The sequence below is a fragment of the Taudactylus pleione genome, unplaced genomic scaffold (assembly GCF_031769625.1).
Source record: "Taudactylus pleione unplaced genomic scaffold, aTauple2 ptg000121l, whole genome shotgun sequence".
Taxonomy (NCBI): domain Eukaryota; kingdom Metazoa; phylum Chordata; class Amphibia; order Anura; family Myobatrachidae; genus Taudactylus; species Taudactylus pleione.
Genome location: NW_028284523.1, coordinates 7,356,740 through 7,645,097, shown reverse-complemented (window position 1 = coordinate 7,645,097; position 288,358 = coordinate 7,356,740). Strand labels below are relative to the sequence as shown.

At 46.6% G+C, this 288,358-nt stretch overlaps 2 protein-coding genes across 2 annotated transcripts in view; both read left to right on the top strand.

Moving 5' to 3' along the window:
• The first annotated feature begins 73,377 nt into the window (after positions 1-73,377).
• Positions 73,378-206,135, top strand: PTGIS (prostaglandin I2 synthase). Its single transcript, XM_088472177.1, has 10 exons — positions 73,378-73,448; positions 78,281-78,404; positions 95,043-95,221; positions 105,328-105,468; positions 105,566-105,702; positions 107,754-107,935; positions 127,147-127,309; positions 193,704-193,885; positions 204,869-205,020; positions 205,556-206,135. Exons 1-10 carry the CDS (start codon positions 73,378-73,380, stop codon positions 205,710-205,712), a joined length of 1,488 nt encoding a protein of 495 aa, XP_088328303.1. The 3' UTR covers positions 205,713-206,135.
• Positions 206,136-265,696: 59,561 nt separating this feature from the next.
• The window catches only part of KCNB1 (potassium voltage-gated channel subfamily B member 1), a 184,932-nt gene continuing 162,270 nt past the window's right edge, over positions 265,697-288,358 (top strand). Inside the window, exon 1 of the mRNA XM_088472211.1 lies at positions 265,697-266,392. Coding sequence (XP_088328337.1) covers positions 265,826-266,392 — 567 coding nt within the window. The 5' untranslated portion in view covers positions 265,697-265,825. The remainder of the gene's footprint in view (positions 266,393-288,358) is intronic.

Below are 288,358 nucleotides of genomic sequence, written 5' to 3'. Positions count from 1 at the left end.
ACCACAAACGTGAACGCGCATGAACGATAATCGTTCATCATTTGATTGAGAAAGTGAACGATTTTTTCAAACGATTATCGTTAAACGATAATTGTTCAAAAAATCGTTGTGTGTGTATGCAGCTTTAGAGTTATAATGTTACATTTCTTTACTTCTGCATTTAATTTCTCAAATTTCCTTCACAGGTGTCACACCAAATTGTTTCCCCTTTAGTATTCTGTTTACAGTTAATCTTTGCATTATTTAGTGTTATGTACATGTTTCTTATTCATGCATCTATTTATCCCAGTGCTCAAAGTGGGTATTTCGAAGTGGGGGTATGGAAATTTGAAATCAAGGCTGCCACTTCTTTTGATTGGCTGCAGGTGCACGAGCCGGGATTGGATGACGGCCGGTGCCAAGTTTAAACTGCAGTGCCGACGGGACACGATGCTGCATCCCAGTGTAGATCGGAGATGTGTCGCGTCCACACAATGCTCCTGCTGTTCCGGAACACTTCTCCACTATTGCAAAAAAATAAATAAAGTGGCGGTATGTCATACCGCCATATACCGCCCCACTTTGAGCACTGATTTATCCTTTATTTTCTCCTCTCCCCAGCGGCTCTTTCTGTGAATAGCGTTGGCTGTTGCCAGGTGATGAAAAACTGTAAACCCTACCTGTCTTTCCATCAAACACTTCTTCGCAGATGTCAGACTCCACGCCTTCCATTTTTACCACTAGTCTCTAGTGGCTCAAAGGAGAGTGTGCAGAGTCCTCATCTGACTGAGGGCAAGATGTAGCAATGTGAGAAATGCGGTCAAACCCTGAAAATGCTGTTCAGGGGTTTGACTGCATTTCTCATATGCACCAAGCATCAGAATGCTTGGATGAGGTGAGTATTGCCATCTTCAGATGGCGTTACCCTATAGAAGTATATGGGCTTCTATTCAGAAAGTGATGTGAGAGGGATCCAATCGAATCCCTCCCATCACCCCCTTAGAGTGCGCATCCTTCTGAGCATTCGCAGAAGGACGCCAGAGGGACTCCTGGGTCATAGACCCGGAAGTCTCTTACTCGCAAAGGACAGCTCTTACAGAGAGAGCTGTCCTTTGCGGTCTCCTTCATGCATACCGGCATAATTAATGCCGGCATGCATGCAAAGAGTGGCGGGATGCATCGCATCCCGAATGCAAAGTGTCAGGCATCCCACTCTGAGTAAGAGCGATCAACATGCTTACAATGTATTTTATAATGTGTTTTATTGTCTCCAAATAAATATGAAACATTTGAACACAAGGATTTATCTAACAGTTTTCAGTGTGTATTGTTTTATAATCTGACATGACACATGATGTACTGGTGATTGGAGAATATTCTCAGCCTTTTGGCTAAAACCAGGTGAAGATGCCTTTGTACGCTGTGGGGCTTAAAGGTGCCCCCGGTAGGCGATGGGCCATCACCTGGTCCTCTGGCCAAAGGGCAGGCTGCCTGAAGCCCAAGGTGCTATGTCCCCCTGGTGCTGCCTGAGCCAGGGATGCCTGAAAATGCACCTTTGCACTAGTATGGCACTCTGCACTAAGCTCTTATTTTTTTAGGTAGCACCACTTTTCCTTTACCCTAGCCTTCTGGAAGGATAATTTTACATTTCCAGACTAAAGACTGGGGCCTTATGGCACTATGTATTTATTTATTGCACTTTTGTGTCATGTTTGTGGAGGTTTGGGTAAGACCCTTATGGGCTGCCCTCTCCCCTAGTTACCTGAGACTCTTCTATTATGGGGGAGGTGTATCGAGCCTTGGAGAGAGATAAATTGGAGAGCTGAAGAATCTGTTCCCCAGGGGGAAGGTTCAGCCAACCCTGGGGAGAATGGGGTGACCCCAAGCCTTGCGGCAGTGGGAATCCCAAAGACCCTTGCTCCCTAATGGGCCTTTTGGCTATAGGTAGTCAGGGATATAAAGGGGTCCCCCCTAGCTTCAGCACAGGGGGATCTGAAGATTTCCTTTTCCCCCCTTAATGGGGTCTTATGGCTCCGAAGGTATGAGGAGAAACAGGGCCCTTCTCCTTTTGGAAAGGGTCCAAAGTCCCAAGCCGCAGCACAGTTTTTGCACTGCACTGGGTGATTGGAGTACGCACCTCGGACTTCAGAGAGAATACAAGTGCACCTTATATGTTGCTTGATTTCAGACTTTTATGTTGTGTAAACAGTCACTTCTATGCATACTTGCCAACTCTCCCTGATTGTCAGGGAGACTCCCTGAAATAGTAGCAATCTCCCTGTCTCCCTGAAGTGTCTTGCAATGTCCTTGATTGCACCCTACCCCCATTATGAAGCTATCATATATACAGTCAGGTGCATAAATATTGAGACATTGACAGAATTTTCATATTTTGGCCTCTATTCACCACCACAATGGCTTTGAAATTAAACAAACTGCTTTAACTGCAGACTTTCAGATTTAATTTGAGGGTAATTACATCCAAATCAGGTGAACGGTGTAGGAATTATAACGGTTTCTGTATGTGCCTCCCACTTTTTAAGGGGCCAAAAGTAATGGGACAAACTAAACAATCCTAAATCTAACTTTCACTTTTTAATACTTTGCTGCAAATCCTTTGCAGGCAATTACAGCCTGAAGTTTGGAACGCATAGACATCACCAGACGCTGGGTTTCATCCCTGGTGATGCTCTGCCAGGCCTCTACTGCAAATGTCTTCAGTTCCTGCTTGTTCTTGGGGCATTTTCCCTTCAGTTTTGTCTTCATCAAGTGAAATGCATGCTCAATCGGATTCAGGTCAGGGGATTGACTTGGCCATTGCATAACATTCCACTTTTTAGCCTTAAAAAACTCTTTGGTTGCTTTTGCAGTATGCTTCGGGTCATTGTCCATCTGCACTGTGAAGCGCCATCCGATGAGTTCTGAAGCATTTGACTGAATATGAGCATATAATATTGCCCAAAACACTTCAGAATTCATTCTGCTGCTTTTGTCAGCAGTCACATCATCAATAAATACAAGGGAACCAGTTCCATTGGCAGCCATACATGCCCATGCCATGACACTACCACCACCATGCTTCACTGATGAGGTGGTATGTTTTGGATCATGAGCAGTTCCTTTCCTTCTCCATACTCTACTCTTCCCATCACTCTGGTACAAGTTGATCTTTGTCTCATCTGTCCATAGGATGTTGTTCCAGAACTGTAATGGCTTTTTTAGATGTTGTTTGGCAAACTCTAATCTGGTCTTCCTGTTTTTGTGGCTCGCCAATGGTTTACATCTTGTGGTGAACCCTCTATATTCACTCTTGTGAAGTCTTCTCTTGATTGTTGACTTTGACACATGTACACCTACCTCCTGGAGAGTGTTCTTGATTTGGCCAACTGTTGTGAAGGGGTTTTTCTTCACCAGGGAAATAATTCTTCTGTCATCCACCACAGTTGTTTTCCGTGGTCCTCCAGGTCTTTTGGTGTTGCTGAGCTCTCTGGTGCATTCTTTCTTTTTAAGAATGTTCCAAACAGTTGATTTGGCCACACCTAATGTTTTTGCTATATCTCTGATGAGTTTGTATTGATTTTTCAGCCTAATGATGGCTTGCTTCACTGATAGTGATAGCTCTTTGGATCTCATATTGAGAGTCGACAGCAACTGATTCCAAATGCAAATGTCACTCCTAGAATCAACTCCAGACCTTTTACCTGCTTAATAGATAATGAAATAACGAGGGATTAGCCCACACCTGTCCATGAAATAGATTTTGAGTTGATAGTCCCATTACTTTTGGCCCCTTAAAAAGTGGGAGGCACATATAGAAACCGTTGTAATTCCTACACTGTTCACCTGATTTGGATGTAATTATCCTCAAATTAAATGCAGTTAAAGCACATCTTGTTTGTTTCATTTCAAAGCCATTGTGGTGATGAATAGAGGCCAAAGTATGAAAATTCTGTCAATGTCCCAATATTTATGCACCTGACTGTATATATAATTATATAATCTCAGAGATCCGAACCCACCCGAATTTTGAGATCTGGGGCGAGAACCGAACATGTGTTCGGTTCCCCCGACAGCCCTGGATCTCAAACCGAGGCAAAACCATAGAGACGAAATCTCGCGGGTCGCGAGCTTTCGCCTCTATATATAAGGGACCACGCGGCAGCCGCCATTTTACTCCGGCTCTGGAGACTGAACAGGGAGGGTGGGTAGTGTAGGGCTGGGAGGTACTTACCTGTGCTGGTGCTGTGCTGTCTGCTGTGTCCTGGGCTGGTGCACTGCTGATCCATCTGGTGCTGTCACTGCTGTGCTGTCTGCTGTGTCCATCTGGGCTGGTGCTGTTGCTGATCCATCTGGGCTGGTGCTGTACTGTCTGCTGCATCCATCTGGGCTGGTGCTGATCCATCTGGGCTGGTGCTGTGCTGTCTGCTGTGTCCATCTGGGCTGGTGCTGTTGCTGATCCATCTGGGCTGGTGCTGTGCTGTCTGCTGCGTCCATCTGGGCTGGTGCTGATCCATCTGGGCTGGTGCTGTGCTGTCTGCTGTGTCCATCTGGCCCAAGTTCTGGACCAGAAATATATATATATATATATATATATATACATACAAAGAAAAGAAGCTGCGGCACTCCAATAGAATTGCTGTAAAACAGATATGTATTTGGCAATAGATATGCCGACATTTCAGAGCTGGGCTCTTTTATCAAGGCAGCCAAAATACAATAATAACATCAACACTGACAAACATGACAAAGAGATGGCACTCACCTTAAATAGGGGGTGAAAGACATTGGTCTGTCGCAGACCGGGGAAAACACGCCCACGCTGCAACCGGGTCCCGCCGTGGTGACGTCTGTCTGCCGCGATGAGGTTGCTTAGCAACCACACCTAACTCCAAGGGCCAAGTTTCATAGTGATGACGTCGGTCCACCGTGACGGGGTTGCCAGGCAACAACAATGGGACACTGTGGCGTCTCCCCGGTCTGCAACACAGACCTTAGTGATAATATTAAACATGCGCCATACTACCATCAAAATAACATACAATAAATTCATATAAATCAAGAGTCTGACAGCAGCGCTTTGTATATATATTTATATATTGTCTTTTTATTTATTTTCTGTGTGCGTGTTAGGCTTAGCCACACAAGATACAGCAACGCAACCTAGTGCTGTCCGACTCCAGTCATCATCAATCTGTGCTCTGGGCCCAAGTTCTGGACGCGAAAAATAAATAAAACAAATATTGTCTTTTTTTGTCTAATATTTTTCTGTGTGTGTGCGTTAGGCTTAGCTGCACAAGATACAGCAACGCAACCTAGTGCTGCCCAACTCCAGTCTCGTCATCAATCTGTGATCTGGGCCCAAGTTCTCCACCCGAAAAAAAAATAAAACAATAGTGTCTTTTTTTGTCTAATATTTTTCTGTGTGCGCACGACTGCACGTGTGTGAATTTTGTAACCGCACCTTGGCTACACTGTTGGTGCTTGTGACACTGCTTCAAAACTGCAGAAAATATGGAGGGCTGTCACATGACAGGAGAGCAAGGCCAAGAACCACATGTTGTAGCTGCCACAAGCAGTCATCATGATAATGCAAGGCCATCAACTTCCTTGTCCTCTATGAAGGCTCATGCCCCAGGACTTAAGTCACACCATGGATATGGTAAAGCTACTTTTACTGTAGTAAAGGAAAAAAAAACGAAAGACAAGTTGCCTTTAGATAAACAAAAAATTGTCAATATGCCATTCACTACAAGTGGCAAGGAAAGGATAAGGCCTTGGCCTTTATTTATGTTGACTGCTAGTTCTGATAGCCCTTCTGCTTGTAGTAGTAGTGGTGGTGGTACCATTCAAAAATTGAAAGTTGTTAAGAAGAGTAAGACAGCTCCGTAAAACCAACTGTGTGCCCTGAGAAATCGAAATCACAAATGCTCGAGGAGAGTGCAAGTGTGTCCGCGGTTGCCGTGTGTGAGCCAGACCTAAATACTAGTGTACTGGAGGATCCTCCAAGTTCCAACATTTGTGTGCCCTCTGTAAATGTGAGGAAGGGCAGTCAGCATCTTGCAGAAGTAGTCAGTGAGGATGCTTCTGGGGACTTGCACACGGAGGAGGAGGATATTTTGGTAGTTGAAGGCGCTAAGGATGATGAGGATGTTGATGATGAAGATGTTGGTGATGAGGATGTTGATGCCGAGGATGTCCTTTGTGTAAGTAAGGCAATAGCTGTTGCCCATGGATTGAAAAAGCCAAAGCCCATTGTTGTCATGCTGGGGCAAAAGACAAAAAAATCCACTTCCCACGTGTGGCATTATTTCCTCCCCAATCCAGACAACAGTTGTCAAGCCATATGTAACCGTTGCCAAGCAAGAGTGAGTAGAGGGAGGGACCTAAACCACCTAGGAACCTCCTCCTTGTTACATCACTTGGAGCGCATTCATCAAATATCAAAGTGTATGTCGCCAAGTTCCAAGACTCAAAACGTAACAAGTCCAGGGTCACCTACCTGCTCCCTCTCTATGGCCTTCGATCTCCACCACCAACACCTGCATCATCAACATCCTCATTCGTCATGGGGAGTAGTCCTGCTGCATTCAATGTTGTTATTCCAAGCATGATTGACTCCTATCCTATCCGTGATTCCTCTGAAGGCTCTTTGATGACTATGGTCATGCAGATCGTTCACCAAAAAATTACATCTGGTCGAGCCTGAGAGAACTGCCTACTAGTGACATGTCTTCTACCATGACTATGTGTGATATGGTCTCCATTCACAGAATGGTGGAGGACTATTTCAGAGATAACATCCTAATAGGCATGTCAGACAGTCCCTTTCAGTACTGGCAGGAAAAAGAGGCAATTTGGAGTCCCATACACAAACTGGCTTTGCATTACTTAAGTTGCCCACCCTCCGGTGTGTACTCCGAAAGAGTTTTCAGTGCAGCTGGCAACCTTGTCAGTGATCGGCGTCGGAGGTTACTTCCTCAAAATGTGGAAAAGATGATGTTCATTAAAATGAATTACAAATTCCACAAGGAAACCTCTACCACAAGGAAACCTCTACCAATAATTACATTAAAATATTACAGAGGCGCCTATGGTGGATTCCAGTGGGGACAAATTAATATTGTGTGAAGAAGAGGATGTACACACTGATGTGGATGATGAGGACGAGGACGATGACAACTTGTAATGTACAGCCAGTTTGTGTATGGGATCATTTTCATTTCAATGTCCAATGCACATTGACAGCTTGTTTTATAGAGGTCCAAACAAACCAATCATTTCAGCCACAATTGGCAGTCCTTGTCGCTGAAATGATTGGTTTGTTAAACTGTGAATGTCCTGTTTCGTATAGAACATAAGGGTGGGTGGGAACTATTCCATCTTGCACCTTTCCAGTATGTACTGGGTGGGGCATTGCTGCCTGACATTTTAAATTAATGTTATGGTTGGTTTAGGAACCAATGATTTGTTTTTAATTAATTTTTTATCAATTTGACAGCCAGGGGCTGCACCAATGAATTTCTTCTTATTAATTATTCAGCCAGGGGCTGCACCCAATGAATTGTGTTTCAATTAATTTATTATCAATTTTACAGCCAGGGGCTGCACCAACTATCAACTATCAATTATTCAATCCTCAAGGGTATCCCAACCATCATCTTTTCACAATCCTCAACTCTATTAATAATTATATCAATCAGTTTTGAGACAGCAAGCTGGATGCAACCTTTTGGCCCTTTAACTAGATGAAAAAAAAATCAATATTGTGAGCTGTGAGGTGGTCAAAACTGACTGGAAACGAGTGTAAATACATGTTATTGAGGTTATTAATACTGTAGGAACAAAAAAGGCCCATTTTATGTGATTTTTAGCTGTTTTTTTATTTTTTAAGTAAAAATCCAGATCCAAAACCAAAACACGAAAACAAAACACGGAGGTGAGGTTTTGGCAAAACCAATCTAGATCCAAAACCAGGGTAGATCCAGATCCAAAACCAAAACACAGGGGTCGGCGCACATCTCTAATATATATATATATATATATATATAGAGATAAAAAGTGGACAAAGAGCGCCTCCTAGTGCAATCTCGTACCAACTGCAAGACCCTTCACCAATAGTATACACCTATGTGATGGAGGTGTACCTTAGATAGTGGAATTAATCCACAACACAATCAGCATAAGACAACCAGTAATTTGTTCAGCACTTCCACTTCTCATTCAGAGCGAGAAACCTCGAGCCATGTGGCATCAGCTGCGGTGCAGCTCCAGAGCGCTGGGGAGGGAGAAGGACTCACTATGTGACAGGTGTAATCTGGCGCCAGCAGCAAGCTGGCTTGCTGCTGGCGCCGGATTACACCTGTCACATAGTGAGTCCTTCTCCCTCCCCAGCGCTCTGGAGCTGCACCGCAGCTGATGCCACATGGCTCGAGGTTTCTCGCTCTGAATGAGAAGTGGAAGTGCTGAACAAATTACTGGTTGTCTCATGCTGATTGTGTTGTGGATTAATTCCACTATCTAAGGTACACCTCCATCACATAGGTGTATACTATTGGTGAAGGGTCTTGCAGTTGGTACGAGATTGCACTAGGAGGCGCTCTTTGTCCACTTTTTATCTCTATAGATTTCAACTGCCGGAACTGCAGTATTTGGGAGAAAGGAGCTGCCACCCTGAAGGACTGGGGAGTGCCTGTCTTTATTAAAGACTTGAAGTGACATTATACAAGGACTAGCGCCGTATACCACCTTTTTATCCACATATATATATATATATATATATATATAATATATATATATAGTTATATACACATATTTAAAAAATCCAAATGATCCGGCACTCAATAATACAACAATGTTATCTTCACCCCGTTGCCAACATACACACGTCCAGACCAGACCCGCTGTAATGGAAATGGTAACAAATACGGCACTCAGAGGATTCAATGATGTTCAAGGCAGATTGACTCCTGTAGTCAACGTTTCAATGACTCAACATTTTCAACAGTCCTGATGAAAATGTTGAGTCATTGAAACGTTGACCACAGGAGTAAATCTGCCTTGAACATCATTGAATCGTCTGAGTGCCGTATTTGTTACCATTTATATATATATATTGAAAACACTATGTGGATACGGCGCCAAAACACACAGTGGTTGACCAATCAATATATTGAGATAAAGTCAACCATCAAAAACTCAATTTAAGCAACCCTTGCCCTAAAATAACAGGCGTCAGCATTATGTCAATAAACCATGGGCTAATGGGGTTTAATAATCAAAAATTGTGTAGGAATAATATTATTGACTGATGGGCAACCAGTTTGCTATAAAAATGCTAATGCATAGATAAATAAATGAATAGATCATAATTAGCATAGTACGTGATAATATATAAAGTGCAACAGTGAAATAGAAAATATATATGTAATTTATTCTAAGAACAGGTAAAAACACATAGATACACAAAAGGTAAAATGATGAAAGAATCATTAATGCATTAAGGACAAATAGAAATTACTTATAAGAAAATGTGAATAAAAAGGAATAAATAGCGATCAATGGATAAAAAGGAGGATGTCAGCTTATCTGAGTAAAAGAGGAGTAGTTCATATGGTAAGAAACTGCTGCTCCCAACGTGTTTCGTCCAAAGACTTCATGAAGAAGTCTGGCACTCCATATAAAGTAAGTAACTTAGCTGGTTGCCCCCACGAGTAGGATAAACAGGATGCGGTCAAAGTGCGGCACTCCAAGCATGGAAGAAAAAGGCTCTTTAAACGGCAGTTTAGTGGTCAACATGTCAATGCCTTTAATATAGCGACATTTTCATCAGGACATAAAAATAAACAAAGACATCTTACCTTATATACCCCCAAATACACAGCGCAAACGCTGCCATTCTCTAGGGCGGGACCGCACACATGACTGGACGGCGGCTCACAATAGATGACATCATCACGCTCGGCGCAACAGTGCTGACTCATCGTAGTCATGGTTACCATGTACACAAATAGTAAGACATATGCGCCGATACTACAAACCAATACAGATGATTTTCAACAGAAAAAGGACAAACAAAGAAACAATAATAAACAACAAACAGCAACATAGTGCATTATGTAAAAATTTCTATATATGAATACCAAAGAGCAAAAAGATGATAAAATGTAGACAGACATTGCTATATGCAGACTCTCAAAGAACATGTGCTATGACTGTAAAAAACCTGTCTAGAAATTATTTTATCAAAAAAAGAGCAAGCCATGTACAGCTATGTAGTACAGGGTTACCTTAAGTACACTGACTAGAAATATCTATACAATGTATAACATCTATAAGGCAAAATCTATTAAGAAAAAACTTATGCTAGGCAATCAAGAACAAATTTTATCAGACAATAAGAAAACAACAAAAGAGGAGATATAAAGAGAAATAACAAAATCAAGTTAACTGAAAAATTAACTAAAGACTCCCAGACCAATCTGTTAGTTTAACCCTTTAGAAGCTAGGGTACCTACGCGGTGTATCCACCTGGATTCACACCTAAGGAGCTGCAATGGTCTATTACCACCCCTGATAGATAATGGTATATGATCTATCATACGGTATTTAAGGCTTGACAAAAAATGCGGGGTTTTTTAAAAATGGCCTGCTACCGGCTGGTCACTGTGATCAGTATTAAGTGCCAATCCGATAGATGATCTATGAGCAGTCATGCGTTCTTTGAACGTTCTCTCAGTTTTGCTGATAGACCGCAAGGACAGATAATCTGATACACTACAAAGTTAGAGTTACAGGTAAATCTTTATCTGATTGAATACTGTTTACCAGAATGACGGTGGCAAAAAGTATTGCCAGAGATAAGATAACGGCAAGTCATACACATACATCTAAAACATACATTTTTTCGGTTAATTTGGGATTCCGTCTCGGGACCGAGACCTGAGATATCCACTTTAACCAGGAAGTCTCTAAGATTCTACCCCCTTGTGTAACAGGACATAATCTTAGTATTATTCAATTTAAGATCCGGGTCAGTTTGATTAATGGGTCAGAGTTTTTTAGATAATGTATTAATGTATCCACTGACTGGTGAGTATTTATTAACCCAAGGGATAGATTTAGGTTTCACCTTTTTACCCTGATTGGATAGTAACTGGTCCCTATTAAGACTAATGACCTGTTGCTTAACTTCTTGTAAATGGGAAGGATCATAACCTCTTTCCACAAACTTAGTTATCATTTCATTCATCTGAATTTCCATCAATACAGGGTCAGAAGTAATTTGTCTAACTCCAAGGAGTTGGGTGTAAGGGAGACCATGGATCATAGGTTTAAGATGACAACTATCATAGGAAAGCAGATTGTTCCTATCAGTCTCCTTGGAATACAAACTAGTGTTAATCCTTCCATGTTCTATATTGTGACAGGGACACCATGCTTTCACATGAAGTTAATGTAGAGCAGCAGGTTTGTACAGAGAGAGAGCAATAAACAGCATGGTAATGAGATCCAGTCCAGGTTTTCCTGGGATCACTTGTAAGCCACAAGCAAGGCTAATTAGCAGCACCTGTTATCTGTCTTTAAAGTTGTGTCAGTGCAAATCCACAATGATCCTGATGGTGAATTAGTCGCCCAGGTTATAGGGTGGGGGTGACTTGCGTTAGGGATCCTGGAACTGTGGGTCCACTAAAAGAACTGTGTTGCTGTATGGAAGATTCTGTGTACCTGCTGTAACATCTTGCCTGTGAACACTGCACTGACCTGTATATTTAGTAGAGCCTGGTTGCAGCCGGATATTAAATTCTGCACAGCATGTGGTGGTTGCTCTAGACAATGCTATACAGGCATTAAACCAAATTGTACAGCAATGGGCTCTGCAAGCTGACCCCCAAACGTTTGAGGAGTTAGCGGTGGTAATTGAGCGGTACCTGACTCTTGGAAAATGTAATAAAGCCAAGCAGGGTTCCAGCCAGTACCCAAGCCTAGAACCCAGGTCTCAGTTGTTAAAGCGAACAACCTACCTCCGGCTGTGTATTTTGGTTGCGGCAAGCTCAGTCATGTGCGCCAGGACTGCCCAAAACAGGACAAGCTGATGGACTGCAGTGTGGGAAAAACAACTCAGCCGGTGCTCAGCATGGCTGCTTGAAGTATTTCCCAGGTGGAGACTACCTTGTTTCGTTTAATGGTACAAGTGGAAGGCTGGGAGATCTGGGCCTTAGTGGATACTGGCAGTGAATTACCTATCATGTCTGCTAACCTGGTTCGAATGGGGGGCTGATCAGGTGCTACCCCCGGTAAAGGTTATCTGTGTACATGGGGATGTAGAAAAATGCCCCCGAGTGCACCTCCCGGTAGTGATAAAAGGGCAATCTCTGAAGGTGGTAGCTGCAGTTGCCACCAGACCACCCTACTCATTGATCCTAGGTCGGGATTTTTCGTTACTACAAGAGGTGGTTACTTGATGACAGCAGACGGACCACGTCAGAGGTGTCCCAAGAGCCAAGCTCTGCAGTATCCCAAAGTTTGGTGGCTGGAACACGATCCTTGGCCAGTGAGCAGCAGGAGTGGAGTCAGACCGAGGCACAGTGTATTGCCATCAGTAAGGAAGTGTCTTTACAGGACTTTGGCCAAGACCAACAGAATGATGGGAAGTTGATAAACGCATTTGAAAATGTTGTAGAAGTAAATGGTAAAGTTATTACAGCTTTACCAACAGATGGTGTACCATACTTTGCATTGAAATATGATTTGTTATATCGTGTAACATATTTGCAGAGTAATGCTGGCCAAACACGGGATGATTGATCACACGATTTGGGCAGTTTCTACAGGTTGGACAGAACAATCATTTGAAAATAGTTGTATTTTGAGTCTTCTGCAACTGCAATGCGCGTCCCCGCCGTCGTCTAGTTGGATCGCAGATCAGATGGTTTTGCAGAGAGATCTCAACTGATCGTGTAGGAATTGACACACATTATGTGATGTGATTGATCAAATCGTATGGTGTTATGTGAAATAGTAGCATTTTAAATACAAATCGTCCTGTATCTGAAGGGAAGAATTTTCAAGGGAAATCGTACAAATGATCTGACCAACTTTTGAATCTCACCATGTATGGCCACCTTAAGAAAGTAGACCAATTGTTGGTTCCCCAGAAACACGAGCAGTTGGTGTTGAGAGCGGATCATACACACCTGTGGGGTGGTCATTTAGGGGAGGAGAAAACTCTCCAGCGTATACAGTTAAGATTATTTTGGCCAGGCATTCATGTAGCAGTAAAGAAATATTGTCAGTAGTGTCCAGTGTGTCATAAGACAGTGCCCCGTCCAGGGTTTCGGGCACCTTTGGTTCCCCTCCCTGTCATTTCTGTACCTTTTTATGTACCTTTTGAGAGAGTGGGTATGGATCTGATAGGGAAAAATCTGCTTGTAGGCATCAATACATATTAGCGGTAGTAGATTATGCCACAAGGTACCCGGAGGCCATACCGCTACGTAATATGAAATCTAGCACTATTGCTTGGGAGTTATTGATGCTGTGTACCTGTCTGGGAATACCAAAAGAGGTCCTGACGGATCAAGGTACCCCTTTTGTATCTAACTTAATGAAAGATTTGTGCCAACTATTAAGGGTAGATAGGAATACTACCTCAGTTTATCACCCACAAACAGATGGCCTAGTAGAATGCTTTAACCAGACCCTTAAACAGATGATAAAGAGGGCAGTGTCACAATAAAAGCAAGATTGGGGTTTACTCCTGCCCTATTTGATTTTTGCAGTCGAGAGGTGCCCCAATCCTCCACGGGTTCAGTTCATTCGAACTCCTCTATGGGAAGCAACCTAGAGGGATTAGGAAAGGTGGGAGCAACAGTCATGCCAAGATCTTAATATCATTTAGTTTGTGTCCCAATTGTATGGCCAGTTAAGGCAGTGTCACGGGTGAAAGCGGACTTGGACCTGGAGTGGAACCAGGAAAGGTTTTCAGGGCAGATTGCTGGTACTGGAAGGATGCAGGCTTCAGAGGGGTATTATTTATGAGTGGCCCGTTGGCAGGTGGTGATCCAGACGGAAGTATACCCGATAGGTACGCAGGGTACATGCGACTGGTAACCGGATAACTGGGTAGAAGCACAGACTGTTCGGATATCAGCAGAAGTCCCCCTAGGGGTGGTAGTCTGGAGTAGCACTGTTGTCACACAGAGGTCTGACGAGGGTGACTGGAGTCTGGAGCAAGCAGGGTCTGAGGATAACATCTAGGAACAGGTAACAGCAAGGGAGCACAGAGAACTAGTATCCAGCTTGCACTGGGATAAACGTTGCACTCGCAAAGAAAGGACTGCTCAGCAGCCCTTAAATACCAAAGGAAGTGCATGGTTGCTAGGATTCCTGATAATGCTCTGGATGGATTGGCTGAAATGAGTCACCTGATGAAATCCAAGATGGCGACGCCCACATGGCTCTGCAGCACTGCCTCAAGTGACCCAAACTGACACCTGCATTCAGGACTCTGTGACTGCGTGACCCTGAGGTATGCAGCGCTGACCTCAAGATGCCTGCACCCCTGCCAGAGGGACCCCGCCACAGTGTCTGAACAGGTAAGGTTCGCTGGCCCCGGACACACACAGCCCTGGACATAGGGACAGAGCTCAGCAGCATCAGAAGCGCAATTACAATGTTACCACAGTCAACCAATCTTTCAAACCAGGAGACAAGTTACTAGTGCTTGTGCTGCTACTGAAAGCAAATTGTCTGCTGAATGGCGAGGCCCTTATGAGATAATAGAAGCGGTGGGACCTGTAAACTACAGAGTGCGACAGGAGGGTAGAAGAAAGGAGGCACAAATTTACCATGTAAATCTATTAAAACCTTGGATAGAAAGTGCCAGTCAGCCCTCTTTAGTGGCAAAGAAAACCCCAGACTGTCAGGTACCCATTGAGGTCTCCCTGAGTCTTAGCCAAAAACAGGAAGTGGTGGGCTTAGTAGCACAAAACCAGGATGTATTCTCTGCTATTCCGGGAAAGACCCAAATCATACAGCATGATATTGTTACTTTTCCCAGGATGATAATAAAGCAGAGACCCTATCGCATACCTGAGGCAAAATGGGCAGCAGTTAAACGAGAGGTGGAGCAGATGCTGTACTTAGGGGTCATAGAGGAGTCAAACAGTGAATGGAATAACACTTTTGTATTAGTGCCTAAGGGGTCTATTTACTAAGCAGTGTTAGGAGACAGAGTGAAAAGTGATAAGTCTGTGATAAGTGTCAGCCAATCAGCTCCCAACTGTCATTTTTCAAACACAGCCTGTGAGATGACAGTTGGGAGCTGATTGCTGGTACCTTATCACTTACTTATCACTTTTCACTCTGTCTCCTAACACTGCTTAGTAAATAGACCCAGTTTGATTCCTACCCTATGCCCCGGGTTGACGAGCTGGTGGAGAATCTAGCAAAAAGCCAGTGTCTCACCACTCTTGATTTGACAAAAGGGTATTGGCAGATTCCTATGACAAGTTGCTAAAGCAAAAATAGCCTTCTCTACCCCAGAGGGTTTGTTCCAGTACAGAATGCTGCCTTTTGGTTTGTATGGAAGCCCAGCAACTTTCCAGAGGGCTATGAATAAGGGAGTCACACCTTCCAAAGATAGAGGCAGTGTTACAGTCTTTACGTGCACATGGGTTTACCGCTAACCCTGAGAGAAATGTGCTATTGGAATGGTGGAGGCAGAGGGCAGCTTAAACCTCAGCCCAGTAAAGTTGAAGCAGTCCTCACCTGGCCTAAACCCAAATGTAAATCACAATTCATACGTGATTTTGCCACTAGGGCGGCTCCATTGACTGAGTGCCTTAAGAAATAATCCCCAGACCAGATAATGTGGTCTAGGCCAGCAGATACTGCTTGCCAGGATTTAAGGCTAACATTGTGTATAGAGCCTGTTTTGTAAGCTCCTGGCTTTAAAAAGCAGTTTGTGTTGCAGACTGATGCCTCTGGGACAGGCTTAGGAGCAGTCCTTTCCAAGGAGGTAGATGGGGAGGAGAAATCTATACTCTATCTTAGCCAGAAATTGCTGCCCAGAGAATACTAGTACTCAGCTGTGGAACAGGAGTGCTTGGCGATTAAGTGGGCAGTAGAGTTGTTAAAATATTATCCGCTGGGGTGATAATTCCAACTAGTCACAGATCATGCTCCCTAACAGTGGATGCATACAAACAAAGAGGTAAATGCCCAGGTGACCCGCTGGTTTTTGGCTTTACAGCCATTCAACTTTGAGGTACAGCATCGAACAGGGAAAAAGCACCTCAATGCTAATTTCCAAAAGGTTTGTGGGTCCCGAACCTCCGAACAACCGTATGGTGAAGCTAGGGGAGAAAGAGGGGGTGCAAGGCGAGCTCTGGAAAGTTGTTTAGGATTGTGTTCCTGGTCAGATGACGCAAATAGAGGTGGGCGACGCAGAGAGCTCGTGTGAAAAAGTTTTAGCTTCACCAGGGTGGTTGGAGCTAAGGGGGAAGGAGTTTGACAGGGACAGCATGCTTTCACATGAAGTTAATGTGGAGCAGCAGGTTTGTGCAGAGATGGAGCAATAAACAGCATGGTAATGAGATCCAGCCCAGGTTTTGGAATTGGTATGCAATGCTGATGACTGAATATCCGCCGGATCAAATACTGACAGCGGAAGACCAACGGTTCGAAATCCCGATTGGGGGGTGGTAAGTACACTAACTCTCCCCTCTCCCTACCCTAACACCAACCCTCCCTTAGTGGTGTCTAACCCTAACCTCCCCCCTTAGTGCCTAACCCTAACCTTCCCCGTTGGTGCCTAAACCTAACCCTCCCGGGGGGATTTCTAACCATAACCTTGCCACAGGGGTGCCTAGAACCCCTTTCCCTAGCCTAACCCTAACCCTCCCGGGGGGGTGCCTAACCCTAAGTCCTCCTGGGGGTTCCTAAAGCTAACCCTTCCCCCCCACGGCTAGAACCTAAGACACCCGGCTTACCTTCGTTCGGTATGCCAGGTGTCGGGATTTTGTCGTGGGGCTAATGATAGGCATATGGATTTTGATACCTATCTTTAGTCCCATGTCGGGCTGGGGATTTCGGCGACCGGGATAGCGGCCGCCGGTATCCTAACTACATCACCCAGGTTTTCCTGGGATCACTTGTAAGCCACAAACAATGCTGATTAGCAGCACCTGTTATCTGTCTATAGTTGCCCAGGTTATATGCATGGGGGTGACTAGTGTTAAGGTGCGTATCCACTTACAGACATACAAACGAGAGCACGATTACGACATTGCAATCATGCTGTCATTTGTATGTCTAGTGATGTGCCTAGACTGAATGTTCACTCATTCAGTACAGACACATCCATTATCCCCGTACATGCTGAACGTGACAGGATCGTCAGGTTGACCAGCATGTACGGGCGATGATAGATGGCAAAAACGACCGGCGGGTACGTGCATCGCTGGCCGTTTATGTCATTTACATGCTCGATTTGCGGCCGATTGCTAGATAGCGATGTAGTTATCGTGCAAATGCCTGTTAAATCGCCTAGTGTATAACCGCCTTTAGAGATCCTGGACCTGAGGGTCCACTAAAAGAACTGTGTTGCTGTATGATAGATTCTGTGTACCTGCTGTAACATCTTGCCTGTGAACACTGCACTGACCTGTATATCTGCCTGTGTGGAGAAAATAAACTTCTGTTGGATTTTACTTTGGTCTATGTGATTCTTGTCACAATATATATGTGGTACCCCAAGTATATATTAAAAAGAGAGATATATACATTCAAATGGGATCATTAGTATCATTTCCTTGCATAGGTTATAATGCACAATGATCCCTGTGGCTACTTTACATGCATTTTCTGAAAAATATCAGTGTGTTATCATCAACAAGTAGATCTTACTAACTGCTTTGGGGATCATTTACATTTGGATGTAAATTAGTTATATGACACACCTCTCAGATGTAGCAGTACACGCCCACTTTACCTCTGCGCTCATAGGTGTCGCTTTCACAATCTCCCTGACTTGCTTTTTCAAAAGTAGGCAAGTGTGCTTCTATGATGTGTACCAGGTACATTTTTATCCAAGAATTAATCATCTGTAAAGGAGAATAAATGATCATCAGACAGAGTAGAAGCCTCCTACCAGTCCACCCTTCATACTGTGGAATGCAGGACTGGTATTAATTAAAGATGAACTGTCCACATTGGGCTGTCTCCCCCATATATCTTCCTCTCAGGTTTATAATGAGATGCCTGTGAAAGAGACCTGAAAATAAACACGGCTTTCCCACAAACACTAAGGGTTAATTCCTGATTGTCTATCTAAAAAAAAATAGGTGAAGTCCATAATCCTCCATTTAACATTAATTGTTTTCATAGATTAGTTATTGGAAATGTAGTTGAGGGTAAATGGATGGAGACCAGAAGACAAAACTTCTTCACTTATTTTGGCTGGAGATACACAGCAGGTTAGGATCAGGGATAAGGACTAATTAGGCCACACACTGAGCTCTGATTCTCCAAGCAAAACTATCTGATTCTAAAAGATTCTATATTCCCTGTGCATGTTTTACATACCAAGCACTTATTATCCATCCAAAGTAAAAATCCAGCACTTCTGCTATGGTTATCTTTTTCAGCATTCTAGCACTGCCAGCAAAGTGCCCCTAGTGTCAGCTTCATATGCCCTCATTGCCCAATATAGGTAACAAAAAACAAAGCACAAATTCCCCAGCACTTTGCAATGGCTGAGCAAGAGACTTGCATCCTACATAATAATAAAATGCAGAGGACTCAGGGCCTATTCATCAACACTAAAATAACGTTTTTAAGGACATTTTCCTTAATTGTCGTTATTTTAGTATTCATTAACACATTTAACACAGGAGATATCACTGTTTAAGTCGTCTGCGTTAATTTCCACACTCCCCATACATTAGGATAGGGATGTAGAAATTAGGCTATTCATCAAATTCAGAAAATTATGTATTTCCGGAATTTGATGGTGTTACTATACGCCACTCTCAGGTGGCGAATAGCGGGTTACACTTACCTGTTTTCAGCATGAGCAGGTCCTCCTCTGGCTCCCTTCCGTCGCTCCCTGGACCCTCCTCCGGCTCCGGCTGCTGCTCTGACACATGTAAAAAAAAATTTAAAAATCTTCAGACGGGAGGTCCGGGGTCTGCAGCTGCAATATGTGTACCAGACGGCCAGGTAGGTAGGAGAGGGGGGCAGACGGACACAGAATTACCACAGCTATAATCAGTGCCGCGCATACGCCGCTTTTGTGAATGTAACAGCGCATGCGCAGCACTGATTACAGCTGCGGTAAGTTAGAGCAGACAGAAAAGTATCTATTTCCAGAAAAGCTGTCATCACAAAAATGACAGCTTTTCAGAATAGATACTGATGGAGAAGAGGAATGATGAATTCCTCCGGTAATTAGGTAGAACTCCATGAGAGTTCTAAATCTAATTACCTCCATCAATTTTTTAGTTATGATGAATAGGCCCCTCAGTTACATACATTTGCAAACATATGGTAAGCCACCAGGCACAGTAAGTTGTCTCTGCTCAGGTAGTCCTACACAAGGGCGTAACTAGACCTAGGGGGGCCCCATAGCAAAATTTCACAGGCCCCCATAGGTCCCCGACCTTCCCCCTCTGCCCCGGGCCCCCCTTCTGCACTCCCCCCCTCTCCTCAACTTACCTCTGGTGGTCGCGTCCTCCTTCAGCATGTGCTGTCCAGGGCAGGTACACCTCCTCTCCCGGTTGGCTCCATCTCGCCTCACTGACTGCCCTCCGGAGCTGACCAGCTGACACTGCTGGAGAATGCGAACACGGCTGACCTGGCACCTTAGGTGCAGAAGGAGGGCCGGTCCCTGGAGGCGCCACCTGCACCTACATATGTTATACCTGTGGTTCTACACTACATAATAATAGCCCCACTTTGGGTCATATATTCACGTGTTTCAAAATTAAGAGCCACCTTACCCGTTGGCACCCCAATAACCTCTAATATGGCACTACAAGGTCAGCATTCCCTTCAACTACTGATACCATACATGCATCTTAGAACAATGATACACAGAATGGAAGTTACTTGTGTATATTAACCTCTGCCTTACATGCACCTGTGTTGAGCAACAAATTGATTCTGAGCAACTTCCATGCTGTGCACCCCGGTATCATCTCTTTCCGCCGCTTCTTAAATTGCACAGTCATCGTCATCTTCATAGCAAGTTCTGGGATGTGGCAATCCACAAAAATACAGGGACCATAAGAATATCACCTCTTCTTCAGTAGAAAAGACAGTGAAAGGCAGGGCCGGACTGCCCATCTGGCAAACGCCAGAAGGGCAGATGGCCGGTCCGACTCCAAACCCCAGCCGATGAAACTGATACTAATGGGTCTATTTATTAAGATCACTCCAAAATGGAGATTTTCTATCACTGCTCAGCTCCTCAATGACACTGGTCAGCAGCAGTATTGCAAAAGCTCCCATTGCTAGGGGGTCTATTTACAAAGCCTTGGATGGAGATAAAGTGAACGAAGATAAAGTACAGCCAATCAGCTCCTAACTGCCATGTCAAAGGCAGTGATTGAAAAATGACAGTTAGGAGCTGGTTGGCTGGAACTTTATCTCCGCCCACTTTATCTCCATCCAAGGCTTAGTAAATACACCCCTAAGGAATGAAACGCATCAATGTCCACATCTATCCAAGTACTCCTGCTCCCAACAAGTAACGTAACAGTGCCCTTCCCTCAGCTGCTTGTCTACAATCTTACAATGGAACTACTTTTTGCTCAGGTAGTTGGGAAGACAGATGAATTTTATATTCTACCACTGCACCTAATTTATTGTGTGTGTGTTTATGTGAATAATGAGATACAAATAATGAGATATTGACACATTTGTATGTCATTATTTGCACACTCCCACACACACACACAAACAGAATTAGGAGCAGTGCTGATACTACCACCCAATATTTAATGTATTCCCCAGAGGTTGGACAAGTAACAGATCCGGGGGGGGGGCTGGATCGGCTTTTGCTAGTATAGTCCCTCATAGGGAATTGGCAGGACTGGATTAAGGTCTGAGGGGACCCCTGGGCTTCAAACTTGTAGGGGACCCGGGTACCAATTGCGTGGGCGTGTATGGTGGCCCAGACATGACCGCCACCCTGGTGTCCTGCTCTAACCATTGGCAGAAGAATATCACCTCTAAGTTAGCTACACATTACTGTTTCCTGACGGACAAAATATAGAATTAAAATATATCTACACTCCACAATATTAAAGAGTAGTTTGCATGATATGTGTCTCTTTTTTATATCATCTGGTATAAAACTAGTCAGAGCTGTGTTTAGGAGGATTTAAAGAATGTCATTAACTATTTGACTGCTATAAAGTATTCTAATCCTGCCTTAGCTTAGTAAATAGGCGATACATTCCATGTGACTCTGAACTGTCCTCTTTTCCCCACCTAAAATCTATAGCTCAAAATTAACATTTTCTTACATTTCAGACTGCCAATGGACAGTTGTGGAAAAGTTTGTATAACAATTAATTCTGGTTGCAAAAGAAAGTATGAGGGGTTACGGTATTTGCTGCATTTGGACTTGAAAACATAAAAAGTCAGTTATTATACTTTATCCTTGTATTATTTATGAAGATAATGTAAATCCACAATCCAAGTACTTCATACTGAGAAGCTTACAACCTAGTTTCTATTTTCTGTACTAGCATTCCTGGTGAATGAACCAAGTTATGTCTGTCGAAGATTTTAGAAACAGATTAAGTGCTGGGTCATGTTTCTATGTACAGTCCATACTCTGTTTATTTCCTCTATAAACACATCACAAAGTGGATGAAGACTTAGAACATTGTTGATATAAAGTAAGAGGAGTGTTAGCACTAATTAATCTCCAAGATACAGTGACAAATGTCAACCGGAAATTAAAAAAAAAATTACTTTGTTAGGAATTGCAAAACATATACTGGCTAGTGAAATCAATAAAAGAGGAAATACAATAAAAGGGAATATACAATATCATACAACAGATATTGTGCACTGTTAATAGCATATATTTGCTTACATTTAAACTGCCCTCTCCGGGAGGGGGTAACCGATTGGGAGGTGTGGGGGCACGGTGCAGAGATCACATCAACGTGACACAGCTCCTCTCTATACAAAGCTTTGATTCCTGACATTGTAAAGCTGTGACAGGTCTACAATGACCTCCAATAATGCATTAATTCTCCTAATTAAGGGCCTGATTCAAAGATGTACGCAATGGTGATTTTTACACAAAACAAGCGATTTTTTTTTGTGCAAGCGTCAGTGTTGAACTACACACACGCAGCAATTGTCTCGCAATTCCGCATGCACTGATAATCTATTTGCAAACTGATTGACAGGTAGCCAGCGTTTGGGGGAGGTAATGGGGTAACAGGGGGGGGGATGATTAGAAAAATGCACGTGTATCTTACAGTTTAAACGCTGTTACATGTTTACATGACCATAAATTAGCTATTGCGATCTCATACGCAGAATGAGAGCTGTCGGCGTGTCAGGAGAGCCGCTGTATTTGAGAAAGGTAAAATACTGCAAGGACTAATGATTCCCCAATCCAGCTATCTGCATCCATACTGTACTGTACATTAGATATTTTTCAGTAAGTTTCAGATCATTTTAAGGGTAGACAGATCTGCCAATCGTGAAAGGGTCATCATTTTTACTAGTAAGTGTCGGCAAATTGGCTGATCATACAATAGCAACCTATAGCCCCGACTGGTCTGTGAAATCCAACATGTTGGACAACCTAATTTACCGATTCTGATCACTTTTTATTCAGGATCGGTGATTGATGTACCCCTTACATTGCTGTTTTTTCCCCAATCATCTACAAAATGGGGAATTGTCTCAATCCATTGCAGATGTGTAGGAGCCTTAAAACATGCACTGTTAGGTGTCCCTGCGGGGTGTAGTTGAAAAACATTGATCTAGATTATATTATTGTCACTGGCAGAAATTATGCCAATCACCATGACAATTTAACGAAGGTCATTCATTGACTACAAGAAAACGGACTTAGGACTCCATTCAATTAGCGTCCACGAGTAAGTGCAGCTATATGCCGCACTTACAATACCGCCGGATTCACAGATTTTTGTTCACAGTCCCATAAGGCTGCATTAAAAAAATCCACAAGTCCGGGGCGAGATCATGCCATGAGGGGAGCAAGTTCTTAATTGGTGTTTTTACGCCGTTGCAATGCAAATCACCCCCCCCCCTCACGTTACTAATTCAATTGACCCCTTAGAGTCAATAAAGACAGCTGTGAATTTTTCAAAGATCAAATATTGTACTGTGAACATGTGATTGACAAGGAAGGGCTTCACAAATCAGAGAACAAAGTATAGCTATTAAAAGCACCTCGCCCACAGTCAGTAACATAGCTCAGATCATGTTTAGTCAACTGGTCTACTGCAATAATTTCTTGCCAGACACCTCCACAGTCTTGCACCCACTGAATGCACTCCTACAAAGGAATAATGCTAGATGGAATTGGAGACTCGATAACCAGACTTGGAACTGGAATGTAACGGACTGGGGTCCTGATTCAGGTTGGATCGCAATCAGTGGAGGTTCCCTTACCCTCTCCTCACATCCGTACTAATGTGCAAGTATGCAAAATCATAGTTAACATCATGTAACATCGGAGCTGCATGCACACTTGTGGTTGACATTACCCTGCCGCAGAAGTTGCTAAACTTCCTGCACGCAGTGAGTACACAGGCTGCGTATGGGTTCACTGTGAATAATTTATGCACACCCCTGCAACGGCATTTGAACGCACTGACACGCCTGTGTTCGCACGACCACTCCCCATCACCACCCACAAACGCCAATTCCTGTCAATCAATGAGTGATGAGTTTGCGTACTGGCTGCGAAAGCATTCCCGATTGCACTGCTTGGTTCATGCACGCGCACTGCGTCTTATGCGCATGCGCATACTGCAAACATCGGCCGGCTGCATGCAAACACAGCATTGCGAACCAATCAGGCCCAAGGACCATTCAGATACAGAGTACCTGGGAGTTCAGAACAGAACTGTAACTTCTGCAGAAGCGATGTTGTACTGGTATAGAGGCCAGTCTGGAAAAGGAATTTATAGGGGAGAATCCCCAGGGATTGGATGCTGCGATCAGCTGGTCTGGGAGCAGCGCTCTGAGTGGAGGAAGAGCGTCATACTGTGGTTTAGGAGGGAACTCTGGCATGCAGCCTGTGTGTCATCATGCTGGGAAGACACGCTGTGAGCAAGGGACTGTGGAGAACCATCTCCATGCTCAGTGACGGGACACTGAGCGGACTGGGCAGGAGCAGCACAGACCAACTGAAGTACCAGCCAGGAGTGATGTGCAGTGTGAGCGAACCGCTGTGCCATCCAGGAGCGATACACATCGCAAGAGGACTTCAGCGCTAGTCTGGACAGACACCGGACAGGTAAGAAAGGGGTTTTTAGGGTCCGGAGCATGACTCAGCACTTATCAGAGGCAGGAATATCACCGAAGGAGGGCACAACAGTGAATGATTTTCCTGCATCACTGCCTGAACTGACATACTCAGATACCTAGCCAAGCAACTCCCAATGGCTCTGCATGGCGGTCTTTCTCCATGACATCACACCATGCATATTGGGGGGAACAGTTTGAAGAGAAAATGACCCAACTCGAGCAGAGGAGCAGCAGCCACGAGGACACCGACATATTTGGGGGGAGATGTATCAAGCAGTTTAAAAGATGGAGATGAGCATTGACAGCCGCCCCGTCTTGTTACAAGCCCCGGTTGCGACTGAACTTCAGTCGCTCTGCGGGGCTAGCGCATATGCACGCCGGACGCTTGCGCATACGCTCTGCGGAGCTAGCGCATACGCACGCGTGCGAAGGGCTATAACATTGCGAGCGGCTCTGAATCAGGCCCTCTGTGTGGGGGCACACTTATAAGGAGATAGATTAGTTTAAAACTTAACTTTTATACTATATATATATATATATATATATATTATATATGCACATAAAAGTTAGAATATATATGATATGAAGCAGTTAGATCTAAAAGCAGATAGTAAAGTAATGTTGGGCTTAACACTATTACTACTGCAGTAAGCTAAATATTTATCTATTAATAAGAAAATTCATTACACACTATCACACTGTAATCTATGGCCGTCTCTTGGCTTCTGCTCAATTTTAAACTTTATTGGGTTTATTCCCTCAATAGTGAGCATCGGTATTGTTCTCCTTTTGTATACCCTATTGGCCTCGTCTAAGCAAGATCCTGTCCTTTGGTGATAGGAGGATATAACAGTCCTATTTCAGCAAGCTATTATTTCATTCCACATACACATAAACATATATAATATACTCATTATATTCAATGCAGAACCCCAAAGGCCTGCACACCTGATAGTCAAAATGAGATCACATCTATATTTGTGTGATTTCTCCACTCAGTTATCAATTCCTTCACAAATGTAATAGATTAACCCTCCTCAAAATAGAAGCCTGAAAAGGAAGGGAAGGGAGACAAAAGAATGGGGGAAGAGAAAACGGAAAACAATAGTTCTACACCCTAGATGACATTCAGGACAATCAGTCACAAACTTGTGACCCAAGTACAGTGTTACAGTGTTGTACTTCATGGGGCCCTAAGCAAGACACCGATTTGGGGCTCCCCTTCCTCAAACAATCTATATCACTATATTTTCATTCCTGATTTATTCCCTTTACATTATTTGTCATCTTTCCTTCTTATTATCTGCTTTTTAAAAAAATTCCCAATTGACCAAGCCCTAGCAGTTGTAGAGGATTAGGACACATCTATGCACACCAAAGCAGAGCCGTAACTACACATTTTGGTGCCCTGTGTACATAAAGAGCATTGGTGCCCCCATCCTCGACCCGGGTTACCTGTTCACACTGCACTGCGAGCTGGGTTGAACGCGTGTTCAACCCTGCTTGTTACCCAGGTTGAAATGCCGGGTCGCTCGACCCAGGTTATTTCAACTGGGCCCTTTCACACTGCACAGTAACCCGGGTTGCTGCGCATTAATTTGCAATAACCCGGGTTACTTGATGGCAGAGTGAAAGCGGTATTAGTGACATTACACCGCACAGTAGTGTTCCTTATAGAGGTTGTCACACAGTAGTGTTCCTTATAGAGGTTAAGTCACACAGTAGTGTCCCTTATTCTCTTTGCAATTATATCCTCATTACACAATCTCCCAGTGATTACATGCTAAACAATAAAGATTATTAACCAGCAAGAATGATGGGTCACATCTTACATAGTTCTTGGGAAGACCCGCTCCCCGCATATACTACACTACCCCTAACCCTGCTCCCTGGGCACACTACCCTTACCCCTGCTCCCCCTCCCTCCACACACTTGTGATACCCCCATATGGGGTTACTCCTTTAGCTAGTTAGGGGACTTAAATACCCTGCAGACCCCTGTCAATTTTTTTTGTATTAAGTAATACAGCACTATGGATCTCATAGAAAGATATAGTGAACTGTGGATGACCCTGCTCCCCCTGGACCATACTGAGCATGTACGAACAGGGAGGTAGAGAATGCCCCTTGGTCAGCAACCCATTTTTGCGGGAGAATCTTGTCCCACTCATTGGTGTCCTGGGTGTCCAGGCAGAGATCCTTATAGGCAGCCTGTTGCTGAGGTCCCCCTGTCCATTCATAGATGCCGGACCGACAGGGAGGAGAGTATGTAAGAGCTTATAAAATACCCTCCCCAGGGCTGTCAGTGCTGAGTCAGGGAGGATTTGTCTGTGGAGTGCCCAGAGTCTGGTCATACAATAGTGGAGAGTATTCCCCTATGTTACCCTGGATTACAAATATTGCACCTGGTGTGTTGTCTGTAAGGAGTTGCTGTGGAGTGCCCTTGGATCTGTAAAAATAGGGGTGCAGTATCCCCTAAGTTTGCCCTGGATTACAATTACCAGACTTCACATTAACCCGGAAGGCTACCTACCCAACCTGCCCGGAGAGGTGCTCTGATGATGGATGTGAATCCCTGGAGATAGCTTGCCTCAGGATTTGCATAGAGGACCCTGCTTTGGAAGAAGCCCCCTGAATACGGGACTGCCTTCCTAAGTGCCTGTTACCGGAGGCGCCGCATGTGGAAGTCTGCGCATGCTGGGAGAAAAGAGGAGCTGCCTGGGAAGGAGGTCTCATCGCTCCATCATCGCGGATGAAGCCCCAGCTGAGGAAAAGGTCCCGCCAGTGACGAAAACCCTGCTGGCACCCGCACGGGCAGAAGAAAAGACAGCCCCGGAGGAAGAGTGCTTCAGGACCCCTCCTGCTGCTGTGTTTGTTTGTCTGCCGGACAGAGCCCCTGTGGAAAAAGATTTTGCACCTGTTGCCCTTTGTAAAATACCTGCCGGAGATCTGCAGCTGGGAGATCTGGTGCGGTGCCTAGCATCCCAGAGTTTCCCTGGACATTGTGGGGGGGCTGAACAGCCACAGCCAGGGGTAAGGTACACCAGACCTCCCTCTGCTAAGCTCTTGCCTCCTTTCTTCCCCTGAGTGCAGCTTTTACCTTTAGATAGTATCATCCAGCCGGGACACCCCCTCACCCTCTTCATTAGTGCCGTCTAGTGGTTCCTTTAATCTTTCCCTGAGCACAGGTTATCTAATAGGGTTTTCCCCTTTGTAGTTGTGAGCTGCCTCCGAGCAGCTGTAGGAAGGGGCTCCCAGTTAGTTAGGGGTTCTGTCACTTTATTAGTAGAGAGTTCTAATTCAGTAGCTTATTTGTGAACATAGGGGGGAAGTAAGAGATAGGTCGCCCCCTCTCTCTCTGTACAAATCTGTGGCTGATTTGGGGTGCTGTTATTCTTCCTGTGAACCTCCAGTTCATACTGGGAGGGGACCTGACTTGTTTTACTGCGTCCGCTCATGTCTAATGCAGTTCTGGGTGATGTACAATATGTCCTATGTTTATCTTTAAACTAAATGTAATGCCATTGATATGTATTTTTCTCTGTTTACTGTTGGCAATTGGTGTTAATTAATTGATTAATAGTGGCCCGCTGAGTCACTTCATCTGTTATATTGTTCTGTAATGCAATGTATAGGGATGTAATGTATTTTTCAACTATGCAGTATCCTGTGAAAATATTGTGTCCATGTGCTTAAATGCTGTTTTCTGCATAATGTAGTATTGAAATGTAATTTGCTGGTTTAGTTCTACAACTGCACCTGTTTAATTACTGCATCACCGTATTAGTATTGTTTGATGGTAGCTGGTAAACTCTTAACCCTGTGTGACCTCAGTTGGCAAAAACTTCCTTGATAAGTGAATTGTGTATGTATGTGCATAACCCTGCTTGGTGCTAATTATTTTGCATAGACTATTTGTTGTTACAGCCGGTGCACTATAAGAACCTATCCAACCTGCATGTGCATAACCCTGCTTGGAGCTAATTATTTGGCATAGACTATTTGTTGTTACAGCCAGTGCACTACAAGAACCTATCCAACCTGCATGTGCATAACCCTGCTTGGATCTAATTATTTGGCATAGACTATTTGTTGTTACAGCCAGTGCACTACAAGAACCTATCCAACCTGCATGTGCATAACCCTGCTTGGAGCTAATTATTTGGCATAGACTATTTGTTGTTACAGCCGGTGCACTACAAGAACCTATCCAACCTGGGTGTGCATAACCCTGCTTGGATCTAATTATTTGGCATAGACTATTTGTTGTTACAGCCAGTGCACTACAAGAACCTATCCAACCTGCATGTGCATAACCCTGCTTGGAGCTAATTATTTGGCATAGACTATTTGTTGTTACAGCCGGTGCACTACAAGAACCTATCCAACCTGCATGTGCATAACCCTGCTTGGAGATAATTATTTGGCATAGACTATTTGTTGTTACAGCCGGTGCACTACAAGAACCTATCCAACCTGCATGTGCATAACCCTGCTTGGAGCTAATTATTTGGCATAGACTATTTGTTGTTACAGCCGGTGCACTACAAGAACCTATCCAACCTGCATGTGCATAACCCTGCTTGGAGCTAATTATTTGGCATAGACTATTTGTTGTTACAGCCAGTGCACTACAAGAACCTATCCAACCTGCATGTGCATAACCCTGCTTGGAGATAATTATTTGGCATAGACTATTTGTTGTTATAGCCGGTGCACTACAACAACCTATCCTACCTGCATGTGCATAACCCTGCTTGGAGATAATTATTTGGCATAGACTATTTGTTGTTATAACCAGTGCATTACAAGAACCAATCCAACCTGCATGTGCATAACCCTGCTTGGAGCTAATTATTTTGCATAGACTACTTGCTGTCATAGCCGGTGCACTACAAAGGCTTCATAGATTGGGCGTGGAGTATTTTCCATCCCAGATTAACATAAATCGCATAAATACATGTAATCCAAGAATAAGTTGCAGGTAAATTATACCTCTTTTCCACCAAAAACCTGGGTCTGACCTGGGTTTTTGGACATGGTTCCAACCCAGGTCAGACCCAGGTCAGTCCCCATTTACATTGCACCTTCAATCTGGGTTACTCCCAGGTCAGCCCTGTTCACACTGAACTCAGGTCTGCCCTGCTAAACCTGTGAGGTCATAAAAAGTGGGAGGTGAATCCTCCATAACCACCAATCAGCTCATTTAAGGCATAACCCAGGTCGCATAACCCTTGTCGCACCATTTACATTGCACTAGTACCCGGGTCCATCCTGGGTCCAACCCTGGTAGCTACCTGGGTTGGATTGCTGGGTTACTTGACCCAGGTTATTTTTCAGGGACCCTTTTACACTGAGCTGCGACCTAGGTAGACCCATCAAAAACCCAGGTTTTTGCTCTGGTGTAAAAGGGGTATAATTCTCTGTTTTCCTGAAATGATGCTGTGCCGCATACGTCCATCTCCAAAGCGTTAAACGGACAGAGAGCAGTTAGTCATATTTTTAAGGTTGAGGTCATTGCTACTTCTTTGCCAGCTGGGGTCACCGGTAAAAGACAGGGAGGTGTTGAGTAATCAGCTTGGTATTGAATTCTGCAAGATTCCATTCTGTCTATTGTATACATTTTCTATTAATTGTAATTCATTTATTTGCATTAATAAAATTGCATTGTACCCTCCTTCCTGACTGATCACTGTGTCTGCAAAAAGGGGAATACAAGCTTGCCTCTATGTCACGATGTGTCCTATCTTAGCTACGGGGAAATCGGCCACTGAAACATTCCGAACACACCTGAACCTGCTGCTAGTGGTGCAGCACTGTACAAACTTTCAGAGCACCACACACTACACTACCCCTAACCCTGCTCCCCCTCCCTCCACACACTACACTACCCCTAACCATGCTCCCGCTTCCCGCTCACACTACACTACCCCTAATCCTACTCCCCCTTCCTCAACACACTACACTACCCCTAACCATGCTCCCGCTTCCCGCTCACACTATACCACCCCTAACCCTGCTCCCCCTCCCCACACACAGCCTTGCGATATCATCCGTTTGGATGTGCAACACAGCCAACCGGATGATGTTGCAAGCGGCCGCGGGAGCACACATATTGGCCGTATACACTGAGCGATGCGGCCGATATGTTGTTCCGAGTTGGCCAAAAACGACATATCTTGCACGGGACTTACCTCCTATTTTTGTAATGTACCCTCTCTTGATGCGCACCTTGCCTTTTTCTAGCTCCTTCTCTGCTCCTCTCCTCTCTCTGTGCATGAGATGTCACACGAAGCAGAAAGTGCAGAGGAGAAGTGAGCCAGACAGAGGGGCACCTGGCAGCTGTTCAATGTGCTGATAGTGAGTCGGGGCCGATACTTACAGATTAAAGCCTCCATTATCTAGTCCTGTCGGTGGGCCCCCTGGGACCCGCTGGACCCTAAGCGGCCGGCTGTGTTGCCTAGCAGTAAATCTGCTACTGGTTGCAATGTATCTATAAAGCAGTTATTTACATAGATGAATCTTATAGATCAGGATATCAAATATCCTGTATTTTCCTATTTATAATTAATATTCACCAATCGTTTTGAAATACAATCATAGATCTGGCCTCTATAGTCCAAAGTTCACTAATTACAGTGAATTTTTGACAACCATAAGAATTCAACAAGCCTTATATGACAACCTTCATGTGAGGCTACCAATCCCATACCTTTACCAGAGTCAACATGTATAATGGACACTCTAGATCTAGAAGATACATAATGGTAGACATTCTAGATACATTTCATCTTTTGCATAGGTTCCATGTAGTCAAATATACATATGCAGAAAATAAAGATGGATACTCTAAGTATATTGGATCTTATGCATAGAACAGAATATGCACATGCAACATATATGATAGACACTCAGGCAGGGGCAGAACTATGGGAGACAATGGAGGCGCCTGCCGCCAGGCTCCAGCACTGAAGGGGCTGTCGAAGCCGGATGATTGGCTGAGACAGAATCTGTTAAAATCAAAATCTGCACAATGCCATTTTGCGACTGGCAACAAGATGCCATTTTGCGAATGGCCGTCCAACGCCATCTTAGCGAATCTCACAATATCAGTACATACGGCGATGTTATTATTTAGCATCGTGCGATTCCCACACAATAGAACACTGTTAAAAGTCCTCTTTATATAAATACATACATTTATTACAACATATAATATGAACAATCTGCAAAGCACGTACCATGGTGTACTCCACAAATATGCAGACGCACAATGCTAACTAGCGTCTTTTCTTAATATCCTTACGCTTAAACATTGCACACTTACATAGAAAGGTTCCCTAGCATTAAGGTTAATATTCAAGATTAGATTTGTTATTAATTATGTTATGAATTAACTGTATTTAAGATGTAAGGTTTAGTACATGATAAGCAGACCGTGTTTGGTGCTATTCTGAACCACTGTTTATTTGCAGACTTCCGGTTCCATCGGCAAGGAAATCGCAACATGCGCCTGTGAATTATGGATTATGGAGAGATAGGCATTGAAATGTACCCTGTAATGTAATGTTTATTAGCCTGTTTAGACTTGTTCTTCGGCGGGAAAACGGACACAAAGAGCTGTTGGAGGCTGAACTATTACAATACAAACTGACCTATGAACTGCATCGTAACAGAAGAACCAGGAAGAAGAACCAATGGGATTATGCCAACTTGTTCTATTGTATTGCCTATCTCTGTAAGGGTACATAAGCAGGCACTCTGAATCTGATAGTTAGTCATCATATACTTTCTTTTGATGGAGGCTTCACCTTTGATGCTGGAAATCTGGATGCAGAGCGCATGCGTATGTATTCGACTGTACCCTGTGATTGTATAATTTCTTTGTGCTAATTGTATTTAGATCACAGCATGTAACTATATGCTTTTTGGTGAATAATATCTTTTTGTGCTTTGGAACCACAATCAAAGTCTGGAAAGCAATTATTTCTTATGCGACTTATAACACTAAATAGCGACATAGACATAGAGAGTGTATAGATCATTAGGTATTCATAGTTGGGGGCTCGTAGAGTGAAATCACGCTACCATTCACACGGTAACACACGATTATCGGTCCCTCAGCAAAGGGTGGAGGCACCATATGCAGGAAAGAACACATTGTGCCTTCGAAAACCTGCTACCACTTGATGCTGAGAGACCGCTATCTGTTATTGTGTGAGTTTAAGGAGCGCTGATTAGAATCCAGGGACAAGGAAGGAAAAAGTTTGTTTTCCTTCGTTGATAAAGGTTAGTGTAAAGGGGAAGTCGCACAATAGCGTACGGTGATGATCGGCACACCGCAGTGGTGTCTGGACCGGTGGTGCAGCCGTACCCAGGCTGGGTCTGTGGATCGGGAGGCTGTAGCGGGCTAACGATGCCGCGGTGGTGGATGCACACCGGTGGATTCCTCTGTGCCACGTGGGATGGCGGGACGGCCGGATGGGGTGTAAGTCCAAGTTGGGGAAGCCGCTCGCTGAGGTGCTGGTGGCTCCTTGGAACACTCCTGTGTGTGAGGTCACCGGAATTGGGCAGGAGCCAGTGGGCTGGTGGCCGGGAGTGCTGTGGACACAAGGTGGGGATGCCGCTCAACGGAGGTGCTGGCGGCTCCTTGTGATGGGCAGACTCTGGTGCCGGCTGGGGGGATGTACGTGCAAGCACGTGGGGGCTCCGGATCGGAGGTCTGGCGGTGGCGGATCCGGTCTGGATGAGGGCTCTGTAGCAGTGGCTGGGGGTGGTGTAGGTCCCCAACGCGTTTCGGCTGTGCCTCAATCATGGAGGTTACTGTCTGTTAAACCTCAGTGTAAACTCAGTAGGTGCCCGACGGGGCAGCACAAACTACTGGCCCAGTGTACAAAGCAGGTACATTGTGGTTTAGGTTATCGAGAAACTAAGGGTTTCTTGGTCCAACATCCATTAATCGCAAAGTCCATTGATCAGTTAGGTTCTTTGGGCAATGCGATCGGACCGCAATGGTTATATAAATTGTGATTGTGAAGTGGGTGTTGTGGGAGTGAAACTGCTGGCAAGGTTAGGGGTTATTGGAACTTCTAGATGCTACCAGTGGGAGTAAACTCAAAGTAGGAAGCTAGTGGTGAAGCTTGGGTTAAATTCACCACAAGTAAAATAATTCGCTAGGTGGTTACTTTACTCCTCGTGTTTACACATGGATCATAACATAGTGGTGAAGTGGGGTATAGCGGGAAGGAGCGAGTGGCTGAAGCTTGGTTTAATACGGCCACAAGTAGAATAATTTACAATAGGAGGTTAGTCTGCTCCTCATTGTGCAAGCCGGCTGTAACGCCAGGTGGGTTTGCTGTGTATAATGGGAGGGAGTGCGTGAACGTAGCTCTTTGAAAATGGTTCACCAATCGAAATTCTCTAGAAATTGTTAAGCATTTTCCCAGATGCGTGCAAAGCCATCTCTAGTAATGGTCGATGATGTGCTGCAGATGGAAGGGCCGCTAGGATCAACCAGGTATGTTATGTTTAAAAAGTATGGGGCGTACACTACAGTGTCCTGCGAAATATGGTTCAAAATGACCAAGAAAAGTAGAACACCTTTTCCTAAGATTGGTAGCTTTGATTCGGAGGTTCTGAACAATCTCAGAGACAGTATATGTTTAGTGAAGTCTCTGAAGAAAAGGGTAAAGTTTAACGATTGCTTGAAGTTGTGGCAGCACGAGGGGGATATGTGGCTTAGCGGTGTGAACGTGACGCAAACTAGCATCTCGTGCATGATGCAAAGTAGCGCGCATGCACAGCAAGGTAGCTTTGCGGAAGGTAATATCAGTAGTTTACGCGCACCACAACTGCCCTATGCAGATGGGGGTGACGGTACAGTCGATCTAAAAACTCATAAAAATTTAACAAGTAACTTGTACCCTTTTCTAAGTAACTATAAGGAACATGTTTATGATGCAGATGATGAACCTGTTGTGATGTCCGCTCTTTCCCATGTTGCAAAAATGTTAAATGTACCACAACAGCAAGCACAGGTAGCTGCCCCACTAGTACCAGAAAAGGAAGTAGCCGCACCAGTACAGGAAGTATTAACACCCGCTTTAACAGTAGCAGAGATTACTAATATACCATACGTAGTAGCAGTAGGCTGAACCCTCAACTAGATAATCAGGGCAAAGGTAGCATTATGGCAGGCATCCATCCTGTCTGGACAATAACTGTTCCCAATGGGAATCCGGACACACATGATGTAGTGGCCACAAGGGATGTAGCGATGCATTGTCCATGGACAAGAGCAGAACTACATTCCATAATGACAGATTTCCCCGACCCTAGAAAAGAACTAGCAAAGTGCCAGAGATTTGTAAAGGATTTAGGTAATGCTCATGAGCAAACCAATAAAGATTGGCGAGTGGTATTACAGGCATGTCTTCCACACAATACCGTCGTGAAAAAGTTTATCACGGCCTATGTATTGGATGGAGATAGTCCCATAACTGATACAGGTAATCAGGACAATATAACCCACATTGTCACCCAATTTGCCGTATTTTTCCCATTAATTGTTAACTGGAGTAAAATCATGATTAAGCAGAAAGAGAGTGAGTCTGCAGCAGATTATTTTACCAGAGCGCTGCAGACTATTACCCAATACACAGGTATACAGCATATAAAAGACAACACCCATAACAGGGAAATGACAATCACAGTGCTTATGGATGGTCTTAAGGACACTCTGAAAGCCAGGGTTCAGACCTCACTTCCTGGTTGGAGGGGAGTTACAGTAGACACACTCAGGGAATCGACAATTGAACATGATAAAAACATCTTAAGGAAGAGAGAAATGCAGAGCGAGAAACTAATGGCTGTTAGTATCCAAGCTCTGGAAGGAATGCAAATAACACCGCAGCACTCTTACTACACTCAGCCACAATATGCCCATCCCATACAACCTCCAAACCCCATTCCCTGTACACAACCACAATATTTCCTCATTCCCCAATCCACACAACAACAACCTTTTACAACACGTCAACTATGAATGTGTTATAAATGTAACCAGAAGGGCCACATAAGTAAGTTTTGTAAGGCTAGGAAATGGGAAACGCCAAACCAGGGAACACCGACATACCCACAGAAGGGGCACCCACCACAGAAAGGACAATTCCAGCCATCACCTGCTCATGTCGCAGCAGTGAATGCTTTGCTGGATGAAGATAGTCAGCTCTAGGGGTCAGGTCACACCTGTAGTCTACAGTCAGTCAGGTTAACAGGGGATGTTAAAGAAGAACCTGTAAAGTTAATTGATGTAGCTGGTACTAAACATTCTTTGCTTAGAGACACAGGGGCAACCAGATCAGTGATAAAATCTCCATCTAATTTACAGGTGACCAGCGAAACAGTACCAACAATAGATGTAAAGGGTAAAGTGCAACATTATCCTGTAACCAAATCTGCAGAGGTTACTATCGGTCCATTGCCAGGCACGCCTTTCTCCTGGCAGCAGTGGCCCCTACTAACCTACTGGGAAGGGATTTGTTATTTAAATGGGATGTGTCATTTATTGTACCCCTGATGGTATATTTCTAGATATCCCAGAAAGAGTTGCGCACAAGGTGAGGGATATACTGGACACTCCCCAAAGGTTAATGTTTCACTCTACTGTTTCAGATAAAAATCCATCTCAAATAGAACAAATGTTATCTCAGATACAGGGGACCCTGTGGACCAAAGATAGACAGGAAACTGGATTGATGGTAAACGTAGCTCCCATAATGGTAAATCTAAAAAGCGGTAGGCAAGCTCCAAAAATTCCCCAGTACCCATTAAAACAGGAGGTAGAGATAGGTGTTTATCCCATAATTGAGTGGTTATTACAACAGGGAATTTTAATCTATACAGCAAGTGCAGCCAACAGTCCCATCTTTCCTGTGAAGAAGAGTGGTGGGAGGGGTTATAGGCTGGTACAGGACCTTAGAGGGGTTAATAAGGTAGTAGAGAGCCAATTCCTTGTAGTGCCGAATCCAGCTGTCATTCTAATGCAGATCCCACCAAATGCAACCCATTTTACTGTCATTGACCTCCGTTATGCTTTCTTCTCTGTCCCTCTTCACCCTGACTGTCAGTACCTATTTGCATTTACATACAGGGGGGTACAATACACATGGACGCGATTTCCCCAGGGTTTCATAAACAGCCCCAGTATCTTCTCCAAGGCCTTACATGACTGTTTACAATCTTTTCAACCTTCCAATGGATTTGTACTAATACAATATGTGGACGATTTATTGTTGTGTTCTGATTCGTTTATGTCATGTTTAAATGATGCTAAACTTTAATTGCTTCATCTCTCGCAAACAGGACACAAGGTTGCTAAGGACAAACTACAGCCATGCCAGTCCAGGGTTAGATACTTAGGACACTGTCTAATGCAGGGTTTATGACATCTTAATACTGACAGAATCCAGGCCATACAGACCATGACACTGCCGCAGAACCAACAGCAAATCCATACCTTCTTGGGAATGTGTGGATACTGCAGAATGTGGATCTCAAGTTTTTCTATTTTGGCTTTACCATTACAGAACTTAGGAGCTCAGAGTCGGTCGTGAGCGCTCACAACCGACTCGATGTTGCCCCACAGCGCATGCGCACGACGGAGCTGGCTCCGACAGGCGCTCCATCGTTAGGGGTCTCGTAGCAGACGGGGTGAGCTGTCGATATTGAGTGACAGCTCGCCCCATTTGCTGGGCAGGCCGAGGGCATGCCCGGCCAAACGGAGGTGTTAAAGTCTGAACACTTGCCGTTTGGGGGCGGCCCCACTGACATCATTGCTGATGTCAGTGGGGAGCTTCCTGCTCGAACAGAGCAGGAAGCTCCCTGGGGCTTACAAGTGCCCAGACCCTACCCCAGGGTCTGGTCGTAAGCCCCGATGGTTGTGATGGTCTAGTCGTTAGCTCGGTCGTTAGAGCTGTGGGTGTTAACCCACAGCTTAACGATCGACAAGGAGGTGGCCGGTCAGGATGCTAGCGGCTGCCGTGATTCAGTGCGACCGCTTGCATCTAACGACCGCCTCTGAATGAGGCCCTTAGTCTCTTCCTCAAAGCCTGATCGTGTCATACACACAGAAGAAACAGATCAGGCTTTCCTTAACCTTAAGGATAGTCTGACAAGAGCACCTGCATTGGGAATACCTGATTCTGAAAAATCTTTTGATTTGTACTGTACGGAAGATAATGGTTGCACAGCAGGTGTCCTCACACAAAAACATGGTGATGCCAGTAGGCCCGTAGCATACTACAGTGCACAACTGGACACTGTGGCAATATCACTCCCAACGTGTTTAAGAAGTGTAGCAGCAACTGCTCTATTGGTCAGTAAGAGTGAGGATGTAGTATTAGGCCATGATATGATTGTCTATACACCCATGCTGTATCTGCTTTGCTAAATTCTGCCCAAACCAGACATGTCTCCTTAGCTAGGTTCACCAAATGGGAACTAGCTCTAATAGCACCTGCAAACATCACCATTAAGCGGTGCAGTACATTAAATCCAGCAACGTATTTACCATATGTGCCTCAGGATGCACAAAGGGTGGAGAGAGGTGAGTCGCTGGTGGAAGGTGAGTTCTGCAGGTATATTGATGCACATGATTGTATGGAATATTTGAATCAGACCTTTACTACAAGACCTGACATACGGGATACACCTTTAGAAAATGTAGACGTGACATTTTACACAGATGGGAGTTGTCATAGACAGACTGATACTGGAGAGTTATGTACAGGTTATGCTGTTGTAGATGATGAAGACATCATAGAAGCCGAACCTCTTGATCCACCTCACTCGGCCCAAGTGGTGGAGCTGGTGGCACTAAGAAGAGCTTGTGAATTAGCAAAAGGCAAATCTGCTAATATCTACACTGACTCTAGGCATGCCTTCGGGGTAGTACATGATTTTGGTGCTGTATGGCATCTGAGAAATTTTTTGACAGCAGCAGGCACACCAGTCGCACATATAAAAGGACTACTGACAGCGATCCAATTGCCTAAGGCAGTGGCCGTAATTAAGTGTAAAGCCCATACATGTGAAGATGATCTGGTGTCACTTGGCAATAACAGGGCAGAAGAAGTTGCCAAATGGGTAGCAGGTTTAAAAGTGAACATGCCAATTAACCAAATGATGTTTAAAACGATTGATATGCAGAATTAATTGAGATGCAGAATTTGTGTTCCATTCAGGAAAAGGCAGTCTGGAGGTCCAAGGGATGTGGGCAAGAGTCCTCTGGACTCTGGAGAAATAGACAAGGTAAGCCAGTGGCTCCCAAGGCATACTACCCAAGCCTGGCTGAGGCAGCACACGGTCTGACTCACTTGGGAAAGCAAGGTATGTGCAAGTTGGTGAGAGCATACTGGTGTGCACCTGATTTTTCTTCTCAAGCGGAAAAGAGAGCAATGTCCTGTTTGACCTGCTTGAGGAAAAACATTGGGAAAACAATCCCTACCGAGCCAACCCACATTCCTCCGACCGATGGACCTTTTCAGGTAATACAAATTGATTTCATCCAATTACCACCCTGCAGGAATCTCAAGTATGTATTAGTGTGCACTGATGTGTTTTCTAATTGAGTTGAGGCATACCCAGCTGCTGCTAATACTGCTGTGTTCACTGCTAAGAAAATAGTTCAGGAGTTTGTATGCAGATACAGTATCCCTAGAATTATCGAAAGTTACAGGGGTACTCGTTTCACAGGTGATGTCTTCCAAAACATGTGTAAGTTGATGGGTATTAATAGTAGACTTCACACCCCCTACCGACTGCAAGCCAATGCCAAGGTGGAGAGGATGAACGGTACTATTAAAAATAAATTAAAAATAAATTAAGTAAGATCATGGCAGAAACTGGACTAGGGTGGCCAGAAGCACTATCATTTGTCCTTCATAGCATTAGGACAACTCCTAGACCCCCTCTCAATTTGTCCCCCTTTGAAATACTGTTTGGTAGACAACCTCATTTGATTATAAGGCCGCAGGAAGATTTGAAAAGTAACAACGAGGTAATTGTAAAGTATCTTATAACAATGAGTAAACAGTTAAAGCAGCAACAGCAGAAACTAAAATTGTTGTCACATGATATGCCAGACTAAATGTTGAACCTGGAGAATTTGTTACGATCAGGAATTTCTTGCATTCAGGTTGACAGATCGGTGGGAAGGTCCGTATCAAGTGTTGCTGACAAGTACAACTTCCTTGAAAGTGGTGGAGAGAGATACCTGGGTCCATTCCACTCACTGTAAGAGGGTCAACCAACCGGTGGAGAGACAAGGCGGAATCGAGGCAGATAACATGGACCTGTCAAGTCTGTTCCGGGAGGGTTAAAGGTTACAGTGAGATACCTGAGCTCAAGAAATTTGTAAATCATTGTTTTCAGCAATGGAGTGGTCTGCTGTGGTGATCTTTGTGTTTTCTCCCAGAGTTCTCATCATCCTGGGTTGTTTCAGGATCTCTGGTTTCTGTGACGAAGGACAGAGGATGGAGCTGGGAGCGGATGGTGATATCGATGGAGTGGAGTTGGGAGAAGGAGCAATACAGTCACAAGGGCGGTATTTGACCAAACCCAGTACAGTAATTGTTAAGATATCTGTTATTTTGGAAACTCAGAGACAGTGTGAAGGTCTATCGTCTGAGGATTATTGTATGTGTGAGTTTTGTGGGTCCCAAATTGATGAGCATTGCATCCAACGGTGCCAACCTAAGTATAACCAGTATGGGGGTGGGTATCCTTTAGAAGATTATCATACCATGGTGGGCAAAGTTTTAAACCAGACTGACTGTTGGGTGTGCTCTCACATGCCTCAAGGACAGCATAATGTAGGGTTAGTGCCATTTCCATTAAATGTCTCTGAGGTCTTAGAATTGCAACAAGGGAAGACACTGGAGGGAAAATTTCTTAACACCAAACCACCTCATTTTAAACTCCACCAGTACCAAGTGGATAAATCACTTTTATGTTTGAACATCACCAACTCCAATAAACCAGGAAGTTGGGAGGTGACTGGGAATAACCAGATGATGACCTTCTCACTAAGAGCTGATTATGGCCCTCATTCAGAGCCGTACGCTCTGAGCAGAGCGCACGCTCTGCATGAGGGCCGGGCTCCATTTTCATGGAGCGTCCTCCTGGACGCTCGTATAGCTGTGGGTCACCACCCACAGGCTATACGAGCGTGCATTTTGATGGCCGCGATGGTCGTGACCATCGCGACCATCGAAATTGCGAGCCGGAGCCTGCGGTTGAGGTTTTCAACCGCAAGCTCCGGAGTGATTTTGGCTCTATCAGAGCCAAAATCACTCCCACTGACATCACTAGTGATGTCAGTGGGCCGGCTTCTGACGGGAGGCGTTCCCGTGGGAACGCCCCCGTCAGGGAGGCACGCCCCCGGCACGCCCACCAAAGGGGGCATGCTGTCAATCAACATTGACAGCACGCCCCCTTTGATCGGACACAACGAGTGAAGGAAAGTCCTTCGCTCGTCGTGTCTGGCGCATGCGCACGACGGAGCTCCCTCCGTCGTGCGCATGCTCAGTGCAGACCATCGACCCACTTGCGAGCGGACAGCCGCTCGCGAGTGGGTCTGAATCAGGCCCTATGAGCCTATAAATTTTGAACTGTTACGCACAAGTAGGTTAAATGGGAGACACTTCCAGTATCGGTACACACTAAGTGACATCAAAGAAGTGGTTGGTAGAGTACCAAAAGGGTACTGTGCCAGAGTTATACAACCAGAAACGTGTGTTAGCCAGATGGGAGAACCTGAGATAGGATCATTTGTTAGGGAAATGTGTTGGTTGATTATGATGCATTCTTTTCCTTATGTTCTCCCTGATGATGTATACTTATATGTGGTAGGAAAGCGTATAAGTGGCTCTATCCGAGTTCAGAAGGTTTGTGTTATCTGGGAAGAGTACTCCCAGAGGTTATGACCCTTACACATGATGAAATGCTTGGTATTCATAAAAATGAATTGGTATGCAACATAGACTAGTGTTAAATTATCTAATAGCTGTCACTCCAGGGTACTGTGTGACCGTAGCCACCCAATTTGGTGTAAAGTGTTGCACCTACATCACAAACGATACTAGTGACCCCAAGGAGGTGATAGACCGGAAGATGGACAAAATTCTGCAGTTAAAATGGGAATTTCGGAAGAACCATAATGCTTCAGTGGCTGAAGTAGAGGAAAAGGTAGAAGAATGGGTTTCTTGGTTGAACCCAGTGAAATGGTTCTCCGGTCTAGGAGAATGGGTCCAGGAAATGATTGCTAGTATAGGTAAACTCCTGATCCTCATATTGGTTGTCATCTTAGTAATTGGCTTATGTATCAGGTGTGTTCCTGCTGTGTTGAAATGTGGAAAATGTAATGCTAAAGTTAATCAAAGGAATTAAGTTATGATGGTGGTCAGTAGTAACAATATGAATACTGAGGTAAATGAAGGACTGCATTACAACCCTGAACTAGAATGTACCCTCAGATGATGTATAGATTTAGCCATGCATGAAATGTATTATGAAATGTTATTTTAAACATCTTAAATAATGTAAGTCCCTATCCCCTTCAAGACTTCCTTTATAGGTTAGATGCATCCCCACATCTCTCCCATGATCTTCCAAGATCCGCGGTGTGCGTATAAGGGTAGTTTTATGTCCCTCCCAGAGACACATTATTGATGGTTTAAGAACCACCTTGTGCCATCCCATAATATAATATTAAATAATATGTCATAGTGTAAGCCTTAATTAATTTTAAAATCAGAGTGTGATAGCGTATTGTTTGCTATCAAAGGGTGGACTGCTGAAGCCGGATGATTGGATGAGACAGAGGCCCTGATTCAGAGCCGGACGCTCTGACAGAGCGCTTGCTCTGAATCAGGGCCGTCCTTCTTAATTTTTAGAGCGGCCTCCTGGCCGCTCGTATAGCTGTGGGTGACCACCCACAGCTATAGTGAGCGGCCTGGATGATGGTCGCGATAGTCAAGACCATCGTGACCATCGGGCTTGCGACAAGACCCTAAGGTAGGGTCTCGTTGCCGCAAGCCCTGGAGTGCTTTCGACTCTATCAGAGCCGAAGGCACTCCCACTGACATCACTTGTGATGCCAGTGGGGCCGGCCCCAGACAGTAGGCGTTCCCATGGGAACGCCTCCGTCTGGGCAGCCACGCCCCCGGCCCGCCCACCAAAGGGGGCGTGCTGTCACTCAACATCGACAGCATGCCCCCTTTGTAGCGAGACCCGGAGCGACGGCTTGCCCGTCGCTATCCGGGTCTCACACATGCGCATGACGGAGCCGCCTCCATCGTGCGCATGTGCACTGGGCCAACATCGACCCGCTTGCAAGCGCTGAGCGCTCGCGAGCGGGTCTGAATCAGGCCCAGAATCTATTAAAATCAAAATCTGCACAACGCCATTTTGCGACTGGCAACAAGACGCGATTTTGCGAATGGCCACCCAACGCCATTTTAGCGAATCTCACAATATCAGTACATACGGCAATGTTATTATTTAGCGTTGTGCGATTCCCACACAATAGAACACTGTTAAAAGTCCTCTTTATATAATTACATACATTTATTACAACATATAATATGAACAATCTTGCAAAGCATGTACCATGGTGTGCTCCACAAACACGTAGACGCACAATGCTAACTAGCGTCTTTTCTTAATATCCTTACACTTACGCATTGCACACTTACATAGAAAGGTCCCCAAGCATTAAGGTTAATATTCAAGGTTATGGCCCTGATTCAGAGCCGGACGCTCTGACCAGAGCGCTCGCTCTGAATCAGGGCCCTCCTCCATTAATATGGAGCGTCCTCCTAGACGCTCGTATAGCTGTGGGTCACCACCCACAGCATATACAAGCGTGCAAAAAGATGGTCGCGATGGTCTTGACCATCGGACTTGCGAGGGAAACCCTGCGGTCAGGTTTCCCAGCCGCAAGGCCAGGAGTGATTTTGGCTCTATCAGAGCCAAAATCACTCCCACTGACATCACTAGTGATGTCAGTGGGGCCGGCTTCAGACGGTAGGCGTTCCCATGGGAACGCCTCCGTCTGGCAGGCACGCCCCCGGCACGCCCACCAAAGGGGGCGTGCTGTCAATCAACATCGACAGCACGCCCCCTTTGGTGCGAGACCCGGAAAAAGTCCTTTGCTCGCCGGGTCTCGCGCATGCGCACGACGGAGCTCCGTCCGTCGTGCGCATACGCAGTGGGGACCATCGACCCACTTGCAAGCGTACTGCCGCTCGCGAGTGGGTCTGAATGACCCCCTATATTCGTTATTAGCGCCCTACCTTATTGGTTTAAAAGCATGGAGTCTTGTAATGTATATGCACACTGTATTAGGCACAATTCTAGATAAGTCCTACAAGTTATATACTGTAGAGCAACTTTGGTTAATTTTTGGGGCGTGGGTCCCCCTGGATTGCATTGGCTGATTTGTCTCAGGGCACTGCATTAGTCCTGTACTCCCCCTCACAGATCACACTGCCCCCCCTCCCACAGATCACACTGCACTATCACACCAGTACTTCACCCTCACAGATCACACTGCACCATGACACCTGTACTCCCCCTCACAGATCACACTGCACCATGACACCTGTACTCCCCCTCACAGATCACACTGCACCATGACACCTGTACTCCCCCTCACAGATCACACTGCCTCACCTCACGCTGCACCATCACACTTTCACTCCTCACGGATCACACTGCCCCCCTCCCACAGATCACACTGCACTATCACACCAGTACTTCACCCTCACAGATCCCACTGCCTCCCTTCATGCTGCACCATCACACTTTCCCCCCCTCACAGATCACACTGTGGGGCCTATTCATTAAACGTAAAACTTCTCTGGAGATAATTAGCTTTAGAACTCGCATGGAGTTCTAGCTAATTATAGGTGGAATTCATCATTCCACCACTCCATAAGTATCTATTCCGAAAAGCTGTCATTTTTGCGATGACAGCTTTTCGGGAAATAGATACTTTTCCCTGCCTACACTACCTTATCGCATCTGGAAACAGTGCTGCGCATGCGCTGTTACATCTGTAAAACCAGCGCATGCACAGCACTGCCTACAGAAGCGTTAAGTTTCGTACCCTCCGCTCACCTCCCCCCCCCCCCCGACTTACCTGTCCGCGCAGCAGCCTCCGGCTCCGTCCTGCTGGTCTGTCATGTGGTTTCCCAGCAGACCACATGGCGGATTAGAAAAAAAAAAACCTTTTTTTTTTTGTCTAAACTTTCTTGTGCTCTGCTGGGGAGCACACATGTCCGACCAGCCTCCAAAGCCTGAGGACGGAGCACAGCGCCGGAGGGACTCGTCGGGGCACCTGCACACGTGGATACAGGTAAGTTTCACCTGCTATTCGCCACCTCACAGTGGCGAATAGTAACTGCATCAAATTCCGAAAATTGATAATTTTCGGAATTTGATGAATACCACAATTTCCACATCCCCATACTAATATATGGGGAGTGTGGAAATTAATGCAGGGGAACTTAGCAAGGAGATATCTGTGATATCTCCTGTGCTAAGTGGCTACATGAATACCAAAATAACGTTATTTAAGGAAAATGTCCTTAAAAACGTTATTTTAGTGTTGATGAATAGGCCCCTGTGACTGCCTGCCCTCACACTGATAGCACACTTACCTGTTTTACTTTGGTAAGGTCACGTCTCCTTTCCTGCCGGCATCCTCCTCTCCTCCTCACTACAGTAGAGTGGTGCACAACGCGACGTCTGCACAGGGAAGCAGGCCGCAGAGAGGCTGGGGGCAGGACCGTTAGTGGTGACTGACGGCTCCCCTGTCGGCCATGTTTTTTGGAATACAGTAACACTGCCCGATCGGAGCTGAGCTCCGATCGCGGCAGGGGGGTGAATGAAGGGCGGCCATAACTGACTGGGCCGCGTAATATATATATTTGGGCCGCATAAAGTCTTTATTTGGGCTGCATGTTTGACATGCCTGGTCTATGTGAATAACTGCTTTATAGATACGCAAGGCTGGCAAGAACCGCGTTGGGCCCAGTGAATGGAGCGTTGCCTAATCGTGGGAGGTGTGGCCATGCCTCCTTAAGAGAAAAAAGAGGAAAAAAATATTGCTGCAGCACTGCAAAGCGGCGCTGCACGCTGGGGAGGGGGCGCTGTGAGCCCCCTTAGCCCAGCGCATATCCAGGGGGGGAGCGACCAGGATGATCGCTCCCCCCCGCAGTCTGCAGCAGCCAGCAGTCTCCCTTTGCAGCCTAGCACACAGCAGCGTGTGCTGGGCTGCTCAGCTGACAGGGAGGAAGGATGAGCGGTGCCGGACCCAAGCCCCCGCCGGGCCCTTCTAGCAAGCCCAGGCAATTTGTACCCGCTCCCCCCCCCCCTCTCGGCGCCCCTGTAGATATGTTGCAACACTGTAGTTTGTGACTAATTGTCCTGAATGTCATCTCAGGTGTAGGACTATTGTTTTCCTTTATTTCCCCCATTATTTTGTCTCCCTTCCTTTTCAGGCTACTATTTTGAGGAGGGTTAATCTATTACTTTTGTGAAGGAATTGATAACTGAGTGGAGAAATCACACAAATATAGATGTAATCACATTTTGACTATCAGGTGTGCAGGCCTTTGAGGTTCTGCATTGAATATACTGCATACGTACCTACTCTCCCGAAATGGTCGGGAGCCTCCCGAAAATCGGGTTGAGCTCCCGACCACCTGGAAGACTGGGCAAGTCTCCCGGAACCGCAGCCAGCCTGCACCCCCCCGTTGCCGGCCACTTACTATGCAGTCCGGGGGATCAGATGACGCGATTCACGTTAAATCGCGTCATCGAAGCCCAGCGCTGTACAGTACCTGTATTACCGGCTCTGCACAGCGGGGGGCGGGGCCACGATGACGCGATTGAGCTACTACGCCCCCCTGCTCCGCCCACCGGCTGTGTTCAGAGAGCCGACCTGGCTGTCCCCTTCCGGAAGGGACCGCCTAAAGGTAGGCAAGTATGATATACTAAGTATATTATATATGTTTATGTGTATGTGGAATGAAATAATAGCTTGCTGAAATAGGACTATTACATCCTCCTATCACCAAAGGACAGGATCTTGCTTAGATGAGACCAATAGGATATGCAAAAGGAGAACAATACCGATGCTCAATTTTGAGGGAATAAACCCAATACAGTTTTAAATTGCGCATGAATCCAAGAGACGGCCATAGATTACAGTGTGATAGTGTGTAATGAATTTTCTTATCAACAGATAAATATTTAGCTTACTGCAGTAGTAATAGTGTTAAGTCCAACATTACTTTACTATCTGCTTTTAGATTTAATTGCTCTGTATATATTCTCATATCAACAAACTTACACTGCAGTCTGACCAGCAGTGTCACTGAACAATAATATTTTTTTACACTGGAAAAGAGCACCCCTGGATGAGGCAGCAGCCCCTTGATGAACAACGCAGCATACCTTTATGGACAACAAAGCACCCCTGCGGAGAAACGGAGTACGGACAGACCATCTGCAGAGTCACAAATACGTGGATGATAAACTGCGGTCTGGTCGGCAATGTCACCGAACAATAATAGAATAGCTAGTGCTACTAGCTACAGTAGCACACACAAAAGAAAAGTCAAAACAGTTATTTTTTTAGTGGACTGATAATTTATTTAAGTTTTATTTTTTTAACACTGGAGAAGAGCACCCCTGGATTGACAGAGCACCCCTGGACGACACAGCACCCCTTTATGTACTGCAGCCCTAGCCCCTTGATGAACAGGACAACACACCAGCACAGCTTTATGTACTGCAGCCCCCCGTAGCTGCCCCAGCCCCTTTATGGACAACACAGCCGCACCCCTTTATGTACTGCATCCCAGCCTGACAACACTGCACTCTTGAACAACAGTAGCACAGACAGAGCACGTATGTTCTGCACACTGTCTACAGCCAGTGTGAAAATGGCGCCGATCACCGGGACCTTTATAAAATCCAAAACCCGCGAGAATCCAACAGCGGGAGGATGACGTTTTGCCTTGTTTTGGGATCCAAGTCGGGCAGGAAAAGTCGAGCGGTCTTGGATCCTACTCGGAATTGCAATGTTCGGGTGGGTCCGGTTCTCTGAGAACCGGACCCGCTCATCTCTAGCTTCTACCTATCATTTTATAAAATGTACTTCATAAATGCTACCTCGTAGATTATTGGTTTATATGGGTAACTTCTCCATGGGTTCACTTCTCCACTCTTTGCACGGCTTAATAACTCTACACTATGGATAGTTATTAATGCTTTCAGGTTCTGTGACAGCTCCATTAGCCTGACAGGACAGGACTTCCGGAGGATAGGAGAGTTCCTCATATAAAGGGAAGAAGTCATCTTTAAGCAGGTAAGTATGTGATGCTGCCGCAGAAGACTGAATAGTAGTGGCGAAGGGTTGGCCTGCTGCATATCTATATTATTATGTTAGTGCCATGCCCATGCATAACCCACAGCATGGCTTAAAATATACATGTGTTTTGGCAAATTAGGATGTACTTATTGCAGCACAATACTTAGACTAAGCACTGTTAACCACTTAACTGACGAATTCTTTTTCCAAAAACCGCTCCAAAATTGTCGGTTTCTTTTATGATTGAATTAGGTCAAGAACATAATTTTAAACTTATCCATCACTATTTTATTTGAAAATTTTTTTTTTTTAAAACCCAGTATACCATAAAAATAGCAATTTTTATGTTATACTGTAGTGATGGCCATTGACAGCTGTACCATTGATGGTTCAACCATCGTTAGAAGCCATCAATTGTTTAGCGATTGGGCAAGATCTGTGTAGACCACAATTGTCGATGTTTCCTAAACATCGATTGATGGCTACCATTGATGGTGCAACATTGATGGCCACCAGCAATGGCAAACCACTTGTTTTCAGTCAGACCATCGATGTTTGCAAACCATCGATGGTTGGTTGACATCCCTAAACAGAGGCTCTGCGATATCTATCGAACATATATGTATATATATATATAGAACATATATGTATATATATATGCATATATATATATATATATATATTGTGACATAGTTAGGTTAGGGGGTCCCTCTCCTGGGTAGAGGACTCCTTCCTTACACACACACACAGCAGCAGGGAAGCAGCACACCAGTCTGGATGCAAGTACAAGCTGGTCGGCGCCAGTCTTTATTGTACAATGTCAGAAACATAAAGAAAACATAAATATAAATCCTAGCCCTGTCGGGGCACTAACTTCACAGGTAGTTCCCTCACTACCAGAACCTGGCAGGGCCTAATGCGCTCGCCAGCAACAAAAGCACAGCACAACACTCACAGTTAGGTATCAAAGTGTCTCTGAGCAAACTCCCTGCCTGCTCTCCCAGGTGAGACAATCAGACCTAAACACACTAGGCTTATATTGGCCACTCTCAGGTGAAAAACTAACAAGCCTGTTACCAGGCTGCGAGAACCAAAACCTGGAGTAGCCGTGGGTGGAGCCCTCCCTCTCCTCTCACCCACAACCCCCAGGTCCCAAACCGGCTTTTCAAAAAGCCGAAACTCAAGCCTTCTACACTGCACTTTCTCCTGGGGGTTTAAAACACAAAAGACAGGAATCTGGGACAAATGTACCTGCCACAGACCACTTTACCAGTGATCCTATCACAATATATATATATATATATATATATATTTTATTATGGGCAGGCCCCTTATAAAAGTGGGCATTATGGGGGAGGAGGAGCAGCTGAGGCTGGAGGGAGTGGCTACCAGAGCCGCCGCTGCTCTCTATACACGGCCAGTGATCACTGTGTGATCACTGCCGGAGCCAAAGCGGGAGGGTGTCCCGCTGGCGGCCCGGCTGCTCAGCAGCAGCGGCGGCGGCTACCAGAGCCGCGCTGCTGCTGCTTCTATACAGTGATCATTTTCTGTGTTTGTGAATTGTGTGCGCAGTAGCCGCACGTGCATCAACAAAGTAGTGCCAAGCGTGCACCTGTGTCATAAGTAAAGGGCCGGCTGGCTTGACCGTTAAGGGTGCTGTAACCCCCGAAAGTACACTCCAGTCCAAACCAAAAAAAAAATTATTTTCTGTGTTTGTGAATTGTGTGCGCAGTAGCCGCACGAGCATCAACAAAGTAGTGCCAAGCGTGCGCCTGTGTCATAAGTAAAGGGCCGGCTGGCTTGACCGTTAAGGGTGCTGTAACCCCCGAAAGTACACTCCAGTCCAAACCAAAAAAAAAATTATTTTCTGTGTTTGTGAATTGTGTGCGCAGTAGCCGCACGTGCATCAACAAAGTAGTGCCAAGCGTGCGCCTGTGTCATAAGTAAAGGGCCGGCTGGCTTGACCGTTAAGGGTGCTGTAACCCCCGAAAGTACACTCCAGTCCAAACCAAAAAAAAAATTATTTTCTGTGTTTGTGAATTGTGTGCGCAGTAGCCGCACGTGCCTATTATAGTGTAAGAGTGCCTGGGTAGCATTTGCCTTTTGATAGCGCCAAGTTGGTCATTCTCCTACATGGGGGACCTGGCCATCATCTTAGGGAGGGGTCAATGCTGTGCCAATTAAGGGAGAATGGTCCTGCCTCAGGCCAGTTTGCGCCGGGCGGGGATCTGCTTCTTCTTATTTAGTCAAATATATTTGTTGGGCTGCGGCCTCGGAGCACTGCTTTTTTACCACCACCATCTCTCTAATTACAATTTGATCAATACATTTCGGCTGTGTCCTCTTTTAATTCCACATAGGTGTCCGTGTGGTTATTTCTAGCTAGTAGTTAAGCTAGTTATTTAATTTTTTTTTTTTATAATAATACTTTATACTAAATCTACAGTCCTGCAACTTTAACAGCTCTAAACTCCTTTTGTTTATAATATACTATTGTAGTTGTGCCTTTCAGTGGCGTAACTAGGGTCTTCGGAGCCCAGGGCAAATTTAAAATTGGAGCCCCCCACCAAGTTTAGTGCGCCTTAGGCGCGCTGCAAAAATGGGCATGGTCAAATGATGAAAGGGGCGTGGCTATTGAAAATGGGGCAGGCCAACATGACACGCCACCAATTTCTTGTCAGTCTGGGAACATTCCTTTCTATTCCATACGCACCTTACCTATACGGTGGTTTCTCACACTGTGGAACCTCTGAAGAAATATATCCTCCCTGGGACGACGGCGTCTTCAGTCGGTATTCAATATTCATGTAGGTCACATTGTCCAGAAGATGCCTGTTTGTGTAGGAATATTAACAAGGTCATCATCATACGATAGCATTTCAACCAGACTCCTTCCCCCTGCGTCTCACAGCCACACCATCATCTCACTGCATCTCTTAGCCAAACAATCATTTCCCTCTGTGTCATCTCTTCTTAGCCACACCATCACTCCCCCCCTGCATCAACTCTCAGCCACACCATCATCTACCACTGCATCATCTCAGCCAAACCATCATCTCCCTCTATGTCATCTTTTCTTAGCCACACCATCGCCTCCCCCCCGTGTCATCTCTCAGCAGACCATCATCTCCCCCCCTGCATCAACTCTCAGCACACCATCACATCCCCCACATTGTCTCTCAACACAGACACACTCACACACATATACACACACTGACACATATACACACACTGCCATAGATACACACTGACACATACACACACTGATAATATACACATACTGACACACATTGACATATACACACACTCTGACACACACACATATATATATATATATATATTTATTACACACACGCACACATATACATACCAGTGATCGTGCTGAGCGCAAACATTTGTGGGTCCCGGGGACCCCTCATTTTAGAAAATTGGGGCCCTACTCCACTGTTTCTGGGTCCCATCACATATTATGGGGGTGAGGGCAGGCAGCAGTTGCGACATAGCTGGGGGTAGGTAGCAGTTGGGGTAGAGGGGGTTAAGGGCAAGTAGCAGTTGGGATAGAGCTGGGGGGGTAAAGGCAGGGAGAAGATGGGGTAGCACTGATGGTAGAGGGAAGTAAGGGCAGGTAATGCTAGGGGTAGGGAGGGCGTAGGTGCAAACAGCAGTTGCGACAGTGCTTGGGGGGCAGGGAGGAGACAAGGGGCAGGCAGGGCTGGGGGTAGGGTTGGGGCAAGGGTAAATAGCAGCTGGTGCAGTACTGGGGGACAAGGAGGGGGTTACTGCATTTCACTGCCATTAGACAGAAGGGTCCCACCACACATTGAAAATACCCTGGCACTGCACAAACATGTTTCAGCAAACACTAGCACTACACAGTAGGATCCCAGCAAACACTGGCAGCACCCTGGCACCAGACAGAAGGGCCCTACCACACACTGGCACCAAATCGAAGGGTCCCAAAACACATTGGCACCACTATGGCACTGCACAAAAGGGTCCTCTCCCACCACACACTGGTTCTACACAGAAGGGTCCCAAAACACAATGGCACAACCCTGACACTGCACAGAAGGGTCCCACCACACACTGGTACTACACTGGCAGCACCCTGTTTCCAAACAGTAGGGTCCCAACACATAGTGGCATCGCAAAGAAGGCTCACAGGGGGAGCACCCTGGCACCACACAGAAAGTTCCCACCACACACACTTGCAGCTCGGGGAAGACTTCAAGCTCATAAGCACCCGACAGCCTGTTCTTGGGGCCCATGAACTCGGCAGACAATATTGGACACAGCTGGGGTCTGAGGATCGGCCCAGGAGGAGAAGGGGGGATCCGGAGTCACCTAGCCAGTAGCCGCACAGTGTCACATGCCAGCCAGTGTCGCATGTCAGTGCTGCCCGCCGTAATCGCGCAGGGTGTCAGGGAACAGGAGGCAGGATTCGGTGCTGCAGAGACCTTGAGTAGAGAAAGCCTGGCAGCATCACGTGACCGGGAGGCAGAGACTCAGATGCCGATTGGAGGAGAAGACGCTGCCGCCCATGGTGATTGGTGGGGTAGCTGCTGAGGATGTAATTGGCCCTGCTGCGGCGTTTTTTAAAAAACGGAGTCCTTCATCGTCTGGAACGCGTATTTTGCGAACACTGCATACACACAAACACTGACACATATATACACACATACTGACAAATATACACATACACCATGACACATATACACACACACACAAAGCCTATACAGAGACACTTACACACACACGCACAAGGCCTATACAGACACTTACACACACACAAAGCCTATACAGAGACACTTACACACACACAGCCTATACAGAGACACTTACATACAGACACACACAGCCTATACAGAAACACTTACACACACGCACAACGCCTATACAGAGACACTTACACACAGCCTATACAGAAACACTTACACACACACGCACAATGCCTATACAGAGACACTTACACACACACGCACAACACCTATACAGAGACACTTACACACACACACAAAGCTTATACAGAGACACTTACATACAGACACACACATAAAGCTTATACAGAGACACTTACACACACACACAGCCTATACAGAGACACTTACACACAAGGCCTATACAGAGACACTTCCACACACACACAGCCTATACAGAGACACTTACACACAAACACAAAGCTTATACAGAGACACTTACATACAGACACACACACATAAAGCTTATACAGAGACACTTGCATACAGACACACACATAAAGCTTATACAGAGACACTTACACACACACAAAGCTTATACAGAGACACTTACATACAGACACACACATAAAGCTTATACAGAGACACTTACACACACACACACAGCCTATACAGAGACACACACAAAGCCTATACAGAGACACTTGCACACACACACAGCCTATACAGAGACACTTACACACACGCACAATGCCTACACAGAGACACTTACACACACAGCCTATACAGAGACACTTACACACACACACAAAGCCTATACAGAGACACTTACACACACACACAAAGCTTATACAGAGACACTTACATACAGACACACACATAAAGCTTATACAGAGACACTTACACACACACACACAAAGCTTATACAGAGACACTTACATACAGACACACACATAAAGCTTATACAGAGACACTTACACACACACACAGTCTATACAGAGACACTTACACACACGCACAACGCCTACACAGAGACACTTACACACACAGCCTATACAGAGACACTTATATACAGTAGGGGTGAGCGGGTTCGGATTTCTGAAATCCGAACCCCCCCGAGCCCCCCCGATCCGAGTCCGATCCGAATCAGGCTCGACTTTTCCCGCCTGACTCGGATCTGAAATCGAGGCAAAACGTCATCATCCCGCCTTCCGAGTCTCGCGGGTTTTGGATCCTATATAAGGTACCCACGTCGGCGCCATTTTCTCACTCGGCTGTGGACAGTGAAGAGGGAGGGTGGGAGTTAGGGCTGTGTAGTGTAGTGTAGTGTAGTGCTGCTGTTGTCCACTACTTCAAAGTCCATAGGGGCTGGCTGTGTTGTGCTGTGCTGCTGTTGTTAATAGGGGCTGTGTCCACTACTTCAAAGTCCATAGGGGCTGCCTGGACTGTGTTGTGCAGTCAGTTCTCCATAGGGGCTGTGTCCACTCCAAAGTCCTGTGCAGTGTCCCAGTCCATCAGGGGTGCTCCCCCCAAGTGCTAAAAAAAAAATTATTTTCTGTGTTTGTGAATTGTGTGCGCAGTAGCCGCACGTGCATCAACAAAGTAGTGCCAAGCGTGCGCCTGTGTCATAAGTAAAGGGCCGGCTGGCTTGACCGTTAAGGGTGCTGTAACCCCCGAAAGTACACTCCAGTCCAAACCAAAAAAAAAATTATTTTCTGTGTTTGTGAATTGTGTGCGCAGTAGCCGCACGTGCATCAACAAAGTAGTGCCAAGCGTGCGCCTGTGTCATAAGTAAAGGGCCGGCTGGCTTGACCGTTAAGGGTGCTGTAACCCCCGAAAGTACACTCCAGTCCAAACCAAAAAAAAAATTATTTTCTGTGTTTGTGAATTGTGTGCGCAGTAGCCGCACGTGCATCAACAAAGTAGTGCCAAGCGTGCGCCTGTGTCATAAGTAAAGGGCCGGCTGGCTTGACCGTTAAAGGGTGCTGTAACCCCCAAAGTACACTCCAGTCCAAACCAAAAAAAAAATTATTTTCTGTGTTTGTGAATTGTGTGCGCAGTAGCCGCACGTGCATCAACAAAGTAGTGCCAAGCGTGCGCCTGTGTCATAAGTAAAGGGCCGGCTGGCTTGACCGTTTAAAGGGTGCTGTAACCCCTGAAAGTACACTCCAGTCCAAACCAAAAAAAAATTATTTTCTGTGTTTGTGAATTGTGTGCGCAGTAGCCGCACGTGCATCAACAAAGTAGTGCCAAGCGTGCGCCTGTGTCATAAGTAAAGGGCCGGCTGGCTTGACCGTTTAAAGGGTGCTGTAACCCCCGAGAGTACACTCCAGTCCAAACCAAAAAAAAAATTATTTTCTGTGTTTGTGAATTGTGTGCGCAGTAGCCGCACGTGCATCAACAAAGTAGTGCCAAGCGTGCGCCTGTGTCATAAGTAAAGGGCCGGCTGGCTTGACCGTTAAGGGTGCTGTAACCCCCGAAAGTACACTCCAGTCCAAACCAAAAAAAAAATTATTTTCTGTGTTTGTGAATTGTGTGCGCAGTAGCCGCACGTGCATCAACAAAGTAGTGCCAAGCGTGCGCCTGTGTCATAAGTAAAGGGCCGGCTGGCTTGACCGTTAAGGGTGCTGTAACCCCCGAAAGTACACTCCAGTCCAAACCAAAAAAAAAATTATTTTCTGTGTTTGTGAATTGTGTGCGCAGTAGCCGCACGTGCATCAACAAAGTAGTGCCAAGCGTGCGCCTGTGTCATAAGTAAAGGGCCGGCTGGCTTGACCGTTAAGGGTGCTGTAACCCCCGAAAGTACACTCCAGTCCAAACCAAAAAAAAAATTATTTTCTGTGTTTGTGAATTGTGTGCGCAGTAGCCGCACGTGCATCAACAAAGTAGTGCCAAGCGTGCGCCTGTGTCATAAGTAAAGGGCCGGCTGGCTTGACCGTTAAAGGGTGCTGTAACCCCCAAAGTACACTCCAGTCCAAACCAAAAAAAAAATTATTTTCTGTGTTTGTGAATTGTGTGCGCAGTAGCCGCACGTGCATCAACAAAGTAGTGCCAAGCGTGCGCCTGTGTCATAAGTAAAGGGCCGGCTGGCTTGACCGTTAAAGGGTGCTGTAACCCCCGAAAGTACACTCCAGTCCAAACCAAAAAAAAATTATTTTCTGTGTTTGTGAATTGTGTGCGCAGTAGCCGCACGTGCATCAACAAAGTAGTGCCAAGCGTGCGCCTGTGTCATAAGTAAAGGGCCGGCTGGCTTGACCGTTAAAGGGTGCTGTAACCCCCGAAAGTACACTCCAGTCCAAACCAAAAAAAAATTATTTTCTGTGTTTGTGAATTGTGTGCGCAGTAGCCGCACGTGCATCAACAAAGTAGTGCCAAGCGTGCGCCTGTGTCATAAGTAAAGGGCCGGCTGGCTTGACCGTTAAAGGGTGCTGTAACCCCCAAAGTACACTCCAGTCCAAACCAAAAAAAAAATTATTTTCTGTGTTTAGCCGCACGTATATATCAAATCGATATAACATAAATGGAGGACCAAACTTTCTCCGATAAAAATAAAATAGAGAAAGATCAAGAACCACTTCCTCCTAGTGCTGAAGCTGCTGCCACTAGTCATGACATAGACGATAACATGCCATCAACGTCGTCTGCCAAGGCCGATGCCCAATGTCATAGTAGAGGGCACATACAATCCCAAATGGCAAAGTTCAGGAAAATGACCTTGAAAAAGACATTTAAATCAGCTGAAGAGAAACGTAAACTTGCCAATATGCCATTTACGACACGGAGTGGCAAGGAACGGCTAAGGTCGATCCCTAGTATGTTCATGACTAGTGGTTCAGCTTCACATGACGATGGAAGCCCTCCTCCCACTAAAAAAATCAAAAGAGTTAAGCTGGCAAAAGCACAGCGAAGAACTGTGCTTTCTAAGAAGATATCACAAATCCCCAAGGAGAGTCCAAGTGTGGTGGTGGTTGCGATGCCTGACCTTCCCAGCACTGGACGGGAAGAGGTGGCTCTTTCCACCATTTGCACGCCCCCTGCAAGTGCTGAAAGGAGCACCCACAGTCCACTTGCTGATATGCAAATTGAAGATGTCACTGTTGAAGTACAACAGGATGAGGATACTGGTGTAGCTGGCGCTGAGGAGGAAGTTGGCGAGGAGGATTCTGATGGTGATGTGGTTTGTTTAAATCAGGCTCCGGGGGAGACAGTTGTTGTCCGTGGGATGAAAAAGCCCATCACGGTCATGCCTGGGCAGAAGACCAAACATTCCACCTCTTTGGTCTGGCAATATTTCTATCCAAATCCGGACAACAACTGTCTTGCCATATGTACCATATGTAAAGGTGAAATAAGTAGGGGTAGGGACGTCAACCACCTAGGAACATCCTCCCTTATACGGCACCTGCAGCGCGTTCATAAAAAGTTACTGTCAAGTTCAGAAACTTTGGCTAAGACCGTAAGCAGTCCAGGGACACCTAAATCCCGTTGTCCTGTTGTATCCAAGCGCCTGCAAACCACACCGTCAACTCCCTCCTCGTCAATTTCCTCCTTAGTCAGGATCGGAAGTAGTCCTGCAGGCCATGTCACTGGCATGACTGACTCTCCTATCCGGGATTCCTCTGGAGGATCCTGCATTGCTACGCCTACTGCTGCCACTGCTGCTGTTGCTGCTGCTGGGAGTCGTTCATCATCCCAGAGAGGAAGTAGGAACACCACTACTTTTACTAAACAATTGACCCTCCAACAGTCCTTAGCGAGGAGGATGAAGTACGACAGCAGTCATCCTGAAGCAAAACGTATAACTGAGGCCTTGACTGCTATGTTGGTGTTAGACGTGCGTCCGGTATCCGCCATTAGTGCAGTGGGATTTAGACAATTGATGGAGGTAGTGTGTCCCCGGTTCCAAATCCCGTCTAGATTCCACTTCACTAGGCAGGCGATACCGAGACTGTACAGAAACGTCAGAAAAAGTGTCCTCAGTGTCCTGAAAAATGCCGTTGTACACAATGTCCACTTAACCACGGACATGTGGACAAGTGGAACAGGGCAGACTAAGGACTATATGACTGTGACAGCCCACTGGGTAGATGTATCACCTTACGCAGCAACAGCAGCAGCGTCACCAGTAGCAGCATCTCAGAAATGCCAGCTCGTTACAAGGCAGGCTACGCTGTGTATCACCGGTTTCAGTAAGAGGCACACCGCCGACAACCTCTTAGAGAAACTGAGGGAAATCATCGCCCAGTGGCTTACCCCACTTAGACTCTCCTGGGGATTTGTGATATCTGACGCCACCAATATTGTGCGGGCATTACATCTGGGCAAATTCCAGCACGTCCCATGTTTTGCTCACACAATAAACTTGGTGGTGCAGAATTTTCTGAAAAGCGACAGGGGCGTGCAGGAGACGCTTTGGGTGGCCCGAAAAATTTCTGGCCACTTTCGCCATTCAGCGACTGCGTGCCGAAGACTGGAGCGCCAGCAAACACTCTTGAACCTGCCCCGCCATCACCTGAAGCAAGAGGTTGTGACGCGGTGGAACTCAACCCTCTATATGCTTCAGAGGATGGAGGAGCAGCAAAAGGCCATACAAGCCTATACATCCACCTATGACATAGGCAAAGGAGGGGGTATGCACCTGACTCAAGCGCAGTGGAGAATGATTTCCGTGTTGTGCAAGGTTCTCCAGCCCTTCGAACTTGCCACACGTGAAGTCAGTTCAGACACTGCCAGCTTGAGTCAGGTCATTCCCCTCATCAGGCTTTTGCAGAAGCAGCTGGAGAAAGTGAAGGAGGAGCTAAGACGGAGCGATTCCGCTCGGCATGTGGGACTTGTGGATGAAGCCCTTCATTCGCTTTGCCAGGATTCCAGGGTGGTCAATCTGTTGAAATCAGACCACTACGTTTTGGCCACCGTGCTCGATCCTAGGTTTAAAGCCTATGTGGTGTCTCTCTTTCCGGCCGACACAAGCCTGCAGAGGTGCAAAGACCTGCTGGTGAACACACTGTCAGCTGAAGCGGAACGTGACACGTCAACGGCTCCTTCTTCATTTTCTCCTGCAACTGGGGCTGCCAGGAAAAAACTTAGGTATCCTAAGCAACCCGCTGGCGGTGATGCAGGGCAGGCAGGACCAAGTTTGGACATCTGGTCCGGACTGAAAGACCTGGCAACAATTTCTGACATGTCTACTGTCACTGCATATGATACTGTCACCATTGACAGAATGGTGGAGGATTACATCGGTGACAGCATCCAAGTAGGCATGGCAGACAGTCCATACCTGTACTGGCAGGAAAAAGAGGCAATTTGGAGGCCCCTGTACAAACTGGCTCTATTTTACCTGAGTTGCCCCCCCTCCAGTGTGTACTCCGAAAGAGTGTTTAGTGCAGCCGGGAACCTTGTCAGCGAAAGGCGTAGGAGGTTGCTTCCACAGAATGTGGAGAAGATGATGTTCATCAAAATGAATTATCAGCTCTTCCAGGGAGACCAGCCTCCAGAAGGTACAGAGGGACCTGTGGTGGTGGATTCAAGTGGGGACGAGTTAATACTTTGTGAGGATGAGGATGTACACACTGAAGAGGGTGAGGAATCGGTGGATGAGGAGGATGAGGATGACATCTTGCCTCCATAGAGCCAGTTTGTGCAGGGACACATTAATTGCCAGCTTGTTTTGTGGGGGCCCAAACGAACCAATCATTTCAGCCACAGTTGTGTGGCAGACCCTGGCGCTGAAATGATTGGTTTGTTAAAGTGTGCATGTCCTGTTTATACAACATAAGGATGGGTGGGAGGGCCCAAGGACAATTCCATCTTGCACCTCTTTTTTTTCTTTGCATTATGTACAGTTTGGGGCCTAGTTTTTCAAACTGCCATCCTGTCTGCCACTGCAGTTTCACGCCTAGATGGGTCACGTGTTTGTGCTGCCCACTCGTGTCGCTTAGCATAGTCATCCAGCTACCTCGGTGCAACGTTTTGGACATAAAAACACTATTGTGAGGTGTGAGGTGTTCAGAATAGACTGGAAATGAGTGGAAATTAAGGTTATTGAGGTTAATAATAGCATAGGAGCAGAAAAACCTACAAATTCTGTGATTTTAGCTGTTTTTATGCTTTTTTAAAAAAAAATACAGATCCAAAACACAAAACCCAGAACCCAAAACACGGAAGGGTGGTTTTGGCAAAACCAATCCAGATCCAAAACACGAAGAAAGATCCAGATCCAAAACCAAAACACGAAAAGTGGCCGATGCACACCCCTAATATACAGACACACACATAAAGCTTATAGAGACACACACACACACAAAGCTTATACAGAGACACTTACACACACAAAGCTTATACAGAGACACTTACACACACAAAGCTTATACAGAGACACTTACACACACAAAGCTTATACAGAGACACACACACACACACACAAAGCTTATACAGAGACACACACACAAAGCTTATACAGAGACACTTACACACAAATGCAGCCAGCAGCCCCCCACATAAAAAATGAACACCCCCTCCCATCCAGCGGCAGTCTAGCCATCCAATACAGCCTCCCCCCAGCAGCAGTTGATCCATTAGCCACCCTCCCCCACTTCTCCCAAGACCTTACCTGTAGTTAGTGAGAGCGGGCAGCGGAGATGGAGAGCGCCGGGGAGGGTAGAATCACTCCTCACCCGGCGCAGATGGCAGCTCTAGTCCAGGACTCCAGCAGATCAGGAGAAGGGGAGAATAGAGCTGTAGGAAGGCTGCCTAGGAGGGGCTGCGAGCCTCCACTGCAGCTCCCCATACACGCAGCCAAGCCAACAGCAGGCTAGCAGGCACACTTGCCTGCTCGTTAAAAACCAAACTCAGGACACAATGGTGGTGTGGGGGAGGAGCGTGCGGGTACGATGCCCTGGCCGGCGGCGCCCCCCTCTGCAGGGCTTGCCATGGCGCCCAGGGCACGTACCCCGCTCGCCCTGCCCTAGTTACGCCACTGGTTTCTTTACATCTTCCAGCACTGTTCTTCCTTCTATCTGATTTTGAAATTTGAACTGTACTGCTACTGTATCTCACACTCATTACTACTACTGACTTTTCCCTCCACCCCAACTGCCTCATCTACACTATGTCTATTTTCTTGTACTCCTCCCTCAGTCAGCAACTACATTATTTTCTCCTCTACCACCAGTTTTCACCTCTTTTCTCCATCCATAGTCCCCTCTACGTTCTCCCCCTCCTGTCTCTCTTCATCACATATAAGTCTCTCCACTGCATCTCCCACAATTCCAGTATTAATCACTTCTCTTCCACCATGGTCCTACTGCACCACCACTACACCCTGCACTCTCTCTTTTCTCTGAGTTACCTGTCCTCTTCCCCCCCCACACCTCCCTTTCATTCACAATGGCACCTAAAACTGCTTACTGACACCCTGCTGCTTATTTAGGTGTTATGCAGCATTGTTTATAAATCATGTACTTGTCCTGCATTCTCTACTGTTAATAACGGTTGTCTTGTGTGCTCATTTGTTTCTGTACTATGTAAGGCGCTGCAGAACCCTTGTGGCACCATATAAATAAAGGATAATAATACTGAATGATGAATAATGTAAGATTAAAACAATGGGTGACTTAAAGTATTGTCAGGGGCAATTATTGATGTCATTTGGATGTAAATGATGTATTTAGATTTTGATATTTGACTTTTGAAACATCTAGGCCTGGGGTGCTTATTTTTCCACCTCCGATCCCCCTCATGCCAAAAGCTGATTACACTACTGGATGGCTTCTATAGTTTAATACGTACATTGTAACCACAACCCAAAATAAATAAAATTGTGTGCATTGGATGACCAGTAAGGAGAAAGACACGTCAGGTGTGTAAGTTCATGGAGACACTTGTATACATAAAACACATTACTTATACCACTTTTATACCAAAGTTCCAGGTCTGACCCAGGGGTTGGAACAGGGTTCCAATCCGGATCAGACCCGGAACTTACCCCTTTAAACTGCAGCGCTGACCCAGGATATTCCTGAGCCTGCGCCGTTCACACCGGAGCCAGGTCTGCAGTTTCCCGGCTCTTCCGGTGTAGCAGTGGACGCTTGGAGATGATGTAATCTCCAAGCGCCACTGAAGCCGGCCAATTAGGCCACATGCGGCACGATCTGTGTCATCATGACCCAGATCACGCCGTTTACACTGCAGGGTGCCACGGGAACTAACCATGGCCAACCCTGCAAAGTACTCGAGTTGGATCCTCGGGTCCCTGGACCCGGGTGGATCCATTTACACCAACAAAAATCCCGGGTTGAGGCGCATCAACCCGGGATTTTTAGGTCGGTGTAAAAGGGGTAAAACATTTTAACACAATATCTCAGTTGTCTGTAACATGTGACACAGCTGGAAGAGGACTCTGGGCCTGATTCAGAGATGTACGCAAAGCCGATCCTTTACATACATCTCCAATGTTTGGAGAGCTACGTATGAGCAGGATCTGTACTGCACATTTGCAGATCAGTGTCTGCGATGACGGTCGCAGTGCCTCCTAAGCCAAAGCATTATTGACATGCTACAGATGTTTGGGGGGCAGGGTAGGGGCAGCCACAGCTAGCATTACAGAATACAGGGGCGTGTTGGCCCAGTTTTCTGGGCATTCATAAGCCAGCGACTGCATTCTTGGATGCAGCGTCTCTGGCCCTTACAGCGTGATTTGGCCGTACATCCTGAGTAACCTGAGGCTTACTCAAATGACTGATGTTCACGCAGCTGATCTGAAGCTGTGTCTTCGGACGCAGCAGAGGATCACAATAGCCTGCAGTGAGTGTCTTTTTACACAAGACACCTCCTGTGGCTTTTGCATATTGCACATACAAAGACGTAGCTGCTGTGCAAAAGCGTCCATCTCTGAATCATTAAAAATAACGGCTGCATATAGAGGTAGATGGATAGCAATGTAATTACACCCATTACAGAGTGGGAGAATGGCTGCAGGATTTACCCTATGATAAACGAAATGACTGTATAGGAGTGGAGAGGGTTAAACTTCCTAGGCTGGGGGCAGACCAGTGTGAGGAATCATGTGATAATTAGGGCCAATGGGTTTTTAGGGTTGTAGGTTATAGCAGGGATATTAGAGATTGTTGGAGGCGGAGTCAGCCTCTTTTGTTCCTGTCTTGGAGTGGGGTAAGTGCTCTTACCTGAGCTGTTATAGTATCTGCATAGCTATCCTTCTCTGTGTTTCTTTACTCTTCTTATCTTTATTCTTCAGCTTCTTCTGCATCTATCCCTCTCTCTTTTCCACACCCCCCCCCCCACACACTTGCGCTGTGCACTCTCTAGCTACCTCCTAACCCTTATAAGGACTGTGAGCCCCAACCCCCCCCCCATTTGTTACCATGCCCCACCCGCACCGCGCATCGCGGACCCCCGCCCATTACCGGGTGCAGGAAGAAGGCCCAGGGAGTTCTGGGGAGGCTCCTGCCTCTCAAGAGGGAGCTGAAGGGGCTAGCGCGAGTCGCGCGGCCCCACGGCGTCATGGGCGGCCGGGCGCGGCCACGCTTACCCGCGGCCGTCAAGCAGGAGGTGTCAGGGCGGCTGGATACAGCCGCCAGCGGGGGGAAGGCGCGGCTGCTCTGAGCAGCCGCGAGAGGCAGTTAGTGAGCCCGCGGGAGGGCAGAGCTGCCGCGATTAGGGCGGTAAGCGCTCGCCCCCCGCGGGTTCAAAGGTCACAGGCGCACACGCGCACCGCGAGAAGGGCTGCTAATAGCCCTGTTAGTGCCCAGAGGGGCAGGGGGGACTTCCCCACAGTTAATGAAGTGGGGAATGTGGAGGTAGGGGAGATGGACAGCCCTGGCAGCACATTAGGGGCTTTGTCAGACAGGGAGGCAGGCAGCCATTTTAGGACAGGGAGAGCTGATGAAAGGGGGGCGGGGCTTGCACTTAATATGGAGGATGATTGGCAGGCTAGTCAGCAATCAGCAGACAGGGCCATGTCTGGGGCAGCAGCTTCTGGCTATGTGGATACTCAGGTCCCTAGTGGGGGTGCAAGTCAGTCCTTTGACCCTGCAGCTTTTGCGGCCATGATGTCATCAATGACATCTGCTTTTGCTCCCATGGTTGCGGCATTGGCTCCTAGCCAAGCAGATAGTGAAAGGGTGGATCAGAGGCAGCGTTTAATTTCTGCTACTCTAGGGCCAGCGGTAGATCAGTTCATGCAGGCTTGCAGGGCTATGGGCTCCGCTGCGGCTCAGTTGGCAAGACCAGAGGCGTCTGGGGCTGGTGCGGCTGTGTCTTCTCCTGCTGTGTCGACCGTGCCCAGGGTTTCGGCCCAGGGGGCGGCTTCATCGTCTGCTTCAGATACTGCTGAGGGCGAAGCTATGGAACAGGATTTCAGCGTCGAGGAGGCTTCATCATCGGTCATGTCCGGGAGGGAGCAGTCCGGATCGTCAGGTGAGATCTCAGAAGATGATGATGTTGCTGACTCTGCCTCCTCTTCTTCCTCTGTCTCTGACTTGTCGTCGACCTCTTCTTCTCTGGCTTCTTCTGTCAGCAGCGCGAAAAAGGCGCGGAAGAGGGCTGCTAAATATGCGCGCAAGGAGGCGGATAGGCGGGATAAGCGGGCTAAGCGGCAGCGTCAGAGTAGTAGCGCGCGGAAGTCCAAGAAGCGTCAGCATCAACCAGGTGTGGTGCACTGCGACAATACAGCAGTATTGCGGGGTCTGCGCGATTGTTGCAAGAAAAAAAATCAGGAAGGGCGATTATGTGGACATGTTCATTTTAACTGAGCAAGCCAAAAAAGATTTCAAGGCAGCTAAGCTTAAAGGCGGAGTGGGGTTGGAAGCTTTTCGTTCCTATGATAACTGGCTTGCTGGGTTTTGCGTATTCGCAGCATGCTACTTGAAAGATCGCCCAGGGGAGCACCTGAACGTAATAAGGTATATCCACCTGATTCATGGGATGCAGCGTAAATCCAGGGGCAGCGCCTGGAGAACATATGATGAGGAATTTAGGCGCAAGCAGGACGAATCCAAGCGCTTAGATTTTGGGTGCAAGGATGTGGAAGTGTGGCTTGACGTCACGCAACCACCAAAAGGTGGAGTGGAGGATTCTCGGGTAGGCGGGGATACTCATAAGGGGGGGTCTGGGGCGTGGCGCCCGAGTTCTGATCCCTCCCCGGGGCGTCGACAGACGGGCCCCGGTCGGCTTTCTGCGCAGACACCTTTTAAAGGTAAATGTTTTGCCTTTAATAATGCCTCCTGTTCCCAGGGCCAACGGTGTCGTTTTCGACACCTTTGCTTGCGTTGCAACGGATCGCACCCCGCCTCTAATTGTTTCAGGTTGTCAGCCCAACAGGGATCTAAGTCGGGAGGAGGAGCTATTCCCAAAGCGGGAGGTAGCGCAGGCGCTAAATAGGGCACCAACCCCTATCCGTTTGGATGCTATGTCCAGGTGGCTAGGGTGGTACCCTAATAGGCAGGACGCTAAGTTTTTGTTTTTCAGGTTCAAGTTGGGTTTTCGTTTACCAGTTATAGGGGAAGTTCGAGTCGGTTCCCCGAGAAATTTACTATCAGCTCGACTTTTTCCTGACGTTCTTCAGTTAAAAGTCGAGAAAGAGGTTCAGTTAGGACGTATGGTGGGTCCATTTGCGCATCCTCCAATGGGGAATCTGATTCTTTCCCCAGTGGGGATGGTGCCTAAGAAAACTCCAGGAAAATTTCGGCTGATCCAGCATCTGTCTTATCCATTGGGGTCCTCCGTTAATGACGCTATACCTCCTGAATTCTGTTCAGTGAGGTATCAGTCTTTTGATGATGCTCTCAGTATCGTTAGGGCATATGGACGCGGGGCCCTCATGGCTAAGATGGATGTGGAGTCAGCTTTTCGTTTGCTTCCTTTGCACCCCGAATCGTTTAGGTTCATGGGTTTTCGCATTGGGGGGGAATACTTCATAGACAAGTGCTTGCCTATGGGGTGTTCGATTTCTTGCGCATACTTTGAAAAATTTAGCACTTTCCTTCATTGGTGCGTAGAGTTTTCATGTGGGGGTCATGGGATAGCGCACTATCTCGATGACTTCCTCTGCGTGGGGCCCGCTGGGTCAGAGCGTTGTAACGAGTTACTTGGTTCCATGAGAGCGCTGTTTTTTCATTTTGGAGTACCTGTGGCAGACGAAAAGACAGAGGGACCCCTCTCGTGTTTGTCATTTTTAGGTATCGAGATTGATACCTTGGCTGGATCCCGTCGGCTGCCGCGCGATAAAATTGACAAATTGCGAGATTCCATTTCAGAGTGTTTGGTTGCGCGCAAAATTTTGCTCAGGCAGGCCCAATCACTGTTGGGTTGTATGAACTTTGCCTGTAGAGTTATACCGATGGGGAGGGTATTTTGCAGAAAGCTAGAGAGGGCCACAGCGGGGGTTTCCAAACCTCACCATTTGATCCGTTTATCGTCAGAAATAAAGAGAGACCTGGAAGTTTGGGTTTCCTTTTTGGCAGATTTTAATGGGATCAGGATATGGTTATCCCCTCTGGTGGGCAATGTCGATTTGCAGCTTTTCACCGATGCAGCAGGATCTTCGGGGTTCGGTTGCTACCTGAGGGGATCCTGGTGCGTCGCAACTTGGCCGGAGGAGTGGATTCGTGCAGGTTTGACAAGAGATATGCTGCTCTTAGAACTGTTCCCAATAATGGTCGCCTTGGAGGTCTGGGGCGTGCGCATCTGCAATCGCAGCATTCTGTTCAGATGTGACAATCTGGGCGTGGTGCATGCGATAAACGGGCAGCGAGCAAAGTCGTTGCTGGTTTTGCGTGTGCTAGTGCAGCTGGTGCTTGCCTGTTTGCGCCATAATGTGCTGTTTCGAGCTCAACACGTACCCGGAGTTGACAACGGGATTGCCGATGCGCTGTCCAGATGTCAATGGGGTCGGTTCCGTACATTGGCTCCTGATGCAGAGACTGATGGTGTGCTGTGCCCCTCTTATGTTTGGCAGGTTATCAAGCCGGACTGGAGGGGTTAGCGGAGCTGTCCATTGCACCAAGTACCCTCAAGGCTTACCGTCGGTCTTGGGAAGAATGGGAAGTTTTTTCCCGTAGCCAAGGCCTTGGAGGTAAGGGTCAGCATCAATTGATGCTTGCTTTTATTTGGCAGCTGTATGTATCTGGCAAATCGAGAGCGGTAGTTTCACGGTACCTGGCAGGTATTTCGTTTTTCTCCAAATTGAAGGGAATCCCTGACCTTACAAGGAGTTTTGTCATCACAAAGGCCTTGAAAGGTTGGGCGCGCGCTGAGCCGGTTAACCCCGGTAAAAGACGGCCTATAGACATTTATCTGTTACCGTCCATTCTAGGAGCGGTTGCGGACGTGGCGGCCTCCGGTTTCGAAACGTTTTGTTTAAGTTAGCTTTTTCCATGGCTTTTCATGGTGCTTTCCGGGTGTCGGAATTGGTTGCTCCCTCCAAGTGGAGGGATTCAACTATGCTGCGTTCGGATGTGAAGGTGGGTGAGAGGTCCTTGCTGTGCAGATTGCGTCGTTCTAAGACCGATCAGTTAGGCAGGGGTCGCTGGATAACATTGGTCCCCTCGGCGGATTGTCGAATTTGTCCGGTCGGCTTGGCCACTCGTTATGCATCTGTCAGACCCTCAGCGGAGGGCTCATGGCTGATGCATGGCGATGGGCTTCCGCTGACAAAATTTCAGTTTAGTTGGATGCTGCGGCGATGTCTTTGCAGCGTGGGCCTCTCACCAGGGGAGTTCGGCACGCATTCGTTTCGAATTGGTGCTGCCACTTCCGCCGCTGCTGCGGGATTTCCAGAGTCACAGATTCAAGCTCTGGGCCGATGGAAATCAGCCAGTTATAAGCGTTACATTCGACCGAATCATTGAGGTTAATGTTGTGCATGCACGTTACATATGGTTTGTTATGTTTTACGAAATGTCATTGGTCCTGGTCTTGTTTGTTTTCCCCTGTCTTTCCTACTCGGGGACTAGCTACTCGCCATTGATTTCAGTGGGAGTCTGGAGAGTTTTGACGATTTTTTTTACCTGATCTGACGGATTTAATTCGGCTATTTGGTTTATAATTACAATTATATGTCCCTCAGCAGGTTTTACGTTTTCTCTCTGGTCGAGTTCACTTGTGTTATCCGATATCTCTCCCAAACCTCCCCCCCCCGCTCTCCCCCCCCCTTCTTTTTTATTTTAACTTATCCTCTTGTGTCTTCATGTTGCTTCAAATTGGCACAGAAGCTTGTTGATCTTTAAAGATTCAAATCAAAATTTTTTCTTTTTGGCAGATCCTCAGTAATATGTTCCCCGTTAGATACACATGATTAAATATGCTAAAATTTTACAATAACTTTAATGTTTTCTTTGTTTTTCCCTCATTATAGGAATGGCTTTTGATGATTGTACTGTATGGATAATTGGCCATTCATTTGTTTTTTGGGCGGCTAGGTTCATGCAGGCGCAGGACGCGCCGTTGTTTCCGGGGGCTAGTGGAGTTAGATGGATAGGGGTCAGAGGTATGTTGTGGGAGAGCCTTAAGCCTAAACTCTTGCAGCAGGTTCAGCGGTATGGCTTACCGAGAGTCGTGGTTATTCATCTAGGCGGGAATGATTTGGGCAAGAGGACATCTCTGGATTTAAGGCATGCGGTGGTGGAGGATTTGGGTCAGATTATAATGGCATGGCCAGCTTGCACAATAGTTTGGTCTTTCATGGTCCCTAGATTGTGTTGGCGTGGTGTGGTTGACGGCAGAGCCATTGATGAAGCCCGGAAGAAAGTGAACTTTGCGGTTTCAAAATTTGTGTTGGAAAATGGTGGGGCAGTGGTCAGACATCCTAGGATAAAATTTCGGTATACTTACCTTTTTCGGTCTGACGGGGTTCATTTAGCGGAGGAAGGTATGTTTATTTTTCTTGAGGATCTGTTTGAGGTTGTGGTTTCTGTGCGTTAGTTCTATGGTGGCGGTGCAAGGTTTCTTTTGGCAGAACCTTGCTTTTGGCGGGAAAGAACGGCAGGTTACCTATTAGCACTGTGAATATTTGTTTACTCATTGTTTTGCTCACCTTCGTTGACTCATAAAGTCTGCTGGACCACCCTGCCGGGGGCAGCATCATCACCTTACCGGGTGGGTAGTCAAGATAGAAGGCTTGAGCGTATTGTGTTGTGGTTGGAGTGTTTATAGTGTTAGGCTTGGGCTGTTGTTAGCCGTTCTTTCTTTGCCACCATATTTAAATTAATTTAATTAATATAGTAACTAATTCATTATATGTTTCTAAATAAATAGCTAACAAATTCTGCCAAATACAAGTCTCCGTGTCTTTATTTCAATTAAGTATGTTATTGTCACTGATTCACACGCAGGTCAATCCTCAGACGATGGGAAGTTTAGATAAACGAAATGACTGTATAGGAGTGGAGAGGGTTAAACTTCCTAGGCTGGGGGCAGACCAGTGTGAGGAATCATGTGATAATTAGGGCCAATGGGTTTTTAGGGTTGTAGGTTATAGCAGGGATATTAGAGATTGTTGGAGGCGGAGTCAGCCTCTTTTGTTCCTGTCTTCCCACCCTCCCTCCCTAAAGTTTATTTTTATGGGCTCTTTTTGATTTGGGTTTGGTGATTGTTTCGTTGGCTATTTTAGGCGGGAAAGAACGGCAGGTTACCTATTAGCACTGTGAATATTTGTTTACTCATTGTTTTGCTCACCTTCGTTGACTCATAAAGTCTGCTGGACCACCCTGCCGGGGGCAGCATCATCACCTTACCGGGTGGGTAGTCAAGATAGAAGGCTTGAGCGTATTGTGTTGTGGTTGGAGTGTTTATAGTGTTAGGCTTGGGCTGTTGTTAGCCGTTCTTTCTTTGCCACCATATTTAAATTAATTTAATTAATATAGTAACTAATTCATTATATGTTTCTAAATAAATAGCTAACAAATTCTGCCAAATACAAGTCTCCGTGTCTTTATTTCAATTAAGTATGTTATTGTCACTGATTCACACGCAGGTCAATCCTCAGACGATGGGAAGTTTAATAACTACATCACAAGGATGTAATGATGTTCTCACAGGCGCTGTGTAAATAATCGCACGGGCAGCATTACATGAGTCAAGAATATTCTAAGACACAGCTTCCTCCAGATTACAAAATCATTTGTGAATGTGGAATGCACGGGAGGATAGGGTTCTCTGATTTCTGAATATGTGCATATTCAGTCTATTTCCTTAGGTAAACTGAGACACTCTGAGCTTCCAGCTACATAAATCATCACATTTATAATCTAAACTCAAAATCCTGCAGTCTAATCCCCCAAAACAAGCTTACACATTTTGCAAACACTGAGAGCAACATACGAATCTCACAATTCTACAGTATAACCACTAACTGAAGTTGCAGCACCTAAAAATTGCACTTTGGAGCTCATTCAGACCCGTTCGCTATGCTGTGCTCTCTCGCAGCCATCAGGGGCGGATATGCAAATTCCACAATCGCACAGCCAGGCTTAAGGACGCCCTCTATGTCTTAAGGTGCATACACATGGTCAGATTTTTCTTCAGATCTGAACGATAAAGATTTAAAAAATCGTTCAATCGTTCATATCTGAAGGAAAATCTGACATATCTGTCAGATCTGTCGGATGAACGATTTGAACAATGCGCGTTCCCGATGGTCAGATAACGATATCTGACATCTGATGTGTTTGCAGTCAGACTTGGACGATTCCATTAATTTTAATGCAGTCAAAAATCGTTCAAATCTTTGGTAAAATCACGCCGGTGTAATGACGCCCACTTTTCATTCTTAGCACACGTCATCTCCAGGAAGTATAGGATTAATCAGTAACATCGAGAGCCATCGGAGCTGCTCGCAGCCCTCGAGGTAGACCCTACCCTGCCGCAAGCACTGCGCTCACTGCAGGCTGAAATACAACCAGGTGATGTGTACTATGATGCTTCCAAGTTAACTATGCACGCCCAAAGACCGCTCAGACACGCCTGCATTCACACATCCACACCCCGATTTCCCTTGTCCTTCCCCTGTCACCACCCACAAACGGCCCGTCCTGTCACTCAAACTAGCGTGCTGGCTGTAGGCTGAGAGCGATCGTCTCCCGATCGCTATGACTGGTTCACACACGCGCACTGCATCTTTTATGCATGTGCAGTTTGTAACATTCGGCCAGCTGCGAGCGGACGCAGCCCAGCGAGCGGGTCTGAATCTAATTTGTTCTGAGTGACATTGAAGGTTTGAACACTAGAGGAAAGTTTTGTTGTGTAATGAAGAGTATGCCACAGAGGGTGTGCACCCAAGAATGGGATCCCTTGGTGAAGGATATGAGCTGGGAAATATTTTGAGACAAGAGAAGAGATGTAAGTTTGTGTAGTCTTGTTTGTGGCATCAAAAGTTAGTAAAATTTTATATTTTGTATTTGGAAAAATACAGGATCTAATACAAGAACAGACAAAGAAGAGCAGTATTAGAAGACCATTATGCAAGAAAAGTCAGTCTAGCTGGTTTATTCAAAATACTTTTCCAAACTGTGGGGGAGGGAGAGTTAGAGATTGTTTAGGTTTTGGTTACCATCAGTAACCAGTTCTTATTATCCACTCATACATGTATCACATGGCCAAACTAGCCACCCACTGAGGTGTCAACTGTGCGCTAATGTGGTGCTCTCAGTTGTTGGAGAATAGTGGTTCCCACTAGCAGGCTCCTTCACCACCTTTTTGATGGATAATATGACTGGATCCTTATGATGGCATAATAATAGCTGGGTTTGGAGGCAGAGGAAGCTTGTGCTGCATGGGCACTCCTGTGGTCATCCATCAGCCCAGAATAGCTGGGTACAGAAGGTGTGGTCACAGCTGCTGTCATCAAGACTGTGGAGATCACTGATGGAGGTAAAGAAAAGGCAAAAGCATTGACAGGTGAGTTCTTTCAATAACAACTAATCAGGTATGAGAACACAACTCTGTACCCCATTGGTCAGCTGTCTGTAACTGTTGTCCACAGGATATCTACACAGGGATGTTTTATTCCTCCTGTTCAAGACAGAGTGAGGGGGGCTTTACCCCAGTCTCTGCCCCTGTTTCCACTAAGTCTTGGCATGGAGATTTAGGGGTCTATTTACTAAGCAGTGTTAGGAGAGGTGAAAAGTGAAGAGTGAAAAGTGATAAGGTGCCAGCCAATCAGCTCCTAACTGCCATCTCACAGGCCGTGCTTGAAAAATGACAGTTGGGAGCTGATTGGCTGGCACCTTATCACTTTTCACTCTTCACTTTTCACTTCTCCTAACACTGTTTAGTAAATAGACCCCTCAATATTTAAATATTTCTCACAAAATACTTCCAGGCAGTGATAGAACTACTGCAACTGCACTACAGGGCCCAGAGGCAGTAAGGCTCAGCAATGATAAACACCCTTCTGAAGAGACCCTCACTTTAATGTCATGATTGTACAGTATGGCCTTCACTGGAAAGTATAGCCACAGGCAGCCAGTCTCCACAGAATGCGGGGCCTGATGGGGTAAAAAAATGCTAGGATAGCCAAGCCCTAAGTGGGGGCCTAGGTCACATAACAGGTGATATAACCTTGCCTCCAGCCACTGATGTGTAGACTTACTACCACAGTAGGATAATGATGATAAGATAAAACAATTTGGGACAGAGCCACCTAAACTAATGTACATGTTTCATTTGATGCAATACTAGGTGTGACTTTTCCTCACAACACTTGACTCATCAAATTCAATGCTTTGGAGGTTCCAAAACATGAGAACAAGTCCCTGAGACACCAGCTGACACAGAGGACAGACAACAAATGCATACAGAAGATTAAAGTAACAAACACTCAAGGTCACAATCCAAATACATAGTCAGAAGCCAAAAAGTCAAACCAAGGAAGTCAACAATGCAGCAAGGTAAATAGAAACTGGCCATGGGTGTTACTAATTAGCATAGTTGAAGTATACTACATAATTAGATTTCAAAAGTGTTTTCATCTCTTTCCTAAATGCACCAATAGGCACTGATTCCATGTGTAGGAAATGGAATAGAGGTCATCTAGTGCTGAAGTACTACCACTATCATCCAGTGTTATGAATGCATCACCTGACTGAAGTATCTGCGATGCGGTCAGGGGCATTCTCATAACTCACCTCCATCACAGCATAATGACTAGCATGGTAACTAGACTTCTTGGTGCCCTGTGCCAGAGAGAGCATTGGCGCCCCCTTCCCCCATTTTTTACTTAGGGACATAAAATAGTGCACCTGAAAAAGGGCCATGGCCTTATGGGGAAGAGCCAGGGAAGATATAAGGGAGGCCAGGAGATGCTGGGGATAAAAGAAGAGGAAGCTACAAGTGAGAATGATAATAAACAGGAAAACTGACAGGCCTATACAGCGCCCCCTGCCGTGTGGTGCCCTGTGCTATGGCACTGGTCACACTACCCTAGTTACAGCCCTGATAATAGCCACTAATAAAGCTGTGCCAGTAGATGGGTAATATCACAGTCCCAGGGAACATCACATTATGAAAGTAATTTGCTAATCTCAGTGTGGTATGAGCCATATGAAAGCATCCTTTGCAATTATAAGAGTTTAGCAGGTTCATTTTAAGCAAGTATGCTTCAACCTCGATGATGAAATGTGCATAGATATGTCCCCGCCCCTCTCCTAATTCTGTATATACAGAGGATGGAACTCTTCTCACTCTCAAATTCATCCTCGCTCTTCCAGCACAATGATAGCTGCACTATTTCTCTGTGTTACCCTGACAGTCCTCGTCTGGGCGGCATTTCTCAGGAGGTGCAGGTGAGTCTATACAGTAGGTTTTGTGTCTGAGCTGTACGCTCTAGGCTTCTCCTCTGTAGCTGGGGTTACATAGAGGTAAAACATTTCATTCCATCTAGTGCTACAGTAACTGCAGGAATACAACATTGATTGTGACAGTGTGCACAGAGATATATTTTGATTTCACATGTTTAAACATAATGGGATAATATCATTAGTAGTATTACTGTATATGAATTCATAAAATTGTGAGCATTTAGGCGGCATATAAAGGTTCCCGCATATGTTTATGTATTGTGGGAGGCAATATGGTATTGTGTATATAAATGTTAATATTCTGCACATAGAGATATATGCACACAGATTTCAAGCATATGTTTATATATTGTGGGATTACACAAGTTACTTTTGCTATATCGTTTGCAGCAAGGATATACAATATATATATATATATATGTATATATATATATATATATATATATATACAAATATAAAAAATATCATACAAGCTCGGCACTCACTTGGTTTTCAAACTGCAACTCCTTTAAATACAGGGAATGTTGGTTCCAAAATATTGCAATAAATTGTTAAGCTGGCCAAGACTTCATAAAATGTATGCAAGCTTGAGCCTAAGGTGGCAGACCAAGATCATTTATCTGAGAATCAGTGTAGGGACTGGCCAGATGGGAATGACCGTCTGTTAAGCTGGCCAATAATTTGTTAAAATGGCCAATAATTTGTGGCCAGCGGGACGCCGCACCAACATTCAACTCAATCACCAAACTTGACATTGTATAATGTGAACTTTATGGTCTCCGGTTCCTGCTTCACCACTGAAGCACCACTGCTTCATTACATCATCCATTGATTGACTTTGCTGTTTTTTTCTTGTTTTAATCTGTGGTTTTATGGCACAGTAATCCTCCTTTTTTTCTTCAGAGACTGAATATTGCCATTAATACGGCATATATCTTGCAAATTGACTGCCATTTACTCAGTCAATGAACTATCATCTTTTTAGTCTAATAGTTTCAACCTCTACTCCAATAAAGCCTTATAATAATACATCCAGTTCCGAACGTATCAATATTTCACACACCTACAACTAATACATACTATCTTGTTAAAGGTTCTGAGCGCATTTTGCTGATCTATGACCATAGATCAGGTATTTGTATTTAACGTAGGAGGGCAGACACCCGTCCCAAAAGTGCAGCTCACCTCTAACGATCATCTCTGAATCCAGTGCGCAATATCCCTCTATCATATTTTCTATATTTTTTGAGTGCCCATTTTTTTTCATCCTGGAACAATAACGGGAACTATTTGCACTAATTTCCAAAACAATAGTTTCAGAACTGATGCTCCAGGCAATACAATGGAATGCCTGCTTGTATTGGAATGCAATACAGAAGAATTTCCCATTATGTTACACAGATCAAGAACGATGAAGGAAGATTTTATTTCTTTAGGGAAGTGATGATTAAGGGTTGGCAGTTTTTGATCCAAATAAACATAATTTTTTCAACATGCGGGAACAGCTTCGATCCATTTGTACTTGAACGTATTTACACACACATGAAGATGCGTTGAGTGCATATCAACCGTTCACATGTGGTTTCTTATTTATTTATTTTATTTAAGTGTAATGCCAGTGGGTACCTGGTCAGGTATTTATTTAATAACTAATTATTTTTTTTGTGGCCTCTTCTATTAATTCTGTCCTGAGATGTCCTTAACAGGAATTGTGGGCAATACATCACCCTGACAGTGATAATATTAAATACCATAATTACAAATTTAGAGGTGATACTTTGACTTTTTGCCTGTTGCTGCCCTACCTAGGACTCTAATTAAACTGTTCTTCTTAGACATTATTCTGTTTTTGTTGGTACTCGTATCTGAACATAAGTTTTTATATTCTATGCTATCCTGATATTTTCCTCCAAATTCAGTGTATGTAGCTATTTATTATATACTATTTGGTTGTAAAACTCCAGCCACGTTTTTGACAGTTTCTGCCACTGTATTTAAAAGGACAAAAATATAAAAAAAAAAAAACATGCCAGCTTTGCATGTAATATTTTTGCTCCTTTAAACCAGGAGCAACAACTGCCAAAAACTTGAGTTTTTTTTTAAAGCGCCACATACTGTAATATATTTCAATCCCAGTCACCTCTTGCTGGCTGCCTCTGGCAAAAAGCTTCCCCAAGCAAAGTCTGCGGAGGCCCATTTTTCAGAAACATCAAGGCATTATATGTAGGCCTACCTGCAATCCTCTTATCACTATCACCATCTCACTCATTATTTTATTCATTTCCATAAAATCTGCTACTATAAATCCAATCACGGCCAGATTAACGGCCACATGAGCCTGGGGCTGAAAAAAATGTTCAAGGACCTAAGAAGCAGGGGAGCTGTGACCAGTGATATGTGTGTGTGGCCAGTTCAGTGTGGGTGTGACCAGTGCTATGTGGGTGTGGCCAGTACAGTGTGGGTGTGTACATCTCAGCCCCAATGTCTCCCTAAATATGTAAAAGTATAAAATTTGCATAATTCTGTGAGGAAAATAGAAATACAATTTTAATACTGATTATTTATAGCTGACCGTGAGGCCAGCTTGTGGCTGGTTATAATTATGCTGCCATGATAATGGGCCTATTTTTATATGGTGGTCTGGAGCTGTAGCTCCATCCACCCCATTGTTAATCTGGGCCTGAGTCCAATTCCTAACTTCTAGTGCAGTGTGCTTGTGTGAGCCAGCAATGACAGGTCACCCATACGCAGAAGGGACTTGGACTAGCCGATGAAGTGGGAAGTCTCTGCTTACTGTTGCCATCCAGTATCAGTGGGGTGCTGAGTATCGCTGCACCAGAAAACTTTTGATGTTAAATTGCACCATTACAGCTTTTCTATCACTGAGGATAAGCAGCGGGTGAAAATCCCTTCTATGCCACATAATGATAAATAGACCCAAGAGTGTAAAATTGATGTAGACATTCCTCCACATTTCACCCCAAGATGCCAAGCAGGGTTAGGGACACTCATTATGGATCTCTCTTTGCAATGTTTAACAGTTATAGGAGTATGTTTCTATTGGGAGTACTGTGTGATGATGTAACTATAGTACTCCCACCACAACTCATTTATAGTAGATGGGTATAAATAGCTCATGTGTTTATGCACTATATACAGACACATTTAGTAGAGTACACAGCTTTACTTAAAGGGACATTACCAGCAAAATCTTCCTATAGTGCAGTCATCAGGTCACTAGAAATATCAGCTACCAGGGCTGCCATAAGAAATTGTGAGGCCCAGTGCAGATAGAACAGACAGGGTCCCCCCAAGATAAGGGATTTGATCTAGAGGTGAGCAGTTCGGTTTTGCTGAAAACAATAAAACTGGCTCGGTTCACTTGCATAACATAGAATAAGGGGTGCGAGTAATAACTTGTAAAATCTATGTGTGCGCAATAAAGATATGCCCAGCTACATCCTTGCCTGTAGCTCAGTGAATTGCGGCATGAGTGCGCAAGACGGACTCCCGCGATCGGAGATGCGCATTTGTGTCTCCATAGGAATGAATGGGAGACGCATTCACGCGATCGGAGACGCGCATTTGCATCTCTATAGGACTGAATGGAGACGCACTCCCACAATCGCTGATGCGCCATAGCGTATCATGGCGCATAGCGCGATGTGCGTGCAGGTTTGTGGCGCGATCAGCCACAATGAACTTGGGCGCATCTGTACCTGTAAAGAAAAAACAAATGTTAGTGCAACGATGTTTATAAAGCTCTTTTGCCTGCAAGTTTGTAGTCCGTACTGGGAGACCGGGGGCTTCCAATAGTGCCGGTTGTTTGGAGCGCTTAGATGGCTGCAGACCAAAGCTAACTAACTAGCCCTTTTTCTGCCTACCTTCTCTATGGCGTTGTGCTACTGCCGGCTGGTTCCCTGCATGGCTGTCTTCACCATTCGCCCGGTGGCGCAGTGTAGTGATGTAGCTCCCGGTGCTAGAGTACGGTCTGTTGCCTCCAACGCGTTTCAGGCTTAAAGCCCTTTGTCATGTATTTGATTGCAGGTAAGTCCCTCCCTCCTGATTTCAGGTGCCAAAATTGGTCAAAATTTACTGAAGATGACTAAAAATGAATGTTATTGATTTTAATAATACTATAGGAACAAAAACAGGTCCAAGTTACATGATTTTAGTTATTTTTATAAATTTTTTAAGAAATCCAAAACCCAAACCAAAGCACTTGTCAAAACCAAAACATGACAATGATTTAGAACCAAAACACAGGGCTCTGCACACATCTATAATTTCAAGTCAACACTGATCTTCTTATACCATAATAAAGAGCTTAACTTGACAGTTGTTTGTGAATGCCCTGTCATTCGGCTCAGACACCTTACACATGGAGCTATTTGCTCCTGCATAGGAAGCCTGCTAATTCTAACTATATGAAGCTACTGTAGGTGTAATTGTCAATTTAAAACGATTGCAGCTAAGCAGATCTATGTAGTGTGCAGCCACACATCAAATCCAGTGCAGCCATACACTACATAGACCTACTCAGCTGCAATGGTTTATACTAACAATTCCAAGTAGCTTTGTATAGTTAGAATTACAAAACTTCTTACATAGAAGCAAATACCCATATGGTGTTTGCTCAGTGAGGGGTCCTGGGTTCAAGTCTTGGGTATAACATTACTGAGGAATGTGTGTGTTAAATAAAAGCACATATGCATCTGTACTTATATATACACTTATTTTAATTTTTATTGCATAAATATTTTCACTTTTACTAAATATTTGTATTTTTACTAAACAGTGTTTTTCTATCATTGCAGACGAAAGAATGAGCCTCCCCTGGACTGCGGATTTATTCCTTGGCTGGGCCATGCACTGGAGTTTGGGAAAGACGCAGCCACATTTCTAACACGTATGAAAACAAAATACGGTAACATATTCACAGTAAGTATTAGCTGAATGGCCACCATTATATACTGTTTATTGGAAATGTTATTCATGAGATAATTTTTTGCACTCAAAAGAAGAGAGAGAAATCACAGCATTAGTTCATGAATCTATCAGATTAAAGTAAAAATTAAATGGTTTATTCTTCCTGGTATAATTAATGGCAAGGAGGCTTCTTTACAATATAAACACTTAATATCATGTGTATGATCCTGGCAAGTGCCTGTTTCACAAACGGTAGGCCTGAGATTTAAAAATTGTAATAATATTTTTGACATCTATAGTGCAGGGATACAAGTGTGTAGTTCTCTGAGATTGGTGTATATCATCTCCCACTTTTTGAGTTTTCGTAGTTTTAACAAGACAGACAATACAATCTGTTACCGCTTTTACACCAAAGTCCCGGGTCTGAGCCGGGATTTGGAACACGTTTACAACCCGAATCAAACCCCCTTTTACACCGCTGCATCGGAGCCTGGGTCAGCACTGACCCGGCTCTCCAGCGCAGGTGAGCAGCACTTCTTTCCCTCGCTCCCCCTCCGCGACCCTCTTACCTCACTCCGCAGCGGTCCGGAGGCAGTGAGGCTGCTCTGTTCTGGTCGGCCCGGCAGTGGACGCTTGGAGATTATGTCATGCGGCGCGACCCGTGTCATCGTGATCCGGGTCGCACCGTTTACACTGCAGGGTGACACGGGAACGACTCATGCTCAACCCTGCAAGTTAGCCGGGTCGGATCCCCGGGTCACTGCACCCGTGTTGATCCGTTTACACCGACAAAAATCCCAGGTTGATGCGCATTCAAGTGCATCAACCCGGGATTTTTAAGTCAGTGTAAAAGGGGTATAAATGTATTTTGCACTGTGTAACTTTTTAATTTCACGAACTTACAGTTATCAGAGCAGATAGCACTACCTACAGGATATTCATGGAATTGCTGCAGCAGTGAACACCATAAGTAAATAGCTTAATAGTAGTTTTATATAGGCTGTGGAGAAATTACAGAGACAGCTGTAGAGTTACCGGATTTAGGGCTCTATTTATTATCATTATTTTTACAAAAGTAAAGTGAAAAAGGGTGTTTTCACACCCTTTTCACATTATTTTAGTTTCACCTAAAGTTACTACAGGGCAATTGGAGTAGAATTCGTAAAATTGTACTCCAACCCCTAATCACTTATTTTTAGTAATCAGATCGCATTTCCCATCATTGTAATTGGAAATGCGATCTGCCTGGTAGTTACTAAAAATAATTTGTGAAAAAAATACCGGGGGAAGCCCTGTGATAATAACGCCACCTGGAGGTGGTGTTATCCAGGATCTCCCCCAGTTACTGGACTCCTGCTCCGCTCTAACAGGCAGAGCAGAGCCCGGAGCCGGCCCCAGTGATCAGCTGTCTGGTCTAAACAGACCACAAGCTGATCACTGCTAAAAAAATAAAAATAAAGTGAAAAATTTACATGAGTCCAGGGACCGGAGATCGGTGGTCTGGTGATGTCCTCCCTCTGGTCAGCTGGTCTCCCATCATGCACTGGGACCTGGTCATCAGGTGACCAGGTCCCAGTGCAGGACGGGATGTCAGCTGACCGGAGCCATGGTGGACATCACTGGAGCCCTGATCACTGCAGGTAAATGCAATTAAGTGAGGGGGGGTCGCTGGGGGCGTCGCAATCATGGGGGATGGGGCTTAGCGATGGGGCTTAATGGCGGCCGGTTGGCGCATGCGTGGGCACTTGTCACGGTATTTTATGAAAAAATACCGCGACTAGTGTACGGAGGGGATTCGCAGGGACAGAGCTTTATCACAAGCTCTGTCCCTGCAAGGGATTTTTAGTAAATCCCTGTGATATTGCCTGAATTTGCAATGCGAATTCAGTCGGTAATATCACACTACAATCTGCAGGCAAAATGAGGATTGTAGTAAATAGAGCCCTTTGTATTTTCTCTGACTCATGGTAATCTTTCTCAGTTTAGGCCACTAAGGGGTCTATTCAGGTCCTTATTTTATTAATATATTGTTGCAGTAAATAAAAATAAAATTTTCACAATAGTGTTTATTGATTTTTGAAAATTTAAAAATGGGGTACAAAAAAAGAAAGCGGAAACAAAACAAGGGGGTACACAGGGGAGTAAATCTAAATATCATATTTCACAACAGAAGTATAACAATTCTACAATTACTTAAATATCTCAGCAGTAAACCTCATGGGTAGGGCAACATTAAAACTGTAAGGTCAATGACTTTACTGTATGAAGAGGATTGACCTTGGAGGTGCTAGTAAGTAGATGTTCATCTATACAGGATCTCCTGGAAGACAAGGAGATCCTGTATAGATAAACATCTACAGTACTTACTAGCACCTCCAACCTTAGCCCAGGAGCCTATTGCCTATTGCTGACCAGAGCGTCCGACAGCCTTATTGAAGGAATCTGTGTGGTTATCGGAGTAACCAGAGAAGCTGGAGCACTAAATGCCCAGCAAGCCCTGACCGCTATTCACACAGCGGCTGCTACCACTTTCCTCACAGGCAAGTCTGCAATTGAAGGACACATTGCCCAGCAAGCCCTGTCCGGTCATTTGGCCTGTCTACTAACAGTTATTAACTTTAACACAATAGACGGGCACTGCATGGTTGGAGTCAATATTGCAATCAGCTCATCTGTTTACAGGATCGTATGTGTGATATTAACAGTGTGGCCACACTTATCTATACCACAGTTGGTAATATCTATATACAATTGAGACATACCTATGGTTCAGTGCTGGGCCGCCAGCAATTTTTTCTATTTTTACAATTTACCTATATGCGTAAATATATCAAGCTGCCACAGGATTGTTATACTATCTATTTAGTCACAATATTGTAACAATAGTATCAATTGGATGTGTCTATGTGTTTCAATTTATATGTGTTTTAACAGTTATTAAACTAAGATTTTTATTTCAACAAGTCTCCTGTACATTCCATCAGAGAGCGTAAAACATAATTTCATATTTCAATGGTGATTATTCCCACCTTGCGCAGTAACTATATATGTTGTTTGGCTGTTTGTAATTATTCACTTGGTCCCAACTAGACCAAGATCGTTACTAGCTAGCAGGTGGTATTCTAATCCAATTAATTATTAATAAGAAGCGCCGGGTATTGTAGTTTCTTAAACTACAAACAATTCCTATTCTGTTTCTGGAACATTATAAAGGAATTCATTGAGTGAAAGAGATCTGCAATTATCTTGCTATTATGTTTTTATCTGATATAATATGCCAATTACTTAGTACATTGTGAATGTTACGTGCTACTGTTTACTAATAATAGATTTTTTGTTAAGGGTAAATTAAACGTATTTAAGAATTGACACATCTGCTTTTTTATTTTTCATATATGTATATAGTCTATAATAATCACATAATTATATAAGACAGCACACTACATATTCTGCTTGATACATTTACTACTTTGTAAGTTGCTTTTTGAAATCACCATTATCCATCAAGAGGGTTAACAATGAGTGTATGTGCAGACTATTTTTGTATATATAAAGTATGCTAGAAAGCCACCTTTCCAAATAGAGGTTATCTCTGGGCTGTGAGGACCCAGTGAGAAGCAACCAAGACCCCTGTTAATTATACCAAAATAGTATAAATATGTGATGTAAAATAAAAACACGTTTAAATAAAATTTTATTTACACTAAAAACTCACCCAAAATCCCACATTTACCACTTTCTTATCAATACTTATAAATAACATTGTAACTTTGTCTGGAATTGTAACTTGTTTATGTGATTTGAACTTAGATGTATAGTGTATAATGTACATACACATTTTTAACTGTTTGTTTTTGTTTGATGCAAGCTAACTCGGAACCACTGAACCAATTGCGATAAAACCTTCACTATTCTATATATATATATATATATATATATATATATATATATATATCTCTATCTCCATCAGGGAATAGAATAGCCTATATATCATTGCGCATGTACTGTACTCAAGGGGGGTTAATTGTAATAAAGAAGACTAATTGTGCGCAGTGCTGCGAGTTCTTGAGGACAATCTGTGTTTGCTATAACATAGTTTACATAGAAGCTTTATTATAAGAACATATATCCCTTTAGACTCCTACCAATACTATTAAATATTTCATGAGGAGTTTAATTAATATGTAGAAAAGTACCTTAAACATTATTTGTTTATAAAAATAAAGAACTGCAATAAATATATGCTTAGGGATTCCTCAACACAACTAAAATATCTCAAATATATGCAAATTTAGCACGTGCAAAGCCACGCGCAACAGTAAGTATTAAAAAAAATATGTTCTTTCTGTCATAGTCAGTCTGCACTCCAGAAAATGGTGGCATGATGCCTCCATTTTCTGGGAGTGCCGAGGCCAGGGTCTGTCTTCCTGGCCTTGGCAACGGAGCTGCGAGGGCCAATCTGCGTAACCTCAGGGTTACTCAGATTGCCGATGATCTCACAGAAGATCCAATGCTGCGTCTTAGGACGCAGCTCTCAGATCTGCGATGCAGTCAGGCAGCGTCTATTTACACCAGACACCTCCACTGCATTAGCATATTAACATATTAGTTTATGGTATTGCACAGCTGCTTCCCTGCAGCTGTGCAATACCATACAACCAGCGGTGGCTCCTACCTTCTTAGATAAGGGGGGCTGCAGCCGCAGAGAAGGAGACGGTATAGAAGAAAGACTTACCATCTCCTGGTCAGGTCCTGGCGCCTGCGCAATGGTTCCGGCGCATACACAGTAGTGGCGGGGAGCCGCACATGCGCATATCACAGGCTTCCAAAGGGCTGCATTGTCTGCAGCCCCTAGAAGTCGGGTAGGGCTGGCAGAAAGGCAAAGGAGTGACTTCCTACTGTTCCTACAGTTAAAATGTCTGAAAATCAGATAAAAGGAAGAACAGTGTTAGTAGATGTAAAGGCACAACTACAAGAGTATATAATAAACAAAATGAGTTTAGAGCTGTTAAAGTTGCAGGATTTTAAATTAAGTATAAAGCATTCTTACAGATGAGAAGGTGTTTAAAAATGGTAGATACTACAGTGGTGTAGAGATAAATTGACAGTGGTAAAGGAATAATATAAATGGTGTAGGGTCAAAAAAAAAAAACTTTCAAAAATTTAAATGCAGCAATCCACTTGGTAGTTGCTTGCAATGCTGAAGCAGGCTGTTGGCAAAAGGTTATAATGAAAGCTGGTGGCTGAGTTGCAGGGTATCCTGAAGCTCAGAAGATCCTTTTCAATTGTTTTCAAGTTGTAAAGAGTTAAATGTTGTCCTCCTGTCTTCCTCTTGCCTATCTCTTAAATTATGCTGTGCAAATAATACCACTTTGAAATAAAAACCTATACAGCCTGTGGCTTACTGGGTATATAGTGAAGCATACATGTGTAGTCACTGATTACACCCCAACCCCCAATAACCTCACCCACACCAGATACAAGTCATAAAATTCTAATACAAACAGAAAGACCCTAAACAGCATCCCATGTATCTAGGAGTTAATAAATAGTTAAGTTGCAAGACCTTAAGTCACTCTGGGTTTTGCAGATAATAATTAATAACAAAGTACCTATGAAATCAGTATAATCATACAGCACTGCTAGTTCTATGTCAGATGACCTTGCACCCATTGTAAAGACGCCCTGGCAAAAAATACTTGAATATCTGTCTATATCCCATCCCAAAGAAATGGGAGGGACAAAACAGAACCAGGTATAAAAGGGTTAAGGTTGTTGGCGCTCTTTTATTTGGTGGAGATAATAATCTGTTGTTTTTTGTCATCATTTCATTGAATTTAGGTGATGATGACTAAATAAATAACTACCGTATATACTCGAGTATAAGTGGACCCGAATATAAGCCGAGGTACCTAATTTTACCACAAAAAACTGGGAAAACTTATTGACTCGAGTATAAGCCTAGGGTGGGAAATGCAGCAGCTACTGGTAATCCCTCCCCTGGTACTGCCCCCAGTAGTAATCCCCCCTGGTAGTGCCCCCAGTAGTAATATCCCCCCTGGTAGTGACCCAGTAGTAATCCCCCCCTGGTAGTGCTCCCAGTATTAACCCCCCCCTGGTAGTGCCCCCAGTAGTAATATCCCCCCCTGGTAGTGCCCCCAGCAGTAACCCCCCCTGGTAGTGCCCCCAGTAGTAATATCCCCCCCCTGGTAGTGCCCCCAGTAGTAACCCCCCCCTGGTAGTGCCCCCAGTAGTAATCCCCCCCTGGTAGTGCCCCCAGTAGTAATCCCCCCCTGGTACTGCCCCCAGTAGTAGCCCCCCCCCAGTAGGGAGAGATGTACCGGTAATATAAAAAAAAACACTTACCTGAAACCCCGCTCCTGGTCCCGACGCTGCTACTGGCTCCTTCGGCCACTTTGCATTATGGGAGAGAATGACGTCTCTCCCATTACCCACTGCGGGAGCCGGAAGATGGCTCCCGCAGTGGGAGCAGCAGCAGCCGATGAGAGTCTGACAGACTCTCATCGGCTGCTAATTACAACAAACACACAGCTGCCCGCGCCGGCGGCTGTGTGTTTGGCACTGGGTAGTGCTGGCCAAACTCCATCCGGTCAGCGCTACACACGCGGTGCAGCTGTGTCACAGAGACCCAGTCTGCACCGCGGCCCACATGGTACGCAGCTGAGTGAGGCGCCCTCCAATATGTGGCGCCCTACTCAGCTGCGTAACGGGAGAACCGGCCCTGGTCCTGGAGCATCACTCGAGTATAAGCCGAGGGGGAGCTTTTTCAGCACAAAAACTGTGCTGAAAAACTCGGCTTATACTCGAGTATATACGGTAATAATTTTACTACAGCGAGCTAATTATCAAACACTCCAAAATTGAACAACATGACAATTAGTCATTGGATGCGTCACTGTTAATCCCAAAGGCATTTCAGTTAGGCCCACCAAATGTGTTTCTACTTATTGAATCTTTGAACTTCTCCGTTTCACAAACGAGAAAAACCTGTGATGTCTTACATTCAAAAATTAAACAACCATGCAGAAAAAAATACAACTCATTTACAAAATATGTCTAGCTTAAAGAGAAGATTTAGTAACAATAGCAAAGCTTTTAGCTGTGAAAACAAACAAATCCTACAAAGTGGGGGAGGGACAATATAGTTTATATCCTGGCACTACACATCTTTTCTTGCTGCAAGCAGTGATGTCATGCAGCGAGAATGAGCGCACACAGTAATGGTCATCTATGAGCCATAGGAAATGGGCCCCACAGCACAAGTGCACACCGCATCCTGGTGTTTAGTTCTGCCCCCCAGACAAGCACTAAGGCCCTCATTCAGAGGCGGTCGGAGGATGCAAGCGGTCGCTCAGAAACTGGGCAGACGCTTGCATCCTGACCGCCCGCCTCTGTTTTGGTCGTTAGGCTGTGGGTTTACAACTCTAACGACCGCTAGGGTGATGGTCGCGATGGTCCTTGACCATCGTGACCATCGGGGCTTACGACGAGACCCTAGGGTAGGGTCTCACTTGTCGTAAGCCCCGGAGAGCTTCTGGCTCTGTCAGAGCCGGAAGCTCTCCACTGACATCACTAGTGATGTCAGTGGGGCCTCCCCCAAACGGCAGGCGTTCCCATGGGAACGCCTCCGTTTGAGCTGCCACCCCCCCCGGCCCGCCTTCCAAATGGGGCGAGCTGTCAATCAACATCAACAGCTCGCCCCCTTTGGAAAGAGACCCGCTACGACCAGCGCTGTCGGTCGTAGCGGGTCTCACGCATGCGCACGAAGGAGCCGGCTCCCTCATGCGCATGCGCACTGGACAAACATCGAGGCGGCCGTGCGGTCGTAGACCGTACGGCCGCCTCTGAATAAAGCTCTAAGCCCCCACCATTGCAGTACATGGAAATGCTATAATATGGGTTAAACAGTAAACACACCACTGAAAGTCCACCCTGCTACCAAAAGTAGCACTGACTGGTATAGCTACAAATGTCTCTTCTATAAATTATGAGAGTGAAAAACATTGTTTTTCTATTATATGTATCTTTAATGCTTGCCTACTTGTTATAACTCGCTTTTGAAGTGTACGAAAAGAGTTGGGTATGATAGTAATGCCATCCATATCATAAGTGTTTGGGGCAAGGCATACGATAATTGGATCTTGTGTCATCAGTGAAAACAATGGAGAAATGGACCAGTGGAGAAGTTTCTCATAGCAACCAATCAGCTTCAATCTATCATTTTACAGGATGTACAGTACTTGATTAATGCAATTTCAAAGTTGATTGGTTGTTATGGACAACTTTTCCACTGGTCCACTTCTCTACTCTTTTCACTGCTTGTTTCCTTTCCGTCCAGCTTGTTGACTGACAATAACCCTTACAATAAATTTGCTTGGTTTTCCTGGAGCCTGGTGGAGTTTATCGCAAACCTAGGAGCCTAGGGGGGGAGACGTATCAAACCTTGGAGAGAGATAAAGGGGGAGATGTATCAAACCTTGGAGAGAGATAAATTGAATAGAGATAACGTACCAGCCAATCAGCTCCTACCAGGCTGTGTTTGCAGAATGACAGTTACAGGAGATGTTGATTGATTGGTACTTTATCTCTCTCCACTTTATCTCTCTTCAAGGTTTGATACATCTTGGGAAGCATTATGGTCTTTGGCCCCCTGATAAACAGGAACACAACACTACATACACTTTATCCACTCCTTATGTAAGCCTCAATAATGAGAGTTATTGTATAACTTACCTTTGTTAACTCTATTTCTTCGAAGTCTATAGGATCCACAGGGATACCATGGGGTGTAGGTGGTGGATAAGGACCGGACACCAAACAGTTATGCTTTCAACTGCCAGGATGCAACAGACCCTCCCCCCTAAACCCCGCCCCTGAGCCTAAGGCAAATCAGTTTGTTAACAAGCCCAAGGCAGGAGGAGGAGAGGAGAGAATGAAGACTGGTGCACAGAAGAATCACACTCTCACATCAAAGTGACAGGAAACCGGTGACCAGAAAACCCAACCCAGAGAAGCCAGAGGCGTCAGGGTGGGCGCCCTGTGGACCCTATGGACTTAGAAAAATGAGAGTTAACAAAGGTAAGTTTTACCATAATGCTAATTTTCTTCTTCAGGGTCCATAGGGATCCCAGGGATACCATGGGGATGTCCCATAGCAGTATTCAAGGGTGGGGACACTCCTGAGCTGAGAGGAGTATCATGCGTCCATAAGAAATATCTTGAAAGGCAAAGGTATTGAAGGCATAAGAACGAAGAAAGGTGTGGACAGAAGACCGCGTGGCCACCTTACAAAGCTGTTCAGCTGAGGCAACACGGCGAGCTGCCCACGAGGGTCCCACAGCGAGTGGAATGAGCAGAAACGGTAGCCGGCACAGGAAGGCCCGTGTGTGTGTAAGCCTGTGAGATAGTCATGCGAAGCCATCTGGCCAGAGTCTGTTTGTTAGCTGGTCAGCCCTTCTTGTGGAATCCATAGAGGACAAATAGGAAATCTGTTTTCCAAAGGGAACTAGTACAGTCCACGTAGATCCTGAGAGGACGGATCACATCCTAGAAGGTCTCACCCACCGAATGGTCTGGTGATTGGAAGGCCAGGACTATGATTTCCTCATTAATGTGGAAATGAGAAACAACCTTGGGAAGGGAGTCAGGACGAGTTCAAAGAATAGCCCTGTCCTGATAAAAGATCAGAAATAGGGAGTGACAGGAAAGGACCCCTAAATCTGACACCCTGCTGTCGGACGCAAAAGCCAGAAGAAAGAGTCTTCGCTGTGAGCCACTTGAGTTCCACAGATTCCAGGGGTTCAAACAGGGGGGCCTTAAGGGCCTGGAGAACCACTGACAAATCCTATGACGCCACTGGAGGGAAGAAGGGAGGTTGAATACGGAGGACACCTGAAGGAAAGTGTGAACATCTGAGCAGAGACATGAACTTTCAGCGAGGCCAGGTGGAGTCCAAGGTCCAATCCTGCTCGAAGGAAGGCCAGGACTCTAGAGACACTATAAACTTGAGGGTCAAAACTTCTGGTAGCACACCACTGGAAGTATGTGTGCCACACTCTGTGATAGGTCCAGGCAGATGTCGGCTTACGCGCTCTGAGCATAGGAGGGATGTCTCAAGAGCCACGCCATCAAAGACAGACTGGCCAGGTCAGGATGTAGACATGGACCTTGAGACAACAGGTCTGGATGTTGAGGAAGTAGGAGAGGAGCGTCTATGGAGAGGCTGTGAAGATCGGCGTACCAAAGTCGTCTGGGCCAGGCCGGAGCCACCAGCAGGACAGTGCCTTTATCTTGCTTAAACTTCCGAAGGACTTGAGGAAGAAGAGAGACTGGAGGGAATAGGTATGCCAGATGGAAGGTCCACTTCACCGACAAGGCATCTATGAAGGCTGCTTCGGAGTCCCTTGCTCTGGACCTGTACACTGTCAGTTTTCGATTGTGTCGGGAGGCTATGAGATCCACCTCTGGCAGGCTCCACTTGTCCACTAGGAGTTGAAAGACCTCTGGGTGGAGAGACCATTCCCCAGCATGCACGTTGTGATGGCTGAGGAAGTCCATTTCCCAGTTGAGGACTCCTGGAATGAACACCGCGGAGATGGCTGGGAGGTGACCTTCGGCCCATGCGAGAATGCGTGACACTTCTGCCATGGCTGACCGACTTAGAGTGCCTCCTTGGTGATTGATGTAGGCCACTGCTGTGGCGTTGTCTGACTGCCCTTGTACAGGCTTGCCCTGAAAAATGTCCTGAGCCAGAGTGAGGGCTCTGTAGATGCCTCGGAGTTCCAATACATTGATTGGCAGGGTCGACTCAACTGATCTCTAACAGCCCTGGGAGGAGTGCTGACCAGTCGCTGTGCCCCAGCCCCGGAGGCTTGTGTCCATTGTAAGGAGTACCTACTCCCGGGATCCAAAAGGGGTGACAAATGGGTATGCAAAACGCTATTATACAACAGAATACACCAAATACAAATGAGTATGCAGACGCTATTATGCGACAGTATATACAAATGGGTATGCAGTATAGTGATCCTGCCTAAGCTTAAATAAGCTGCAGGATAGCACAGCACATAATATGGTACTGTGTAGAGTGCAATCAAATAGTATGTGACAGCCTTCACATTTATAAGTAAAAGTGAAGTATAGTAGACCTTGAATACACAAGGCAATGGCTTACAGATTAGAAAAATCATACAGACAGAGGCCCTGATTCAGATCCGGACGCTCTGACAGAGCGCTCGCTCTGAAACAGGGCCGTCACTGCCCCTTTTTGGAGCGGCCTCCTGGCCGCTCGCATAGCTGTGGGTGACCACCCACAGCTATAGCGAGCGGCCAAAATGATGATGGGGCTTGCGACGAGACCCTGCGGCAAGCCCAGGAGTGCTTTTGGCTCTATCAGAGCCAAAAGCACTCCCACTGACATCACTAGTGATCACCACGTCTGGGCAGCCACGCCCCCGGCACGCCCACCAAAGGGGGCATGCTGACAATCACCATCGACAGCACGCCCCCTTTGGTGCGAGACCCTTAATGACGGCTTGGCCATCGTTATTCGGGTCTCGCGTATGCGCACGATGGAGGCGCCTCCGTCGTGCGCATGCGCACTTGGGCACCATCGACCCACTTGCGAGCGCTCAGCGCTCGCGAGCGGGTCAGAATCAGGCCCAGATAGCACTAGAAAAAGTCACATACTATGCAGAAAAACACTAACTGCAAAAGGGCACTACATTCAACTAATCAGACTCAATGTCTGGTAGGCTATAGCGCTACATAACCTGACTCCTGGGAGAGGTATGTAGGGGGACTGGACCCAGCATTTCCTAGAGAGAGCTGTGGCTGAGCCTGCAGAAAATGGCCCCCGGAGACCTTTGAAGGGGCAGGGTCCGAGAAGAGCAGCTCAGAGCGTCCAGACCGCGGTGGAATGGCGCCTTGAGCTGGGGGAGGGGCCGCTGTAATAGGGAAAGCTGACCTCCCCTGGCTGATTTTTGACAACCGGGATGCTGAATTCCCGCACTAAGCAGTGTTATGAGACAGAGTGAAAAGTGATAAGGTGCCAACCAATCAGCTCCCAACTGTCATTGTTTAAACATTGTTTAAGCCTGTGAGATAACAGTTGGGAGCTGATTAGCTGGCACCTTATCACTTTCTTATCACTTTTCTCTCTGTCTCCTAACACTGCTTAGTAAATAGACCCCTTAAAGATGAGGAGCATAATAACTAGGGGTGTGCACCGGCCACTTTTCGTGTTTTGTGTTTTGGTTTTGGATCTGGATCTTTCTTCGTGTTTTGGATCTGGATTGGTTTTGCCAAAACCACCCTTCCGTGTTTTGGGTTCTGGGTTTTGTGTTTTGGATCTGTATTTTTTTTTTTAAAAAGCATAAAAACAGCTAAAAATCACAGATTTTGTGAGTTTTTCTGCTCCTATGCTATTATTAACATCAATAACCTTAATTTCCACTCATTTCCAGTCTATTCTGAACACCTCACAATAGTGTTTTTATGTCCAAAAGGTTGCACCGAGGTAGCTGGATGACTATGCTAAGCGACACGAGTGGGCGGCACAAACACGTGGCCCATCTAGGAGTGACACTGCAGTGGCAGAGAGGATGGCAGTTTGAAAAACTAGGCCCCAAACAGTACATAATGCAAAAAAAAAAAAGAGGCGCAAGATGGAATTGTCCTTGGGCCCTCCCACCCACCCTTATGTTGTATAAACAGGACATGCACACTTTAACAAACCAATAATTTCAGCGCCAGGGTCTGCCACACGACTGTGGCTGAAATGATTGGTTCGTTTGGGCCCCCACAAAACAAGCTGGCAATTAATCTGTCCCTGCACAAACTGGCTCTACGGAGGCAAGATGTCGTCCTCATCCTCCTCATCCACCGATTCCTCACCCTCTTCAGTGTTGTGTACATCCTCATCCTCACAGAGTATTTATTCGTCCCCGCTGGAATCCACCACCACAGGTCCCTCTGTACGTTCTGGAGGCTGGTCTCCCTGGAAGAGTTGATAATTCATTTTTATGAACATCATCTTCTCCACATTTTGTGGAAGCAACCTCCTACGCCTTTCGCTGACAAGGTTCCCGGCTGCACTAAACACTCTTTCGGAGTACACACTGGAGGGGGGGCAACTCAGGTAAAATAGAGTCAGTTTGTACAGGGGCCTCCAAATTGCCTCTTTTTCCTGCCAGTACAGGTACGGACTGTCTGACATGCCTACTTGGATGCTGTCACCGATATAATCCTCCACCATTCTGTCAATGGTGACAGTATAATTTGCAGTGACAGTAGACTTGTCAGAAATTGTTGGCACGTCCTTCAGTCCGGGCCAGATGTCCAAACCAGCCCTTGACTTATGACACAGGCGCACGCTTGGCGCTGCTGCTGTGTTGATGCACGTGCGGCTACTGCGCATACATTTCGCACACAAACAACAAAAAAATAATTTTTTATTTTTTGTGGAGTGCACTTTGGGGGTTACACCACCCTTTAACAGACTTATGGGACACAGGCGCACGCTTGGCACTGCTCCTTTGTTGATGCACGTACAGTGCACACAATTCACAAACACAGAAGAAAATGTTTTATTTTTGTTGGAGTGCACTTTGGGGGTTACACCACCCTTTAACAGACAGATGCACGCTTGTCGCTGCTGCTTTGAGGATGCAGGTGCGGCTACAGCCCACACAATTCACAAAGACAGAAAAAAAAAGAAGAATTTTTTATTTTTTGTGGAGCGCACTTTGAGGGTTACACCACCCTTTAACAGACAGACACACGCTTGTCGCTGCTGCTTTGAGGATGCAGGTGCGGCTACTGCGCATACATTTCAGAAATTGACATTGTTGGCACGTCCTTCAGTCCAGACCAGATGTCCAAACCGGCCCTTGACTTATGACACAGGTGCACGCTTAGCGCTGCTGTTGTGTTGATGCACGTGCGGCTACTGCGCATACATTTCGCACACAAACACAGAAAAAAAGAATTGTTTATTTTTTTGTGGAGTGCACTTTGGGGGTTACACCACCCTTTAACAGACTTATGGGACACAGGCGCACGCTTGGCGCTGCTGCTTTGTTGATGCACGTGCAGCCACAGTGCACACAATTCACAAACACAGAAAATATTTTTTTATTTTGTTTGGAGTGCACTTTGGGGGTTACAGCACCCTTTAACGGTCAAGGCAGCTGGCCCTTTACTTATGACACAGGCGCACGCTTGACGTTACTTTGTTGATGCACATGCAGCTACTGCGCACACAATTCACAAACACAGAAAAAAAAAAAAATTTTTTTTTGGAGTGCACTTTGGGAGAGCACCCTTGATGCACAGATCACCCCCTGGACAACACTACAGCACCCCTTTAGGACTACAGCCTTTATGGGACACTGCACAACACAGTCCAGTCAGCCCCTATAGACTTTGGAGTGGACACAGCCCCTATGGACAGCAGCAGCACAACACAGCCCAGCCAGCCCTAGCTCCCACCCTCCCTCTTCACTGTCCACAGCCGGAGTGAGAAACAACCTTTTATAGAATCCAAAACCCGCGAGATCCGGAAGGCGGGATGATGACGTTTTGCCTCGATTTCAGTTCCGAGTCAGGCGGGAAAAGTTGAGCCTGACTCGGATACGACTCGGATCAGGGGGGCTCGGGGTGGTTCGGATTTCAGAAATCCAAACCCGCTCATCCCTAATAATAACTGGACCAAAATACTATAGTTAAAAGTGAGCACTTTACCAAAAGTGAATGATCTGCTTATATAAGCAACGTCCCATAGTATAAATGTTTGAAAACCAAGTACTCTATATTATTGAACATATTTCATGACATATTAACATTGTTTTCACACTTTCTCGGACTTTCCTCTGAGAGATCCTTGAGGGGGGAGGTCCCAGGACTAACAGGGGTGTAGCACAATGAATCACATGACCATGGCACTGACTCAAATACAAAATGCCACCATTTAAGGCATCTTTCTGTGGGAAGCAGGGTCACGACAACACAATTCCTAGCGAATCATGTCACCATAGGCATACTCCACCAATTGTTTACTTTCCAAAATTCGTTAGTCTCCCAGACAATCTTTGAGACTAGGCATGTAAGCATATCAAAGTACAACATCAGACTAGCTCTAATATCAAAATACATCTTCATTTTATTGGATAATAGATGTGGGGGAGATGTATCAAGCCTTGGAGGGCGATAAAGTAGAGAAGTTGTCCAAAGAAAACAATCAGCTCTTGTCATTTATCTAGCACAGTTTATGAAAGACAGTTAGATGCTGACTGGTTGCTATGGGCAACATCTCCATTTTATAGCTATCGATGGCTTGATACATTATTCTCTCCACTTCTAGGATGGGATGTAAGTGAAAATGAGCATACAAAGTGGAGGATGACACATTAAGCTATTTATAAGTACCCAGGAATACTGGGGACGAGTACTTGTTATGTTTTACAATGAACAGTCAAGAGAAAAGTCTAAAGGAGACTCTGGAGCAATTTATCAATATAAGGGGTCTATGTACTAAGCCTTGGAGAGCGATAAAGTGGATGGACATAAAGTACCAACCACTCAGCTCCTAACTGTCACTTTACAGGCTACGTTTGAAAAATGATAGGAACTGATTGATTGGTATTTTATCTCCATCCACTTTATCTCTCTCCAAGGCTTAGTACATAGACCCCTAAATATGATAAATGTTAGCTTTTACAGCAATACTGGCCTGGTACGGTAATGGTCAACGTACCACTATGCAGAAGACGGGATACGTTTAGGAAGCCGGCGGCCGCAATCCCTACCGCCGGCTTCCCGAATCCACTATCGCGCCTAGGGATAAATGACCGGCGTCTAAAATCTAGACGCCTGTCATTTTCCCGGCGCCGGGAGACAGGCGCCCGGCATCCCGATCGAAGGGATGCCGGGCACCGCGAGCGGACAGCCGCGGGGGGGAGGGTTAGGTTTAGGGCACCCGGGGGGAATTAGGGTTAGGCACCCCCCCGGGAGGGTTAGTGTTAGGCTAGGGGGAGGAAGGGTTAGGGTAAGGCACCCCCGGGGGGGACATAGGGTTAGGCAACCCCCCGGGGGACTTAGGTTTAGGCAGCGGGGAGGGGGGGATTAGGGTTAAGCACTTAGATGGGGGAGGTTAGGGTTAGGCACTTGGGGGGGGGGGTTAGGGTTAGGCACCCCTAAGGAGGGTTAGGGGGGTTGGTTAGGGTAGTAAGTACTTACCTTAGGGACGATCGTGATTTCCAGCGCTGTCGGGCTTCCGCTGCCGGGCTCTGCTGTTTTGTCGAGCTGCCGCAGACGGGAATCGATCCGCCGCTCATGCGGCAGCCGGCTATTCATACCGAATGCGCAAAAGACAGGGGATCTGCACATCAAGCTAGTCAAGTTTGAGCTTTTAGCTTCACTATTAAAAATACATTTAATAAACAAACTATATATTTGTTTTATTAAAATATTGAAAATATTTGAAAGATTTTATTATACCACTAATGTCAGATCAGTGTGTATGTAAGTCCAGTACTTTTGCTTTCAAACACTTGTTTAGCAATGCATGCAATACCACACTCCATTCACATATATCATATCATAGCAATCTGTCCTGTTTGTTCCTGCCAGGTCCAGGTGGCTGGGAGATTTATTACAGTACTGTTGGACCCCCATTCCTATGATAATGTTGTCCTGGAGTCGAAAGATAAACTGGATTTTGAGAAATATGCAAAAATTTTAATGGAGAGAATGTTTGATGTCAGACTCCCGGAATATGATGTGGCTGCAGAGAAGGCGATGTTTAGATTGTAAGTATTAATTATGTAGCCAAAAAAAGATTAGCAAACTACTCTAAAAGTATAGGTTATTCAGAGGCCAGTGTTTATAGAGCAGTGACAGATATATATATTTCTCCTGTTTATTTTCTGGTAGAGTATCGCTCAGAACTAATACAATGTGGGTGAGATGTACTAAGCCTCGTAGAGTGATAACTTGGAGAGAGATAAAGTACCAACCAATCAGGTCCTAACACTTTACAGGCTGTGTTTGAAAATGGTAGTTAGGAGCTGATTGGTTGATACTTTATCACTCGCTAAAGCTTAGTACATCTCCCCCTTACAGAGTAAGGTTCTGTCCCTGAGATCCAGTGTAGATCCAGGCAGGAGCATTTGATAGGACTTTCCAAGGGAAGCATGGCAGGACGTGATGGCTGAAGTCTTTTCATCGTATTTACAAATATGACAATCTAAAAATTAGTCAAACATGGAATCACAAACACTGGTCATAACCCACAGGAACAATATGAGCAGCGATTTTCTCTCCAGCATCACTGATCATAACTAGGGGTGTGCACCGGCCACTTTTCGTGTTTTGTGTTTTGGTTTTGGATCTGGATCTTTCTTCGTGTTTTGGATCTGGATTGGTTTTGCCAAAACCACCCTTCCGTGTTTTGGGTTCTGGGTTTTGTGTTTTGGATCTGTATTTTTTTTTTAAAAAGCATAAAAACAGCTAAAATCACAGAATTTGTAGGTTTTTCTGCCCCTATGCTATTATTAACCTCAATAACCTTAATTTCCACTCATTTCCAGTCTATTCTGAACACCTCACACCTCACAATAGTGTTTTCATGTCCAAAAGGTTGCACCGAGGTAGCTGGATGACTATGCTAAGCGACACGAGTGGGCGGCACAAACACGTGACCCATCTAGGAGTGACACTGCAGTGGCAGACAGGATGGCAGTTAGAAAAACTAGGCCCCAAACTGTACATAATGCAAAGAAAAAAAAGAAGTGCAAGATGGAATTGTCCTTGGGCCCTCCCACCCACCCTTATGTTGTATAAACAGGACATGCACACTTTAACAAATCAATCATTTCAGCGCCAGGGTCTGCCACACAACTGTGGCTGAAATGATTGGTTCGTTTGGGCCCCCACAAAACAAGCTGGCAATTAATGTGTCCCTGCACAAACTGGCTCTACGGAGGCAAGATGTCATCCTCATCCTCCTCATCCACCGATTCCTCACCCTCTTCAGTGTGTACATCCTCATCCTCACAAAGTATTAACTCGTCCCCACTTGAATCCACCACCACAGGTCCCTCTGTACGTTCTGGAGGCTGGTCTCCCTGGAAGAGCTGATAATTCATTTTGATGAACATCATCTTCTCCACATTCTGTGGAAGCAACCTCCTATGCCTTTCGCTGACAAGGTTCCCGGCTGCACTAAACACTCTTTCGGAGTACACACTGGAGGGGGGGCAACTCAGGTAAAATAGAGCCAGCTTGTACAGGGGCCTCCAAATTGCCTCTTTTTCCTGCCAGTACAGGTATGGACTGTCTGACATGCCTACTTGGATGCTGTCACCGATGTAATCCTCCACCATTCTGTCAATGGTGACAGTATCATATGCAGTGACAGTAGACATGTCAGAAATTGTTGCCAGGTCCTTCAGTCCGGACCAGATGTCCAAACTTGGTCCTGCCTGCCCTGCATCACCGCCAGCGGGTTGCTTAGGATACCTAAGTTTTTTCCTGGCAGCCCCAGTTGCGGGAGAAAATGAAGAAGGAGCCGTTGACGTGTCACGTTCCGCTTCAGCTGACAGTGTGTTCACCAGCAGGTCTTTGCACCTCTGCAGGCTTGTGTCGGCCGGAAAGAGAGACACCACATAGGCTTTAAACCTAGGATCAAGCACGGTGGCCAAAATTTAGTGGTCTGATTTCAACAGATTGACCACCCTGGAATCCTGGCAAAGCGAATGAAGGGCTTCATCCACAAGTCCCACATGCCGAGCGGAATCGCTCCGTCTTAGCTCCTCCTTCACTTTCTCCAGCTGCTTCTGCAAAAGCCTGATGAGGGGAATGACCTGACTCAAGCTGGCTGTATCTGAACTGACTTCACGTGTGGCAAGTTCGAAGGGCTGGAGAACCTTGCACAACACGGAAATCATTCTCCACTGCGCTTGAGTCAGGTGCATACCCCCTCCTTTGCCTATGTCATAGGTGGATGTATAGGCTTGTATGGCCTTTTGCTGCTCCTCCATCCTCTGAAGCATATAGAGGGTTGAGTTCCACCGCGTCACAACCTCTTGCTTCAGGTGATGGCGGGGCAGGTTCAAGAGTGTTTGCTGGCGCTCCAGTCTTCGGCACGCAGTCGCTGAATGGCGAAAGTGGCCAGAAATTTTTCGGGCCACCCAAAGCGTCTCCTGCACGCCCCTGTCGCTTTTCAGAAAATTCTGCACCACCAAGTTTATTGTGTGAGCAAAACATGGGACGTGCTGGAATTTGCCCAGATGTAATGCCCGCACAATATTGGTGGCGTTGTCAGATATCACAAATCCCCAGGAGAGTCTAAGTGGGGTAAGCCACTGGGCGATGATTTGCCTCAGTTTCTCTAAGAGGTTGTCGGCGGTGTGCCTCTTACTGAAACCGGTGATACACAGCGTAGCCTGCCTTGTAACGAGCTGGCGTTTCTGAGATGCTGCTACTGGTGACGCTGCTGCTGTTGCTGCGTAAGGTGATACATCTACCCAGTGGGCTGTCACAGTCATATAGTCCTTAGTCTGCCCTGTTCCACTTGTCCACATGTCCGTGGTTAAGTGGACATTGTGTACAACGGCATTTTTCAGGACACTAAGGACACTTTTTCTGACGTTTCTGTACAGTCTCGGTATCGCCTGCCTAGTGAAGTGGAATCTAGACGGGATTTGGAACCGGGGACACACTACCTCCATCAATTGTCTAAATCCCACTGCACTAATGGCGGATACCGGACGCACGTCTAACACCAACATAGCAGTCAAGGCCTCAGTTATACGTTTTGCTTCAGGATGACTGCTGTCGTACTTCATCCTCCTCGCTAAGGACTGTTGGAGGGTCAATTGTTTAGTAAAAGTAGTGGTGTTCCTACTTCCTCTCTGGGATGATGAACGACTCCCAGCAGCAGCAACAGCAGCAGCGGCAGCAGTAGGCGTAGCAATGCAGGATCCTCCAGAGGAATCCCGGATAGGAGAGTCAGTCATGCCAGTGACATGGCCTGCAGGACTACTTCCGATCCTGACTAAGGAGGAAATTGACGAGGAGGGAGTTGACGGTGTGGTTTGCAGGCGCTTGGATACAACAGGACAACGGGATTTAGGTGTCCCTGGACTGCTTACGGTCTTAGCCAAAGTTTCTGAACTTGACAGTAACTTTTTATGAACGCGCTGCAGGTGCCGTATAAGGGAGGATGTTCTTAGGTGGTTGACGTCCCTACCCCTACTTATTTCACCTTTACATATGGTACATATGGCAAGACAGTTGTTGTCCGGATTTGGATAGAAATATTGCCAGACCAAAGAGGTGGAATGTTTGGTCTTCTGCCCAGGCATGACCGTGATGGGCTTTTTCATCCCACGGACAACAACTGTCTCCCCCGGAGCCTGATTTAAACAAACCACATCACCATCAGAATCCTCCTCGCCAACTTCCTCCTCAGCGCCAGCTACACCAGTATCCTCATCCTGTTGTACTTCAACAGTGACATCTTCAATTTGCATATCAGCAAGTGGACTGTGGGTGCTCCTTTCAGCACTTGCAGGGGGCATGCAAATGGTGGAAAGAGCCACCTCTTCCCGTCCAGTGCTGGGAAGGTCAGGCATCGCAACCACCACCACACTTGGACTCTCCTTGGGGATTTGTGATATCTTCTTAGAAAGCACAGTTCTTCGCTGTGCTTTTGCCAGCTTAACTCTTTTGATTTTTTTAGTGGGAGGAGGGCTTCCATCGTCATGTGAAGCTGAACCACTAGTCATGAACATACTAGGGATCGACCTTAGCCGTTCCTTGCCACTCCGTGTCGTAAATGGCATATTGGCAAGTTTACGTTTCTCTTCAGCTGATTTAAATGTCTTTTTCAAGGTCATTTTCCTGAACTTTGCCATTTGGGATTGTATGTGCCCTCTACTATGACATTGGGCATCGGCCTTGGCAGACGACGTTGATGGCATGTTATCGTCTATGTCATGACTAGTGGCAGCAGCTTCAGCACTAGGAGGAAGTGGTTCTTGATCTTTCTCTATTTTATTTTTATCGGAGAAAGTTTGGTCCTCCATTTATGTTATATCGATTTGATATATACGTGCGGCTAAACACAGAAAATAATTTTTTTTTTGGTTTGGACTGGAGTGTACTTTGGGGGTTACAGCACCCTTTAACGGTCAAGCCAGCCGGCCCTTTACTTATGACACAGGCGCACTCTTGGCACTACTTTGTTGATGCACGTGCGGCTACTGCGCACACAATTCACAAACACAGAAAATTATTTTTTTTTTGGTTTGGACTGGAGTGTACTTTGGGGGTTACAGCACCCTTTAACGGTCAAGCCAGCCGGCCCTTTACTTATGACACAGGCGCACGCTTGGCACTACTTTGTTGATGCACGTGCGGCTACTGCGCACACAATTCACAAACACAGAAAATAATTTTTTTTTAGGTTTGGACTGGAGTGTACTTTCGGGGGTTACAGCACCCTTAACGGTCAAGCCAGCCGGCCCTTTACTTATGACACAGGCGCATGCTTGGCACTACTTTGTTGATGCACGTGCGGCTACTGCGCACACAATTCACAAACACAGAAAATAATTTTTTTTTTGGTTTGGACTGGAGTGTACTCTCGGGGGTTACAGCACCCTTAACGGTCAAGCCAGCCGGCCCTTTACTTATGACACAGGCGCACGCTTGGCACTACTTTGTTGATGCACGTGCGGCTACTGCGCACACAATTCACAAACACAGAAAATAATTTTTTTTGGGTTTGGACTGGAGTGTACTTTCGGGGGTTACAGCACCCTTTAACGGTCAAGCCAGCCGGCCCTTTACTTATGACACAGGCGCACGCTTGGCACTACTTTGTTGATGCACGTGCGGCTACTGCGCACACAATTCACAAACACAGAAAATAATTTTTTTTTTGGTTTGGACTGGAGTGTACTTTGGGGGTTACAGCACCCTTTAACGGTCAAGCCAGCCGGCCCTTTACTTATGACACAGGCGCACGCTTGGCACTACTTTGTTGATGCACGTGCGGCTACTGCGCACACAATTCACAAACACAGAAAATAATTTTTTTTTTGGTTTGGACTGGAGTGTACTTTCGGGGGTTACAGCACCCTTAACGGTCAAGCCAGCCGGCCCTTTACTTATGACACAGGCGCACGCTTGGCACTACTTTGTTGATGCACGTGCGGCTACTGCGCACACAATTCACAAACACAGAAAATAATTTTTTTTTTGGTTTGGACTGGAGTGTACTCTCGGGGGTTACAGCACCTTTAACGGTCAAGCCAGCCGGCCCTTTACTTATGACACAGGCGCACGCTTGGCACTACTTTGTTGATGCACGTGCGGCTACTGCGCACACAATTCACAAACACAGAAAATAATTTTTTTTTTGGTTTGGACTGGAGTGTACTTTGGAGGTTACAGCACCCTTTAACGGTCAAGCCAGCCGGCCCTTTACTTATGACACAGGCGCACGCTTGGCACTACTTTGTTGATGCACGTGCGGCTACTGCGCACACAATTCACAAACACAGAAAATAATTTTTTTTTTGGTTTGGACTGGAGTGTACTTTCGGGGGTTACAGCACCCTTAACGGTCAAGCCAGCCGGCCCTTTACTTATGACACAGGCGCACGCTTGGCACTACTTTGTTGATGCACGTGCGGCTACTGCGCACACAATTCACAAACACAGAAAATAATTTTTTTTTTGGTTTGGACTGGAGTGTACTTTCGGGGGTTACAGCACCCTTAACGGTCAAGCCAGCCGGCCCTTTACTTATGACACAGGCGCACGCTTGGCACTACTTTGTTGATGCACGTGCGGCTACTGCGCACACAATTCACAAACACAGAAAATAATTTTTTTTTTGGTTTGGACTGGAGTGTACTTTGGGGGTTACAGCACCCTTTAACGGTCAAGCCAGCCGGCCCTTTACTTATGACACAGGCGCACGCTTGGCACTACTTTGTTGATGCACGTGCGGCTACTGCGCACACAATTCACAAACACAGAAAATATTTTTTTTTTGGTTTGGACTGGAGTGTACTTTCGGGGGTTACAGCACCCTTTAACGGTCAAGCCAGCCGGCCCTTTACTTATGACACAGGCGCACGCTTGGCACTACTTTGTTGATGCACGTGCGGCTACTGCGCACACAATTCACAAACACAGAAAATAATTTTTTTTTTGGTTTGGACTGGAGTGTACTTTGGGGGTTACAGCACCCTTTAACGGTCAAGCCAGCCGGCCCTTTACTTATGACACAGGCGCACGCTTGGCACTACTTTGTTGATGCACGTGCGGCTACTGCGCATACAATTCACAAACACAGAAAATAATTTTTTTTTTGGTTTGGACTGGAGTGTACTTTCGGGGGTTACAGCACCCTTAACGGTCAAGCCAGCCGGCCCTTTACTTATGACACAGGTGCACGCTTGGCACTACTTTGTTGATGCACGTGCGGCTACTGCGCACACAATTCACAAACACAGAAAATAATTTTTTTTTTGGTTTGGACTGGAGTGTACTTTCGGGGGTTACAGCACCCTTAACGGTCAAGCCAGCCGGCCCTTTACTTATGACACAGGCGCACGCTTGGCACTACTTTGTTGATGCACGTGCGGCTACTGCGCACACAATTCACAAACACAGAAAATAATTTTTTTTTTGGTTTGGACTGGAGTGTACTTTCGGGGGTTACAGCACCCTTAACGGTCAAGCCAGCCGGCCCTTTACTTATGACACAGGCGCACGTTTGGCACTACTTTGTTGATGCACGTGCGGCTACTGCGCACACAATTCACAAACACAGAAAATAATTTTTTTTTTGGTTTGGACTGGAGTGTACTTTGGGGGTTACAGCACCCTTTAACGGTCAAGCCAGCCGGCCCTTTACTTATGACACAGGCGCACGCTTGGCACTACTTTGTTGATGCACGTGCGGCTACTGCGCACACAATTCACAAACACAGAAAATAATTTTTTTTTTGGTTTGGACTGGAGTGTACTTTCGGGGGTTACAGCACCCTTAACGGTCAAGCCAGCCGGCCCTTTACTTATGACACAGGCGCACGCTTGGCACTACTTTGTTGATGCACGTGCGGCTACTGCGCACACAATTCACAAACACAGAAAATATATAATTTTTTTAGCACTTGGGGGGAGCACCCCTGATGGACAGAGCACCCCCTGGACAACACTACAGCACTCCTTTAGGACTGGGACACTGCACAGGACTTTGGAGTGGACACAGCCCCTATGGAGAACTGACTGCACAACACAGTCCAGCCAGCCCCTATGGACTTTGAAGTAGTGGACACAGCCCCTATTAACAACAGCAGCACAGCACAACACAGCCAGCCCCTATGGACTTTGAAGTAGTGGACAACAGCAGCACTACACTACACTACACTACACAGCCCTAACTCCCATCCTCCCTCTTCACTGTCCACAGCCGAGTGAGAAAATGGCGCCGACGCGGGTACCTTATATAGGATCCAAAACCCGCGAGACTCGGAAGGCGGGATGATGACGTTTTGCCTCGATTTCAGATCCGAGTCAGGCGGGAAAAGTCGAGCCTGACTCGGATCGGACTCGGATCGGGGGGGTTCGGATTTCAGAAATCCGAACCCGCTCACCCCTAATCATAACACACAGGAGAAGCAGCAGTTGTGTCACATCACTAACCTTAACCTACAACATAAGCTGCGATTTTGTCTGAGACAATTATGTCTGATATTCAAGAAAACCTATTAATAATTATGAGGCCCTAGTTCCAAGGAAATTGATATGACTACCTTTCCATAAAAACTAGTTCAGCCACAATGTGGTTATTTCTACTGTGCATAAACCACGGATGCACTTCACCAACCACATGGACTTGATGATGACCACTCTCATATAGGTGCCCTGGCTGCCCACGTCATGACACTTCTGTCCAAGGCATACACCCACCCAGTACGACCAGGAGGCTCACGAAAATTGGGTAGGGCTCCCTGCATCCCGTAACGGTGGACAAGTCTCTCGGAGGCTGGGGCCACCCAGCCACAGCCATCCACTTCCTCAGTGAAGTTGGCGGCACAGGCGGCCTATGACGCAATTTGCTTTGAATCATGTCATCATGGCTACACCCCTGCTTCACAATGACAGTGATCGTGGCATTGCAGACCGGGCCCGGGTCTCTGATAATATAATCACACCATCACGCCCCCCAGACAAAGCCCCGCGGATGTGGATGGTTCTGGGGGTGTGGCAACGCAATCCCAGAGGAGCCAGCCATAAGGTCGGCAAGTATTGCCGAAGGCCTGACAGTCACAATATGCGTGACGACCATGCACCTCTTCAGCAAAATTAGATAACTCTGCTTTTATGAACCTTATGCGATAACTGTACTATGGGCCTGATTCAGCATGGATCGCAAGGCTGTGTTCAGAGCGAAAATATGCTAATGAATGCAATCGCATGGCAACCGCAGCACTATACCAAGACGCCCATTACTGTATAAAGCCAACCACTTCCCACGACATGCATCCGCAAGTCATCGAAAATATCGGTAACATCGAGTAACATCAGAACCATCCTCACAGTTGTGGTTGACCTGACCCTACCTCACAAACTGCCAAACTTCCTGTCCCCATCTAGACCTCTGCAGGGGCTTCATTATGTACTCCCCTGTAACGGCGTTCAAATGCACAGGCACGCCTGCTTTCCGCCGACCACCCCCCCTCTCCACCCCCAAACGCTCACTTCCTGTCAATCACTGTGTAATGGGACTGGGTGATCACTGCAGTCGCATCCCGATCGCAGCGCCTGATTCACGCACACGCACTACAATGCATACGCATGCGCAGAGCACAAACATCGCCCAGCTGTGTGCGAACGCAGCCTTGCGATCCAACCTGAATAAAGCCTTATGTGTATGAGCCCTATGGCACAAACATCTCATAATTTTTATATAAGCACCATGTGTCTCATTTCTCAGCTCCCTCCAGATAGTTTGTACACTCGTTCTAGGCATAGCAGAGCTTTGTTCTAGCTGTCTCCATAATCTGTCTCTCCATGAAGCCTTCTTTCTAACAGCCTGCCCCCCTTATAACTATGTCTCTTGGGTGCCAGAGATGGCTACCTCACCAGCTGTGTATCATGTGCCCAATGTATTGTGTGATTGTATAAACCGAATAGTGTGGCAAAGGTCTGGTATTATTATATTTTTAGACATTTTTGAATCCTGCTTCTTCTTTGTCATTCCACACTCTGGGGCAGATGTAGATCAAGCTGTCAAACTTGCTCCTGCAATGCATGCATGTAACTAAATGTGTATATTTGCTTGTATGCATAGCTGTGTGCACTGCCTCTATTCATATTCTTGAACTTATGGGAGAACGCCCCATTAACAGGGTGGCAGTGCGACACTGCCACTGAAACCCATCTACAGGGTGCTGTTCCAGGTACCCTGTTAGCCAGAAGCAGGGACTGAGGGGCAGCAGTTATAGCGCTCCCAGAGGCCTGCTCCTTGTGTGATGGCACCACTCACACACACACCCAGAGTTACAGCCCAGTAGCTCCTACTCAGTCACAAGTAGAGATGTGACAGAAATACATGTGACTGCATCACCCATAGTTGCATACACAGTTATTTTTAATGCTTATCCACTAAAGCATGGTGAGCAATATGATCATATAACATGGAGGTCTCACTGCTGAGGTGTAGTCTGTGAGAGACCGTATTAAATACTTATTGTTAATGTATTTTGCCTCGTCACAATGTGTGTAGTGGGCGCACCCTCATTTTAGTTATCTGGAAAAAAAATTAACGCATGTATGGGGGATTTTTTATTTTTTTAAGTTACTTTTCATATGTTTTATTTATATTTAGTCACCTACAAAACCAGAGTTTGCCGCACCTTACAAACTCAATGCTGCACAATCTTTCTATAATACTAAACGATAGCAGCGTGTCAGGGGCAACATGGAGGGAAGACAGATTATTCAACTTCACATATGGAATCATGTTAAGGTATGTTTTATTACAGGTATATTTTATTCAGTTTATTTCTTCAAATCTTACCTCCATTAAGTCATCTTTCTGGGAATTGTTGTTTGATGTGTTTCAGAGCTGGATATTTAACCCTCTTTGGCTCAGAGTCATCATCTCATGTAAAGGATATAAGTCATTCTCAGGAAGTTTACAATGAATTCAGAAAACTTGATCGACTGCTAATGAAAAGCGCACGAGGCCTATTATGTGCAGGTAGCACCATTTCTTCGTTAATTTTCCTAGGGAGATAAGAGGTTCCAAGTGATATATATAAATAACCATCATCATCATCATCAATACTCAAACCCATCTTTTAATAAAGAAAAACTGCACCCAAAGTGTACATTAAGATCATGTCCAGCATGTAACAGATAATTCGTACCTCCCAACTGTCCTGATGTCAGTGGGACAATCCCGATTTAAAGGCTATATCCTGATTTGTATTGTCTTTACCTACCAGAGCAGGTGGAGATTTAAGTTCCACTCAGAGCTGCTCTGTGTGCGGCCGTGAAAGGTAAATGAACTTAAGCATTGGCCATGTCTGTGTGATGCGTACCCATGCGCCCGCTTATCGTGCGTGTGCCTCACCCACAGTTGTTCAGCTTCAACCAAATATTGAGAGGAATGGATAAATGTAGTATAAGATGTGTTGTTGTGAAGCAACAAATTTATGTTCCTAAGGGGTCTATTCATGATCACTTAAAGGTATATTGTACACAAGTACGATCCCTGTATAGTATACTGGTCACTAGAATGCTCTCTGTACTATAGCAGTCACTATGTGCACTGGGTCTGATTCAGAGCTGGACGCTCTTTCAGAGCACTCGCTCTGAATCAGAGCAGCATTTTTTTGTTTTGAGAGCTGGCCTCCTGGCCGTTCGCTAAGCTGTGGGTGACCACCCACAGCTTTTGTGAGCGGCCAGGTGATTGTTGCGATGGTTGCGACCATCGGGCTTGCGACGAGACCCTTGTGGTAGGGTCTCGTCCACCGTAAGCCCCAGTGAACTTCCGGCTCTATTAGAGCCCGGAAGCTCACTACTGAGGTTGCCCCCAAACGGCAGGCATTCCTTTCGGGAACGCCTCCGTTTGGCCAACCATCCCCCCTGCCCGCCTCCAAAATGGGGCGAGCTGTCAATCATAATCGACAGCCGCCCCGTTTTGGTGCGAGACCCGTAGCGAAGGAGCGCCCGACGTGGGCCGGGTCTCGCACATGCGCACGCCGGAGCTGTCTCCGGTGTACGCATGCGCAGTGGGGGACCATCGACCCGCTTGTGAGCACTGTGCGCTCGTGAGCGGGTCTGAATCAGGCCCACTGTACAATGAGACTTTATTAGTAGGCGATTTTGACAATGGAGTTCCAACACAGTTAGAGATTCACTCTTTGCCTATTAATGAGACTGTGCAATAAGTAACAAATGGAATTAAAATCTTTGTCACATATTGTATGAATCAACATTAATATTATTGATTCCATTAAACTTCATTTATAAACTATGCATTAAACTATTTATAATGGATGTGTATATATTAGGCAGTATATTGTGTATCAGCAATCCACTAGGGGGAAGCATTGTACCAAATCTCAAAGCTTGGGCTTCCACTTTCAGCAAAAAAATTTTTTAAATTAAAACATAAAATGTTAGAAAATGTTTAGAAATATAGAAAGAATTTTTTTTAAAAATTAATCTATATATTTTTTCCAAACATGCTTTATTTAAATAAAGCATTGATTTTCTCTGGGATGCTCCTGCTATCCTCATCCTGATGATAGGATTGCAGGAGTACATGTACTGCCATGATCCTTCTTAGATAGTTTTCCCCACAGGACACTGGCAAATAGTATCTCTGCTGGGGTCTGACCTTTAATAGATAGGAAGAAGCCCTAACTTCCGTGAAAACACATTTTAAACAGGAGTAAGTGATTATATCGCTTTCATAAATAGGCCAGTTAGGGAGATATTCAATATAAGTGGAAGAATCTGAAAATGTTCTTAAAATGTTGATGTAATGACTGTATGATTTTACATCACATCCTATTACAAACTATTTAGGATGCAAGAATTTCCTTTCGTTTCCTTACAGTAGGTTCTTTAAAATAATAGTATTGACTGTACTAATTATCAGTAAAAGCACAACCGCATCACCCATCACCAGTCTTTATCATGAGGACATATTATTACTTTCACATGTGAATCAACATCACTCACAGCATTTATGTATTATTAGCCTTTAAAACACATTTAGAATAACATCTCTATTTGCAGATGAAAAGAAGGCGATGAGCTTAGTTAGAGAGAACCTCTGGCATATCATGAACTCCCAGAAACTGAAGAGGAAAGAGAGGAAAAGTAATTGGCTAGAAAACTATCTGCACCACCTAGAGGATCTGCAGGTGCCTGATGAAGAACAATCCAAGATTATGGTGCTGCAGTTATGGGCTACACAGGTAGGAGACAAATCAATGTGCAAGTGTGATATAGTAGTTATCACGGGATACAGTCAAAATCTAAATACCGATGCAGGACTAAAGACAGGCGTCGAAATCCCGACGGCCGTCTATATATCGACACCGTAATCTAGACAGATGGCTTCCCGAATGAAGTTAAGCCGGGCAGTGTTAGCACTTAGCCGCAGGGGGGAGGGTTAGGTTTAGGGACCCCTGGGGGGTCTTAGGGTTAGGCACCACCCCGAGAGGGTTAGGTTTAGGGTGCGGGGAGGGGGGAGTTAGATTTAGGCACCCCTGGGGAGAGGTTAGGGTTAGGCACCACCTCGGGAGGGTTAGGTTTAGTGTGGGGGGGTAGGTTTAGGTACCCCCAGGGGGAGGTTAGGGTTAGGCACCACCGGGCGGGAGGTTAGGGTTAGGCACTACTGAGGGAGGGTTAGGGGGGGAGAGGGGAGGGTTATGGTACTTACCGTCCCCAGTCAGGATCTTCAGCGTTCGGGCTTGCGGTGTCGGGGTTTAGTCAGACAGCTTCCCGGCCATCGACATTTCATACCCAACCCGTTATCACATATAGAGAACACAGGCAATGGGAGACGCACAGGATTAATAGATACAATAGGAATTGGCCTTTCACATGTATAAATAACACTATGCAGACAATATTGTACATAACAATCCATTATTTTATTATTATTATTATTATTATTAGATTGAGTTCATATAGGCTATTCCATATCTGTAGTGTAAGTATACACACTTGCTACACCTGATGTACACCTAGCGCAAATGCACTATTATATGTGTACCCTCTGAACGAGCAGCAATGTATCACCTACAGAACACACAGATATCTGGATACATGGTAGACACAGGAATACAGTAATACTGTCTATACAGGGCCTGGTTTTCAGTAAGTAAAATTACTGTAGTAGGTGGAATTCAACATCTTAGCAAAATCATCTTTCTCTGCAGGAGGGGCAGATTTAAACTGTGCATGCATATGTAGAGTTGGGTGGAACATGTGATTACACAATATTAAAGATTACACAATATAAGCATGCTACATACTAAAGCAGGCAGCAGTTTCCCTTCATACCACAAAAAATATATATATATATTGCATTTCCCAGCTTTGCATGGTAACATGAATTGTCCAGGTGAACATTTTCACCTTCTAGTTGGGTTTGCTCATAGCTGTAAATGAAGCCCAAACTGCAGTACTAGTGAATAAACAAAACCCAATGTAACACATATATAACACATGGAGATCAGGTAATGTGAGAGACACAGGAATAATAGATACAATGTACTACATATGGAGCACACAGAGATTAGGAGATGTGATGGACATGGGAATAACACATACAATGTTTAACATATAACATATAGAACACACAGAGATTTGTTGATATGATAGATAACATTGGTGCAGTTCCATGTATATGCAAAGCCGCAACTATCGCAAGATATGTGCAAGTCAACACAAGTAGTATAAGCATCCAGGTTTATGCCAGGCATATATTACCAGTGAAAAGTTTTAGAACACCCCGATATTTCCAGTATTTATTGAAACTTGAGCAATTCACACCACTGAAAATCTGAAATGGTACAAAGGTAACGGTGACAAGGAGAGTCAGTGTGTGTTAAGGAGAGTCAGTGTGTGATAAGGAGAGGCAGTGTGTGATAAGGAGAGGCAGTGTGTGATAAGGAGAGGCAGTGTGTGATAAGGAGAGGCAGTGGGTGACATTGAGAGGCAGTGAGTGACAGGGGGATGCAGTGGGTGACAGGGACAGTCAGCGAGTGGCAGGGAGAGGCAGTGAGTGACAGGGAGAGGCAGTGGGTGACAGGGAGAGGTAGTGGGTGACAGGGAGAGGCAGTGGGTGACAGGGACAGTCAGTGGCATGGAGAGGCAGTGGGTGACATGTAGAGGCAGTGGGTGACAGGGAGAGGCAGTGAGTGACAGGGAGAGGCAGTGAGTGACAGGGAGAGGCAGTGAGTGACAGGGAGAGGCAGTGGATAACAGGGAGAGGCAGTGAGTGACAGGGAGAGGCAGTGAGTGACAGGGAGAGGCAGTGAGTGACAGGGAGAGGCAGTGGATGACAGGGAGAGGCAGTGAGTGACAGGGATAAGCAATGGGTGACAGGGAGTGTCAGTGAGTGAAATGGAGAGGCAGTGGGTGACAGGGAGAGACAGTGGGTGACAAGAATAAGCAGCGGGTGACGGGTTAGCAGTGGGTGTTAAATTTTAAATAAACCTTTTAATACATTCCTGCCTATAAACCTCTAAGATTCACCTGCCTAGAACCTCTAAGACAAAACCTGCCTATAAACCTCTAAGATTCACCTGCCTAGAACCTCTAAGACAAAACCTGCCTGTACCTTCTAAAACCACAAGATGTCGCTATTTTGATTATACCATTAATGAAATACCAAGACAGTTGAATAGCGGTCCGAAGCGCTAAAGATTATTATTCAGGTAAAAGTACAGATGTTACAACGCTATGATCTAATAATGAGCGCAAATAAATTGTACAAACATTAGGTCATAAGGTACAGTTAAAATACATAAAATGGTTATTAAAGATCAAAATACAATGAGCAATATCAGACAGAGAGAGAGAGAGAAAGAGAGAGAGAAAGAGAGAGAGAGAGAGAGAGAGAGAGAGAGAGAGAGAGAGAGAGAGAGAGAGAGAAAGAGACATATTAAAATACAATGAGAGATATATCAATGTCTGCTGAGAGCACATGTTCAAGATGGCTGGTGATGGTGTGCGTGTTTGTGCGTGAGGGGGGTTGGGAATGCTTCCTGCCCTATTGTCCAAACCGCATGGTCTCTGAACCTACAACAGACCTCATCCAGTAGTCACTAGACCGTGGGGAGGGGGAAGGGCCGAAGCACATGTTTTTCCTTTGTTTGCAAGCCTCATGATCCCTAGGCAAACTCCATCCTGCACCAAGCTGCAACTCCGCAAATCATCCATCAATGACCACAACCACAACAAAGACAATATACCTATCTGACCCACACAACACCACAACTGGGCAGAATCACAATTTCCCTTGTTCACCCCACATGGAGGCAAGCCATCTCCAACAAACCGCAGACAACATACCCATCTGACTCACACAACACCACACGGCAACCACCCACGACCATTCAAAGCTGCCATCAATTCAACCTCCACGATACAACACGTGACACCACCCTATGATCACATTCATGAGTATACAGCACACACAAAGCCCATCTCTCCCAAGCAGAGATACCGTTCAAGCACACGGCAAGGCCCAAACACAGAACACATGGCAGGGCCCAAACACAGAACACATGGCAGGGCCCAAACACAGAACACATGGCAGGGCCCAAACACGGAACACATGGCAGGGCCCAAACACAGAACACATCAGAGGATCTCAATCAACCAGCATCAATCATTCACAAATATCACAACAATTCCACAATCAATCCCTTTCCTGCATGCTGACAACAGACCACTGTACCCTACAGTGCAGATGAAAAGCACAGACCAGACAACACATCATCCACTGCATGCCAACACAGACCCATGAATATCCTTAGAAAACTACAAACCACACACCATGCTAAGCTAATAACAGAATAACACCAAAAAGCCACAGACACCCAAATAGGCTAAATATTGCACAATTTATACTTAGCTACAACAACCCAGGGGAACTGAGATCCATATTCTTCCGTTGTCTGGTCAGGGAGTGTACCTCTCTCTTCCTTCTAAAATTTGCAAGTGTGTCCCAGTCTGTTTCTCCAAGTGTGTGCATGCTATGTTCCCGCCCCCTTTTACCTGTGAGGTCATCAGAAAGGGAGTATCCTTTCGGTTACCTGAATTAGATTCTACTCCCAGCTAGCTAGCTCTATTGTTTAGACTGGAATAACCAGTCCTTTGGAGAAATCTGTTACAGGGCATTTATTGGACAATTCCAAATGGATACAAAAGGTCTCCAACCTCCTTCTGTATCCCCCAACATGCAAATCTAAGCTGCTATGGAAAACAACATTTCAAATAGATATTCTCTCTAACATTCATATTTCATAGCCGCATGTTCTGATCTTCATATTGATGTCACCGGAGAGCTGTGGAAATAAGGTAGATCAGAACGGTTCCAAACACAGTTCAATTGTCATTTACTAAGCCATAGTTACAGAAAACATTCATTTCTTTATATACTAACATTGCATTTAAATTATCCTTTTTGCGTTACGGGACCATTGCTTTTAAATGTATGTATGCGGGGAAAACAGCACTGAATTGCATTGTGCGTCTGATTGCAAACAGATTCTGTCTTCGCCAATTATCCGGTTTTGACAGTCCACCCTTTGATAGCCAATCAGGCGCTATCACAACCTGTTCTGAATCTGTTTAGCCATGCATGAGAATATACCGTTCAATGTTATTATGGTATGACACAGTGTGGTCATTTGAACCATTCAGATAATGCGTCTCCCCGGGAAGGACATAAAACTGCCCTTATACGCACACCGCGGATCCTTAAGGGATCATGGGAAAGATGTGGGGATGCACCTATCCTATAAGGGGAGCCTTGGAAGGGGTTGGGACTGCATTACCTAAGATGACTTATAACAACATAAACGTTATATCCATGCATGACCACTCAAACTCAGGCTACATTATTATACACTACATATTGGACCGGCACTCTCCTGGATTGGTATAGCACTCCTCCTTTCGACTCCTCTGCATCAATGTCGACATCAGCTCCCATTGTCTGTATCAGTACCCCATCACCGAAACCAGGAATCCCCGAGCAACCCAGGATGGTGAAAACTCTGAAAAAGAATACAAAAATGAACACAGCGGACTGGTCCATTGCTGCAACACTGATCTGCAATTTCTTTAGCTCAGATAGCTCACAGTCACCTTTTAATCTTCCCGGCACAAGCTCGCGATCGACAGGTCCATGCTATCGGCCTCGTCTCCGCCTTGCATCTCCCCCGGTAGATTAATCCTCCCTGTATTTGGTGGAATGGACTCTGGCATCTTAGTCGGCCACCCTTTGAGGATGTAGAATTTCGTTAACACATCGGATATGGTTCTATCCCCCAATCAATCAGGCAATCTGAACACAAGAAATTATTAGATCAAATGAATTTTTCTCCAGGTTTAACATCATTACAGTTTGCTTCAGGCATGTTAGTAAATAACACTTCAATTCCTGTTGTTCTTACACATTGTCATGAGAACCTGCACAGTAACCTCATAATATTTTCACATGAGGCTACCTGGCAAACAGTATCTCAACGGGAGACAGACAGGTGGTCTGGGATGATCTTGAAACTAGTACCTATCACCTTACACATGTTGTAAAAGATATTACTTGTGAAATGAGTATCCCTTCCATCACTAATTCTAAGGATACAGTATTGATACAAAAATTCCTGCAATAAAAAAAATTCTGTTATAAATGTCTACGGTTCTATTGTTTCCTTGTCCCCTGAGTAGGGCAATACTCCAAATATTTAACCTTAGCCGGGTATGGCTGTCGTATGTCTTTCGCAGCCTTGCGTCCTGTATGTGAAAGATAAAGCACAACAGTTTAATATCATTTAAACATAACAGTTCTATAAAGCTTTGACAAACAATACTGGGTTAGTCCCTGGGACCCCGAGGCTTTCGTGTCTATGTGCAGTGTACCTCTCCCTTATATGGAAGCAAGAGGGCACTGGTAGTTGGGGTATGGGAGGGAGAAAATAAACAATAGTTAAGCTACCTCACTCTGGATCTCTTACATTTTTATGGGTTTTCACATTGACTGTACCTACACCCCCATATGACGGTGGTGGTGTGCGTGAACCATCTGTACTACCTTCCACAACGCTACCGTGCCACACGTGCGCGCTATTTCGCAGCTCGCACGCATTGCAATTCAGCGCTGCGGGTTTATTCTATGGTAATGTGCTCACGACGCTAGTTTGCGTCGTTTGCACATTGTTAAGCCACGCATCCCCTTCATGCTGCCATATTTTTTTTAAACATTCAAAATACTTAATCTTTTTCTCTCGGGATCGCACCATACTGATGTGATCCTGGACATTGTCTAACACATTTTTATCAAAACTACCAAGTCTGGGAAACGGTCTAACACTCTTTCTCATCATATTCCTCCATTAGCAGCACATCATTGCCTAACATTTCTACTGTTTGCGTGGCTCCCATTCTGAGACAACTCCTACGCTTTTCAATAAAGATTTAAGCCGGTGAAAGACAATCAAGATATTTTCACTTACCTACGGACGTTATTTCTAGATGCGCCACGCTCACCTACGGACGTTATTTCTAGATGCGCCACGCTCACCTACGGACGTTATTTCTAGATGCGCCACGCTCACCTACGGACGTTATTTCTAGATGCGCCACGCTCACCTGTTCTCTCTCAGCTCACAATCACACCTAGTGCGGCTCAACTATAATGCTCAAATATTATTGAACATTGCAGTCACACTGAGAGCCGGTCCCTAACAAAAATAACAAACCATACACCTGCTCTGTGTACTGAACGGTAAAGCTGCTTACCGAGCGACTAGGCTAACCCTTGCACCTAGCCCTTAAGGATCATATGATACCCTTAACTGTCCAACACTCACTGTTACACACTATTTCTCTGCGCAGAAAATAAACGTTTAACCAGATATTGGTAGATAGAAAAAAAAATGTAAACCTTAATGGCTTTGTTCAAACATGTGGCAGCAGAACCGGAAGTGCGTATACGCTTATTGTGCGACCGGCCGCATATACAATTATGCGACTACCACACAAGCGTATAATGACTTTTTAACTGCGTACGCAAAAATGCATCTCAGCCGCATACTCAATACTGCGGCACCCCTCTAAACGTAAGGTTCTATCAACAAAGGAAAAAGAAACTTTTTCCTTTCTTGTCCCTGGATTCTGATCAGCGCTTCCTCTACACAATAACCGGCAGTACGCTCTCAGCAACACTGTGGTAATGAGAGACTAATGCGTCTCTCAAAAGGCGCCTCCACCCTTTTGCTGAGAGAGGACTGACCTATTGTTATCGTGTATCAGATAGTGTGATAAACCGATGCGAGCCCCCACTGTTAAATTTGTAAATGTTAAAAATTTAAAAAATATATTCCTGCCTATAAACCTCTAAGATTCACCTGCCTAGAACCTCTAAGACAAAACCTGCCTATAAACCTCTAAGACAAAACCTGCCTGTACCTTCTAAAACCACAAGATGTCGCTATTTTGATTATACCATTAATGAAATACCAAGACAGTTGAATAGCGGTCCGAAGCGCTAAAGATTATTATTCAGGTAAAAGTACAGATGTTACAACGCTATGATCTAATAATGAGCGCAAATAAATTGTACAAACATTAGGTCATAAGGTACAGTTAAAATACATAAAATGGTTATTAAAGATCAAAATACAATGAGCAATATCAGACAGAGAGAGAGAGAGAGAAAGAGAGAGAGAGAGCGAGAGAGAGAGCGAGAGAGAGAGAGAGAGAGAGAGAGAGAGAAAGAGACATATTAAAATACAATGAGAGATATATCAATGTCTGCTGAGAGCACATGTTCAAGATGGCTGGTGATGGTGTGCGTGTTTGTGCGTGAGGGGGGTTGGGAATGCTTCCTGCCCTATTGTCCAAACCGCATGGTCTCTGAACCTACAACAGACCTCATCCAGTAGTCACTAGACCGTGGGGAGGGGGAAGGGCCGAAGCACATGTTTTTCCTTTGTTTGCAAGCCTCATGATCCCTAGGCAAACTCCATCCTGCACCAAGCTGCAACTCCGCAAATCATCCATCAATGACCACAACCACAACAAAGACAATATACCTATCTGACCCACACAACACCACAACTGGGCAGAATCACAATTTCCCTTGTTCACCCCACATGGAGGCAAGCCATCTCCAACAAACCGCAGACAACATACCCATCTGATTCACACAACACCACACGGCAACCACCCACGACCATTCAAAGCTGCCATCAATTCAACCTCCACGATACAACACGTGACACCACCCTATGATCACATTCATGAGTATACAGCACACACAAAGCCCATCTCTCCCAAGCAGAGATACCGTTCAAGCACACGGCAAGGCCCAAACACAGAACACATGGCAGGGCCCAAACACAGAACACATGGCAGGGCCCAAACACAGAACACATGGCAGGGCCCAAACACAGAACACATGGCAGGGCCCAAACACAGAACACATCAGAGGATCTCAATCAACCAGCATCAATCATTCACAAATATCACAACAATTCCACAATCAATCCCTTTCCTGCATGCTGACAACAGACCACTGTACCCTACAGTGCAGATGAAAAGCACAGACCAGACAACACATCATCCACTGCATGCCAACACAGACCCATGAATATCCTTAGAAAACTACAAACCACACACCATGCTAAGCTAATAACAGAATAACACCAAAAAGCCACAGACACCCAAATAGGCTAAATATTGCACAATTTATACTTAGCTACAACAACCCAGGGGAACTGAGATCCATATTCTTCCGTTGTCTGGTCAGGGAGTGTACCTCTCTCTTCCTTCTAAAATTTGCAAGTGTGTCCCAGTCTGTTTCTCCAAGTGTGTGCATGCTATGTTCCCGCCCCCTTTTACCTGTGAGGTCATCAGAAAGGGAGTATCCTTTTGGTTACTTGAATTAGATTCTACTCCCAGCTAGCTAGCTCTATTGTTTAGACTGGAATAACCAGTCCTTTGGAGAAATCTGTTACAGGGCATTTATTGGACAATTCCAAATGGATACAAAAGGTCTCCAACCTCCTTCTGTATCCCCCAACATGCAAATCTAAGCTGCTATGGAAAACAACATTTCAAATAGATATTCTCTCTAACATTCATATTTCATAGCTGCATGTTCTGATCTTCATATTGATGTCACCGGAGAGCTGTGGAAATAAGGTAGATCAGAACGGTTCCAAACACAGTTCAATTGTCATTTACTAAGCCATAGTTACAGAAAACATTCATTTCTTTATATACTAACATTGCATTTAAATTATCCTTTTTGCGTTACGGGACCATTGCTTTTAAATGTATGTATGCGGGGAAAACAGCACTGAATTGCATTGTGCGTCTGATTGCAAACAGATTCTGTCTTCGCCAATTATCCGGTTTTGACATAGGTGACAGGGATAAGCAGTGGGTGACAGGGAGAGGCACTGGGTGACAAGTTGAGGCATTGGATGACAGGGATAAGCAGTGGGTGACAGGGAGAGACAGGGAGAGGCAGTCAGTGACAGGGAGAGGCAGTGAGTGACAGGGAGAAGCAATGAGTGACAGGGAGAGGCAGTGAGTGACAGGGAGAGGCAGTGAGTGACAAGTTGCGGCATTGGATGACGGAGAGGCAGTGGGTGAAAAGGATAGTCAGTGAGTTGCAGGGAGAGGCAGTGAGTGATACGGAGAGGCAGTGAGTGACAGGGAGAGGCAGTGAGTGACAAGTTGAGGCATTGGATGACGGAGAGGCAGTGGGTGAAAAGGATAGTCCGTGAGTTGCAGGGAGAGGCAGTGAGTAACAGGGAGATGCAGTGAGCGACAGGGAGATGCAGTGAGTGACAGGGAGATGCAGTGAGTGACAGGGAGAAGCAGTGAGTGACAGGGAGAGGCAGTGGGTGACAGAGAGGTAGACAGTGACAAGGAGAGGTAGAGGCAATGGGTGACAGGGACAGTCAGTGGCAGGGAGTGGCAGTGGCTGACAGGGAGAGGCATTAGATGACAGGGAGAGGCAGTGGGTGACAGGGAGTGTCAGTGAGTGACATGGAGAGGCATTGGGTGACAGGGAGTGTCAGTGAGTGACAGGGAGAGGCAGTGGGTGACAGAGAGGCAGACAGTGACAAGGAGAGGTAGAGGCAATGGGTGACAGGGAGAGGCAGTGGGTGACAGGAAGAGGCACTGGATGACAGGGAGAGACAGAGTTTGACAGGAAGAGGCAGTGGGTGACAGGAAGAGATAGATGGTGACAGGAAGAACCAGTGGGTGATCGGAAGATGGTGACAGGGAGAGGCTGTGCTTGAGAAGTAGACAGCGAGAGGCTGTGGGTAACAGGAAGAGGCAGTGGGTGATAATGAGTGGTACAGCATGGGATAGAGAGGCAGTAAGTGACAGGGAGAGGCAGTGAGTGATAGGAAGAGGGTAACAGAGAGAGGCAGTGGGGGACAGGGAGATACCGTGCATGACAGGGAGAGAAAGAGGGTGACACGGATAGGCAGAGCATGGGAGGAAGACGCAGAAGGTGACAGGGAGAGGCAGTGGGTGACAGTGATAAGTGGAGTGTGACAGGAAGAGGTAGAGTGTGACAGGTAGATGCAGTGGGTGACAGGGAGAGGTAAAGCGTGAAAAGGAGAGGTAGAGGGTGACAGGGAGAGGTAAAGCATGATAAGGAGAGGTAGAGTGAAATAGGGAGAAGCTGTGGGTGAGAATGAGAGGTAGAGGGTGACAGGGGTACAAGCACACAGACCTGCACCACCCTTTTGACAGTATGGATTTTAGCTCATTTACCAACACCTACAGCAAGACCATGCTCGCCACCTTTGATTCCATAACAGCAGACAAATGTAAATACACACATATGCAGATCTACTGGCAATACATCGGTACAGGAAAGCTGAAGATTGCAGGGATTAAACCTGTAACACAGAAAACATCAACAAGGAGCCTTTCATCAACTGATTATGAATGAAAGGCAGAAGGCAAGATACTAAACAAACTTGATCTATAAATTACAGGTGCCACAAACCAACACAGAAGAGACTGAAGTTCCCTGCCTCACCGCACTTCAGTCATCACAATTCCGGAAGGCGGGCATGATGACATCATGCCCAGCAATTTAGGAGGAGTCCGGTCCGGACTTCTATCCTGGTGGCGGTGGTGGGCAGATGTGACCTTAGCAGTCAATCATTGACTGCTATAGTCAGTGCAGCTATGCCACTCTAGACGGCGGCAGTGGGGGTGACTGCTGCCCCGGACAATAGCACTGCCAGTCTACCCCTTGAGCTGCCCCTAAAAGGTAAGCAGTATACTGCTAGAGGTTAAAAACAAAAGGTTAGCTTAGCAAAAACAGTGATAGGAAGAACTTCCCGAAGAATATTTGATTTCCATTGTAGAAAGAGCGCCAGAAGTGTGTTCAGAGGTTATGGGGCTGATTCTTAGTCAGACGGATCTCTGTGCACAGAAGCAAACAGAGAGTACCATGGAACTCGGGTGAACCTGTCTTTGTGATATTGGGTGTTTCGGGTCGGCAACTGGGCAGCAACAATATAAGCACACGGACCGTCATGACTTGTGGGAGTGCCATGGGAGTGTTCTGAGCATGTATCAAATGCTTTGTGTGTACGGGGAAGGGAAGCTTGTTTCTGATAGATCTCTTGCACCTAGCATGGGTCTGGAACAAGTGCAGATATTAATGATAGTTGCTGTGGCTACTGTAAAATCAATGGGCAACACAGGTTTCTGCTGGCAGATGCACAAATCTCTGCATTAGCCCTAGGGATTCTCACATCAACTTAAAGCAGTAAATGAAGCTTCCACGGATGCCCGCAAATACAGCCACTTTGCACGTGGCTCACCCGAATCAGCCCCTATATCTGCAAAATGTGGCTACTTTGAGGAATCACAAATGTAGGAATTTGGTAAACAAAATGATTCTATGATTTATTTTAAATCTCCAATTGTTTATTTGTTCTATGATTTAATTTCAGAGTACATTGAGACATTGAACTGGGTACATCTCAATAAACATTGCTAAATTGGGGTGTTCTAAAACTGTCATATATATTTATAGTTATTTGTTTTCTTTGCAAAATACGCATTCCCTTTAAGTCATCAATAAATAGAACACATTGGTACATGTATGTTGCAGAAATGGAATAATCTGCAGAATAATCCAACCATTAATTGTACAGATAACTCAAAAACTGTTTGCGGGCATTCACTGAAATTACTGAAATACTAATTGGCCTCTGCATCTATGACATATATGGTCATATACTGTAATATTAAAGCCAGACTGGTAAGTCCACTTAACGGAAGTGCATTAGACTGGTTTGGATTTTATATTATCATGAGAAACTCCATATTTTTTTGAAACACTATATTTATAATATTATCCTTCAAACAGGACAATAAACATGTCAGAGTGAAACTAGGGGGTAAATTTACTAAAGTGAGAGTTTTTAGAAGTGAATTTTAGAAGAGATGGTGCCTATAGCAGCCAATCAGATTCTAGCTATTATCTTCTAGATGGTGCTAGTTAAATGTTAAGTAGAATCTTATGGGTTGCTATGGGCAACATCTCTTGTAAAACTCTTTTCTAAAAACTCTCACTTTAGTAAATTTACCCCTAGATGTCTAATTAAATTCAATGTATATCTGTACTGGTATAAACATGGCAAGTTTTGAGTATGGCCACATGGTGGCGATGTATCACCTGTATGTCAGCGGTGTGCCCTTGACCAAGGTGGCAGTTTCCCAGGAGAAGTAACGCTTACTCTCTGGCTGGGATTGTAGATGACAGTCTGTCTCCAGATATTATTTTGTCCACATTTTATTACTTGTGACTTTGTGTGACTTCCACAAGGAAAAAAATCTTATCTGGGCATTTGTAGATTCCACTTCTACAAAGATAGATCTAAATTGCAGATGACCAGATACGAACACCTCAAATTGTATTCCAGAAATATAGCCACATTACTCAGCAAGACTCACATCTGAGACAATACTGGACACTGTGCATGCTTCGCAAGTACGGGCGTTGGCGAGTCGTATGCATTTCAGTCACATCTACAATTATGCCTGAAGAGGCTAAGCCCTGGGGCAAGCAGGAGAATGCATTTTTAAACATAGTAAATACTAAACTTTTGTACACATGTATAAAAGCATTTAAGTTACACAGGGTAAATAAATAAGGCCTATAACAGAGATTTTCTAATTTAGTCACAATTTGGAGAGATATGTGGCGGAGTTCCTATAATGGCAAAATATTAATAAAATTACAGAAAGAAAAGGAGGTATGGACTCTTTCAAGGTAAGAATAAGCTAGTGGTACTTTCTGCCTGCCTATTTTTCAGACCTCACAGGTGAGACAGCGTTCATGTCAGGTGCTGGCACCAAATCAGATGTCGGAAGGAGAGAGAAGGGGGAATGACGGGAAAGAACTAATGACTGTGGTCACTGACGCTGATTCTGGGCCAGGAGGACGGTTTACAGGCAACTGGAAACCCCTGAATAGAACGAGGCTGTAGGAGGACACTCTCACATACAGTAGGCAAACTTCGGTGAAGGCATGTCAGCGTAACTGAACTATGCAGAGCTGACAGGAAGCATAAGTACAACTGTTTTCAGATTCTCTTTTAAGCCTAGTATAGGGTAGGTGCAAGTGCGCACTGATTATCGTGGTCATTTTTCACTTTAGTACAACCCGCCCAGAATGACAAGTCGCTCACTTTAACAATATATCATTAACTCTGCTACCATATATACCACAAATTATGACAAAATCTTACAGTGTTGTGGTTTCCCCTAGTGTCGTAGAGAGCGGGGCCGGGTACTGGATGGGATGTGGCCAAATAGTGGAGGAGTGGTTGCGTCCCCTAAAAATGTATGCACAGCACCACACACTGCAAAGTGGGGAGCTGAGCGCCCCTCAGCCAGGGGCAGCTCTGGATGGGTTTGTTCAATCAGTGCCACAACTCCCCCTGTATTTTATTATGCTAGTGGTGCACCTCCTTCCTTGGATTATATATATACTGTATAGTGTAAAGGAGATACATCATACTTGCCAACTCTCCCTCATTGTCAGGGTGACTCCCTGAAATAGTAGCAATCTCCATGTCTCCCTGAAGAGTCTAGCAATCGCCCTGATTGCACCTTACCCCCATTATGAAGCTGTTATATAAAAAAAAAAAAAAAACAGAGCTATATACATTCAAATGGGATCATTAGTACCATTTCACTGCATTGGTTATGGGGCACAATGATCCCTATGGCTATATGCATTTTCTGAAAAATATCAGTGTGTTTTCATCACCCAATAGATCGTACTAACTGCTTTTGGGCTTGTTTACTTTTAAATGTAAGTACATTTTATGACACCCCTCTGAAATGTAGCAGTACACGCCCACTTTACCGCAGCACTCATAGGTTTTGCTTTTTACAATCTCCCTGAAATGATTTTTCAAAAGTAGGCAAGTATGAGTAAGGCTGGGTACACACCTAAAGATTTTCTGTCCAACCATCCAACTAATTGGTTGGTTGGAATGAAAATCTGGTAAGGTATGGGAGTAACTGATAATCAGCAATTTGCTCCTAAATGCCAGAAAACAGATGAAAATGGTCGTTAGACAAGTTTGTTAAATGTTTGATCTAAACAATTTGTTCAAACAACAGTTTTTGTCCATTTTCCGGCGTTTGGGAGCAAATTGCTGATTGTCATTTGCTGTCATACCTTACCAGATTTTCATTCCAACCAATCAACTAGTTGGATGGTTGGACAGAAAATCTTTTTACGTGTTCCAGCCATACACCTCTCGTTGCTGGTAAGTTGCAGGGTGGGGCTGCAGCTAGACATGCCAAACAGAGCAATTGTGCTAATCATATAGGGAAGTAGGAAACTGTTACCCTTGGAGAAAGAAAAGGAACTACCAATGAGGATAAAGCTAGGATAGAGCATTGCATAGGTACCAGTTCCTGTCATTGGGACAATCAACATATAGTGCTAGGAATTTAGAGGCTTGTTTATATGTAAGGTGTCTGTCATCCTGACAAATATAGCATCATTCTGAAGGTCAGTCTCACAAGTGGTATTATCATTGTGGGATTCTTATTGAAGTCAGCGTTTGCTTCCTACTTTAGATAAAATGGAGGAGACGCTAAAAGGCAGTTTGGAATTCACTGCTGCACAACAAGCACAAGTTCTGCAAGTAGCTATGGCCTAGGTGGAGACCGGTAGGCTGCTGCAGGCTCAACTGAGCCTATCGGTGCAGAATACTCCACAGAAAATAATGCTTGCGGACAATGTTGAGGTGCATCACATTTTCTCATGTACGGTTTTGCTGGGTACACACTACACAATATATAGTTCGTACAGCCGACTAACGATATATCCTTCAATGCATCTGACTGTGTGTACACGACGGGCAAAATTTACTAAGCGGCGGGTTCCAAATCCCGGCGGTTTGGTGGCGGTTTGATGGCGGGTACTAAATTACAGCGGTTTAGAGATGGTCTCTAAAACCGCTGCTTAGTAATTTTAGCCCTAGCCCTGTTCTATTCTATTCTAAAATGTGTTTTGACGGCAGTTTTGCAGCGATTTGGCCTTAGTAAATCTGCTACTTAGTCAATTTTGCCCAACGTCTTTAACAAATATATCGCATCGGCCATGTATCTGGAATATGTCGTTCAGATCTGACTGTGTGTACACAGGACTGACTGACCCATACGCTGGCCACCGGAGCCAGCGATAATAAATCACAGTTGGTTCCTGTGGCCAGACATTGGCAAGTGCGTATGCTTACGAAATTCAGTCGGTCGTTTGGCGGGACCGTCTGCCAAGTGTGTACTCCACATTAGACTGAGTTTCATGGAAGGGATAGTATATCAAATATTGTTCAGGGGAGAAAAAAAGTGGTTTTAAAAACTATGTTTTGTAAAAAAAAAAATGAATAATAAAAAAATTATGATATCCTGGCAAAACAGTCTGAATGGATTAGATACTGACAGAGAAAGGTTTTGTTTATGTTGTGTCTTCAAAATACTATGTACAACACTACCCTATTTTTTGAGGCAATTCTTTTATTTTAATAGGATCACACTTATAACAGTGCCTACACTCCAATCCTATCAAACACATATTAAACTTTTAATAAATAATCTAAAACATTGCAAATGTTCACTAATTTACTTATGTATTAAATTGTGTTAAAAAAATGTATTATCATTTTACTCCATTATGTAGTTTTATATTATTTATACAATATCTCCCAATATGTATCCAGTGTATAAGTGTATATATTGGGCGGAACTTTATGTGTATAAATAGATTACATTTTATAAATACCTATTACTTTCCAAGTCTCTTTATTACTTGATAAAGAAGATGTGGGTACTACTTTTTATAGTCATCAACACTAAAGCTGCTGTAAACTACAAGACCCCCAAACATTGAGGGGTGCTTACTACAAATGGCGTGAGAATAAAACTTATTTAGCTATGAGCAAATCATTTTGTGAAAGCAACTACAAGCTTCTCGCTGCTGCCTTTTAATTAGCGAGAGTGGATTTCTGGAAATAATGGTTAGTTTTTACTGGAAAGTAGATTCACACTATGCTGAATGTGTTTGAAATACAGTGAGATAAAAGCTGCCTTATGGGAGATAATTGAGGTACAGACACAGAACGCAAGGTAGCTTGCTTCTCTCATTCTACACAAGTCCATCTGTAAACAGCACTCAGCAACTCTCTGTGAGAGGATCTCCAAAGTCCTGCAAGGCCCTGTGGTATAGAAAAGCATTACAGTGTTTGGCCCTAAGTGGATGTACAGAGGTTTGGGGCAATATTTACCAAATAGTTCTAAAAGGACAATGGCCCTCATTCAGAGCCGGACGCTCTGAGCAGAGCGCTCGCTCTGAATGAGGGCCGTCCTCCATAAAAATGGAGCGTCCTCCTGGACGCTCGTATAGCTGTGGGTCACCACCCACAGCACATACGAGCGTGCAGGATGATGGTCGCGATGGTCTTGACCATCGCGACCATCGCCAGTGCGACCAGAAGCCTGTGGTCGGGTTTTTTCGACCACAATCCCTGGAGTGATTTTGGCTCTATCAGAGCCAAAATCACTCCCACTGACATCACTAGTGATGTCAGTGGGGCCGGCTTCTGACGGTAGGCGTTCCCTTGGGAACGCCTCCGTCTGGGAGGCACGCCCACCAAAGGGGGCGTGCTGTCAATCAACATCGACAGCACGCCCCCTTTGATCAGACACTCCGAGCGAAGGAAAGTCCTTCGCTCGTCGCGTCTGGCGCATGCGCACGACGGAGCTCCCTCCGTCGTGCGCATGCGCAGTGCACACCATCGACCCACTTGCGAGCGGACAGCCGCTTGCGAGTGGGTCTGAATGAGGCCCAATGTTTTATTGTGAAGGGTTATCATGCTCTGCTCCGCAGAACACTGGTCAGCAGCATTAAAGGTAGTCTTACCCCTTGCTAGGCCAATTAGGTGCATGTGTTAGCCACCTTATAGTCTCCCAAATGTACAATGGAGCTGTAAAGGCCCCCATACATCTAAAGGCGGATTGTGCGATCCTGCGATCAGAAATGCCGTTCGGAAATGCCGACGGTGGCCATCAATGTTCCGCAATCCGTCGTAGGATCTGTGAAATTCTACATGTTAAATTTCACCGATGTGCCAGTCACAATCATTTTTTTGCAGGTTGCAGGTTCGCAACATCGCGGCAATCCGTCACAGATGTATGGGGGGTCTTAAGACGGGCTCAGGCTTCCAGTTCTAGATACAGCAAATACACAATGTATGTGTAGAAAATGTATCAGTAAAAGAATGTTGTTGTTTTTTTATTTATTTTTTAATAATATTTTTTCTTCCTGTCCTCACTCCCTGTTAACAATGTTCATGATAAATTGTCTTCACAGCATGCCCCCGTTGAGACCTATTCCTTGAAATAGCAGGCGACAGCTTTCACATGCAGGGCGGCTTTTGATAAATAGGCAAAAATCCTTAAATCCTTTTCATTTAGGGCTTTGAGCCATTGATAAAAAGACCCCTTAAACAATGAGTTTACAGTTATGCAGGCCATTACAATAGAAAAAAATGCTTCCAGTGAGTACCTGATCTCTAAAATATTAGATTCTCTAGCAATTTTCCACCGTAGCGCACAGCACATGTTTAACACTTACAGTATGGGGATCGATCTATAAAACACAAAAGCATTTCACTTTCTATCCAATCCAACATACAATTGCTTGCCATGTATTCACCTAGAATCACTGGATATTTCTCATATGACCATTCTAGTCCTGAACTGTATGTCACAGAGAATCTTGCCAAACTAGTGATATGGACAACTCTGGATCAATATTTATATCATCTAGAATTACTATGCATCTGTCAAACAGGCCAGTCTGGTCAAGTATTTCACCTAAAAAAGGTAAAACAGGAATATCTGAATAATCCACAATAAGAATATAATAATTGTAACACATAAACTTCAGTTCTAATACTAATGAGGCAGATCTCATAAGAATTAACTATAAACCAGAAAATACATTTTCTAACTATTAGTGCTGCAGACATCAGGGCTAATTTAGAGTTAAGGTCAAATCCTGTTAATAGGATTTGAAAATTTTATAGCTGCATGAGGTTATGATACAAAAATTCACATTCCTTCATGCAAACAAAAATTGCAAAATGGTTTGTCCGAAAGCAAATTTTTGCTCCTAGTTAGCAATGACACCTAAACAAGCTAGCATTATCCAGTGTGCTAGTATACTTTATTACTTGACTTCTTTGGTCCTTCTCAACAGCTTGGTAAATAGTCATTAATTTAACATTGGGGAATGTTCCTTTTTATGTTATGGAATAAGCATTTAAATGTTGTAGAGACTTGTAACATTCAATATGCAAGAAACATCACTTCTAATTCCTAAAGCTGGGTATACACTTACCCAGCCGTCACGTCAACCGAGCGACCAATCAGTAAGCTATACACACTTACCAATCAGCCGCTCAATATGTCTGGCAAGACATCACAACTGGGCGGGCATTTAAATTTGTCCGTCCAGTTGTGACGTCAGTGTCGGCGGTTCCTTCGGTAAGTGTACTGGCGGTCAGCGAGTCGTATGTACACACATGCAAATTAACAGATATATCTGCAAGATATATCGGCATCGACTGTACTGCAGGGCCGACCCGATATGTCTGTGAACTATGTTGTTCACTGACACACAATATCGGGGGTACACATCCGTCAATCCACTACTGATATATCGTTCTTCGTTTGAAAAACAATATATTTACAAGTCATTATCCAGCTTAATGCTCATAGACGATTCCTCACCATCTAGATATAACCTGTGATCCTAGGCATGGTGTTGGTGATGAACAATCTCTGATTATTTCCTTTCTTGTATTTTTAGGGCAATGCAGGTCCTGCTACATTTTGGCTTTTGCTCTTTCTGCTAAAGCATCCTGAGGCCATGATAGCTGTTCAAGGTGAATTAGAGAAGGTCTTCCAAGCACGAAGCACAAAACAAATGGAGGATATCAATCAGGAGCTTCTGGACAGTACAGTTATCTTCAGTGAGTACCCAGCGCCCTTATTACTGAACTTATTACTGAACTTAATGAAAAACAAAATGTTCAAGGTGTATTATTTTCTCCTAACTCTCATCCTTAAATGATTAAGAAATATGTAATAAAACTAGAGAAATAATTGCAAATGATCGTAACTGTATGCTCACTTTTGTATAGCCTGCCACAGCCAACTGAATATCCTAAATTTAAATTATATTTTTTCCAAAGAGACACCACAAAACATAGACATATGTGCGATAACTCCATGTGTGTCAGTCAGAAGTACAGCAGTCTACAAAACTGCAGATTACAACAAAATACATGTAATGTGAAAAGAGTGTTGTAGAAGATGGTAGAGTCCCTCTCTCTCAGAAATTTAACATGCACCCTGCCCCATTACACCCACCTGTCTCCCCTGTAGTACACTCACATCCTGCCTCCTTTACACCTACAGTATCTGCCTTCCCTTCAGTACACACACTCTGCCCCCATTACACCCATCTGTCTGCCCTGTAGTACACACAACCTGACCCCATTACACCCACCTGTCTCCCCAGTAGTACACACATCCTGCCTCCTCTACACCTACACTACCTGCCTTCCCTTCAGTACACACACCCTGCCCCCATTACACTCACCTGTCTTCCCTGTAGTACACACATCCTGCCCCTTTACACCTACAGATCTGCCTTCCCTTCAGTATACACACCCTGCCCCCATTATACCAACCTGTCTTCTCTGTAGTACACACATCCTGCCTCCTTTACACCTACAGTACCAGCCTTCCCTTCAGTACACGCACCCTGCCCCATTACACCCACCTGTCTTCCCTGTAGTACACACATCCTGCCTCCTTTACACCTACAGAACCTGCCTTCCCTTGAGTACACACACCCTGCCCCCATTACACCCACCTGTCTCCCCTGTAGCACACACACCCTGCCACCATTACACCCACCTGTCTCCCCTGTAGCACACACACCCTGCCCCCATTACATCCACCTGTCTTCCCTGTAGTACACTCACATCCTGCCCCCTTTAAACCTACAGTAACGGCCTTCCCTTCAGTACACACACCCTGCCCCCATACACTCCACTGTCTCCCCTGTAGTACACACATCCTGCCTCCTTTACACCTACAGTATCTGCCTTCCCTTCAGTATACACACCCTGCCCCCATTACACCAAGCTGTCTCCCCTGTAGTACACACATCCTGCCTCCTTTACACCTACAGTACCTGCCTTCCCTTCAGTATACACAACCTGCCCCCATTACACCAACCTGTTTCCCCTGTAGTATACACACATCATGCCTCCTTTACACCTACAGTACCTGCCTTCCCTTCAGTACACACACCCTGCCCCCATTACATCTACCAGTCTTCACTGTAGTACACAGACCCTGCCCCGTTTATACCTACAGTATCTGCCTTCCCTTCAGTATACACACCATGCCCCCATTACACCAACCTGTCTTCCCTGTAGTACACACATCCTGCCTCCTTTACACCTACAGTACCTGCCTTCCCTTTATTATACACATCCTGCCCCCATTACACCCACCTGTCTTCCCTGTAGTACACACACACACCCTGCCCCCATTACACCCACCAGTCTCCCCTGTTGCACACATACCCTGCCCCATTACACCCACCTGTCTACCCTGTAGCACACACACACCCTGCCCCCATTACACCCACCTGTCTCCCCTGTAGCACACACACCCTGCCCCCATTACACCCACCTGTCTTCCCTGTAGTACACTCACAATCTACCCACTTTACACCTACAGTAACTGCCTTCCATTCAGTATACAAAGCCTGCCCCCATTACACCCAACTGTCTTCCCTGTAGTACACAGACCCTGCCCCGTTTACACCTACAGTACCTGCCTTCCCTTCAGTATACACACCCTGCCCCCATTACACCAACCTGTCTCCCCTGTAGTATACTCACATCCTGCCTCCTTTACACCTACAGTACCTGCCTTCCCTTCAGTATACACACCCTGCCCCCATTACACCAACCTGTTTCCCCTGTAGTATACTCACATCATGCCTTCTTTACACCTACAGTACCTGCCTTCCCTTCAGTACACACACCCTGCCCCCATTACATCTACCGGTCTTCACTGTAGTACACAGACCCTGCCCCGTTTACACCTACAGTATCTGCCTTCCCTTCAGTATACACACCCTGCCCCCATTACACCAACCTGTCTTCCCTGTAGTACACACATCATGCCTCCTTTACACCTACAGTACCTGCCTTCCCTTCAGTATACACATCCTGCCCCCATTACACCCACCTGTCTTCCCTGTAGTACACTCACAACCTGCCCCCATTACACTCACCTGTCTCCCCTGTAGTACACACATCCTGCCACCTTTACACCTACAGTACCTGCCTTCCCTTCAGTATACACACCCTGCCCCCATTACATCTACCTGTCTTCCGTGTAGTACACAGACCCTGCCCCGATTACACCAACAGTACCTGCCTTCCCTTCAGTATACACACACTGCCCCCATTACATCTACCTGTCTTCCCTGTAGTACACTCACATCCTGCCTCCTCTACACCTACACTACCTGCCTTCCCTTCAGTACACACACCCTGCCCCCATTACACTCACCTGTCTTCCCTGTAGTACACACATCCTGCCCCTTTACACCTACAGATCTGCCTTCCCTTCAGTATACACACCCTGCCCCCATTATACCAACCTGTCTTCTCTGTAGTACACACATCCTGCCTCCTTTACACCTACAGTACCAGCCTTCCCTTCAGTACACGCACCCTGCCCCATTACACCCACCTGTCTTCCCTGTAGTACACACATCCTGCCTCCTTTACACCTACAGAACCTGCCTTCCCTTGAGTACACACACCCTGCCCCCATTACACCCACCTGTCTGCCCTGTAGCACACACACCCTGCCACCATTACACCCACCTGTCTCCCCTGTAGCACACACACCCTGCCCCCATTACATCCACCTGTCTTCCCTGTAGTACACTCACATCCTGCCCCCTTTAAACCTACAGTAACGGCCTTCCCTTCAGTACACACACCCTGCCCCCATACACTCCACTGTCTCCCCTGTAGTACACACATCCTGCCTCCTTTACACCTACAGTATCTGCCTTCCCTTCAGTATACACACCCTGCCCCCATTACACCAAGCTGTCTCCCCTGTAGTACACACATCCTGCCTCCTTTACACCTACAGTACCTGCCTTCCCTTCAGTATACACAACCTGCCCCCATTACACCAACCTGTTTCCCCTGTAGTATACACACATCATGCCTCCTTTACACCTACAGTACCTGCCTTCCCTTCAGTACACACACCCTGCCCCCATTACATCTACCAGTCTTCACTGTAGTACACAGACCCTGCTCCGTTTACACCTACAGTATCTGCCTTCCCTTCAGTATACACACCATGCCCCCATTACACCAACCTGTCTTCCCTGTAGTACACACATCCTGCCTCCTTTACACCTACAGTACCTGCCTTCCCTTTATTATACACATCCTGCCCCCATTACACCCACCTGTCTTCCCTGTAGTACACACACACACCCTGCCCCCATTACACCCACCAGTCTCCCCTGTTGCACACATACCCTGCCCCATTACACCCACCTGTCTACCCTGTAGCACACACACACCCTGCCCCCATTACACCCACCTGTCTCCCCTGTAGCACACACACCCTGCCCCCATTACACCCACCTGTCTTCCCTGTAGTACACTCACAATCTACCCACTTTACACCTACAGTAACTGCCTTCCATTCAGTATACAAAGCCTGCCGCCATTACACCCAACTGTCTTCCCTGTAGTACACAGACCCTGCCCCGTTTACACCTACAGTACCTGCCTTCCCTTCAGTATACACACCCTGCCCCCATTACACCAACCTGTCTCCCCTGTAGTATACTCAGATCCTGCCTCCTTTACACCTACAGTACCTGCCTTCCCTTCAGTATACACACCCTGCCCCCATTACACCAACCTGTTTCCCCTGTAGTATACACACATCATGCCTTCTTTACACCTACAGTACCTGCCTTCCCTTCAGTACACACACCCTGCCCCCATTACATCTACCGGTCTTCACTGTAGTACACAGACCCTGCCCCGTTTACACCTACAGTATCTGCCTTCCCTTCAGTATACACACCCTGCCCCCATTACACCAACCTGTCTTCCCTGTAGTACACACATCATGCCTCCTTTACACCTACAGTACCTGCCTTCCCTTCAGTATACACATCCTGCCCCCATTACACCCACCTGTCTTCCCTGTAGTACACTCACAACCTGCCCCCATTACACTCACCTGTCTCCCCTGTAGTACACACATCCTGCCTCCTTTACACCTACAGTATTTGGCTTCCCTTCAGTATACACACCCTGCCCCCATTCCACCAAGCTGTCTCCCCTGTAGTATACACATCCTGCCCCCATTACACTCACCTGTCTCCCATGTAGAACAAACATCCTGTCTACTTTACACCTACAGTATTTGCCTTCCCTTCAGTATACACACCCTGCCCCCATTACACCAAGCTGTCTCCCCTGTAGTACACACATCCTGCCCCCAGTACACTCACCTGTCTACCCTGTAGTACACACATCCTGCCACCTTTACACCTACAGTACCTCCCTTCCCTTCAGTATACACACCCTGCCCCCATTACATCTACCTGTCTTCCGTGTAGTACACAGACCCTGCCCCGTTTACACCTACAGTACCTGCCTTCCCTTCAGTATACACACACTGCCCCCATTACATCTACCTGTCTTCCCTGTAGTACACTCACATCCTGCCTCCATTACACCTACAGAGCCTGCCTTCCCTTGAGTACACACACCCTGCCCCCATTACACCCACCTGTCTCCCCTGTAGCACAAACACACACACTGCCCCCATTACACTCACCTGTCTTCCCTGCAGTACACTCACATCCTGCCTGCTTTACATCTACAGTACCTGCCTTCCCTTCAGTACACACACCCTGCCCCCATTACACCCACCTGTCTTCCCTGTAGTACACACAGCCTGCCCCCATTACACCCACCTGTCTCCCCTGTAGTACACACACCCTTCCCCCATTACACCCACCTGTCTCCCCTGTAGTACACATACCCTGCCCCCATTAAACCTACAGTACCTGCCTTCCCTTCAGTACACGCACCCTGCCCCCATTACACCCACCATTACACCCACCTGTCTCCCCTGTAGTACACACACCCTGCCCCCATTACACCCACCTGTCTCCCCTGTAATACACATACCCTGCCCCCATTAAACCTAGAGTACCTGCCTTTCCCTTCAGTACACACACCCTGCCCCCATTACAATACTTGTCTTCCTTTCAGGAGACTATATTTCCACTATTTCAGTAAATGTCTTCTCGTTAGAACACGCACTTTCCCCTCTTTACACTAAATACATGCACTTCTCGCCCACACCCTTTGTCCAGTACAGTAAACGCCTTAACTTAAGGAAATGCAACCTGCCCCATTACACAACTTGCCTTCCCCCCAGTACATGCACTCTGCTCCCATTACACTACTTGCCTTCCCCCCAGTACATGCACTCTGCTCCCATTACACTACCTGCCTTCCCCCGAGTACATGCACTCTGCTCCCATTACACTACCTGCCTTCCTCCCAGTACATGCACTCTGCTCCCATTACACTACCTGGCTTCCCTCCAGTACATGCACTCTGCTCCCAATACACTACCTGCCTTCCCCCCAGTACATGCACTCTGCTCCCATTACACTACCTGCCTTCCCCCCATTACATGCACTCTGCTCCCATTACACTACCTGCCTTCCCCCCAGTACATGCACTCTGTGCTCTTTACACTACCTGCTTTCCCCCTAGTACATGTACTCTGTTGTCTTTACACTACCTGCCTTCCCCCCAGTACATGCACTCTGTCCCCATTACACTACCTTCCTTCCCCCTAGTACATGCACTCTGCTCCCATTACACTACCTGCCTTCCGCCAGTACATGCACTCTGCTCCCATTACACTACCTGCCTTCCCCCTAGTACATGCACTCTGTTGTCTTTACACTACCTGCCTTCCTCCCAGTACATGCACTCTGCCCCCATTACACTACCTGCCTTCCCCCATTACATGCACTCTGCTCCCATTACACTACCTGCCTTCCCCCAGTACATGCACTCTGCTCCCATTACACTACCTGCCTTCCCCCCAGTACATGCACTCTGCTCCCAATACACTATCTGCCTTCCCCCCAGTACATGCACTCTGCTCCCATAACACTACCTGCCTTCCACCCAGTACATGCACTCTGCTCCCATAACACTACCTGCCTTCCACCCAGTACATGCACTCTGCTCCCATTACACTACCTGCCTTCCCCCCAGTACATGCACTCTGCTCCCATTTCACTACCTGCCTTCCCCCCAGTACATGGACTCTGCTCTCATTACACTACCTGCCTTCTACCCAGTACATGCACTCTGCTCCCATTACACTACCTGCCTTCCCTCCAGTACATGCACTCTGCTCCCATTACACTACCTGCATTGCCTTCCCCCAGTACATGCACTCTGCTCCCATCACACTACCTGACTTCCCCCAGTACATGCACTGTGCTCCATTTACACTACCTGCCTTCCTCCCAGTACATGCACTCTACTCCCATCACACAACCTGACTTCCCCCAGTACATGCACTCTGCTCCATTTACACTACCTGCCTTCCCACCAGTACATGCACCCTGCTACCATTACACTACCTGCCTTCCCCCCAGTACATGGACTCTGCTCTCATTACACTACCTACCTTCCCTCCAGTACATGCACTCTGCTCCCATTTCACTACCTGCCTTCCCATCAGTACATGCACTCTGCTACCATTACACTACCTGCCTTCCCCCAAGTACATGCACTATGCTACCATAACACTACATGCCTTCCTCCCAGTACATGCACTCTGCTCCCATTACACTACCTGCTTTCCCCCCAGTGCATGCACTCTGCTCCCATTTCACTACCTGCCTTCCCCCCAGTACATGCACTCTGCAACCATTACACTACCTGCCTTCCTCCCAGTACATGCACTCTGCTCCCATTACACTACCTGACTTCCCCAAGTAAATGCACTCTGCTCCCATTACACTACCTGCCTTCCCCCCAGTACATGAACTCTGCTCTCATTACACTACCTACCTTCCCTCCAGTACATGCACTCTGCTCCCATTACACTACCTGCATTGCCTTCCCCAGTACATGCACTCTGCTCCCATCACACTACCTGACTTCCCCCAGTACATGCACTCTGCTCCATTTACACTACCTGCCTTCCCCCCAGTACATGCACTCTGCTCCATTTACACTACCTGCCTTCCCCCCAGTACATGCACTCTGCTCCCATCACACTACCTGACTTCCCCCAGTACATGCACTCTGCTAAATACACTACCTGCCTTCCCCCCAGTACATGCACTCTGCTCCCATTACAATACCTGCCTTCCCCCCAGTACATGCACTCTGCTCCCATTTCACTACCTGCCTTCCCACCAGTACATGCACTCTGCTACCATTACACTACCTGCCTTCCCCCAAGTACATGCACTATGCTCCCATAACACTACATGCCTTCCTCCCAGTACATGCACTCTGCTCCCATTTCACTACCTGCCTTCACCCCAGTACATGCACTCTGCTACCATTACACTACCTGCCTTCCTCCCAGTACATGCACTCTGCTCCCATTACACTACCTGCTTTCCAACCAGTACATGCATTCTGCTCCCATTACACTACCTGCCTTCGCCCCAGTACATGCACTCTGCTCCCATTACACTACCTGCCTTCCCTCCAGTACATGCACTCTGCTCCCATAACACTACCTGCCTTCCACCCAGTACATGCACTCTGCTCCCATTACACTACCTGCCTTCCTCCCAGTACATGCACTCTGCTCCCATTACACTACCTGACTTCCCCCAGTACATGCACTCTGCTCCCATTACACTACCTGCCTTCTCCCCAGTACATGAACTCTGCTCTCATTACACTACCTACCTTCCCTTCAGTACATGCACTCTGCTCCCATTACACTACCTGCATTGCCTTCCCCCAGTACATGCACTCTGCTCCCATCACACTACCTGACTTCCCCCAGTACATGCACTCTGCTCCATTTACACTACCTGCCTTCCCCCCAGTACATGCACTCTGCTCCCATCACACTACCTGACTTCCCCCAGTACATGCACTCTGCTCCATTTACACTACCTGCCTTCCCCCCAGTACATGCACTCTGCTCCCATCACACTACCTGACTTCCCCCAGTACATGCACTCTGCTCCCATTACACTACCTGCCTTCCCCCCAGTACATGCACTCTGCTCCCATTACACTACCTGCCTTCCCCCCAGTACATGCACTCTGCTCCCATTTCACTACCTGCCTTCCCCCCAGTACATGGACTCTGCTCTCATTACACTACCTGCCTTCTACCCAGTACATGCACTCTGCTCCCATTACACTACCTGCCTTCCCTCCAGTACATGCACTCTGCTCCCATTACACTACCTGCATTGCCTTCCCCCAGTACATGCACTCTGCTCCCATCACACTACCTGACTTCCCCCAGTACATGCACTCTCCTCCATTTACACTACCTGCCTTCCTCCCAGTACATACACTCTGCTCCCATCACACAACCTTACTTCCCCCAGTACATGCACTCTGCTCCATTTACACTACCTGCCTTCCCTCGAGTACATGCACCCTGCTTCCATTACACTACCTGCCTTCCCCCCAGTACATGGACTCTGCTCTCATTACACTACCTACCTTCCCTCCAGTACATGCACTCTGCTCCCATTTCACTACCTGCCTTCCCATCAGTACATGCACTCTGCTACCATTACACTACCTGCCTTCCCCCAAGTACATGCACTATGCTACCATAACACTACATGCCTTCCTCCCAGTACATGCACTCGGCTCCCATTACACTACCTGCTTTCCCCCCAGTACATGCACTCTGCTCCCATAACACTACCTGCCTTCCACCCAGTACGTGCACTCTGCTCCCATAACACTACCTGCCTTCCACCCAGTACATGCACTCTGCTCCCATTACACTACCTGCCTTCCCCCCAGTACATACACTCTGCTCCCATTACACTACATGCCTTCCCCCCAGTACATGCACTCTGCTCCATTACACTACCTGCCTTCCCCCCAGTACATGCACTCTGCTCCCATTACACTACCGGCCTTCCCCCCAGTACATGAACTCTGTTCCCATTACACTACCTGCCTTCCCCCCAGTACATGCACTCTGCTCCATTTACACTACCTGCCTTCCTCCCAGTACATGCACTCTGCTCCCATTACACTACCTCCCTTCCCCCAGTACATGCACTCTGCTCCCATTACACTACCTGCCTTCCCCCCAGTACATGCACTCTGCTCCATGTACACTACCTGCCTTCCTCCCAATACATGCACTCTACTCCCATTACACTACCTCCCTTCCCCCAGTACATGCACTCTACTCCCTTTACACTACCTGCCTTCCCCCCACTACATGCACTCTGCTCCCATTACACTACCGGCCTTCCCCCCAGTACATGCACTCTGCTCCCATTACACTACCTGCCTTCCCCCCAGTACATGCACTCTGCTCCCATTACACTACCTGCCTTCCCCCCAGTACATGCACTCTGCTCCCATTACACTACCTGCCTTCCCCCCAGTACATGCACTCTGCTCCCATGACACTACCTGCCTTCCTTCCAGTACATGCACTCTGCTCCGATAACACTACCTGCCTTCCACCCAGTACATGCTCTCTGCTCCCATTACACTACATGCCTTCCCCCCAGTACATGCACTCTGCTCCCATTACACTACCTGCCTTCCTCCCAGTACATGCACTCTGCTCCCATAACACTACCTGCCTTCCACCCAGTACATGCACTCTGCTCCCATTACACTACCTGCATTCCCCCCAGTACATGCACTCTGCTCCCATTACACTACCTGCCTTCCCCCCAGTACATGCACTCTGCTCCCATTTCACTACCTGCCTTCCCCCCAGTACATGGTCTCTGCTCTCATTACACTACCTGCCTTCTACCCAGTACATGCACTCTGCTCCCATTACACTACCTGCCTTCCCTCCAGTACATGCACTCTGCTCCCATTACACTACCTGCATTGCCTTCCCCCAGTACATGCACTCTGCTCCCATCACACTACCTGACTTCCCCCAGTACATGCACTCTGCTCCATTTACACTACCTGCCTTCCTCCCAGTACATACACTCTGCTCCCATCACACAACCTGACTTCCCCCAGTACATGCACTCTGCTCCATTTACACTACCTGCCTTCCCTCGAGTACATGCACCCTGCTTCCATTACACTACCTGCCTTCCCCCCAGTACATGGACTCTGCTCTCATTACACTACCTACCTTCACTCCAGTACATGCACTCTGCTCCCATTTCACTACCTGCCTTCCCATCAGTACATGCACTCTGCTACCATTACACTACCTGCCTTCCCCCAAGTACATGCACTATGCTACCATAACACTACATGCCTTCCTCCCAGTACATGCACTCTGCTCCCATTACACTACCTGCTTTCCCCCCAGTACATGCACTCTGCTCCCATAACACTACCTGCCTTCCACCCAGTACATGCACTCTGCTCCCATAACACTACCTGCCTTCCACCCAGTACATGCACTCTGCTCCCATTACACTACCTGCCTTCCCCCCAGTACATACACTCTGCTCCCATTACACTACCTGCCTTCCCCCCAGTACATGCACTCTGCTCCCATAACACTACCTGCATTCCACCCAGTACATGCACTCTGCTCCCATTACACTACCTGCCTTCCACCCAGTACTTACACTCTGCTCCCATTACACTACCTGCCTTCCACCCAGTACATGCACTCTGCTCCCATTACACTACCTGCCTTCCACCCAGTGCATACACTCTGCTCCCATTACACTATCTGCCTACCACCCAGTACATGCACTCTGCTCCCATTACACTACCTGCCTACCACCCAGTACATGCACTCTGCTCCCATTACACTACCTACCTACCACCCAGTACTTGCACTCTGCTCCCATTATACTACCTGCCTTCCACCCAGTACATGCACTCTGCTCCCATTTCACTGCCTGCCTTCCCCCCAGTACATGCACTCTGCTACCATTACACTACCTGCCTTTCTCCCAGTACATGCACTCTGCTCCCACCACACTACCTGACTTCTCCCAGTACATGCACTCTGCTCCATTTACACTACCTGCCTTCCCCCCAGTATATGCACTCTACTCCCATCACACTACCTGGCTTCCCCCAGTACATGCACTCTGCTCCATTTACACTACCTGCCTTCCCCCAGTACATGCACTCTGCTCCCATTACAATACCTGCCTTCCCCCCAGTACATGCACTCTGCTACCATTACACTACCTGCCTTCCCCCAAGTACATGCACTATGCTCCCATAACACTACATGCCTTCCTCCCAGTACATGCACTCTGCTCCCATTACACTACCTGCTTTCCCCCCAGTACATGCACTCTGCTCCCATTTCACTACCTGCCTTCCCCCAGTACATGCACTCTGTTCTCTTTACACTACCTGCCTTCCCCCCAGTACATGCACTCTGCTCCATTTACACTACCTGCCTTCCCCCAGTACATGCACTCTGCTCCCATTACTCTACCTGCCTTCACCCCAGTACATGCACTCTCCTCCCATTACACTACCTGACTTCCCACAGTACATGCACTCTGTTCTCTTTACACTACCTGCCTTCCCCCAGTACATGCAATCTGCTCCATTTACACTACCTGCCTTCCCCCCAGTACATGCACTCTGCTCCAATTACACTACCTGCCTTCCCCCCAGTACAAGCACTCTGTTCTCTTTACACTAGCTGCCTTCCCCCCAGTACATGCACTCTGCTCCCATTACACTACCTGCCTTCCCCCAGTAAATGGACTCTGCTCCCATTACACTACCTGCCTTCCCCCCAGTACATGCACTCTGTGCTCTTTACACTACCTGCCTTCCCCCCAGTACATGCACTCTGCTCCCATTACAATACCTGCCTTCCCCCCAGTACATGCACTCTGCTCCCATTACACTACCTGCCTTCCCCCCAGTACATGCACTCTGCTCCCATTACAATACCTGCCTTCCCTCAGTACATGCACTCTGCTCCCATTACACTACCTGCCTTCCCCCCAGTACATGCACTCTGCTCCCATTACACTACCTGCCTTCCCTCCAGTACATGCACTCTGTGCTCTTTACACTACCTGCCTTCCCCCCAGTACATGTACTCTGCTACCATTACACTACCTGCCTTCCCCCCAGTACATGCACTCTGCTCCCATTACACTACCTGCCTTCCCTCCAGTACATGCACTCTTCTCCCATAACACTACCTGCCTTCCAACCAGTACATGCACTCTGCTCCCATTACACTACCTGCCTTCCCCCCAGTACATGCACTCTGCTCCCATTACACTACCCGCCTTCCCCCCAGTACATGCACTCTGCTCCATTAACACTACCTGCCTTCCACCCAGTACATGCACTCTGCTCCCATTACACTACCTGCCTTCCCCCCAGTACATGCACTCTGCTCCCATTACACTACCTGCCTTCCCCTCAGTACATGCACTCTGCTCCCATAACACTACCTGCCTTCCACCCAGTACATGCACTCTGCTCCCATTACACTATCTGCCTTCCACCCAGTACTTGCAATCTGCTCCCATTACACTACCTGCATTCCACCCAGTGCATGCACTCTGCTCCCATTACACTACCTGCCTACCACCCAGTACATGCACTCTGCTCCCATTACACTACCTGCCAACCACCAGTACATGCACTCTGCTCCCATTACACTGCCTTCCACCCAGTACATGCACTCTGCTCCCATTACACTACCTGCCTTTCCCCAGTACATGGACTCTGCTCCCATTACACTACCTGCCTTCCCCCCAGTACATGCAATCTGGTCTCTTTACACTACCTGCCATCCCCCAGTACATGCACTCTGCTCCATTTACATTACCTGCCTTCCCACCAGTATATGCACACTGCTCCCATTACACTACCTGCCTTCACCCCAGTACATGCACTCTGCTCCATTTACACTACCTGCCTTCCTCCCAGTACATGCACTCTGCTCCCATTACACTACCTCCCTTCCCCTGCACTCTGCTCCCATTACACTACCCGCCTTCCCCCCAGTACATGAACTCTGCTCCCATTACCCTACCTGCCTTCCCCCCAGTACATGCTCTCTGGTCCCATTACACTACCTGCCTTCCACCCAGTGCATGCACTCTGCTCCCATTACACTACCTGCCTACCACCCAGTACATGCACTCTGTTCCCATTACACTACCTGCCAACCACCCAGTAGATGCACTCTGCTCCCATTACACTGCTTTCCACCCAGTGCATGCACTCTGCTCCCATTACACTACCTGCCTACCACCCAGTACATGCACTCTGCTCCCATTACACTACCTTCCTTCTACCCAGTGCATGCTATCTGCTCCCATAACACTATATGCCTTCCCCCCAGTACATGCACTCTGCTCCCATTACACTACCTGCCTTCCCCCCAGTACATGCACTGCTCCCATTACACTACCTTCCTTCACCATAGTACATGCACTCTGCTCCCATTACACTACCTACCTTCCCTCAGTACATGCACTCTGCTCCCATTACATTACCTTGCTTCCCCCCAGTACATGCACTCTGTTCTCATAACACTACCTGCCTTCCCTCCAGTACATGCACTCTGCTCCCATTACACTACCTGCTTTCCCCCCAGTACATGCAGTCTGCTCTCATTACTCTACCTGCCTTCCCTCCAGTACATGCACTCTGCTCCCATTACACTACCTGCCTTCGCCCCAGTACAATGTACATGCACTCTCCTCGCATTACAGTACCTGCCTTCCCACAGTACATGCACTCTGCTCCCATTACACTACCTACCTTCCCCCCAGTACATTCCGTCTGCTCCATTTACACTACCTGCCTTCCACCCAGTACATGCACTCTGCTCCCATTACGCTACCTGCCTTTCCCCAGTACATGGACTCTGCTCCCATTACACTACCTGCCTTCCCCCCAGTACATGCACTCTGTTGTCTTTACACTACCTGCCTTCCCCCAGTACATGCACTCTGCTCCCGTAACACTACCTGCCTTCCCCGCAGTACATGCACTCTGCTCCATTACACTACCTGCCTTCCCCCCAGTACATGCACTCTGCTCCCATTACACTACCGGCCTTCCCTCCAGTACATGAACTCTGCTCCCATTACACTACCGGCCTTCCCCCCAGTACATGAACTCTGTTCCCATTACACTACCTGCCTTCCACCCAGTACATGCACTCTGCTCCATTTACACTACCTGCCTTCCTCCCAGTACATGCACTCTGCTCCCATTACACTACCTCCCTTCCCCCAGTACATGCACTCTGCTCCCATTACACTACCTGCCTTCCCCCCAGTACATGCACTCTGCTCCATGTACACTACCTGCCTTCCTCCCAATACATGCACTCTACTCCCATTACACTACCTCCCTTCCCCCAGTACATGCACTCTGCTCCCTTTACACTACCTGCCTTCCCCCCACTACATGCACTCTGCTCCCATTACACTACCGGCCTTCCCCCAGTACATGCACTCTGCTCCCATTACACTACCTGCCTTCCCCCCAGTACATGCACTCTGCTCCCATTACACTACCTGCCTTCCCCCCAGTACATGCACTCTGCTCCCATTACACTACCTGCCTTCCCCCCAGTACATGCACTCTGCTCCCACGACACTACCTGCCTTCCTTCCAGTACATGCACTCTGCTCCGATAACACTACCTGCCTTCCACCCAGTACATGCTCTCTGCTCCCATTACACTACATGCCTTCCCCCCAGTACATGCACTCTGCTCCCATTACACTACCTGCCTTCCCCCCAGTACATGCACTCTGCTCCCATTACACTACCTGCCTTCCCCCCAGTACATGCACTCTGCTCCCATTACACTACCTGCCTTCCACCCAGTACATGCACTCTGCTCCCATAACACTACCTGCCTTCCACCCAGTACATGCACTCTGCTCCCATTACACTACCTGCCTTCCACCCAGTACTTGCACTCTGCTCCCATTACACTACATGCCTTCCACCCAGTACATACACTCTGCTCCAATTACACTACCTGCCTTCCACCCAGTACATGCACTCTGCTCCCATAACACTACCTGCCTTCCCCCCCAGTACATGCACTCTGCTCCCATTTCACTACCTGCCTTCCCCCCAGTACATGGTCTCTGCTCTCATTACACTACCTGCCTTCTACCCAGTACATGCACTCTGCTCCCATTACACTACCTGCCTTCCCTCCAGTACATGCACTCTGCTCCCATTACACTACCTGCATTGCCTTCCCCCAGTACATGCACTCTGCTCCCATCACACTACCTGACATCCCCCAGTACATGCACTCTGCTCCATTTACACTACCTGCCTTCCTCCCAGTACATACACTCTGCTCCCATCACACAACCTGACTTCCCCCAGTACATGCACTCTGCTCCATTTACACTACCTGCCTTCCCTCGAGTACATGCACTCTGCTCCCATCACACAACCTGACTTCCCCCAGTACATGCACTCTGCTCCATTTACACTACCTGCCTTCCCTCGAGTACATGCACCCTGCTTCCATTACACTACCTGCCTTCCCCCCAGTACATGGACTCTGCTCTCATTACACTACCTACCTTCACTCCAGTACATGCACTCTGCTCCCATTTCACTACCTGCCTTCCCATCAGTACATGCACTCTGCTACCATTACACTACCTGCCTTCCCCCAAGTACATGCACTATGCTACCATAACACTACATGCCTTCCTCCCAGTACATGCACTCTGCTCCCATTACACTACCTGCTTTCCCCCCAGTACATGCACTCTGCTCCCATTACACTACCTGCCTTCCACCCAGTACATGCACTCTGCTCCCATAACACTACCTGCCTTCCACCCAGTACATGCACTCTGCTCCCATTACACTACCTGCCTTCCCCCCAGTACATACACTCTGCTCCCATTACACTACCTGCCTTCCCCCCAGTACATGCACTCTGCTCCCATAACACTACCTGCATTCCACCCAGTACATGCACTCTGCTCCCATTACACTACCTGCCTTCCACCCAGTACTTACACTCTGCTCCCATTACACTACCTGCCTTCCACCCAGTACATGCACTCTGCTCCCATTACACTACCTGCCTTCCACCCAGTGCATACACTCTGCTCCCATTACACTATCTGCCTACCACCCAGTACATGCACTCTGCTCCCATTACACTACCTGCCTACCACCCAGTACATGCACTCTGCTCCCATTACACTACCTACCTACCACCCAGTACTTGCACTCTGCTCCCATTATACTACCTGCCTTCCACCCAGTACATGCACTCTGCTCCCATTTCACTGCCTGCCTTCCCCCCAGTACATGCACTCTGCTACCATTACACTACCTGCCTTTCTCCCAGTACATGCACTCTGCTCCCACCACACTACCTGACTTCTCCCAGTACATGCACTCTGCTCCATTTACACTACCTGCCTTCCCCCCAGTATATGCACTCTACTCCCATCACACTACCTGGCTTCCCCCAGTACATGCACTCTGCTCCATTTACAATACCTGCCTTCCCCCAGTACATGCACTCTGCTCCCATTACAATACCTGCCTTCCCCCCAGTACATGCACTCTGCTACCATTACACTACCTGCCTTCCCCCAAGTACATGCACTATGCTCCCATAACACTACATGCCTTCCTCCCAGTACATGCACTCTGCTCCCATTACACTACCTGCTTTCCCCCCAGTACATGCACTCTGCTCCCATTTCACTACCCTGCCTTCCCCCAGTACATGCACTCTGTTCTCTTTACACTACCTGCCTTCCCCCCAGTACATGCACTCTGCTCCATTTACACTACCTGCCTTCCCCCAGTACATGCACTCTGCTCCCATTACTCTACCTGCCTTCACCCCAGTACATGCACTCTCCTCCCATTACACTACCTGACTTCCCACAGTACATGCACTCTGTTCTCTTTACACTACCTGCCTTCCCCCAGTACATGCAATCTGCTCCATTTACACTACCTGCCTTCCCCCCAGTACATGCACTCTGCTCCAATTACACTACCTGCCTTCCCCCCAGTACAAGCACTCTGTTCTCTTTACACTAGCTGCCTTCCCCCCAGTACATGCACTCTGCTCCCATTACACTACCTGCCTTCCCCCAGTAAATGGACTCTGCTCCCATTACACTACCTGCCTTCCCCCCAGTACATGCACTCTGTGCTCTTTACACTACCTGCCTTCCCCCCAGTACATGCACTCTGCTCCCATTACAATACCTGCCTTCCCCCCCAGTACATGCACTCTGCTCCCATTACACTACCTGCCTTCCCCCCAGTACATGCACTCTGCTCCCATTACAATACCTGCCTTCTCAGTACATGCACTCTGCTCCCATTACACTACCTGCCTTCCCTCCAGTACATGCACTCTGTGCTCTTTACACTACCTGCCTTCCCCCCAGTACATGTACTCTGCTCCCATTACACTACCTGCCTTCCCCCCAGTACATGCACTCTGCTCCCATTACACTACCTGCCTTCCCTCCAGTACATGCACTCTTCTCCCATAACACTACCTGCCTTCCACCCAGTACATGCACTCTGCTCCCATTACACTACCTGCCTTCCCCCCAGTACATGCACTCTGCTCCCATTACACTACCCGCCTTCCCCCCAGTACATGCACTCTGCTCCATTAACACTACCTGCCTTCCACCCAGTACATGCACTCTGCTCCCATTACACTACCTGCCTTCCCCCCAGTACATGCACTCTGCTCCCATTACACTACCTGCCTTCCCCTCAGTACATGCACTCTGCTCCCATAACACTACCTGCCTTCCACCCAGTACATGCACTCTGCTCCCATTACACTATCTGCCTTCCACCCAGTACCTGCAATCTGCTCCCATTACACTACCTGCCTTCCACCCAGTGCATGCACTCTGCTCCCATTACACTACCTGCCTACCACCCAGTACATGCACTCTGCTCCCATTACACTACCTGCCAACCACCAGTACATGCACTCTGCTCCCATTACACTGCCTTCCACCCAGTACATGCACTCTGCTCCCATTACACTACCTGCCTTTCCCCAGTACATGGACTCTGCTCCCATTACACTACCTGCCTTCCCCCCAGTACATGCAATCTGGTCTCTTTACACTACCTGCCATCCCCCAGTACATGCACTCTGCTTCATTTACATTACCTGCCTTCCCACCAGTATATGCACACTGCTCCCATTACACTACCTGCCTTCACCCCAGTACATGCACTCTGCTCCATTTACACTACCTGCATTCCTCCCAGTACATGCACTCTGCTCCCATTACACTACCTCCCTTCCCCTGCACTCTGCTCCCATTACACTACCGCCTTCCCCCCAGTACATGAACTCTGCTCCCATTACCCTACCTGCCTTCCCCCCAGTACATGCTCTCTGCTCCCATTACACTACCTGCCTTCCACCCAGTGCATGCACTCTGCTCCCATTACACTACCTGCCTACCACCCAGTACATGCACTCTGTTCCCATTACACTACCTGCCAACCACCCAGTACATGCACTCTGCTCCCATTACACTGCTTTCCACCCAGTGCATGCACTCTGCTCCCATTACACTACCTGCCTTCCGCCCAGTACATGCACTCTACTCCCATTACACTACCTGCCTTCCCTCAGTACATGCACTCTGCTCCCATTACACTACCTGCCTTCCCCCCAGTACATGCACTCTGCACCCATTACACTACCTGCCTTCACCCCAGTACATGCACTCTGCTCCCATTACACTACCTGCCAACCACCAGTACATGCACTCTGCTCCCATTACACTGCCTTCCACCCAGTACATGCACTCTGCTCCCATTACACTACCTGCCTTTCCCCAGTACATGGACTCTGCTCCCATTACACTACCTGCCTTCCCCCCAGTACATGCAATCTGGTCTCTTTACACTACCTGCCATCCCCCAGTACATGCACTCTGCTTCATTTACATTACCTGCCTTCCCACCAGTATATGCACACTGCTCCCATTACACTACCTGCCTTCACCCCAGTACATGCACTCTGCTCCATTTACACTACCTGCATTCCTCCCAGTACATGCACTCTGCTCCCATTACACTACCTCCCTTCCCCTGCACTCTGCTCCCATTACACTACCGCCTTCCCCCCAGTACATGAACTCTGCTCCCATTACCCTACCTGCCTTCCCCCCAGTACATGCTCTCTGCTCCCATTACACTACCTGCCTTCCACCCAGTGCATGCACTCTGCTCCCATTACACTACCTGCCTACCACCCAGTACATGCACTCTGTTCCCATTACACTACCTGCCAACCACCCAGTACATGCACTCTGCTCCCATTACACTGCTTTCCACCCAGTGCATGCACTCTGCTCCCATTACACTACCTGCCTACCACCCAGTACATGCACTCTGCTCCCATTACACTACCTGCCTTCCCCCCAGTACATGCACTGCTCCCATTACACTACCTTCCTTCCCCATAGTACATGCATTCTGCTCCCATTACACTACCTACCTTCCCTCAGTACATGCACTCTGCTCCCATTACATTACCTTGCTTCCCCCCAGGACATGCACTCTGTTCTCATAACACTACCTGCCTTCCCTCCAGTACATGCACTCTGCACCCATTACACTACCTGCTTTCCCCCCAGTACATGCAGTCTGCTCTCATTACTCTACCTGCCTTCCCTCCAGTACATGCACTCTGCTCCCATTACACTACCTGCCTTCGCCCCAGTACAATGTACATGCACTCTCCTCGCATTACAGTACCTGCCTTCCCACAGTACATGCACTCTGCTCCCATTACACTACCTACCTTCCCCCCAGTACATTCCGTCTGCTCCATTTACACTACCTGCCTTCCACCCAGTACATGCACTCTGCTCCCATTACACTACCTGCCTTCCCCCCAGTACATGCACTCTGCTCCCACGACACTACCTGCCTTCCTTCCAGTACATGCACTCTGCTCCGATAACACTACCTGCCTTCCACCCAGTACATGCTCTCTGCTCCCATTACACTACATGCCTTCCCCCCAGTACATGCACTCTGCTCCCATTACACTACCTGCCTTCCCCCCAGTACATGCACTCTGCTCCCATTACACTACCTGCCTTCCCCCCAGTACATGCACTCTGCTCCCATTACACTACCTGCCTTCCACCCAGTACATGCACTCTGCTCCCATTACACTACCTGCCTTCCACCCAGTACTTGCACTCTGCTCCCATTACACTACATGCCTTCCACCCAGTACATACACTCTGCTCCAATTACACTACCTGCCTTCCACCCAGTACATGCACTCTGCTCCCATAACACTACCTGCCTTCCCCCCAGTACATGCACTCTGCTCCCATTTCACTACCTGCCTTCCCCCCAGTACATGGTCTCTGCTCTCATTACACTACCTGCCTTCTACCCAGTACATGCACTCTGCTCCCATTACACTACCTGCCTTCCCTCCAGTACATGCACTCTGCTCCCATTACACTACCTGCATTGCCTTCCCCCAGTACATGCACTCTGCTCCCATCACACTACCTGACATCCCCCAGTACATGCACTCTGCTCCATTTACACTACCTGCCTTCCTCCCAGTACATACACTCTGCTCCCATCACACAACCTGACTTCCCCCAGTACATGCACTCTGCTCCATTTACACTACCTGCCTTCCCTCGAGTACATGCACCCTGCTTCCATTACACTACCTGCCTTCCCCCCAGTACATGGACTCTGCTCTCATTACACTACCTACCTTCACTCCAGTACATGCACTCTGCTCCCATTTCACTACCTGCCTTCCCATCAGTACATGCACTCTGCTACCATTACACTACCTGCCTTCCCCCAAGTACATGCACTATGCTACCATAACACTACATGCCTTCCTCCCAGTACATGCACTCTGCTCCCATTACACTACCTGCTTTCCCCCCAGTACATGCACTCTGCTCCCATAACACTACCTGCCTTCCACCCAGTACATGCACTCTGCTCCCATAACACTACCTGCCTTCCACCCAGTACATGCACTCTGCTCCCATTACACTACCTGCCTTCCCCCCAGTACATACACTCTGCTCCCATTACACTACCTGCCTTCCCCCCAGTACATGCACTCTGCTCCCATAACACTACCTGCATTCCACCCAGTACATGCACTCTGCTCCCATTACACTACCTGCCTTCCACCCAGTACTTACACTCTGCTCCCATTACACTACCTGCCTTCCACCCAGTACATGCACTCTGCTCCCATTACACTACCTGCCTTCCACCCAGTGCATACACTCTGCTCCCATTACACTATCTGCCTACCACCCAGTACATGCACTCTGCTCCCATTACACTACCTGCCTACCACCCAGTACATGCACTCTGCTCCCATTACACTACCTACCTACCACCCAGTACTTGCACTCTGCTCCCATTATACTACCTGCCTTCCACCCAGTACATGCACTCTGCTCCCATTTCACTGCCTGCCTTCCCCCCAGTACATGCACTCTGCTACCATTACACTACCTGCCTTTCTCCCAGTACATGCACTCTGCTCCCACCACACTACCTGACTTCTCCCAGTACATGCACTCTGCTCCATTTACACTACCTGCCTTCCCCCCAGTATATGCACTCTACTCCCATCACACTACCTGGCTTCCCCCAGTACATGCACTCTGCTCCATTTACAATACCTGCCTTCCCCCAGTACATGCACTCTGCTCCCATTACAATACCTGCCTTCCCCCCAGTACATGCACTCTGCTACCATTACACTACCTGCCTTCCCCCAAGTACATGCACTATGCTCCCATAACACTACATGCCTTCCTCCCAGTACATGCACTCTGCTCCCATTACACTACCTGCTTTCCCCCCAGTACATGCACTCTGCTCCCATTTCACTACCTGCCTTCCCCCAGTACATGCACTCTGTTCTCTTTACACTACCTGCCTTCCCCCCAGTACATGCACTCTGCTCCATTTACACTACCTGCCTTCCCCCAGTACATGCACTCTGCTCCCATTACTCTACCTGCCTTCACCCCAGTACATGCACTCTCCTCCCATTACACTACCTGACTTCCCACAGTACATGCACTCTGTTCTCTTTACACTACCTGCCTTCCCCCAGTACATGCAATCTGCTCCATTTACACTACCTGCCTTCCCCCCAGTACATGCACTCTGCTCCAATTACACTACCTGCCTTCCCCCCAGTACAAGCACTCTGTTCTCTTTACACTAGCTGCCTTCCCCCCAGTACATGCACTCTGCTCCCATTACACTACCTGCCTTCCCCCAGTAAATGGACTCTGCTCCCATTACACTACCTGCCTTCCCCCCAGTACATGCACTCTGTGCTCTTTACACTACCTGCCTTCCCCCCAGTACATGCACTCTGCTCCCATTACAATACCTGCCTTCCCCCCAGTACATGCACTCTGCTCCCATTACACTACCTGCCTTCCCCCCAGTACATGCACTCTGCTCCCATTACAATACCTGCCTTCCCTCAGTACATGCACTCTGCTCCCATTACACTACCTGCCTTCCCTCCAGTACATGCACTCTGTGCTCTTTACACTACCTGCCTTCCCCCCAGTACATGTACTCTGCTCCCATTACACTACCTGCCTTCCCCCCAGTACATGCACTCTGCTCCCATTACACTACCTGCCTTCCCTCCAGTACATGCACTCTTCTCCCATAACACTACCTGCCTTCCACCCAGTACATGCACTCTGCTCCCATTACACTACCTGCCTTCCCCCCAGTACATGCACTCTGCTCCCATTACACTACCCGCCTTCCCCCCAGTACATGCACTCTGCTCCATTAACACTACCTGCCTTCCACCCAGTACATGCACTCTGCTCCCATTACACTACCTGCCTTCCCCCCAGTACATGCACTCTGCTCCCATTACACTACCTGCCTTCCCCTCAGTACATGCACTCTGCTCCCATAACACTACCTGCCTTCCACCCAGTACATGCACTCTGCTCCCATTACACTATCTGCCTTCCACCCAGTACCTGCAATCTGCTCCCATTACACTACCTGCCTTCCACCCAGTGCATGCACTCTGCTCCCATTACACTACCTGCCTACCACCCAGTACATGCACTCTGCTCCCATTACACTACCTGCCAACCACCAGTACATGCACTCTGCTCCCATTACACTGCCTTCCACCCAGTACATGCACTCTGCTCCCATTACACTACCTGCCTTTCCCCAGTACATGGACTCTGCTCCCATTACACTACCTGCCTTCCCCCCAGTACATGCAATCTGGTCTCTTTACACTACCTGCCATCCCCCAGTACATGCACTCTGCTTCATTTACATTACCTGCCTTCCCACCAGTATATGCACACTGCTCCCATTACACTACCTGCCTTCACCCCAGTACATGCACTCTGCTCCATTTACACTACCTGCATTCCTCCCAGTACATGCACTCTGCTCCCATTACACTACCTCCCTTCCCCTGCACTCTGCTCCCATTACACTACCGCCTTCCCCCCAGTACATGAACTCTGCTCCCATTACCCTACCTGCCTTCCCCCCAGTACATGCTCTCTGCTCCCATTACACTACCTGCCTTCCACCCAGTGCATGCACTCTGCTCCCATTACACTACCTGCCTACCACCCAGTACATGCACTCTGTTCCCATTACACTACCTGCCAACCACCCAGTACATGCACTCTGCTCCCATTACACTGCTTTCCACCCAGTGCATGCACTCTGCTCCCATTACACTACCTGCCTTCCGCCCAGTACATGCACTCTACTCCCATTACACTACCTGCCTTCCCTCAGTACATGCACTCTGCTCCCATTACACTACCTGCCTTCCCCCCAGTACATGCACTCTGCACCCATTACACTACCTGCCTTCACCCCAGTACATGCACTCTGCTCCCATTACACTACCTGCCAACCACCAGTACATGCACTCTGCTCCCATTACACTGCCTTCCACCCAGTACATGCACTCTGCTCCCATTACACTACCTGCCTTTCCCCAGTACATGGACTCTGCTCCCATTACACTACCTGCCTTCCCCCCAGTACATGCAATCTGGTCTCTTTACACTACCTGCCATCCCCCAGTACATGCACTCTGCTTCATTTACATTACCTGCCTTCCCACCAGTATATGCACACTGCTCCCATTACACTACCTGCCTTCACCCCAGTACATGCACTCTGCTCCATTTACACTACCTGCATTCCTCCCAGTACATGCACTCTGCTCCCATTACACTACCTCCCTTCCCCTGCACTCTGCTCCCATTACACTACCGCCTTCCCCCCAGTACATGAACTCTGCTCCCATTACCCTACCTGCCTTCCCCCCAGTACATGCTCTCTGCTCCCATTACACTACCTGCCTTCCACCCAGTGCATGCACTCTGCTCCCATTACACTACCTGCCTACCACCCAGTACATGCACTCTGTTCCCATTACACTACCTGCCAACCACCCAGTACATGCACTCTGCTCCCATTACACTGCTTTCCACCCAGTGCATGCACTCTGCTCCCATTACACTACCTGCCTACCACCCAGTACATGCACTCTGCTCCCATTACACTACCTGCCTTCCCCCCAGTACATGCACTGCTCCCATTACACTACCTTCCTTCCCCATAGTACATGCATTCTGCTCCCATTACACTACCTACCTTCCCTCAGTACATGCACTCTGCTCCCATTACATTACCTTGCTTCCCCCCAGGACATGCACTCTGTTCTCATAACACTACCTGCCTTCCCTCCAGTACATGCACTCTGCACCCATTACACTACCTGCTTTCCCCCCAGTACATGCAGTCTGCTCTCATTACTCTACCTGCCTTCCCTCCAGTACATGCACTCTGCTCCCATTACACTACCTGCCTTCGCCCCAGTACAATGTACATGCACTCTCCTCGCATTACAGTACCTGCCTTCCCACAGTACATGCACTCTGCTCCCATTACACTACCTACCTTCCCCCCAGTACATTCCGTCTGCTCCATTTACACTACCTGCCTTCCACCCAGTACATGCACTCTGCTCCCATTACGCTACCTGCCTTTCCCCAGTACATGGACTCTGCTCCCATTACACTACCTGCCTTCCCCCCAGTACATGCACTCTGTTGTCTTTACACTACCTGCCTTCCCCCAGTACATGCACTCTGCTCCCGTAACACTACCTGCCTTCCCCGCAGTACATGCACTCTGCTCCATTACACTACCTGCCTTCCCCCCAGTACATGCACTCTGCTCCCATTACACTACCGGCCTTCCCCCCAGTACATGAACTCTGCTCCCATTACACTACCAGCCTTCCCCCCAGTACATGAACTCTGTTCCCATTACACTACCTGCCTTCCACCCAGTACATGCACTCTGCTCCATTTACACTACCTGCCTTCCTCCCAGTACATGCACTCTGCTCCCATTACACTACCTCCCTTCCCCCAGTACATGCACTCTGCTCCCATTACACTACCTGCCTTCCCCCCAGTACATGCACTCTGCTCCATGTACACTACCTGCCTTCCTCCCAATACATGCACTCTACTCCCATTACACTACCTCCCTTCCCCCAGTACATGCACTCTGCTCCCTTTACACTACCTGCCTTCCCCCCACTACATGCACTCTGCTCCCATTACACTACCGGCCTTCCCCCCAGTACATGCACTCTGCTCCCATTACACTACCTGCCTTCCCCCCAGTACATGCACTCTGCTCCCATTACACTACCTGCCTTCCCCCCAGTACATGCACTCTGCTCCCATTACACTACCTGCCTTCCCCCCAGTACATGCACTCTGCTCCCACGACACTACCTGCCTTCCTTCCAGTACATGCACTCTGCTCCGATAACACTACCTGCCTTCCACCCAGTACATGCTCTCTGCTCCCATTACACTACATGCCTTCCCCCCAGTACATGGACTCTGCTCCCATTACACTACCTGCCTTCCCCCCAGTACATGCACTCTGCTCCCATTACACTACATGCCTTCCACCCAGTACATACACTCTGCTCCAATTACACTACCTGCCTTCCACCCAGTACATGCACTCTGCTCCCATTACACTACCTGCCTTCTTCCCAGTACATGCACTCTGCTCCCATTACACTTCCTGCCTTCCTCCCAGTACATGCACTCTGCTCACATAACACTTCCTGCCTTCCACCCAGTACATGCACTCTGCTCCCATTACACTACCTGCCTTCCCCCCAGTACATGCACTCTGCTCCCATTACACTACCTGCCTTTCCCCAGTACATGGACTCTGCTCCCATTACACAACCTGCCTTCCCCCCAGTACATGCAATCTGGTCTCTTTACACTACCTGCCATCCCCCAGTACATGCACTCTGCTCAATTTACATTACCTGCCTTCCCACCAGTATATGCACACTGCTCCCATTACACTACCTGCCTTCCCCCCAGTACATGCACTCTGCTCCATTTACACTACCTGCCTTCCTCCCAGTACATGCACTCTGCTCCCATTACACTACCTCCCTTCCCCTGCACTCTGCTCCCATTACACTACCGTCTTCCCCCCAGTACATGAACTCTGCTCCCATTACACTACCTGCCTTCCCCCCAGTACATGCTCTCTGCTCCCATTACACTACCTGCCTTCCACCCAGTACATGCACTCTGCTCCCATTACACTACCTGCCTTCTCCCCAGTACATGCACTCTGCTCCCATTACACTACCTGCCTTCCCTCAGTACATGCACTCTGCTCCCATTACACTACCTGCCTTCCCCCCAGTACATGCACTCTGCTCTCATTGCACTACCTGCCTTCCCCCCAGTACATGCACTCTGCTCCCATTACACTACCTGCCTTCCTTCCAGTACATGCACTCTGCTCCCATAACACTACCTGCCTTCCACCCAGTACATGCACTCTGCTCCCATTACACTACCTGCCTTCCCCCCAGTACATGCACTCTGCTCCCATTACACTACCTGCTTTCCCCCCAGTACATGCACTCTGCTCCATTAACACTACCTGCCTTCCACCCAGTACATGCACTCTGCTCCCATTACACTACCTGCCTTCCACCCAGTACATGCACTCTGCTCCCATTACACTACCTGCCTTCCACCCAGTACATGCACTCTGCTCCCATTACACTACCTGCCTTCCCCCCAGTACATGCACTCTGCTCCCATTACACTACCTGCCTTCCCGCCAGTACATGCACTCTGCTCCCATTACACTACCTGCCTTCCCGCCAGTACATGCACTCTGCTCCCATTACACTACCTGCCTTCCCCCCAGTACATGGACTCTGCTCTCATTACAGTACCTGCCTTCCACGCAGAACATGCACTCTGCTCCCATTACACTACCTGCCTTCCCGCCAGTACATGCACTCTGCTCCCATTACACTACCTGCCTTCCACCCAGTACATGCACTCTGCTCCCATTACACTACCTGCCTTCCACCCAGTACATGCACTCTGCTCCCATTACACTACCTGCCTTCCCCCCAGTACATGCACTCTGCTCCCATTACACTACCTGCCTTCCCGCCAGTACATGCACTCTGCTCCCATTACACTACCTGCCTTCCCCCCAGTACATGGACTCTGCTCTCATTACAGTACCTGCCTTCCACGCAGAACATGCACTCTGCTCCCATTACACTACCTGCCTTCCCGCCAGTACATGCACTCTGCTCCCATTACACTACCTGCCTTCCACCCAGTACATGCATTCTGCTCCCATTACACTACCTGCCTTCCACGCAGAACATGCACTCTGCTCCCATTACACTACGTGCCTTCCTCCCAGTACATGCACTCTGCTCCCATTACACTTCCTGCCTTCCTCCAACTACATGCACTCTGCTCCCATTACACTACCTGCCTTCCACCCAGAACATACACTCTGCTCCCATAACACTACCTGCCTTCACCCCAGTACATGCACTCTACTCCCATTACACTACCTGCCTTCCACGCAGAACATGCACTCTGCTCCCATTACACTACCTGCCTTCCACCCAGTACATGCACTCTGCTACCATTACACTACCTGCCTTCCCCCAAGTACATGCACTATGCTCCCATAACACTACATGCCTTCCTCCCAGTACATGCACTCTGCTCCCATTACACTACCTTCTTTCCCCCCAGTACATGCACTCTGCTCCCATTTCACTACCTGCCTTCCCCCAGTACATGCACTCTGTTCTCTTTACACTACCTGCCTTCCCCCCAGTACATGCACTCTGCTCCATTTACACTACCTGCCTTCCCCCAGTACATGCACTCTGCTCCCATTACTCTACCTGCCTTCGCCCCAGTACATGCACTCTCCTCCCATTACACTACCTGACTTCCCACAGTACATGCACTCTGTTCTCTTTACACTACCTGCCTTCCCCCAGTACATGCAATCTGCTCCATTTACACTACCTGCCTTCCCCCCAGTACATGCACTCTGCTCCAATTACACTACCGGCCTTCCCCCCAGTACATGCACTCTGCTCCCATTACACTACCTGCCTTCCCCCCAGTACATGCACTCTGCTCCCATTACACTACCTGCCTTCCCCCCAGTACATGCACTCTGCTCCCATTACACTACCTGCCTTCCCCCCAGTACATGCACTCTGCTCCCACGACACTACCTGCCTTCCTTCCAGTACATGCACTCTGCTCCGATAACACTACCTGCCTTCCACCCAGTACATGCTCTCTGCTCCCATTACACTACATGCCTTCCCCCCAGTACATGCACTCTGCTCCCATTACACTACCTGCCTTCCCCCCAGTACATGCACTCTGCTCCCATAACACTACCTGCCTTCCCCCCAGTACATGCACTCTGCTCCCATTACACTACCTGCCTTCCACCCAGTACATGCACTCTGCTCCCATAACACTACCTGCCTTCCACCCAGTACATGCACTCTGCTCCCATAACACTTCCTGCCTTCCACCCAGTACATGCACTCTGCTCCCATTACACTACCTGCCTTCCCCCCAGTACATGCACTCTGCTCCCATTACACTACCTGCCTTTCCCCAGTACATGGACTCTGCTCCCATTACACAACCTGCCTTCCCCCCAGTACATGCAATCTGGTCTCTTTACACTACCTGCCATCCCCCAGTACATGCACTCTGCTCAATTTACATTACCTGCCTTCCCACCAGTATATGCACACTGCTCCCCATTACACTACCTGCCTTCCCCCCAGTACATGCACTCTGCTCCATTTACACTACCTGCCTTCCTCCCAGTACATGCACTCTGCTCCCATTACACTACCTCCCTTCCCCTGCACTCTGCTCCCATTACACTACCGTCTTCCCCCCAGTACATGAACTCTGCTCCCATTACACTACCTGCCTTCCCCCCAGTACATGCTCTCTGCTCCCATTACACTACCTGCCTTCCACCCAGTACATGCACTCTGCTCCATTACACTACCTGCCTTCTCCCCAGTACATGCACTCTGCTCCCATTACACTACCTGCCTTCCCTCAGTACATGCACTCTGCTCCCATTACACTACCTGCCTTCCCCCCAGTACATGCACTCTGCTCTCATTGCACTACCTGCCTTCCCCCCAGTACATGCACTCTGCTCCCATTACACTACCTGCCTTCCTTCCAGTACATGCACTCTGCTCCCATAAACACTACCTGCCTTCCACCCAGTACATGCACTCTGCTCCCATTACACTACCTGCCTTCCCCCCAGTACATGCACTCTGCTCCCATTACACTACCTGCTTTCCCCCCAGTACATGCACTCTGCTCCATTAACACTACCTGCCTTCCACCCAGTACATGCACTCTGCTCCCATTACACTACCTGCCTTCCACCCAGTACATGCACTCTGCTCCCATTACACTACCTGCCTTCCACCCAGTACATGCACTCTGCTCCCATTACACTACCTGCCTTCCCCCCAGTACATGCACTCTGCTCCCATTACACTACCTGCCTTCCCGCCAGTACATGCACTCTGCTCCCATTACACTACCTGCCTTCCCCCCAGTACATGGACTCTGCTCTCATTACAGTACCTGCCTTCCACGCAGAACATGCACTCTGCTCCCATTACACTACCTGCCTTCCCGCCAGTACATGCACTCTGCTCCCATTACACTACCTGCCTTCCACCCAGTACATGCATTCTGCTCCCATTACACTACCTGCCTTCCACGCAGAACATGCACTCTGCTCCCATTACACTACGTGCCTTCCTCCCAGTACATGCACTCTGCTCCCATTACACTTCCTGCCTTCCTCCAACTACATGCACTCTGCTCCCATTACACTACCTGCCTTCCACCCAGAACATACACTCTGCTCCCATAACACTACCTGCCTTCCCCCCAGTACATGCACTCTACTCCCATTACACTACCTGCCTTCCACGCAGAACATGCACTCTGCTCCCATTACACTACCTGCCTTCCACCCAGTACATGCACTCTGCTACCATTACACTACCTGCCTTCCCCCAAGTACATGCACTATGCTCCCATAACACTACATGCCTTCCTCCCAGTACAATGCACTCTGCTCCCATTACACTACCTGCTTTCCCCCCCCAGTACATGCACTCTGCTCCCATTTCACTACCTGCCTTCCCCCAGTACATGCACTCTGTTCTCTTTACACTACCTGCCTTCCCCCCAGTACATGCACTCTGCTCCATTTACACTACCTGCCTTCCCCCAGTACATGCACTCTGCTCCCATTACTCTACCTGCCTTCGCCCCAGTACATGCACTCTCCTCCCATTACACTACCTGACTTCCCACAGTACATGCACTCTGTTCTCTTTACACTACCTGCCTTCCCCCAGTACATGCAATCTGCTCCATTTACACTACCTGCCTTCCCCCCCAGTACATGCACTCTGCTCCAATTACACTACCCTGCCTTCCCCCCAGTACATGCACTCTGTTCTCTTTACACTAGCTGCCTTCCCCCCAGTACATGCACTCTGCTCCCATAACACTACCTGCCTTCCACCCAGTACATGCACTCTGCTCCCATAACACTACCTGCCTTCCACCCAGTACATGCACTCTGCTCCCATTACACTACCTGCCTTCCCCCCAGTACATACACTCTGCTCCCATTACACTACCTGCCTTCCCCCCAGTACATGCACTCTGCTCCCATAACACTACCTGCCTTCCACCCAGTACATGCACTCTGCTCCCATTACACTACCTGCCTTCCACCCAGTACTTACACTCTGCTCCCATTACACTACCTGCCTTCCTCCCAATACATGCACTCTACTCCCATTACACTACCTCCCTTCCCCCAGTACATGCACTCTGCTCCCTTTACACTACCTGCCTTCCCCCCACTACATGCACTCTGCTCCCATTACACTACCGGCCTTCCCCCCAGTACATGCACTCTGCTCCCATTACACTACCTGCCTTCCCCCCAGTACATGCACTCTGCTCCCATTACACTACCTGCCTTCCCCCCAGTACATGCACTCTGCTCCCATTACACTACCTGCCTTCCCCCAGTACATGCACTCTGCTCCCACGACACTACCTGCCTTCCTTCCAGTACATGCACTCTGCTCCGATAACACTACCTGCCTTCCACCCAGTACATGCTCTCTGCTCCCATTACACTACATGCCTTCCTCCCAGTACATGCACTCTGCTCCCATTACACTACCTGCCTTCCCCCCAGTACATGCACTCTGCTCCCATAACACTACCTGCCTTCCACCCAGTACATGCACTCTGCTCCCATTACACTACCTGCCTTCCCCCCCAGTACATGCACTCTGCTCCCATTACACTACCTGCCTTCCCCCCAGTACATGCACTCTGCTCCCATTTCACTACCTGCCTTCCCCCCAGTACATGGTCTCTGCTCTCATTACACTACCTGCCTTCTACCCAGTACATGCACTCTGCTCCCATTACACTACCTGCCTTCCCTCCAGTACATGCACTCTGCTCCCATTACACTACCTGCATTGCCTTCCCCCAGTACATGCACTCTGCTCCCATCACACTACCTGACTTCCCCCAGTACATGCACTCTGCTCCATTTACACTACCTGCCTTCCTCCAGTACATACACTCTGCTCCCATCACACAACCTGACTTCCCCCAGTACATGCACTCTGCTCCATTTACACTACCTGCCTTCCCTCGAGTACATGCACCCTGCTTCCATTACACTACCTGCCTTCCCCCCAGTACATGGACTCTGCTCTCATTACACTACCTACCTTCACTCCAGTACATGCACTCTGCTCCCATTTCACTACCTGCCTTCCCATCAGTACATGCACTCTGCTACCATTACACTACCTGCCTTCCCCCAAGTACATGCACTATGCTACCATAACACTACATGCCTTCCTCCCAGTACATGCACTCTGCTTTACACTACCTGCTTTCCCCCCAGTACATGCACTCTGCTCCCATAACACTACCTGCCTTCCACCCAGTACATGCACTCTGCTCCCATAACACTACCTGCCTTCCACCCAGTACATGCACTCTGCTCCCATTACACTACCTGCCTTCCCCCCAGTACATACACTCTGCTCCCATTACACTACCTGCCTTCCCCCCAGTACATGCACTCTGCTCCCATAACACTACCTGCATTCCACCCAGTACATGCACTCTGCTCCCATTACACTACCTGCCTTCCACCCAGTACTTACACTCTGCTCCCATTACACTACCTGCCTTCCACCCAGTACATGCACTCTGCTCCCATTACACTACCTGCCTTCCACCCAGTGCATACACTCTGCTCCCATTACACTATCTGCCTACCACCCAGTACATGCACTCTGCTCCCATTACACTACCTGCCTACCACCCAGTACATGCACTCTGCTCCCATTACACTACCTACCTACCACCCAGTACTTGCACTCTGCTCCCATTATACTACCTGCCTTCCACCCAGTACATGCACTCTGCTCCCATTTCACTGCCTGCCTTCCCCCCAGTACATGCACTCTGCTACCATTACACTACCTGCCTTTCTCCCAGTACATGCACTCTGCTCCCACCACACTACCTGACTTCTCCCAGTACATGCACTCTGCTCCATTTACACTACCTGCCTTCCCCCCAGTATATGCACTCTACTCCCATCACACTACCTGGCTTCCCCCAGTACATGCACTCTGCTCCATTTACACTACCTGCCTTCCCCCAGTACATGCACTCTGCTCCCATTACAATACCTGCCTTCCCCCCAGTACATGCACTCTGCTACCATTACACTACCTGCCTTCCCCCAAGTACATGCACTATGCTCCCATAACACTACATGCCTTCCTCCCAGTACATGCACTCTGCTCCCATTACACTACCTGCTTTCCCCCCAGTACATGCACTCTGCTCCCATTTCACTACCTGCCTTCCCCCAGTACATGCACTCTGTTCTCTTTACACTACCTGCCTTCCCCCCAGTACATGCACTCTGCTCCATTTACAGTACCTGCCTTCCCCCAGTACATGCACTCTGCTCCCATTACTCTACCTGCCTTCACCCCAGTACATGCACTCTCCTCCCATTACACTACCTGACTTCCCACAGTACATGCACTCTGTTCTCTTTACACTACCTGCCTTCCCCCAGTACATGCAATCTGCTCCATTTACACTACCTGCCTTCCCCCCAGTACATGCACTCTGCTCCAATTACACTACCAGCCTTCCCCCCAGTACATGCACTCTGTTCTCTTTACACTAGCTGCCTTCCCCCCAGTACATGCACTCTGCTCCCATTACACTACCTGCCTTCCCCAGTAAATGGACTCTGCTCCCATTACACTACCTGCCTTCCCCCCAGTACATGCACTCTGTTCTCTTTACACTACCTGCCTTCCCCCCAGTACATGCACTCTGCTCCCATTACAATACCTGCCTTCCCCCCAGTACATGCACTCTGCTCCCATTACACTACCTGCCTTCCCCCCAGTACATGCACTCTGCTCCCATTACAATACCTGCCTTCCCTCAGTACATGCACTCTGCTCCCATTACACTACCTGCCTTCCCCCCAGTACATGCACTCTGCTCCCATTACACTACCTGCCTTCCCTCCAGTACATGCACTCTGTGCTCTTTACACTACCTGCCTTCCCCCCAGTACATGTACTCTGCTCCCATTACACTACCTGCCTTCCCCCCAGTACATGCACTCTGCTCCCATTACACTACCTGCCTTCCCTCCAGTACATGCACTCTTCTCCCATAACACTACCTGCCTTCCACCCAGTACATGCACTCTGCTCCCATTACACTACCTGCCTTCCCCCCAGTACATGCACTCTGCTCCCATTACACTACCCGCCTTCCCCCAGTACATGCACTCTGCTCCATTAACACTACCTGCCTTCCACCCAGTACATGCACTCTGCTCCCATTACACTACCTGCCTTCCCCCCAGTACATGCACTCTGCTCCCATTACACTACCTGCCTTCCCCTCAGTACATGCACTCTGCTCCCATAACACTACCTGCCTTCCACCCAGTACATGCACTCTGCTCCCATTACACTATCTGCCTTCCACCCAGTACTTGCAATCTGCTCCCATTACACTACCTGCCTTCCACCCAGTGCATGCACTCTGCTCCCATTACACTACCTGCCTACCACCCAGTACATGCACTCTGCTCCCATTACACTACCTGCCAACCACCAGTACATGCACTCTGCTCCCATTACACTGCCTTCCACCCAGTACATGCACTCTGCTCCCATTACACTACCTGCCTTTCCCCAGTACATGGACTCTGCTCCCATTACACTACCTGCCTTCCCCCCAGTACATGCAATCTGGTCTCTTTACACTACCTGCCATCCCCCAGTACATGCACTCTGCTCCATTTACATTACCTGCCTTCCCACCAGTATATGCACACTGCTCCCATTACACTACCTGCCTTCACCCCAGTACATGCACTCTGCTCCATTTACACTACCTGCCTCCCTCCCAGTACATGCACTCTGCTCCCATTACACTACCTCCCTTCCCCTGCACTCTGCTCCCATTACACTACCGCCTTCCCCCCAGTACATGAACTCTGCTCCCATTACCCTACCTGCCTTCCCCCCAGTACATGCTCTCTGCTCCCATTACACTACCTGCCTTCCACCCAGTGCATGCATTCTGCTCCCATTACACTACCTGCCTACCACCCAGTACATGCACTCTGCTCCCATTACACTACCTGCCAACCACCCAGTACATGCACTCTGCTCCCATTACACTGCTTTCCACCCAGTGCATGCTATCTGCTCCCATAACACTATATGCCTTCCCCCCAGTACATGCACTCTGCTCCCATTACACTACCTGCCTTCCCCCCAGTACATGCACTGCTCCCATTACACTACCTTCCTTCCCCATAGTACATGCACTCTGCTCCCATTACACTACCTACCTTCCCTCAGTACATGCACTCTGCTCCCATTACATTACCTTGCTTCCCCCCAGTACATCCACTCTGTTCTCATAACACTACCTGCCTTCCCTCCAGTACATGCACTCTGCTCCCATTACACTACCTGCTTTCCCCCCAGTACATGCAGTCTGCTCTCATTACTCTACCTGCCTTCCCTCCAGTACATGCACTCTGCTCCCATTACACTACCTGCCTTCGCCCCAGTACAATGTACATGCACTCTCCTCGCATTACAGTACCTGCCTTCCCACAGTACATGCACTCTGCTCCCATTACACTACCTACCTTCCCCCCAGTACATTCCGTCTGCTCCATTTACACTACCTGCCTTCCACCCAGTACATGCACTCTGCTCCCATTACGCTACCTGCCTTTCCCCAGTACATGGACTCTGCTCCCATTACACTACCTGCCTTCCCCCCAGTACATGCACTCTGTTGTCTTTACACTACCTGCCTTCCCCCAGTACATGCACTCTGCTCCCGTAACACTACCTGCCTTCCCCGCAGTACATGCACTCTGCTCCATTACACTACCTGCCTTCCCCCCAGTACATGCACTCTGCTCCCATTACACTACCGGCCTTCCCCCCAGTACATGAACTCTGCTCCCATTACACTACCGGCCTTCCCCCCAGTACATGAACTCTGTTCCCATTACACTACCTGCCTTCCACCCAGTACATGCACTCTGCTCCATTTACACTACCTGCCTTCCTCCCAGTACATGCACTCTGCTCCCATTACACTACCTCCCTTCCCCCAGTACATGCACTCTGCTCCCATTACACTACCTGCCTTCCCCCCAGTACATGCACTCTGCTCCATGTACACTACCTGCCTTCCTCCCAATACATGCACTCTACTCCCATTACACTACCTCCCTTCCCCCAGTACATGCACTCTGCTCCCTTTACACTACCTGCCTTCCCCCCACTACATGCACTCTGCTCCCATTACACTACCGGCCTTCCCCCCAGTACATGCACTCTGCTCCCATTACACTACCTGCCTTCCCCCCAGTGCATGCACTCTGCTCCCATTACACTACCTGCCTTCCCCCCAGTACATGCACTCTGCTCCCATTACACTACCTGCCTTCCCCCCAGTACATGCACTCTGCTCCCACGACACTACCTGCCTTCCTTCCAGTACATGCACTCTGCTCCGATAACACTACCTGCCTTCCACCCAGTACATGCTCTCTGCTCCCATTACACTACATGCCTTCCCCCCAGTACATGCACTCTGCTCCCATTACACTACCTGCCTTCCCCCCAGTACATGCACTCTGCTCCCATAACACTACCTGCCTTCCACCCAGTACATGCACTCTGCTCCCATTACACTACCTGCCTTCCCCCCAGTACATGCACTCTGCTCCCATTACACTACCTGCCTTCCACCCAGTACATGCACTCTGCTCCCATAACACTACCTGCCTTCCACCCAGTACATGCACTCTGCTCCCATTACACTACCTGCCTTCCACCCAGTACTTGCACTCTGCTCCCATTACACTACATGCCTTCCACCCAGTACATACACTCTGCTCCAATTACACTACCTGCCTTCCACCCAGTACATGCACTCTGCTCCCATTACACTACCTGCCTTCCTCCCAGTACATGCACTCTGCTCCCATTACACTTCCTGCCTTCCTCCCAGTACATGCACTCTGCTCCCATAACACTTCCTGCCTTCCACCCAGTACATGCACTCTGCTCCCATTACACTACCTGCCTTCCCCCCAGTACATGCACTCTGCTCCCATTACACTACCTGCCTTTCCCCAGTACATGGACTCTGCTCCCATTACACAACCTGCCTTCCCCCCAGTACATGCAATCTGGTCTCTTTACACTACCTGCCATCCCCCAGTACATGCACTCTGCTCCATTTACATTACCTGCCTTCCCACCAGTATATGCACACTGCTCCCATTACACTACCTGCCTTCCCCCCAGTACATGCGCTCTGCTCCATTTACACTACCTGCCTTCCTCCCAGTACATGCACTCTGCTCCCATTACACTACCTCCCTTCCCCTGCACTCTGCTCCCATTACACTACCGCCTTCCCCCCAGTACATGAACTCTGCTCCCATTACACTACCTGCCTTCCCCCCAGTACATGCTCTCTGCTCCCATTACACTACCTGCCTTCCACCCAGTACATGCACTCTGCTCCCATTACACTACCTGCCTTCTCCCCAGTACATGCACTCTGCTCCCATTACACTACCTGCCTTCCCTCAGTACATGCACTCTGCTCCCATTACACTACCTGCCTTCCCCCCAGTACATGCACTCTGCTCCCATTGCACTACCTGCCTTCCCCCCAGTACATGCACTCTGCTCCCATTACACTACCTGCCTTCCCTCCAGTACATGCACTCTGCTCCCATAACACTACCTGCCTTCCACCCAGTACATGCACTCTGCTCCCATTACACTACCTGCCTTTCCCCCAGTACATGCACTCTGCTCCCATTACACTACCTGCCTTCCCCCCAGTACATGCACTCTGCTCCATTAACACTACCTGCCTTCCACCCAGTACATGCACTCTGCTCCCATTACACTACCTGCCTTCCACCCAGTACATGCACTCTGCTCCCATTACACTACCTGCCTTCCACCCAGTACATGCACTCTGCTCCCATTACACTACCTGCCTTCCACCCAGTACATGCACTCTGCTCCCATTACACTACCTGCCTTCCCCCCAGTACATGCACTCTGCTCCCATTACACTACCTGCCTTCCCACCAGTACATGCACTCTGCTCCCATTACACTACCTGCCTTCCCCCCAGTACATGGACTCTGCTCTCATTACAGTACCTGCCTTCCACGCAGAACATGCACTCTGCTCCCATTACACTACCTGCCTTCCCGCCAGTACATGCACTCTGCTCCCATTACACTACCTGCCTTCCACCCAGTACATGCATTCTGCTCCCATTACACTACCTGCCTTCCACGCAGAACATGCACTCTGCTCCCATTACACTACGTGCCTTCCTCCCAGTACATGCACTCTGCTCCCATTACACTTCCTGCCTTCCTCCAACTACATGCACTCTGCTCCCATTACACTACCTGCCTTCCACCCAGAACATGCACTCTGCTCCCATAACACTACCTGCCTTCCCCCCAGTACATGCACTCTACTCCCATTACACTACCTGCCTTCCACGCAGAACATGCACTCTGCTCCCATTACACTACCTGCCTTCCACCCAGTACATGCACTCTGCTCCCATTACACTACCTGCCTTCCTCCCAGTACATGCACTCTGCTCCCATTACACTTCCTGCCTTCCTCCCAGTACATGCACTCTGCTCCCATAACACTTCCTGCCTTCCTCCCAATACATGCACTCTGCTCCCATTACACTACCTGCCTTCCCCCCAGTACATGCACTCTGCTCCCATTACACTACCTGTCTTCCCCCAGTACATGCACTCTGCTCCCATTACACTACCTGCCTTTCCCCAGTACATGGACTCTGCTCCCATTACACTACCTGCCTTCCCCCCAGTACATGCACTCTGTTGTCTTTACACTACCTGCCTTCCCCCAGTACATGCACTCTGCTCCCATAACACTACCTGCCTTCCCCCCAGTACATGCACTCTCCTCCATTACACTACCTGCCTTCCCCCCAGTACATGCACTCTGCTCCCATTACACTACATGCCTTCCCCCCAGTACATGAACTCTGCTCCCATTACACTACCTGCCTTCCTCCCAGTACATGCACTCTGCTCCCATTACACTACCTGCCTTCCCCCCAGTACATGCACTCTACTCCATTACACTACATGCCTTCCCCCCAGTACATGCACTCTGCTCCCATTACACTACCGGCCTTCCCCCCAGTACGTGAACTCTGCTCCCATTACACTACCTGCCTTCCCCCCAGTACATGCACTCTGCTCCATTTACACTACCTGCCTTCCTCCCAGTACATGAACTCTGCTCCCATTACACTACCTCCCTTCCCCAGTACATGCACTCTGCTCCCATTACACTACCTGCCTTCCCCCCAGTACATGCACTCTGCTCCATTTACACTACCTGCCTTCCTCCCAGTACATGCACTCTGCTCCCATTACACTACCTCCCTTCCCCCAGTACATGCACTCTGCTCCCATTACACTACCTGCCTTCCACCCAGTACATGCACTCTGCTCCCATTACACTACCTGCCTTCCGCCCAGTACATGCACTCTACTCCCATTACACTACCTGCCTTCCCTCAGTACATGCACTCTGCTCCCATTACACTACCTGCCTTCCCCCCAGTACATGCACTCTGCACCCATTACACTACCTGCCTTCACCCCAGTACATGCACTCTGCTCCCATGACACTACCTGCCTTCCCTCCAGTACATGCTCTCTTCTCCCATAACACTACCTGCCTTCCACCCAGTACATGCACTCTGCTCCCATTACACTACATGCCTTCCCCCCAGTACATGCACTCTGCTCCCATAACACTATCTGCCTTCCACCCAGTACATGCACTCTGCTCCCATTACACTACCTGCCTTCCCCCCAGAACATGCACTCTGCTCCCATTACACTACCTGCCTTCCACCCAGTACATGCACTCTGCTCCCATAACACTACCTGCCTTCCACCCAGTACATGCACTCTGCTTCCATTACACTACCTGCCTTCCACCCAGTACTTGCACTCTGCTCCCATTTCACTACCTGCCTTCCACCCAGTACATACACTCTGCTCCAATTACACTACCTGCCTTCCACCCAGTACATGCACTCTGCTCCCATTACACTACCTGCCTTCCTCCCACTACATGCACTCTGCTCCCATTACACTTCCTGCCTTCCTCCCAGTACATGCACTCTGCTCCCATAACACTTCCTGCCTTCCTCCCAGTACATGCACTCTGCTCCCATTACACTACCTGCCTTCCCCCCAGAACATGCACTCTGCTCCCATTACACTACCTGCCTTCCACCCAGTACATGCACTCTGCTCCCATAACACTACCTGCCTTCCACCCAGTACATGCACTCTGCTTCCATTACACTACCTGCCTTCCACCCAGTACTTGCACTCTGTTCCCATTTCACTAACTGCCTTCCTCCCAGTACATACACTCTGCTCCAATTACACTACCTGCCTTCCACCCAGTACATGCACTCTGCTCCCATTACACTACCTGCCTTCCTCCCACTACATGCACTCTGCTCCCATTACACTTCCTGCCTTCCTCCCAGTACATGCACTCTGCTCCCATAACACTTCCTGCCTTCCTCCCAGTACATGCACTCTGCTCCCATTACACTACCTGCCTTCCCCCCAGTACATGCACTCTGCTCCCATTACACTACCTGTCTTCCCCCCAGTACATGCACTCTGCTCCCATTACACTACCTGCCTTTCCCCAGTACATGGACTCTGCTCCCATTACACTACCTGCCTTCCCCCCAGTACATGCACTCTGTTCTCTTTACACTACCTGCCTTCCCCCAGTACATGCACTCTGCTCCATTTACATTACCTGCCTTCCCACCAGTGCATGCACTCTGCTCCCATTACACTACCTGCCTTCCCCCCAGTACATGCACTCTGCTCCATTTAAACTACCTGCCTTCCTCCCAGTACATGCACTCTGCTCCCATTACACTACCTCCCTTCCCCCAGTACATGCACTCTGCTCCCTTTACACTACCTGCCTTCCCCCCAGTACATGCACTCTGCTCCCATTACACTACCGCCTTCCCCCCAGTACATGAACTCTCCTCCCATTACACTACCTGCCTTCCCCCCAGTACATGCACTCTGCTCCCATTACACTACCTGCCTTCCCCCCAGTACATGCACTCTGCTCCCATTACACTACCTGCCCTCTCCCCAGTACATGCACTCTGCTCCCATTACACTACCTGCCTTCCCTCAGTACATGCACTCTGCTCCCATTACACTACCTGCCTTCCCCCCAGTACATGCACTCTGCTCCCATTACACTACCTGCCTTCCCCCCAGTACATGCACTCTGCTCCCATTACACTACCTGCCTTCCCTCCAGTACATGCACTCTGCTCCCATAACACTACCTGCCTTCCACCCAGTACATGCACTCTGCTCCCATTACACTACCTGCCTTCCCCCCAGTACATGCACTCTGCTCCCATTACACTACCTGCCTTCCCCCCAGTACATGTACTCTGCTCCCATTAACACTACCTGCCTTCCACCCAGTACATGCACTCTGCTCCCATTACACTACCTGCCTTCCCCCCAGTACATGCACTCTGCTCCCATTACACTACCTGCCTTCCACCCAGTACATGCACTCTGCTCCCATTACACTACCTGCCTTCCACCCAGTACATGCACTCTGCTCCCATTACACTACCGGCCTTCCTCCCAGTACATGCACTCTGCTCCCATAACACTACCTGCCTTCCCCCCAGTACATGCACTCTGCTGCCATTACACTACCTGCCTTCCACCCAGTACATGCACTCTGCTCCCATTTCACTACCTGCCTTCCCCCCAGTACATGCGCTCTGCTCCCATTACACTACCTGCCTTCCTCCCAGTACATGCACTCTGCTCCCATTACACTACCTGCCTTCCACCCAGTACATGCACTCTGCTCCCATTACACTACCTGCCTTCCCCCAAGTACATGCACTCTGCTCCCATTACACTACCTGCCTTCCTTCAGTACATGCACTCTGCTCCCATTACACTACCTGCCTTCCCCCCAGTACATGCACTCTGCTCCCATTACACTACCTGCCTTCCCCCCAGTACATGCACTCTGCTCCCATTACACTACCTGCCTTCCCTCCAGTACATGCACTCTGCTCCCATAACACTACCTGCCTTCCACCCAGTACATGCACTCTGCTCCCATTACACTACCTGCCTTCCCCCCAGTACATGCACTCTGCTCCCATTACACTACCTGCCTTCCCCCCAGTACATGCACTCTGCTCCATTAACACTACCTGCCTTCCACCCAGTACATGCACTCTGCTCCCATTACACTACCTGCCTTCCCCCCAGTACATGCACTCTACTCCCATTACACTACCTGCCTTCCATCCAGTACATGCACTCTGCTCCCATTACACTATCTGCCTTCCTCCCAGTACATGCACTCTGCTCCCATTACACTACCTGCCTTCCTCCCAGTACATGCACTCTGCTCCCATAACACTACCTGCCTTCCCCCCAGTACATGCACTCTGCTGCCATTACACTACCTGCCTTCCACCCAGTACATGCACTCTGCTCCCATTTCACTACCTGCCTTCCCCCCAGTACATGCACTCTGCTCCCATTACACTACCTGCCTTCCTCCCAGTACATGCACTCTGCTCCCATTACACTACCTGCCTTCCACCCAGTACATGCACTCTGCTCCCATTACACTACCTGCCTTCCCCCCAGTACATGCACTCTGCTCCCAATACACTACCTGCCTTCCACCCAGTACATGCACTCTGCTCCCATTACACTACCTGCCTTCCACCCAGTACATGCACTCTGCTCCCATTACACTACCTGCCTTCCCCCCAGTACATGCACTCTGCTCCCATTACACTACCTGCCTTCCCGCCAGTACATGCACTCTGCTCCCATTACACTACCTGCCTTCCCCCCAGTACATGGACTCTGCTCTCATTACAGTACCTACCTTCCCCCCAGTACATGCACTCTGCTCCCATTATACTACCTGCCTTCCACCCAGTACATGCACTCTGCTCCCATTACACTACCTGCCTTCCCCCAGTACATGCACTCTGCTCCCATTACACTTCCTGCCTTCCTCCAAGTACATGCACTCTGCTCCCATTACACTACCTGCCTTCCACCCAGTACATGCACTCTGCTCCCATAACACTACCTGCCTTCCCCCCAGTACATGCACTCTGCTCCCATTACACTACCTGCCTTCCACGCAGAACATGCACTCTGATCCCATTACACTACCTGCCTTCCACCCAGTACATGCACTCTGCTCCCATTACACTACCTGCCTTCCTCCCAGTACATGCACTCTGCTCCCATTACACTTCCTGCCTTCCTCCCAGTACATGCACTCTGCTCCCATAACACTTCCTGCCTTCCTCCCAGTACATGCACTCTGCTCCCATTACACTACCTGCCTTTCCCCAGTACATGGACTCTGCTCCCATTACACTACCTGCCTTCACCCCAGTACATGCACTCTGCTCCCATTATACTTCCTGCCTTCCTCCAAGTACATGCACTCTGCTCCCATTACACTACCTGCCTTCCACCCAGTACATGCACTCTGCTCCCATAACACTTCCTGCCTTCCTCCCAGTACGTGCACTCTGCTCCCATTACACTTCCTGCCTTCCTCCCAGTACATGCACTCTGCTCCCATTACACTACCTGCCTTCCACCCAGTACATGCACTCTGCTCCCATTACACTACCTGCCTTCCTCCCAGTACATGCACTCTGCTCCCATTACACTACCTGCCTTCCACCCAGTACATGCACTGTGCTCCCATTACACTACCTGCCTTCCCCCCAGTACATGCACTCTGCTCCCATTACACTACCTGCCTTCCCTCAGTACATGCACTCTGCTCCCATTACACTACCTGCCTTCCACGCAGAACATGCACTCTGATCCCATTACACTACCTGCCTTCCCTCCAGTACATGCACTCTGCTCCTATAACACTACCTGCCTTCCACCCAGTACATGCACTCTGCTCCCATTACACTACCTGCCTTCCCCCCAGTACATGCACTCTGCTCCCATTACACTACCTGCCTTCCCCCCAGTACATGTACTCTGCTCCCATTAACACTACATGCCTTCCACCCAGTACATGCACTCTGCTCCCATTACACTACCTGCCTTCCCCCAGTACATGCACTCTGCTCCCATTACACTACCTGCCTTCCACCCAGTACATGCACTCTGCTGCCATTACACTACCTGCCTTCCACCCAGTACATGCACTCTGCTCCCATTACACTACCGGCCTTCCTCCCAGTATATGCACTCTGCTCCCATAACACTACCTGCCTTCCCCCCAGTACATGCACTCTGCTGCCATTACACTACCTGCCTTCCACCCAGTACATGCACTCTGCTCCCATTTCACTACCTGCCTTCCCCCCAGTACATGCGCTCTGCTCCCATTACACTACCTGCCTTCCTCCCAGTACATGCACTCTGCTCCCATTACACTACCTGCCTTCCACCCAGTACATGCACTCTGCTCCCATTACACTACCTGCCTTCCCCCAAGTACATGCACTCTGCTCCCATTACACTACCTGCCTTCCTTCAGTACATGCACTCTGCTCCCATTACACTACCTGCCTTCCCCCCAGTACATGCACTCTGCTCCCATTACACTACCTGCCTTCCCCCCAGTACATGCACTCTGCTCCCATTACACTACCTGCCTTCCCTCCAGTACATGCACTCTGCTCCCATAACACTACCTGCCTTCCACCCAGTACATGCACTCTGCTCCCATTACACTACCTGCCTTCCCCCCAGTACATGCACTCTGCTCCCATTACACTACCTGCCTTCCCCCCAGTACATGCACTCTGCTCCATTAACACTACCTGCCTTCCACCCAGTACATGCACTCTGCTCCCATTACACTACCTGCCTTCCCCCCAGTACATGCACTCTACTCCCATTACACTACCTGCCTTCCATCCAGTACATGCACTCTGCTCCCATTACACTATCTGCATTCCTCCCAGTACATGCACTCTGCTCCCATTACACTACCTGCCTTCCTCCCAGTACATGCACTCTGCTCCCATAACACTACCTGCCTTCCCCCCAGTACATGCACTCTGCTGCCATTACACTACCTGCCTTCCACCCAGTACAGGCACTCTGCTCCCATTTCACTACCTGCCTTCCCCCCAGTACATGCACTCTGCTCCCATTACACTACCTGCCTTCCTCCCAGTACATGCACTCTGCTCCCATTACACTACCTGCCTTCCACCCAGTACATGCACTCTGCTCCCATTACACTACCTGCCTTCCCCCCAGTACATGCACTCTGCTCCCAATACACTACCTGCCTTCCACCCAGTACATGCACTCTGCTCCCATTACACTACCTGCCTTCCACCCAGTACATGCACTCTGCTCCCATTACACTACCTGCCTTCCCCCCAGTACATGCACTCTGCTCCCATTACACTACCTGCCTTCCCGCCAGTACATGCACTCTGCTCCCATTACACTACCTGCCTTCCCCCCAGTACATGGACTCTGCTCTCATTACAGTACCTACCTTCCCCCCAGTACATGCACTCTGCACCCATTATACTACCTGCCTTCCACCCAGTACATGCACTCTGCTCCCATTACACTACCTGCCTTCCCCCAGTACATGCACTCTGCTCCCATTACACTACCTGCCTTCCTCCCAGTACATGCACTCTGCTCCCATTACACTTCCTGCCTTCCTCCCAGTACATGCACTCTGCTCCCATAACACTTCCTGCCTTCCTCCCAGTACATGCACTCTGCTCCCATTACACTACCTGCCTTTCCCCAGTACATGGACTCTGCTCCCATTACACTACCTGCCTTCACCCCAGTACATGCACTCTGCTCCCATTATACTTCCTGCCTTCCTCCAAGTACATACACTCTGCTCCCATTACACTACCTGCCTTCCACCCAGTACATGCACTCTGCTCCCATAACACTTCCTGCCTTCCTCCCAGTACGTGCACTCTGCTCCCATTACACTTCCTGCCTTCCTCCCAGTCCATGCACTCTGCTCCCATTACACTACCTGCCTTCCACCCAGTACATGCACTCTGCTCCCATTACACTACCTGCCTTCCTCCCAGTACATGCACTCTGCTCCCATTACACTACCTGCCTTCCACCCAGTACATGCACTGTGCTCCCATTACACTACCTGCCTTCCCCCCAGTACATGCACTCTGCTCCCATTACACTACCTGCCTTCCCTCAGTACATGCACTCTGCTCCCATTACACTACCTGCCTTCCACGCAGAACATGCACTCTGATCCCATTACACTACCTGCCTTCCCTCCAGTACATGCACTCTGCTCCTATAACACTACCTGCCTTCCACCCAGTACATGCACTCTGCTCCCATTACACTACCTGCCTTCCCCCCAGTACATGCACTCTGCTCCCATTACACTACCTGCCTTCCCCCCAGTACATGTACTCTGCTCCCATTAACACTACATGCCTTCCACCCAGTACATGCACTCTGCTCCCATTACACTACCTGCCTTCCCCCAGTACATGCACTCTGCTCCCATTACACTACCTGCCTTCCACCCAGTACATGCACTCTGCTGCCATTACACTACCTGCCTTCCACCCAGTACATGCACTCTGCTCCCATTACACTACCGGCCTTCCACCCAGTACATACACTCTGCTCCAATTACACTACCTGCCTTCCACCCAGTACATGCACTCTACTCCCATTACACTACCTGCCTTCCATCCAGTACATGCACTCTGCTCCCATTACACTATCTGCCTTCCTCCCAGTACATGCACTCTGCTCCCATTACACTACCTGCCTTCCTCCCAGTACATGCACTCTGCTCCCATAACACTACCTGCCTTCCCCCCAGTACATGCACTCTGCTGCCATTACACTACCTGCCTTCCACCCAGTACATGCACTCTGCTCCCATTTCACTACCTGCCTTCCCCCCAGTACATGCACTCTGCTCCCATTACACTACCTGCCTTCCTCCCAGTACATGCACTCTGCTCCCATTACACTACCTGCCTTCCACCCAGTACATGCACTCTGCTCCCATTACACTACCTGCCTTCCCCCCAGTACATGCACTCTGCTCCCAATACACTACCTGCCTTCCACCCAGTACATGCACTCTGCTCCCATTACACTACCTGCCTTCCACCCAGTACATGCACTCTGCTCCCATTACACTACCTGCCTTCCCCCCAGTACATGCACTCTGCTCCCATTACACTACCTGCCTTCCCGCCAGTACATGCACTCTGCTCCCATTACACTACCTGCCTTCCCCCCAGTACATGGACTCTGCTCTCATTACAGTACCTACCTTCCCCCCAGTACATGCACTCTGCTCCCATTATACTACCTGCCTTCCACCCAGTACATGCACTCTGCTCCCATTACACTACCTGCCTTCCCCCAGTACATGCACTCTGCTCCCATTACACTTCCTGCCTTCCTCCAAGTACATGCACTCTGCTCCCATTACACTACCTGCCTTCCACCCAGTACATGCACTCTGCTCCCATAACACTACCTGCCTTCCCCCCAGTACATGCACTCTGCTCCCATTACACTACCTGCCTTCCACGCAGAACATGCACTCTGATCCCATTACACTACCTGCCTTCCACCCAGTACATGCACTCTGCTCCCATTACACTACCTGCCTTCCTCCCAGTACATGCACTCTGCTCCCATTACACTTCCTGCCTTCCTCCCAGTACATGCACTCTGCTCCCATAACACTTCCTGCCTTCCTCCCAGTACATGCACTCTGCTCCCATTACACTACCTGCCTTTCCCCAGTACATGGACTCTGCTCCCATTACACTACCTGCCTTCACCCCAGTACATGCACTCTGCTCCCATTATACTTCCTGCCTTCCTCCAAGTACATGCACTCTGCTCCCATTACACTACCTGCCTTCCACCCAGTACATGCACTCTGCTCCCATAACACTTCCTGCCTTCCTCCCAGTACGTGCACTCTGCTCCCATTACACTTCCTGCCTTCCTCCCAGTACATGCACTCTGCTCCCATTACACTACCTGCCTTCCACCCAGTACATGCACTCTGCTCCCATTACACTACCTGCCTTCCTCCCAGTACATGCACTCTGCTCCCATTACACTACCTGCCTTCCACCCAGTACATGCACTGTGCTCCCATTACACTACCTGCCTTCCCCCCAGTACATGCACTCTGCTCCCATTACACTACCTGCCTTCCCTCAGTACATGCACTCTGCTCCCATTACACTACCTGCCTTCCACGCAGAACATGCACTCTGATCCCATTACACTACCTGCCTTCCCTCCAGTACATGCACTCTGCTCCTATAACACTACCTGCCTTCCACCCAGTACATGCACTCTGCTCCCATTACACTACCTGCCTTCCCCCCAGTACATGCACTCTGCTCCCATTACACTACCTGCCTTCCCCCCAGTACATGTACTCTGCTCCCATTAACACTACATGCCTTCCACCCAGTACATGCACTCTACTCCCATTACACTACCTGCCTTCCCCCAGTACATGCACTCTGCTCCCATTACACTACCTGCCTTCCACCCAGTACATGCACTCTGCTGCCATTACACTACCTGCCTTCCACCCAGTACATGCACTCTGCTCCCATTACACTACCGGCCTTCCTCCCAGTATATGCACTCTGCTCCCATAACACTACCTGCCTTCCCCCCAGTACATGCACTCTGCTGCCATTACACTACCTGCCTTCCACCCAGTACATGCACTCTGCTCCCATTTCACTACCTGCCTTCCCCCCAGTACATGCGCTCTGCTCCCATTACACTACCTGCCTTCCTCCCAGTACATGCACTCTGCTCCCATTACACTACCTGCCTTCCACCCAGTACATGCACTCTGCTCCCATTACACTACCTGCCTTCCCCCAAGTACATGCACTCTGCTCCCATTACACTACCTGCCTTCCTTCAGTACATGCACTCTGCTCCCATTACACTACCTGCCTTCCCCCCAGTACATGCACTCTGCTCCCATTACACTACCTGCCTTCCCCCCAGTACATGCACTCTGCTCCCATTACACTACCTGCCTTCCCTCCAGTACATGCACTCTGCTCCCATAACACTACCTGCCTTCCACCCAGTACATGCACTCTGCTCCCATTACACTACCTGCCTTCCCCCCAGTACATGCACTCTGCTCCCATTACACTACCTGCCTTCCCCCCAGTACATGCACTCTGCTCCATTAACACTACCTGCCTTCCACCCAGTACATGCACTCTGCTCCCATTACACTACCTGCCTTCCCCCCAGTACATGCACTCTACTCCCATTACACTACCTGCCTTCCATCCAGTACATGCACTCTGCTCCCATTACACTATCTGCCTTCCTCCCAGTACATGCACTCTGCTCCCATTACACTACCTGCCTTCCTCCCAGTACATGCACTCTGCTCCCATAACACTACCTGCCTTCCCCCCAGTACATGCACTCTGCTGCCATTACACTACCTGCCTTCCACCCAGTACATGCACTCTGCTCCCATTTCACTACCTGCCTTCCCCCCAGTACATGCACTCTGCTCCCATTACACTACCTGCCTTCCTCCCAGTACATGCACTCTGCTCCCATTACACTACCTGCCTTCCACCCAGTACATGCACTCTGCTCCCATTACACTACCTGCCTTCCCCCCAGTACATGCACTCTGCTCCCAATACACTACCTGCCTTCCACCCAGTACATGCACTCTGCTCCCATTACACTACCTGCCTTCCACCCAGTACATGCACTCTGCTCCCATTACACTACCTGCCTTCCCCCCAGTACATGCACTCTGCTCCCATTACACTACCTGCCTTCCCGCCAGTACATGCACTCTGCTCCCATTACACTACCTGCCTTCCCCCCAGTACATGGACTCTGCTCTCATTACAGTACCTACCTTCCCCCCAGTACATGCACTCTGCACCCATTATACTACCTGCCTTCCACCCAGTACATGCACTCTGCTCCCATTACACTACCTGCCTTCCCCCAGTACATGCACTCTGCTCCCATTACACTACCTGCCTTCCTCCCAGTACATGCACTCTGCTCCCATTACACTTCCTGCCTTCCTCCCAGTACATGCACTCTGCTCCCATAACACTTCCTGCCTTCCTCCCAGTACATGCACTCTGCTCCCATTACACTACCTGCCTTTCCCCAGTACATGGACTCTGCTCCCATTACACTACCTGCCTTCACCCCAGTACATGCACTCTGCTCCCATTATACTTCCTGCCTTCCTCCAAGTACATGCACTCTGCTCCCATTACACTACCTGCCTTCCACCCAGTACATGCACTCTGCTCCCATAACACTTCCTGCCTTCCTCCCAGTACGTGCACTCTGCTCCCATTACACTTCCTGCCTTCCTCCCAGTCCATGCACTCTGCTCCCATTACACTACCTGCCTTCCACCCAGTACATGCACTCTGCTCCCATTACACTACCTGCCTTCCTCCCAGTACATGCACTCTGCTCCCATTACACTACCTGCCTTCCACCCAGTACATGCACTGTGCTCCCATTACACTACCTGCCTTCCCCCCAGTACATGCACTCTGCTCCCATTACACTACCTGCCTTCCCTCAGTACATGCACTCTGCTCCCATTACACTACCTGCCTTCCACGCAGAACATGCACTCTGATCCCATTACACTACCTGCCTTCCCTCCAGTACATGCACTCTGCTCCTATAACACTACCTGCCTTCCACCCAGTACATGCACTCTGCTCCCATTACACTACCTGCCTTCCCCCCAGTACATGCACTCTGCTCCCATTACACTACCTGCCTTCCCCCCAGTACATGTACTCTGCTCCCATTAACACTACATGCCTTCCACCCAGTACATGCACTCTGCTCCCATTACACTACCTGCCTTCCCCCAGTACATGCACTCTGCTCCCATTACACTACCTGCCTTCCACCCAGTACATGCACTCTGCTGCCATTACACTACCTGCCTTCCACCCAGTACATGCACTCTGCTCCCATTACACTACCGGCCTTCCTCCCAGTATATGCACTCTGCTCCCATAACACTACCTGCCTTCCCCCCAGTACATGCACTCTGCTGCCATTACACTACCTGCCTTCCACCCAGTACATGCACTCTGCTCCCATTTCACTACCTGCCTTCCCCCCAGTACATGCGCTCTGCTCCCATTACACTACCTGCCTTCCTCCCAGTACATGCACTCTGCTCCCATTACACTACCTGCCTTCCACCCAGTACATGCACTCTGCTCCCATTACACTACCTGCCTTCCCCCAAGTACATGCACTCTGCTCCCATTACACTACCTGCCTTCCTTCAGTACATGCACTCTGCTCCCATTACACTACCTGCCTTCCCCCCAGTACATGCACTCTGCTCCCATTACACTACCTGCCTTCCCCCCAGTACATGCACTCTGCTCCCATTACACTACCTGCCTTCCCTCCAGTACATGCACTCTGCTCCCATAACACTACCTGCCTTCCACCCAGTACATGCACTCTGCTCCCATTACACTACCTGCCTTGCCCCCAGTACATGCACTCTGCTCCCATTACACTACCTGCCTTCCCCCCAGTACATGCACTCTGCTCCATTAACACTACCTGCCTTCCACCCAGTACATGCACTCTGCTCCCATTTCACTACCTGCCTTCCCCCCAGTACATGCGCTCTGCTCCCATTACACTACCTGCCTTCCTCCCAGTACATGCACTCTGCTCCCATTACACTACCTGCCTTCCACCCAGTACATGCACTCTGCTCCCATTACACTACCTGCCTTCCCCCAAGTACATGCACTCTGCTCCCATTACACTACCTGCCTTCCTTCAGTACATGCACTCTGCTCCCATTACACTACCTGCCTTCCCCCCAGTACATGCACTCTGCTCCCATTACACTACCTGCCTTCCCCCCAGTACATGCACTCTGCTCCCATTACACTACCTGCCTTCCCTCCAGTACATGCACTCTGCTCCCATAACACTACCTGCCTTCCACCCAGTACATGCACTCTGCTCCCATTACACTACCTGCCTTGCCCCCAGTACATGCACTCTGCTCCCATTACACTACCTGCCTTCCCCCCAGTACATGCACTCTGCTCCATTAACACTACCTGCCTTCCACCCAGTACATGCACTCTGCTCCCATTACACTACCTGCCTTCCCCCCAGTACATGCACTCTACTCCCATTACACTACCTGCCTTCCATCCAGTACATGCACTCTGCTCCCATTACACTATCTGCCTTCCTCCCAGTACATGCACTCTGCTCCCATTACACTACCTGCCTTCCTCCCAGTACATGCACTCTGCTCCCATAACACTACCTGCCTTCCCCCCAGTACATGCACTCTGCTGCCATTACACTACCTGCCTTCCACCCAGTACATGCACTCTGCTCCCATTTCACTACCTGCCTTCCCCCCAGTACATGCACTCTGCTCCCATTACACTACCTGCCTTCCTCCCAGTACATGCACTCTGCTCCCATTACACTACCTGCCTTCCACCCAGTACATGCACTCTGCTCCCATTACACTACCTGCCTTCCCCCCAGTACATGCACTCTGCTCCCAATACACTACCTGCCTTCCACCCAGTACATGCACTCTGCTCCCATTACACTACCTGCCTTCCACCCAGTACATGCACTCTGCTCCCATTACACTACCTGCCTTCCCGCCAGTACATGCACTCTGCTCCCATTACACTACCTGCCTTCCCCCCAGTACATGGACTCTGCTCTCATTACAGTACCTACCTTCCCCCTAGTACATGCACTCTGCACCCATTATACTACCTGCCTTCCACCCAGTACATGCACTCTGCTCCCATTACACTACCTGCCTTCCCCCAGTACATGCACTCTGCTCCCATTACACTTCCTGCCTTCCTCCAAGTACATGCACTCTGCTCCCATTACACTACCTGCCTTTCACCCAGTACATGCACTCTGCTCCCATAACACTACCTGCCTTCCCCCCAGTACATGCACTCTGCTCCCATTACACTACCTGCCTTCCACGCAGAACATGCACTCTGATCCCATTACACTACCTGCCTTCCACCCAGTACATGCACTCTGCTCCCATTACACTACCTGCCTTCCTCCCAGTACATGCACTCTGCTCCCATTACACTTCCTGCCTTCCTCCCAGTACATGCACTCTGCTCCCATAACACTTCCTGCCTTCCTCCCAGTACATGCACTCTGCTCCCATTACACTACCTGTCTTTCCCCAGTACATGGACTCTGCTCCCATTACACTACCTGCCTTCACCCCAGTACATGCACTCTGCTCCCATTACACTTCCTGCCTTCCTCCAAGTACATGCACTCTGCTCCCATTACACTACCTGCCTTCCACCCAGTACATGCACTCTGCTCCCATAACACTTCCTGCCTTCCTCCCAGTACGTGCACTCTGCTCCCATTACACTTCCTGCCTTCCTCCCAGTACATGCACTCTGCTCCCATTACACTACCTGCCTTCCACCCAGTACATGCACTCTGCTCCCATTACACTACCTGCCTTCCTCCCAATACATGCACTCTGCTCCCATTACACTACCTGCCTTCCACCCAGTACATGCACTGTGCTCCCATTACACTACCTGCCTTCCCCCCAGTACATGCACTCTGCTCCCATTACACTACCTGCCTTCCCTCAGTAAATGCACTCTGCTCCCATTACACTACCTGCCTTCCCCCCAGTACATGCACTCTGCTCCCATTACACTACCTGCCTTCCTCCCAGTACATGCACTCTGCTCCCATTACACTACCTGCCTTTCCCCAGTACATGGACTCTGCTCCCATTACACTACCTGCCTTCACCCCAGTACATGCACTCTGCTCCCATTACACTTCCTGCCTTCCTCCAAGTACATGCACTCTGCTCCCATTACACTACCTGCCTTCCACCCAGTACATGCACTCTGCTCCCATAACACTTCCTGCCTTCCTCCCAGTACGTGCACTCTGCTCCCATTACACTACCTGCCTTCCCTCCAGTACATGCACTCTGCTCCCATAACACTACCTGCCTTCCACCCAGTACATGCACTCTGCTCCCATTACACTACCTGCCTTCCCCCCAGTACATGCACTCTGCTCCCATAACACTTCCTGCCTTCCACCCAGTACATGCACTCTGCTCCCATTACACTACCTGCCTTCCCCCCAGTACATGCACTCTGCTCCCATTACACTACCTGCCTTCCACCCAGTACATGCACTCTGCTCCCATTACACTACCTGCCTTCCACCCAGTACATGCACTCTGCTCCCATTACACTACCTGCCTTCCTCCCAGTACATGCACTCTGCTCCCATAACACAACCTGCCTTCCCCCCAGTACATGCACTCTGCTGCCATTACACTACCTGCCTTCCACCCAGTACATGCACTATGCTCCCATTTCACTACCTGCCTTCCCCCCAGTACATGGACTCTGCTCTCATTACAGTACCTACCTTCCCCCCAGTACATGCACTCTGCACCCATTATACTACCTGTCTTCCACCCAGTACATGCACTCTGCTCCCATTACACTACCTGCCTTCCCCCAGTACATGCACTCTGCTCCCATTACACTTCCTGCCTTCCTCCAAGTACATGCACTCTGCTCCCATTACACTACCTGCCTTCCACCCAGTACATGCACTCTGCTCCCATAACACTACCTGCCTTCCCCCCAGTACATGCACTCTGCTCCCATTACACTACCTGCCTTCCACGCAGAACATGCACTCTGATCCCATTACACTACCTGCCTTCCACCCAGTACATGCACTCTGCTCCCATTACACTACCTGCCTTCCTCCCAGTACATGCACTCTGCTCCCATTACACTTCCTGCCTTCCTCCCAGTACATGCACTCTGCTCCCATAACACTTCCTGCCTTCCTCCCAGTACATGCACTCTGCTCCCATTACACTACCTGCCTTTCCCCAGTACATGGACTCTGCTCCCATTACACTACCTGCCTTCACCCCAGTACATGCACTCTGCTCCCATTACACTTCCTGCCTTCCTCCAAGTACATGCACTCTGCTCCCATTACACTACCTGCCTTCCACCCAGTACATGCACTCTGCTCCCATAACACTTCCTGCCTTACTCCCAGTACGTGCACTCTGCTCCCATTACACTTCCTGCCTTCCTCCCAGTACATGCACTCTGCTCCCATTACACTACCTGCCTTCCACCCAGTACATGCACTCTGCTCCCATTACACTACCTGCCTTCCTCCCAGTACATGCACTCTGCTCCCATTACACTACCTGCCTTCCACCCAGTACATGCACTGTGCTCCCATTACACTACCTGCCTTCCCCCCAGTACATGCACTCTGCTCCCATTACACTACCTGCCTTCCCTCAGTACATGCACTCTGCTCCCATTACACTACCTGCCTTCACCCCAGTACATGCACTCTGCTCCCATTACACTTCCTGCCTTCCTCCAAGTACATGCACTCTGCTCCCATTACACTACCTGCCTTCCACCCAGTACATGCACTCTGCTCCCATAACACTTCCTGCCTTCCTCCCAGTACGTGCACTCTGCTCCCATTACACTACCTGCCTTCCCTCCAGTACATGCACTCTGCTCCCATAACACTACCTGCCTTCCACCCAGTACATGCACTCTGCTCCCATTACACTACCTGCCTTCCCCCCAGTACATGCACTCTGCTCCCATAACACTTCCTGCCTTCCACCCAGTACATGCACTCTGCTCCCATTACACTACCTGCCTTCCCCCCAGTACATGCACTCTGCTCCCATTACACTACCTGCCTTCCACCCAGTACATGCACTCTGCTCCCATTACACTACCTGCCTTCCACCCAGTACATGCACTCTGCTCCCATTACACTACCTGCCTTCCTCCCAGTACATGCACTCTGCTCCCATAACACAACCTGCCTTCCCCCCAGTACATGCACTCTGCTGCCATTACACTACCTGCCTTCCACCCAGTACATGCACTATGCTCCCATTTCACTACCTGCCTTCCCCCCAGTACATGCACTCTGCTCCCATTACACTACCTGCCTTCCTCCCGGTACATGCACTCTGCTCCCATTACACTACCTGCCTTCCACCCAGTACATGCACTCTGCTCCCATTACACTACCTGCCTTCCACCCAGTACATGCACTCTACTCCCATTACACTACCTGCCTTCCACCCAGTACATGCACTCTGCTCCCATTACACTACCTGCCTTCCACCCAGTACATGCACTCTGCTCCCATTACACTACCTGCCTTCCACCCAGTACATGCACTCTGCTCCCATTACACTACCTGCCTTCCCCCCAGTACATGCACTCTGCTCCCATTACACTACCTGCCTTCCCGCCAGTACATGCACTCTGCTCCCATTACACTACCTGCCTTCCCTCCAGTACATGGACTCTGCTCTCATTACAGTACCTACCTTCCCCCCAGTACATGCACTCTGCTCCCATTACACTACCTGCCTTCCACCCAGTACATGCACTCTGCTCCCATTACACTACCTGCCTTCAACGCAGAACATGCACTCTGCTCCCATTACACTTCCTGCCTTCCTCCCAGTACATGCACTCTGCTCCCATAACACTTCCTGCCTTCCTCCCAGTACATGCACTCTGCTCCCATTACACTACCTGCCTTTCCCCAGTACATGGACTCTGCTCCCATTACACTACCTGCCTTCACCCCAGTACATGCACTCTGCTCCCATTACACTTCCTGCCTTCCTCCAAGTACATGCACTCTGCTCCCATTACACTACCTGCCTTCCACCCAGTACATGCACTCTGCTCCCATAACACTTCCTGCCTTACTCCCAGTACGTGCACTCTGCTCCCATTACACTTCCTGCCTTCCTCCCAGTACATGCACTCTGCTCCCATTACACTACCTGCCTTCCACCCAGTACATGCACTCTGCTCCCATTACACTACCTGCCTTCCTCCCAGTACATGCACTCTGCTCCCATTACACTACCTGCCTTCCACCCAGTACATGCACTGTGCTCCCATTACACTACCTGCCTTCCCCCCAGTACATGCACTCTGCTCCCATTACACTACCTGCCTTCCCTCAGTACATGCACTCTGCTCCCATTACACTACCTGCCTTCACCCCAGTACATGCACTCTGCTCCCATTACACTTCCTGCCTTCCTCCAAGTACATGCACTCTGCTCCCATTACACTACCTGCCTTCCACCCAGTACATGCACTCTGCTCCCATAACACTTCCTGCCTTCCTCCCAGTACGTGCACTCTGCTCCCATTACACTACCTGCCTTCCCTCCAGTACATGCACTCTGCTCCCATAACACTACCTGCCTTCCACCCAGTACATGCACTCTGCTCCCATTACACTACCTGCCTTCCCCCCAGTACATGCACTCTGCTCCCATAACACTTCCTGCCTTCCACCCAGTACATGCACTCTGCTCCCATTACACTACCTGCCTTCCCCCCAGTACATGCACTCTGCTCCCATTACACTACCTGCCTTCCACCCAGTACATGCACTCTGCTCCCATTACACTACCTGCCTTCCACCCAGTACATGCACTCTGCTCCCATTACACTACCTGCCTTCCTCCCAGTACATGCACTCTGCTCCCATAACACAACCTGCCTTCCCCCCAGTACATGCACTCTGCTGCCATTACACTACCTGCCTTCCACCCAGTACATGCACTATGCTCCCATTTCACTACCTGCCTTCCCCCCAGTACATGCACTCTGCTCCCATTACACTACCTGCCTTCCTCCCGGTACATGCACTCTGCTCCCATTACACTACCTGCCTTCCACCCAGTACATGCACTCTGCTCCCATTACACTACCTGCCTTCCACCCAGTACATGCACTCTACTCCCATTACACTACCTGCCTTCCACCCAGTACATGCACTCTGCTCCCATTACACTACCTGCCTTCCACCCAGTACATGCACTCTGCTCCCATTACACTACCTGCCTTCCACCCAGTACATGCACTCTGCTCCCATTACACTACCTGCCTTCCCCCCAGTACATGCACTCTGCTCCCATTACACTACCTGCCTTCCCGCCAGTACATGCACTCTGCTCCCATTACACTACCTGCCTTCCCTCCAGTACATGGACTCTGCTCTCATTACAGTACCTACCTTCCCCCCAGTACATGCACTCTGCTCCCATTACACTACCTGCCTTCCACCCAGTACATGCACTCTGCTCCCATTACACTACCTGCCTTCAACGCAGAACATGCACTCTGCTCCCATTACACTACCTGCCTTCCTCCCAGTACATGCACTCTGCTCCCATTACACTTCCTGCCTTCCTCCAAGTACATGCACTCTGCTCCCATTACACTACCTGCCTTCCACCCAGTACATGCACTCTGCTCCCATAACACTACCTGCCTTCCCCCCAGTACATGTACTCTGCTCCCATTACACTACCTGCCTTCCCCCCAGTGCATGCACTCTGCTCCCATTACACTACCTGCCTTCCACCCAGTGCAAGCTCTCTGCTCCCATTACACTACCTGCCTTCCCCCCAGTACATGCACTCTTTTCCCATTACACTACCTGCCTTCCCTCCAGTACATGCACTCTGCTCCCATTACACTACCTGCCTTCCCCCCAGTACATGCACTCTGCTCCCATTACACTACCTGCCTTCCTCCCAGTACATGCACTCTGCTCTCATTACACTACCTGACTTCCCCCCAGTACATGCACTCTGCTCCCATTACACTACCTGCCTTCCTCCCAGTACATGCACTCTGCTCCCATTACAGTACCTGCCTTCCCCCCAGTACATGCACTCTGCTCCCATTACACTACCTGCTGCCTTCCTCCCAGTACATGCACTCTGCTCCCATTACACTACCTGCCTTCCACCCAGTACATGCACTCTGCTCTCATTACACTACCTGCCTTCCCTCCAGTATATGCACTCTGCTCCCATTACACTACCTGCCTTCCTCCCAGTACATGCACTCTGCTCCCATTACACTACCTGCCTTCCCCCCAGTGCATGCACTCTGCTCCAATTAGGGAGGTTAGGTTTAGGGTCTCCCTGGACCCTAAACCTTGCTTACTTATACTGTGATTTCCCAATCAAATTCCACAGTTTTGTATCTTAATATCACCAATTTTTACACATTTGGGAGATACCGTATGATCCACCAACCAGATCTAATACATAAAAAAAAAAAAGATCCATAAATAGTATTTATCACCAGATGTAAAAGACATCCAAAATCCACATTTGGGCAACAAAGCTCATTGCATAACCCAGAATATAATTTGCCAGCAATATTCCCCCCCCCCTAAATCTCCATCACCAGCAGTAATTGAACAAAGTGATGTTGGATAATTAATGCTACTAACAGTATCTAGGTTTTTCTAAATGTATAGGACGCCTGGCCCACTCCCAGACACAAATCACACTAATGAGTAACTGGTGTTTTCCCTTTGATGACTGAAACATTATAAACAATTTGTGGACCAGAAGATGAAAATATTAAAGACTGGCGCAGATTACATTCAAACTTCAGGCTGGAGTGCTGGGAGCTTATGAATTTATCACACAAATCACACTTTTGGTGAAACTCGTGCACTTTTTATTTTTCTCGACTGAAAAGATTACGGCTTCTGAACATTTATCTTCCTGCTGCCTTATGATTGTGTTATATTTGACCCTGGTCATGCCTAAAATGAGCTGATTGGTAGCTGTGGTACAGTCATCTCCCACTTTCTATGACCTCACAAGTTTAGCAGGGCAAACCCGGGTTCAGTGTGAACAGGGCTGACCCAGGAATAATCCGGTTCGAATGTGCAGTGTAAACAGGGTCTGACCTGGGTCTGACTTGAGTTGGAACCGAGGACCTGATTCAGACCCACTCACTAGGCTGCGTCCGCACGCAGCCAGATGATTTTTGCAATCTGCGCATGCGTATGCATCGCAGTGCGCGTGCGCAAATCAGTGGAGTGATCGGAAAGCGTACGCTCACTGCGCATAGACTGCCCGGCTGACTGAGTGACAAGAGAAGCCTTTTGTGGGTGGTGACAGGGGCTGGCCACTAGAAACGTGCATAATTAAGAGGCAGCATCATAGTACACATCACTTGGGTGTATTGCACACTGAAGCACTCGCAGTGCTTGCGGTAGAGTATGGTCAGCCACAAGTGCTGTGTTCGCTTCCAATGGTACTCGATGGTTGCATACACTTCCTGGAGATGACGTGCGCAAGTGGACGTCTTAAGACAGGCTGGTGCGCATCAGCATACACAATGCAATCGCACGCTAAGTCATAGAGGGCGTGCTAATGCCTTGCCATGTGATTGCTTGCCTTGCCGAAATTTGCATACGTATCTAGCGTGCGAATGCATCTAGCGAGCAGGTCTGAATCAAGCCCCATGTCCGAAATCCCAGGTCAGACACGTTTTTTTTGTGGAAAATGGGTATTGGTTTTAAAAAATTTTAAGAGTGCAGCAACAAAGTAACAAAGACAAATGCAAAATTAAACACACATCGCCACATTGGCAGGGATATCAGGCAATGGGGCAAAGTTGCAATGTGAGTGATCCCAAAACGTGTCTGATTACTAATGCTGGGCATACACGGCAAGATAAAATGTCTGTCAGACCGACAGACATTTTATCTGGCCGGCTGCCAGCCGCAGATGTCCGCGGCATACACTGTGAGAGAAATCTCACAGTGTATAGCCCGACATCTGCGCTCCGCCCCCGGGGGAGGAAACATTTCCCTGCTCCTTCCGTAGGAAGGAACACAGGAAATGTCTGTCTGTCGGCCGCGCTGGGCATACACTGCCCGATGCGGCCGACAGTTACCGGGTAAATATCGCATCGGACGGGCATGCTGGACAATCCAGCATGCCCGACCGAGCAATATTTAACCCTCAGTCGCCCCCCCCCACGCTACAATTATCGCGGCGATCCTCCGATATCGGGCGGATCGTCCCGATAATTGCAGCGTGTATGGCCAGCATAACACTCATGTGATAGAAATCAATCAGATCAAGTTGAATGTACACAGGTGACCACACCGTCAGGGGTATTCAATATGGGTGCGATAACATCGTTTTTGCGTTAATATCGGAGGTATGACATCATTATCGCAGGTTTTACTTTTACAACGTATTCAATTTCAAAGACTTATCGCAGTTTTGAAAAGTCTTTGATAAAAAACGGGGATAACTTTTCACCATTGATTAGGTGTCGAAAAAAAGTGCAGAATTGGGGTTTAGGGGTGCAGGCTTAAAAAAAATAGCCTGCACCCCTGGGAATGACATTCAAAAAAGAACTGTGTCAAAAAAAGTTAAAAAGAAAAAAATAGGGATACCCCAAAAAATTTATTTAAAAATTGGGGTGAAAAAAAAAAATGGGAAAAAATTGTTTAACAATAGGGAAATAGGTTCAGGGCTATTCTGCAAGTATGCGGCAGATGTTTTCTAGAATAGAATTATAGCGGCAGGTGCACAAATGCAGAATTTAAAAAAAATTACTTTAGGGACTTAAAAATATGCTAGTACCCATTTTCATGTACCCCAAATTTGATGGGACCACTTAAAAAAACGAAAAAAATAACCTAAGTGCTCTTCTGCAACACTTCTTCAATGTCGGGAAAAAACACCTGCTGCAGCTATTTAAATCCCCGACTTTCAATTAAAGGCTAAAACGGGGGTACCCATAGTGTTCCCCCATGTTTTTACAACTTTAGGGGGGTGTTACAATTATTTTAAGGAAAAATTTGTAACTTTACGCAAATCCAACTTCGGAGTTTCCCGTTTTCGTTAATTTTATATTGAATACGGGGATAAGCGGGAGCGCGCACCATACCTTAACGCAGAAAAAAACTCCGATATGAAACGTTAACTTCGACAGTGAAGTTAACGTTTCATATTGAATACCCCTGTAAAGCTGCATACACACGTAAAGATTTTCTGTCCAACCATCCAACTAGTTGATTGGTTGGAATGAAAATCTGGTAACGTATGGGAGTAAATGATGATCAGCAATTTGCTCCTAAATGCCAGAAAACAGATGAAAATAGTCGGTCAGACAAGTTTGTTAAATACTTGATCTAAACAATTTGTTCAAACAACAGGTTTTTTTTCCATTTTCCGGTGTTTGGGAGCAAATTGCTGATTGTCATTTGCTTTCATACCTTACCAGATTTTCATTCCAACCAATCAACTAGTTGAATGGTTGGACAGAAAATCTTTACGTGTGTATGCAGTTTAACACGCCCCTGTGATGCTGCTTGGTCCAAGCATCTATAAGAGGGGTCTTATACAATCTGAATACTTACATCTGAATGCGCAATACAGCATCTGGTACTTCCTCATCTTTGCGGCCCCCTGCTGAAGGCACTGGTTACGCTACTTACGTATCTTCACTAGTCAGTGAAGATATGTAAGTAGCATAAAGATCAGCCAGTGTCCTACGTCATTCCCTACTATCCAAGTGGGCATGGAGGGGGAATATATCCATGTGTCGAGCGAAGCGAGCCCGCAAGGGGCCGAATGGTATTTCCTCATGTTTACGCTACTTACGTATCTTCACTGACTAGTGAAGATATGTAAATAGCGTAACCAGCACCTCCAGCAGACGAGGAAGTACCCAGGATCTCACTCTGATTGATTGGCATAGCAGAGAGTCTATGGTACCAAACAGGAAAGTGAGAAGTTAAGTGTGCTTAGATCTCAGTCTTTCCAAAATCACTTGAAATCTCCAATTCAGAAGTAGGCTATAAACAAATATAATACAGTATATGTGGCAATGTTGGAACATTCCTAGCGCTCAAAAAGGAGCACTGAACACTTACAGTTTCTTTGTACCCCTGCATTCCTCCCATTTTGGATCCAGCAATGTAGCAGGACACTTCTGTTCCCTGCATTTCTCCTCGTTCCTGGCACAAGTGAAGTCATGGCCAGAAGCTGGAAGCTGGGCACCAGGTGGCTTTTCAGATAGGTTCTTTTCTAGGAGACTCAAAAGCTGGAGACAGGTCCCACTTGGGTAGGGACGATGTCAGCCTCTTGGTGGTGGCACTAGTTGCACACCACTTGCTACAGCCTTGTGTGGGACAGTCCACCGAGATAGCTTTGTCCTTCAAGTCAAAAAGTTGGGACACATGGTGTTGAGAGGACAGAGAATTAACGGGCAGCCTAATTCTTCAAAAGGGCTATGGAAACCTCAAGGGGGTGTGGCCACGCCATTGCAACGTGGACACAACCCCTGCAGGGCCTGCACTGATTCTCTGCTCTGTGTAATATAATTATTTCACCATTGGGTGGTACATAACTAACTTTTGCTATGGAGCCTTCAAATACCTAGTTACACCCTTGTATGAGGTGAGATTTCTGGACCCTGGAGCACACATGTTTTGTGCTCCTACTGTAGGTTTTCATTCATTTTCTGTTGAAACTGTGCTGGTTAACGCCTTTTAGTGCATCTATATTAATATATACTTTCAATTTTAAAATATGTGAAGAAATGTTTAAAAGTCAGCAAAATTTTTGCCAGTGACCATGATGAGGCACTCGTCATTGTCTGGCTCCTATACAGTACACCACAAAATGTATAAAGTGGTTATACAAACTGTGTGGGTTATTTGGGGAATACCACAATTTTTCTTTTGTTTTAATTAAAGGACGCACATGTGTAAGGGAGAGTACACCATAGCACATAATACATAACAATGGCTGCATTCTCCTACTCAATCACAGTCCATTCATTCCATTGGCTGGCAGATAAAGGGGAGCCTCGCAGCTCCAGACTGTGGGCCTAATTCAGCACGTACACAGATCGGCCGATGGTGTGTACTGGGTATGCACCACAGTGCACATGCGCAGCGACAGAATTGCGATCGCAATGCGATCAAGCACGCACATAGAAAGCCATCGCAGAGTGAGTGACGGGATGTCAGCTTTGAGGGTGATAACGGGGTAGTGGTTGGAGAGACACAGGCGTGCTTGTCCGTTTGAAGTGAAAGCCGTTGCATGGGTGTGCAAAAATCAGCCACTGCGACGGCATACGTAGTTTGTGTACTCACTGCGTGCAACTTACAATTTCTGAGACAGGTCAGAGCTGCTGTAATTCTGCGTGACGGGCTGATGTTACTCGATGTCACTGATGTGTCCGCAGGACTGTGAGGTATTACGGATGTGAATAAGCGGTAGTGGGCGTCTCTATGCAGGCTGAGTGGTTGCAAATATTAGCATATATTTGCAGCTGAATTGCGTGTGATTACGATCCGTGCTGAACCAGGCCCTATAATCATATTGTGTTAATAAATTACTGTATTGTTCGTATGCATTTGTTTTTAGAAATTTTTTTACTAGAAGGTAAGCTCTCTGGACTAGGTCAAATAAAAAATAAAAAAATTATCGTTGGGTTATAAAATGTATATTGGTTTTTCTTTTTTTTCTACCGCCCAAGTAGAACATCAGTGTAAGGGGGATAAATGACAAGCAGCAAAGCAAAATTACACAACCTATAGATCAGGAAATTGCTTAAACAGGAGGAAGGGGGAATGGGGGTACATACATACAGTAGGCAGAACCGTAACTAGACTTTTTGGTGCCCTGTGCCAGAGAGAGCATTGGCGCCCCCCTCCATTTTAAAATAGGGACATAGTGCACCTGAAAAAAAGCATTGGCCTCATGGGGAAGGGCCAGGGAAGAGATAGGGGTACTCCTGGGGCAGCCAGGAAATGCTGGGGATAAAAGAAGAGGAAGCTACAAGCAAGAATAATAATAAACAACAAAATTGACAGGCCCAAACAGCGCCCCCCTGCCCTGGATGCCAGGGCACAGGTCGCACTACCCTAGTTACGGCTCTGACAGTAGGCTTTGATCTGATGCTCATGACTTGGCAGCAACCCCTGCAATCCTCACTGAAACGCCAATATACATTAATTTATTATAGAACCATGCAGTGGACCTAGTGAGGAGTATCTGTAACTGGCAACTGCAGATAGAGATTAGTCTTAAAGTGGCCTTAATAACAGTAAATGAGTAATGAGAAAAGTAAACCAGTTCTTCTGCAGATGAAATTAAAGGGTTGGGTAGGAAATATCGGTAGTCGGGTTGCCTGCTGTCAAAATGCCGACATCATCATGCCGTTGCTCAGTATCCCAATAGGGGTCGGGTAAGTATACTAACCCCCGCACCTTCTCCCCCTAACCCTCCCTTCTTGCGCCCTTACCCTAACCCTCTCCGTCAGTGCCTAAACCTAACTCTCCCTCCTTGGTGCCTAAACCTAACTGTCCTCCCTTAGTGCCTAACCCTAACCCCCCCCCCCCCTCGTGGTGCCTAACCCTAACCCCCTCTTGGTGCCTAAACCTAATCCCCCCCCCCAGGACTGACAGCTAAGCTTCCCCGGTGTACCTTCGTTCGGGATGGTGGCTGTCGAGATTCCAGCGTCGGGATATAGACTGACGTCAGGATTTCGATGCCTATCTTCCGACAGCTGGCATCCCGTCCGCCGGCATACTAACTACTTCCAGAAATGAAGCTCTATTTGATACAAAATTATATACTTACCTTACTACTCCAACACCATTTTCTCCAATGCCACTTTTCCCATGCTTTAGAAATAATTGTGAGTACTGCATTACTACATGCTTTATATGATAAGCCTTTAGCTTTCATCCACCACATGCATGGTCCTGTGCTTGCTCCCTACAGACAGTGCGTTGACAGAGAGTCTGCGTCTGACAGCTGCCCCCTTCATCACACGAGAGGTCCTGAAGGACCAGCTTCTGAAGCTAGCAGATGGTAGAGAGTACGTCTTGAGGAGTGGGGACAGACTCTGTCTTTTCCCATACGTAAGTCCACAGATGGATCCGGAAATACACCAAGAGCCCCAGGTAATTCTCACTCCTCTGACAGCCTTCCACACACAGATTGTGAATGCATGATACCCATTACTGTATATGTAACATCTCTAGTGGTGGGTGTTTGTGTGTAGTGTGGATCATACCTGGTCTCAAAAGGCTCACAGCAGAGGAACAGAGAATCCAAATACCAGTGACATTTAGCTTTATTAAACTGCAACACTGCATCAGTGATGCAGCGTCACTCTAACTGTTTAAGGTAAAGATATAGGACCTGATTCAGAGCCGCTCGCTAGTTGCGATCGCTCGCCCCCAGCATATGCAAATTCGGCAAAGTGACGGCATGGCAGGCGCTCACTCAGAAAGGCATAAGCACGCCCACTTTGTCTTGGTGAGCGATCACTTTGTGTATGTAGAGATGCCCACTAGCGCACGTCACCTCCAGGAAGTGTATTAAAACATTGGTATATCGAGGACCATCATAAGGGCTCGCAGCGCTTGTGATTGCCTTACCGTACCACAAGCACTGCGAGGATTTCTGTGTTAAAAAAAGGCTGGTGACGTGTACTATGACACTGTATGTTAATTATGCACGCCATAAAAACGGCGTTGAAACACTCAGGAACGCCTGCATTCGCACCTCTACTCCCCCGTTATTACTAATGCCCTGCCCCTGTTACCACCCACAAACGGCCTCTCCTGTCACTCATTACACTGGCCTGTCTTTGCTTTGTGAGCGATCGCTCTGAGTGGTTCACGCACGCGCAGTACGAGCGAGCGGCCGCTTGCGACCGTGTCTGAATGAGCTCCATAGTCAGATATATGATAAGACATCACCTCAAATTTGCAAACCTGTGTAGGCCACAGACATGGCCGGATTAAGGTATGCGGGGGCCCCTGGGCAACAAACTTGTAGGGGCCTCTATGTAACCGCTATATATATATATATATATATATATATACACACACACAGTATATCTGTATATATAACTATACACACACACACTCATATATAGGTGTTAGTGTGTATATACACACATATATACATATACTGTGTGATTGTGTGTATATATATATATATATATATATAAGCACACTATATACATTATATATATATATATATGCACACACACTGTATATATATATATATATACACACATACACACACATACAGTATATATGGCTATATATAGCTATATATACTGTGTACGTACACACACACATACTGTGTGTGTATATATATATATATATATATATATATATATATACACACGTGTGTGTGTATACACACAGTATATATAGCTATATATAATGTATATATAGCCATATATACTGTATGTGCGTATATATATATATATACACACTAAGGGCTACAGTACCTGCCTGTCAGCACTCTGCACCGCTGAGGTGCACCAAGAGGGAACCATGACTCAACTCTTCTTTATATTGGAGCGGCGCCTCGGCTCCTTCTGACTGTCACTGACTGCGGCCACCGAGGAGCTTCCTACAGTCAGAGTCTCGTGAGATGATGACATCAAATCTCGCCAGACTCTGACTGTAGGAAGCTCCTCAGCGGCTGCTGCTAGGGAACAGCCGCCGACAAGGACAATAGCGGCGCCGGAGACAGTTAAATGCTGTTAATAGCAGCGGTGACTCTGGGCAGTGTGTGGGGGCCCCTTATGTGTGGGGGCCCTGGGACGACCACCCCCTTCGCCCTCCCTATAATCCGGCCCTGGCCACTGTTACTATAATACTTGTGATCCAGGCCATTGCTATGGGCAACACTTTCAGGCCTTATCTAGATAAGCTGTGCACTGTCAAGGATGCAATATTCAAAATAGTTTCTAAAAATAAATACTCTTGATACTGTACACTATAGAGGTAACTTTGACACTGTTCACCCAGAATTCCCTGTGACGTGACTGTAAAGCCCTACAGCAACACACACTGTGGCCATAATACTCTTAATGTATATTCATCAGCAAACATAATAAAGACCTATTAGTGCAATAATTCAAATGCATTGAATAACGGTATAAATACCATTCACTTTAAACGGATAATGGAAGGCATACAAATACTTAATCACACTTTAAATGCAAAATCTAAAAAGATACCTAATTATAGCAGAATGAGTCCCAACAAAGACTGGGTTAATCTGTGATCTTTACTGGCCAGCTCTTGCGTTGGTGCACATGAAATAATGGGATTTTGGTACCTACCGGTAAATCCTTTTCCCTGATTCCACAAGGGACACTGGAGGTGCTTACACTGGGGTATAGAGGCGTGGATAGCTGGAGCTGGCACTTTAAATAATTTAGAAGTGTGAAGCTCCTCCCCCTCTATGCCCCATCAGCCCTCAGTTTAGAAAATGAAGACCGAGAGGAGATGGAGAACAAGCAGAGTAAAAGGAAGAGAACACACAATAACCAAAACATACAACATACGGAACAACCGAACAGGCAGGCAGAGAGCGCTGAGGTGGGTGTCCAGTGTCCCCTGTGGAATCAGAGAAAAGGATTTACCGGTAGGTATCAAAATCCCATTTTCTCTTTCATCCACTAGGGGACACTGGAGTTGCTTACGCTGGGGACGTTCCAAAGTTTTCCCCACGGGCAGGAGCGCTCTGCGGCACCTGCAGAGCAAGACGGCCAACACGATGCTGAATCTGCAAACCTGTTAAATCTGTAAAAATTTACAAACGTGTGAACTGAAGACCAAGTTGCCACATGACACAATTGTGACGTGGAGGCTTCCCTACCGGCCGACCATAACGCACCCACAGAACGTGTGGAATGAACTGAAGTGGACGAAGGAGGCCGGCGGTCGGCACTAACATAAGCCTGATGAATAATCTGCCGGATCCAACGTGCCAAAGTCTGCTTAGACGCTGGCCAACCTCTCCGAACCTCATCACAGAGGACAAAAAACGACTCAGACTTACAGAGGGAAGCAGTCCTGACAACATAGATGCAGAGAGCTCTAACCACATCCAAGGTAGAACAACCAGAGTCCTCCACCAAAGACGGTACCACAATAGGCTGATTAATATGAAAAGCCGACACAACAATGGGAAGGAAGATGGCCACCGTCCAGAGTTCCGCCCTATCTGCATGAAACACCAGGTAAGGTGGCCTATAGGACAGAGCACTCAATTCACAAACTCTACGAGCCGAAGCTAGAGCCAGGAGGAGGACCGTCTTTCAAGACAAGTACTTAATATCAACCTCTTCCAAAGTTCAAGTCCCAGGGAACTACCGGAGGTACAAAAGGAGGCTGCATGCGCAAGACCCCTTGAAGAAACATCTGCACCTCAGGAATGAGGGCCAAGTTCTGTTGCAAGAAAATGGAAAAGGCAGAAACCTGCACCTTTAAAGTTCCAAGACGAAGTCCAGAATCCAAACCCATCTGAAGAAAAAACAGAAACCGGGACAACCGAAAAATTCTAGATGGAAGATCCCGACTGGAACACCCCGAGATATAAGAACGCCAGAAGCAATGATAATGCGCAGCAGAAACTGGTTTCCTGGCACATAGCATGGTGGGAATAACTGTCTGGGATTCCTCTGCGTTCAGGGTATCGGTTTCAAGAGCCACCCCATTAAGCGCAGTTGCGCTAAGCTGGGGTGTACGAAAGGACCCTGCTATAGAAGATCTGGGATCAAAGGAAAGGACCATGGATCGTCTGACAATAGGGACCGAAGGTTCGAGAACCAACTTCTCCCTGGCCAGTTCGGAGCCACGAGAATGACAGAGGCTGACTCGTGTTTTATCCTCTTTAGCAGTCGAGGAAGAAATGGAATCAGAGGAAAAAGGTAAAGGAAGTCGTAGGTCCACGGAACTGTCAGAGCGTCTACTGCCTCTGCCTGCTGATGTCGAGTTCTTGACACGTAAACCGGGAGCGGACGATTCAATCATGACACCATGAGGTCCACCTGAGGACATCCCCATCGACGTATCAGCGCATTGAACATGCCTGGATGAAGCTTCCATTCCCCAGGATGGATATCCTGGCGGCTTAGGTAATCTGTACCCAGTTGACTTCTCGCATGACCATGCGACTCAGAGGCCTTCCTTGGCGGTTGATATATGCGACGGCCGTCTCGATTGAATTCTTATTTCTTCTATCAGAGCATTGTAAATCGCTCTGAGTTCCCAGACATTTATGTGCCACCTTTGTTCTAGATGGGACCATTAACCCTGAAAGTGATGATCAAGGACTACTGCTCCTCATCCTTGAAGGCTGGCATCCGTTGTTACGATGATCCAGTTCAACACTCCGAATCTTCGGCCCACTAAAAGATTGGTGGATTGTGTCCACCAGAGAAGGGCCACTCTGGTAGCTGGACTCAGACGGATCTGTCTTTGTAGAAGCAGATAAGATCCTGATCCCTGTGTTAGTAGGTCCAGCTGAAACAACCTGGAGTGGAACCGCCCGAACTGTAGTGCCTCGAAAGCAGCTACTATCTTCCTCAGGAGACGCCTACAAAGAAGTAGGGAAACCTTCTTTGGTCTGAAGACCAGCTCAACAAACAACCGGATATCCCGGGCTTTGTCTATTGGAAGAAAGATCCTCTGTGATGCCGTATCTAAGAGCATACTCTGATACGTCAGTAAGGCTGATTTCACCTTGAGTAACAGGTCGTCCAAATAAGGGATTGTGTTCACTCCTTTGACCGAAGGAGAGCAATCATGACTGACATGATTTGGGTGAAAACCCAAACGGCAATACCCAAAACTGATAATGATCTTTCAATATGGCGAAACGCAGAAAGGCTTGGTGTGGTTCCCAGATGGGAACATGGAGATAGGCATCCTTAATATCCAGGGATAATAGGAACTGTCCTGGTTCCAAGCTCGCAATAACAGACTGCAGAGACTCCATTTTGAAATGATACATCTTCAGATACAGGTTCAATGACTTGAGGTTCAAGATGGACCTGACCGATCCATCCGGCTTGGGTACTACAAACAAACAGGTCTGAGTAAAAAACCCCATACCTCGTTCTGGAACCGGAACTCCCACAGATGATACTACTAGAGACTGGATAGCCTCCTGTAGAATCCTGGCCTTGTCTGCAGGTATTAGCAGACCTGTTGAAAAAAATTTTAATATTTTTTTTTTGCAGGCGGGCTCCCACTGTAGGTGGTCCCAGGTGGGACGTTAGACCGTCATGCCACCTGTTTTTCAGCTAGTTTAGGCTCCTGTCTACATGCATGCACCATGTGTGGGCGACTGCTACCTCCTCTTGCTTGTAAGGGAGCACCTCTGGCTCTACCACGAAAGGAATGTGGCGTACAAAAGGATTTAATCGAAGGTCCAGTGTAAGGTCTTCTGGGAGCCGGTGCAGTAGACGGGAGGAAGGAAGACTTACCCCCCTGTGGCTTGGGATATCCATTTGTCTAATTCCGGGCCAAACAGCATTTTGCCATTGAATGGTAAACCCTCTACCGCACGCTTGGATTCTGCGTCCGCTTGCCAGGCGCACAACCAGAGGGCACTGTGGCCCAAAATAGCAGAAGCAGATATGCAAGCACTAATCTGACTGATATCTTTTGACGCTTCTCCCAGGTAAACTGCAGACTCACGGATATGTTCTGCTAGTAGGCGTACCTGTAATCAACTGGTCAGCCCAGCAAACTACCGCTTTGTTAACCCAAGTAGTAACAAGGGTGGGCCTAATTTGAGCACCTGCTGCAGTATAAATAAGATCTTAACGTTGTCTCCAATTTACGATCCGAAGGATCTTTTAGTACTGTAGCTCCCGGCTACTGGGAGTGCTTCTTAGAGAGACGGGAGACGGACGCATCTACTGGAGGGGGAAGTTTCCCACTTCTCCATCATGGATGATGGAAAAGGGTAGCTAGACGGAAATCGGCGCAGAATTTGGAACCGTTTATCCGGTTGTTTCCAGGCCACTGAGAGCTGCTGTTGAAGCTGCAGTGAGAACGGAAAAACCGCTGAGCGCTTTCACACTCCTGGGATGCAGGAATTACATCCTCAGGTAAGTTAAGGATTTTTCTGGCCGCCAAAATTAGAGATTGCACCCCGGGAGAGGTGGACTCTAACTCCTGAGGGGTATCGTTTTGTAATGATTCCTCCAGTTCCCCTTCCTCAGTATCCTCCATAGTGAGGAATTCTTCGTCAGACTCTGCTAACTGAAGAATAGTCGATAAAGGACGCTTTTGTGTTGGTCCCTGTAAGGAAGTGGAGGGTGCGGACACAGCTGTACCCCTTACCTGTATCAGGGTGTCAAGAGACTTTGTTAGCCCAGCAACCCAGGGAGGCTGAGACTTACTTGTCTCAGCTAACTCAGACGTTAAATCCGTCATTACTCCTACCATGTCAGCAGCCCATGTAGGTGCAAGCGAGGCAGTATTAGCCATAGGTGGATCAATTGCTATACAAGCATCACATAACGTGGATCCAGCGGCATGCGGCTTAGATAGTTTGTTGTTACCCTTAGAACCGACAAACATCCTTTGTGACGCCTTTTCTGTTTGACATGGATACACACAGTCACCACACACAGAGGGACAGAGTACAAACAGAAGTAATGAAAACAGAAGGCTGGCTTGGGACACAGAGGAGGAGATACACCCCACTCCCTTCCCACTGATCAGATTCCCTGCACTTACAACCCCAGTGTATTATGTAGCCAGAAATGGGGAGCAAGAGAATCCAGCCTTCTGAATGCTGCTCTCTTCCTGTATAAGGGAGAGATGCAGGCATTTAATAGTTAAAGAGCGGCAGCCATGCTGTTTTCTACAGCCGCTTGCCACGTATAGACAGAGAGCACCTGCAGATTTAGGCTCTGCCCCCTTCTTCATGCCCCAAAGGGGCCCCATTATGGCTGTTATGAGCCATTACCTCCCCCTCCGCGCTACACCGACCTGTGCCAGCGCTGGACAGCGGGGAGAGGGGAGAAGCAGCAGGGAGCCACGTGTAGCACTGATTCACTGCACTGTGTATAAACAAACACAGCGCTCACATGTGCTAGCGCTGGACAGTGGGAGAGGAGAGAAGCAGGAAGCCGCTTGTAGCGCTGTTACCACAGCGCTATGCATAATTAAACACAGCACTGACATGTGCTCGCACTGGACAGCAGGGAGAGGGGAGAAGCAGGGAGCTGCATGTAGTGATTACACACAGCCTCCCTAACACAGCTTGAGCAGGAGCCGGGGGATGTGCAGTTTCTTACTCACTGCGTGTCCCCTGTAGTCTCTCTCTGGCAGGTCAGCACAGTCTTCTCTTCTTCTGTGTGAAGACTTGCTGTGGCGGTAAGGAGCTGTCAGGAGCTCTTTGGAAATGAGCCCTGTGCACTCCTTCCTGATGTTTGTTAAAACATCAGGGCGCCAGGTACCCGGACCCCACCTTTTAGATAGGTGGCGAAGGGTACCTATAGGAATGTAAAAGATGCTTTAAAATAAAATAAAATTAAATAAATGTATTGCTGGAGCACAGCATAATGTGACCAGCTCCTAGAGGCACATTTTCTATACTGAGGGCTGATGGGGCATAGAGGGGGAGGAGCTTCACACTTCTAAATTATTTAAAGTGCCAGCTCCAGCTATCCACGCCTCTATACTCCAGCGTAAGCACCTCCAGTGTCCCCTAGTGGATGAAAGAGAAAAGGGCAGGAGGCAAACTGTGAGGCTCAGTATTGAGTGAGTGTCCCGGTAAGTCACTACAACTGGCAGTCCTGTAACTCTGGTTTAGCAATCAAATACAGCAGGATGCTGCCCCAGTTACAATCATAATGCTGTAAGGTGTTAGCACTGCTGACACTCTGCTTTACCACAGTCTTAAAGGAAATGACAATACTGTCCCTTTGTTAGCACATCCAAGATGTGATGGGCTGAAGTATACTTCACTCACAACCAGTGGCGTAACTAGGGCAGAGTGAGCGGGGCACGTGCCCTGGGCGTGTGGGACCGGTGGTGCAGGGGGGCGCCGCCGACCATGGTACCGGCCTGCCCTAGATAGCCAGTGTAGCACTGACCACAGTGAGTGCGGTAAGCGCTACACATTTACTCAGGAGCGGCGCTAGGCCTCCCTGCACCCAGCACTGGTCCTGTGCTGCACACACAGCTGAGCCCCTTCCCACCCCCTGAGCGCTTACCCAATAGCGCCAGGCAGAGAGTGGGAGGCGGGCCCTGGCTGGTGTATTTACACACACATCGCCGCCAGCGCGGCAGCAATGTGTGTGTTAACCAGCCAGCAGCCAATGAGAGTCAGACAGACACTGATTGGCTGCAGCTACACACACATTACCGCCAACCAGTGGCTATGTGTGTGTTAATCAGTAGCCAATGAGAGTCAGACAGACTCTCATTGGCTGCTGTGCCCACTGCAAGAGCCGGGCTGGAGCTCACTCATGAGCTCCGTCTTCTGGCTCCTGCAGTGGGTAATGGGAGAGACGTCATGACGTCTCTTACATAATGCAGAGCGTGCCAGCCCGGGAGGACTACGGCGGTGCGGACAGTGGCGGGAGCAGGAGCTGGAGCAGGGACTAAGGTAAGTGGTATTTATTTATTTTTTTAACTTGTGTGTTGTCTATTGGAGGCACTGCATCGGGGGTGGACCTCTACTGGGGACTACTACTGGGGACCACTACTGGGGAGGGGACTACTACTGGAGTACAGCATCGGGGGGGGACCCACTACTGTGTGCACTACTGGGGAGGGGGCTACTACTGGGGGCACTGCATAGGGGGACTATTAGGGAAACTGAATAGGGAGGACCACTACAGGGGGCACTGTATAAGGGGCACTGGATAGGGGGGATCACTACTGGGGGCCTGCTTAAGGGAGAGCACTACTGGGGGCACTGTATAAGGGGTACTGGATAGGAGGGATCACTACTGGGGGCCTGCATAAGGGGACCACTACTGGGTGCACTGTATAAGGGGCACTACTGGGGGCACTGCATAGGGGGGACCACTACATGGGGCACTGCATAAAGGGAATCACTACTTGCATGCATAAGGGAGACCACTACTGGGGGCACTGTATAAGGGGCACTACTGGGGGCCTGCATAAGGGGGACCACTACTGGGGCACTGCATAGGGCGGACCACTACATGGGGCACTGCATAAGGGGGATCACTACTGGGGGCCTGCATAAGGGAGATCACTACTGGGGGCACTGTATAAGGGGCACTACTGGGGGCCTGCATATGGGGAACCTCTACTGGGGCCACTGTATAAGGGGAACTAATGGGGTTCTGCATAAGGGGGACCACTACTGGGGGTACTGTATAAGGGGCACTACTGAGGGCCTGTATAAGAGGGATCACTACTGGGGACATTGCATACTGGAGGTACTGTATTAGGGGCTGTACTGGGGGCCTGCATAAGGGGGGGCACTACATTAAGGCTCATATGGAATGGAAAAGAATGTTCAGAGTGATGAGAGAGGGGTGTGTGTCATATTGACATACACCATTTTTAAGTGGCCACGCCCCTTATGACCATGCCCATTTTACCACATGGGGGAGCTCCGTTTTGAAATTTGCCCTGGGCTCCATATACCCTAGTTACGCCACTGCTGACAACATGTGGGTTATTGCAGGGGTATGAATGCACTTGCTGCACAACTTGTAGATCAGTAGTGAGTGGGGTCAAGCTGCTTGCAGGCACTGGGAGCTGCATAATGCACTTTACTTGCATACCAAATGTCCCTATGATGTAGCTCACAGTCCCTATATGCAGAGGATACAGTGGTGTATGTGAGGGTACTTAATTATTACTTGGCTGATGGGCTCGGTATATATACATGTGTAGCTGCTCAGGGTTGGATACACATTAAGGGTAATAGCTTAACACTGGAATGTGGCCGTATACCTAAGTATGTGCAAGGCGGATAAATAGGTACATTTGAAAAAATTCAATTAGTTAAAGCACCTGTGTTAAAAGAAAAAATCTTTCACAGCTGATTATATAGGTAATTACACCACTTGCATTTATATCAGACTCTCATATTTTCTCAAAAAGTGGCCTATTCATTATGTTAATTATCTGGGGACAGATCTGCCTGACTCCCATTTCAAATTACAAAATCAAATTGTCATCTATCAAACATTGTACTGTGAACTAGTTTGAGACCCTTTAACTTGTTAGAAATTTCTTTGCATCTCCAAAAATCCAGCCAGAATAATGAAAATTGTATGGCAGGAAATATTTATGAGGGGGTCTAAAACTTTTCCTAAATTCATCCTTTATCAAAGCTAAATCTCATTTATTGAATGCAGAGGTATGGCATTACCACACAAGTAAAATACGCTGCACTCAGCCACACCACAAAGTGCTGCTACCAGGGCTGCAGAGAGCGGTTCCGGGCCTGTGTACTGTAAGGCGCGAAGCCTAATCATGCTGCCATGGCCACACCCATACAAAAAAAACTATGAAATAAATGAAGTGTGTGCTACACAGGTGGGCGTTGTGTGCACTCTCAGCCAGGGGCAGATTCAGGAAGGGTGGGGGGCGATCCCACCCACACATCACGTGCAGGCAGAGGAGACTGCTACTGAGCTCAGCGGCAGCAGTTTTCCTGGACCCACCGCAGTCATGCAGACAGCAGCGTGTGCAAGGGCTGGGGAGAGAGATTGCTGATGCTGACAGGTAAAAGGGGACAGGGAGAGGGGCAGCAGACCCAGGCCCCTCGCCCAACAGCTCCAGCTGCCCGGGCCCGGGTATTTAGTACCCGCTTCACCCTCTCTCTTGGCGAACCGGGCTGCCAACATAGCACACTCTTAATCCATACAATTTCTCCATTCTGATGGTGCAGACACACCAAATTGGCTTGCAAATCATAGTACCTAACCATAAATATTGTTATTTGTGCAACAATTGGTATGCTCCTTTCACACTTTGTGATGACTTTTAAGAGTAATGTGATATGTTGAAAGGAAAGTTATTTCATCCACAAAATAATCCCAATTTTATTTAAGTCATGTGAATGTGAAACATTCTGCTTGTGATATAGTGGGAATAACGGCATACTTCCTTTCCCAGGTCTTCCGGTATAACAGATTCCTCAATTGTGATGGGACACAGAACAATGAATTCTACAAGGGAGGCAGGAGACTGAAGCATTTTACTATGCCATGGGGGGCTGGCAATAATGTGTGTGTGGGGAGATTTCATGCAATCAACAGCATCAAACTGTAAGTCAATACATATTCTAAATGGTTATATATATATATCAGCGGCAGCATACACAATGGATGTGGACACTTTGTGGGGGGGGGTTTTGCCCAGTTTTTGGAATCGGACCATAGTCAGAAGGGAACTTGGTTGTGTTAAGCTCAAAATGCAGTGAAAACTCCGAAAACATATACGTTTTCAGTGGTATGACCGCATTCCCCGAATGTAGCAAGCTCTGGAAAGCTAAACTTTCCGGAACCTGTTTACCATAGGCAATGGCATCTTTAAATGACGGTACCTAATAGAAGCCTATGGGATTCTTATCTTATCATTCACTGAAAGGGATCCAATAGGATCCTTCCAAGTGTCTCTGAAGGCTGCCCATGCACAAGACTCTTGGATCATAAGTCCTCACTCCTCAAAGGTGTTTGTCAATTATTATTACTTATTTATTTGCAATTCTTTCTGGGGCAGTTTCTTAGTATGGCCCTTGTAGATTAAGGTCACAGAAACAGTGTGAGAAATTCCTTTATAACACTTACATTTTTCTTTTAGGTTTGTCTGGTTCCTGCTTCTAAATTTCGAATTTGAACTAAAAAACCCCAAAGAGAAAGTGCCCGACTTTGACCGAAGTCGATATGGATTTGGAGTGGTACAACCAGAGCACGATGTTGTATTTCGGTACAGGAGACGGCTACATGTCAGCATATGAACAAAACTTTAGCAATAAACAAGGCTTGAGAAGTCCACATTCACTTTTACTTCCTGCTAAAGGATCTAAGCCCCTTTTCCCCAAACCTCACAGGGACAATATACTGGCTCTAATGTAAACAGTCTATAAGCGTAAGGAATCCATGCAAAATGCCAGCAAATATGGCATACATTGTATTGATCTAAGTTAGACTGCATGGATATTTATTTAAGCAAGGATACAGGAAAACACACAATTAAAAGTTTAGGTATTTGTTTTTTCACTGGCAACTTTCTGTATACTCTTCTAATCATACAGTAGGGACCCAGCTTTATTTGCATATGTGTATGTTTCAGGGCTGCCAAGACATACAACCGACCCGGGTAATACAGAAGGCGTGGCCAAACCCAGGAGGTGTGGCCACACACATTACGTGGTAAAAAAAACTTGAAAAATACCTTGTGCACTGCCACAAAATGATGGGGGCATTGCTCGTCCTACATAGCTGGCCTGGACCCTCAACAGGCCCCTCAGGCAAGACTGGACTTGAGCAATAAGTACCCGATCCCCCTCTCGACATCTTTGGTGTGCTATAGGGCTGATCTGGACAAATTAATTATAGTCTTTGGCAACAAGAGGTATAAAAACATGAAATTGATGCTTGTTCAGTAAAGACCCACAATAGAGTGGTCTTCCACAAATGAGCTGCTGAAACTTCATTGACAAATGTGGTAAGGTAATTCCATATTCGCCAGTACAAATAGCAAGTTACAGCCCGCATCTTGTAGTCAACAAATTACAAAAATGGAACAAAAAAGTTCAAATAGCAACTCACAGAATGTAATTTATGTTTGCTGTTGACATTGTTGGCCATATCTATTCGCATGAATCATAAATCTGTGTAATCTGTACATTCTGTTACCTAGGAGAATGCAAGTTTATTATTTAGACTCTGGTTACTGTACTGGTTTAATGCAATATTAACAAACTCTGTACTCCTAATATGGTAACTGTAAGCAAAGATATAGGGCAAATAACATTCCAGACAGTATATACAGATCACTTATTTCAGGTGTATTATTATCCAAAATGCAGGCATTCATATATATTAATATTAACCAGGGGGTTAATTTACTAACCTGCTGGTTGATTTAATATATATGAATTATAATATATATAAAGTCATATTTTGCTGTACTTACTCTGTAGTCTACTAATAGTGCTGGAATGGCAATGGTTATTTAGTTTTGTGTGTGCTGTGATTGCTATCAGGCTTGGAACACTTAACACCAAATTCTGCCATATGTAAGAACTTTTTCAGACGATTGCATAATGAGGAACATAAACTGGTGAACAAAAGAATGTCTGCTCATCTCTAGTTGTTTCATGCTAAACTGGAGAATGGCCACAGTGAATTAGACCATGGGTGTGGTTACAGTAGATTGGATGTGTGGCAAAGCACATTAGTGCCTTGAATGCTCTGGACTGCTCCCAGCCCCTCCCTTAAAAATACCAATTTAAATGTAACTTCAAGTAGAGGGTGGAATATATTGTCCTCAATAAATTTCTGATAATTGGAATAATAGGTCTTCCTTGTTAAATCGGGACTGTGATTCTGTGAGGAGACCTGGAAAACATGCACTGTTTGGGGTCCTGAGGACAGAGTTTAAGAACCTGTGCCTTATGCAAATGCAAGATTCCATAAGCTAATGTGAGAATCCGTGCATCTGCATGCAGGAAGCTGGGCCGCTTGCCAATTTCACACCAACTGCCACAACCATCGTCCTTAAGCTGACCAGACACGCTACAATTATCGGGGCGATCCGTCCGATATCCGTGGATCGCCCCGATAATTGTAGCGCGTGTGCGGGCAACCGAGGGTTAAATATTGCTCGGTCGGGCATGCCGGATTGTCTAGCATGCCCGTCCAATGCGATATTTATAAGGTAAACTGTCGGCCGCATCGGGCAGTGTATGCCCAGCCGCGGCCGACAGACAGATATTTCCCGTGTTCCTTCCCATGGAAGGTACAGGGAAATGTCTCCTCCCCCGGGGGCGGAGCGCAGATGTCGGGCTAATACACTGTGAGAAATCTCACAGTGTATGCCACGGACATCTGCGGCAGGCAGGCGGCCAGATAAAATGTCTGTCGGTCTGACACGCATTTGTCTGACGCGTATGCCCAGCTTTAGTATTGGTACTAGTCCCAGCCCCATGCTAGGTGCTAAAGATCTGTCAGAAACAGGCTTCCCTTCCCGTACACATGGCTCGGAATCGCATGAAGCACTAGTTACATTCCCACAACACTCCCATGAAGCACCCATGGGACTTCCACAAGTCTGAGCAGTTCCATGTGATATCACTGTCACTGTCTAGTCCCTGACCAAAGACGCCCATTTCACGGAATGGCAGAACCAGCCAATAGAGATCCACAGAAATGTGTAAATTGGCATCTGCGCATGCGCTGTATGCTAAAACTCGCCATTTGCGCACGTACAGAGAGATCAGTGTAGGTAAATTTGGGAGAAAAAACTTAGTTTTGTTTTTGACCCCTATCAGTGCTTAGAATAGTACAGCAGATGTAAAGGAGAATATTCAATTCTGTATTTCTATGTTTGTAACTGGAAAAAAAATGCACTTTCACAATAGACTGATTTTTACTATGTGTTTATTGTAGCTACTAATATTGTGGTGTGAGGTAATGCAGAATAATATGTAATTCAGGAAACACAACACAATCGCAACAACCAGCAAACTGTTTGGACAAGTTTATAAATAATTGCACTTTACCGGTGGAGTATGTCACTCTTAAATTTTTTTCTGTACTGTGCTTTCTAATAAAAGCTGTTTGCATTTTCTGTAGCTGTTAAATTACTTTTCTAGATGTATCTACCTTGGCTGGTAATAGAATAATGATATAATATCACACAATGTGAAAACGTGCCGTTGCAGTGCTAATACCATTTTGTTACGTCACTGTGCACTTTTGCACTCTGTTTGTGAAAGCAAACGGGCTAATATCAAGATGGCTGAGACTGTGGGACTAAATTTAACTCCATTTGATGTCAGGAGCAGGAGCAGGGCAGATTGGTATATCCCTTACTGAATGTGGGGTAGACAAAAATAATTCTATTGCAGGGAGGTTGTAGAACCTTTTTATTGTTGCAAAAGGATTTGATTTTTACATGTCCTCAACAATGTCAGAGACTGGTATCAGTTTATGCTTTTAATGGGACAGAGGGCCTGATTCAGACCCGCTCGCGAGCGCTGAGCAGTTGCAAGCGGGTCGATGTTGCCCCAGTGCGCATGCGTGAGACCCGTATAACGACGGCCAAGCCGTCGTTGTGGGTCTCGCACCAAAGGGGGCGTGCTGTCGATGGTGATTGACAGCACACCCCCTTTGATGGGCGTGCCGGGGGCGTGGCTGCCCAGACGGAGGCGTTCCCATGGGAACGCCTACCATCTGGGGCTGGCCCCACTGACATCACTAGTGATGTCAGTGGGAGTGCTTTTGGCTCTGATAGAGCCAAAAGCACTCCAGGGCGTGCGGCAACGAGACCCTACCACAAGGGTCTCGTCGCAAGCCTGATGGTCGCGATGGTCTTGACCATCGCGACCATCATTTTGATCGCTCGCTATAGCTGTGGGTGGTCACCCACAGCTATGCGAGCGGCCTGTAGACCGCTCCAAAAAGTAAGAGGGACGGTCCTGATTCAGAGCGAGCGCTCTGTCAGAGCGTCCGACTCTGAATCAGGGCCTGAGTATCCTCTCATCCTCCAGGGGTGGAGCTTTCTTGCTTAGAGGGCTCCATTACTGTGGCCGTCATAGATGAAACGATGCACAGAATGTGCATATACTGTATATAAGTTATTGCAGTAACCAGCGGCTTTTAATTAAGCTCTGCTGCTGCTGCCTCCCTCCCTGCTTACCCCAATCCCTGGTTTCACTCTGGCTCACCCACTGGTCTCCCCTCCTCTGTCAGCTGGGCCATGTACCCAGCCAGCTCCTCCACTAGCTTTGCCCCTGCCTACAAGTCACATATTTACTTCTAGACATACAGTTTGACAATTGATGAAAAGAGGTAAACAGGAGGAGTAACAGATTGAGCCAACACACTGTCTGTTATTGTCATTCTGTACATGTGTTGCATGGAAATCTCTGCACTTTTGTTTTTTTCTTCTGCATCTTTTGTTGTGACTCTGCTTGTATTGGTCTTGGCCTTTTAGTTTACATTTGTTTGCAATCTGTCCTGACCATGACCTGGTTTCTTTTTTGTTTATTTGACTGACTTGATGTCACTGACTAAGGGTGGGTACACACCTGCACGATATCAGCCCAATTTGGCCGATTTAGCCAAATCGGAACGGCAAATCGGGCCTATATCGTGCAGTGTGTATGCCTGATTTGCGTGCTCCCAAGGTCCCATGCCTTGTTGTGTGATTGGCTGTGCTGCACAGCCAATCACACGATATCGCATGCGGCGCCATACATATTAATGAAGGACGGAACAAGTAATCCTTCCGTCGTTATTCAAATCGTGCAGTGTGTACCGGCAATCATGCGATGTCCAGGGTGAAAGCAAATCGCCCTGAACATCGGCACGATTGCCAGTCGTTTAGGTGTGTACCCACCCTAAGGGTGCACAGCATTATTAGGTGTGGGGCAAGTGTGTGTTTTGATAAACTATTGGTAATGGATCCAGTAAGATAAGAATCCTACATTCTCTCATCTTTTATTTCTTTTCCAGATTACACTTTATTATTATAATTCCTAAACTTTTTAGCAATGATGGGTAGATGAAATATTGTCTAATCAGTGGAAATAAATGTACAGGAAGCCTGAGATGAAAGTACATTTACACTACAAAGAGTAACAGTAGACAAATAAAAGAAGCGATAATGAGGTCTATGATGAATAAATAATAGGACAAATTAGGAAAACACCAAACAACATTAAATTGATACAGATAATATAGAAAGGTTTTACAGAGGATTACAAATCTGAATACTACATAAAGGTTTCATAGATGAGGGTCGCACAGTGTAGTGTATCTCTGGAGTTATTGATGTGACATTAAATGATATAGTGAGAATCTGCTATGTACTGCAAGTAAAGTGAGTTACAGTAGCTGTATATGTGTCGTTATGTATGATGCGCTGTTGCTAGGATACAATGATATTGCTCTGTCTTTTAATCACATGCTTAGTAAGAATAATAAATGGATGGGTACAAAGGACATTTTTGCAGTGTAAAGCCCAAATAAAAGAAAATCTTAAGAAACTAAGAAAAATATTAAAAATCCTGAAGCAAAAAAATAATTTTAGGAATAAAAAAGCCTACAACAGCTTCAACCATGATGATGCATTTTGATGTGCCCATAGTTGGCTTTCACATAGGGGCATATCCAATTAGCCGCAGATGAAACCCTGCGGCTAATTGGATATGCCCCTAAGTACGTCTGAGGTTGATCCCTAGACATGAGCCTTTTTAATTTTATTAACAATTTTGTTATTTATCTCTCATTAATCTGCTACTGGAAGCCCAAGCCCACTTCCACTGCAGTGCGCAAAGCCGGGTCTCGTATCCGCTAAGGTCCACTCATTCGTCAGCAGCTCTGGCAAATTTTTCTTATTAAATTGCAGGGATTAGAACATTTACTATGGCTGCAATGAGTGGTGATAGAAAATGTTTCCTATCAATGCAAATCCGCATATTGATAAACAGGCACCCAAGTCTTTCCTGTACATCATTTCATTTCTACCATAACAATAATGGTCTTTTCCAGAATGTGAAGTGATGTTAATGATCTCTCTCCAACAGCTTACAGCTGCCATTATAGTCCTTCTATACACATGTAATATACACATGCAATATTCTGTCGCCAATGAATCCACCGTACTGCCAATGACAGAGCTACTCACTGAAAAGAGATGAAAGGGATACCAATACAATGAGAATGTTCCTACATCGGCAGTGTTCCCTCAAGAAAGCATGTCATAGGAATAGAATAGAACAAACAATTGAAGTTTAGCAAATTTTGAAGACTTCAAGAGAAATATTTCCAAAATAAAACTCAGGAATTTCGTTCACTGGTCATCAATATACCTACAAAGAGCCAATGCAGGATTTTATCCACTCATAGTAAGTAGCTGGCCCCCTGCATAGAGGCTACAATTTTTACTTTCTCTTATTTTTATTTATTTTTTGACACATGCAAGTACTCATACAGTAGCTAATGTTTAAGTTAATGAGTGGCGATTACAGTGGAGAGAACTGTTTCATCTGTGTAACTGAAAGTATCCACTTTGGGATTTACACTTTGATTTATGGATTGTTACGTCTGACAAGTATTCTATTGGTAACATTTTAGCTGTGTGTTTCAACAACATAAATCACCTAAATCACATCCATGCACTTTCCGTAAAACCTGAGGTTACAGAACTTAGATTGGTGATTTCTTTTTAATGGATTTTATGACTGTATTCAATGAGGACTTATACTGGCTTATAGTCCGTTCATCTCAATTATTATAGTTAGGAGAAGAGTCCCATTTTTGTGCACCTTTCCTTATGATGCTGTAAAATTTGTTTTTATTTTTCTTATGTATTTTCCAATGTATTAAAGTGTTATAAATTCACTGTGTTAATTTCTGTTATTAGGACAGCGTTCCACCCTGTTGCTTATTTGTCTGGATGGTACCTGATTATAGAGCAGCATATATATAGCACATACACCGGTATGCAGAGATTGTATTAAAGAAGCATTTTTTTCCAGCAGCAGAAATATCATATCTCCCAACATTCCCACACGCATAATCAGGACAATATAATTCCTTTCCTAATCAGTCAATACACTTTCCAAAAACTTTTGGACAAAGCTCCACCCCTTTTGTAGCTCAGGGCTTTCCCATGAAAATCGGGATAGTTGGGAGGTATGTAATGTTAAGAAAAAAGTTTGGAAAAGTGGACTTTCCGGGAATTGACTCCAGGAACGTATGTACCATTTCCCTGCAGCCCAGCCGAACAATGGAATATATATGATGTGAATACTAGATCATTTGATCACAGATCAACCACAAGAAAATAACATATACAAACTGAAGATTTATTCTTGGAGATTTGTTTAGGGTGGAACTAGAGCAAATTAAATTTTATATATATACACATAAAAGACCAATTTATCAACTGTCTCCTCATTGCAGTGACAATGGTAATTTCTTACCTGCACTTATCGTGGAACTAAAAAATATATTTTATCAAGTATATATAAAAATAATAATACTTCCAAGGTAGCTCAACTTTGTTCAGCTGCCCCAGTTATACTGTCCCAGAGTGGTAATAGTTAAGCATTATCTTTCTTATTTTCGAGCAGGTTTGTTGGCTCGAGCACGCACAATGGAACTAAAAGCACAGATTTGGATTTTCCATTCCATTAGGTCAAATTAATAAATAATTAAAGAAAGAAAACACATAGAAACAATATAGTATATAATGTATGACTTTAAGTATCATTTTTTCTTTAAAACTATATTATTTATTTCAAAAATTAAATATCTATTACATTATACAGTATACAAAAAATGCTTCATTCTAACAAGAAAGCATTTCATTTAACAATTTTGTTCTGGAACCGCGAGATAACACAACAGTAACAAGTATCACAACAATATCTAATAAACAACTTGCTCAGTGGCAGCTGCCCCCTTGGTGTGTTGGGTGATACAATTATGAGTCATATCAATGGCAAAAACACTGCAAGGCTTCCTGTCTGAGGGGCACCACTTTGGCTTTCCGTCATTCTCCTGTCGCACGTTTTCCTTCCTGGTACCAGACTATATATAACACAGGTTGGTGTTTGCTAGCCTCTCTAGTGCTTTTTGGGGTCCCCTTACTCCCTGTCTCATACAAAGCGACTTCTCTGGTACTCATCTCTCCTGGGCTGTTTCAACATTGCCACCACATACTTTATTTGACTTGTGGTCTACTGCTTCCAGGCGTTAAAACCATGGTTCCAAGTAGCAGCTGGATTTGTCCCATGGGTCCATGATCACTTAAATCTCACCAATCCAACATTAATTACTCCTCTTCCTTTTGATACCTAGTACTGCAGGTCCGGGCTTGAAATGCTGTGCTGTGTTCAGGCCATGCCATCCTGGATGTTATCTGGATTCACCTGCCATTGTAGCCTGATTAAACCCTTATGGGGCAATGGTGCAAACCCCCCACTGACCACAATCCAGCTCTGTAGTGACATAAAGGTTCTCATTCCTTCACCTAACCTAAGACACATTGCTGATTTTTTTTGTGCTGGACTTGGTGCATTAAAATGGTGTTTGAAATGTGGAACATCAAATGCTAAATAAAATGGAATCCACTGTACTATATACAGAGCCATAGCTAATATGATGAGACATGTGCCACTGTCAAAGGTGACTATTTTGATCCCCACCAAAATGGAAGGGGGGTGGGGTGTTGGTGATCTCTCTCGTCCAGGGCACTAAAATGTCTAGTTATGCCTCTGGTAGTATTGGACAATCTACATAACTACTTATGTAACAATGACAAGTAGCAAGTGTCACAGTAAACTACGTACATTTGGAAGCGACAAGGGAGGTGAATCTACATATCAAAAGACAGTTCCTATATTCCTATACACCAGAACAAAATGAGGTGGCTGAAAGGAAGACCAGAACCCTGACTGAAATTATCAAATACATGCTAACATTCTCCAGACAACCGGAAAAATACTAGGATGAAGCAGTGACATCAGAAACCCCCCCTATTTTGGCTATGGACTCCTAAACCCATGAACAGACAAGGTGATTATCAGCAACATAGTGACTTTTGTTGAAAACAGAAAGAATAATGCAAAGACTTCAATAGACTTAATTATAAAGATGAAGTGGTTAAGTCCTAAACTAAACAGACCACCAATACAGTTTCTCAACAAATGATTGCATTTTAATGTGACTGTACCACTTGGCGACATCAGATGGGAATCACCAATAGGGCCAAGAAATACTCAGGTTTCCCTTGGCTGGGGAGAGTGCCATCTTACTGGGGGACCAGGAACAGGAGGAGGGCATCGGTGATTGAAGAGGGAGAGCTGCCCTATATGTGGAGAGGGGGAGTTTGTCCTCAGATTAAAACAAGCGGAGAGTTCTGTACATACGTAGAGTGGCTGCAATAAGCCAGGAGTGATTTGCATTTAATATTATGCTAATTCCTGTGGCCAGAACTGCCAACAAGTTTAGTAAATATACCCTGTAATCCCTCTTACTAGAGACTACATTACTGTGCATACCATCCCTTCCAACAGGAACCATCTCCTCCAGCAATATTGTATTGCTGTAACTCTTTAAGCTTAAAACTGTACTGAAGGAGTAAACATTAATTAAAATTTTTAACCATTTAAGTCTGGTGCATGCATTTGAAACAGTGTCATTGTAATAATCATGATTATTGTGCTGGAGGAAGACTTGTTCTGCTTTCAACATTTGATGGTCTGGTGCCCCATACTTATCCGACTTTGCAATGCATCTACGTTGTCCGATACCTTACCACTCACTATTCATTATGTGCTAATCACCTGAATATTCAGCAAAAGTTTCAGCACAAGACATAAAGGTGCAAGTGTCTCCTTTCATAGAATATAGGCCCTGATTCAGAGCCGGACGCTCTGACAGAGCGCTCGCTCTGAATCAGGGCCGTCCCTCTTAATTTTCAGAGCGCCTCCTGGCCGCTCGTATAGCTGTGGGTGGCCCCCACTCAGCTATAGCGACCGGCCAGGAAGATGGTCGCGATGGTCAAGACCATCGCGACCATCGGGCTTGCGACGAGACCCTTGTGGTAGGGTCTCGTTGCCGCAAGCCCCGGCGTGCTTTCGGCTCTATCAGAGCTGAGAGCACTCCCACTGACATCACTTGTGATGTCAGTGGGGCCGGCACCAGACAGTAGGCGTCCCATGGGAACGCCTCCGTCTGGGCAGCCACGGCCCCGGTACGCCCACCAAAGGGGGCGTGCTGTCACTCACTATTGACAGCATGCCCCCTTTGTAGTGAGACCCGGAGCGACGGCATGCGCACTGGGCCAACATGGACCCGCTTGCGAGCGCTCGGCGCTCACGAGCGGGTCTGAATCAGGCCCATAGGACACAGAGGGCGATATATCAAACCTTGGTGAGAGAGAGATAATGTAAAGTGGTGATAAAGGAGCTCATTCAGACCCGCTCACTAGATGCGTTCGCTCACTCCCTGCGTATGCAAATCCAGCGCACGCCCAGCAAGGCAGGCGATCGCACGGCAAAGCATTAGCACGCCCACTATGTTTTGGCGTGCAATCACTTTGTGTATGCAGATGCCCACCATCCATTCTTAAGACACCCACTTGTGCCCGTCATCTCCTGGAAGTGCTTGAAATCATTGGTACATCGAGAACCATCAGATGCGATCGCAGCGCTTTAGGTTGACTATACCCTGCCGTAAGCACTGCGATCACTTCACAGTGAAATCCCACCAAGTGATGTGTACTATGACGCTGCCTTTTAATTATGCATGCCTTTGAAACGGTGTTGAAACACTCAGGCACGCCTGCGTTCGCACCTCCACTCCCCCATTACCAGTGGCCAGCCCCTGTCACAACCCACAAACGGCTTCTCCTGTCACTCACTCTACTGGGCAGTCTCGTAGCGAGCGAACACATCCCGATCTCTCGCACTGGTTCGTGCACGCACATTGCGATGCATACGCATGCACAGATAGCGACTATCGGCCAGCTACGAGCATTCGCATTATTGTGAGCGGTTCTGAATCAGTTCCAAAGTACCAACCAATCAGCTTCTGTCATTTTTTTTTTTATAAATTCTTTTATTTTCAATTTTCATATACAGCTGAAAATTTACAGTATTGAAAACATGAGATAATAGCAAAAACATAAGACTATCAGTCATATATCAATACAACAGTAATACATCTACTCATTCTTTTGATATCTTTGATCAGAACCATTTGGACATAATCAATTTGACCATTCTTTTATTGTATTAGTCTGATCTCATTACTATAATGCAATGCTAAATCTGAATTGAGATCATATATTACCATCTGTATTATGGTGCTACAGTAAAAAAATAAAAATGAGTTAACTAATAGAAACAAAAAGGAATAGGTAGACAAGACAAAGGTAAAAAATAGGGGGACAAGGGGGAGGTTTTATTCTCACAGGAAGTTGCATGAGTTAGAACAGATGACTATGGCCCTCATTCAGAGCCGTACGCTCTGAGCAGAGCGCACGGTCTGAATGAGGGCCGTCCTCCATAATTATGGAGCGTCCTCCTGGACGCTCGTATAGCTGTGGGTCACCACCCACAGCCTATACGAGCGTGCAGTTTGATGGCTGCGATGGTCTTGACCATCGCCACTGCGAGCCGGAGCCTGCGGTTGAGTTTCTCAACCGCAAGGCCCGGAGTGATTTTGGCTCTATCAGAGCCAAAATCACTCCCACTGACATCACTAGTGATGTCAGTGGGCCGGCTTCTGACGGTAGGCGTTCCCTTGGGAACGCCCCCGTCTGGGAGGCACGCCCCCGGCACGCCCACCAAAGGGGGCGGGCTGTCAATCAACATCGACAGCACGCCCCCTTTGATCAGACACAACGAGCGAAGGAAAGTCCTTCGCTCGTCGCGTCTGGCGCATGCGCACGACGGAGCTCCCGCCGTCGTGCGCATGCGCAGTGCACACCATCGACCCACTTGCGAGTGGACAGCCGCTTGCGAGTTGGTCTGAATCAGGCCCTATATGTTTTATCGAATTAACAATATACAGCCCGTCTAGGTGGGTTTATATCTGCTCCCTAAAGGAGTACGGTTTTATAACAATTAGATGATTTGAATTCCATCCAAGTTTTGGTAAAATCCGAATATTTTTGTAGTGTAATATAATAAATATCTTCCCTGTTCATATAATAGTCCATTCTCTGGCACCAATCCCACAAAGTAGGGGTTGTAGTTGATCTTCAGCGAACTAGAACTATAGCTCTTGCAGCATTGTTCATATGCTTAATGAGTGATCTCTTATAACTAGCAATAGGGGTGTTTGTGTACGAGAGCAACCAAAACTTCGGACCCTCTGGAACCTGGTAAACTAAAATTTCAGATGCTAATGTAATTAATTTAGACCAAAAAGGTAATATAAGAGCGCAATCCCACCATATGTGTATCAGAGTGCCTTCTGCTAAACCACATCTCCAACATAAAGGGGAAATAGAAGGGAAGAATCTATGAAGTAATATCGGGAACCTCTACCATCGCGTCAACAGCTTGTATTGGGTTTCTAAAACCTCTGTACTGGAAGAGCACATTGATGAGATCTGCAAAGTCTTTTCCCATTGTATCTGTATGCCTAGGTGTGCAAAATCTTTATCCCAGGCATCGCAAAATGATGGGTTAGTAGGAAATTGACCATTAATAAGAATTTTGTATATACCTGAAATAACATGAATAGGGTCTGAAGAATGGGAGCACATAGCTTCAAACATAGTTAAATCCCTGCCAAATTGAGATATCCCTCCCACAGTGGACGCAAAATGGCGTACCTGGAAGTAAAACCAGTAATCTCGTTGAAAAACACCAGTTGTCGTACACAGGTCTTCAAAAGTTCTATACAACCCTCTATGAACTAAGTGGCCAAGCCTGGTAATACCTGCTTTCCTCCACCGTTATACTTTCTCACCAGAGGTACCAGGAACAAAGGAAGGACTGTCTAATATTGGAGCTAATAGCTTCTGTCATTTTTTAAGCACAGCCTGTAAAATGGCAGTTAAAAGCTCATTTTGATGGTACTTTATATCTTTCCTAGGCTTGATACATCTCCCCTACAATGTTTTAATCAGATGACATACACGTGAGAGGGTCCCTTGACAACATATTATAAATGACAAGAGGCATCAGCAGATACAGGGGTCTATTTACTAAGCTTTGTTAGGAGATAAAGTGAACGGTGATAAGGTACCAGCCAATCATCTCCTAACTGCCATGTTACATCTTGTGTTTGAAAAATGGCAGTTAGGAGCTGATTGGCTGGTACCTTATCACCATTCACTTTATCTCCTAACAAAGCTTAGTAAATAGACCCCACAGACAGGTGCAAGCATCCCCATCATAGAACACAGGACAAAGTTTCAGCAACTGGCAAACAGGTGTGAGGGCCCCCAGAAATGGATAAAGGGCATACAGGTGTGAGGGCCCCCAGAAATGGAGAAAGGGCATACAGGTGTGAGGGCCCCCAGAAATGGATAAGGGGCATACAGGTGTGAGGGCCCCCAGAAATGAATAAAGGGCATACAGGTGTGAGGGCCCCCAGTCATAGAAATCAGGCTAAAGGTTTCCACAGAGGACAAAACGTTTTCAGTACAGAGCATTAGGCTGTAAAGGTTTTGTGTCATACAAAACAGGAAATAAGCTGTCAGCTGAGGACATACAGGTGCGCCAGTCCCTTCATAGTAAAAGGACAAAAAGATTTCAGCATAGAACATACAGATGTTATGGTTTCATGTCACAGAATACAATACACAATGATTACAGAAGAGGACAGACGGGAACAAAGGTCTTATGTTATAGGATACAAAACATAAAGGTTTCAGAATGAGTAACTGTAAATAACTTTATAGTACAAAAGTATTTACCAAATTAGCCCTCCAGACACTGCTGTCCCTGTGTTTAATGGAGTTACAAACTGACCATTAACTTCCTCATCTCTGCTTTATAACTTCCATCTCTCTAAGGTTTTCTTTCATTTATGATCCATTACCGACTTAACACCTTCCCAATGCAGAAAACACTTCTCCATGCTAATTGCTTTCTCTTAGTTGGTGAATTAAGAACTGAGAAGTGGGAGATCTGGAAAGAAGAAACCTTGTACTGGATTTACCCAAATAAATTATGTATATGATACATTTAATGCATTTCCTTCACTTCACTTAACATTCCCTGCAGTGAGAGCATTGCATCAGCTCTCTTCCTATCAAAACTATACTGTGACATTATCGTTTGCATGGCAATATTTCACAATATGTCCCATCCTGTATGTATGCTATATCATTACAGGTATTACTCTGCAGGCGTTTGCTGGATCTAGTGGGATTCTCCTGGTGTAGGGGCACTGTTCAGCTTTCCTAGATCTCTGCCTCCCTTGTGTGTGATTAAGGTGGATGCCATAAATCATATATATTACTGGAGCATTCAGCAAGGCAGATCAAAGCAAATAGGATTAAAATAAGGCATTTTCCAATCATTGTGTTTGTGATTATTGTTCACTTATTTACACAAGCTATAATAACACCTACTTGCCTACTTTTGAAAAAGCATGTCAGGGAGATTGTGAAAGCAACACCTATGAGTGCGGCGGTAAAGTGGGCGTGTACTGCTACATCTGAGAGGCGTGTCATAAAGTTGATTCACATCCAAATGTAAATGAGCCCGAAAGTAGTTAGTAAGATCTATTTATTGATGAAAACACTGATATTTTTTAGAAAATGCATGTGGCCATAGGGATCATTGTGCCTTATATTATAACCAATGCAGGAAAATGATACTAATGATTCCAATTGAATGTATATAACTCTGTTCTTATTGTATATAACAGCTACATAATGGGGGTAAGGTGCAATCAGGGAGATTGCTAGACTCTTCAGGGAGTCAGGGAGATTGCTACTATTTCACGGAGTCTCCCTGACAATCAGGGAGAGTTGGCAATTATGAATAACACACACTTTGCTGATTTAAGTTAATTACAATAAAGAATATAGTAATATACCCTCAAAGTGACTCACGCCTAACCTGAAACCATTTACACTTATTATTATAACACGTCAGAGGACCCCCGGTTGCGAGCATCCCTGATTGTAACAGCATCCACATGTTGACTGATGATCCAGCGTACCGTGTAAAATACTGTTACATGCACGGCGACTTTCTCCCTACTAGTTACTGACTGCGCGGTCAGCTCCACTTGACACTGTCAGCCTGTACATTCAGGATACACAAACAGAGCTGACAGCGAGCAAGTATATATTTCCATCACAGTGGAATCCCTATTGGAAGCAGGACTCTCATCAAGGACTGGGTAACTGCTTCAAATAATTCTAACAGCTTGAATCCATTACCATCGTTGTAGGATTTATATGTTTATCCAGCTGTGACTGTGTATGTTTTTATTGGAACTCCTTAAACAGTATCTATTAGTGTCCCATTGATACGCATTGAGCCGGTCAAGTCCTGGTAAAGGGACGTATCACAAGCAGTTTGCTTAGCAATACTATTAAGGGGTAGAATTGCTGCTATACTGAACGCTGGAAAAGTCACTATTGCAGTCATTGTGGAATCATTTTATTTTATTTATGTAGATGTGCATAAATACATTTTTAGGGATATTTATAGAAAAGTGTTGTGACTAAAATTTTTATGTGATTAAATACATTTGTATATCTATACACAACTGAGTCCCGACTGATATATTTTCTGCCATTTCATATATCTTTATATAGATTGTTGGTGATATTTGTGCGCAGCAAGTCCCCAAAATCAGCCAGCAGAGTACAATAGATGCAATTGTGTAGAATAAAATATTTTTGTCTCCACTTAGGTGCTTTCAACGATTACCATGAAGACCATAATCATATCATAAGTTTATGAACTTAGCAAATGTTCCATAGTTTCTATCTTCTCTGGGTAAAGCGGTGGCTAAGTGTGGTAGACCTGGTGGTGATTCCATCAGTTGGTTCCCGCCTTCTTAGACGAGCTAAGTATCCGGAATTGGGCTCTAACCTGGCTGTTTTAAACATCTCAGCAGTAGTGGGAGGACCTGTGCCATATTAGCAGAGGGTCTGCTTATATGTCTATTCTTTTTAAAAAATATGTGAGTGTAACCGTTGGAATTAAAATTACTTGTTTGTCTGGAGATCTCTGCACTATTGGTTTTTCTTTTTTTGTCTTTATATTTCCCTTCTCTGATGAGGACATAAATAGGGGTACATTACCATTTAACACAGAGATGCAGAGAAGAAAGAAACTATGGAACATTTGCTAAGTTCATAACATTATGATATGAATTATGGTCTTCATGGTAATCCTTGAAAGCACCTAAGTGGAGACAAAAATATTTTATTCTACACAATTTCATATATCTTATCTGGTTTGGTGATTAGCGCAGTTTCTTATATATTTTTCACATTACATTTATTATTACGCATTGCTCACATAGGGCTCTATTTATTAACATTATTTTTACTAAAATAAAGTGAAAAAGGGTGTTTTCACACCCTTTTCACATTATTTTAGTTTCACCTGTAGTTATTAAAGGGCAATTGGAGTAGAATTAGTAAAATTCTACTCCAACCCCCAGTATGACTTATTTTTAGTAAAGCAGATCGCATTTCCCATAATTGTAATGGGAAATGTGATCTGTGTGCAAGTTACTAAAAATAAATTGTAAAAAAATACCGGGGGAAGCCCTGTGATAATAACGCCACCTGGAGGTGGCGTTATCCAGGGTCTCCCCCGGTTACCGGGCTCCCACTCTGCTCTAACGGAAAGAGCAGAGGCGGGAGCCGGTACCAGTAATCAGCTATGTGGTCTAAGTAGACCGCAAGCTGATTACTGTAAAAAAAAGAAAAAAAAATTAAACATTTATTTTTTTCCTTACCTGAATCCAGGGACCGGTGATCGGGCCTCCGGTGATGGCTCCTCTCCGGTCAGCTGGTCTCCCACAGTGCACTGGGGCCCGGTCATCAGGTGATCGGGTCCCAGTGCAGTATGGGAGATCACCTGATCGGGAAGCCCGGAGAAGATCACCGGAGGCCAGGAGGATGCAGGTAAGTGTAATGAAGGGAGGGGGGGTCGCGGGGGTCCGCGATCGCGGGGGGTGGGGCTTAGCGCCGGGGGCGGGGCTTAGCGTCGGTGGGGGGTAGTAGCGGTGGTCGGTCGGCGCATGCGCGGGCTCTTAGTCGCGGTATTTTTTCCGAAAATACCGCGACTAGAGTGCGGATGGGATCCGCAGGGACAGAGCTTTATCGCAAGCTCTGTCCCTGCAAGGGATTTATAGTAAATCCCTGTGATATTGCCTGAATTCGCAATGCGAATTCACTCGGTAATATCACACTACAATCCGCATTCAATATGCGGATTGTAGTAAATAGAGCCCATAGCATTTATTTTGGATTTGGTATAATGTATTCTATGAATGCATTTATTTTGGATTATGCAGTCTCTGGCTATATGAAGGGTGTTTCCTATATGAAAAAAAAATCTTTGGTATGCCTAAACAGTGTTAGGAGACAGAGTGAAAAGTGATAAGGTGCCAGGCAATCAGCTCCCAACTGTCATCTCACAGACTGTGTTTGAAAAATGACAGTTGGAAGCTGATTGGCTGGCACCTTATCACTTTCTTATCACTTTTCACTCTGTCTCCTAACACTGCTTAGTAACTAGACCCCTAAGTATTAAAAAAAATGTAAGGTATGGACTATGGAAAAATCATTACTATGGGGCCTATTCATCATGTTAATTATCGGGGACCCTGATAATTAACATTCTAACTCTAACTCGTAATTCAAAATTCGAACTCGCAATTCATCATTACTCCGGTGCGATGACAGCTGATGCGATATCAACTGCCCCCGCGAGCTGCTTCACTGCTCCTTTTCGGAGCAGTGAATCCTTTCACTGCTCCTGTTCGGAGCAGTGACTGGAGTGCGTATGCGCGACCTACAGGTCACACATGCACACAAGAGCCTCAACGTCCGCCAGAAGGAGCCGGACAGGGGCGGAGCGATCCAAAAGGATCCCTTTTCGCAGCCCGGACCTTCTTCCCATAGGGCAGGTTGCGATGCCGGAGCAGGAGCCTTCGCCATCTGAAGATGGCGAATGCTCCCGCAGCCAAGCTCCGAAAGTATTATATTTTTGTAGCTCGATGAATTCTGTCCCCATACTAGTGTATGGGGACAGCGGAACATTCCGCAAGAGGAAGGTAAGTAAGAGATATCTGTGATGTCACCTGCTTTACCTCCTTGATGAATGGCCCGATAACTTAATTTTCACAATTGCAGGTGAAAATGTGCATTTTCACCTGCTTTTGTGAAAATTAAGTGATGATGAACAGGCCCCTACAGTATATGTGTATGGTTCTTAAAATCTCCATATTTGAACAGGATCTGCCTGCCTGCTCAAATGCTCCCAATATAATTGCCTAGACCCACTGTATTAGAGGGCACTGGCTTGGGCACATGATGGTTGAGAGCCAAGGGACAAAATGTTACATTTGTGCATGTTTTCCTGGTCTCTTCACAGTATCGATAGTGAAATACCAACTGTGGATCTTTTAAAATGTGTCAGTCAGTTATGAATACACCTCTGCTCCAGCCTGGAGATATGGAAACCATGCACTGTAGTGTGTCCCTAGGACTAGATTTGAGAAGCACTGCCTTAGGTAATGTACACCAATGCACTTAGGGCCTGATTCAGACCCACTCGCGAGCGGCTGTCCGCTCGCAAGTGGGTCGATGTTATGGACTGAGCATGCGCACGACGGAGGGAGCTCCGTCGTGCGCATGCGCCAGATGCGACGAGCGAAGGAAAGTCCTTCGCTCGTTGTGTCCGATCAAAGGGGGCGTGCTGTCAATGTTGATTGACAGCACGCCCCCTTTGGTGGGCGTGCCGGGGGCGTGCCTCCCTGACGGGGGCGTTCCCACGGGAACGCCTCCCGTCAAAAGCCGGCCCACTGACATCACTAGTGATGTCAATGGGAGTGATTTTGGCTCTGATAGAGCCAAAATCACTCCGGAGCTTGCGGTTGAAAACCTCTACCGCAGGCTCCGGCACGCAATTTCGATGGTCGCGATGGTCACGACCATCGCGGCCATCACAATGCACGCTCGTATAGCCTGTGGGTGGTGACCCACAGCTATACGAGCGTCCAGGAGGACGCTCCATTTTCATGGAGCCCGGCCCTCATTCAGAGCGTGCGCTCTGCTCAGAGCGTACGGCTCTGAATGAGGGCCTTAGTTTTTATTGAGTAATTTTACTGAAAATAGATAAAAAATACAAATTTCTCCACAATATCTGATTGGTAGAAAACACGCCATTTAACAATGACATATTGCTGCATCCCTGCATTGATATAACACAACTGATAGACACTGGTTTTTATACAAAGTTCACAGTAATATCACAAGCCTTATTACACAGTCATTCATTTCCGGTTTATTATCTCCCCTTCCTGCCCTCTTCACTAGGAAAGTCATGAGCTTCCCGCACCTTCTGGCAGAGAATAGGCAGGGGCGCAGACAGGGGGAGAGCCGGTACCCCCTCCCTCTTACCTGTTATTTCAGCACACGCCGCTGTGTGCTGGGCTGCAGAGGGACTGCTGCCCCTGAGTTGGAGTAGCAGCAGCAGCAGTAGTATCCTCTCCTCTGCTTGTGTGGGGGTGGGAGGAAGCAATCACACTGATCGCGCCCCCCCCCTGGATTTGCCCATGGCTGAAGGGCTCACAACACCCCCCACCCCAGCCCACATCTTTTTTTTTTTCTAAAGGGTGCATGGCCAAGCCTCTCACGAATAGGCCACACACCCACTGAGCAATGGGGCCTGGCTGGCTCTCTACGGCCCCGAGAATAGGCAATTATACATTATAGTACACACTTATTATTAGCACAGCTCACAGGCACGGTAATATCAGACACCTGCAACACACTGATCACTAGGTACTGCTCCCACTCACACAGATATCACACACCTGCTACACACTGATCACAAGCTATATTCACAGTCACACTGAGGTTACACACATATCACTAAGCACACTGATCAATACCATGGGCATAGCAAGAGCTATGGAGGCCATAGCAAAATTTCCACAGGGCCTCCCCTGTACAAATTATTTTTCAGTTTATCCATTTTCATTGTAAATTATCTAATATTTGCCCACTTAGCTGACATGCAGGACTAAATGAAGGGTGAATATCATATAGTAAGTATTATAAATAAAAAAAAATATTTTCTAAAAAAAATTATAGTCTCCTTAATCTTAAATGTTTATGATCTAAAATGGTATATAACAGGGCTTTGACTCTCTAATAAATCAGTCAGTGAGGAGAGACAGAGGTGGAGCCGGCTGGGCCAGTGACAGCAGATGACCTGCAGCAGCACTCTGGTGAGAATACAAAAGCCTGGGCTCAGGAGATGGCAGTGTACTCGGAGCAGGGAGAAGGCTGCACCCCAGGGGCCGGCCTGGTTCCTGTATCAGCTGTACTCTTTGCACCTGCTGTAGCTACACCCTTGTCTGTGAGTGGCAGTTGGTCTGCCAAAGATTGGAAGAGTGTGTGCTGTGAGATCTGCTGCAACATTGGACAACTGTAAAGGCATATATTGGGTGTTCAATCTGTGTTCAGGTTTCCAGGAATATTGTGTCAACAGTCTGGTCTGGAGTTGGAGCCCCGGAGGATTGGACAAGTGTGTACCCATTTTAAGTCATGCAGCACATTTGCTTTATCCATTGTCCTAAATTAAAAACTGCAGATAAAATGGAGGAAGTTGTCTGAAGGGGTAAGGGTGACAGGTCAAAATTTGTTATATAGTCCTTACCTGAAATTGTTATTCAGATTCTTTTTCTGGAGAAGTTGCTGTTCAGAACCTTATTGAAAGATGTAATCCATAGTCCATATTAGTAGTCATTATCCAAAGTTGCTTAAATAAAGCAGGAACTACTCAGGGGTATCAATGTAGGAAAAATTGTCACCGCAAAATGGCTGCCAGTAGCTGGGAATCCTTTAAATAGGGCTGTGACCTGCATTGTGACATCACAATGTTTGCAGGCAGCAGCTAGATATGGCTGAGGCCTAGGTCAACTCTGGGCCCAGATGTCCTGCAGCAGCACCCTGCTGAGAACAGAAAAGACGGAGCTCATGAGATGTCAGTGTGACTCCCCTATTTGAATTTTGGACTGTGCTGCAGCCCCACCCCTGGAGCCACCACCAATCATAAATTACCAGGGAACTCCAGGACCAGAGCATTGTGTCCCTCCTGGAGAGGGTCATGTTGGGAGGTATGCAGTGTAACTTGCTGCAGGAAGAGTGCTGGACCCCAGAGATGACCTGGGCATCATAGCAACCACATTCTCTGCACCTACTACAATTACACTTATGTGTAGGAGTGAAGACAGGGTAGCAGAGTAAGCCCAGCCTGTCCTGCAGTTCTCTTATTTAATGAGGACTGAACAGAAAATTTACCCCTTTACTGAATTAGCCTAAATTAGAGAACATGGCCGCCACTGGGTGGGGGACGACATAAAGGGGCAACTTGTGTCTGAGAATCTTTAACCTTGACAATCAGGGATGTTTTTAAAGGAAATTAGAGCTTTGGGATGATCTCTGTGGCAAGTTATTAGGACCATACAGCATTTGCAGTAACTTAGAGCATGTCAATCACTCCTGGCTACTGGTATTTAAATCCGATAATTTTTATTGAATTTTTAAACATACATAGAGTAACTAAAACAATAAAAACATAATATAAGTATTAATAAACATGTTGGTATGGAATAAAAAAGAAATAAACATATATCGGTACATGTCTGGTCTCTGATTCAGAGCCGGATGCAATTGGCGCTCGCTCGTCCAGAAAATAGGGGTGGCTATTCAAATGAACCGTTCGCTCTTTGCTGTCTGTTCACGCCTCTAGGTCTGAACAAGCGAACAAAACATGCGAACGTAATTTTGAAAAAAACGCCCCCTGGCCGCTCGTATCCTACGTCATGTCCGCTATTTATTAGATTAATCGAGTACATCGACCAGCGTATGAACTGCTCACTATTCTTGTGGTTGGTTTCTGCTACCACAATTTTGCGAGCAGTTCTGGCTATAAAATAACCCAGTGACGTGGTCAATGACGCTGCTGTATTAATTATGCACACCCATAAAACGCCCGTTTTGACCTTTAAGCACGCCTGCGTTCGGATCTCCACTCCCCGTTTTCAAGCACCTTCCCCTGTTACCACCCACATACGCCTCCTCCTGTCACTCAAAATAGCAGGCATTCGCTATTTAGCGAACAAACGATTTTCGGCCGCACTGACTGGTTCGCGCATGTGTATTACGATCCGTACGCATGCGCAGTTGGGCAAACATCGCTCGGAGCGAACGAGCGGCCGCTTACAAGCGGCTCTGAATCAGGCCCTCAGTTCTTAACTACACAATCAATAAATGTGAAGTTCTTTCAATAATATACATCAATACAAAATCATAGGCATCACAAAGTACAAAAAGTGTGGCTTGCAATCCAGGTATAGTATAGTAACATATAGCTGAAAAACGATGCTCTAAAAAAATCCCACTGTATACGCAAAGGTACATCTATCTTACTCCACCAGTAATATACATATTGGATCTAGAGACCCCCTTTTCCACATGATTGTAAGGCGAGTCTAGCCACCTTTCCCAGATGTCAAAACGTTTTTTCTCTGTTTTCCTAGCCACGTACACATATTTCTCGTGTGCAGCGACTGCGTTAACTAACAAGAGCCATGCCCCTAAGTTTGGGCCATTTGGTGCCATCCATTCCCTTGCTATACACATCTTAACAAGCATGCAGAGATTAATAATTATATATCGTTTGGTGTATTTCATACTTGCCGACTCTTGATTTATCTTTTCCGGGAGCAGCCCGGTTATCTTGGCTTCGAGGGGTGCGGGGCCAGGCTACAGCTGACATTTGGCCCCACCCCCTTTGCTGGAAAGCCCACGATTCACAGGTCTATGATGAGAGGGTGGGCTAAATGCCGTGATTCGCTTCGTTTAGCTCCACCCCCTGCATATGGACCCGCAAATTTGTCCTAAAAGCTCCCCATCCTGCCCACTTCACTAGGAAGTGGGCCGGGATGCGGGAGATGTGCCTACTGTTAGGTACGGGGGTGCGGGGGGTTACCCGAAAAATCGTCAGCCTCCCGCGACTCCTGGGAGAGTAGGCATGTATGGTGTATTTGTCTACTGCATCTTCATCTATTACAGCTAAAATGAAATGTTAAAGGGGTGAGTATGTCTTGTGCTACGCACGTGGAAGCAATGGCACGAAATACATCTTTCCAAAAAATAGTTAACTGTAGGGCACAGCCATAAGAGATACCAAAAAGTTCCTTCAGCTGAATTGCTGGCTAATGGAGTCTTCCTATAGGCACTTACATACAAATTTAATTCCCTACTGGCTATCCTGTGATTTCCAGGTACTATGACTGTTGCAGTCTTCTTCACAGTCAATAACAGGCCTATACATGACATTTATCTTTCATGAACACTTGAAAGATTTTAGGTGACGGGTGACTCTGGCCAGGTTCGGTGCCCAATAATAGTACTACACATGAGCAGCATCTCACATGTACCCAGTAACAAGACCTTTACCCGAGCAGTATCTCACATGTACCCAATAAAGGACCTATATGCATGCAATATCCCATATGTTCCCAATAAGAGGCCTATACGTAATAAGCATCACATATGTACCCAAATACCATGCCTATATGTGACCAGCTTCCCTTATACCATTTCTCCATTAACTACAGATAATGAACAAAAAGAAAATGTAAACTGTGAAATATACCAAGCTTATTAAATGTAAAAGCTGCTACGGAGGTGTGGTTCTCATGTTAAAGAAAAACATCACATCATGGTGAAGATAATGTATAAAAATTATGAAATGTCCTGGTTGCCTATAATTATATCTACAGCTGGCTGAAAGAAGAAACATCATGTGCTTTGAAAGAGGAGTGATTGTTGGGGTGCCTTTTAGTGGGAACTTAAATCATCAAGACAGCTGTACTTGTCAATGATTCACAAGCAACAGTGTCTATCATTAGCTTAGGGCAACAGGGGGAACAAGTACATAGTCCGGGATTGTCGTCTCTATGCATTAATTAAAACTGCAAGGGAAGCAATTGCATTTTATGAATGGACTGCAGGGGCAGCTGGGAAACTTAAGTGGCCCTGAAAATAATAAATGGCCTCGTGTGGGAGGGATGTAATAAACCATCATTTCTAGATACATCATTGGTAGGCAAGGATAAAGACAGGCACAATGGTAGGCAGAGTTACAGCAACTCAAGGAGGACAAGTCACAGTAGGTGAAACTAACACAAACATGGCTATAAAATATTGTACAGCATTACATGAGCATGCAGCCCTAATTTATATATCTTCTCTGCTATAAAAGAATGACAGCATACTTGCCTACTCTCTGGAAAGTTGCGGGAGGCTCACGATATTTTGGGTTACCCCTCCCGCACCCCTGGAAGAGCAGGTATATCTCCCGCATCCCATAAACTACCTAGTGAATTGGGCAGGATGGGGAGATTTTACAGGGAATTTTCGGGTCCATAGGTAGGGGGCGGAGCTAAAATAATGAAAATAACGTAATTTAGCCCTGCCCCCCTACTCACGTACCTGCAAATCACTGCCTTTTTCTGTGGTGGAAATGACGTATACAATCCAGTCCTGCCCCCCCAAAAATGTCAGTATAATCTCCTCTCCGTGCTTCTCCTGGGGAGGAGATTTTAAAAGTCGGCATGTATGAATTACAGACTTACAGCTCTTTACAGGAAACAGCTTGAAAGAGAGAGCTGTGAGGATAGGAAGAGGGCAGGGCCAGGAGCGGAACTAGACGTCATGACGTCTCTCCCTTAGTGCAGGAACGGATCGGGCCGGGACTCGGAGTGGACAGCGGCGGTCGCGTCAGGAGCGGGGATTCAGGTGAGTTGTTTTTTTTGTTTTTTTGTGTGTGTAAGGGGCACTAAATAAAAGGGAGGAACACCCCAAAAAACTACTTTGAATTTGGAGGGTGAAAAAGCACAAAGTGGGGAGACAAGTTCTCAAACTAGCAAAATAAGGTTCTGGGGGTGCTCTAAGAAGGGGTCAAGTGTTTTTGGGGTTGAAGGTGCTTTTATGAGGGTGGAATAGCATTTTTTAAATCATCACTTTAGAGACATTTAAAGATGCTTGCACCCATTTTCAGGTACCCCAAATTTGACAGGACTATTTATTTTCTCCCAAAAATACTGCTTTATGCCATTCTTCACCACTTGTGCAAAGACGCAAATTAGTAGCAATTGTGCGAAGTTAAATACCCCAAATAGTTTTATTAGGGCTAATAGGGCAAAACTACATTGTTCCCAAATGTTTCTGCATCTTTTTGGGGGGTTCAGGCTGATTTCCCTGATTCTGACACCACTTTTCGCCTGTTCTGGCTTTGTGTGTTGCCGTTTTCGCGTCCTTTGGAATTGAAGAGGCCGAATAGCGGGTACGCGCGCTATAACTTTCCGCGGCTAAAATACGTGATGTAGACGGCAGGTGAAACTTTATCACGTACGCAAAACTAATTGAACACGGGCCTATGTTGGAAATTGTTGTGCATAGAATGCAAACCCATTAAGCCCATTTATATCAATAGTGAAAAATGTAAATAACACATGTAACTTTGACTCACTGCTGAATACAGTGTTTGCTTGTATTACACTGTTGCATTTGTAGAAGATATCAAACATTTAGGGGTCAATCCAATTAGCCGTGAAGGCTGTAAGTTGCTGTTGCCACGGCATTAAAACGATAGAAACCGTACCTCATCTCGCATTCCTCGCGGCAGGCTCCAAGCCCAAATTCGCATAATTTTGCTCGGAGCCCTATGGGGCTGCAAGTACTTTTATAGGAATTTGTAGGAATTCGGGCTGCCGCCAAGTGCGAGTGTTGTCGCGATGACACGCACCATGGAGATCATCGCAGACAATTGGATTGAGCCCTTAGAAGGGGAGGTGCTCTGAGAAATTGTTTCCTCATGGTCACTAGTCATTTTCTTTTGTTGTGTTATTAATGTATTTTATCATATATATTTTTCTTAAATAATATTTTATTAAATTGATCTTTCTGTTGTGGTGTACATCATTTCTTTTTTTTTGCAGATATATTAATTAAAGAATATTTGCAGCATATCCCCCGAAAAACCTATTTTGAGGGCGTTCCAGAAATATTAAGGATCCCCTAAATGTAACAAGGATGGACCGCAATGGAGGGTCTCTCCATTCCTGACCACAAATGCAGCCCCCATAGGTTTATATGTGAGCTGCTACATTGTCAGATTTACTGAAGATGGCATTAGCACACTGGATCTCATCAGGGCCATAACTAGGGCATACTTACATACTCTCCCGGAAGTGTCGGGAGGCTCCTGAATTTTCGTGGAGCCCCCCGGAAGATTATCCAGATACCGCATCCTGCCGACTTCCTAGTGAAGTGGGCAGGATTAGGAGAGAATTGCCTAAATCGCTCCGTGTGGAGGGGGTGGGCCTAAAGGACGCGAAAATGCATCATGTAGCCCCGCCCCCTCCTCATGTTACGGCGATTTGTGCCATTTGGTGTAACGGGGGTGGACCTAATGACATAGAAATCTGGACCTGCCCCCAAAAGTTGCCACATGTGTCTGCTCTACGGACATCTCACGGGGAGCAGATGATAAAAGTAGGTAAGTATGAACTAGGGGTGTGGGAGCGGTACTTACCACAGAGCGCAGGGCTTTGTGGGTGGCACCGACGTTGCCCAACGGACTATGCATCTAGCTTGAAAGGTGTCTGGAACGCTCCAGACAAGCAGCCGGCAGCCTGTACAGCTCCCTGAAGCATCCTGAGGATGCTCAGGCGGTGCTCCTGTCCTTACCGCCACTGACGGCTATCCCCATTTGGCATGATGTCGGGGGGGGAGGGGGCATGGCTGGCACAGGGCGCTGTAAAGCCCTGTTACGGCTCTGGTTTTCAAACTCGGTTTTCAGGATCCCAAACAGTTAATGTTTTCCAGGCCCCATAGCAGCTGCACAGGTGTAGTCATTACCTACTGGCATAATTTTAAATATCCACAACTGGAGCTAATTATTTAACGTGATTCTGTAAAGAGACCTGGAAAACATGCACTGTTTGAGGTCCTGAGGACTGAGTTTGAGAGCCTATGTGTTAGCAAATAGCAACCTATGGGCTACACTTTTGCAAATTTTACTGAAGAGTGATCACTGATGCATACACAGTCTGACGGTTGCACATACGCAGTACACACGCCAACACCTAACCTGTAAGCGCTATCACGCTTCCAACTCATCGCCTGTGTCCTGGCAAGAGAATTATACTAAAGTCGCATGGAAATTTTCATTTTCACTTTGTGAATTTAGACGTGATTATCATATCTACACCAAATGTAATATGTGGGATATGATAAATAGGCCCCTTATAGCATTGGCTTTTAATCTATTTTTATTCTTTTACTACTTTTTTTTGTACTTTTTAAACATGATGCCATTCTCAGGCAAATGTAGTTGTCCTTGTGTGGCCATTAGGGCCATTTAAGTCTGAGACCCTGATCTAAATTAAAGCTAAAATTCAATATTTGTATTGACAATATGGCAACACACTGCTCTGCCACAAAGAATCTCTCTGATTTTATAACATTGAACATGCAGACAATTAAGGCCCCCATTTACTAACGAGTTTTATCACCAAAACGAGTGATAAATTTCACTGTGTATGATAAATGGGGCTCCAGCCAATCACCTCCCAACGGTCATTTTTCTAACAGTTGACAGTTGGGAGCTGATTGGCTGGAGCACCATTTATTATACACAGTGAAATGTATCACTCGTTTTGGTGATAAAACTCGTTAGTAAATGAGGCCCTAAATATCTTAAAGCAGAGCCATAAGAGTTTTTGGTGCTTTGTGCCATAAAGAGCATTGGCACCCACTCCTCCGACCCTCAAATAGAGACATAAAACGCACACCCGAAAAAAGGACATGGCCTCATGGGGAAGGGCCATGACGAATCTGATTTGTCCTTTATGATGATGAAGGGGTACTGTTATCCAGGTGTCACTGACAAATACAGTGTGAATTCAATGGCTGCATTGATGATACACAATATTTGTGCAGTATAATTCACCAGCTGTAGATGTAGGAGAGTGCTGTTTAAGCTGCACCAGAAACAGGATTGGTCCATCAGAACGGTATGCAGTCGGGAAGCCGGCGGACCTAATCCCGACAGCCAGCTTCCCGACTGCTTTATCCCGGCGAGGGTTAAATGACAGGCGTCTAAATGTAGACGCCTGTCATTTTAACGACGCCTGGAGACCGACGCCTGGCATCCCGATCGATGGGATGCCGGGCGCGGACAGCCGCAGGGGTAGGGTCTAGGGCTCCCGGGGGGGACTTAGGGTTAGGCACCCCCTAGGAGGTTAGGGATAGGCTAGGGGGAGGGAGGGTTAGGCACCCCCAGGGGGGACTTAGGGTTAAGCACCCCCCCAGGAGACTTAGGTTTAGGTGGTGGGGAAGGGGGGGTTTAGGTTTAGGCAGTTAGAGGGGGGATTAGGGTTAGGCACTGGAGGGAAGGTTAGGGTTAGGCACCCCCAAGGAGGGTTAGGGGAGGGAATTAGGTTAGTCTATACTTACCTTTGGGCCAATCGGGATTTTCACCCATGTCGGGCAGCCGCTGTCGTGATTCCAGCCGGTAAATCATACCGATTCCATCAGAACAGCCGCGCACTAGCCTGGAGCCGGCAGTGTAGATCACAAACTGAAGGTATAGAAAGAGTGCTACTTGTAGTGTATATGCAGCAAATATCAGCAGCAGGGAGATCTGTGTATGTACCCTGCACCGGCAGCTGAACTCATCAGCAAGGGTACTCAAGGTGTGCTGGTAACACCTGGGTCAGGAATCAGTGGCTGTGTATAGGGCTGCAAGGGGAGGAGGTCAGATGGAGGGGGAGTTGGCCAGGGTGGAGGTAGGGACAGCCAGGAGATGCTGGGGAAGCTACAAGTGAGAATGATTGCAAACAGAAAATTGACAGGCCCAAACAGCGCCCTTTGCCCTGCGGTGCCCTGTGCCGTGGCACATATTGCACCACCCTAGTTACGGCCCTATCTTAAAGAGGTCTTGAGTATTTTCCAGATGAGATTATCCATCAAATGGCTGTACAGTATCTGGGCGATCTTTATATCCTATTCAGGTATCTTTACTGACAAAGATTAATTCCATAATAGAACAATTTTATAATGAATCATGTGAGACAAGTGGGCAGAGTCTCTATCGGAGCTGTAATATGTGCTTCATTAAGTCAAGGATGTGCTACTACTGTATCTCTATACAATGATGGAGTTAAACAGATATAAATTGGGTTGGTAGCTATTGATTTGTATAGTACTTAGAGGCAAAACAGCATTTTCTGTCCTCATTGGATTATTTTTTATTTCCTATACTAGTTATTCATTTTGTAATCTCTTAATCCAACCCAGTAGAAAAAGAGATTAGTGATAAACTAAACAAAGAGCTTTTCCTTGTTTCTGGAGATGACTGCAAGATGCGAGCTGCGTCATTATGTCCAGAAATCACAAAACATGTATAAAGCTGTGATCAGCTTTCTGTGTGTTAGAGGGAAGCTTCTCTCGCCTACAGCACATATTCTGTGTAACTGGAGGATCCATCATAACCATTGCTGTCAAAGAGTTAACATGAAGAGTCCTGCAGTCATAATCATAACTATATACTATGTAATACCATAGTGTTGAAAGGTTGTCAGGGAATATGGGGACCACAAGAAAACCTTAGAGGACTCTGCACCATGATCTAAATAAATGCACAGTAATAAACATTCAACTATCACTAATGACATGTAACCAGTGCGATTTATATGAGCACTGCAACCCACCATTTCTAGTTATGAAGCATTAAAGTTAAATACAGTACAAAGACATTCCACAGCAACTCTGTTAAAAATACAAGTATTGTATTACTTGCCCACTCTGTTAGCTTCCATATGTAGGAAAGTGTCCTGATGGGAATCTGATATAGGTCTAAAAGCTAAGACTGAATTGCTTTGGCAACACTGTCTCCACCAATCCACACAGAGGATCTACCAAGTTGTCAGTCACTGTCTGCATGTTTACTTAGACGCACCTCCATCCTAACATGACATCCTCCTACATTTTCATATACACTATTCAGCACATAGTATGCTTTGCGGGGGCATGTGCATTAAAAAGATTGTGGTCATATCATAATGGCCATGTCTCAATGGGATGGGATCATACACACCAGTGATTGTGCACACCGGTGATTTCTCCTCTGTGCCCTTAAATTTCACACCCAGTGGCATGTACATTAGTGGATGCTGTGCAGAGCATCTGCGTGGCATCGGGGCTGCGTTCCTCAAAACAGGGGCGTTTCTTCCCTATTTACTGGGAGTGCGGGAGTCAGAGTCTGCATCATATGGAACTTCCTTGCAGCTGTGCAATACCATCCATGTCTGCATCAGGCTCATAGTCTGTGTGGGTGCCTGTTTTGATACAAGACTTCTGATTGCCTTGTTCTCTGCCTTGTTCTGACTCTGATACTTTGGCTTACCACCTATCCTGGCTTTTGCTTGAATATTAGCTAATCTTGGAATTGACGCCTGCCCTGACCTTTGCCTTGATGTGGACCATTCTGTGGATGCCATCTGCCCTGACCTCTGCCTGGATCTTGGAGTTGTTTGCTTAATTCTGGCCAGTGTGCGTATTTATTATTATTATTATTATTATTATTATTATTATTATTATCGTTTATTTATATGGCTCCACAAGTATTCCCCAGTGCCTTACAAAGTATATAACCAAAAAAGTGATTTACAGTACAATACAATACAATGCAAGACAAGGACATGGATAATATACATTGATACATTGGTGGCCATAACACCCAAATAAGCAACAGAGCATAAGCAACCAAGTGTTCGGTATCCTAGTGGTGAGTAAGAAGTAGATGAAAATAAAGTAAGGAGAAGCACAAGAGGGTAGAGGCCCTGCTCGCAAGAGCTTACATTCCCAAGGGGAGGAGCAGACAGACAGGCATGACACAGATGGGGGAGCATGTAGCAGCAAGTTAGGATGAAAGCTAGAAAGCATTCATGACGTAGTGGGTCTTGAGAGCCCGTTTGAAGGATTGTAGAGAGGTGGAAAGTCTGATGGGGAGAGGGAGAGAGTTCCAAAGGTGGGGAGCAGCACAGGCAAAATCTTGGAGGTGGGAGTGGGAGGAAGTAATCAGTTGGCATGAGAGGCGGCGTGCATTTGTTGAACGAAGAGGATGGACAGGAGAGTGAAGGGAGATGAGGTCAGAGATGTAAATGGGAGAGGAGTGTGTGAGGGCTTTGTAAGCGAGTGTGAGGACCTTGAATTGGGTTCTGAAAGGGAAGGGGAGCCAGTGGAGGGCTTGTAAGAGAGGGGAGGCAGATGTAGAGCGTTTGGAGAGAAAGATGAGTCGAGCGGCAGCATCGAGGGCAGACTGGAGAGGAGAGAGATGGGAGTTGGGGAGGCCAGATAGGAGGAGGTAACAGTAATCCAATCTGGAGATGACCAGTGAATGTATTAGGGTCTTAGTAGCATCCTGGGTGAGAAAGGGTCTGATCCTGGAAATATTTTTGAGATGGAAATGACAGGACTGTGAGAGGTTCTGGATATGTGGTTTGAAGGAGAGGGAGGAGTCCAGGTTAACTCCAAGACAGCGCACTTTGGGGCTAGAGGAGATAGTTGTGCCATCAATTGATAAAGAAATAGTGGGAAGTGAGGTTATGTGGGAAGGTGGGAAGATGATCATCTCAGTCTTAGACATATTACGTTTAAAAAATTGCTGGGACATCCAGGAAGATATATCAGAGAGACAGTTGGAGATACAAGTGAGGAGAGAGGGAAAGAGGTCAGGGGAGGAAACGTAGATCTGAGTGTCATGCCATAGAGATGATAATGGCGGTCAAAAGACTTCATGAGTTCACCTAGAGGGGACGTATAGAGGGAGAAAAGGAGTGGTCCAAGAACAGAACCTTGAAGAACACCTACTGTGAGAGGATGTGGGGGGGAAGATAAGTCATGAGAGGAGACAGAGAAGGATCTGTCAGAGAGGGAGGAGGATATCCAGGAGAGGGCAGTGTCACGTAGACCAAGGGAGTGAAGGATTTGCAGCAGGAGAGGGTGGTCAACAGTGTCAAAAGCAGCAGAAAGGTCAAGGAGAATGAGCAGAGAGTAGTGGCCTTTGCATTTGGCAGGAAGGAGGGTGTTGTTGACTTTAGTGAGGGCAGCTTCAGTGGAGTGGAGAGAACGGAAGCCAAACTGAAAGGGTCAAGGAGGGAATGGAAGGAAAAAAAGGTGGTAAGGCGATTGTAAACAATATGCTCAAGGAGTTTGGATGCAAAAGGGAGGAGAGAGATGGGTCAGTTTTTGGCAAGAGTGTTAGGATCAAAAGTAGGTTGTTTTAGAATGGGGGAGACAAGGGCATGTTTGAATGCGGATAGGACAGTGCCAGATGAGAGGGAGAGGTTGAGGAGGTGGGCAAGATGGGAACAGGCACAAGGAGAGAGGTAGCATAGAAGACGTGAAGGGATAGTGTCAAGGGGGGAGGTGGAAGGGGGGACTGGATAAGGGCCATGACTTTCTCTCCAGATACAGGGGAGAAGGATGTCAGTGTAGGTAAAATGGAAGGGGAGGGATGGTCCGGGAAAGGAGGTGTAATGCTGGGGGACTGGTGGGATATAATATCCTGACGTATGGAGTCAATTTTAGATGTAAAGTAGGTAGCAAAGTCAGTGGCAGAGAGCAAGGAGGGGAGACGAGGAGGGGGTGGGCAGAGGAGGGAGTTCAGGGTGGTGAAGAGATGCTGCGGATTTGAGGACTGGGAGGAGATGAGGTGCTTGAAATATGACTGCTTAGAGAGGGAAAGGGCAGCACTGTAGGATGAAAGCATAAATTTGAAATGGAGAAAATCTGCCTGAGAGCGTGATCTTCTCCACTGTCGCTTGGTGGTTCGTGAACACTTTTGCAGATATCTGGTGCATTTGGAATGCCAGGGTTGAAGTGTGGATCTGCGAGGGTAGTGATTGCTGGAGCAACAGAGTCAAGAGCAGAAGGGAGGCTTTGTATAGGGAAGCAGCTTGTTCAGGGCAGGAGAGAGAGCAAAGGGGAGAGAAGCGAGTTAAGTAGGGAAGAAAAAGAAACTGTGTCGATAGCCTCAATGTTACGCTTAGCAATAGTGGCCTTAGGAGGTAGAGGAGGGGAAGGAGAGAGGGATAGGTTAAAAGAGAGAAGGTGATGGTCAGAGAGGGGGAATTGGAGTATTTGCATTCACCTGAGTACCCAAACTTCTGTGTTTGTTTGTTTTTTCTTGTTGGCCTGTATATCCCAATATCATACTTGCCAGGGAGGAGAAGCAGCTCGGTGACAGTGGGGGGCGGGACATGGCGGTCCGCATCATTAAGCCCCGCCCCCTCATGGCAAATTGCCACAATTCAAGCAGATTTAAATAGAGGCGGAGCCAAATGCTGCGATTATTGCAGAATTTTGTCATTAAGTCCCGCTCCTATACGGGGACCCACGATCGCCGCGGAAATTCTCCCCATTCTGCCCACTTCACTAGGAAATAAACTTCAGCTATTGGAAATAACTGTACCCAGATGCCTTGTTCATAGTTGACAAAACTTTGCAGATACTGCTGAAGAATCTGATTCAGTCATTCTGTCTTCTAATTAGCCTTAGAGTTGAAGGCAGAAGATAGATAAAGAATGCTACCCACTTTTAAGGGATCAGTAGAGTACATGCAAGGTCATTATTGGCTGTGTTTCATGTTACATATATGTGGGCATTACCACAAATGATTCTGAATCTGGAACTTGGTGTAGTATGGACACAGATGGCATGGTACTGTTCTTTGCAGTCTGAAAATTATCAATTTGAACTGTAAGGTTGATATCTGGATATTCAATACCTGTAGTACCTGCAGGTTAGGATAATCATTGGAGACACTGGCCCTTATTCAGAGCCAGACGCTCTTTAAGAGCGCTCGCTCTGAATCAAGGCGTTTTGTTTTTTTTGTTGTTGCGGCATCCTGGCCACTCGCTAAGCTTGTGGTTACCACCCACAGCTTTTGTGGGCGGCCAGGTGATGGTTGTGATGGTCGCAACCATCGCGACCATCAGGGCTTGCGACGAGACCCTTGTGGTAGGGTCTCATCCATCGCAAGCCCCAGAGAGCTTCCTGCTCTAACAGAGCAGGAAGCTCTCCACTGACATCACTGGTGATGTCAGTGGTGCCTCCCACAAATGGCAGGCATTCCTTCGGGAACGCCTCTGTTTGTGTAGCCACCCCCCCTCCCCGCCTACAAAATGAGGCGAGCTGTCGATCAACATCGACAGCCGCCCCTTTTGTAGTGAGTCCCAAAGCGAGAGAATTTCTCTCTCGCTCCGGGACTTGCGCATGCGCACGGAGCGCGCCGTGCGTGCGCAGTACCCCACCATCGACCCGCTTGCGAGTGCTATGCGCTCGCGAGCAGGTCTGAATCAGGCCCACTGGTCATTGCCCCTGCATAATCTATTACAGACATATTATAAGGGCAGGTTCTTCCTAGTTACAAGGGAAGCCTATTCCTGAAGGGCTATGGAGACATACTTTCTAGTGTTCCGTGAACAAGGTCACAGATTTACCTGGGAACATCTGTCCTAACATGGACTCAGAATGATTAGATGGAGCAATAAGTACATATCTACTTAGCAAAAGCACCTCCTTCTTATCATGGCAGTGGTTAGAGCAGTGGTTAGAAAAGTCTGTAGCCAAAGTGAGATTTGGAGAAGCAAGCATCAGCTATCAGTGATAGCTGAGGTCATGCACAAGGAATCAGAGTATAGAGTAATGATGGATCACAATACTACTACTTTTCAGCTTGTGAAATTGACTGGCAAATGTTTATACCTCCAGAATGCAATGGAATGTCTACAGACAGGAAGAGGGTGGTAGACTGAACTGAGTACCAAGAAAATTCATAGGGTAAAACAGCTATTGGATAAAAGCTGAGATAAATAGTTTACAAAACCAAGAATTAAGGGGTCTTTGTACTAAGCATTTGAGAGAGATAAAGTGGACGGAGATCAAGTACCAACCAATCAGCTCCTGTCACTTTACAGTCTGTGTTTGAAAAATGACAGTTAAGAGCTGATTGGTTGGTACTTTATCTCCATTCACATTATCTTTCTCCAAGCACTAGTACATAGGGCCTGATTCACCAAGGAATGCAACTGCGAATGCAATAGCGATTACGCACGCTGTTCAACTGCAATAGTATGCTAATCCATTGCAATCACTATGCAGCCGCTGCACTACATAAGGGCGCCCACCTTACCTTACATACATCCGTAATGTTTAGCAAGACTGTGAAACCATTGGTACAATCGAGTACCATCGCAGCCTCACGCACACTTGCACAAGCTCAGAAATTGCTAACAACCACGTACGCTATCAGGCCTCATGCTGCGTATGGCATCACAGTGGCTAATTTATGCACGCCCCTACAACGGCGTTCAAACACACTGGCATGCCTGCGTTCAGCCAACCACCACCCCCATTACCACCCACAAACGACACTTCCAGTCACTCACTCTGCAATGGGTCTGCGTAGTCACTGTGATCGCAGTTCCAATCGCAATGGCTAGTTCGCACATGCGCACTGCAATGCATACACATGCGCAGTATGCAACAATCGTCCGATTGCGTCCGTATTAGCAACTGAGTTCAAATCAGTGCATGATGGACATAACTGCTGTACTTCGAGAACCACCTCCTAACATGATAACCTGCATCAGAGGGAAGAGAAAGAATATGCTGGACATAACTAGTAAGAAAGTCACCTTATCCCTAACATGACATCTTGCTGTAGATAAGTGCTAGAGACTATGGTGGATATGTCTAGTAAGAGAGGCGCATTCTTCCTAACATGACATCCTAATGTAGGGGAGTGGAAGAGGGGATGGTGGACATATGTAATTCGAGAAGCACCTCCATCCTTTAACAGCACTAACTGAATATTAGAGAATTATGGTGGACAATATCTTGTTTGAAGAACAACTCCTTCCTAATGCTGCCCATCCACTAGGCGATTAAACCTGGCGATGTAGCGATAACGATGGTCGTTATCGCTCCATCGCTTGGTAATCGCTTTGCAAATCGGGCAGTAAAATGTTAAAAACGACCAGCGATGCACGCCCCCGCAGGTCGATTTTAACATCTATTATCGCCTGAATATGACGGTCAACCTGACGACCGCCGTCAGGTTGCCATGTTCGGGAATGAACCCGCCACCATGTAGCAGAGTACCAAGAGCGCTGTCACTCACCTGTCTAGATGGTGCTGCCATGGAATGTCCGCTGCTGGGAGCCGCTGAGGAGGAGGTCCTGCAGCCTCCCAGAGACCAGTGCCCCGCTGACTCTGCCCGTCAATGCCGAGGACTGCTACCCGTCGCCGCTGAGGACTGCTGCCCGTCACCACCGAGGACCCGGGAGGAAGACCTCTCCAGACTTCACCCGCGCGGGAGACGACGGCGTCGTAATCGTGCCGTCGTCCCCGCATCGCCTAGTGGATGGGCACCTTAACATGGACTCAGAAGGAATAGATGGAGTAATAAGTACATATCTACTTAGCAAAAGCACCTTCTTATCATGGCAACTTCTGCTGAGTGACACAGTGGTCACATAATCAGATTAAAGAAACACCTCCCTTCTAATTTGTAGTGAGAAGATAGTGGATATATTCAGTTGTACAAGTAACTAGATCCTAACATGGCAATCTGATGCAGAGGGGTGAGATAAAGTATGGTGGACATACCTATTTAGAGAAGCATCTATATTGTATTTTAACAAGACAATCAGCTACAGAATAATGAGAGAACATGCTGGACATACAGTATCTAGTTAGAGAATCTTTGCTTGTCCTGCATTATTTGAAGATGCCTGTGAGCATTGTGGGACCTGTCTCAAAGGATTTAATGATCCCAAGTGTGCTGAATTTTTTCCTCTAATTGTTTTATTATAATTCCAGTGCTCAAGTAAATTCAGTACTAGATATCTCTAAGCATGATGATGAAAAGGAATGGAAAAATAAATGTACCTTCAGGCCTGATTTAGAATTAAGTGCATCAACTGACCACGTGGGACCACTATACACACAGCTAATCAGAACGGTTTTCATACAGACCAGCCAATCGGAAGTCACGAGTTATTAGTTATTTTTACACAAGTCCATCTTCATTCATTTCTTATTAAGGAAGATTTTATATAGATTTATGTGATTGACAAATTGGCAAACAAGGGATTTGGGTGAGCATTTATTTGAATTAAAACAAACATTTGAGGGCCTGGTGCAGAGCTGCATGCAAGTTTTGTGAGGGGATCTTACGATTTGTATTTTTTTAGACTGCGCATGCTTCATAGGTGAGTGCACACATTCCGAATCATACACTTCTCAGTTGCAACTCCACTTGCAGCTGAATGGGCATAACTGGGCAACTGGGCGGTTGCACATATGCTAACTTATGTAAGGGTATGTAGATGGAATTTCAGGCTATGAGAAGTTGTGCGTAGTCAGAGATCAGTGTGATTTTGTTACAGTGTGACGGTTCTTTACCCTGGTCCGGCCAACCACCAACTAATTTACATCTATGGGACACTCTCAACTCGACACCTGGCAAATGTAACGTTCAATACCTTATTTTAAACCAGTGTTTCCAAACTCCAGTCCTTGGGGTACCCTAACAGTGCATTTTCTTTTTACAAATCTCCTCAGTAGCACAAGGATCGGTATGGTGTACCGCCGGATGCAAGACCGGCAGTGAAGATCCCGACAGGTATGTATTTTAACTAGGGGTGTGCACCAGCCACTTTTCGTGTTTTGTGTTTTGGTTTTGGATCTGGATCTTTCTTCGTGTTTTGGATCTGGATTGGTTTTGCCAAAACCACCCTTCCGTGTTTTGGGTTCTGGGTTTTGTGTTTTGGATCTGTATTTTTTTGAAAAAAAGCATAAAAACAGCTAAAATCACAGAATTTGTAGGTTTTTCTGCTCCTATGCTATTATTAACCTCAATAACCTTAATTTCCACTCATTTCCAGTCTATTCTGAACACCTCACAATAGTGTTTTTATGTCCAAAAGGTTGCACCGAGGTAGCTGGATGACTATGCTAAGCGACACGAGTGGGCGGCACAAACACGTGACCCATCTAGGCGTGAAACTGCAGTGGCAGACAGGATGGCAGTTTGAAAAACTAGGCCCCAAACTGTACATAATGCAAAGAAAAAAAAGAGGTGCAAGATGGAATTGTCCTTGGCCCCTCCCACCCACCCTTATGTTGTATAAACAGGACATGCACACTTTAACAAACCAATCATTTCAGCGCCAGGGTCTGCCACACAACTGTGGCTGAAATGATTGGTTCGTTTGGGCCCCCACAAAACAAGCTGGCAATTAATCTGTTCCTGCACAAACTGGCTCTACGGAGGCAAGATGTCATCCTCATCCTCCTCATCCACCGATTCCTCACCCTCTTCAGTGTTGTGTACATCCTCATCCTCACAGAGTATTAATTCGTCCCTGCTGGAACCACAGGTCCCTCTGTACGTTCTGGAGGCTGGTCTCCCTGGAAGAGTTGATAATTCATTTTATGAACATCATCTTCTCCACATTTTGTGGAAGCAACCTCCTACGCCTTTCGCTGACAAGGTTCCCGGCTGCACTAAACACTCTTTCGGAGTACACACTGGAGGGGGGGCAACTCAGGTAAAATAGAGCCAGTTTGTACAAGGACCTCCAAATTGCTTCTTTTTCCTGCCAGTACAGGTACGGACTGTCTGACATGCCTACTTGGATGCTGTCACAGATGTAATCCTTTAACAGACAGACGCACGCTTGTCGCTGCTGCTTTGAGGATGCAAGTGCGGCTACAGCCCACACAATTCACAAAGACAGAAAAAAAAAAAGAATATTTTTATTGTTTGTGGAGCGCACTTTGAGGGTTACACCACCCTTTAACAGACAGACGCACGCTTGTCGCTGCTGCTTTGAGGATGCAAGTGCGGCTACAGCCCACACAATTCACAAAGACAGAAAAAAGAAGAAGAATATTTTAATTGTTTGTGTAGCACACTTTGAGGGTGTCACCACCCTTTAACAGACAGACGCACGCTTGTCGCTGCTGCTTTAAGGATGCAGGTGCGGCTACAGCCCACACATTTCACAAAGACCGAAAAAAAAAGAACAATATTTGAATTGTTTGTGTAGCACATTTTGAGGGTGTCACCACCCTTTAACAGACAGACGCACGCTTGTCGCTGCTGCTTTAAGGATGCAGGTGCGGCTACAGCCCACACAATTCACAAAGACAGAAAGAAGAAGAATATTTTTATTGTTTGTGTAGCACACTTTGAGGGTGTCACCACCCTTTAACAGACAGACGCACGCTTGTCGCTGCTGCTTTGAGGATGCAAGTGCGGCTACATCGCACACAAGTCACAAACACATTAAAAATTTTTTTTTATTTTTTGGAGCACTTTGAGAGTTACAACACCCTTTAACAGACAGACGCACGCTTGTCGCTGCTGCTTTGAGGATGCAAGTGCGGCTACAGCCCACACAATTCACAAAGACAGAAAAAAAAAAAGAATATTTTTATTGTTTGTGGAGCGCACTTTGAGGGTTACACCACCCTTTAACAGACAGACGCACGCTTGTTGCTGCTGCTTTGAGGATGCAAGTGCGGCTACAGCCCACACAATTCACAAAGACAGAAAAAAGAAGAAGAATATTTTAATTGTTTGTGTAGCACACTTTGAGGGTGTCACCACCCTTTAACAGACAGACGCACGCTTGTCGCTGCTGCTTTAAGGATGCAGGTGCGGCTACAGCCCACACATTTCACAAAGACCGAAAAAAAAAGAACAATATTTTAATTGTTTGTGTAGCACACTTTGAGGGTGTCACCACCCTTTAACAGACAGACGCACGCTTGTCGCTGCTGCTTTAAGGATGCAGGTGCGGCTACAGCCCACACAATTCACAAAGACAGAAAGAAGAAGAATATTTTTATTGTTTGTGTAGCACACTTTGAGGGTGTCACCACCCTTTAACAGACAGACGCACGCTTGTCGCTGCTGCTTTGAGGATGCAAGTGCGGCTACATCGCACACAAGTCACAAACACATTAAAAAAAAAATTTATTTTTTTGGAGCACTTTGAGAGTTACAACACCCTTTAACAGACAGACGCACGCTTGTCGCTGCTGCTTTGAGGATGCACGTGCGGCTACTGCGCACACAATTCACAAACACAGAAAATAATTTTTTTTTTGGTTTGGACTGGAGTGTACTTTCGGGGGTTACAGCACCCTTAACGGTCAAGCCAGCCGGCCCTTTACTTATGACACAGGCGCACGCTTGACACTACTTTGTTGATGCACGTGCGGCTACTGCGCACACAATTCACAAACACAGAAAATAATTTTTTTTTTGGTTTGGACTGGAGTGTACTTTCGGGGGTTACAGCACCCTTAACGGTCAAGCCAGCCGGCCCTTTACTTATGACACAGGCACAAGCTTGGCACTACTTTGTTGATGCACGTGCGGCTACTGCGCACACAATTCACAAACACAGAAAATATATAATTTTTTTAGCACTTGGGGGGAGCACCCCTGATGGACAGAGCACCCCCTGGACAACACTACAGCACCCCTTTAGGACTGGGACACTGCACAGGACTTTGGAGTGGACACAGCCCCTATGGAGAACTGACTGCACAACACAGTCCAGCCAGCCCCTATGGACTTTGAAGTAGTGGACACAGCCCCTATTAACAGCAGCACAGCACAACACAGCCAGCCCCTATGGACTTTGAAGTAGTGGACAACAGCAGCACTACACTACACTACACTACACAGCCCTAACTCCCACCCTCCCTCTTCACTGTCCACAGCCGAGTGAGAAAATGGCGCCGACGCGGGTACCTTATATAGGATCCTAAACCCGCGAGACTCGGAAGGCGGGATGATGACGTTTTGCCTCGATTTCAGATCCGAGTCAGGCGGGAAAAGTCGAGCCTGACTCGGATCGGACTCGGATCGGGGGGGCTCGGGGGGGGTTCGGATTTAAGAAATCCGAACCCGCTCACCCCTAATTTTAACTATTACTAACCTAACCCCCCCTAACCCTCCCTTAAGGGTACCTAACCCTAACCTCGCCCCCAAAGTGCCTACCCTAACCCCCCCTGTAAGTGCCTAAACCTAACCCCCCCTTCCCAGCAGCCTAAACCTAAGTCTCCCAGGGGGTGCCCAACCTTGCCCCAGGGTGCCTAACCCTAACTCTCCCCTTTCCCTAGCCTAAACCTAAGTCCCTCCCCGGGAGCGTCGAGATTTCGACGCCTGTCATTAGACCCCTGCCGGGATTAGACAGTCGGGAAGCCGGCGGTTGGCATTTTCGACCGTGGGCTTCCTGACTGCATCCTGTAGCACAAGTGAAATAATCACCTGTGGATTTTGTAAGCCAGTCAGTAATGAATACACATGTGCTCCAGCAGAGAGCTATGGAAAACGTGCTGTTAGAGGACCCTGAGAACTGGAGATGGAAAACACTGTTTTACACCATACCCCAATGCATTGTTCTTGGGTTAAATTGAATAGATACTCCTAGTGAAGTGGCCTTTTAGTGTATGTATCTCATCAATATACTGTAGATAATACTAACTGATACTCATGTAGGTCATAACCCTTTCTCATCTCTGCTGAAATATGAGGCTTACTGTGCCACTGACAATGCCATCATACAATTAGCAAATAAAACACGTCACACCTGGTCCTGGTACTCACATGTGCTGGGGAACTGATAGTAGTAAGAGCTGATGCCTGGTGCTTGGAGAAAGAAGAGTAGGTGGAACCTGTCTCACAAGTTATGTGCAGACTGGGAGAAAAGGTGAGTAAGGCGCTGGGCAGGAGGTAGAGAGCGCACCCAATAAAGGGCTGGGGAGAGAAGCAGGGGTGCCATTCTTCAATGTGAAGCAGGTGCTGGGTCCTGGACTCACATCTTCTCAGTGTCCAATGGTAAGCTTGTAGTCTGATGTTGTGCGGAGTGCATTGGTAATCCTACATCCCATCATAAAGAAGTTATGTATCAATGTGGAGTTTAGGGCCAAAGAAGTCTAATGTATAAGGAGAGATGAGTGTTGTGAAATCAACCACAGAAGAAACACAGGGCTCTGACAGAGCGCTCGCTCTGAATCAGGGCCGGTATTCTGGTTTTTTAGAGCGGCCTCCTGGCCGCTCGCATAGCTGTGGGTGACCACCCACAGCTATAGCGAGCGGCCAGGAAGATGGTCGCGATGGTCAAGACCATCGCGACCATCGGGCTTGCGACGAGACCCTTGTGGTAGGGTCTCGTTGCCGCAAGCCCTAGAGTGCTTTCGACTCTAACAGAGCCGAAAACACTCCCACTGACATCACTTGTGATGTCAGTGGGGCCGGCCCCAGATGGTAGGCGTTCCCATGGGAACGTCTCCGTCTGGGCAGCCACGCCCCCGGCCCGGCCACCAAAGGGGGCGTGTTGTCACTCAACATCGACAGCACGCCCCCTTTGGTACGAGACCCGGAGCGACGGATTGCCCGACGCTATCCGGGTCTCGCACATGCGCATGACGGAGCCGGCTCTGTTGTGCGCATGCGCACTGGGCCACCATCGATCCGCTTGTGAGCGCATAGCGCTCACAAGCGGGTCTGAATCAGGCCCACTGTGCATTCACATCCAGGATACGTTCAGTATCCAGACATAGGGGATGTCGGTGTTTAGAATCCCGACAGCCAGGACCAGTGCTAGGTGTCTTGGCACCCAGTGCCATCCCGTGCTTCCCCTCCGCCCCTTCTCTCACTGCGCCCTCCACCTGAGCATAAAATAATAATGGCAGCAGCTGGAATCTTAACCCTGTCAGGTGCCGGTGTTGGGATTTTGACCACCGGGGTCCAGAGCGCTGGCATCCCATACCCATCCCTTTGCATCCTGGTACCCGAGGACTGCTGAGTTGGCTGCACCCACGTGAATAATCCCACACACAACAACTATTATATCCTGGATTGCTACTAGACACTATCATGGCTGTTTGAACACAGAATTTGCATTCTCATCTCTTACTACTCATAATGGGTTGAGTTCTCGACTGCAATTATTATTTGAGAGTTCCGAATTAGAGACGAAAGTGATGAATGCTGATGGTGAGCCAGGCATCCGGCTTAGTATTTAGGAGGAAGTTAGTGATATTATTATTATTATTATTATTACATTAGGGATTTCTAGCAGCCTAGGAACAGCTTCAAGGATACAGATGTTCTAGGGGTGGGGAGAAATCAGTGGTTTCGGATCAGTGAGTAAAATAGCAGTAAGCAGGTGTGAAGCGGCTGCTTGGGAAGGGGAAGGGAGGGTTAGGAGGTCAAAAGTAGCATCGGAAGGAAAAGGGACAGATTGATCCACTTTTTTGATCCCCTATTTTGGACCTGATTGATTTTGACTTGGCCTCACCCAAATAAAAACCAGGTCACCTAGGACACTGACACCAAGTCCAACAGTAATTTTATTTTGAGGTGGAGCAATCAGGAGTAGTTTGGAGGAGTCACATACCAGGACTACTGTTTGTTTGTTTGTTTCTATTCAAATGCGAATATAGCAGAGCATCACATACAAATTTATCTATCACACACATGTAGGTTATTATAACTCACCCTGTCCCTTTCCCGCATGAAACCATTACATAACATTTAAATCATATGACACCTGTTAGCAGTTCAGTCCTGTCTGAGCAAAAGGCTATTGGTTATCAGTCTGTGCTCCTCAATGTGGTCCCATTGGTTACAGGGTGCCTAGAAGTAATACAACCTTTATCTTTGGGTTTTCTTAATACAAGTTCCTAGATTTGATCTAAGTCTCAAGAGTCCAGTCTCACTCTAGAGGTTTTAAGCAAGGTAGCGTTCCCTTTCATTAGACAAAATAAATAGTAGATATCTCATCTTGCTTTTTTTTCTGTTAGACTTTAGGGCAATAGTTGCTGTAGGATAAATGATTTGTTGCTCCAAGGGTAAATGACACTCAATTATTGGGGGTAGGAACTCTATTCATAGAACCTGTATGTTTAATAGTTATCTTCTCTAAACAATCCTAAAACTATAAGGACAATTGAAGGTAGATTATAATACCAGAGAGTGGTTTATAGGGTAAGATAAACCTAGACCAATTCCACCCCTTCACATTTAATTAAGTATCTACTCTTTGTATAGTAAGTTCCCCTTCCTCTCCTGATATTAGGCGATGTGACAAAGTATCTCGCTTGCTTACAACTCCTGGCCGATAGGGCTTTATCGGGTTTACTTCATGTGGCTGTGATGTTAGGCTGGCTGCTATCAGTAGAGGCTGCTTCTACACAGTCGTCAGACTTAGCTCCACCCGACAGGCAGATCTCACAGCAAACTCCGCATCCCGTCTCACACTCTGTGCCATTGTATCAGCCCCTGCCCTGGCCCCGTAGCCTGGCTTCTGTAGCTGACTGCAGCCGAAGTTTACACTACAGCCATCACCGCCGCTGACAGCCGCCAGCCGAGGTTTGTACTTCTTCCGTCACCAATGCTCATAGCTGTCCTGGGCTTTAAAGGTGGGTTATTCCCCGTCACTGCTTTAAGTTTCTTCTTTTTCCCTGAAACTCCGGAAAGCAAGCTTATAGGACCCGCTGTTGGGGTACCCATAGCTCTCAGTCAGATTGCCGTTAGTCCTCCAACTGTCCAGCTAACGGTTCTCCCGGCTGCTTCCTACGCGAGGCTCCATCTCTCCCATGCGCCCCTTCCAGAATATTCCCATTGAAATTAATTGAATGGGGCATTTTTAATCACCATCTCTGGGGATACAATCCACCCTCTTACATAGAGTATGATACACATAAGTACATATAATCACACACACATATATATATATATATGTCCACCTGGGTTACACACAGTTTGTGCATTAGCCTAATAAACACAATATGTGCACAATATAAAGTGCATGTAATAACAAGTAAAATAGATATATGATTCTCATTGCCAAATGGCTCCGCAAGACATAACATATATCAGCAGCGTATCATATCTTATGTTGTAAACAGTCCCTATATTATTGCAATAGAACACATGTAATGTTCAATGGTAATGTTCAAAGGGAATGAGAAACAGTATATCCAATGAGTGTAAATAGTCTCAATGGACAATCCTTCCAGTACACTCACTCCTGTATAATAAACACTAGTACAAAGACCCACGTGGTCAAAAGCTGCAGTATTCGCTAGTAGTTCCTATAAGTAGCAAGGAGGATTGCAATAAAAAGGTGAAACAGCCGCTGGGCAGGCGTTCCAATAAAGTGCTTTTCCGGACAGAAACCTCACCTGCACGCTGATATCCAGTCCCAGATATGCATCCGCAGATGTCAACAATGAGCCGGAAAGTTTGGTTATTCCACCGTTACAGTTATATCGCGGCGGAACTCCACTGTGCGTCCTCGTCCGTGAGCATGGATGTATAAAGCACAGGAGTTTCTGTAGAGTGCGTACAGTATCCAGGGGGAGTGAGACACTGGACAGAGAATGAGACAGAAAGCTGTGTACAATCCTTGACGCGTTTCTCCGGGTCAGTCACACCCCCGGTTTCATCAGAAGGTAGAATCTGGCTACGAATATATATGCTTCCTGTTCCTGAGTTGCCAAGGCAATATATGGGCTAGCATAATATATTATTACTTAATGCATGTTGTGTAAGTCCACCTGCTTTACCTCTTAGCATTGTGCACTATTCATGTGTCAGGTGGCTTTCCCCATAGTCAGGTGAGTGTCTCTTTTACAGCACTATGAGTTTACCTTGTGTCACAGCCTGGGGAACTTGGAGTTGTGTACCCGAACTGGGGTGTAAGACAGAGACACCTGAATGAAGAGGTGGTTTAAAAGTAGATGGTTTAATATAGTTTCTGCTCATACAGCAATAGAGAAGACCATGAAATAAGATGTTATACTATAGTCCTCTGTGCAGAGATAATGCAATATGAAAATAGAACTTGAAGAACTTGGAATTTGTATCCGGGCTGGAGTAATGTGGATTGAACATGAAGAACTTGAAATTTGTATCCGGACTGGAGTAACGTGAATTGAACCTGAAGAACTTGGAATTTGTATCCGGACTGGAGTAACATGGATTGAACTTGAAGAACTTGGAATTTGTATCCGGACTGGAGTAACATGGATTGAACTTGAAGAACTTGGAATTTGTATCTGGACTGGAGTAATGTGGATTGAACTTGAATAACTTGGAACTGTGGAACTTGACTCCTGAATGGAGTAGTGTGGATTGAACTTGAATAACTTGGAACTTGACTCCTGAATGGAGTAGCATAAGTTTCACACAGGGAGCTCAGGAACATAAGTCATGCAGCAGCAATGAACATTGTTGCACTGGCAGCATGTGTTACAGGGAGGTCTTTTATACCAGCAGGCTGAGGCGGATAGGCTGAGGCAACTTGAGACTGCTGGTGACTGGATGCACGAGTATCACCTGACCTGGACCAAGATGGCCACGCCCATGGTCCAGAAGACTTGTGTACTGGCGCGCTGTGCGAGCATGGATCTGCGGCAGAGGAACACAGGCAACAGCGGGGATGTTGCAGACGATTCTCAAGTGGAGGCCCAGCATCGAAAATCACGCGGGCAGCAGGCCGGCGGCACCACGGACCGCGATGGCACAGGCTCATGGGAAGATGCAAGGGTCTGAGGCAGAGGTCTCTAGCACAGTTTGTGACACCTTGCATTTGGCAGCGCTTTTCCAGTTGACCACTGTTAGAAGTGCAAAGATCCTATTACCCCATAGATTGAAAGCAAGACTCGATTGGAGGCATCGTGTTAGTAACCATGGTGAGGCTGAGGTATCATTTTACACACACTGCCAACCTATATTTTTAACACCAGAACACGCAGGTTACATTAGCTGCACATAGTTTAGAATAAAGAACAATTGAAGGAGGAAGCTTTACCTTTTTAGATCCATAAAAAGGCCAAACAAATACATCTCTGCACAGATACGTCTATTACTTAAACCACAATCCGGGACATCAGCATAAAGTGCTCAAAGTGGAACATTTGCACGATTCACAATGAGTAGTCACACACCCCAATGCCTCAGCAGACTACGGATAAAATAATGAATGTACACCCGTTACTAAACCTTGCCAATCACATGAACTTCCTTTTGTGACAGGATGAAAGGAGTCAGGCTATCTGAGCCTGCCAGGCCCTACACCAAACTGACATAGTCTTTAGGTAATTAAATGTCAGCAAATTAAACAGTTCCATTTGGAGCCATGACGGGCTGGGGGATTGAGACTGTGTAGAACATGTGGATGGAAGAGATTACCGATGTGGACAAAAGATCCGTTTATCTCAATAATAACAATAAATTTGTGCCTTCTGTTTACATAGAGTAGAAGAGACACTGTCTGGGTTATATGGAATTTATATGGCTAAGAAATGCTTCATGTGCATTGTTCCTCGCCGCAGCTTACACAGCACTCACTATTAAGAGGAACCTTTGTGAATTCATTAAAAAATGGGCCAGATTATGTCTGACAAATGGATGTGTTTTTATTTTTATGTCTTTATTTTTGAAGATGCTTTATCTACCTTCACCTAGTAAATGAGGATTGCACAGGTGTCCGAAGGCTGCGTATGGGGTGAGGAGCATGAGAACCTGCTTTACCACAATCTGGTTTGATAAAAAGAAAGCACTGCCATTTATTTATTTATTTACTGGCTGCGGTAGTCAGTAAAGCTACAAAGCTACCCCCATAGCATGCCATGCGGGTCAGTGAGGGCCCTGAGGTAGGGCAGGTAAGGCATTTGGTTGGATCAATAGGATAAGAATAAGCGGTGGCTAATGCACTGATAACCCATTTAATAGGTGTAATAAAGTAATAAGTGAATTGTTACTAAATATTACTGTTATTGTTGTGATATTATTGAGCACTAATGCTATTGGCGACATGTTACTGTTATTTTGGCATATTGCTGGACACTAGTGCTATACAGTATGTGGCATATTGCTGGACACTAGTGCTATACAGTATGTGGCATATTGCTGGACACTAGTGCTCTACAGTAGGTGGCATATTGCTGGACACTAGTTCTATACAGTAGGTGGCATATTGCTGGACACTAGTGCTCTACAGTAGGTGGCATATTGCTGGACACTAGTTCTATACAGTAGGTGGCATATTGCTGGACACTAGTGCTCTACAGTAGGTGGCATATTGCTGGACACTAGTGCTCTACAGTATGTGGCATATAGCTGGACACTAGTGCTCTACAGTAGGTGGCATATTGCTGGACACTAGTTCTATACAGTAGGTGGCATATTGCTGCCCATATTAGTGGTGACGGCACTACTGCAAACTTAGCCATATTGTTGGGTGTACTATTACTTGTGGTATAATATCGGGCATCGCTGTTGCTGCTGATGTTATTGGTCAGTACTACTAAATTACAAATGGTGGCTTATCAATAGACATTGGTATTGCTGGTATATAACTGGGCGTTACTAAAATTTAGACAAAAATGAAAACGTTTTGCTATGGCGCTTAGGTATTAGACTAAAAAAAATTGGAATGAGACCAATAGTGTTATTATAAATAAAAATTACTTTACTAATAAAACAACAGGCGCAAACTTATGCTGGGCATACACGGTCAGATAAAATGTCTGTCAGACTGACATTTTATCTGGCCGGCTGCCAGCCGCAGATGTCACCGGCATACACTGAGATTTCTCTCACAGTGTATTCGGCAGACATCCACACTCCGCCCCCGGGGGAGGAGACATTTCCCTGTTCCTTCCGTAGGAAGGAACACAGGAAATGTCTGTCTGTCGGCCGAGGGTGGGCATACACTGCCCGATGTGGCCGACAGTTTACCGGGAAATATCGCATCGGACGGGCATGCTGGACGCCCCCCCACACGCTACAATTATCGGGGCGATCCGCCGATATCAGGCAGATCTCCCCGATAATTGTAGCATGTATGGCCAGCATTACTGTATATAAGACAATTTGATTTAGTAAACATATATGACAATAATACCAGTAAAACACAATTGTTTGCCTAATGGCTAATATACAAATAAATGCTATAATATACTCTAGAGTCAATATCTAGTTTGTACATGGAAAGATCTATTTGGAAGAAAATGTGTGTATCTCATAGAGATTACCTTTTGTGGTTTCCCTGTACTGTTTGTGTCTGCATTGATTGCTAGTATTGACCTCTGGTCTGGCTAACTACCCACTCTGTTTCTCACCTCTTGCTGTATGGTCAGTGCCTGTGACCCTGCCTTGCCTCATTATTCCTTTGCCTTGACCTTGGTTGCCATGTCTGCTTTCCTTATGCTCGAGTATTATTTCCTCTCTCTAGGGTTGATTCAGAATTGCACACAAGCCCAATTTGGATGGATCTCTTGCAATTTTTCACTCTGCACATGCTCTGTACACAAGTATATGTAATGGTGATGCAGAAGGTACACAACTCAGCCGCATCTCCACTTATGGCAAGGGCTTGTAGGCACAATTGCGGGCTATTCAGAAATGAGCGCATGAAGAGATCCAGCTGATTTTTGCACCAAGGAGCAAAAGTGCACAGATAGTGATGATGACTATATACACAAATGGATGTAAAGGGCAGTGCAATCAACTCTGAATACAGACGTAGACCACTATTTGTATTTCCGATGATGCAATGTGGCCGACTTACGTGTGACTCTGGCCGGGATGTACTAAGGTTCCGGTGACCATTCCGCCAGTCACTGCAACCTTACTAATAGCATATGTACTAACATATGCGATTAGTATTGCAAAGGACAGCTCTTGCAATAAGAGCTGCCTTTTGCGAAGCAGCCGACGCCGGGTGAGGGGGACTCCATGGGACCCCGCCCCATCCGAGCCCCGGGAGCTTCCTGCTGTGCAGGAAGCCTCAGGCTCCTCCTCCTCCCAGCACCCGGAAGAAGATTAGGAGGAGCAGGAGCACGGGACGGCAACCATGGAGAGCAGGTGATTGTGGTCCAGTGCTGGGCGTCTGCGGGGTGGCGGTGAAGCGTCGGGTGCGATAAGAAGCCCATAGGCTGATATAGGGTAACGCCAGGTTTTTCTGGCGTTACCCTCTGCACCGATAAAAGGGCGGCTGGGGCTTAGTACATATGGAACTGCGGTAACAACTCAGAAAACTGGGTTTTTACCGAATTTTTCCTTTAGTACATCCCGGCCTCTGTGTTGTTTTAGCCTACCCATACTCATTTCTTATTCCTGCCATGGAACTTAGTTACCCCTCAGGTACAGATGAGCTATTCACTGTATTGGGCCTAGGATACTTTAGTGAATGGAACAATAGATAACACTAGGCTGCATTATTACTAATCAGTTGTTAGTCTGTAGTCTAGTTGGTCTGAGCCAAGATATTGAATGTTAGCACAACAAGAGGTATCACCAGAAAAGCCTCATCTTGGTACAAGACATTATCCACATTAACCTTGCAGGTTGTTTTTGCAAAATGGATCACAAGACATTGTGCTGCTATATTTATATCTCATATTGGGTTCTAATTACAGTTACATTTGCAATGTGAAAATTTAAATGCAAATTTATCAAAAAGCATAGCGCTACAATCATGGTGTGATTTATACCATTCCACTGGACAATTTTGGACACATCAATTTGCTGCCTGGGAACCTACACCAACTTTCCATCAAAAGATACAGCTACAAGTGGATACCAACCCAGTCAAATTCTTCTGTGAATTTCGCCTATAGGACTGAAATATTTGCTGTGCCTATTCATTGGAACTATTCATTTGGCCCACACAGCTAGTGTCCAGCCTCCAATTATGGACTCATGATCCCCCTAATAGCGGATTTCTTGCAGTGACTTTTTTATCACCAATATCTATTTTATTGTGCTCTTTCTATTGGATTTTTTATTGGTACCTCCTCTACTGTCAATTTATGTAATAAATGTGATTATTGTGATTTTACATCAGATTCAGAGCCTTATAATTTTTAGGCTTTTAATTAATTTTTCACTATAGCAACATCACCTAGCGCCAGTATAATCTATCTATACATTACCTTTATCTTGGGGCCTGACTAAACCCTACTGGCTGCTTTCTTGTCTGCGCATTGGATACTTGTTTGTTATGTACTTTTGTTTATATGTAGCTCTGTACTGCTTGAAAAACTCTTTTTGCCACATGTAATTTTTTTTTTCATTATTTATCTGTCATCTACCCTTATAAATAAAGAGATTTAAAAAAAAAAAAAAAACATACCCTTGCCCCCTGACAAGTTACAATACAAACCACTTCCCCCTCAAATCACAACTCCATCACTGCCACCATGTCACAATATATATCCTCTGTATCTCCTCCCATTCAGGGCCGTAACTAGGGTAGTGCAACGGGGCACAGTGTCTTATGTGTCTATTTAGCGGGGGAGGGGGGTGGAGGTGCCAATGCTTTTTCTGGCCCCGGGGCACCAAAAAGTCTAGTTACGGCTCCGCTCCCATTCACAGTACACCTCTATGCCCCTCAGTTATAAAACTCACCTCTGACCCCCTGAAGTCACATTACATCTAGGCCCAACACACCAGACACAAAATACACACTACTGCCCAAGTCCAGTAACAAAACATAACTCCACATCATGTACCATGTCAGCATCACTTCTATAAATGAGACCTGCATTTTGACTGCCCATTCCAGCTGCCTCTGTGCCTTTCCCTGGCTAAATGGAGATATATACGCCACAGTACAGTAGTTAGGATGTTAAGCTTTCTGGGTGAAAGTTTTACTGTATAGACAGATTTTATTTATTATGCAAAAAAAAAAACTCATTAAAAGAAGTCTTCTCATGCTGAAACTGAATCAGGGTCCACGAATGAGACAAAAAAAATCAATGTGACCACTGTTCTGCTTATATTGTCCATAGTAGTAGGGATCTTCTCCTGCGGATCTGCAGCAGTACACTGCAGGGTGTGTGCAGGCCACTACAACAGGATCACTTGTGCTGCGCGATCAAAGCTTTCCTTAGTATATGGATCATGGAGCTAGCACTGTGGGTCCTTGACCCTCCCCCCTTAAAATATTTGTGCTGTCTTAGTTACTAACCATGTCTATACATGGCATTTTTCAGCTACATTATGGGAGTAATGTGTACAAATTATGGGGGCGATGTATCAAACCTTAAATATAAAAGCAAGATGTTGCCCATGGCAACCTATCAACTGCTAACTAGCATTTGTCTAGCACAGTCTATAAAATGACAGTTAAATGCTGATTGGTTGCTGTGGGCAACTTCTCCACTTTATCTCTCTCTAAGGTTTGATACATCTCCCCCATAGTCATTTGAAAAAAGTTGGCTCCTATGATATCCAACACTTCCTCCAGTGAGAAAAAAACATAAGGTACATGTCAGAAGTACACATGTATACAGATGCCCACACTGATATGTGCAGTGATCACATACAGACACTTGCAGCGACCTTGCCCTAACTCTGTAACAATTATATAAAGCCAAAGTCTGGAAGCTTATACTGTATGTGACCAAGATATAACAAAATGCATAGTGCTTGTTTACTAACTGAACAGACTGCAGCAAAATAGGAACATACAGTATAAGGTTGGCCATATGATAGACTATTTGGAATATGTCGGCTACATGCTGTGTTTTTGTAAAGGAATTGCTTTGGTTCGACACAAGGGGGGATATTTACTAAAGTGCGGGGTTTTAGATGTGGAGATGTTGCCCAAGCATAAAATCAGATTCTACTTATCATTTACCTAGCACCTTCTAGAAGATAATAGCTAGAATCTGATTGGTAAATATACACCTAGGACACAGTTTACTATTCTCTGTCATGTTGTTGTCAACTTGGGGATCTCCTGCCTGTGTCTTTACAATTGATGTGACAAGTTCAACCCACTCACACACCAGAAAAGGGCAAAATCCACTTGGCATGATTATTGAAAGGCTGCATAACTTAAAAGCCTTAAATTGATTGTTAGTTGGTAAGGTATGACAGGTTTAATCTAATAAAGATGAAGTGGTCAAGATCAATGTAACCTTGAAATTCAAAGTTATATCATAACACTGATACAATATCATTGTAAGAAACGCTTAACGAAACAATGGCATTGGATAATGACATTTAAATGAGACAATCAATAATGTCAATAAATGATAGCACATGCAATTAAGAACAGTAGTAGCAGTTGTAGTATTAAGGGTGGATTAGTAGGATTACTGTATGAAGCCAAAACCCTAATTACAAATACTTTGCTATAAACATGAATGAATGCTAGCTAAAATGTGGCAGTAACATGTTAAAAGTTAAACTCTTGGCTAAGATCACAGGCTGAGCATATTGTACTTTATCATTATTATTATTATTATTATTATTATTAATCATGGACTTTTGCTTATTAGGCAACACAAAGTGTACTGTATGCAGCGCTGTACTGGGTAAACATAGAATACAGTAACAGGGTATCCTATCATAAGCACAACAAACAACATAGCATATGTGCCAAACATTAATACCATACCACAGACTGACTAGGACAGTTAACAGGGGCAAGTATGCAGAAACTGGGTAAAGCTAACAGGAGCATTGGGGTATTAATAATGGGTGCAGGGTGTGCGGTGCCCACGGGCCCCTGGGTCCAGAAGGCCCCCACCACACACCCTGCACCCATAATTCTACTTACCTGTCTGGAGTCCCACGTTTGTTGGCATTGCAGAACAGCAGAAATCACTGGTAAAATGGCTTGGTGGCCATTTTCTCTGTGTTTTGCACATGCGCAATGGAGAAGACTCTGGGAACGTGTCATGGGCGGCATGTTTCCGGAGACCTAGGCAGTAGACTCAGGGACAAAGCTAGAGTCTTCTGCACTGCCAGAGAGGAGGAACCCGCACGGAGCCTGCTCATGGGTCCTCTCCTCTCTTAAACCGCCTCTGAGCATATGATCGAGGTCACCCCTTAAGATTACTCTATTACAGCAAGTTAAAGATGAAACACACATACATGAAACTATGAGGCATATTTATAAAGACACTTAGCACAGATATAATGTATGGTTTTATAGCCTTCTATTATGGTGGTAAAAGCTTATCTCTGCAACTAAACATTATTTTACAACGATAAGGTTAGTAAAGGTTGCCTATTGCTTTGGAACCCCCAATTCTGCATTACCAAACATGCAGTCAACAAAAGTGATAGTCTTTTTCATTTTAAAAATCAGCCTGAGAAAAAATTATTTATTGCATTATTGGTTTTTATTTGTCTGTATTCTTCTTATTGACAAAAGCATCCCGAGATTGCGTTAAATAAACAGGTATGGTTGCTTGCCCATGTAAAGGCGAAAGCAACCACCCTGTACATGTATACAAGGAAGTGAAAAAAGCCCTATGATGACCAACAAAACACAGCTTTTGCCCTTTGATAAAATCAATGGAAGGGTTCCTAAAGTACCAGGGAGTAGAAATCATCTCCTATCTGTGCTCGCTAATGGAACTCTGATCATCTCTGCTGTAGGCCCAGGGCAAATGCTCTGTTTCACCTATGGCCTTAGCTGTCTGGGGTTATTATTGGCAGCATTCACAATAAACAGAGACAATGTGGAAACAGAGATTTTATACATTGCCAAGCAATGACGAGACACTGAATTTAGGTTAATGTTCCTAGACAGAGAGACAGGGAAAACATGGCATAGTGAGGAGGACAGAGGGCTTGCTATGAAGGGATGAAACTAGTCTTGCTTCTTCCAGGCATGAAAGAGTCAAGCAGAGGTGAGCTTTTCTATCAGGCCTGTAGGGGGCGCTCCCTTCTTCTTTTCAGATGACAATATGAAATTACCTCTGTGAAGAAGTGCGAGCTGTATTGCAGAGAGGAAAAAGCTGGAGCTCCAGACCAGACTTGTTGATTTCCATCAGGAACCTGCAGAAAGCATTAAAAGCTGTTAAATGCAAGGACAAGGAGAGGCCTGAATTAGCTGTTTGCAGTGGATCCAGGGATTAGCAGCAGCTCAGGAGATCTGTCTGTTCTTGCACAGGGAGGAGGATCTTCTGCCTGTCATCTGCAGCCAGTGGATGAGGTACAGTATGTTCTGTATGTATAGATGTATCTCTGCAGCACCTTTACAGGCACGGTGTGTTTATTATGCACCCCAGGCAGCACACACGTGTGGATGGGATACAGACTATAGCTTAGTCTTTGCATCTGCATTTATTCTTAGTGATTGTTTACTAAATGAGCAATGGATGAACAGCTGACACAGTATAGGGGTGCATTGTTACATCTGTGCACCATGTCTGGGAGTAACTATAGGGACCGTTATGTATGCACACATATGTTGTTCCCTCCAGTGTGGAGTATTCCTGTTACTGGCAGACATTGTATCAGTGTGTAGTGAGTAATGCTTACACATTTTCTGCAGTTCTTTCAAATATCTGTGACAGGAATACTGATGTTTATTTATGTTTTATTGTCAGACTGTAGATTTCAGTGTAGCATGCAGACAGGCATCCTTATCACCCACCATGTTAGGCATCTGAGTCACCCCAGCTGGGTGGCCAGATCTATGGCTCTCAAAACCAGAACCCATATTTAGAGGACAAGACATAAAAAAATAAAGGTACTGTTGTCCTAAACACCTGTAACCCTGGTATGAGGCCTGGACACTACCTCACAGGAAAGAACATGTACACTATCCCCCCCTTCATAGGATAGAGCATGTACACTACTCTCCCGTCTGTGGATACTACCCTCCCCTCATAAGAGAAGCCATAGACACTACTCTTTCCTTACAGGAGAAGCCGTAGACACTACTCTCCTCTCACAAGAAAGGCCATAGACAATACTCTCCCCTCACAAGAGAATTCATAGACACTACTCTCTCCTCACAGAAGAAGCCATAGACACTACTCTCCCCTCACAGGAGAAGCCATTGACACTACTCTCCCCTCATAAGAAAGGCCATAGACAATACTCTCTCATCACAAGAGAAGTCATAGACACTACTGTCCCCTCACAGGAGAAGCCATAGACACTTCTCTTCCCTCACAGGAGAAGCCATAGACACTACTCTCCCCTCACAAGAAAGGCCATAGACCCAACTCTCCCATCACAGGAGAAGCCTTAGACACTACTCTCCCCTCATAAGAGCAGCCATAGACACTAATTTCCCCTCATCATAGCAACCATACACACTACTCTCCCTTCGTAGGGATGACCATAAACACTACTCTTCCGTCATATTAGCAGCCTTAGACACTTCTTTCCCGTGTCTGTACTGTACATAATAGTATTAAATTCCAGTACTATACTCATGTGCCTGTGTACGGTACTAGACAGTGGTACGCTGACTATTATTCTCCCATTATCGACATTGGACATTACTGTATTTATAGTTGCCGTACATCAATTTTTGTGGCATGAATATAGACTTCATTTAGAAACTGGACATATACTAAAATGTATCAAAATCTAGATTTAGGTGTATTGTATACTTACATCCCCTAATGTCTAAAGAGGTGCACCCAGGAAAGGCAATCTTAAATTGAGTACAGTAGGGTGTGTACAAGTGTAGCATGCCCCCTGGAGATGCAACGTAATGAGACAAGGACACATGTCCTGATACCCTCCTTAGAAGGCATATCTTTTGTGGGTGCTATAGGCCTGATGCCCCAATATGCAATGAAGATGATGACACCAGCACAACTTCCTAGCGTAGCCACATCTGATTGATTTATAGTGTATTAACCCCTTTAAGCTGAGAGTACTTAATTTATTAGTGTCACAGTACTGTAGATTATATCAAGTCATGGCTGTCTATTCAAATTTCCTATTTGTCATTCCATTTGAACTAATGCAGGAATGAAGGTCCCTATTGGATTTTTAAAGCAGCAAGCAAATATGGGGGCATTTGTACTTCAAGACATTTAATACAACTTCCACATTAATTAATAATAATACGGTCTATAAAAAACACTGCTGGTCTTGTAATGAATGTATCATATGCGTAAGTACACTCTTTTTGCTATAGAATTTTTATACATATGTACAGAGCTCAAAATGGATCCAACTGAAAATGAGTCCCTTTATGTTTTTATGTGTATAGTACCACTCATACCAGTACTACAGTAACTTTCACCTCCAGTGTGCGTGTGTACTATACATGTGTTTCCTAACATTTGGTCTTCTCCCAGCATGTCTTCTCTGTACAGCAATATCATAATTTTAATACTACTGGTTCTCCTCTCCCAGAAAGTGTGTATAGTGTGTAGGTACCTTAGTAATAATACAGATTAAGTCTCCCATATCCAAAATGTTTGGGACCAGGAGTATTTTGGATATCGGAATATTCCATACTTTGGAATATTTGCATACCATAATGAGATATCTTGGGAATGGGACCCAAATCTAAACACAGAATGCATTTATGTGTTACATACACCTTATACACACAGCCTGCAGGTCATTTTATACAATATTTTCAATAATTTTGTGTCTCAAACACAATTTGTGTACATACATGAAATTCATTTATATTTCTTATACACCTTATACACAAAGCCTGAAGGTAATTTTATACTTTATTTTTAATAATTTTGTGCCTTAAACAAAGTCTGTGTACATTGAACCATCAAAAAGCAAAGGTGTCACTATCTCGGTCATGCTAAAAAAAAGTCCGTATTTCGGAATATTCCGTCTTTCTGAATATTTGGATATGGGAGACTCAACCTGTACCTGCAGAACTTGTTTTTTTCCTGATCTAAATTTGTACTGTATAGCGATAGCAATAGTACTCTCCTCCCCAAGTATATCCGCATTAATAGTGTACAGTAGTATTCTCCTTCCTGAGTTATGCATAGTCTGTACAGTAGTGTGGTAGCAGTTCTCCTCTCCCGTAGTGATTGTATAGTGTACAGTAACTGTTAGAGCTCTCCTCCCTGAATGGTGTGTTTTGTAAAACAGTGTGAAAGAGAACTTCTCCTAGGGGCATAGTTACTAAAGTACAGGTTTAAAGAAGTGGAGATGTTGTCCATAGCAACCAATCAGATTCTACTTAACATTTATCTAGCACCTTCTAGAAGATAATAACTAGAATCTGATTGGTTGCTCTGGGCAACATCTCCACTTCTATAAACATGCATTTTAGTAAATATACCCCCTAGAGTGTGAATATATAAGGCAAAATTTACTAGGTGGCGGTTTCACAGCGGGTTCTAAACCCCGGGGGTGTGGTGGCGGTTTGCTGCAGGTTTCTAAATGACAGCCCTGTTCTATTCTATTCTAAAATATGTTTTGATGGCAATTTTGCAGTGGCTTTGCAGCGGTTTTGACCTTAGTAAATCTGCAGATAACAAGACTGCCGCCAAACTGCCACCAAACCGCCTGGGTTTAGACCCCGCCGCTTAGTAAATTTTGCCCATAGAGTGCTGCAGTAATATATTATAATTACAAGCTGCACTCTCCTTTCTGAGCAGTGTGCTGTGTACACTGCTGTGCTAGATGTGAATTGGTCCCAACATAGTATTAATATCAGTAATACTCTCCTCCAGGGGCTGTACATGTTATTTTCTGCAATATGAAAGCAGTTCTCCTCTCCCAATGTGTGTGTATGTATAGTGAACTGTAATAACATAGTTTTCTTAACAATAGCACTCTTCTCCCTCAGTTGTTCCTTGTCTACAGTAGTGTGATTGATAACTGCTCCCAGAGTGTTTGAACAGAGTGTAGTATTAATACAAATAGTACTTTCCTCCCTGAAATTTGTGTGCTTTGCAAAGGAGTTTTATACCAGTTCTCCTCTCCACTATAATGTGTATAGTGTACAGTAGTAACAGTATTAATATAAGTAGCATTCTTTTGTGATAGGGAACTGCTCATAGAGTATGCATATAGTAGTAACATAGTATTAATACTAATAATACTATTACCCCTGAGCTGTTTGCTTTAGTCTACACGATAGTGTGGCAGCATTTATACTTTCCAGGGGTTTGTGTATAGTGTACAATAGTAGTAACATAGCATTTTTACCAGTAGTACACTTCTCCATCAGTTGCGTGTTTTGTACAGTATGGTGATAGAGGAGAACTATGTGTATAGTACAGCAATAACTGATACCAGTACCACTTTTTCTTCAATTATGTGCTTTTATAGTAGCATGAAAGCAGTTTTACTCTCCATGAAGTGAGTGTATAGTGTACAGAAATAACATTAATGACAGTAGCACTCTCCTCCCTCGCTTCTGTACAGTAGTGTGATACATGATAACTGTTCACTGAGTGTGTGTGCAGAGCATAGCTGAAACATAGTATTAATACCAGTAGCATTCTTTTGAGAGCAGCTCCCCTTTCCAATATTGTGAGTATGGAGTACAGCAGTAACATAATATTAATGCTAATAGTACTCTCCTCTATGTGTGCTCTGTACAGTACAGACGTCTGATAGCAGTTGTCCTTCCCATGAGTGAGGGTGCAGTGGTAACATAGTATTTCCACAAGCACTCTTTCAGTTGTGTGATAGAGAACTGCTCCCAAAGTGAGTGTGTATATAATGTAGAGGAGTATATAACTGCCCTTCCTCAGTTTTAGTATGTACACTACTGTGAGAGAGGAGAACTGCTCCTGATCTGTATAGAGTACATCAATAACATAGTATTAATATCAATAGCACTCTCCTCCAAGATTTTTTGTACTGTGTACAGTAATGTGATATCAGTTTCCCTCTCCTGGAGTGTGTGTATGGACTACAGCAGTAGAGTGGATGGAGAGCTCAGCACCACACACTTGTGGACAGCGCCCTTTGCATTCAATGAGCTCAGCCAGTGACAAGTAAAGCCTGGCTGGACTGTTGCTGCTTGAGCAGATTACAGGAGCTATTTGCCTGTCTGATTAATGGATAAAGCACCTGACACTGTGTGAAGGATGCTCTTGCTTACTTTGTAGGTCACAGGGATCCCGCACACAGCAGAGGAAAATGTCTGTCCGATCTCCTCTCCTGGTGCTTCTCTCAGAATGGAGGTGAAGAGAGACAGGTGACACGTGACTGTTTTCACCAACATAGACCAAGCTATTCCAACATTGCCAGAGCCTGTTCATTCCACAGAAATGCCCGGGTGGATGAACAAGCATGGATCCCGCTCCACTACCTCACTGCCTCCTGATCCAATGGAGATTATACGAAGCAAGGCTTGCTCAAGGAGGGTGAAGTTAAATGTTGGTGGTCTAGCACATGAAGTTTTGTGGAGGACCTTGGACAGGTTACCACGTACCAGGCTTGGCAAGCTAAGGGACTGCAATACACATGAGTCCTTGATGGAAATTTGTGATGACTACAACCTTGAGGAAAATGAATACTTTTTTGATCGGCACCCTGGGGCATTCACCTCTATATTGAACTTTTACCGCACTGGAAAGTTGCATATGATGGAGGAGATGTGTGCTTTGTCCTTTAGTCAAGAGCTGGACTACTGGGGAATTGATGAGATCTACCTGGAGTCCTGCTGTCAGGCCAGATACCATCAAAAAAAGGAACAAATGAATGAAGAACTAAAACGAGAAGCGGAGACTCTGAGGGAACGAGAAGGGGAAGAGTTTGATAACACTTGCTGCGCAGACAAGCGAAAGAAACTGTGGGATCTGCTGGAGAAACCTAACTCTTCTGTAGCTGCCAAGGTACCTTTAATTGTCATTAACATGAGCTTCTTTTTGTTTAACATATCTTAATGGTTTCCTAGGTTGGAGATTACTGATATAAATTTATGAGTGTGATCCTCTTCGATCTGCTAATGGAATAATCTTTCTTGCTTGCTTAGTCCAAAACACAGTGAAGAAATACTTAGTTACAGCTGTCTTTGCTGTATTGTTAATTACATCCTGAGATGAAACTTTTATGGATTCGGCTTTGCAAGCAAATAAATGTGGTCTTCCTCCTGACAACTGAAAGAATGTTGTCAGGGCTCTATTTTTCCAAAACGGACATGTAATAAACTAGCCAGGAGATGAAATACACAAATGACCTGAATTTCTATTTTCTTGATTACTCCAGAGTTGGGTCCTATTAAGCGTTTGATGGCAGATACACAGTAATTAGAATACATGGTACTTACTGGCAAATTGTTGGCATGATGATGCTCAAAGAACTATATACTACATGTAGCAATATCTATTTGACTTCCCAATCCTTCAAAACTTGGGAGCACCCATCTAGCTTTGTGTGAGATTTCAGTTGTCCCCAGGTTCAATGATGGACACATAGTCATTAGAATGATCTCTTAGTTAATGGTGTTTATAATGTTGTGGATGAAAAAGATAAAGTCTTTCAGTATGAACTGAATGATTTGTTTGCAGGCTTTGCCTGGATATAGTGGAATGGTTTCCTATTAATGTGTTTATTCAGCTGGCTAGGTTTCCACAAATTTCCACTCACTGATCAGCAAACATCCTATATTCAATTTTTATTATTAACATTTATTTATATAGTTCCAGCATAATCTGCAGCGCTTTACAATTAGTAGATTCAGGCTGGGCCTATACTTTACCTACTAGGTGCTCACATGTTGTCAGTGCATGTTTTCTAGCCGTCAAACATGTTTTCAGAAAGGATATGTGTAGGTAAATTAGTACAACACATGTAATTTGTTAACAATGTAGACTATGCCATATGTCAAGTAATGTTCAAGTCATATGTATGTTTAATGGATAATATTTCATGGATTACACAAATGGCAGCTAAGGAACTGAGCACCAGGGGAAGCTGCGGCAGCTTCCCCTGGTGTTCAGTTCTTCAGGTTTTCTGGACATCCAGCAATGACAATATATCCTTGGCAGCTATGTGTGATTTGGTTGTCATTAATCTTTTCTGCGCTGTTTTATAGCATTGCATCACTGAATGTATACCGTAGACATCCATCTGCACCTGGTGATGTAATAATCAGTCTAGCCCTCATCTATATACCCCATACCGAGGCCAGCACAGGGGAGGAACTAAACTAAAAAAAAATACTTTTTAAACATCAGCCAGATTCCAGGCACTATGAATACAGATTTACACTAATTTAAAAGTGTGTGGCGTACCACCTCTCATTATCTATCTATCTATCTATCTATCTATCTATCTATCTATCTATCTGTCTGTCTGTCTATTGTATATACATACATACACACACACACACACACACAGACGAGCTGCTGAGTATAATAATATATCTGTGTACACACATGAGCTGCTGGCTTGTAGTAGTATTATTGGCACAATAATACTACTACACGTAGTAATACTACTACAAGTAATAGTACTATTGGCACACATTAGATGTTCAGTGCAGTAGTATATCTATGTACACGCATGAACTGTTGGGTGTAGTCGAATATCTATATATCTATGGGCACACATGACATGATAGATGTAATAGTATATCTATGTACACACATGAGCTGCTGGATGTAGTAGTACTGTATATATGCGCACACATGATGCCAGGTGCAGTAGTATATCTATGTACACACATTAGTTGCAACATGTAGACACATCGGGTGATAGAAAAGTGTATGTGCAGTATGTAAACAGGTAGGATGGTAAGGAGACTCATGTACATTAGGTGTATTAATGTAAATATGCATTGGATGTATCTGTATCACGCTGTATTATGTATGCACGTTGGATAATGGAAATAGTGTGCCTGCAGTACATATACACAGTGGATGGTGGGTGGAGTAGCACATGCGCAGGTTGTTCACAAATTGCATGGTGAATGGAGTAGTATCGGTACAGTATATACACACATTTAATGGTGGGTGTAGTAGTGCATATGCAGTATGTATACACATTGCATGGTGTGTGGAATAGTGCATTTGTGGTATGTAAATAGATTGCATTGTGGCTGCTCTAGTATATGTTTCAGTAAGTATGTACAGTATGTACACAAGTATGCTATATGTACACACGCTGCATGTTGGGTAGAATAGTGTATATGGTTTATGTACAGTACACAGGCTAGATGATTGGGTGGAGTAGTGTATACACAGTATGTACACATGTTGCATAGTTGGTGAAGTAGATAGATCTGCAGTAAGTACATGCATTGGATGGTTGGTGAAGTAGTGCTCCTGCAGTTTGTACACATGCTGGATGGTGGGTAGAGTAGTGCATATGCTGTATGTAGAAACATTGGATGGTGGGTGAAGTAGTGTATATGCTGTATGTACACACAGATGGTTTGTGAAGTAGAGATCTGTGGTATATACACACATACTGGAGGATGATGCGCATAGTAGAGTATATGCATTATGTACACTTATTGGGTGGTGGGTGTAACAGTATCTGCAGTATACAATATTTACACATGGGTGAAGTACTGTAGGATTGATATTGCTTTTACTATGAGTAGATAAATAAGTAGCTACAGTATACCCTGCTGAAAAAGTAGCCTGCAATGTTGGGAAGTAGCAGCAGACAGGGAAAACTTATACAAGTCACATATGTTACTCACTAGATTGTCATATAGACACATAAGGTACTATCAAGATAAATATTGTTTTACAAGTTACTCTTTTTTGATCAAATACACATTTTATACCATACAGTGAATTTGCCTTGTAATTACAGTGGTCTCTGGAGCCACCACACAGCTCCCATTGTATCTAAATACTGTGTCCTTTTCAGTATTCATATCCAGAGGTTCTCACTGACATTAAGGTAAGTGTACTGGAAATGCACAGTATTATCTAAAAGGCACAATAAAACCCTCACAGGAATCACATGACTCACATAACTCACATATGCCACCTCATGAAACACAGGACAGATCTTGCACAGCCCACCCCATGAAAACATGACAGGGCACATCAGGGGCGTAACAAGGTATTTGAAGGCCCCATAGCAAAAAGTTTGTAAGGGCCCCTATGTACCATCCAATGGTGAAAATGTGTATAACACATGTAACTTTGACAAGGAAGATGGGTCCCCCTCAGCTCTGGACCCCATAGCAGCTGCACCCCTTGCACTTATGGTAGTTATGCCCATGGGGCATGCCCAAGCTACCCCATGAAACACAGGACAGGACTCAGGCTACCCCATAAAAAATTGTTGACTATCAAAGACCACCCCATAAAACTGAGGGATCACATCAACCACCCTATGACCATATAACAAGGCTCAAACAGACCACCCCACTGTGAAACCCAGGAGTCACAATAGACTAGTGCAATGCTGAATGCAGATTCTCGACTATCGAAAATCTGCACGTGCACAGGACCCGTTCTGCACATTTGCAGAACGGATCCTGTGTGATCGCACGCAGCCCCTGCTATGCCTCTGCCTCATTGACACGCAGAGGCATTTAAGGGGTGGTGCAAGGGGGCGAGGATGGCTAGAAATCTAGATGGCTTCCTGGAAATGGGAGTGTGTGGACCCCGTTCTCCGGGAGTGGCAAGGCCAGGGGCTGCGTCCACAGATGCAGTTTCCAGGCCTCGTAAGCCGGCCAGCCTCCATAAGCTGGGACTTACTCAGCTAGCAGGTGCCTTCCACCATCACAAACAATGGTCGCGAAGGTTATCTCAGCCTGCGACCTCGATCACAGTGCTGGGATCGCAAATGTTAGACACCTCCTGCTGCATTTGCAAGGACGTAATTGCAAAGCTGCTTGCGTGCAATTACCATTGCATTCATCTCTGAATCAGCCCCTATATCTCTATAAAATAGTAATTATCCTAATATGTTTATATGATACAAGTGAGATCCTTATATTTGGAGAGTAGTGAGATCGCTTGACTCAGGACACATGGAGGGGGGATTCTATTATCCTTGCAGTTCTGTCAGAACCTCGCAGCTTGTGTGCTTTTGTGAATTAAGCCCCGAAATCGACTCAATTAGCCCAATCAGTTGATGACACCAACCTAAAACAGGACTTTTCCTTTGTGTTTACACTGATATTTGTACGCGACCCTAAGAGACGCAAGCAGAAACCAGCAAAGGTGGCTCAACCCTAATTACGGGTTAGCGTGCAGTTCACATCGCACGCGGTGGTGCCTCCAGGCTAATTCCTCCCATGGTGTTCCCCTGTACACAACCCTCAATCATGTGATGTTACTGTATATTGTTACATAATGCCTTTGCGACTTCTAGTATCCCCATATTTTATAGGGCAACATTATATACAATACACATTTATTTAGATGCTTCCAAGAAACAGCTGCAATTGATTTTATAGGTGCCAAAAGGTTAATTCTTTATTTATTTGATTGGTTGTGCAGATTAAACACCAATGATCATGAGCTGATACAGTAAATGCAGCCTCTGAAAAACTCCTTTTCTCCCGTTATCTGCTGATGCAGAAGACACATCTCTAACTAATGGCACCTCAATTTCCACTCCTTAAAACTTACAGATGTGTCCTCATACATCTAGCCTCAATACGCCATACAGCGAGACTTGCCTGATGTGAGTGAGCCGCCAGGTCCCGTGCAAATCTGTGTACACCTGAGTCTGTATATGAAGCACAATGCAACTTGAAATGAAAAAAAGCTGCTGCAGCTACATTTTAGTACTTTGTATACAGATTAACAGACTCAGGACCTGATTCAGACCCGCTCGCTAAGGCGCGATAGCGCGCTCTGAGCGATTTTCGCCCATCTGCGAATGCATATAATTCGCAGTGCGTATGCGCAAGCCATTCATTGCGATCTGATTTTTGTTGCTAGTAAGCCACTATCAGGTCGCTGCTTTGAGTGACAGATAGTGCCGTTTGTGGGTGGTAACAGGGGAAGGTGCTTGTGAACAGGGGAGTGGATGTGCGAACGCAGGCGTGTCAGGTCGACCAAAACGCCGTTTAAAGGGCATGCATAATTAGCAAAGCTGTGCTTGCGGCAGGTTAAGGTAACTCCAAGGGCAGCGAGCAGCTCCGATGGCTCTCGTTTGTCCCAATTACTCCTACATTTCCCGGAGATGATGTGTGTTGCGAGTGGCAAGAGGGAGTCTTTAGACACTTGCGAGCGCACTTTGCCGTAGTGATTCTGTCAGGAGACCTGCAAAACATGCACCGTTTGGGGTCCCGAGGACCGAGTTTGAGAACCTGTGCTCTACAGTCACAATAAAGTGGTAAGTGTCAGATTTGAGCAAATCTGTGTATGTGGTCCATTTTGTGGCATGGATCTCTTTTCACGTACGCAACCTAGGAGATTTTGCAACTTGACTGCATCTGTCTTTCCGTGAAATAAGGTGTTTCAAGGTGGGAACTGGGTGGTGGTAAAGTGATGGCATAGATAGATAGATAGATAGATAGATAGATAGATAGATAGATAGATAGATAGATAGATGAAACAGCCTGCTGGGTGCCGTCCCCACCGAGGGCCGCATGCACACGGCATCTATTCACAATAAGGGAGAGCTTGGGGGCAGCCTAGCATGTCCATAAGTGCTGGCCACACCCCCATGAGTGACAAAAAGGGGGGAGTGTCTTAAAGACACTGCCCCTTTTCTAGTGGGCATTCCCCTTTTCGGCAATGCGGGCAGAAGTTGATGCACACAACAGTGCCCTTTTCACGGTCCGGCGCCCTGCCCAGTGCCGGACCTAGAATTAACACTAATAGATTATAGCCAGGTAAGTAATGTTGAGGTGCTTCATTATGCAGGTGGTTGGCATAATGTTGGAGAAGCACAGTATGTCAGTTACAGAAATATTGCACAATATATTATTATATGACTAGTTCTTTACGCAGTGATACCCAGCAGGAGTTGAATTAGTAGTGTTTGTTTAATCTTTTTGTTAGAAGCCATAAACATTGTTATGCTTTAGTAAATAAATCAAGCCAAGAACTAGAACTAGAGATCATTTTATACTCGTGTAGTGTTTAGATTTTTTTTTTTATTATGTCTGGTTGCATCAGTGTCTGGAAAGAGCAGCAAACTGATTCTCTAATAACTTTATTTCCAGCAGCAGTGCTAGGTTCTAAACGTTTTTCTCACTGGAAATGTTCATATTTTTCTATATCGTTCAACTGCACTATGCAATTCGTCCCATATTTCATACTTGTCTACTTTTTAATTCTCCTCTCCAGGAGAAGCCCGGAGAGGAGAAGCCCAGGACCACTCAGGGGCCTGCTCTTTAAGGCATTATGACAGGGGTGGGGCATAATTAAATATTGCGTCATTTTAGCTCTGCCCTCTCCCTACGGAGCTGCGATTCTCTGTATTATCTCCCCCTCCTGTCCACTACACTAGGAAGTTGGCGGGATGTGGGTTATCCGCCCACTGTTCTGGGGGTGCTGGGACTACCTGAAAATTTGGGAGTCTCCCACACCTTCCGGGAGAGTAGGTAAGTATGCCATTATTGGTGTTCAGATGGTCTTGGAGGTCTCTAAACATAAGTGAATGGAGCAGAATTTGGGACTCCTGGACATGAGTGACATTGTGTGTGGGTATGTAGTCATAGGAAACAGTGCTTTCTATTTGTAGACTTGTTTTCTTGCATAATATTGGCACTAAAACAAAACTAATATTGAGTAGTTTAATTGCTCAAAAGCATGTTATGATCACATATGGCAAGCATGACCTGATGGGGATTATGGTATTCCAAGGTACATTTGTAATCTGTTCAGATGCAGCCGATCAGCAGCAAAATGTCCCTGGTAACTATTTTAAAGTGTTGGCAACTAAAAATTGATGCAGCATCTTGTAGTCACTTGTAGTAATGATGTCCTCACACTCTCAGTGGCGTAATATAGGGGATAACATTTTTCAGATGGATGCGTCTCATGGATAGTTTTCATTTGATGATATCATGGCAGGTTCCACTCAGAAGACCACATGGATGTAAGTTATTTAGATCCCTTCATTCAGATAGAATCGGTATGTAATGCCTGCTGTCGGGATGCCTACTGTCAAAATACCAACAGCGGCATCCCGATGGTTGGTATCCCGACAGGGGTCGGGTAAGTATACTTACCCTCCCCCCTTCTCCCCCTAACCCTCCCTTCTTGTAGGCTAACCCTCCCCACCCGCACCCTAACCCTCCTTGTTAGTGCCTAAACCTAAGTTTCCCCCCTTCGTGCCTAAATCTGATCCTCCCCCCTTAGTGTCTAACCCTAACCCCCCCCCAGTGGTGCCTAACCCTAACCCTCCCCCCTAGGGGTGCATAATCCTAACCTCCCCCCAAAAAAAACCACTAACCCGGCTATGCTACCTAAACCAGTGGCTAACAGCTAAGGGCACCCCAGACTTAACTCGTTCAGGCTGCCGTCCTTCTGGATTCCGGTGTCGGGATTAAGATAGGCATTGGTATTTTTACGCCTATCTTAAGTCTTTTGACGGGCTTCCCCCGTCGGTATTTAGACCGACGGCATCGTGGTCGCTGGTCTCATAGCTACATCCCATTCAGATTAATAATAAAGATATTCCATGTCTGAGGGATCATTTGTTGAATCATTAATATTAGATGGATTGGGTTGTTCCATATAGGCCTTGGTCAGTGGTAAACATTAGTACTCTACTGCTCTAATGGGTACATTTTTCAGATGAGGAAAAGCCCTATTGCCAGTGATAATGAGTGTTTTATTTAGTATGCAGTCAGATTGTAGACAGTGACCATGTCAACATTCATAATGTTGAAACCAGAATGTCAGCATTTTATGATGATGTCCACACGGTTAAAATTTAGAAATCATAAATGTCAATGCCAGTAAAAGGAATCGGTATGAAATACGGCCAGCAGTTCGATCCCCGGCAGCGCCTGGCCGACAAAAGCAGAGTTCCCCGGCAGCGGAAGTCCGACAGCGCTGGAAATCCCGATCGTCCCTAAGGTAAGTATAAACTAACCTAACCCACTAACCAATTCCCTCCTTAGGGGTGCCTAACCCTAACCTCCCCCCAAGTGGCTAACCCTAATCCCCCCTCTAAGTGCCTAACCCTTCCCCGCTGCCTAAACCTAAGTCCCCCGGGGGGGTGCCTAACCCTAAGTTCGCCCGGGGGTGCCTAACCCTAACCCTCCCTCCCCATAGCCTAACCCTAACCTTCCCGGGGGGGTTCCTAACCCTAAGTCCCCCCCGGGTGGCCTAAACCTAAAACGGCTGTCCGCTCGCGGTCTCCCGGCGTCTGGGAAATGTCAGGCGTCTACATGTAGACGCCCGGCATTTCACCCTCGCCGGGATATGACAGTCGGGAAGCCGGCTGTCGGTATTAAGGCAGCCGGTTTCCCGATTGTATACCCAGTAAAATGTCGAAATGGACAGAATGTCTACATTAGAGTTAGGGCTAGGAGTTAATGTTAGGGATAGATTTACCTGAAAAAAAACACAAGAAGTTGGTTGGTGCTCATAGACGGAGATTACCGGGTGTGGGTCTGGGAGCAGCCAGGTATAGGGGTCACCAGATTCCCCAGTAAACAGAAATAAATAAAAATACACAGCGTTCATCAATGGGTGATTAATAATGTCTGAGTACACTCAGACATTATCAATCACTCATTGGTAAATGCTGTGTAGTTTTCTTTTCTTTTTTTATCTGAAAAACACAATCTGACCATGTGATCATGGTTGACATGATGAATGTCGACAAGTGGGCACAGCTGGCTATAAGATTCACCATTTTTTCAAAGCATGGAGAAAGCTATTAAACAATCTTTGTGGCGATATGTAAATTGCCAAGATACTTGATCTGTTAACGCCATCTCAGGATGGCAATCAGAAGAAAATTAACTAACAAATGATTTATTATTTAATATATATATATATATATATATATATATATATTGTAACAAAAACCTGGGGAAGTTGTCAAGGAGAGATATATATGCCCCAATTTCTTAGCTGCTAGACAGTTAGCTAGTTAGCAACCTTAATTGCCAGACTACCTGTGAGAGGCTGATAAAAGGTGGGTCAGTTTCTCTAGTCTGTCTCTCATTGCCTGGGGTGCAGGTTGAGGCCTGCTAAGAGAGAGCGACAGAGAGATAGAGGGAGGGAGGGAGAGAGAGACAGACATACAGACAGACAGACCAATGCTTGTGATTGTAAGTGCTGTGCTAAATGCTGTATATTGTGAGTTGTACACTTGGTCACTCCACCTTGAGAGAGTGAATTATATGTCAGTTAGAGTAGGACAGGCTAGGAGTTTTTTTTCTGTTTCTATATTTTGTGCTCTCAAATAAAACTATTTCTCAGCTGCCAGCAATTTTTTATTGAAACTTGTTGATAAATAGGCCCCTATTATTTATAAGTAAAGTCCTGATTGTAGCAACAAGGGTTATCACTGTGATATAAACTAATCAATGCAATGCAATTTATCTGGAAAATATATCCACAATATATCTCCTGTATCACCCAGAGACCGCTGAACTCCTCAAACTCTCGTTTATTTAAACTTTAGGTATCATAGATATCAAGTCAATAGCATAACTCTAACTAAACATCCCATACTGTATGTCAAAACAATCACCAAATGCTGTGCTTCATTAGGAAACATTGTTAATCAGTTCCGTTTGGATGCTTCAGTCTTTCATGTTTCCTAAATGTGTGTGATGTCTTTCCATTGAGGGTCCTAGTATAACAGTATTGGATAAGAACACTATTTTGGAGGTTTCAGTTGAACTTTAGTTGCACTTTAAATCTAAAGCTGGGTACACACTTAGCGATGTGTGTACCCACCGGCGCGACGGACGACCGCACCGCCGACGGACCGACTTAACGGGTGGCTGGTACACATTACAGGATCCGGTGCCAACTGCCCGATATGTCGGCTCCAGGCGCATCTCTCTGCAAGGGGTCGTCGGCTGGATTGTCAGATTGAGCTACATGTACGGTAGGGCCAATCTGACGATGCAACTGACAACCAAACAGGAGAGTGCTTGGTTGTTAGTAGTGTGTACACACTGGCTACATCAGATGACATATCGTCTTTATATCGGCTAATGTGTACCCAGCTTAAGAGAATTGTTGCTTCATTTGTATCAGTACAGTAGCTCAGTGTTCCAGGGACCAAGAGTGGTTCTATTTTTTTTTATTTCCATAAATAACTGCATGCAAATTAATGTAGGATCATTGTGCTCTGTGTACTATTCCTGGCTATTATTAACCTGTAATCTTTCCGTATGTAATAAAAGTCTAATTGAGCTCAGCAGGTTTTCAGCTATTGAAACACATACTACGTTCAGTTTTATAAACTAAGATAATTAATAAATAGTATTATTCTTACAGTTTCGTGCTGGGGAATTGTTACCTCTTGATTTTTGTTTTGTGTTTTTGTGGTGGGGGATTGGGACATTTCCTGAACTCTGAGACATTGTCTGGTGGGAAACATTAGCATTTTTTACAGACTATGTGACTACCGGGTATATTTACTAAAGGTCGGTTTGGGATTTTTGGACGTTCTTTCATCAGTTTTGCAAACTGGCCATTTGCTAACGTCAAAACCAATGGAAAAATGACTAAAAACCTGACTTTAGAAAATCGGACCAACAATGTTTTTTTTTTACATAGACAAGATGAGAAAATGCAGATTTACTAATGGTCGGTTTGTAAAACGACCAAAAATGATTGCAAGCTTGTGTAAACAATTAACTTGTCTGTTGTAGGCGCGTTTGGGAGAAGCACTGCACAGATCAGTATGATCTGTGCAGACTTCATTAGGTTAAAAAGAAAGAATTAAAATAAAAAAAATTGAGTGTGGTCCCCCCCAAATTAAAAACTAGACCTGACCTCTCAGCCTTTGCTGGTACTGAAAAATAGGGGGATAAAACGGTGTGGGGTTACCCCTATTTTCCAATAACTATCACCGGTATGGACCAGCCGGGGGGCTGACATTATAGTAAGGAAACACACATCGTGGGGTCCCTCTGTCATAATGGAAACCAGCCCCAAACTGCTAAACCTAGCATTGGAATTCCCCTGGAAGTCGGGCCTTCCCCCACAAAAACTGACCAGTTTGTGGCTGGTTGGCATTATTGCAGGGGCACCCTACCCTGTGTGTCTTCCTGCTATAGTGTCAGCCCCCCGTCTAGTTCAGCCCGCTGCAGGTTATTGGAAAATAGGGGGAATCCCCACATAGTTTTTTCCCCTATTTTTCAGGCTGAGAGGTCCAGGGCTGGTTACTGATTTGAGGAGGTGACCCCACACATTTACTTTTTTATTACCTTATCTTTTTTGACCCAATGAAGCCTGCAAAGATCATACTGATCTGTGTAGTGCTTCTATTCGGAGGGGGCTTAGCCGGTCAGTTTTGAACTTCTATTTGCCAACGGTTTGAAATGAAAAACGAAAACTGACTGCATTTTGAGCTGCAAAAATTGGCAGATGTGTCCATATATACCTATCCTCAGTATGCGTAATCTGGGTAAAAAGGCCTGCATACTTCATACCAATTCATTTGTGACCAAAAATACTAATCCTAAATACAGTACTTAGGAGCTGATTCAGACCCGCTCGCTAGGATGCGATCGCTCGTAGCTGGCCGACATTTGCAATCTGCGCATGCGTATGTATTGCAATGTGCGTGTGCGCGAACCACTGCGAAAGATTAGGAAGCACTCGCTCGCCCAGCATAGACAGCCCAGTTGAATGAGTGACAGGAGAGGCCATTTGTGGGTGGTAACAAGGGCAGGCCACTAGAAAAGGGGGAGCGTAGGTACAAACACAGGCGTGCCTGAGTGTTTCAACGCTGTTTCAGAGGCGTGCATAATTAACAGGCAGCGTCATTGTGCACATCACCTGGTTGTATTTCACACTGAAGTGATGTCAGTGCTTGCGGCAAGGTATAGTCAACCTCAAGCGCTGCGAGCATAGCCGATGGTGCTGAATGTGCCAATGTTTTCATGCACTTCCTGGAGATGACGTGCGCAAGTGGGCGTCTTATGAATGGCTGGTGGGTGTCTGCATACACAAAATGATTGCACGCCAAGACATAGTGGGCGTGCTAATGCCTTGCCGTATGATCGCCTGCCTTGCTGGGAGCGAGCGAATGCACCTAGCGAGCGGGTCTGAATGAGCTAATTAGTACACTAGTAGCTACAACTTTGTACACTGTTAGTGAATTAAGAAGCAAAATTCGGGAAAAAGTACTCAAGCATGGGAAATGCTACCTTTGGAGGTTCATAGGAGCAGAGAGGGAGCCCGTACCTCTGTGTGCCCCATTGCAAAATCAGGGGGATCGGTGGTGAACCTCTGGTGGTCTCTGTAGTGTTCACTGTAGGATTTTTTCAGATAAGGTGCTGATAACTGAGGAGGATGAATTTCATTTTGAGGGTCAATTTTGTGGATGTGAAGCACCACTAAAGCCGAAATATAGTTATTGGCAACAGCAGAATTACTATGCAACAAAAGCAGAAAATTGTGCCTAATTCTGGTTTCCCAACATAATGGTGACAGTCAATGATAAGTAAAAAATATGTTTAAGCATCCTGATTTTTAGCTTCATAGTTTCACCCTCCTCCCATTGTATGGACTGACCTCTGGGTCTGGTTAGTGCCTCTGCTCAACTTCTGCCTGGCAGAGTGCTGAATAAGTTCTGACGCATGCATCTTTTCTTGTTGTCTCCGCCTCTTTATGAGTTTGAGGAAGTTAATGCATTCAGAATATGAGCTATCCTCTCCTGTACAAAGGGGTATCTGTGGATTAAAAGTACATTCTCTGTCAAAATCCCCCGCCCACCTTCCTTCCAGATCATCAGCTTTTTAACAGTCAATAGCCACAACTGGGGCAGAGTTGCCTACCCTCCCGATTTTCGCGGGAGTCTCCCGAATACAGGTGGGAGCTCCCGCTACCCCATAAAGTAGGTTGAATCCCCCGCATTCCCTCTGCCCTGTCTAAAAATCCGGACAGCGCATGCGCGAATCCGGAGGTAAAGGGGGCGGGGCCCGAAGCTTAAGACGCAGGGGCGCACTCACCGGGTGCAGGGAGGCAGGAGTGTGGCTGCTGTGAGGTCTCCTGGGCACGCCTTCCCCTGCTCACAGACTGCTGCTGGGAGAGACTGATGCTCCCAGCATTCCCTGGCCAGCCTGAGATGACAGAGGGGGGAGGAGCTGACGCCGGAGGACACTGAAGACAGAGGAGCTGCCTGAGACTGAGACTGTGAGTGGAGAGCTCACTGCAGCTCCTGCCACATGTATAACTCATGTCAGTGCCGTGGGGGAGGGAGGGAGATCTATTACTGTGTAATTGTATGTGTGTATGTGTGTGTGTGTAGTAATGTGATGTATGTGTAGTACAGTATGTGTGGGTGTAGTAATGTGATGTATGTGTGTGTAGTAATGTGATGTATGTGTGTGTAGTAATGTGATGTACAGTATGTGTGGGTGTAGTAATGTGATGTGTGTGTGTGTGTAGTAATGTGATGTGTGTGTAGTAATGTGGTGTGTGTGTGTGTAGTAATGTGATGTATGTATGTGTGTAGTAATGTGATGTATGTGTGTGTAGTAATGTGATGTATGTGTGTGTAGTAATGTGATGTACAGTATGTGTGGGTGTAGTAATGTGATGTATGTGTGTGTAGTGATGTGATGTACAGTATGTGTGGGTGATGTGATGTACAGTATGTGTGGGTGTAGTAATGTGATGTATGTGTGTGTAGTAATGTGATGTATGTGGGTGTAGTAATATGATGTATGTGTGTGTAGTAATGTGATGTATGTGTGTGTAGTAATGTGATGTACAGTATGTGTGGGTGTAGTAATGTGATGTGTGTGTAGTAATGTGATGTACAGTATGTGTGGGTGTAGTAATGTGATGTATGTGTGTGTAGTAATGTGATGTATGTGTGTGTGTAGTAATGTGATGTATGTATGTGTGTAGTAATGTGATGTATGTGTGGGTGTAGTAATGTGATGTGTGTGTAGTAATGTGATGTATGTGTGTGTGTAGTAATGTGATGTATGTGTGTGTGTAGTAATGTGATGTATGTGTGGGTGTAGAAATGTGATGTGTGTGTAGTAATGTGATGTATGTGTGTGTGTAGTAATGTGATGTATGTGTGTGTGTAGTAATGTTATGTATGTGTGTGTGTAGTAATGTGATGTATGTGTGGGTGTAGTAATGTGATGTATGTGTGTGTGTAGTAATGTGATGTATGTGTGTGTGTAGTAATGTGATGTATGTATGTGTGTAGTAATGTGATGTATGTGTGGGTGTAGTAATGTGATGTGTGTGTAGTAATGTGATGTATGTATGTGTGTAGTAATGTGATGTATGTGTGGGTGTAGAAATGTGATGTATGTGTGTGTGTAGTAATGTGATGTATGTGTGTGTGTAGTAATGTGATGTATGTGTGGGTGTAGTAATGTGATGTATGTGTGGGTGTAGTAATGTGATGTATGTGTGGGTGTAGTAATGTGATGTGTGTGTAGTAATGTGATGTATGTGTGGGTGTAGTAATGTGATGTATGTGTGGGTGTAGTAATGTGATGTGTGTGTAGTAATGTGATGTATGTGTGGGTGTAGTAATGTGATGTGTGTGTGTGTGTGTGTGTGTGTGTGTGTGTGTGTGTGTGTGTGTAGTAATGTGATGTATGTGTGTAGTAAAGTGATGTATGTGTGTGTAGTAATGTGATGTATGTGTGTGTGTGTGTAGTAATGTGATGTATGTGTGTGTGTACTAATGTGATGTAATTGTGTGTGTGTGTGTGGAGGTGAAATCTTCATATGATGTGTGTGACTGACTGGGTGTCTGTGTGTGAGACACTGTGTGTGTGTGTGTGTGTGAATCTATTCATGGGATGTGCTGAGACTGTCTGTGTGTGTGACTGTGTATGAATCTATTCATGTGATGTGTGTGAAACTTTCTGTGTGTGTGTGAATCTATTCATATATATGAATGTGTGCGTCTGGGGGGGAATCTATTAATGTCAATATGGCAGGGTAGAGATGTATTAATGTCAGTGGGGGAGCTAGGGCGTCAGCTTATAGGAATATATACGCCCATAGGTGGAGTTAGACACGCCCTTTGGGTGGAGCAGACCACGCCCCCACAAAGGCGCGTCGCATTCTGCAGCCATCTACAATCTCCCTCAAAGTCATTTTCAAAAGTAGGCAAGTATGAACTGGGGCACTCAGCAACCATCATGACAGCACTCGGTGACACGGTGCTGTGGCTCATGATATCGAGTGGTGTCCAGTGCATGGAGTAGAGAGTATCGGTTGAGGCAGGTGGTCCAGGTCACGTGGAGCCAGACAGGTCCAGGGAAGTCACCAATTGCAGCAGGAAAAATTGATGAATGGCCGAAGCATCCATATAAGGGCCAGGAGGCAGCACTCTAAAACAGCCTAGCAGGAACAGTACTCCAAACTTTACCATAATTGTTTTAACTTGCTTGTAATTTCTGGCATATAACACAGTCATCAACTTTTCAGCATGCAAAAGAACCACACAATATATGTCTTTACATTTTCAGGACCTAGAGCAGCCCCACAGAAGTCTGGCATATAATACAAATGCATATTAAATAATATAAACTGTAAAAAGTCAGGCATATACATTATGGGGGTCATTCAGACGAGCTCATGAGTGTCAGTACGCTCGCAAGCGGGTCGATGTTCCCCACTGCGCATGCGCACGACGGAGGGAGCTCCGTCGTGCGCATGCGCGAGACCCGGGGAGCGACGGGCTTTCCATCGCTCCGGGTCTCGCCCCAAAGGGGGCGTGCTGTCGATGTTGATTGACAGCACGCCCCCTTTGGTGGGCGTGCCGGGGGCGTGCCTGCCAGACGGAGGCGTTCCCATGGGAACGCCTACCGTCTGAAGCCGGCCCCACTGACATCAGTAATGATGTCAGTGGGAGTAATTTTGGCTCTGATAGAGCCAAAATCACTCCAGGGCTTGTGGCAGCGAGACCCTACCGCAGGGTCTCCGTCGCAAGCCCGATGGTCGCGATGGTCAAGACCATCGCGACCATCATCATGGACGCTCGCTATAGCTGTGGGTGGTAACCCACAGCTATGCGAGCGTCCATGAGGACGCTCCTAAAACAGGTAGGAGGGCCCTGATTCAGGGCGAGCGCTCTGGTCAGAGCGTTCAGCTCTGAATCAGGCCCTATGTTCCTTTGTTTTCTCTTTCTCTGTCCAGAAAAAGTTTTCCTCTCATTTTGATATTGATCATTCTTTAATTTTCTGACTTGTTTGAGTTGTGTCTAGATCAGGCTTGCCGATATTTAGCTCCCTCCTTCCGGGAGGGAGCTGTCGGGCATGCATGGCTGGGGGTGTGAAGCAGTCAAAGGGGGCGGGGCCCGGCAGGTGACGTAACATTGGGGGCGGAGCATGGGGCGTGGTAGCGCGATCGCGTCATTGTGGCTCCGTCCCCTCTTCACAATGCCGTGATTAATGGCATTCTGCAGCCGGGGGCGGAGCCACGATGACGCGATTCAGCGCGAATCGCGTCACCGGCCCCCCTGCTGCCGGGGGTTTTCTCTTATAAGCGCGGGGGGGTGCGGCGATTGCGGACACATCGCCGGGGGCCGGGAGGATTGCCTGCCTTTCCGGGAGGTCGGGAGCGGCACCCGATTTTCGGGAGGCTCCCGACCAAATCGGGAGGGTAGGTAAGTATGGTCTAGATGTGTCCTCATACATCTAGCCTCAATACGCCATGCATAGCGACCTGCCTGGCGTGAGTGAAACACCAGGTCATGTGCTACTCTGCTGGCGTTGGGTATCTTTTTTGCCGAAAATGCATTGCAATGCGATGCGACTAGGACGCACCAGCAGACTGTGCTGATTCATTTGGTATGGAACACTTGTATATCTGTGTACACCTGAGTCTGTATATGAATCACAACGGAACTTGGAATGCAAAAAGCTGTGGCCACTACATTGTAGCACCTCGTATACAGATTCAGAGACTCAATCGCACACACATATACAAGTGTTGCATTTTAGTTTAATCACCACGGTCTGCTGGTGCGTCCTAGTCGCAGCGCATGGTGATTTAGATGCATTTTTGGCAAAAGACACCGAAAAGACATCCGCGCTAGCAGGGTCTCACGGGACCTGGCGCGCCAATAGGGGCTTTTTAGCGCAACTGCAGCAAAGATGTTAAGGATACCGCCAAGACCAGGGGTGGGTTTAAAAACTTAGGTGTATATTTATCACAACCCGCAATTTTAATGCAGATGTCATAAAAAATATTCCCGTAAATTCGCAACGTGAAAATTAATACTTTCACGCGCATTTACCAAGTTTCTCTTGCCCTCATCAAAAAATATTGCAAAAAAAATTGCCTATACTATAGTCTAATATAGGGTAGAAATATGCGGTTTGGTTTTCCTGAAAAACTAACACACTTAAACTTTGTAGTTCCGAGTCGAACAGAGTCCCAGATCTCATTACTTTTGGGGCTCCAAGTAGAATCGGATCCTGGCTTGTTCAGAACTTGGAAATTAAATCTTTGAATTGCATGTAAACAGGTCCAAATTACATGATTTTAGCTGTTTTTATACATTTGAAAGAAAACTAAAACCGAATCCGAACCATAACATTTGAGGGTGGTTATGCCAAAAGCAAAGCACGGGATTCTGTGCACATCTCCACTATAGGTTAACGCCATGCTCCAGAATGCGAAGAAAGCATAAAAACCTATGGTGGCTACATTTGTGTACTGCAGCAGATATCAGAGATACTTCTTCCTACAAGAGATAAACCCCAAGGGCCTGATCCAGAGTTGGAAGTAAATGGGACGTATGATGCTCCCAACTGCATGTTTGCAAACAATGCCTATATTCACCCACATACAAAGTTGTCCACATTTTGTGGTGGGCCTGTCCCATATGTATGCACTTGGTTTGCTGCTAGTCCTCATCACCATCAGTGCACATTTTATTATTATTATTATTATTATTATTATTATCATCATCATCATCTATATAGCTCCACCAATTTACGCAGCACTGTAAAAAGAGTATATGTCATTCACAGTAGTCCCTGCACCAGTGGAGCTTACATTCTGAATTCCCTAGCACTTGATAATGTCTGTGACTGTTAGTGACTCTTCTTTACGATTATAATTTAGACAGATTCTGACCCCTCTGTGGATCTAATGCTTTAATACTCACAGTGACACTTCCAGGTAGAAATGGGTTAATTTAGAAACCTTCTGAAGTGAATATTATTTGCAGACCTAGTGCCATGACTGATCCGTTCCCCTTACACCTTTACACAGCAAAGGTAACTTTATGCTGGTAATTTAAGCCATCAAACAATAGCAGCCAATGCAAGTGAAAGACGACCTGTAGACTCATGAAGGCCACAAGACTGCCAGGGACATTGAATCTGCCCAGAGAAATGTAACACCTTGTGTCTGACAGACGCACAGCTGGCATTGTGACTGGACCGTTGACTGAGGCCTATTCACACCTCACTCATCCAACCGCTGCTATCATTTCAGTGATCTGTCTTCATTTAACTGAAAAAAACAAATGAGTGGATTGTGCGGTTTACAGTGCCCAAGCGAGTGCTCCTGGCACATGGATCGTCCATCAATCTGTGCGTAATCTATACTCTTGTGTATGACCAGTCAGCCTTGGAAAATTCAGTGGTAAATAACAATACACTGGGCTAGACTTGCTGGGTGCTGACGTACATACAGACCACAATTCATGAACAGTTCAGTATTCTCTGACACAATCTATGGGCCCTAAAGAATGGTTGATATTAATCAACATTTGATGTAGATCTGTAAGCTTTTTATGGAATGGTTGCGATATTACCCGCAAGCTGATCCTGATGAGTAGTTTTCTTCAAACTCACTATCAGCGGTATACAATCAGCAGCCGTAAATTACAGCTGCTAATGGATTCCCGACGGCTATCCAATTAGCCCTGAAATTCGGCCCTATGTCGGCACTGATGTGTCTTGAAATATAATCCTCGAAAGTGCTGTGTTTTCGCCAGCGCAATGCCTAAAACACATAGGTCTGTGAACTTATCACGTATCATAGGTGTTTTCGGCTGAATTATGGATAGGGTGAAAAAAATGGGGATTATCTGCGTAAAAAATCCCAGTTTTTCACCCCCGAAAATATATAGGGGCTAATTGGATACTGATTTAACTATGCTTCATAGGGTCCAGCCAGGGTGTATTTGTAAATTTTGACAATTTTTCGAGCTTACTCATGTCACTGGTTTGTAGGCTCTATCTGTGGTCCACATTTACAACAGTACCCTAATATGTTAATAATAAATTAGCCAGAGGGCAGGCGCAATCTGCGATCTAAATAAGTCATAACAGCACAGTAGGGGATAAGGGTATGGAGGCAGGGTCTTGATTTTGAAATTGTAGGGTGCCAAAAGGGAGGTGGGGAGATGGGAGAGAGGTTTGGGAGTAGACAAAGGGGTTGGAGACTAAAGGGTATATGTAATAATTACTGGATTTTAATAAATTCTTATCCCTGCTATTCAAGGCAATAAGAAATTATGCACTACTCCAATGTATTAATAAACACATCCAGAGGCACCGAGAGGACCCGGACCTGCAATGTGTAAAATAAAGTGATCACTGATGTGATTATTTAACTTGCTGCTGTGGGACAACCCAATGTGCCTCTGAGCATGTGCGTTCATCAGACTCTCCATGTCCTAACTATGGATCGGAAATGGGAACCAGAGATATTTGTTGTGGAACTCCCTTCATACTTCGGGTCGTATTCAATTAGTTTTGCCTCGGCTAAAAAGTTCAGCCTACCTGACTATTCGCCTACAACGCGTGTTTTGGCCCTATTCAATTACTAACCAAGCGAAAACAGCAAGCGACGAATGCAGAACAGGCAAAAAGTACTGTCAGAATAGGGGAAATCAGTCTGAACCCCCCCAAAAAGATGCACTAACATTGGGGATCAATGTAGATGTGTTCCAATAGCCCTAATAAATCAATTTGGGGTACTGCAGTTTAAAATCCTTGTTATTAGCGTCCTTGTAAAAGTGGTGAAGAATGGCATTAAGCAGTATTTTCTGGTGAAAATAAATAGTCCAGTCAGATTTGGGGTACTTGAAAATGGGTGCTAGCATCTTTCAAATTCTCTAAAGCACTTGTTGCATGCACCTGCAATCCCAAAAACACCTGATCTATCCTTTCAGACCCCTAATAGGGCTATTTTGCTAGTTTTTATGCTTGACCCCCCACTTTGCACTTTTTTGACCCCAAAATGAAAGTACTTTTTTGGGGTGTTCTTAAGTTGTTTCCCTGGATTTTTTGACACAGTTGTGCTTTGGGAGGGGGGGGGGGCTGTCCCAAGGGTTCTGAGTGTTTTCCCCACAATTGCACCCCAAAATTAAAATTTTGCACTTCTTTTCTCCTGAAAATATAATAAGAGCGCTATTTTTATCGGTGGCACTTCAGATGTAAATCTATAACTGCTGGTAAACGATGAAAAAGGAATATGAAAATAAAATAAAAATAAAAATACATATAAAAAAATTAAAAATAAATAAAAATTAAAAGAAATGCCACCGTTAAAAATAGCGCTCTTATTATATTTTCAAAACCGACATTCCATAGAGCTGCTCCATAATTTTTCAAGCGCGACTGCACTCCAACTCTTTTTAAACTTCTTTTCTCCTACTATTCTTAGGCGAATCTTTTTCGACTATTACATTGCATTGACTTTCCGCATAGGTGAAAACCGTCTGGAATTGAATTTGGAAATAAGTTCCGACCACGCAAAAAGTCGCAATCGGCGATACTTTTTTACAGAAAACGGCTTTTCGCTTCTAATTGAATACGGCCCTTCCCGGGGATGCTGAATATTTTGCAGATATTCCCCAAAAACTAAAGTTTTTACATAATTAGTTTAATAAATATGCCCCTTGGGAAGTAAGGATATGGGGAAGGGATTTAGGAGAAGGAGAGAGTTAGTGGAGTAATTTGGGAGTTGATGGAGGGCAAGGTTTTGGGAGTATGGATACAAGGGAAGAGAGAGAGAAGATTTTTTAGAAGTAGTGAAAGTATAGGGAGTGGTTTGGCTAAGGACCTACCTGTACTGGAAACCAATGAGGTATAGGGGGGGTAGGCTTAGCATTACTTACCTAAATCCGCTGTCGGAATCTTCACCCCTGCCGGGCTTCCAGCGTCAGGGTTTGAATCATGCGGCCGGCGGTAATACATACTAATTCCATGACAAGGCCTGGAGAGTTTGTGCATACAAGAGTAACTGTATATGGTTGTTTTTGGGGGAGGTCTGTGTCCATAATCAGTACTTAGCTACTACATGTTCATTTTTTTTTAACTCTGCTTTAGTAATTATTGTTTCATAAAGTCAGTGCAACCTCTTGGAGTGCTGAATGTGGATCTTTTCCCTGCTTCCAGTCAGTCAGTCAGTATATTTAAGCCCACATTGGAAAGGAAGTGAGGACAATGGATCACTGTCACATGCTTGCCACTGAGAGCTTGTGAGAAAGTACAAATAAGCCGGGATAATGTTTCCAGGGAGATTCACACTAGATGATAAATCTCAATCACTGGCAGCTGCAATGTCAGACATCCAAGACTCACTGGCCATGCACAGTATGTAGTGGTAGCAACAAGACAGATGGACTATGCCTGAACTATTATTCCAGTAATACCATCATAACCACCACAGGCGCACAACTCACCCGAGATCTAGAAGAGATGTTTCATGGGAAATAGTCCAAAACACTGATTAGTATTTTGTACAGTGGGTGTAGGGTTGACACCCATAGCATCT

What these genes read in the sequence shown, in the direction of transcription:
- PTGIS (XM_088472177.1), top strand. Translation starts at nt 73,378, where the DNA reads ATGATAGCTGCACTATTTCTCTGTGTTACCCTGACAGTCCTCGTCTGG. An exon ending in AATACGGTAACATATTCACA is followed by an intron (nt 78,405 to 95,042) that starts GTAAGTATTAGC and finishes TGTTCCTGCCAG; the next exon opens with GTCCAGGTGGCTGGGAGATT. An exon ending in AAATACACCAAGAGCCCCAG is followed by an intron (nt 193,886 to 204,868) that starts GTAATTCTCACT and finishes TTCCTTTCCCAG; the next exon opens with GTCTTCCGGTATAACAGATT.